Here is a 233,472-nt window from a genome sequence, read left to right as displayed (position 1 = left end):
ACGTTTACATCAGCCCAGTCACCAGGTGCTGCCTGGGGTCTTCCTGGCTTGACCACTGAACCCTCCCATCCTCCAATTGGAAGTTCCTGGGCATGGAGTTGCACCAGAAGCTGTCCTAAGATCATTCACGGGGGGGGGGGGGGGGGGGGGGGGGGGGGGGGGGGGGGGGGGAGATAGTACGGTTGAATCCTCAGATCCTCAGCAGTAGGGAATGACTCCCGAGTGCAGTGCTAGGGCCAAGCCCTGAGCACTTCGTGTGTGTGAACCATCCCCTCAGCCCCCTACAGAGTTCCTGGGTGGAAAGATGGGGCGGCACCTGATACCCACAATGGGACAATGCAAGCAACTGGAGGAGGAACCCTATGGGCCGGTCCATGGTGCCTTTTCTCAAGCCTGTACTGGAAAAACCCATCCTTGTTCTCCCTTTGGAAATCTGCCTGCTGGACTCCACGTCCTTCTGGGTGCACCCCACCCCCTGCCCCCAACACACACACACCTCAGCTCTGGCTTTTTCTTTTTTTTTTTTTTAAATTTTTGGGTCACACCCGGCGATGCACAGGGTTACTCCTGGCTCTGCACTCTGGAATTACTCCTGGCGGTGCTGGGGGGGGGGGGGCGGGGAGGTATATGGGATGCTGGGAATCGAACCCGGGTCGGTTGCGTGCAAGCAAACGCCCTTCCTGCTGTGCCCTCAGCCCTGGCTTTGTTTTCTGTTGGGCTTGGGGGGTCACACCAGCTCTGCATTCAGGGGTCACTCCTGGAGGGCTCAGGGGACACTGCGAGGCGCCCAGGATCAAATCCGCCATGTGCACTACAAAAGCCCGGACGGAGGACTATGGCGCCGGCCCCAAGCCCCTGGATTTGGGTCCCGGCACTTAAGCAGCATGGGTGAGGGAGGGCTGGTAATATTCGCAAGCATTTAAGAGAAAATACTGATCAGTCTCTCAAGCCCTTCCGAGAAGATACTGATGCTCCTCGGAAGCCCTTTATGGAGGGCGGACCGGAGCCGTCGGCACCTCCTTGGCCACAGCCGCCCTCCTCCACCTCACCCGGCTGGGCCGGACGGCCCTCAAAACATAAAAACTCTTCGGAAATATTAAAACACTGATGTACTTGACACTTTGGGGGGAGGAGGATTCTTCCCGGGAAAATTCTGGGAAAATTCCTCTGTGAGCGCGCCTCATGGCTGCCACCCGCCTGGAGTGTGAGGTGTGAGCCAGCGAAGACACCTGACTCGCTCCGGCACAGACCGGCAGGGAAGGCCCTGGGGGGCGGAGGGGGGCCCTGCCGTGCACCGAGACCCGTCCGGGAAGACCTACCCCGCACCGCGATCCACTCCACTCACTCTCCGATCACCGCGTGTCGCGCCCGCCCGCTGCACTCAGTGCTGGCCTCGAGCTAACAGACGACGACGGTTTGGAAGGCTCCAGGGAGGGCGGGCGCACGCTACAGGCGCACCCGATGCTTCTGATAGGCCTAGAGACGCGTGACGTCATACGAAAGTCGAGCAACGATTGGCTGAAGCACGGGGGCGGGCGGGGGGGGGCGTGAGGGGCGAGCGGGGGGGAAGGGGGGAGCCGGGAAGCCGGAAGCCCACGTTCTCCTGCGGCAGCTCGGGGGTTGACTCGAGAAGACGACCGGAAGAGAAAACAAGTAGATTCAAAAGGAAACTTTCTGGGGGTCGATGATGGCCTCCCTGAGGATACCAAGGGCTTCTTCTTACCCCGCTCCCGGACCCCGCCGGTGCCTCTGGTGGTGCAGCCTGACCACGTGATTTGCTTTGGCGGGAAAGGGCGGCCTTGGGGGGGAAAAGGCAAGCCTCGCGGCCGACTTCACAGTAGAGCTTGTGCGTCTGTCTCCTAATCGGCCACTGCCTCCCGAGGCGAGCTCACCCCGAGGGACTGGAGGAAGGGAGAAGGGTTTCGTGGGGTGCTCTGCAGGTATTAGAGGAGCACCGTGTGTGCCTCGTCCCCGCTTTGGTAACTCCCTCACACACTGTCCGTCACTTCCTACCAGCCGGACCCCCGTGCCCTTCTGCCCTCGCCCGGAACTCTCGCGATGGTTGACTCTCGTCCTCCCCTCATTGCGGTTTCCAAGGGCAACCCATTGCGAATTGACCTCCCTCCTGTCCTGACCTTGAGCACAGCGAACATTGTGGATTTGGAAGTTATTTTCGGGAGGAAAATTATGGAATAAAACTGTACGGGATGTGTGCCTGGGATTGGCGGGACACAATGATCACCCCAATTTTATGGATAAGGAAACAGTTGGAAATGGCTTACTAGTGGAATGACTAATATAGGTGTCCAGTGTAAGGTTATTTTGTTTGTTTGTTTAATAAGGGCTACTCCCAGCAACACGGAGGGTGGGAGGGCACTAGGACTATGCCCACGAGGCCTCCCAGCTGTGATCAAATTTGGACCATGGAATTCAGGGTCTCATAGTAGGTGCTCTATCGCTGAGCCAGATCCCAGCCCTAGTGTAAGTTTTAAGAGCTGTATTTCTTGGGGACAGAAAGAGTAAAATGGGTCAGGCACTTGCTTTGTGTGCAGGCAACCTGGTTTGATACCCATCCCACCATATATGGTCCCCAGAGCATTGTAGCATGTCCCAAAGTAATAAAATTTAAAATAACTATTTTGTTTAATTTTTGAGTCACATCCAGTGATGCACAAGGGTTACTCCTGGCTCTGCATCCTGGAATTACTTGGTGGTGAACAGGGTATTATATGGGATGCCAGGGATTAAACCCGGCTGGACCACACGCAAGTCCCTTACCTCCTGTACTATTACTCTATCTCAAGAACTGCATTTCTTGCTCTGGACGAGCCTTTTATCTATCTTCCACTTGCTTAACTTAGATTCCAAGTGAGTGTCCTTGTCCCCAGACAGGTTTGGGCACTGGGACAGTTGCCTTCCCTGTACTCTTATGTACCAGCAACGTTATGTCTCTGCATGTGACAGTAAGGGAGAATGTCAGAGGAAACAGAAGCTTTGGGTCAGAGAAATCTGTCCATGAATCCCTTTTCAATACCTTTAGGAGCTTGGGAAAGGAACGTAACTTCTAGTTTTCAAATCTGCCTAAAGGAAATAATGATGGATAGGAACCTAAAATGGTCTTTTGTTTTGTAGCCAGACCTGGTAGTGCCTGATCAGATCTATCTTACTCCTGGCTTTGCTCAGGAATCACTCCTGGTGGGGTGTGGGGAGACGACAGGTGGCACTGTAGATTGAACCTGGGTGTGCTGCGTGCAAGGCAAGCATCCTACTCTCTGTCTCTTTGGCCCTGCCATGATCTTTAATGCCAAATAGATATTTGATAAATGGGAGCCTGGGGTTTTTTTTTTTTCTGGCTTTGAAAGACCTGTCCTTGCCTCTCTTCCCTAAAATTGCCAGGCTGGATTTTGGGGGGAGCAGCTATCTGATCTTTGAAATCACTCCAGAAACCTGAGCTGTTGAATCCCTTCTGGGCCTCCACATCCTGTTGCAACCAATAAAAGCCTTTAGTACCTAAGAGGTACAAACATTAAATTGCCAGGCTCTGTTTTTCTTTAGCGCACTTACCACTAACTGATGTTAAGTTAGATAACTAGTACTGGCTCACGGTACAACCCCATCTCTTCCCAGCTCCACACTTCACGTTGTCAGGTAGGTTGAAAACAGCCACAGTGCAAGTATTTACATCACTGAAATTGTGCATTGAAGTTAAATTTTGTCTTTCCTCCCCACCCCAATGAGACCCCGAGTCGTCACCCATGAATGGCCACTCTGGCTCCTGATCAAGCTGCTTAATGGCCATGATCCCAGAGACTCAGAAACAAATCTCGGAACCCAGTGGCTCTTGGCAGAAATGTGTCCGGACCCACAGTAGGTTACTGCCACTGGGCCACCCCAGGTGGGAATAGGTTTCATGCCTTGGTCTGTTCCCCCTGGCAGCCTGGTAGCCGTCATCCACCAGAGGCCACTGGACAGTCAGGTTTGGACCCACAGTGACAAAATAGGTGGGGCCTCACGGGATGGGGGTGGAGCTGGCCCTTTCCTCCCAGTCCCAACAAGACCGTGGGTCGCCGCCCACAAATGGCCCCTCTGGCTCCTGATCAATCTACTTAATGGCCATGATCCCAGAGACTCAGGAACAAATCTCGAAACCCAGCGGCTTTTGGCAGAAATGCGTCCGGACTGCACAGTAGGTTACTGTCTCCAGGCCACCCCAGGGGGAAAAGGGTGCTGTCCCTCTGCCTGCTACCCCTAGGTGGCTCAGTGGCCGCCATCCTCCAGAGGCCACTGGACAGTCAGGTTTGGGCCCTCAGTGACAAGACACATGGGGCCTCGCAGGATGAGGGTGGAACAGGCCCTTTCCTCCCCACCCCAACAAGACACTGAGTCGCCACCCGCAAACGACCTTTCTGGCTCCTGATGAAGCTGCTTAATGGCCATGATCCCAGAGACTCAGGAAAAAATCTCGGAACCCAATTGGTTTTGGCAGAAATCCCTCCAGATTTAATTGTTAAAATTCTAGAATTTTGAAATCGCGCAGCCACTACTGCAGCCACACGACGTCATATGTTATTCATAACCAGCAATAGAAAACAAATTGTCTACTGTTGTCTTTTCAGCAGATCTAAGTGTTAGGGTAAAATCCCAAATAATAATGGTGGGTCTGGTGTCAAAATATTGAATGTAATCAAAGTAGAGAGAGAGTAGTATGGAAATCATCTGCCCCACAGGTAGGTGGAGGGTGTGGGATAGGGGTATACTGGGGTTTTTGGTGTGGAGAATGGGTACTGGTGAAGGTACGGGTATTTCATTGTATGACCGAGACTTAAACCCGAAAGCTTTGTAACTGCTCTCACGGTGATTCAATAAATAAAATTATAAAAAATGAAAAATAAAAAAGAAGTAAGGTGGAGTTCATGCCCAATTCAATCAGCTAATCAGTGTGGCTGAATAAATAGCAGTACTCCTACATTAAAAAAAAGAAATTAAATTTTGTTTTTGTGGGATTTTTTTGTTGCTGCTGTTCTGTTTTGAAAACTGGTTGGTAAACCATTACTGCCAAAGAATTGAATATATCTACTTGTTTCTCTCATGTTTTGAGGGCATACATATATATGTATATGTATATACAGATATACATATACATATATTTGGGAGGTATGTAGCATACCTCTGTCCCTCTTGGAGAGCCTGGCAAGCTACCAAGAGTATTCCGCTCTCACGGCAGAACTTGGCAAGCTCCCCGTGGCGTATTCGATATGCCAAAAACAGTAACTATAACGGGCTTCATTCCCCTGACCCTGAAAGAGCCTCCAATACAGCAGCGTTGGGAAGGACGAATAAGGAGAGGCTGCTAAAATCTCAGGACTAGAACGAATGGAGACGTTACTGGTGCCCACTTGAGCAAATTGTACAGTGGGAGGACAGTGATACAGTGATACTTTTTGTCTTATTGCTGTACCTTAGCACATAGTTTGCACTTGACTAGAATTTAGTAATTGAAAGGGCTGAGTCTGTGAATAGTGCAGATTTCACACCTTTATTTTCCTGTAGGGAGGCATAACCTTTGTATGGAAGGGTCTTAGTTTTGTGACTAGTCTCTTGAATTTCAATTTTTTTTCTCAAGCTCATATGCTTGGCCATGTTGCCCATGTGCTTGGCTGTAGGTTTTGCACTCTTGGCTGTAGTGATTGCGGTGAGCTTAAGGTTCTACCCTTTGGCTCCAGGAGTGTGCTCACACAATACAGGGTCAGGAGCTTCTTAGAGACATACCTACAAGACAGGCCTTCTACTTCCATGCTACTGGGTTATCCCCAGGCCCAGGCTTGTTATTTAATGCACTCACAATGTGGTTGCTTCTTTTGCTTTTTAGAATAAATTTATTTTACCACTTTATATTTTTATCAGTCCTTCAAAGTTCATTTTTTGTCAGTGAAAAGGTTTACTGAGATAGAAGTTAATTTATAAGCTCTATTACAGTAATCCCATCAGGGGCTGGAGGATAGCACAGCGGGTAGGGCATTTGACTTGCATGTGGCTGCGGCCGAGCTGGGTTTGATTCCCAGCATCCCATATGGTTCCTGAGTACCGCCAGGAGTAATCCCTGAGCATCGCTGGGTGTGACCCAAAAAGCAAAAAACAAAACATAGTAATCCCTTCAAATCAATCTTATTTCCCTTTTGAGTTATTTTGGATTTGATTGGCTTTTTTTTTTTGTTGTTTTGTTTTGATGTTTGGGCTACACCCAGTGATGTGCAGGGATTACTCTTGGCTCTGTGCTAAGGGATCACTCCTGGCAATGCTCTGGGCACTAGATGTGGTGCTGGGGATTAAGTCCAGGCATGCAAGGTAACCATCTTATTTACTGAATTATCTCTGTGACTCTCTTTTGAGTCTTTTAATAGTTCTGGTCATTTATATTAAATGTTTCTGCTGTGTGCTACCAAGTAGAAGACTAAATCACTCTTTGCTAGAAACCAAAATTTCTGCATTTGTATTTAGTAGGATTTTTTTTCATCTGCTCTTTCCCCCTAACCCAAAACCATTGAATCTTATTTTCAATTTTTTTTTTTTGTTTTTTGGGTCACACCCGGCGTTTCCCAGGGGTTACTCCTGGCTCATGCGCTCCTGAATTACCCCTGGCAGTGCTCAGGGGACCATATGGGATGCTGGGAATCGAACCCGGTTCAGCCGCGTGCAAGGCAAATACCCTACCCACTGTGCTATCATTCCAGCCCCTTATTTTCAAATTTTATCAATGGTATTGCGATCTAAGCTCTTATTTCCTAAATTAAAATAATAAATTTCAAAATCAAGAAAATTATCAGTTTAACTTTTCAGGAATTTCCCAAATCTGCTGCTTCCTTGGTCCTTTAAGATTCTCTCCTCCTTTGCGGCCGGAGAGATAGTACAGCCAGTATACACAACCTTCCTAGGTTCGATCCCAGGACCCTATAGGTTCTCCTGAGCCCTGCCAGGAGTGATTCCCTAAGCACAGAGCCAGAAATGAGCCCTGAGTACCACCGCTGGAATCCACCCACTCCCTAAAAAGAAGATTCTCTCCCTAACCTACTATGTTCCCACTTTCTTTTCCCTTCCTTTTGTTGTTGTTGAGGTGTGTTGAGGACTGTGCATTTGGTTGTGGCAGTGAGGACCACACTGGTACAGCAGAGATCACACACACATGAAAATGTGGGGCAGTGGTGTGAACAAAGAAAAATCCAGGGATATGGGGGTGGGGGGAGGCAGGTCACAAACAAATCACTAAGTTCAAAGAACAAGAGCATAAAGCTCAAGAAAGATTTGGAAGCCAAAATTAATGTTACAATTAAGTTGGCTTTAACCTTTTGCCTCACTAAGTTGGCTTCTCATCAGAACTGACTTGGAACAGAGTTCTGGGTGGACAGGCAGAGGTAACTTTTATCCTGAACAGGCCTTGTGTCTGCACTGTCCTTGTCTTCCTGGAATTCATCATGGAAGAGAATGGAGCTGGAGACAGAGCCCCAGACTAAAGCCACTTGGCACACTATGGTGAGCAACATTTCTTACAGAAAGTTAGATTGTGTGCTTGGGAAAAAGAAAGACAATGACAAATTGCCTATGGCAGTTGGAGGGTGTGGTAGGAAAAATAGAAAATTCCAGAAGCACCCGGGTTAGCTGCATACAAGACAGGTGCCGTACCCCCTATACTGTTTCTTCGATTCCTTAAAAGAGTTAATTTTGGACCTAAGAAATAGGACAGAGGTAAAATGCTTGATTTGCATATGGTCAATCTAGGTTTCATCCCTAGTGCACCACATATGGTTCCCCAAGCACTCCCAGGAATGATCCTTGAGCACAGTCAGATGTGGCTTCTCCAAAAGAAGAAAATGAAAGAGTAAAATGGTAAACAAATTTTTTTTTCTGGACTATACCTGTTGATGCGCAGAGATTACTCCTGGCTCTGCACTCAGGAATTATTCCTGGAAGTGCTCTGGGGACTATATGGGTGCCAGGGATCGAGTCCAGGTTGGCATCATGCAAAGCAAGCCTCTACTTGCTGTACTATCGCTCTGGCCCTAAAATGGTTAATTTTATATTACCTGAAGCTTGCCTCAATGAAAAATAGACAGTGCCTGTCTTCACAGAGTATGTATTTTAGTGAGGGAGCCAGACGAGGCACAATTAGTGCAATAAAATCAAATAATTATGTATTATAATAATCACATTAGGGTCAGGTGAATGAGACCAGTTGTATAACACCAAACATCAGCCAAGCGGCACAAATGCTGGCTGACTTTGACCGTGAGTGTGGAAAGGTAGGACTACAGCTGAATCTTACGAAGACAATGTTTATGAGAAACAGCCTCATTCCTGACGCCCCATTCGCTCTCAATGGAATGACCATCTCTGAATGCAACAGCTATGTGTACCTAGGTCGAGAGGTCAACATGACAAATGACCTGGCACCCGAGCTGCGCAGGAGGAAGAGAGCGGCTTGGAACGCCTTCAAGAACGTCGAAGAAATAGCTAAGAGGATGAAGAACCTCCGGCTCCGGGCACATCTCTTTGATTCCACTGTTCTTCCTGCATTAATATATGCCTCAGAGACCTGGGCCCTAACAAGATGAGAACGCTATTCAGGTCTCCCAAAGAAGAATAGAAAGAGCTATGCTTGGAATATCACGTTTCACTCAAATGAGAGAAAGAATCTGGAGTTCTGACATCCGTCGATGATCAAGAATCAGGGATGCTGTCTCATTTGCCAAGGTGTCGAAAATCAGATGGGCTGGTCACATAATGAGATTTAAAGATGACCACTGGACTAGAGCTGTTACCGACTGGATTCCACGGGATGTCAAAAGACCGCGTGGCCTCCCACCTACCAGATGGTCAGACTTCTTCGTCAAGATCATGAACGATCGGTTGGAGGCCCTTCATGTTCCCGGAGCGAACAGATGCCATTGGGCTACACTGGCACGTGACAGGGACAAATGGAGACGTTACTGGCGCCCGCTCGAGCAAATCGACGACTAACGGGAAGTTATGTGATTAAGTGAATCACATTAGGGGGAGGTAAAATAAGGGGCGAGTGGAAGGGTTAAGGAAAAGCAGGGGGCAGAGGCTGAAGAGAGAAGGAGCTTTATAGTTTGAAACCCTCTAGACTGATGCTTAGAGAGCCAAAGGCAGTGATTTAAAAAAAAAACATATGGAACTCGAAGAGAAGGGAGATTTCTCTGGGGCAAAATGTGCCTGCCAGTCTGGAGTGATAGTGTAGTAGGTGAGGTGCTGCCTCTCACATGCTTGACCCAGTTTTGGGCCCTGGCATTTCCGGTGGTTCCCAGAGCCTGCCAGGATTGATCCCTGAGCACAGAGCCAGGAGTCAATCCTTGAGCATCTCTGAGTGTGGCCCTCAAACCAAACCAAAACCAAAACTTCATGAAGCCCTGAGTTTTATACTGGATACTGCCCAGATGCACCAGGAAAAGCCGCAGTGACTTGATTGGACCTCCACTGGCCAGTGCAGCAAGTGTGAGTATCTGGTGCACAGCAAGGTATGTGGCTGTGATATGTGAGCACTGCAGCAGGAGCACAGTCCCTGTTGAGCCTGTGTGAGCATCACAGCCATCCCCAGTGAGCATCACAGCTGAGTGGGACCTCAGGAAGCACCTATACAAAAACCAAAAACAAAACTTTGTGCTCCCACTCCACGGGCATCATGACTAAGTACAATGACCAAGCATGTGGGATCCCTGCTTATTGCAAGACAACAAAGGGAAGGGAGGGGGTAAAATGATGCTGTGGAAGAGCCAGGCCCTGCAAAAGCTGGTAAGTGAGGGGCCATAACATTAGGTCCAAGAGCAGTGGGAGCAGGAATGGTTTTAAGCAAGGACGTTGAACTCTTTGCTGTTTTAAAACACTTGTCAGTGTGTGTGTGTGTGTGTGTGTGTGTGTGTGTGTGTGTGTGTGTGTGTAGGGGTGTAGGGAGGTGGCTGATCTCATTTTGGTACTTACTCTAGAGCCGCTAGTGTTCTAAGGCTCGAAGTGGATATTAATCAGAGTATCATGAATTCTTGACCCACTTTCCAGGGACAGAGTGGGCCCTCCCTGAGTGATACAGTAACTAACAATTTTAAGTAACTCAGACTTAGCTAAGCCACTTTTGTGGGAGAAATCAGAGCAGGCTCTATGAGGAGACCGAGGCAATAGAGCAGAAGCAGTAGGGGTTATCATCAAAGGAAAGAAACCAGGAAGACTGAGCGGAGCCAACTAATTCCTGTAAAGAGTTGGAGGACTGTGCTATAAACAGAATCTGGGGAATTACAGTGCAGGACTTGACTGGGGATCAAAACAAATCAGATGATTTATATCCAGAAAAAAATTCTATCTTGGCTACTCAAAAGTGTATAGTTGGCAATACAGATGCAGAATCATGGGCCCTTCCCCAGCGCTATGGAAGTAGCATCAGCATTTCATGTTTTGCTTGTTTGTTTTTAATTTGGAGGGGTGGAGGACACTTGGTGGTGCTCAGGGAATACTCCTGGAGGTGCTGGGGAATCAAATGAGGTGCTGGGTAATTGAACCCAGGTCAGCAACCTTGTCTAACTGCTGTACTATTTCTCTGGCCCAGCATCAGCATCTGGTCCAGTATCAGCATTTTAAGCAAACTCCCAGTATGATCACTATGATCACTAAAATTTAGGCAGTTCAGGGACGGATAGTCCAGTGGGTAGGGCACTTGCTTTGCAAATGGTTGATTGGGTTCTATCCCTGGCGTCCCCTGAGTATTGCCAGGAGTGATTCCTGAGCACAGAGTCAGTAGTGAGCACTGAGCACTGTCAGGTGTAGCAAAAAAAAAAAAACAAACTAAAAAATAATAAAATTTAGAAATCGCTGGTTTTTAGTATCGGAGAAACCCACCGTGCCCAGATTTCCTGGCATAGAGGAAACACTTTTTCAGGTTTTGGTGCCAAGCACGGCTGTGCTCAGGGCTGCTGGCTGCACTCAGGCATAATTCTTTGGTGGGGCTCATGGAATTATATGGAGTGCCATGGATCGAACCCGGGCTGGTCGCGTGCAAGGTAAGCCCCAGACCTGCTGTAAGATCGCTCCCATCCCCAGGAAACACGTTATTTTTGCATTCCTTCAAATAAGTGGTGTCTAAAGAGGTATTTAATATTCTTTAATTTGGATCTGTAAGTTCTGGAGAAAAACCTTAACTGCAGGAGAGCTTCTTTCAATGCAAAAATTCATTCGCCTCGAGACACTGCGTGTGGTGTAAAGTAATTGGCTTCCTTCGCGCGCAGCAGAGCCCCGCTGAGCTGAAAGAGCTTGTCAAGATCCGCGCTGGGCCCAGCGAGTCCCGCAGGCTCGGGTCTGCAACCACCGCTGTCACTTGACAGTTCCGGGCTGCCACCATGGGCTTTTCAAGAAAGTCAAGTTGATGTCCGCTCTGCCTTCAGCTGAGTCTTCGGTGCCGACAGTGTAAAAGTGACCACGTTATTCTCAAAGTGCGCAACCGAGCCGCCCCGCGAATCGCGCACAACTAGAGCGCGGCAACTACCAGGAAAGCGGTGTTTGACGGTTTCCGCGGGCAGCTTCCGCACCCGCCGAGGGGCCGGCCCAAGGCCGTGGGCGGGGCCCTGGAGACCGCTGGTTGGGGGCGGGGCCTGCTTGGGGGCGTGTCTCCAGAGGGGCGGGGGTTTAGGCGGCCTCTCCGCGGCGGGCGGCGGGGGCGGGGCCTGGCGCGGGGCGGGGCTGCGTGGTGGCCGCCTCGGGGTAACTGGGCTCGGGCGGCCAAACCTCTGGACGGCGGGGGCGGCTGGCGGGCCTCTAGCAGATCCCGGATCCGGAATTTCCCGGACAGGACCGGAATCGGGGGCGGCCGTGGCCCTAACCTAGTTTGCGCGGAGCTCGCGAACTTGGCCTGGGAAATCCCGGAACCGGATCGGCGAAGCCCAGAACCCGGAATTCAGGTCGGAAAGGCGCGGAGCGGACTCCACGCGAAGCCCGGAGCCCGGATCGCCGCACCGCCGGACGGGACGGAGCGATGTCGGGCCGTGGCGCGGGCGGGTTCCCGCTGCCCCCGCTCAGCCCCGGCGGCGGCGCCGTGGCCGCGGCCCTAGGGGCGCCGCCTCCGCCCGCGGGCCCCGGCATGATGCCCGTGCCGGCGCTGAGAGGGCCGGGGCCGGCCGGCGGCGTGGTGGGCCCCGGGGCCGCCGCCTTCCGCCCCATGGGCCCCGCGGGGCCCGCGGCGCAGTATCAGGTGAGCGGGGAGCGCCGACGGCCCGGGGGCCGGGGCGCCTGGCTCGGGACCCCTCGGGCTCGGCTCGGAGGTGGTGGAGGGGCTCGGGGAGTGGCCAGCAGGGACCCTGAGCGGGGCTCTGAGCGGCCGGGTGAATCTGGGGGCTCCAAGAGAGGGGGTTGGCTGGGACTTGGGGCTACTGGGACCGGGAGGGGTGAGCTGGACGCTCCCGGGGCCAGGGGCGCGGGGAGTGGTGCTCAGTTGGAAAGGGGCCCTCCCCGAGACCCCGGCGTCACCCCGCACTGGCCCTGGTCCCGGGCCCAGTCGAGAACTGGCAGCCGTGCAGGGAGAGGAGATGGCTCCCAGCTGCTGGGGAGCAGGAAGCGGGGCCTAGCGCCCCACTGGCCGGGGAGGCCCAGCGCGGGCCGGGGGCTCCCGCCAGGCCAGGAAAAGTCGGCCCTGCTTAGACCCGGGCCGCGGGGACGCGCAGGTGAGACGGGAGAGGTGGTGGCCTGGCGGGAGGAAGGGGAGGCCCCGTCCTGGGCCGACTCCCCCCGCCCCGCGCGCTGCCTGCTAGCAGGGTCTGGAGGAGCCTGCGAGAGTTGCTTCAAAGGTTCCGTCCGGACCCCTTTGGGGTTTGGCTTGGGAGGGAGCGTCTCAGGTTGCAGCTTCAAAGGCCATTGCCAGATAGACGAGTCCGAGGGGCTGGGTGAGGAACTCAGCCTGACCTCGCCGCTGCGGTCCTGGTCCGTGCTTTATGTCTGACTTTCCAGAGCTTTGCCTGTCCTGCTCCACTTTCCTTTAGCCTTGGGGGTTCGGAAGATGCCCCAGCACGTGTGCGCCCTGCACTCGGTGGTTTCTAGCAGGGAGGAGGCAGGAATGGGAAGGGAACAGGCCCTTTCCCAGGCGGCCCCTGCTCATGCCGCGGCTAGGGGTGAATTACCCGACGAATCCTGCACGTGGAGTAGCCCGGCTCACCCGGACACAGGGACCCATTTTGCAGAGATGCCTACCTAGGGACAGTGAGCACCCCTCTTGTTTCTCGTTCCCTCACCTCCCTTTAAAGAAAACACTGTGCGTTGATAGTTTGGGGCCCGGGGACTGAAATTGGGGTGCAGCTTTCCCACTCATTTTTGCACAGGGGCTTTGTGGGCCCGCTGTGCTGCTGAGGGATCCCAGCGTCCCTGGCTCAGCGCTTGCTCCACTGGTGGGGCCAGGTCACCTAAAACCCATCAGTGCCCTCCACGCGCCTCACTTGCTGCGGCCCGAAGGGGCTGTGCACACGGGAGTACTGACCCAGCTCTCTTGGGCTGACTTGGATATACGTCCTGCTTGGCCTCTTTCCAAGTCCAGCTTTGTGACTTCCAGGAGGAGGGACTTGAGCCCTGAGAAGCGAAGGAGTTGCTGGGTGTTAGAGCACAGGAGGGGTGTGGGAGGGGAGATGGGGGAGCATGGATGTTGAGCAATAGGGGAGCTAATAGGACAGCTGAGGACCAGTAGAGGAGCTTCCAAAACACCAAAATGAGGGGCAGGAATGTAGCTCAGTTGGTAGCCCCAAGTTCAGCCCCTGACACCTCACACCCCTCAGTTATGTACCACTGGGCGTGTAGGTGACCCTGAGCACTGCCAGAACTGTACTCCTGGTCTGAGTAGAGTTGCCCTGGGCCCTACTACCACTGGTGGGGCCCCCATAATCAAAAATAAATAAGAAAGGAAACCTAACCCTGAAGTAACTTGGTTGCAGGGCTTGCTGCAGAGTCCCATATTTCCTCCTCAGGGAGGGGCCTCCCCGGGACCCTCATCCCCAAGAGCCTCCCGCCCTTGCTGTTCTGGGTGGTGGTCCCACAGTCAAGGGCATGTCTGGTGTGGGAGAAAAGGAGGCTACTGCCCACTTCGGGGTTCAGTGCCCGGAGCCAAGCCTGCTTTGCTTTGCTGTGGGCCAGGAGACAGGGAGCTTGCATTCTCTTCTATTTTCTTTTCTTTCAATTTCTGGGTTGTACATCTGCAGGGAATTCCGGATGCTTTCCAGGCCACTGTGTGGAGCTTGGTAAAGCCTAGTTGGGACTTCCTGAACCGAGGCTGTCCTTGGGAGGAGGCTGGGGCTCTGCAGGGGAGTCTGGAGCACATGGTGGGGTGGGGGTGGGGTCTATTTGTGCCACCCAGTCCCAGGAGCGAGGCAGCATGGGGCTGAGTCCCTAGGAAGCAGCTTCCTGGGCATGGTGGGGCCACAGCTTACACACTGCTGGTCCCGGCACTTCTTTGTTCCCGCCCTTTGGCTCAGGTGCTGGCGTGGGTGGAGAAACTGGGAACTGCTGCCGGCCTGAGGGTCTGGGGCCCGGCCTTCCCGCACTGGCCATGCCGAGCTGTTTTCTGTCATCTCTGGCCGATTAGGGCCTTGGATCCGGCTGCCTCCAGCCTTTCAGCAGCTCATCTCTTCCTGATGAAGGAGGCTGGGGACGGGGCTCCTGAGGCCCCCATCAGGTCCCCACATTAATCTCCTGGTGAGAGCAGGGCTAGTGCTGAATGGAGCAGAGGAAGAGCCCTCTTGATGTTGTGGGCTGAGGGGTCCTTGATTTGGTGGCATCTTCCCCGGCCTGGCTGGGTTCTGGGTTGGCTGGTTGTGCCGGTTGCATAATCTGGGCCCTGGGGCCAGCCCTGTGAGGCTGCCAGGGACAGTGTGTTCGAGGCAGAGCTGCCAGACAGGCCTTGCAGGCAGCAGGCGTGGGGAGGGGCACTGGGGGCTGAGGTTACTCCCAGATGGCGGCTGGGACCTGGCGGGGAAGTTCCCTGCAGGTTTTGCGAGGGGCCATGTGGAGCCTGAGCCCACCCGCTGCCAGGTGCACATGGGCTTGCACACGGGCCGAGTCTAGTGCCAGCTGCCCTCTCGGCAGGCGTCCTGGGGGCCCAGGCAGTGGGAGGGAGGAAGGGTTCTAACTGGGGCCATCTGGTGACCAGATGGTGGCCTGGTCTCTGCCGGAGGCTGCCCCCACCAGTAGGTAGGTGGGGCACGCCCCAACCGCCCGTCCTGTCTGAGCTTGCTCACCTGGGCCGCGGCCTTCCTCCCAGCCTTCTCAGCGACCCGCCCGCCAGCTCACTTCCATCGCAGACCCCCAGAGGCACTCCCCTGCTGAGCTTCTTCCAAGTGGAGAATGGTGGCGGTTGGGGTGACCTTCTCTGAGGGCCCCGGGAGGGCCCTGAGCCGGCTGGTCCCTGGGCGCAGGAGCTCAGCGCGCTGAGACTCGGAGGGCAGCGACAGGGCTGCAGAAGTCCCCGGGGCCCTTCCCTCTGCAGCAGGATTCTCCGCCCACCCCTGGGCTCTGGCGGCCCCATTCGCTGGCAAGGCTGCCAGGGCGGTTGGAGGGGGTGGAGCAGGTATGGTTTACACTTCTGCGCCCAGGCGCTGTTCCCCTTTGTTCCTGCCCCTCGGGCCCGGAACCCACGCTGTGCTGCTCTGTTCGGGTGGACCTGGCCACGCAGAGAGATGGAGGGACTGGGCTTTGGGCCTCGCCGGGCCCTGCCCCTGACCTACGCTCCCCCCATGCCCTACTTCCCGCAGCGGCCTGGCATGTCACCTGGGAGCCGCATGCCTATGGCTGGCCTGCAGGTGGGACTCCCTGCTGGCGCCCCGTTTGGTGCAGCTGCTCCACTTCGACCTGGCATGCCACCCACCATGATGGACCCATTCCGAAAACGCCTGCTCGTGCCCCAGGCCCAGCCCCCGATGCCCGCCCAGCGCCGGGGGTAAGATAGCTCGATCCCCCGCCCTCCCGCTGGCCATCGCAGCTCTGGCGGCACAGGTTTTCTTCTACCCTGTGCGGTGTCTGAGGAACATGCCTGGTGGGGTGGAGAGGGTCCTTTGGACCATTGTCGTCTCAGTGGCTTTCTGTCCTCTCAGGCTGAAAAGGAGGAAGATGGCAGACAAGGTTCTACCTCAGCGCGTGAGTGTGGGAGGGGTGCGGGCGGTACCTGGGGCAGGCTGTGGGTGGTCCCTCCCTCGAACAAACTGAAGCATGCCTTCTCCCTTCCTACAGATTCGGGAACTTGTCCCAGAGTCTCAGGCATACATGGATCTCTTGGCTTTTGAGAGGAAGCTGGACCAGACCATTGCTCGAAAGCGGATGGAGATCCAGGAGGCCATCAAAAAGCCTCTGACGGTGTGTGCGGCCCACCCCCTCCTGCTCGAGCCTCTGCCTGTCCCTGGCCTGGTCTTGCGGGGACATTCTGCAGCACCAACGCCATCTCTAGGGGAGGGGGCCCTAACTTGTATTTAGGGAAACTGTAATATTTTGTAGGGCCAGAGAGAATGCAGGATGGGAGGCATTTTTCTTGCATACAGCTGTGGTAGGTGTGACTCTGGCTCTGATCCCCAGGACCTCATATGGTCCTTTGACCACCGCCAGGGGTCACTCCTGAGCATAGAGCCAGGAACCGCCCCTGAGCATTGTGGGGCATGGCCCCCACCCCCAAAAGAGGGAAATAATACTTGATAGCTGAGTACCTGTCATCGTAGTGCTTCATATGGTAAAGGTAGTGCTTCCGACATTTCTGAATGCACATGGATGTTGGGTCATGATTATAGGCGTGAATTCTATGTATTTGGGTCAGAATCTTGCCTGGTTGTTACATACATTTCTGTCTCTCCCCATCTCTAGAGAAGAACCCACTCCCACCTTTTACAAAGAATATAAAACAGGGACCGGGAGCAATAGTACAGCAATTGAGGAACTTGTACACAGCTAACCAGAGATCCATCCCGATATCCCATAAGATCTCCCATTTACTACCAGGAGTAATTTCTGAGTGGAGAGTCAGGAGTAACACTTGAGCGCCCCTGGGTGTCGCTCAAAAAAAAGAAAAGAGAAAAACAATGTAAAACAGTCCCGAGTGACAGACTTCCCAGGGGACCAGGATATTTATTTAAAGGGCCAGATATATAGTATAGGGATTAAGGGGTACAGGATTACCCCCTGTTCAATTTCCAGAATTTTACATGGTCCCTGAGCACAGCCAGGTGTGGCCCCCCAAAACAAAAAGTGAGCCAGAGGTCTGATTTGCCTGATAACTGTTGGCAGGATTGGTGGCCATGCATTAGTCCCTTATAATTGAGATTTCCCTGAAGGCCAGGACTGGGATTCATGCCTGATTCTTGGTGCCTCCAAAGATGCCTCTGGGAGGTGGTGGCGTTGGGCACCATGACTTCCTGACACTGTGCTTCACCTTTCCCTGTCTTCCTTTCTTTAGCAAAAACGAAAACTGCGGATCTATATTTCCAACACGTTCAGTCCCAGCAAGGTGGAAGGTGACAGCACAGGAACTGCAGGGACCCCCGGCGGAACCCCAGCAGGGGACAAGGTGGCTTCCTGGGAGCTCCGAGTGGAGGGGAAACTGCTGGATGATGTGAGTTTGGGAAGGAGGTGCTTGAGGGGAGATACCTGTGTCGGTTTAGGATAGCGCCTGGAACTGGACTGTAGGGGGTAGGGCATTTATTTGCCTTGTACACAGAGGGGTCCGAGCCCTGACAAGAGTGATCCCTGAGTGCAGAGGCAGGACTATGTCCTCAGTTCTGCCAGGTATGGCCCCTTCAGCTCCCTCTCTCACCCCCAACGAAAATAGGGCTAGATCATTGGGTGCTTGGGAGTGGTAGAGGGTGGTCGCCAGTTTGGGACTGAGGATATGCCTGGTCATTTCACCCGGGCTCCTGCAGAGGGCAGTACTGCATCTTGGGAAGGGGTAGCACTGTAGCACTTTCCTCCCATTGTTCATTGATTTGCTTGAGTGGGCACCAGTCTCCATTGTACTACTTGTTACTGTGTTTGGCATGTCGGATATGCCATGGGGAGCTTGCCAGGCTCTGCCATGCGGCGGGATACTCTTGGTAGCTTGCCGGGCTCTCCGAGAGGGACAGAGGAATCGAACCCGGGTGGTGCAAGGCAAGCGCCCTACCCGCTATGCTATCCAGCCCTAACCCTTTCTAATTCTGTCCATTACTGGCCGTGATAAGCCTTTCCCTCCAGTTTCTTGCTTTCCCCTCTTGCCTTCAGGCGAGCTTTGAGACTAAAACAAAACAATCCTTCTCATTTGGGGGCTCGGCCTCGCTTAGGTTGGGCATTCCACAGGACCCCCTCATCCTACATTCCCTCTCCCACCCCCAGCCTAGCAAACAGAAGAGGAAGTTTTCTTCCTTCTTTAAGAGCCTCGTCATTGAGCTGGACAAGGAACTCTACGGGCCTGACAATCACCTGGTGGAGGTGAGCATGGGCCTGTGACCAGGGGAGCCAAGGATGGCGCGCACAGCTAGGCCAGGAGGCAGGCGTGGCCCGGTGGGTGACGAGCTCTGGTCTCTCTGTCAGTGGCACCGGATGCCCACCACCCAGGAGACGGATGGCTTCCAGGTGAAGAGACCGGGAGACCTCAATGTGAAGTGCACCCTCCTGCTCATGCTGGATCACCAGGTGACAGATGCCCGGGGCCCACCTAATGAAACAGCTGTCCTCACCTGGGACTCCTTTGGCTTTTCTCAGGAACTCCCTCTGACCCCTCTGTCCAACCCTAGCCTCCGCAGTACAAACTGGACCCCCGACTGGCAAGGCTGCTGGGGGTGCACACCCAGACGAGGGCTGCCATCATGCAGGCCCTGTGGCTGTACATCAAACACAACCAGCTGCAGGACGGCCACGAGCGCGAGTACATCAACTGCAACCGTTACTTCCGCCAGGTGAGGTGGGAGGCCAGCCCACTCGTCTCTCAGCCCTACCATGCCCGCTGCTCCAAAGCCCCACTGGACTGTCTGGGGCCACCCTCTTCACACTTTCCTCTGAAATCTCAATGGCATCACAAGCTTCTGGTACTTTCTCCAGATCTTCAGTTGTGGCCGTCTTCGTTTCTCTGAGATTCCCATGAAGCTGGCCGGTTTGCTGCAGCATCCAGACCCCATTGTCATCAACCATGTCATTAGGTGATGGAAGGAGGGGAGGAGGCTCGGGACTTGATCTGAAGCCATCATGGGCTTGGCCCGGGGCAGGGCGGGGCAGGGCTGGCACCTGCCAGTCTGAGCTAAAACAAAACAATCCTTCACACGCTGCCTACAGTGTGGACCCCAATGACCAGAAGAAGACAGCCTGTTATGACATCGATGTGGAGGTAGACGACCCCCTCAAGGCCCAGATGAGCAATTTCCTGGCCTCTACCACCAATCAGCAAGAGATTGCCTCCCTGGATGTCAAGGTAGGCCCTCTGCTCCCCAGCGTCCCAGTCTATCTGGAGCCCTTGGGCATGGAGGCCAGTGGCACACACTTCTCTCCCTAGATCCATGAGACCATCGAGTCCATCAACCAGCTGAAGACCCAGAGGGATTTCATGCTCAGCTTCAGCACTGACCCCCAGGACTTTATCCAGGAATGGCTCCGTTCCCAGCGCCGAGACCTCAAGGTGCAGCCCTCCTTTCTGAGACTGAGCCCCCTCCCGCCCCCCGTCCTATGCTGGCAATTGGGGGGCTGGCAACCACAGCTTTTCTCCTGGCTCTGCAGATCATCACTGATGTCATCGGGAATCCCGAGGAGGAGAGGCGAGCCGCTTTCTATCACCAGCCCTGGGCCCAGGAAGCCGTGGGGAGACACATCTTTGCTAAGGTGAGATTCGACCCTGGCTGCCCTCCCCGGGGGGTGAGCCACGGCGACCAACCAACTGTCGCTCTCTTCCAGGTGCAGCAGCGAAGGCAGGAACTGGAACAGGTGCTGGGAATTCGCCTGACCTAATTGCTCAGGGACCCCTGCTTTCCCCGCTCAGCCTGGAAAGGGCCCACCCTCTGGGGCCACAGATGCATAGGACAAGGATGGGGTGAGGGCTGTGTCCCATTACTCTCTGCCCCCCAGCTTTAGTTTCATACACGTAGTGATAGGATTCCCTGTTGCTTGGTCCCTGAAGCCTTATTAGTTACTTTGCAGTTGGCTTTAATTGGGTTCGCACCAGCTGCCTCCTGCCCCCTACAGGCAGGCCCAAGTGGGACTCCTGGAGGTTGTGCTCGGGCTGAATCAGCCGCTTCCGAACCCAAAGCCACTGGCTTTGCTTGTTTACAGATTCCCCTCTGGGGCTGGGGAGCTGGGCAGAGGAAGAGGGGCACAGCTCGTGTTCTTCCTGGCCTTTCTAAAACCAAAGTTCTTTGCCATTCCTACGAGTCCAGCCTTGCTGCTGGGTTTTTTTTTTTTCCTTTTCTTTGGGTATTTGCACTATGTGGGGAACAGGTTTTTCTATGCGGGAGCCACTTTTTTTGTACAGGGGTAGATTGGGGTTTTTCAGGGAGCCCTGTTGGTGCCTCCATCTTGGTTTTCTTTCCTCAACTATGCAAGCGGCTCTAGCCGCCATCATCTCCTGGGGTGCCGGAGGGCTACTCCCCAGCTTCTGTGAGCCTCAGTTCTGAGCATGGCCCAAGCTGTGGGTGTGCAGGCTGGTGGCGGGTAAGGGCAGCCCACAGTGGGGAGGTGGCAGGATTGTCACTGCCTGGCCGAGAGTGGCGAGGAGTGTGGGCCCAGGGCATGGCAAGGGCCACTTCTGGCAGGTTTGGAAATTCCAAATAAATCTTTTGTTTATGAGCGGTACCCGGCCTGGTCATTGAACATCACAGCCCATCGCGAACAGACTGAGCCCTAGAGGACTTGTCCAGCAAAGCTTTATTTGAGTGCGCCAACGAAGTGAAGGGCATCCATGTCACTTCCATAGCTTCTTGATGGACATGTTTTTCTCACTATCCTTCTGCATGACCTGCAGGGAGACAGAATCAGGTTTGGAGCCAGGGGGCATGGGCCCAGGCCCCACAGCCCCGAAAACCGGGCAGGCAGATCCAGGCAGAGAGGCCCTACCTTGGCCACGGCCATCTCGAAGTCCTCCTGGGTGACGTGCACTCGCCGTTCCCGCAGCGCATACATGCCAGCTTCTGTGCACACGCCCTGTGCGGGCAAAGGAAGCACAGCTGTGGACGGGCCTTGACCCCGGTCGGGGCTTCCCGCCTGTGCCCCATGCCCCCGGCACTCCAGTTACCTTCACTTCAGCCCCCGATGCTCCTGGCATAAGCTCTGCAATTTTCCTCAGGTTAATGCCGCGGGTCAGGTTCATTTTCCGAGAATGAATTTTCAGAATGTCCAGCCGAGCCTGGAGACGAAGAGGAAGGGCCTCAGACCCCACAATCAACCTGAGAGCCGGAGCTTGCCCCCGCCCCACCACACACCTCCTCATTGGGGGGTGGGAACTCAATCTTTCTGTCGATGCGGCCTGGGCGGAGCAGCGCAGAGTCCAGGATATCAATCCTATTAGTGGCCATGATCACCTGAGTGTAAGAACAGAGTGGCATAAGCCAGGCCCACCCGTGGCCTGTGTGTCCTCCATGGCCCACCACGTGATATTTACCTTGATGTTCTTGGTGGCCTCAAAGCCATCCAGCTGGTTGAGGAGCTCCAGCATGGTGCGCTGTACTTCACTGTCCCCTCCGGAGCCCCCCTCCAGCCGAGAGGAACCAATGGAGTCGATTTCGTCCATAAAGATGATGGACGGCGCGTGTTCCCGGGCCATGACGAACAGCTCCCGCACCATTCTCGCTCCTGAGCAGGAGCCACACTAGTGTTACAGGGCGAATGTGCCTCCTCCCACCCCCCCTACCCCCACCCACTTGGTTTTCAGGCTGCTCGCCAGTCACCTACCTTCCCCGATGAACTTCTGCACTAACTCGGAGCCAGACACACGAATAAAGGTACAGTCTGTGTGATGAGCCACGGCCCGGGCCAATAGCGTTTTCCCGGTGCCAGGGGGTCCATAGAGCAGCACTCCCTGGACAGAAACAAGGGTTCAGCCCTATGCGTCAATGGACGTTGACAGGGGCTCACTTTGTGCGAGGTCCTCATGCTATGGAGGAGGATGTCCAAGAGCCCCTGGAGTTTTGCATTCAAAGTGCCTTGGTGCCCACGAGCAGCTTGCTGCTAGCCTCTCTCTAGTAGGCTGAAGCAGGCTGCAGTCACCCACACACCGGCCCTCCCACAGAAGCCCAGCTCCTCACCTTGGGCTGTGCGATGCCCAGCGCCTCGAAGAGCTCAGGATGTTTCACAGGCAGCTCGATCACCTCCTTAATCTCCTTTATCTGCTTGTCCAGCCCCCCGATCATCTCATAGGTGGAGTCTGGCACCTTCTCCACCATCATCAAAGACACCAGTGGGTCTACCTTGTTTGGCAGGATCTTGTGTAGAGTGTAGCTGTCGTTTCTTAGGGCCACCCGGCAGTTGGGTGTCACCTGCGTGAGGGGTGAGTGTTTCAGGAAGTGCCGCGGGGACAATCACCGCCAGCCTCTATCTCCTCTGCACTCACATCGTTAATATCGATGTTCTTGTCCACATCCACCACGAACTTGCCCTCAGGATGTACCTAAAGAAAGAAGGGATTGTGACTTCTCTGACAGTCACATCACCTACCCCACCCAGGAAGAACTGAGCTTCCTAACGACACTTGTGACTGTGTCCTTGCAAGTCTGCAAAGGGGTGGGAGTGTGGTGGTGTCTGGGATGGGCTGCCCGTACCTTCACTAGCACTTTCTTCTTATCCATGGCCCGGACGACTTCGCCCACGTAGGAACCTTGTTCCTGCAGCAACTGCAGCTCTTCCCGCAACAGGCGAACTAGATGGGAAAGACAAGAGGTCACCACATCCGATGTCCCCTCCCTCAACAAGTCAACTCAGGGCTCACGCACTAAGCCCCGTTTGAAAGCTCTACAGTCCAAACCGTGTTTTAAGGAAGTTACGGGGTCTGGCAGGGAGGCAAGGGAATAGCTATGAAGTATGAAGCATCACTCTGGACTGGGTTTCAAAAAGTAATGAACCGAGGCCCACTTCAGGGAGATCTGAGCAGTCGGCCACAAGCTGCCCCTCACCTTTTGCATTAAGCTCATTTCTCTGTGCCTGCAGCCTCCGAAGGTTCTGGCTCTTATCATTCACAATCAGCTGCAGAGGGTAAGACAAAAGAGAAAAGAGCAGAGGTTAGATCTTGGTCAGCAATGAGCCTAAGAGCCCTCCTGTCATATACTCCAAGAGGTGCTCCAGGATCTCTGACAGTCACCAAAAAAGACTGAGAGTCCAGCGCTGGTCCAGGAATAACAAACCCTAATGGAGAATCCTTATAGCCAGCTCACTCCTGGCAGGGCAGAACATACAACTGTGGAAAGCTTGCTGAGGCAGAAGTGTGGTTTCTGTTTCACTGCTAACAGCTAGGCACAGCTAAGGCTGGATATAACATCACTGACACAGCCTCCTTTCCCAAGTTACAACAACCAGAAGCATTTCAGAAATGGTAACAGAGCTGCAAATGTAGCTGAAATTCACAACACTCTCTTATGTCCCTTATTTTCCATTCTCCCTGCATCCTCTTTAGGTCAGACCAGCATTCCTCAATGGAAACTATTTCAAGGGGAAAATAGCATAAATGGAGTGACCGGGGCCCAAGGGGGCCAGGTGAAAGGGGCCGTGGTCGGGGGGCTGAGGACAAGTCCCACCCCAGCGGCTGTCTAGGTTACACTCTCTTGGTTTTCCTTTCTACTCTGCCCACATCATCTCTGCTGAATCTCAAAGCCAGTTAGTCTTCTCGACCACAAATAAAAGGACCCAAAGAAACAATGAAGCAATTCCTGTAGCCGGGTCTCAAGTTCAACGCTGACCACCTGAAGGGCTGGGCGCGGGGTCAGGGGCGCGTCACCGCCAGATACTTTGTTTCTTTGGCTTCCCGCTTCCAGGGCCCACGAGAGGAATCCCGCCCGCCCGTCCCCCCCACCCCCCTCCCCGAGTCCAGCAGCCCGTGCTCACCTGGAGCTCTTCGATCTTGGACAGGTAGTACTGGCGGAGACCGCTGCCTGCCTTCCCCTCTTCCAGCTCCATCTGAGGACAGTGTCCGTGAGGCACAGGCTGGTCACCAAGTCATCCCGAGCCGGCACGCGCGGCACAGACGCTGCCCACCCCCGAAGCCCCTCGGGAGGCGCGAGGGCGCTTTGTGCCCAGGGCAGCACCATGCAGCGATCCGTGAGGCCGGCGGCGGCGACCCGTGGCCGGGCCTGCCCCTCCGCACCCGAGCGGGCACCGCATCCTCCTCTCCCGGCCCCGCAGGGCCCCGCCGGGGCGGCGCTGACACAGCAGATCCGGGCCCCGCCGGGCCCAGCCCACTCGCCGGCCCTCGCCTCCTCAGCCGACTCGTGTCCTCGCCGACTGCCCACCTCAGATCACGGCCGCTCCACCTCCAGTCCCGCTCCCCGCCGGCCCTCGCCGCCACCATCCATACCTGCTCTGGTCCGTCAAGCGCCATCTTCCCGCTTCAGCGGAGACCGCCGGCATTAGCCGCCAGGACGCGCAGGCGCAGTAACGCAGGCCTGAGGCCCCCCGACCCCGGCGAAGAGTTCCGGGTCAATGGGCGGAGTGTGCGGAGAGTCGGGAACCGGAGGCCATGATGGTGGGGTGGTGTGGGCGATGGAAGGTTAGAAGATTTGGAGGAGGTCGAGGTCCTAGGTAGTGTTTTCTAGAAACGCAGTTTTTATTTCAAGTGCCCTCCCGCCAAGAGTCGCATTTTCTAAATGTATGAGCGCTACACCGGCGGAGTATCGAGGAACGTTGAGGCCACGCCCAAAATGGCGAAAAACGGTGCGCCGGATCGTAAGCGACGCAAGCGGAAGCGGAAGTACGTTTTCTCTCTACACGTGCCTCCCCCGGGTGGCGCTTCCTGGCTGAGTCGGGTGAGCCTACTTGGGACCGTGATTACTGCGGTCTGGAGTCGGAAAGTAGAATCTAGTGCTCGGGAAAGCGAAATTCCGTCTTCTTCTGTCTTCAGACTGAGTGACACCTCTCTGCCATGGGCAAGAAAGGCAAAGTCGGGAAGAGCCGACGGGACAAGTTTTATCACTTGGCGAAGGAGACGGGTGAGTGGTGTTCAACGTCTCCTGTGAGCACTAGTGCGCGGTTCGCCCGTCCTCCTGAGTATACAGCTCCTCCGGCTCAGAACGGGTGGTGGGTTGTTAATTTTGTTGTTGTTTTTAGTTTTGGGGCCATACCCGGCGATGCTCAGCGGTTACACCTGACTCTGCACTTAGGAATTACCCCTGGCGGTGCTCGGGGGACCATATTATGGGGTACCGGGGATCGAGCCCGGGTCGGCCGCGTGCAAGGCAAACCCCCTACCCGCCACTATCTCATCGGTCCTGGGGTGGTGGGTTTTAGGATCTCAGAAGTCCCGCTTGGAAAGGCCTTCGCAGACGTCACTGTCTTGTCGTCTCCAGGCTACCGTTCCCGCTCTGCTTTCAAACTGATACAGCTCAATCGCCGCTTTCAGTTCTTGCAGAAAGCCCGAGCCTTGCTGGACCTGTGTGCCGCGCCAGGAGGATGGTACGTGTCGGCCAGCACGGTCGCCCCACAGAGCAACTTTCTATGTTCCAGAGTCACTTTGGGGGAGAGGGAATGCCCTGCGTGTTTTCATTCCCCAGAACATAATCTGTCTGGAGCTCGGTGGTTTCCTTTCTTGGGTATAGGGAAAAGGCTTGAGATGTGTGCTCGGTGGTTTCCTTTCTTGAGTGTAGGGAAAGGGCTTGAAATGTGTGCCAGCCTGTGCCTTGGCCACTGCACTTGACAGGTGCTCCTGACATCCAGCACAGAGAGAGACCTCAGATTCTGGATGGTGAGTTGGGTGCAGGTTGTGTATTTGTTTTGTCCCTTCTTCATAGGTTGCAGGTGGCTGCCAAATTCATGCCCGTGTCCAGTCTCATTGTGGGTGAGTGACAAGTGATTCTTTATGTATTAGTGGGTGAAAATATGCAGGGATTTTAACAATAATTTGGTTTTATTTTTTTTGTTTTGGGCCACACCTGGTGACGCTGAGGGCTTGCCCCAGGTTCTGCTCAGGGATCCATCCTGGTGGGGGTCAGGGGACCAGCTCCCTGCAGAGGATCAAACCTGGGATCGCCCCTGTGCTGTGTCTCCAACTCTTGCTCTTTGTTTTTAGTTGCAGCAGTTTGTGCTAGTTTGGTTTGGTTTTGATGTTTTTGGTGTTTGGGCCACACTCAGTGGTGATTAGGGGCTATTCCTGGCTCTGCTCAGGAGTGAGCCCTGGTAGTGCTCAGGAGACCATGTGCTGAGGGGACCATATGAATGCATCCAAAGGATGCAAGGCAAGTGCCTTAATCCCTTTACTCCCTGTGTTGCATGTTGGGTTTCTGTTTTGTTTTGTTTTGGGAATGGTGTGCAGGGGATGGAAGATAGGAGCTCACACATCTTCAGCCATACCCCCACACCCTCTGTTCTACCTTGGACTCCTCCCTGTCTGAGGCAGGATTTGAAGTTCTCTGGTTTGATTTTTCCCAGGAGTGGACCTGGTTCCAATCAAGCCCCTTCCCAATGTGGTGACCCTCCAGGAAGACATCACCACAGAACGCTGTAAGCAGGTAACTGGCGCATCTCTGCCCCTCCCCATTCAGACATCCGTGTCCTCTTCTCTTCGCCCCCGTTTCCTGTTCACCGTACCTTGAGTAGCATCTGCCCAGTGCCTGGGACAGGTCCTTAGTGTTCTCAGTGTTCACTCTAGCTTTTACTGAGGAGTGAGAGGATTGGAGATCTTCAGTCCCTGACGGTGAACTTTCTGGTTGCCTGTTCGCTTCAACAAAACAGAAGTGTTTTGTTGGGCCTCAGGGATTTGGCTCAGAATGGACCCTCGGCAGCTGACTGGGTAGACAGCCACCTGAGCTGAGGCTTTTGGTCCTAGTCCTGCTTCGGTTTCTGGCGCTGTAATCCTCATCCTTCTCCACAGGCCCTGCGGAAGGAGCTGAAGACCTGGAAAGTTGATGTCGTGCTCAATGACGGGGCTCCCAATGTGGGGGCGAGCTGGGCTCACGATGCTTATTCTCAGGGTACCTGGAGTGGCGGGCTTGGAGATGAGGGTTGTAGAGGGGGCACATCCTTCCAGGCTGCAGAGCTCTGAGGCGCTCTGGCTCTTGTCCACAGCCCACTTGACACTGATGGCTCTGCGTCTGGCTTGTGAGTTTCTGGCCCGTGGTGGCTGCTTCATCACCAAGGTTTTTCGCTCACGTGACTACCAGCCCTTGCTGTGGATCTTCCAGCAGCTGTTCCACCGAGTCCAGGCCACCAAGCCCCAAGCCTCCCGCCACGAGTCTGCAGAGATCTTTGTTGTCTGCCAGGGTAAGCCTCACTTCTCTTTTCTTTACTTTATTTTTTGCTTATTGGGTCACACCCAGCAATACTTAGGGGTTACTCCTTGCTCTGAACTTAGGAATTATTCCTGGCATTGCTGGGGGGATCATACAGGATGTTGGGGATGGAACCTGGGTTGGCCATGTGTAAGGCAAATGCCGTGCCACTGACTATCACTCCAACCTACTTTTCTTAGAAAAGTTTTTCATTGAATTTTTTAACTTAAAGGCCTCCCAAGCAGTGTTCAGGGGTCTGAGAGCAGCTCTTAGCGATTCTTGCCTAACCTGGCCAGTGGTTAGGTCAGTGCAAGGGCTCTGAGGTGCTGGGGCTGACCTGGGTCACCCCGGCAGTGTTCTGGGGCACCCAGGGCTATGCCTGGTGCTGCTTGGGGGACCATGTGCTGCAGATTGAACGGGGTGGACGGTATTCAATGCATGTGCCTGCCCCCCCTCACATCCCCTTGTGCCCTTCTTTCTCTTGAGCCTCTCTCTCCCGAATGCTAATGCTCACTTTCTTCTCCATCGTGTTGTAGGATTTCTGGCTCCGGACAAGGTGGACAGTAAGTTTTTTGACCCCAAGTTTGCTTTCAAGGAGGTTGAAGTGCAGGCCAAGACGGTTACTGAGTTGGTGACTAAAAAGAAGCCAAAGGTATATCTGGGGGATATCTTGGAATACTGAGGTGTTTGGGCAGACATGTTGTCCTACAGAAGGCCCCTGATGAAATCTCATTTTTATTTCCTTTCACTAGGCTGAAGGCTACGCTGAGGGCGACCTCACTCTCTATCATCGTGTCTCAGTCACCGACTTCTTGCGAGCCACCAACCCTGTTGACTTCCTCTCCAAAGCCAGCGAGGCAAGTCCTCAAACTCAGGGATGTTGGGAGCGGGAGCTCCAGGAACGTGACCAGAGACGCTACTTTTCCTTCTCCCACACAGATCTCGCTGGATGATGAGGACCTGGCCCAGCACCCCGCCACCACTGAGGACATCCGCGCCTGCTGTCAAGACATCAAAGTGTTGGGGCGCAAGGAACTCAGGTGTGCAGAAGGCTGTGGTATTGGGTTTGAGCATTATGATGTAGCCTTGAAATCTGGGTTGTGAGTCTAAACCGGCACACCTCAAAGGGAGGGAGATGCCAACGTGAGGAACGGTACTTCTGGAACAGGTCCCTGCTGAATTGGAGAACCAAGCTTCGGCGGTACATGGCCAAGAAGTTGAAGGAACAAGCCAAGGCCCTGGACATTAGGTGAGGAGGGACCTAAACCAGGGTGGGTGTGGCCTGGACAAGGTGAGAAGCGTCTGGGTGATAAACGGCTTCGAACCATTTCCAAACAGCCTGAGCTCGGGAGAGGAAGAGGAAGATGACAACGAGAAGACCTCAGCGTCTGCCATAAGGCAGCCCTCTCAGGAGGAGGAGGAGGAGGAACAGCTGAACCAGACACTGGCTGAGATGAAGGCCCAGGAGTTGGCAGAATTAAAGAGGTGCGAGAAGGAGGGGGCATGGGGAGGGGCTTGTCAGAGCTGGGCAGGCATCAGGCCTTGACTCAATCCCTCAGGAAGAAAAAGAAACTGCTGCGTGAGCAGCGGAAGCAGCGTGAGCGGGTGGAACTGAAGATGGATCTGCCTGGTGTCTCCATCGCAGATGAGGGGGAGACTGGCATGTTTTCCCTGCGCACCATCCAGGGGCATCAGGTGAGGCGAGGCCCACTTGTGGGGTGTTGGTTTTATTTTTTCCTTTTTGGGTCACACCCGGCAATGCTCAGGGTTTACTCCTGGCTCTGTACTAGGAATTACTTCTGGCAGTGCTCAGGGGGGACCATATGGGATGCTGGTCTGGGTTGGCTGCGTGCAAGGCAAATGCCCTAGCCATTGTGCTATCGCTTCAGCCCCAAGGGTTGGTGGCTTTCTCAATGATTGTGGCTATGGTTACTGTCTTCACCCATGAAATGACTGAGTAAAGGGAGGCAGAGTGCACCTCAGATAGAAATCCGGAAGTTTGGTGTGTGATGTCATGTTGTTCTGTGTAGTTAGAATGTCAGGCTGGGGCTGCCTAGATGCAGCGGGGTACCTAGTTACCAGCAGAATTGTTCCCTCAGAGAAACCGTGTTCTTCAGCTCCTCAGACTGAGTGAGCAGCTTCTGGGATTGCACGTTGAGTGGCGCTTTCTGCCGAATAGTGGAGGAGCTCAGAGGGCATGGAATCGCCAGTGTCTTAGTCCTAGAGTCGTGACTCCACATTCATTCTTAGCCTGTTTCCTTGTGTCCAGAACAAGAGCAGTGGAATACCCTTTTCAGGCAGGAGCCCTGGATTTGGTCCATGACACCATGGTGATCCCTGGGTGTGGCTCCCCAAACCAGAACAATGGACAACCAGAACAAAACCTACCTGCTTCAATTTTTGTGAGGAATAAAAATAAAGATGGTGTAATCACATGTATATGATAAAGCACTGAAATAATAGTTGTGTCACAAACAGATTTGGAGGTTGTCTTGTTGGCTTATAATAATCCTGTTATATGTATATCTGGGTCCCTTTATTCAGTAGCAGCAGAATTCATCTCTGGAAGGCAATGAGGAACCCTCTGAGAACAGTTTTTAAGGAAAAGCCAATGTTTTTGAATGTCTTATGATCTGATACTGTGACTCTGGGATGCTTTTCATTTTTTCTGCTGTCACTAATGACAAGGCTGCCAGTGAATGGGATGTTTAAGCAGCCCTGTCTCTTCCCAGCTTGTAAAGGGAGAAGGAACCTTCTTGCCACAGTATATTTCCTGGTGTTGTTGAGGATAGTAAAAGACCTGGGAAAAAAGCAAGGTTCTCAAGAGCACCCTTGACTTGTTTCTCGGTCGTACTTCAGTTGTTCGAGAAAGTAACACAGGGGGACATGAGTGCTGCGGACACGTTTCTGTCTGATCTGCCGAGAGATGACATCTATGTATCAGATGGCGATGATGATGACGACGACACATCTCTGGATAGTGACCTGGACCCAGAGGAGCTGGCAGGAGTAAGAAAACCTCAGAGTCCAAGGAGCCAAAAGCGGTAAGAAGGTGGGAGTGCAGGGTGTGTTGCTGGAGGGAACCCCTTGGCTCCAGACTGGAACAGTGGGTGCAGGTGGTCCCAGAGGCGAGGCAGAGTATGTTCTCCGGGCACTGACCTTCCACCTACCTTCCTTGGGGTTAGTGTACAGTTTGCAGAAGCAGAAGATAAGACAGAGGAGGAAGAGGAGAATCCACTCCTGGTACCACTGGAGGAAAAGGCTGTATTGCAGGAAGAACAGGCCAGTCTGTGGTTCTCAAAGGTAAGAGGCAGGGTCCCAGGACAGGATGGGCCTTGCTGTGCCAGGAGAAGGGTGGCTGAGATTCCTCTCCCACAGGATGGCTTCATCGGGATTGAGGATGATGCTGATGAAGCCCTGGAGATCAGCCAGGCCCAGCTGCTGAATGAGAGCCGCAGGAAGGGGCAGCCACAGCCTCCACCACCTTCCCGTGTGAAATCTCAACCTCCTGTGTGCTCGGATGAGGCACCTCAGCGGGCAGAAGCTGCTGGTGACTCTGGAGGGGAAGCAGACAGCAGCTCCGACGGGGATAGCAGTAGCAGTGAGGATGAAGTGCGGTGAGTGGTTGCTGCTGATGCAGGGATGAAGCAGCAGCGTGAGGTTCTGAACCATTTCTGTAGCTGAGTTTTTGTGACTACTGTAGATAGGAAGTTTTATTAAGACACCAACAAACAATTAGTCTGGAGAAGAGGACTGGCGGTAAGGCATTAGCCTTGCTGATCCAGGTTTGATCCCCAGCACTGCATACTGTCCCTGGCAGGAGGGATCCCAGAATGCAGCCAGAAGCCAGCCCTGAACACTTCTGAATGTGATCCAAAAACAAAAGAAAGTGTGCTAAGGACAATGGTGTCAGTTCAGCCTGGGATTTCGAATGAACTAGGTCATTTTAAAGAGGGGCTGAGTGGCATAGAGATCAGTTCACTGACACCCCGTTTTACAGGCGGGAACCACCGCGCACTAAGAAGCGAGGCCGTGAGCCTACTGATGATGGGTTTGAGGTAGTGCCTATTGAGGATCCAGGTGAGCGCTCTGAGCCTGGCGGTGTGGAAGGAGGAAGCTTCAATGTCAGGAGCTGAGTTTTGGGTTTTCTCCTTCCCTCTAGTGAAGTACCGGATATTGGACCCCGAAGGTCTGGCTCTAGGTGCTGTTATCGCATCATCCAAAAAGGCCAAGAGAGACCTCATAGATAACTCCTTTAGCAGGTAAGGGGCCAGAAAGCCATGAGAAGTGGCCCAGGGTGGGGTGGGAAGTGGGCTTCTTAAAGCCTGGACTAGTCATCAGGGCTGGTGTCTTTTCTACCTAGATACACATTTAATGAGAATGAGGAGGAGCTTCCAGAATGGTTTGTACAGGAGGAAAAGCAGCACAGGATACGGCAGTTGCCTGTTGATAAAAAGGAGGTGGAGCATTACCGCAAGCGCTGGCGGGAAATCAACGCACGTCCCATCAAGAAAGTGGCTGAGGCAAAGGCCAGGAAGAAACGGAGGGTAAATAGAGGGAAGGCTGAGATTAGGGTGGTGGGGTGGGGTCAGGGCAGAGGTTAACCTGACTGAGGTCTCTGCATAGATGCTGAAGAAGCTGGAGCAAACCAAGAAGAAGGCAGAAGCTGTGGTAAACACTGTGGACATCTCTGAGCGAGAGAAAGTGGCACAACTCCGAAGGTAGTGGAGGGTGGGAGGAAGGACACCCCAAAGGCACGTGGAATTTGAAAGGGTGGCAGGAAGGCCCTAATCCCCTTCTTCTATCCATCTGTAGCCTCTACAAGAAGGCTGGACTTAAGGAGAAACGCCAAGTCACCTATGTTGTGGCCAAAAAAGGTGTGGGCCGCAAAGTACGGCGTCCAGCTGGAGTTAGAGGTCACTTCAAGGTGGTGGATTCAAGGATGAAGAAGGACCAAAGAGCACAGCAACGGAAAGAGCAAAAGAAAAAACACAAGCGGAAATGAGCAGCATTGCTGGGCCTCTGAGAGGACTGTGGTACAGGAGGATTTGATTGTGCTTAAACCAGCCCTATGTGTGCTTTGAATGTGTCAGAGGTGGTGGGCAAGCTAGAGTTCTTGTGGTGGTCCGAAGTGGCAGGGGAAATCCTCTTGTCTGGAGGCAGGTCCATTAGGCACAACTGAGCTCTCTTAGGCTTAACAGGGCTGCTTAAACTTTCCCAATCCTGAGAAATGCTGCCCAGGTGTGCATTTGGTGACATACTTAAGATTCATCATAGTTGATTTTTAATTTTTGACCATTGTGCATTCACAGCTACCATTTATGGTTGCTAAGATGTTTTTGTGGACCCCTCAAACCCACAATTTAAGAAGCCTAAACCCTTCTGTGAGAAGGTGGGGTACTGTATGACAATGTAGCAGAAAGGTCAAGCACCAGAGTGGTATTTACTGGATGTATTTTGAGGCAACTGGACTTAAAGCCTCTTCCCCATCCACTTTGTTATTACTTGAATAAAATGAGTGATATTTTCTTTATGGGAGCTTAAATTCCAAATCATGGAACATTAGAGCATTACATTATGTAGTATACTATTAACAAGTCATATTTAACTGTGTGAAGAGAAATGACAAACAATCCACAGGTCCCAGTGGTAAAACATTTACTAGAGCAAGCAGAAAGGAATGCACATCTTAAAGAAACCTTCACAAAGTCACAAAATTCAAAGTATGTATATTTCTTCTCCTTTATAAACAAGATAGAACAAAAATCATCAGCAAAAGATTTTTCTACCATCGTGGCAAGTTAAAAAAAAAACAATGAAATAGAAGACACTTAAAAAGCTGCTGTTGGGTCTTGTTTTTAATGTTAGCGAGCACTTTAGAACTGGAGCAATCCTAGAACTGTTCCCAGGATTATTTTTTTTCCCCTTCAAAAGGCTCTGGGTCTGGCAGGTGCTACCTCACGTCTCAGCTGGAGAGCGTGATGAGTTCATTTAGAAAGAAGCATCTTCCCTTTACTGCAATGTCGTTAACACCTCAACAGACTGGATTTGTGGAAACCAACTCCCACACAGCTAAGATTTTTAATCTGTGGTTGCTTGTAAGGTGACATTTTAGTAAAAAATATATGCTACATAAAATATAAACCTAGAGTGAGTTTTGTCAAAAGGCCCTTTTCTTCCAAGGTTTCCTCAATTGACCATAACTCACCCAGAACCCAAAGAAGGTTTCCAGCTCTCAACGTTTCCAAGGACCAAGCAGCTTCCCGAGAAAACATCTGGAAAATGATCCAGATGAAAAAGGTCAGGCTCCAGGCTCCAGCTAGCCACTAAGGGCAGAAGGCCTTATACCTCAGGCCCCAGCTCAGCCCTGAGACACCTAATTACCAAAATCTCTCTTAAAGTAAAATGAAAGACAATTGATTTTACCCTTTAGCACATATCCTCTAACTGTCCCATCGGCTTTTCTTGCGTTTGGGAGGCTCAGGGACAGCAAAGACATCAGCTGTCTTATCTGTCTTGCTGTCCGTCTTGTCCATCTTGCTGCTGTCCACCTTGGGGTCCATCTTGCTCTCACGATTACAACCTTCTTTCCTGCTTTCACCATTCCGACCATCATTTGTACTTCTGCTTTCCCCATGTCGGCCTCCTCCTCCTCCTCCACCTCCAGCTCCACCTCCAGCACCACCTCCACTACCTCCACCACCTCCTCCTCCACCTCCTCCTACATGCCTGTTCTCCCCATGTCGATGGCTATCAGTGTGACGGCTGCTTTCTGGGTACCGGTATCCGTCTCCATGGCGACCACCATCTCCATGACGTGGACTGTCACCATGCCGATTGCCACTTTCTCCATGACTATGACGACTGCCACCCCGGTTCTCAGTATATCGCTCTCGTTTCCCATTGCCACCCCCAATCCCTTCTCGGCTGGTAGTCCCTGAAGCTGTGTTGTTGATGCCCTGGGCTCCAGGAGAAGGGTAAGTCACTGGGGCACTGCTGAGGTTCCCGGAATTGCCAAAACTTGGGATGCCCTTGTTGGCACTGGCAACGGGGCTGTCAGGACTATTATGGCCTTGCTGGGTAGAATTAGTTGGAACAGAATTCAAGCTCCCTGCACTAGTCCATCCACTTGCCCCGGCAGCTGAGCTTCCAGCTTTCTGATTGCTTAAGCTGGCAGCAACAAAGTGACTCTTGTACTGTGACTGAAAGAAAAAAAAGTAGAGTAAGACAGTTTAAGAAACTAGAATAGTTTGCAACAGATTGACAATGATAAACCTTATGAAATAGAAATTTGGTTTCTTGGCACCATGACTATCATCCCAGTGGCCCCCAAATCCTGTGGTTTCTGTGTTCCTCCATTAATAAAATGCAGAATCTTGGTACTAACTAACTTCAGTCTGGCTAGTTAACTGGATTCTAGCAATCTTAACTCGTGGAACGTGTCTACACAGAGATGGGCCTAAAGTTCACAAAGATATGTAATTAAACTCTAACAAGAGGTCAATTATCTCATCTGGATTACAATACCCTTGAGGTGGGTAACTTTCTAGATTGTTGAGGCCAAGAGGCCGTATCACTAATCTTATGGACCCAGACTGAGGTGAATGAACTCTACACCCTGTAGGTTTTCGTGTATATTCAAAATCCAAGCAGTGACAAAGCCCTAAATCCAGCATCAAATTATTAGGCTTAGCTACTATGTTAAGGACGATAAAGTGCCCCCTCATCATTGTCCAAGAGTTACTACTGAAAGCCCTTAGCTAAGTGCTTGTGTCATACCTGGAAAGCTGCTTTCATTGCTGTCAGTCGATCTCCCATGGCTCCTGAGGAGGGCTTGTAAGCCTCATAGTTGCTCATGACATTGTTGTTACTGCCTCGGTCCTAAAATTAAAAACAAAACACAAAAATAGCCGTGTAGAAAGAATAAGTAGGAAAGTCAACTGTCACAGACCAGTTCAATTTACCCAAAGCTGAAATGGAACCTGGTTGTTTTTAGATGTTCAATGGTCACAAAGCAGTCTATCATCTGCCTAACTGCACAGGCTCTCAATCCAGGCTCTTAGGAGTCTCAGTTTCAGTGTGAACTTTGGATGCCAAGATTTTCCATCTGTATGTACTGCCACTGGTAGTAGTGAAGACTGATTACGAGTGACTGCCTAGAAAGACCCTGGCACATGTTACACAGTATTAGACTCTGCATTAGTCCTGCATCATCTCTATTGTAATGTAGGAACATACACTTGATCATGATACCAAGATAACTACTGCTCCAGAAATCTAACTGGGAGCATTCTTCCTTGGTTCAGGAAAGACATAATAAAAGAGGTCTTGCTGCCTGCTTTATAACTGCTTGCTCTCTGTTTCTTCTCTCTGACGAGATTTCCTAAAGTCTGGGAACCATCCCTGAGTATAATTATACTGATGCAGCTAACTGACAAATCAATCTCTGGCAATGTCTTCCTAGCAGCAGGTTATAGGACAATTAGCTTGAGAAGTGATGCTAATCTGGACTGATTTCTCAACGTGCATAGTAAGCTAACTACGTGTTACATAGGTGTTTCTTCAGCAAGAAGTCACAACATTTGAGAATCATTGCCATTCAGTAATGGTAATAATTCAAATCAAATTGAACACAGTATCCCTCCTTTTCTTTGGCAGGTAACAGGAGTCCAATACCCAATCCAGGACTCAGTCCTATGATCATTGTGTATTCTCAACTCACCGTGTTCTCAGAGCCCAGGCCAGGCCTCTCCCTGTAGCCTAGGCCACCTCCACCAATGTTCAGCTTTTTGCCTTTCCCTCCTTTGAAGCGGGATTTCCGAAACCAGGCATTCTGAATAAAGCACAATAAAAGGTTAAGCCAGGGGAAGAAAAGTCGGGCAGAGGAAAAGAATGAGATCAAAGAGGAAATTAAAAAAGAAAAATGTGAGGGGCTGGAGCGATAGCACAGCGGGTAGGGCGTTTGCCTTGCACGTGGCCGACCCAGGTTTGATTCCCAGCATCCCATAGGTCCCCCGAGTACCTCCAGGAGTAACTCCTGAGTGCAGAGCCAGGAATAACCCCTGTGCATCGCCAGGTGTGACCCAAAAAGCAAAATAAATAAATAAATAAAAATTAAAAAGGAAAATGTGAAGAGATTTTGGTCTCCTCTTTAACTAATGTAGTTATGTAAAGAGGAAACTTCACAGAAACAACAGATTTGCTTCCTTAGGTAACTGACAAATCTGTCAGGAGACTCAAAATTTTGGTGAGATTGGGGCTTGAGTGATAGTACAGCGGGTAGGGTGTTGCCTTGCATGCGGCCAACCTGGGTTCGATTCCCAGCATCCCCTATGGTCACCCAAGCACCGCCAGGAGTGATTCCTGAGTGCAGAGTCAGGAGTAACCCTTATGCATCGCTGGGTGTGACCCAAAAAGCAAAAAAAAAAAAAAAAAAAAAAAAAACCTGATTAAATTATTTTCTATTTCTCAAGCAATCTATAATATAGACAACTGGACATAAAAATCAAGCTTTTAAGGTTAGAAGGATAGTTCAGTAGACTAAGCACAAACTTTACAGGCCTGGGACCCAGGCCCCCTAATCAGCTCCACATATAGCTCAAAAACCAAAAATAAATATAAAAACAGCTTTTAAAGAATTGGTGGGTTCAAGAGCAAAGGAAAATGAAAACACAACTAAATAAGGTGTCAGGTGAGATTTCTTTGAAACAACTCTTAAAAGCAGACCTCCCAGGAATAGAAGCAACATATAACCCCTAAAACTAAACTTTCATTGACCTTGACTGCTGCCAGAACACTGCTTATCAGATTTATTCACATTCTCTTCATAATGCAAACCTCTGTGGAGTGATTAAAGCGTCTATGACAACTATAAGGTAAAGGTAAAGGCCCTCCCGTTGATCGTCGATTTGCTCCAGCGGGCCCAGTAACTTCTCCATTGGAGACTTTGTTGTTACTGTGTCTGGCATATCGAATGACAACTATGTTACCCCTAAAGTGAAGTACTTGAGAGGTACAGCCAATTAGGGATAGGTGCTGGTCAGGGAGGCTGATCACAAGACCATAGGAACTCTAAGGCAGCTGGAGGGAAATGCAGAAGACACAATGTACCAGTTCTAAAAATTCAGTTTAGAACTGACCAGTTATAGGGAAGAAACAGTTGTATTCTGAACTCTTGTAATTTCAGGACTATATCCATACAAAGATGACTCAGGTTTCAATTCAGTAGACTCACTGAGTTTTAAATTCTAGAGGAGGCTGTGTTCACATGTCAGATCTAAGTCTATGAACATAAATACTATGTTTAAGATAGCCTATTTAAAATACCACAATTCTACTACAACTACTACTAATAAGATAGCCTATTTTTAGGCCTGCAAAAGAGAAAACTATTTAGGAGAAGGGCAGTAGAGAGAACAGTCGTCATCTCTTAAGAGTAATTTACTCACTAATATGCTATACAGAGGGATAGACTTAGACAAGGAAAAGCTTTCAATGTTTGATGTTACCAAGAGAAAAGTTTGAGAAGACAAATCAGATGAATGTTCATGTCACGCAACACGAATCTATACCTGACGTGCAGTTAGTGCACCTCACCACCACCAAAACATCTCCCCTTACTGGTTAAAAGTTTCTGTTACCAGTTCAGATGTTTAAGTCTCTTCTCTTGTATTCTCCCCAGCTTCCCTTTGTTGTTGCTGCCATTACTGAAATTCACACATACTCCTGGCTGTAGTACTCACAACATTTTAGTTGTGGTGCTCACATATCTGGCTCAGTATGGCCTGAAGTCACTTGTGGACCAATAACAGACATTAGAATTGCCCTGCTCAAGCAACAGAACTGTTAAGATCACACTGGTCAGCGCATGCAAGCAACACCAAGGATTAAATTTGCAGCCTTATGCTCTACTCTTATAACCTAAGGTAATTGAATGTATCCAACCCCTTACCTGCATTGCCAGATCAAGAAGTTCCTTAGAAACATGCTGATTGGCCCCTTCCAAGTTCCGGACAAGGTCACCAGCAAAATTGCTATCCTTAGGGGTCAGCAAGGTATAGGCAACTCCTTTCTCTCCTGCTCGTCCCGTACGGCCAATCCTGTGAGTGTGAGTGTCAATATCTCGTGCCACATCATAGTTAATGACAGTCTTAATAGAAGGGATGTCTAGACCACGGGCTGAAAATAAAAAACAACCAAGTCCTCTTATTTTTTCGCATTGGGACTCAAAACACCAAGTAACCCTCTAGAAAATCGTGTTTTTCACTTTCTCTGACCTCCCCCATTTTTGCTGTCATTATTATTAAAACGTCCAGGGGTCACACACTTGGTTGCAGTATGTTAGAGATCACATGGGTATTAAGGCACCAAGAATCCAAATAGCACTGCTAAGACTGCAACCAGTAAAGTGCAGTTATGCCCGGGACAGAACTCTTGGGCTCAAGCCTGTAAAGAAGGCACTGAATCTACCACTAAGTCACTGAATCCAAACCTTTCTTTATATTATCTAAGTTAACCTTGGAAAACAAATGCTTTTTGCCATCAGTCACCTGTCATGGCCTGTGTCTTACCAGGGATGTATTTTAAAATTTATGGCCAGAGGGGCTGGTGCATCAAACTGCTGGAATGCATATACTTGAGCAACTGGGTTTGATGCCCAGCACTACATAATCCCTCCCATATCCCCACCCCAGTGCTGCCAGGTGTGGCCACAAAATTAAATTATGGCCAGGGATGTAGCTCAGTGGCAAAGCACATGCTTTGCATATTATGAGGCCCTCGTTTAATCTCCAGCAACTGTACCCCTTTACCTCCCCCGACCACAAAAATTATAACCAGCATCAAATATGGCTTGAAGCACAGAAATTACCTTTCTGGAAGAAAATACCAGTTTTTGAAAGTAGCTATTTAAATTCAGCTACAAAGGTAAAAAGTAGGGGCCGGAGTGACAGCACAGTGGGTAGGGTGTTTGCCTTGCATGTAGCCAACCCAGGTTAATTCCCAGTATTCCATATGGTCCCCTGAGCACTGCCAGGTGTTAATTCCTGAGTGCATGAGCCAGGAGTAACCCCTGTGCATTAAAAAAAAAATATATAGTAAAAACTATACTCCAAGTGATAGAGCACAAGATTCACATGGAGAAGGCTCTGGGTTTGAGTCCCAGGTTCACCCTTTCTCAATGAAACACCAAAAACCTGTCAAATCTGGAGTGAATTATACCAACTAATTGATATAATCTATATTTAGACACAAAATCACAGACTAAAATGTAACTGCCTCTTCAGTTTTTTCCTAGTCTCTATCACAAGAAATCTTGTTGCAGAGACAAATGAGACAAAGAAAAGTACTCAAATCTCCAAGTTGTGGTTAGTTCTGAGCTGTGGCTGCTGCATGCACTGTGCCAAGCCGGAAAGGCGTGTTGCAGCTGACCCACTCAGATACATACATCTTACATATTCACACAGATTGCCCTATGGCATAGAAACCTAAGTGCTCCAGAGAATGTCATACTCTACCTGCAACGTCTGTGGCAACCAGGACCGGAATGTCCTTTTTCTTGAAGTCTGAAATGACCTTGTTTCTTTCACTTTGATCCATGTCCCCATGGAGCAGCCCAAGGTTATGACCCTCCTGCTTAAGATTATTGGCTAGCTCTTCAGCATTGGCTTTCTTAGTCACAAAGAGGAGGACACTTCCTGAAGAGGTAAACTCCACCAGACGTCGTGTCAGCCAGTTCCATTTACTGGGCCCAGAATGGAGAATTTCCACTATTTGTGTCACATCTTCATTTGCCTGAAAACAACAGTAACAACAACAACAAAAAAACCCAGATGATTGTGACATGGCACCTGAAAAAAGACCAGACATCACATTTCTGCATGTATCAAGAAGAAACAATTCCTCTTCTTCCACTTTCCTTCAGCAAGTGAAGAGCAGCTCAAAATTCACTGCTATCTGTCCCTCCACCTCACTTAGTGTGTATATACATATGAGCAATTTGTAATCTCAACATTTTGCTATACATTTTGAAATGCCTATAAACATTATTCCCATAAAGCACCTTTTCTATCCTTACTGCTCCTTTTATAATGACGTGCACATAAATGCACTCAAAATAAAAAATAGACAAAGTTCAAATGTTAAATTCACAGTTCTTTTTATTTTTGTGCCACACCTAGTGGTGCTCAATGTGAGTGGAGATCAAATTCACATTGGCCACATGCAAATAAAGTATCTTACACTCTGTACTATTGCTCTGGCCTGGGACTTTCTATAGGAATTAATATGTAAGCAATTTCAAGAGTTCTCATGGCAGCATTAACTGAATTCCAAATCACAATTCAGAAAAGTATTCCACAGATTGTATATATAGTAAGAAGAAAAACTCTTAACTCTTTCACTAGTGTGTCTTCTAAATCACACCACTTCAGGCCGTGCCAGCCTCCAAAAATCATTGAAAATGCCAATCCCACAAAGGGACTATCCTGAAGATTTGACCACATCTCAACCGTATACATCTAGAGATGTATACTCCTAGCACTAGAGCTTTCTCACTCCGCATATTTCTCTAAAAACTGTTTTACTAAAAAAAAAAAAAAAAAAGCAATCCCATTTTGGTAGTGGTAGGGCACAACAGTGATGGAAACCGGGCCACAGTAGTGCTAGGGATTTAACTGGCATTACATGCACCTTATTCTCTCTGGAGTCTCCCTTGGTGTTTGAAGTAAAGCTGGAACTTGCTGCCTATAAATACATATATTTCTGCCCCCACTCGATAGCAAGATATTAATTTACATCTCCCTAACATGAGAAGCAACACATTGTGGATCCCACCCAGCCCTGCGTAGTTTTACCTCTCCAATATCTCCCTGCACGACTCGAATAGGATCGATCAGGATGTCTCGGGCCAATTTTTCAATTTTTTTCCGAAAAGTTGCACTGAATAAGAGAGCTAAAAGCAAAGCAGATTCTGTTAAAAATATTCCATTCTTTTTTGAATACCCAGTACGCTTCCTAATGACATTCAGAATATTCAGGCTTTAAAAATAAGCCCACCTGAACTTTAAATTTAGTTTAAAAAAAATTGGTTCTCTACAGAAAACTTATTCTATATTTAAATTTCCTATTTTTCATACTTTAAGACATGGGTTGTCAGTATGGTTCATAAAAGGGCTCTTGACATTGCTTCTACCAACTAATAAACTGGGATAAGTCATTTAATTCCTGGTCTTGTTTTTATTATCAACAAAAATAATCAAGTCATATCTGTTTATCCTAGTATCAAGTCCCGCTCAAATGAACTGTCATTTATGGTTCTCACCAGTATATATACATATATATATATGATCTAAAGAAAATTTATTTTTTTGCCTTTTGGGCCATACCTGGCAATGCACAGGGGGTTAGTCTTGGATCTGCACTCAGGAAGTACTGGTGGTGCTTGGGGGAACAAATGGGATGCCAGGGATTGAACCCAAGTCGGCCGCATTCAAGGCAACACCCTACCTACTGTACTATCACTTCAGCCCCCACATGATCATTTTTGTTGTCATAATCTTGACTGTTTTATAAAGCAGTTTCAGTGACTTAATAAAACTTTCAGAAAAAAAAAAACTTTCATACATACTCTGTCTGTCAGGACGGACATGACTTGCAATGGACCGCACCTGGTATTCTGGAAGAAATAGAAGAGTAGAATAGAATTAATAACACAACTATATAGTACAGATAGGTAATATTTTTGTTATGAGAATATAGAAACTGGAAAAATAACTGAAACTCCTCAAACCTATCATTTTGTTCTCGTTCTTGGGCCTGGCAATGTTCAGATACTATTCCTAGCAGGATGCTTGGGCAGGGCAGGGGTGGAGTGTATGCCACCCAGCAGTGCTCTCAGGTGACCATATGACACCTGGCATCAAACTTGAGTGTCTAAAGGATGTACTCCAGACTTTTGGGTGATTTCCCACCTTGGGTTTTTTTTTTGGCTTGTGTTTTAAATGGGCCAGACAATGCTGGGGGCTTGGGATCTTGTTCAGGACTCTGAACATGCCTGACATGTGCTCTACTACTTAAGTAACAACATACCCATTTCCTTCCCCATACCATTTAGTATAAGATTCAGAAACACTTTCCTTCTATCCAGCAAAGGCACTTATATAAATGTCCTCAAACCAACCAAGTCTTAACATTCTTTTCCTGAAAGAATTTCTAAAGGTTAATGTCTTATCTAGATCTCTACAGTTCCCACTCAGTATTTTTAGCTTCTCTTACACAGAAGGAAAAATAATTAGCAAGACAGAATAAACCAGTATGAGGACAGAGATAAAAAAATGGCATTCAAAGGCATACCAAATCCCATGTCAAACATTCTATCTGCTTCATCAAACACAAGGTAAGACACTCTCTGAAGATTGGTAGCTTTCTTCTTTACATGATCAATCAATCGACCCTATGAGATCCAGAAAATGAGTAAGTATAATTAAAGGCATTTAAGAACTTTCAAGGTTATAGTTGTACCATGCAACTAGTAAAAGCCCAAGTTTCATACTATAACAGCACTACCATAGTAGCCTAGAGAACAGAAATTCTCAAAACTCAAAAATGGCCAGAACTATTCTAGGGCATCTGAAATAATGTAAGAGCTTATTGGTGGAACTAAACATTTAGACTGCATTCTTCTAGGCAATTCTAGTCATGTTAAGAAATACAGATCCTCTTTCTCTCCCTTTCTCTGCTCAAGAGCTTACTCCTGGCTCTGTGCTCAGGGTCATTTCTGGAAGTGCCCGGGGAACTTGAAGCCAGAAACCAAACTAGGTCACTCATATGCAAGGCAAGTGCCTTAACCCCGTAACCACTGCATTATCTCTTCAGTCCCCAAAGATCCATTTCCCCAAGAAAAATAATTACAAGAAATTTAAGAGAGTATTTGTTGCTATATACGTATGTTAGAAAATAGCCGGGTTGCTATTTAACTCAGAACTAAACCAAACACTTTAAGCTATTACTTCTCAGTATTGTAAATTCTGCTTCAACGCGTATCTTAGGGGAAGTTTCCTCCAATAACCTAATCATCTTCTCATACCAAGAGATGTGAGAAACTTCTAACATTGAAAACATACTTACTGGAGTACACACAACAATCTCTGCCCCTTCCTGAAGAGCCTTGGCCTGCTCCCACATGCTCCCGCCTCCGTACACGGCCACTGATCGAAGATTATATGCTTTCCCAAACCGTTTACATTCTGCATGAATCTATAATGTTAATAACAACATATTAACAAACTAACACCAATAATACCTGTTACAACCCAAAAAGAGTTCTGAAAAACACAAAGATGGTATTATTAAAAAAAAAATTAGAATCACAATTTTCTTCATTTGGTAAATGAATATTAGAGGTGTCATTACACATCTCAATAGACTATCTAAAAATCTTGCTTTTCTTTCTGCCGAATCTCTTCCTGACTCTGACACTGCTTTTCTATCTAGCAAAACAAATTAACCCAGCAAGAAAAAAATATGGAAGCTTACATTATACAAACAAGTTCCATAATATACATTTTTTCTCTTAAAAAGGATACATTTTAGGGGGATATATGCTAGTAGCTACATATATGTAATACACGTTTTCCAAGTTTCCTGGTTGACAAAACAATGTGAAGGCATTTAATGACACTGAATCATGTACTTAAAATTTGTTTAAATGACCAAGTTCTTAAATATTTCAACAAAACTTAAAAGTTTCCTGGTAATTCTATCCACTTGACTCTCTTCTCTTGCCAGGACACATACAGTATGTTAGAAGATATTCTACATAAAGCACTTACCTGTTGGCACAACTCCCTAGTAGGACACACAATCACTGCAATTGGCCCATCTCCTGGTTCCAATTCTTTCTGGTCCATTATATGAATCAACATAGGCCAGATAAAGGCTGCAGTTTTTCCACTGCCTGTTTTGGCAATGCCAATCATATCTCTACCACTTAAGGCAACAGGCACACCCTGGAGAAAAAAAAATGTATATCCAATCTAAACTGAAAAAGAGCTTTTTGAGAAGGCCAGGGATCAAATCCAGGGCCCACATATCTAGGGCACACACCTTATCAACTGAGACATATACCAAACCCTACATTTTCAAGTTCATTTTATTTTTATTTTGTTTTCTTGGGGGTGGGGTTTTTACACCTGATTGTGCTCACAGGCAATTTCTGGCTTGGTACTTGGGGGTTACTCCGGGTAGTACTCAGGGAACCATATAAAGTGTTGGGGGCTTGTATCTGGGATTCCTGCATGTAAAACATGTGTTCATATCACTGGTCTATTTGGATTCCAGTTTTTTAATTTTAAAAATATGCTAGAGAAAATCCTGGGAAAGGTAAATGATTGGGAATCATATTCATTTCCAAAAGAACAAAAATATTGTAACCTATGCATATTTTTTTAACTAATAAAAAATATCTAGCATTCCCAAGCCTTCCTGATTTGAAACTATTTACGGAAATCAGCTACAAGCTACAAAATATAAATGACTCCATCTTATTTGAAACAAAGTCATTGAAAATTTATAATAAGCATATATTTATTTATTTTGCTTTTTGGGTCATATCCGACTATGCACAGGGGTTACTCCTGGCGGTGCTCAGGGAACCATATGGGATGTTGGGAACCAAACCTGGATTGGTCGTATGTAAGGCAAACACTATACCCGCTGTGCTATCACTCCAGCCCCCAGAATTTACAATATATCATCTAAGCAGATTGATGTCACTGTCCTCCCATTGTTCATCGATTTTCTCGAGCGGGCCCAGTAATGTCTCCATTGTGAGACTTATTGTTACTGTTTGGCATATCAAATATGACACGTGTGGCAAGCTACGTCATGGGTGGCTTGCCAGGCTTTGCCGTGAGGACGAGATACTCTCCGTAGCTTGCGGAGCTCTCCGAGAGGGGTGGAGGTATCGAACTGGGGTCAGCCACATTGGCTGTGTGCAAGGCAAACGCCCTACTCGCTGTGCTATCACTCCAGCCCAAGTGGACTGCTAAAATATTTTTTCCTTGAGACTATCTTAATCCATTCAAACTCAAACTGCAGAAAATTCTCAGTTTCTATGTAGGAACAAATATATCTCATATACATGAGGAAAGCAAGTGCTATTATTTTCACTTACGAGACTTTTCAGGTTATAGGAAAAAAGAAATGCTAGTGCTAGCTGGTACTGTTCACAAATCGTGTTTAAATTTAGGCCAAACTCTTCTTCAGATCTCACTTTCAAAACATTTACCAAATTTAAAAAAAGAAAACACATTCCAGCTCCTTACAAAGTGGTCAGGGTGGTAAATTATTTACTTTTTTTACTCTTTACTCTTTATAAAGGTTTCATAATACTCTCAAATTTAATGTATCTCCCTTCTTCCCTTTTTAAAAACCAAAAATTAAAGCTACACCACAGCAGAAATATCTGGAAGCTCTGTATGTCTACACACATTTTCGGTTTTTTTGGGGGAGTGATGGGAGTTGTGTGTGCTCAGGGACCAATCCAGGCAGACCTGGGGACATTATGGGGTGCCAGGGACTAAACCTGGGTTGGCTGTGTGCAAACACTTTGCCCACTGTACTATCTCTCTTGCCCCATGTATGTCTATGTGTATGTCTTTACACTGAAAACTTATTTATTGCTTGGAATTGTTTGTAAATAAATATAACCACTGAATATCTTTATATTTCATTTTCTTTTATTATCTTTTACTTACCTGGCACTGTATTGGAGTGGGTTGTGTATATTCAGACTTCCGAATCTGGTGCATAAGTTGTTCATCAAACCCAAAATGAGCAAAACTACTTCCTGGTCGAGGAGGTGCAGCACCAGAGACCTAGAGATAAGGACAACTCCCAGGAATGACTTGCATTTAAAAACAGTGGTGTAAATTTCAACACTGTTTACTGTACCTAGGACAGAGCTTGACTATGAAGTAAAAATGCAAAGCGAAGTTTTCAGGCTAAAAACTGGTATCTTTTCAGAGTGGGAGTGTGCAGCCTACCCTCCACCCCCCCTATTTCTGGAAGTCCCAGTAGCTACACCGACATCCCACAGCCTCCACCATGTCAACTCATCCGCCCGGTTCTACAGATCCTGGAGTTCCTGGCACACGAAGCTGCATACCAAATTCCACCATATTGACAGCCCAGTAGGAGCACATCAAATTCAATGGGAAAGTAGCATAGAAGCCAACTAAGCTCAATAAATAAAAACAGTTAACACAGAAAGTTCAGCTAGTAACAAACAGCTTAGTAACCCCTCAAACAAGGATTTAATGACCCCATGGTGAAATATAATAATTTCCACAAATTTTCTTTTACCGAAGTATTTTCTGATAGTTCCATTAGCTATTTAATTCTAATAAGCAATATAATTATGTTGTGCCTGCTAAAGGGGCAGGCTTCGGGGTGGGAGGGTGGGAAACTGGAGACAATGATGGAGGGAAGGTCACACTGGTGGTAGGATTGGTGCTGAAACAGTGAATGGCCATAACAACTATATTATGAACAACTTACTTTGTAAACCACAGTGCTTAAATTTAACCAAAAAAAAAAAAAAGGGTAGAATGAACACTGTTTGAAAAGGTAAAACTCAAAGCAGTGGACATAAATGTTATACAAAATCCCCATGATAAATATTGAGATGATTGTTACATATGTCACAAGTCATTTTTTCCTAAGAAAATAAAACGCACTAAAATAAATTGGGAAAATAAGGCAATGATGTACTTTTTAAGTCCACTTTTCATTACTATTAACCAGATGGCAGACAAAAATAAAATTTACTCTTGAAATAAAATGGAATGTAAATGAATTTCAAATAAGACAAATCTATACTCACTGATTACAAAGATATTATCTACCATTTCCATTCTCAATCATGCGTAAAGAGTTGATGTCATACTTAATGATGGTCCAGCCAACCTTCAAGCATTGTTTGAACTGTACCCAAGTGAGGAACGAGGATTAATCTCAGTGTTGACTCTAAAGTGATAACTGATTCAAAGCTTCTTCAGTAATATTGACTAGTACTTACAATCAGGATCTCAACTAAAATTATTATTTTTGTTTTCTCTGGGAGTGGGTGTGTTGTACATACCAACACATACATTCATTTTTATTCTCTCCTTCTCTCTTTCTTCCCTCTCCCCTTACCTGTGCTACAATTTGTATTACTTCAACCACACTCAAGTATGAGTCACTCATGGTATCAACTGGAATCAAGGTGTGAAACCTTTATTCTGAAATTAGTGCAGGCATATTTATTTATGGCGTGAATTCCTTTATTTAACAAAAGTATGCTGCATATCACTTGAAAATCATGTATTAATTTTAAAATATTCTAAGACTTCAGATTCTTGTATTAATCTTCTTTCCTCTTCCTGAAGATACTGGCTTCTAACTTTCATCTCTAGTCTATCCAATACAGTTCTTAGAGTATGCTCAATGAAGAAATGCCTGCTAAATTAATTTTAAGGTCACAGTAATTCACTGTTTTAACAAAAAGCAATAGAGCACGTGTGTATGTTACATAAAAGGGAAAAAAAAATTCTATTCTAAAACAGCTAGCGGCAAAAATAAAATCAAGAAGGCAAACCCACACAATATATTTACTATTCTAATTAGATGGTTCAGTGATCATTAGCAATTTATTTCTCTTTAATTTGGGTAAGTAATACTCTGAACAAATTAAAATTTAAAAAAAAAAGAAAGAAAAAAAAACAAGAATATTTAGCTTATTTGCCTTACCCGAAGATTGAGCTTATGCCGGAGATCTATAAGCTGCTGTGGTGTGAGGTTGGTTATCTCTTCATGTTCATTGTAAAAATTTTTTTCAAATGGTGGATAATCAATCTGCAGGTCCAATTATTCAAAGTTAGTCTAGAATTCAAGAGTCAATCCTGTAAGTTTGATTTTAATACAAAATAACCTTTTATAAATATTACACAAGTAAAGCCATAGCCAGCTAGAAAGAACAAAGGGAGTCACTTATTCATGACATACAAAACAAACCAGTTCCTTTTCCTATAGAAATCTCAAAATAACGCCAACTTATTTTTATTTTATTTAAAAAAAAAAAAAAACAAAACCAACTGGCGGCAGGATGGGGGGAGCATGGAGTACTTGCCTTGCACAAGGTCAACCTGGGTTCAATTCCTGGCACCCCAAATGGGCCCGCAAGCAGAGTCAGGAGTGATCTCTGAGTGCTGAGCCAGTAGTCCCGAGTACCGACAGGTGTGGTACAAAACTAAACAAAACAAAACAAGGCTCCTCTGGGTAGTGTGGGAAGCTTCCAAGCAGTCCAAAGAGCAAGGGAACCATTCCCAGCCTGGATGCCTCAATGCTCAGGCCTGTTTAAGCAATCTGATCAAACCGAGTGGTACTGGGTCCTACCAGGTAATCAACAGTGCTAAAAAGACCATGTGGTGGTGGGATCAAACCCATACATGCCAGGCATTGTGCTCCAGCCCTAATCTCTCTGGGCTCCACAAAGACTCTTAGGAACATCTCAGATTTAAATTATCTTGAGATACAAACACTAAGTTATTTCCGAGGGCACAAGGCCAAAGGCTTCAGAACTAGTATTTCAAATAAGATATTCTATTCTATTAACTAAAATATTTTTGAGAGTTCAGCTGTCCACTTAGCATTTGAAAACATTTCCAATATTTCCTCTAGGAAGAGATCTAACTTCAGAATTTTTTTTTGTTTTGTTTTGTTTTGGTGTGGCACCTTATTCCTGGCTCTGCTCAGGAATCACTTTTGGTAGGGTTCAGGGGACCATATAGGATACTGGGGATAGAAGCTGGGTTAACCATATGCAAGTTAGCTTACCAGCTATACTATCTGGTCCCAAGTTCTATTCTTTTTAAAAGCATGAAACTTGTTTACAGAATTTTAAAAAAAGTCTATGACCAAGCATTTCAATTCCACAGAAGAGAGAAATATTTTGTTATTCTTTTCATGCTGTAGTAAGAAACAACATAAAAACAAATTAATTTGCCTAAATGATTCTCTTTTTTGTTGGGGGGAGAGATCTTGGGCCACACCTAGTAGTGCTCAGGGGACCGTATGCAGTGCTGCTGATCAACAGGGGTCAAGCTGCATGCCAGGCAAATGCCTTAACCAGTTTTGTCTCTCTGGCTCCTAAATGACTCTGTCTATCAACATGCTATGTTTACAAAACACTTTTTGGGGGAGTGGGAGTTGGGCCACACTTGATTATGTTCAGGGCTTACTCCTGGCTCTATGCTCAGGGATCACTCCCGGTGGTACTGAGGGGACCATATGTGGTATAGGAGAATGAACAAGGTCAGTCATATGCAAGGCACGTGTCCCATGTTCTGTACTATCTCTCCAGTCCCCAGAGGATTGATTGTGAAGACTTAAAATTTGATGGTTAAAAATTTCACTAATTTTGGGGGTTAAAGAGATAGTACAGTGGGAAGGGTGCTTGCTCTGCACACAGCTGACCCATATTTGATTCCTGGCTAGGAGTGATCCCTAAGCACAGGACCAGGAAGCAGCCCTGAGCACTGCCACGTGTGTACCAAAAAAGAAAAAGGAAAGAAAAAAAAACCCACATAACTAAAAACCTAACAAAAAACTTTACAAATTCTGGAGGGGAACTAGCTCAAGTGGTCAGTCCATGCCTGAGAAGGACAAGGTGCCAGTATGCTCCATCCCAGACACCATGTAGCCCCCTGGGGAGCAATGGGGGTAGTCCTATGACCTCCAAACATCAAATACACAGCTGAGGGTGGTACCTTCCTATGTGAACAAAAACAGGCCAGGGAGGTAGATCGAAGGTGTGAGGCATAGGCCCTGCGTTGGCAGGTCCACGCTTGATCTCTGGCACAACTTCCTTGCCCTTTACCCCCAGTCCACTCACTGGTAATGGGCCCCAGGTTTCCAGTACCATTGGAGGCCACTATGAAAAGAACTATAGGAAATAATCTTTCTATGGTACTCTCAATACATAATAAAGTAGGAAATTCTAAAAGTATCCCTACAGCATTATTAAGAGATAGGACATTTTGTAACATTTCCTACAATGATACATTAAACCATTAACAAATACTTCTTTTTTTTTTGCTTTATCCAGTTTCATACATGTGGGGTATATGTGCTCTACCACCAACCTATAGATCCAGATCTGCAACAGAATTTTCTTATAGTTCTCTTTATCAGAATGGAAGCTCCATGGGGAAATGAATTTTCATTTTTGTTCACAGATTTTACATATAAACAGGTATACTTTTTACATACAATTTTTTAGCATAAAAATGCAAAGAAAGTTATTTATAAGCAGCAGGAATGCCTTTCCTCCCTTTTGACCTTTTCTGGAAGAGTTCCCATTAAATTAGGAAAACTATGTGATACCCCAGCATGATGATGAAGTGTGAGCACTTTGTCAATTATCTCAAACATTTTACTAGATGATTATTTCAAGTACTTGTTCTTCTAATTTTATTTTCACCCTTTATCACAGATGCTTCCTCTTAGATCAGTTTCATTTACTTCATTTCATTTGTCATATGTAAAATACCAAGGCATTATGCAGTAGCATCTGTGCAAAAAGAAACATTTAAAAATTGAATATAACCTATACACTGCTCTAAGTTAGCAGTTTGCAAATATTTTAGACTCAAGTGACCTTTACACTTAACAAACAGACCCCAAGCGTACATTTATGTGAGACTTGATCCTGAAAATACTCTAAAAAGCACTGCTCTAGATTTAGAATCACAGGATAAGATCTAGTCCAGTGTCTCCCAAAGTAATACTGCCCTGCCCTGACCCAAGGTTTATGCTAGAAAAATGTGGGTGTGGTAATAGCCTCAGGTTAAAATTATTATTTAGGAAAAAAAAAATCACAGGACTGGAGAGAGCAGGGAAGGTAAAGACACTTGCCTTGCATGCAATTGCTTGGCTAAACCTGGTTCATCATTGTACATGATTAACTAAGCACTGCCAGGGGTCACTCTTGAGGAGTCAGGAACAGCCCAAATATCAAGAGTGTGGCCCAATATCCAGCCGCCTACTCCTACCTCAAGAAAAGAAGCTAAGTCTTAAAGACAGATTTGGGAGGGGGAGGAGGGTACATTTCAGTTTCTGAGTGATAATTGTTACTTTTCCTTAAAAGGGGGCTAAGGAAAAGTAAGTTTTGGGAACCACTTATCTACATTAGAAACACTGTTCTACTCTCCTCCCCCATGAAAGTGTAAGGATATCCCCACTTCCTTCTCCTGATATAAAGAACCTACAGTTCCTGGATCCACTTTGAAGAAACAGGCTTTCCTATCCCAGATCTAGGAGCAATAGTTTTAAACACAGAGTCAGTGACAGACACCAACTGGCTGCGCTGAGAGCATGCTCTGTACGCAGGAGCTCAGGTTTGATCCCTGACACTGCATGGTCCCCCGAGCATCACAAAGCCCAAGCACAGAGCTGGGATTAGTTACTAAGTACCACTCAGTATGTTCAGTATGGCCCAGAATCAAAAATTCCAAACGCAGCTCAAAGGTCCATATTGAAAAGGAAATTGTTAGTGGTAATCTAGAAAATGAGTATAATTGATCTGTCCTCAAAACATATTCTTAACCTAAAATCAGATTTTAGCAAGTGATTCAGCTGTCTCTTGAACTACACAGGCTGTAAAGCTTAAAGGGAATTTTAGTCTCAACCACTCAGAAATGGATGACAAGATCCAAAAGGACAAACACTCTCATATAAAATAGAGAGTATGAATCAGAAGGACTCAGATGTTGGGTCAACCTAAATATTAAAACCAAAACTTGTTATCAGCTTGAAAAAAAAATCAAATTCAAGAAGAATATACCTCTGAATGATCAATGGGAGGAAGAGGATCAATGATTTTTTTGGAAGGTGCAATTGGATTTCCATCACTATCATATTCCAAATTATCTTCCTCCTCCTCTTGCACCACACCAGCAGTTGGATTTTCTGCCATGTACCGAAAATAAGCTTCCTGCAGGAAAGCACAATAACATAATCATTCCCAAGTACAATTCAGAACATTTCAGCTCCTGTAAACAGGTACAGTGTACCAGATGATTATAGTTTAGAATAGCTACCAAACAAGACTTTTACTAGCATGATTCAACAGAAGTAGTCAAATGGACAATCAGAAGAAATGAGAACATACTATAAAATGATTTAACTTTTTAAAAGACAATAAATGATTTTAAGACATAAAAAGATCTGACTCTTTTTTAAAATTCATAAATCTACTTATTCCATAGCCTTTCTGGGGTGGGGTGTCTGTCTACCCTTCCCAGAACTGTGGAAACACATCTGTGGCTTTACCAATCCAAGTCTGAAAGCTGACACAAACCTGGAAAGGACTACTATTTACGTGGGTTCTCTTTACACCACCCCATAACTGAACACTGGGGAAAAAATATTCAAAACACAGTCCTATGTTCCATCTTGAAATAGAGAGTCACAAAGTAGAACCCTTTGAAAGAGGCAGCACTTAGATGTTGCTACAGGCCATCAGTATATCCCACACTACTCTAGTTGTCAGAGTAAATATTAATATTGGATTAAAAAAGTTGAATAAAGCTGGTACTTGTTTTTGATGTCATAGCTGATCAAGTTTCCTCTTCAATATGCAGTAAGGCATGTGAATCTTTATTATTACCAATTAGTCACACAGGTAGAAAAGAGGCAAATAAAATGACATTCCTTATAGAACATAAGGAATGGCCATTTTGGTTAAAGTCAAGCTCTAACATGTACCCAGTACAGATCTTGTGGAGTAAAAATGAAAGATAGAAATACTGCATAGAAACTCACTTGGTCATCTTCCTCTTCAATGTCATCTCGAATACCCCTGGAAAAACAAGCGGAGAAACAAACTTCCCTGCAAATGTTCCACATACCCAGCTCCACACTTACAGATTAGTGTTGAATTCCATACAGCACAGGAACTCTCAACACTAACAATAACAAAGCAGCAATAAGAATACTGTAAACTATCAACCTCTTTTATACGTGTGGTTTCATTCTTAAAAGCAACTGTGATTTACATTTATTCAGAATGGGATGATATGGGATCCCTAGAAACATCAATTTACTAAAACAAGGGTATGAGGAGGAAAAACTTTTAAGGAGAAGATACTCAAGGATCCTAGCTCTGTGAATCCCACAAAACAAACACAGTGCAGTTGTGAAAAGCCTTTTTTTATTAAAAGAAAAATTTTGATATACAGTAGAAAGAATGTCACAACACAGTTCTAGTTCTGGAATAACTGCTTTCTATCAAAACCACTGGGGACAGGAAAAAAAAACTATCAATTCTTTCCTAAAATTAGGATTAAAATTCCTAAACTGACCACATTGAGAAAGGGGTGTGACTACTACTTGTTTATCTAGAAAACTAAAAAAAGAACCGTTGCTTTGTTCCTATAGCCATCTCTTTTCACTGGACTTTTTGCCTAAACTATAGCACTTGCTATTCCTCAGATTCCTCAAAAGTAACACATCGGTGTGAGGCAGCTGGAACAGGATGCAACACAGAGTAAGCATCAAAGACAGGACTGAACCTCCACATGGCCTGTGACCTTAGGGAAGAACTAGAGCAATGACTGCAAAACAAAGTGAGAAAAATACTCTAAAAAAACAACCCTATATGTGCCTTGCAGCAAAAGACTTTAAGAGGAAAGAGAAGGATTTTCTTTCCCAAATAAAGTACTTCAAGTTCTGTTCGGGTTGCTAAGGTATGGCATCACTCTTTATATAGTTTTATTATTTATTAATACTATAGTTTCTAATAATAAAATCATTAATTGCTTATAATCAATGGGCATTAACCTACTTTACCTTAACTACAAAACAAAAATGAAACAAGCCCATATTTTAGTTATTATGCTCACTTTAAATCTTTTAGGTCATTCCTGAACTCACTAAAAAATTTATAGTATTTGATAAAATACTACTCTACCAAAAATAATTAAAATTATGCAAATGCAGTCTTTTGTCATTTCTATTACGTACAAAATATACAGGGCTAACTTCAAGCCAAGAAATTTTGGTATTTTCATTTTTCTCTATAAACTGTGGGGGAATAAGCTTTATAATAATTTACAATTTTCATGTAATATTTGGAAAGAGAAGAAAGTAACTTACTTTACGTTTTTTCTTTCCTTGTCCTTGTCCTCAAGTCTCTTCATATCTCTAGCCGCCTGATCCTAATAAAACAAAGACTATATGGAGTCATACCAATTAAAAATGCTAAAAGAGAAATATCTACAAAAACAACGTTCATATTTAAACAAGTGTTATGACAGCGATAACTATCCATTTTGACATCTGAATCTTAATGTAATCAAATTGCTTTTCAATACTTTTTTGAAGACAAGTGCCTAGATATTTGACTATACTGAATTATATATATCTGAAATACAGTATTCCAGTTAATGATCTAAATGCTATTAAGTCACATGGCCATTGCGTCTTACTTTCTACTATTTGGTGAGACCAGAGCTCAGAAACTTATTTCTTCATTATAAAGTGAACTACAATGCAAGCGTGATGATTCCAAATGGAAGGTATCAGAACTACTAAACAAGGAAAATTAGATGAACACCAACTCTGCCACATAACATCAATGTCATCAGAGGTTAAGGGTTTGAATATCTTAGAGTTCAATTTTCTACTGGTGCTATTAGAACACTAAATGCCCGAGACTGTATAATGAGCAACTTTGTAAAACACAGTATTTTTAATTAGAAAGAAAAAAGGAAAAAGAGTTCAATTTTCCTGGGCCAGATCCAGAGAAGAGGGTGGGTGCTCGCATTGCACATGTCCAACATGGGTTCAATCCCCAGCACCCATATGGTCCCCTGAGCCCCACCATGAGTGATCCTTGATTGCAGAGCCAGGAGTAAGCCCCAAGAACCACTGAGTGTGGTCTAATGCCCTGGCCCCCCAAATAAAAGTTCAATTTTCCTACTACCTAAAAAAAGTTTACACACATGCGTATTTTTTCTGCCGATTCCCAATGCTACTCTGAGTACTAAATGAAATGCATGATGACTGATAGTGTGCTAAAAAGAAATTAAAAGGAAGAAATTAAAGCCAAGATGATTATGATTTTAATGCCATTAAAAGAAGTAAGATTTAACACATGGCTAAGGATGAAAGATGATGAATTGGACTTAATGTGTCAAATGATTATACACTTGACAAAAAGACTGATAAGCTTTTGACAATGTAGAACTGAAACTAAAGAACATGCTACACTAATGACACAAATTATTCACAATCAAATTAAGTGTTCCAATTAGATACAGGTCACTAAGGAATGCACAGACCGGCTGAGTGACTGTACAGTGGGTACAGAATTGTCTTGGATGTGGCTGACCCAGGTTCAATCCCCGATGTCCCATATGTTCCCCCAAGCATTGCCAGGAGTAAGCTCTGAGCATGGCTGGGTATGACCCAACACCCACCCCCCCTAAATTAAGAGAGGGTCAGAGTTACTATAGTGAGTAAGACATTTGTCTTGTACAAGGCACACGGATTTGATCTCCAGTTGGCCAAAGTGATCCCTGACTGCAAGATGGAAGTAAAACCTGAGCACCACTGCTAGGTATGGCCCAAAAGGGGAGGGAAAAGACAATAGCTTACATCTAATGATTTCCTTTTGTACAATGATATACTGTGACTAGGGTGCTTGCACTGCATGAGTCAACCCAGGTTTGATCCTGCCATCCCACTTGGTCCCCCGAGCACTGCCAGTTATGGTGCCCCAAACAAAAAAAGAAAACAAACAAAAGAAACTTTAAGAGTTCAAAAAACAAAGATGGATGAAATGCATAACTGAAATGCATTAAAATGAGAGAAAAAGGTTAGATTAAAACAGATTGGCCTGAAGTTACTAAATGGGAGCCACAGAGGTTAAGGCATTCTGCATGGTCTAAGCACCACCAGGAGTAAAAGCCAAGTAGAGACAAGTACCCCAAAGCACTACAGGTTGTAGTGCTCTTGAGACCCAAAACCCACTAATTTCTCCGCCACCCAAAAGTGTATATGGGGGCTCATGTCATATTATTCTTTCGTACATTTCCTTTTTTTTTTTTCATAATAAGAATGGAGTAGGTCTCGAGAGATAGTACAAGCAGATAGGACACTTGCCTTGCGCATGGCCCAGCAGGGTTTGATCCCTGACACAGCCAGGAGTTAAACCTGAGCATCACCAGGCGTGGCCACCCAAAAAACAACAAAAGGGTTTGTAACTCAGTGGTAGAGCACAAGCTTCTATATTTGACACACTCATTAAAGGGGGAAAAGAGGGAAAAGTTTTAAGAAAGCAGCAAGACACAAGTTTTAATTTCTAGAGGAAAGTAATAGATGTTAATGATAATGTAGGTATTAACAAATCAGCATCAAAAGTACAGGATACATTCCAAACAGTGGAAGATTCTTTTCTCAACCCTGCCTTCATTGGCTGTTTCCAGATTTCTTTTTCTTTGTTTTGAGACCATACCCAGAAAAGTCTAGGCTACTCCTGGCTTTGGACTCAAAGATCACTCTTGGCAGTGCTCAGGGAACCAAATGAGATGATAAGGATCGAGCCGGGGTCGGCTGTGTGCAAGGAAAACACCCAGCAAGTTGTTCTATCACTCAGCCCCACTCCAGATTTCTTGATATATGCCATTCTGAAAGGCACATAAATGGCACACTGTTGTTTTGATTTGTGTTTCTCTAATATGGATGACATTCATTTCTTCATCCCATTTATGGATGGATCACTGGATTTTTCGTTGGCAAGTTGAGTAGTGCTTTATAGATCTTGGATATCGAACCTTATCAGAAGTCACTGCCACTGTCCTCCCATTGTTCATCAATTTGCTCAGCGGGCCCAGTAACGTCTCCATTGTGACACTAGTTACCGTGTTTGGCATATCAAATACGTCACAGGTCACTGTCACTGTCCTCCCATTGTTCATTGATTTGCTCGAGCGGGCCCAGTAACGTTTCCATTGGAGACTTTGTTGTTACTGTGTTTGGCATATCGAATACGTTACGGGTAGCTTGCCAGGCTCTGCCGTGCAGGCGAGATACTCTCGGTAGCTTGCCGGACTCTCCGAGAGGGGCGGAGGAATCGAACTCAGGTCGGCCATGTTGGCTGCGTGCAAGGCAAACACCTTACCGCTGTGCTACCGCTCCAGCCCACGTCACGGGTATGTGCAATATTTTCTCCCATTTAGTAGGGTATCTTTTTATTAAAGCTTGGGTTTCTGAACTAGCAGGTATCATGCTGAGTAAAATCAGAATGAAAGGGACAGATACAGAAATCTCTCATGTATGGGACTTAAAGATACATACTTGAGGTAGTAACAAAGATACAAAGGCAATATAATGGGTGAAGTGACCCACACAATTGAGTTGGAGGGTTCCTTGGAGGAGGAAGACAGTTATACTGGTGATGGGTGTGGTGTTATGTCCATGAGAAACCATTATTAATAGTATTATAAACACCACTCCCCAATTTCTTTTAAAGTACAGAATACAGGTGGTCCAAGAATAGTAAAGGGGTTAAGGTACATACCTTGCATTCAGCCAACCTCAGTTCTTTCCACAATATCCAGATACTTTGTAGATATAGCTGTGGAGGCCAGAACACTGCCAGGTATAGCCCCAGAGGTCCCCAAGCACTGCTAAAGTGGCCTCACAGCCTGATGTTCTTGGTTTCTAACGCTAAACCACAGGCCCACTTGACTAATAATCACCAGACAGGGTCTCTTATACCCCTGAGCACTGCTTGAAAGAGCCCCTCACACTCCTTCAAAATTGCATAGAATACAGATTTTTAAATGGAGAATGCTCATTCTACTTTAAGAATATACCAAGAATCATGAAAACACAGGGATGCAAATTTGGGAGTTATTTTGTTCAAACATTATAATTCAAATCTCTACAGTCCTATCACCTCTGAAAACGTTACAGGGGAGGTAGAAGTAAATTTAAGAAATTGTTATTTGGGGACCAGAAATGTGGCTCAGAAGGAGTGAGTGCTTGCCTTACATGAGTGAAGCTTTGGGTGGATCACCAGAACTGGACAAAAAAAAAAAAACAAATTGTACATAAAAGAATAAAATTCTAAAACAATAAAAAATTAAAAAGAGGTACCTGCCTTGCATGCAGCTAACCTGGGTTCAATTTCCAGCACCCCATATGATCCCCCAAGCCCGAGCAGAATGACCCTGAGCACTGAGTCAGAAGCCCTGAGCACCACCAAATGTGACCCCAAAACAAACAAAAGAGATGTGGTACTTTTAGTTTTTATTGATTTTGGGCGACACCTGATGGTAGTGCTTAGAGGTTGCTCTCACAGTGCTCAGGGGACTAAGCAGTGCCTAGTTCTCCAGCAGACAACACATGTGCTCAGCCCTATAGGCAATCTCTCCAACCCTGACTGTTAAATATCTAAATAAAACAACTGATACATGCCTCCACTTCAGCCATGAATGCCTCCAAGGGATCATCATCGCTGTCAGAATCTGCAGGCTTGGAATGGAATTGCTGGCGGGTAGGCGAGTTTTCAGCAGGAATGTAAGGTAAATCAACATTGCTAGAGTCTTCCTCCTCATCTTCAAAATACCTGAAATTAAAATGCACCAATAAAGTGAGTAATTTGTAAATCAATAAATTTTTTAACAGAGAATTTTTATGATAATGCACTGTAGCACTGTCCTCCTACTGTTCATCGATTTGCTCAAGCAGGCACCAGTAATGTCTCCATTGTGAGACTTGTTACTGTTTTTGGCATAGAGAATACGCCATGGGGAGCTTGTCAGGCTCTGCCAATGACGATAAATCTTAATAAGTTTTAATTATACAGATCAAATTAGTGACTGACCAATAAGAATTAAGCTATGTGGGCCAAAGCAATAGTATAGTAGGTAGGGTATTTGCCTTGCACATAGTAGGCCCAGGTTCGATCCCCAGCATCCCATAAGCACCGCCAGGAGTAATTTCTGAGTGCAGAGCCAGAAGTAACCCGAGCATTGCCAGGTGCGACCTCTGCCCCCTCCCCCCAAAAGCAATAAAACTGGAAAAAAAAATCACAAGCTTCTAGAATGAGAGGCGAGAGAGATAGTACAGCAGGCAGGGCACTTGCTTTGCACACAGTCAACCAGGGTTGGATTTGAAATCCCATGTGGTGCTCAGAGGACCATTTATGGTTCCAGGGATTGAACCTGAGTCAGCTGCATGATCCCCTGAGCATGAAAGCAGTAGCTCAATAGGCCTGCCAAGAATGACCCCAAAACAAACCAAAAAACAAACACCAAAACAAACAAAACCCCCCAAAACAACCAAAAAACAAACCCATTAACTGATTAACTGGGGGCTGTGACACAACTTAGGAGTATGTATTCCTCATATATTAGGTCTTGCATACATTAAGTTCTGAGTTGAATCTTCAGTATTTTACACTCCTACAATGCCCCCTTGTCCCACCACTGCAGGCTGGTTTAATTCTGGGGGTCTCTAAGAACCAGTGGGCCTGAATACCAAACACAGCCAAGGCAACAATTTTTAAGTGAATGCTTTTCTGAAAATAATGAGTATATTTTCCTACCATTAACAATAAGATGTTACAAAATAACAGTGTTAAGGACTCAGCTGTTCAGGCAACTGCTTTTACTGGTTCTAACAACTGTCTAAGATATCAACTTTATATGGTATCAAAAAGATTTCAATAAAGACCACCAAACCCCACATGGATTATTTAAAACTCACCTGTTCTCTGTTTTTCAAAGAATTCCTTTTATTTTGAGTAAGTCATTATAAGCAACCCATAAGCATTATAGTCCTTACAATATACATAAACCTGATGATTTAACTTATTGGAAACAATGTAATTCAGTAAGATAACCAATTTAAGACATTATTAATTGGGAAAAATTTTTGGGTTTTAGTCTGGAACACATCCAACTCTATTCAACGTTCACTTTTGGCTGTGCTCAGGGACCCTTCTGGCCTGGCTAGGGGGACCATATGTGGTGCCAGAGATCAAACCTGGGTCAGCTGCATGCAAGGCAAGCATCCCATCCTCTATACTGTTTCTTTTCCTTGATGGCTGTTGATGAAAAAAGATTATTTCAAAGCCCGAGCTTTGTTACGTCACACGGAATTACCACTTACGCATTTTCTTCATCAAAGTTGGCCCGTTTAGATCCAATTTTGTAGAAAGAAGGGAGCTGTGGTGGAGCTGACTTTCCAAATCCAGAAGCTGAGCTGGTTGACCCAAAGGCACTATGGGACTGTTGTGGAAGTTTTGGTTCCTCCTTCTTTCCAGCACTAATGGCAAAACCTCCAAAGCCAAATCCCCTCTTAGTGCCAGGGCCACCTTTATTCCAGTTCATGGTGCCAATGCTTAATCTGTAAAAAAACAAGACACGCTAATATAAATTCAAATTTATCTTCTATTGTTCGTTTTGAATTTTAGCAGTGCTGGGAGAATCATATGGGTTAACAGGGATTGACCCAAATTAGCAGTTTTGTGTGCAAGGAAAGGACCCTACCTACTGTACTGTCTCTTCTGCCCCTAAATTCAACATTTAAAGTAAAAATCTCTGGGCTTTAAGTCTCTTCCAACTTCTTCCTACAACTAATTTTGTTTTTTAATTTTTTTATTAGTGAATCACCGTACAGTTACAGACTTATAAACTTTCATGCTTGTGTTTCAGTCATACAATGATCAAGTACCCATCCCTCTACCAGTGCCCATTTTCCACAACCAATGGCCCCAGCACCCCTACCACCACCCCCACCTCGTCTCCTCTACCCTACCCTGCCTCTATGGCAAGGCATTCTCTTTTGCTCTCTCTTTTTGGGTGTCTACAACTAATTTTTTAAAATAGGGAACACACTGGAGTCTAGGTGGTGCTGGGGATCAAATGTAGGACCCTGCATATGCTAGGGCAAATGTACAATACTTAAGCCATCTCCCCAGTCTCCTACAACTTTTTCTTAAAATTTTGTCTCTCAAATTTAGTACTTCACACGCAATATGCTAAAATAAAAATCTCATTTTATAAAACAGAAAATTTTTTTAGGCTATCAACCTAATTAAGAATGCACTATGTATGTATGAATGCATATATATATGAATGTATGTATATTGGGGGGCTCCCAACAAGTAGAGCTTAAGGGCTAATCCTCGTGCAAGGTGCCCTGGGGTGAAAAACAGAACCAGGGAATTAAAATTGGGGCTCCTGCATCCACAGCAAGCACTCCAGTCCTATGAACCATCTCCCCAGTACAAGAATTTAATATATACCTTTTTAAAAGTATTTAATACATTTAGTATCCCCTTGGGCTGGAGCGATAGCACAGTGGGTAGGGTGTTTGCCTTGCAAGCGGCCAACATGGCCAACCCGAGTTTGATTCCTCCGCCCCTCTCAGAGAATATAAGACATATATATGGACTGGAGCGATAGCACAGCAGGTAGGGCATTTGCCTTGCACGTGGTTGACCTGGGTTCGATCCCCAGCAGCCCATATTGTCCCCTGAGCACTGCCAGGAGTAATTCCTGAGTGCAAAGCCAGGAGTAACCCCTGAGCATTGCTGGGTGTTACCCAAAAAGGAAAAAAAAAAAAGATGGGACTGGAGAGATAATACAGTCGGTAAACCAATTAATTGTCTTGCATGCAGCAGACCCAGGTCTAATCCCCGGCTTCCCATACGGTCCCCCAAGCACTTCCAGTAATGATCCTTGAGGACAGGAAGGTGTGGACAAATGTGGCCATGCCACATCCCATACTTTACACCACTAGTGTACCAAGAGTAGCATACCACATTTGATAGAGTTTGAAGTAGAAGGCAACCAATCTTACGGGGGAGAATATACGTACAGAAAAAAAAATATATATATATGCACACAAGGTTTAACCTTTAACAACATGTTCTCTTATAGAAGGGCTTAATGGTTCCTTGGTAAAATACAGCAATCTTCACACGCTTTCCTCTAAGGAAACTTTTTGGATCATTTTTAGCAGATTATTCATAACAAGCAATACAAAAAAAAGAACTCTGGCTCTGCTTGGGGGCAAAGTTTGGGGTTTGTGATGAAAACATTAGAAATACAGTGGTGGGAAGGTGTAAATGATGGTGGGATTGGTGGTCGAATATTAAATGTAATGAATTACTGTGAACAACTTTATAAAAATAAAATGAACTTAAAAAAAGAAAAACCTAAGCCTTGAAAATTTAGAGAAACTATTTATATTAATATCTAATTATCTATGCATTTATTGAACAACTACTCAATAAATCTCTATCCATGTGGCCAAAAAAAGCCTATGGCTACGAATTAAGAAATTTCCTGAGTTTAAAAGCAACACTTTTTGTGTTGGGGCCACAACCAGCTGTGTTCAGGGCCTACTCCTGGCTCAGCTTGATGCTCCCACTCCAGGACCATATGTAGTGCCCAGGACTGAACCCGAGTCGTCTGTATGCACGGCAAATAAATGCCTTACCTGCTGTGCTGTTTCTCTAAGCCACAAAAATCAGCATCTTTTATCTTTCAAAAAAAGCCTTTTGTCCTGACAAGATACCTATGTCTGCAGAAAAGCAGAGAACTCAAAATGCAAAAATGAAACAAAATTTGAAACTACTTAAAATGTCCTCTTACTCAGTTACTTAATTTTGTTGATGTCTTATGCTAATTTTTGTCTATGTAAATACATGCATGGGCTGAAGCTATAGCATAGCAGGCAGGGCGTTTGCCAGGTTCGATTCCTCCGCCCCTCAAGGAGAGCCTGGCAACCTACCGAGAGAGTATCTCGCCTGCACGGCAAGGCTTGGCAAGCTACCCATGACGTCTTCGATATGCCAAACACAGTAACAACAAGTCTCACAATGGAGACGTTACTGGGCCTGCTGGAGCAAATCAATGAACAACGGGAGGACAGCAACAGTGACAGTGATATACATGTATATTAACAACCCAAACATTGAATCCTTACTACACTGATGTCTTCATCTAACATCATAATTAAATATCTTTAAACAGCAATGTATTTGCCCACTATTTCTACAATGTGAAATATAGCTATGTCTTTTGTGAATACTCTAATTATTTCTTTAGGATTTATTTATATGTAGCTAAGGACCAAATCTAGGACCTTACAAGTTTGATGCATGCGCCCTACCCCTGAGCTACAACAGTACATCCAAGTTCCAGGATCAAGTTTTTTGTGTTGAAACACCATGCCTTACAATACTGTTAATGACAGGGTTTCATGTACACAATGTTCCAACACCACACCCTCCCACATAGTCTCAGAGTCTCCTCCTATCCAACACCTCCAGGATCAATTTTTAAAATTCAATGCCCAGGCCATAAGGTGCTGCTGGCAGAGAGGTGAGCCAGTTTGATCCCCAGGACCAAGGTTCCCAGAGTCACAAGTGATCCCTGAGCACAGATCCAGGCATAAGCCTTAAATACAGCTGGGAATGATCCAAAAAGTTAAAATGAGGGGCTGGAGAGATAGCACAGTGGGTAGGGCGTTTGCCTTGCACGCAGCCAACCCAGGTTCAATTCCCAGCATCCCATATGGTGCCCTGGGCACTGCCAGGAGTAACTCCTGAGTGCAGAGCCAGGAGTAACCCCTGTCTGTGCATCACCAGATGTGACCCCAAAAGCAAAACAAACAAACAAACAAACAAAGTTAAAAATGATTTTAAAATGTAACTGTTGAGGCCAGAGAAATAGCACAGCAGGTAAGGCACTTGCCTTGCATACATCAACTCATCCCCAGCACCTCATATAATCTCTGCCCAGTCCTTCAGGAATGATCCTTGAATACAGAGCCTGGAGTAAGTACTGAGGACAGTTGGGTGTGGCTCCAAAACCAAAAAATACATATAAATAAAAGAGCAATTATTTAAAAAAAGGAACAAACATTTTAAGTTTAAAATTTTAAAATTACTATGTGTATATGGGGATAAGTATTCCATTATGTACCGAGTTAAAAAGACTATAAAATGAAGATTAATTTATGCAAAAACATGATACAAGTACAAATATAGCTAGAGGATTTGCCAGGATGTTTATAGCAATTATTCAATTTGTTTTCTTCTTTATATTTATCTTTATCGGGCTGGAGCGATAGTACAGCACGAAGGGCCAACATGGCTGACCCTAGTTTGATTCCTCCTCCCGGCAAGCTACCCGTGACGTATTCGATATGCCAAACACAGTAACAATTGTCATAATGGAGACATTACTGGGCCCGCTCGAGCAAATTGATGAAAAACGGGAGGACACTGACAGTGATTTGTGTTTATCATTAATAAGAAAAATGAAATGTTTAGTGGATTCTAAAGGAAACGTGGTGTGCTTCTAATCCACCTTTCATTCTATAACAAAGTGCACATGGTACACTCTTCCCACCAAGCTGCAAAACTTCACCTCTGCCTCTAAAAATATTTCTCCAAACGAAGACCAAAATGTTAAAAGGAATACATTCAGAGAATTAATTCAAAATAGTGAATTCAAGGCTGAAGAGACAGCATAGAGAGCAGGGTAACTGCCTTGCATGCAGCCTACCCAGGTTTGATCCCCAGCATCAGATGGTCCCCAGAGTCCAACAAGTCCCACCAAGAGTGATTCCTGAGCACAGAGACAGGAATAAGCCCTAAGCACCACCAGCTGCAGTCCCCAAATCAAAAGATTAAATACAAATAACAAGCTGAGGACTAGGGAGATAGTTCAGGGATTAGGGCACTTGCCTTGTATGTGATCCACAATGGTTCAGTCCCCAGATATGGGAGAGACCTAATCCAGGACAGAAATGGAGGAGACCCTGGCTCACCCCATGACCCAACCCCAAGCAATAATTAAAAACAAACTCAAACACCCACATGCACCATACAATCCATACCCCATACAATAAAACAGGAAAATGAATGGAATTTCCCTAAACATGTACAATTTTAAAAGGTAAAGGTAAAGGCCCTCCCGTTGATCGTCGATTTGCTCGAGCGGACCCAGTAACGTCTCCATTGGAGACTTTGTTGTTACTGTGTCTGGCATATCAAATACTCTCGGTAGCTTGCCGGGCTCTCCGGAGAGGGGCGGAGGAATCGAACTCGGGTCGGCCATGTTGGCCGCTTGTAAGGCAAACGCCCTACCGCTGTGCTATCGCTCCAGCGATTTTAAAACAAAAGAAAAACAAAAAAATATCATTAAGGAAATGCAAATCAAAACTACAATCTCTAAAAAGAATCCTATACAACAGAGAATGTAATCTGGTCCAATTGCTATGAAAATCAATATATTGGCCTCTCAAAAATTGGAAATACACCCACCAAATCACTTATCAATTCATCTGATATATATCCAAACAGAAGGATTTCAACAAAATAACTGCATTTGCACATTTATCACAGAATTAATCAAAATAGCCAACATATGGAAATGACCCAAATGCCCATAAAAGAAGACAAATGGATGGACAAAATATACATACAACTGGAATATTATTTGGTCATGTAAAGGAAGATATCTTGCTATTTACAATAATTGGATTGTGAGCACATTATGTAAACAAAATAAGCACAATAACTATTATGTGATACTGCTTCTATGGAATCTAAAAAAGGCATACCTAAAAAGAAACAAACAAAAAAAACCCTTGGAGTAGAGGCCAGACAGAGAGAAAACAGAGGAGTGAAAGTGCTTGTCTTGCATAGTTCACCTCCAGTTTGATCTCAGAGGACATGGCTCCCAGAGCCAGACATAACCCTGTGCACCACAGGGTATGGCTCCAAAACCGGAAATGAGGACCAGTAAATTCTGGTGGTTATCATGAAATGAGGGCTAGGAAAAATAAAACTGATAGTGTTTGAGGGTACAAATTTGTTAATGATAAGTTATAAAGCTGTAAATGCATAGTATGATGGAGAAAATAGGAAATGTGATAAATCACAATGGCAATCATATTACAATATATAAACAGCGAAATTAAGCTGTACTACTTAAATTTACATAATGCCACATCAAATTTACTCAAAGAACAAAACACCTTACATTATGCCCAATAGAATGGCTATTTAAAAAAGTAATGGGCTGGAGAGATAGTACAGTGTATAAGGCGCCTGCAGGGTTCAATTCCTGACATTCTATATGGTCCCATAAGCACCACCAGGAATAATTCCTGAGTGCAGAACAAGAGTGACTCCTGATCATTGCCAGATGTGACCCCAAAACAAAAAAGTAATAAGCTTTCTTAAGGAAGTGAAGAAAATGGATCCCTTTATACTACTAGTGGGAATGAAAGCAGGTATCTGAACAGGTATTTGTATACTTATGTTCATGGCAGCATATTTCTAACAGTCAAAAGACAAGATGGAAGCAACCAGAGTCCAATGATGAACAAATAAACTATATATGTAAGAATATACATATAAAGCAATATATATTGCTTTTCTCTAGTATTCTAAGAGTTAATAAGAAAAATTAAAATGCTAAGTTAACGTATATGACCCAATGTAGGGGATATTCCCTTTATTAAGACCTTTCTTCACACACACACACACACACACACACACACACACACACTGCAGTATTATTCAGTCTTATGGGTCAGAGAGATCATACAGCCTGCTGTAAGGCACTTCCCTTACAAGCAGCCCATCCAGGTTCAATCTCTGGCACTGCGTATGGTCCCCCAGCACCACCAAGGAGTGATGGGCAGAGTGAGGAAGAAGCCCTAAACAGTCAGGTGTGGTACAAAGAATAAACAAAATTCTGACCTGATATATGGATAAATTTTGAGGACATAATGCTAACAGACTTACACCATCAATCTAAAACAGTCAAACTCAGGGAAGATGGTTGGAGGTGCTTGGGGAAAGGGGGAGTTTTGGTTTAATGGGTACATAGTTGCAGTTTCACAAAATGAAGAGCTTTGTGTGCACCATGGTAGTGGTGATAATGGCTGCAAAATAAATGGATGAACTTATTGCCACTTAATATGCCATTTACCACAATACAAAAAAATGTTTTAAAGGTTCAGAAATCTAGAGTGCATATGCTTTGTATACAGGAGGCCTAAGTTCATGCTTGGCATGAGACCATTCTCACAGCTCTGCATTGGGAGTGAGCCTGAGTGACAGTCTCCCAAGTCCCCCAAAACAACATTAGAATTTTAGTGAATATACATTTTTAGACTTTTAACCAGTCTGAGGTAGTTATGATATTAAGATCTCAATCTTAGGTCAGAGCAATAGTACAGTGGGGAAGGTGCTTGCTTTTCACAGGGCCAACCCAGGTTCAATCCCCTGCATCACATATGATTTCCCAAGTCTATCAGGAAAGATCCCTGAGTGCAGAGCCAGAAATAGGCCCTGAGAGGCACTGATTATGGCCCAAAAACAAAAAAAAAACATAAAAAAAATTTTAAACTATACTCTGAAATGCATTATACATTTCCAACTATATTTTTCTTTTTAAAGATTGTTCTTGAAAATAAAACATAAGGGGCTGCAGAGGGGGGTGGGTGAGAGCTCTCTCCCCCCAACAAGTGACCCAGCCCTGGGAGCCAAAAAATTCCACTACCCAACCACTGCCATGCTCAAGGCCACTCCCCACATGGTCAGGTGAGCCTCACACACCATGGTCGAGGCTGTATTCACTGCCTTGAGACACATCATAAGACACCCCCTACCCATTCTCCAAGAGTAACACACCACATTTGATGGGATTCAAATAGTAGGCAACCAATCTTAGAGGGAAATATATATATATGCATATATATTTTTTCATACATACATATATATATGAAAGTTCACATCACTCAACCTTTAACAACATGTTTGTGATATCCTAAAGAAGGTCTTAATGGTCCCTGCCAAAACAGAAAAATCTTCACACTTTTTCCTCCATGGCTACTTTTTTGGGAGCACTTTCAGCAGTTTTTCCTAACAAACAAGACAAAATACATTATTTTGGTTTTGCTTTGGGACAGGGGTTGGGGCTTGGGATGGAAACATCCCAAATATGGTGGTGGGAAGGTGTAATGGTGGTGGGATTCATTTTTTTTCATTTCATTTCATCATCCTGTTATTCGTCGATTGCCTCGAGCAGGCCCCAGTAACGTCTCTTTCATCCTAGCCCTGAGATTATATTCAAGGCTCTTTAGGAGAATGAGACCCATCATTGTTACTGGTATTTGGCATATTTGGTAGGCCACGGGGAGTTTGCCAGACTCTGCCCTGTGGGCAGGCTACATTCGATAGCCTGCAAGTTTGTCCAAAGTAGGAATGAGATAATAAGATGTCATAAAAAGATGTCCTGATAAGATGTCGCGCGGCCGCAAATGCGGTGGTGGGATTGGTGTTTGAATATTAAATGTAATCAAAGATTGCGAACTAATTATAAAATAAAATAAAATTAAAAAACAAAAAGGGGCTGGAGTGGTTATACAGTAGGGTAGGGCACTTGCCTTGCACGCGACCTACCCAGGTTCAATTCCTAGCATCCTATATGGTCCCCCAGCCAGGAGTGACCTCTGAGTGCAGAGCCAGTAGTAAATCCTGAGCGTCACCTCTTGTGAACCCAAAACAATAACAAAAGAAAAAAGAAAGAAAGAAAGAAAGAAAGAAAGAAAGAAAGAAAGACAGACATTAAGGGCTGGAGACAGTACAGAGGTGGGGCTAAGATACTGAGAGGCTGTGCATGCAGCCCCCCCCCCCCAGCACTTCAGATGTTCCCATGACCACCAAGAGTGACCTCTGAGCACCACTTTTTAGTCCCAAAACTAAAAACCAAATACCAACAACAACAAAACAAAAACACATAAGAATTTTAAAGAGCAGTATAATAGAATCATAAACAAAATTCAATACAAAGAACAATCTAAGTCGGGCCTTAGCAGTAAATTTTATATTGATTAATAATCAACCACTTTTAATGTGCCCAATACTATGAAGAACACCCTCTTCTTTCCACCTGTACTTTCATTCCTACAATAACTTCCTATCTCAGTCATCCTAATTCCACACCAGAACCAGAGTAGTAACTCAAAGTTTACCAGGTGCCAATTTTGTCAGACACAGCCACGGTCCTCAGGGTCTCAGTGTGACCCAAGAGAAAGAACTTAAAAAAAAGCATAGTTATAAGTGCTGGAGCAATAGTACAGTGGATAGGGTGCTTGCCTTGCATGTGACCAACTTGAGTTTGATCTCAGCACTCCATATGGTCCCCCAAGCACAACCAGGAGTGATCCCTGAGCACAGAGCCAGAAGTAAGTCCTGAGGAGCACCAGGTTTCCTACCCCCCCTTCAAAAAAATAAATAAACAAACAGCCATAAGGCTGACAATTTGACTTCTAAGAATGTGATCTAAACCGCTTTTAAAATAGACTAAAGGCACGCCCACAAAATGCCTCTGGCCCATATAAGCTCATTAACTGCCATGATCCAGAGACTCACAAATAAATCTGGGGAAGAAACAAGCTGCGGACATGCCTCTGGACCCCAAGTCACCACCCAGTTAAAAACTTAACTCCAGATGTATCTCCCTATTTAAAATTATAGAAATTATAAAATTTCTAAAGGAAGACATCTCATACTCTGTGTATGGGTCACACCCGGCGATGCACAGGGGTTACTGATACACTGATACACCGGGAGTATCATACCACATTGGATAGGGTGTAAAGTAAAAGGCAACTGACCTCAAAAAAAAAAAAACACACACACACAAAAACCACTGGGGCTAGAGTGATAGCACAGTGGGTAGGGCGTGTGCCTTGCATGCGGCCGACCGGGGTTCGATTCCCAGCATCCCATATGGTCCCCTGAGCACCGCCAGAATAATTCCTGAGTGCATGAGCCAGGAGTAACCCCTGTGCATCGCCGGGGGTGAGACCCCAAAAGCAGGGAAAACAACAACAACAACAACAACAACAACAACAACAAAAACTGTACATATTAGCATACAAGGCTTAACCTGTAGCATGTTAGCAAATCTCTTTATACAATGGCTAAATGGCTCCAGGCTGAGATACAACAATCTTCACACACTTTCTTCAAAGAAAACCTTGATCATTTTTAGCAGATTACTCATAATAAGCAATACAAAATAAATTATTTAGGACCTATTATTGTGGTAGGTTGGGGTGGTAGTGGGGAAAATTAGAAATACTGGTGGTGGGAAGGTGTAATGGTGCTGGGATTGGTGCTGAAATACTGAATAACAAACTGTTCTGAACAACTTTATAAAAGTAAAACAAAACTTAATAAAATAGACTAAAGATAGCTAATTATAAATAACTACATCACTTTATCCTATATGTTTTTAGAAAGGAATTTCTATGGCAGGTGATTCCTTCCAATAGTGGGCCTTTAGAACATCAAACATGTTATAAACAATGTTGCTTTAAATGAAAGCCTAAATAAAACTCAAACATTTTGTTTTTTGGGTGTGGGTTTTCTTTTTTGCTTGTTTGGGCGCCACACCTGACCGAACTCAGAGTTTACAAGCCTGGCTCTGTGCTCAGGGGTTACTCCTGGCGGAAACAGGGTACCACTCAGAATGCTGGGATCAAACCTGGGCCACATGCAAGGGAAGCACCTTACCAACCCTGTTGTACTATCTCCCAGGCCCACAATTTCATCACCTTCTTAGAAGTAAAATAAACGATGACTTATGCTTATTTTAGAAGCATAGCTTTCCTCTGCTAAGTTAAAGAAATCAGTTAAGCTGATTTTATATCAATTTGATAAACTCAAACATGTATATAAAGTACACTTCGTAAAACACACTGTTACTATTAAACGACACTTACACTTGCTGTTCAGAACTCTCAGACAGTTCCCAGGTCAAGCCAAAATGAAATCCTCATAAAGGACAAAAAGGTCCTGGTTGTTCTTGTTCCCCATATCCTTCTTCCCTGACCTTATCTCCTACTACTCCCTCTTTGCTCAGTGCTCCAAGTACACTGATCTTGAAACTACTTCTCTAACAGGCCAGTATTGTCCTCTTCAGGGCTTTTGTTGTTGTTGTTGTTGTTGTTCCTTTCGTTTGGGAGAGCCACACTTGGAGATGCTCAGAATTTATTCCTGGCTCTGTGCTCAGATGTCACTCCTGGTGGTACTTCGGGGACCATACAAGATACTGGGGGATCAAACAGGGGTCAGCAGCATGGTTGAACCGCCTGAAAGAGAGGGCTTTTTCTATTACCACTTTTTTTCTTTTTCAGTCCTACTCTTCAAGGCCTTTCCTTTTCTCAAAAACTACAAACTCAAACTCACTCTCACTTTCTTCTAGTCTTAGTTAAAATATCTGCTTCTCCACAGGGCTGGACTGATAGTTCAGCACTTGCCTTGGACATGGCTGACTTGGGTTTGATCCCTGGCACCCCATATGGTCCTGAGCACCACTAGGTGTAATTCCTAAGTGCAGAGCAAGAACTAAACCCTGAACATGGCCGCGTATCGCCCCCAAAATAAAGAAAATTAAAATAACTATCAGCTTCTCCATAAATAATTCCGACTTCAAATTGCAAAAAATTCCCCAACATCTTTCCAGACTTGTTTGACCCTACAATACTAATCATCTACTACTGAGTATAAATTGTATGTTTGCTTTCAGTCCTTCTCCCCCAAATCATCCTCCCACTTTAAAGTTTGTTTCTTCAAGGCTCAAACCACAAAGCTGCAAAACCGCTAGGGAAAAGGCACACAGTAGGCATGGGTAAAAATAGGTGTTGAATGAATTAGCTGTAAATTAGACCACAGACTGCCCCTTCCAGGTTCAGGAAATCACAGGAGGTATTTTTTTTTCTTTTGGCTCATGCAGGAAACCTAGAAATTAATTTTTGTTTGGAACAAAAATTACCACTTACTTCCTAAAGGTCAGAACTCGGGCCGGCTCTTGAACAGTTACAATCGTTAAGATGCAACCTCCAGCCTGAGAGAGCGCGCAGCGGGGAAAGAACTTGCCTTGCACGTGCCTGACCCGGGTTCGATCCCCGGAACCCCGTATGGTTCCTCCAGCTCCACCGGGAGTGAGTCCTGAGTGCAGAGCCACGATTAGTATGCCCTGAGCCAGTACCGCCAGGTGATGCCCCCATAACAAAACAAAACAAAAAACAAACACGCAGCTGCTCTTTAGGGGCTCCGGGAATGTGCATAAGCACAGACTACTCAAACATCATGTCCCCAAAACCGTCAGAGGAAGCGCGGCACGAGCGGCCAGAGAGCGTGAGGCACGGGGGGCTTCGCTTGACCAAAGCGACCGCTCGGGGAGCTCCGAGCCCCCCAAACTCTCGGGAGGACGGCAGTTTCCGCATAAGGCACCGGCAACTCCGTATAAATTATTCACTCCCGCCGGCCGGGCTCCTAACTAGGCCGCAGAGGAGTCGGGCGACGCGGGCGAGCCCCGGGCTGAGCCCTCGCCGACCCAGGTCTTCCCACCGTGACAGCCCGAGCCCTCCTCCACGGGCTCCCGCGATGCCGGGGCCGCGCGGGTCCTCCCGGGGACTGTCCCTGCACGGCGGGAGCCGCCTCCGGAAAGCCGCCGCCGCCGCGGCCGGGGCGAGAGCGCGCCGAGAAGGCGAGAAGGGCGGGCGCCGGGGCGGGCGGCGCGCGGGGCAGCTCCGGGGCTCCGGGGCTCCGCCGACTCTTTGTTAGCACAGGCCGCGGCTCCCGGGCCCTCGCTAGGCCCCACCGCCGCTTCCCGCGGCTCCGACGCGTAGCGGCCCCGTATTCGGACTCACCTCGCCCAGTACCTGCTGCTGGAGCCGCAGCCGCAGCGACTCCCGCCGCCGCCGTCGAGGGAAGCCCACGGCCGAAGTACGCGCGGCCCAAGCCCCGTCCCGCCGCGCTCCTCCCTCTCCGCCCCCTTCGCCTTCGCCTTCGCCTTCGCCTTCGCCGCCGCCGCCGCCTCACAGCCCGTTGCTGACGGAGGGGGCGGGGGGAGGGGGGACGCACTCCTGACATGCGCGCTGAGGAGAGCGCGGGCCGAGGGGCGGGGCCCAGGGCTCCCGAGAGGCGCTGCGCGTTCCCACCCTTAAAGGCCCAGGACACCCGCACCTCACTCGGGACGCTGTGACAGGCGCCGCGGGAAGCTTTGGAGCCAGTCTAGGAAGTGGGTCTGGATGTGAAAGTTGTGGCAGTAGCAGGGGGCCACCCAAAAGCCCCGAGAAGAGGGCTTGGGGAGGGCAAGGCAGCCCTATTTGATTTAGATGGAATTATCTGGCCCTTCGCACACAGCCAGCCTTTCCATGCACGCGGCCAGCCCCGGGTTCGATGCTTCGCCCGAGCATCGCTCGGCAGGGAAGGGTTCCTGAGCGCAAGAGCCAGGAAGTGACCCCTGAGCCTCGCCGGGTGTGCCATTCCCGCCCTCTTTCCCCCCACCCCCCAAAAAATACCCAAACCAAAACAAACCGGCCCAGGGTAAGGGCACTGCGTGCCTCTGACCACGTGGTACCACAGAGCATGGTCACCTTTAGCTTCCGGAGACCTAGTCCGTGGCATGACAACGTGACTGAACCCTAGCGGAGAGGCCTGGGACGGGCCCCGGGAAGCCGTTCTGGCCCAGGGGTCGGAATTATGTAATTTTCCCATCAGCCCCTCCGGGCCTCGGAGGGGCGGGGGCGGGGGAAGAGGCGGGCCCGGGGGTGGCGTGCGCAGGCGCAGACGGGCCGCACGCATTCTACGTAACGGAGGGCGGCGGCCGTGCGGGAGGCGCGGCGTGACCGTGCGCTACCGGCTCGGCTGGTGCCCAGGAGGCGGGCGGCGCTGTGCAGCGGCGGCGACCGTGCGGGCGGTGGCCGGGCCGCGAGGCAGTAGCCATAGAGCCGGAGGCCGCAGGACAGCCTCCGGGACAGGTATGGAGCGCGCCGCGCCTCGGCTGGCGGCCAGGCCGAGCGGTCACTAGTTGCGTGGCCTAACTAACCCCGGCCATTCGAAAGTTCAGCCTCGGGAGGTGGGGTGGGGGTGACATGCATTGCTTTCCGAGCCTTCTCACTTTAAGCGACTTTAAAAAAATGTTTCAAACAACTTTCAGTGCCTGTTTTCTCTGCGGGGGTCGAGATGATTTTTTAACGGTCTTAGGCATCTCCTGGCAGAGCCGTATGAGCAACTTTCCGCAAGGGCAAAGTTCCAGCAATTTGGCGTGTGCCGCAGGGTGGGTGGGTGCAGACGTGCAGAGGAATCGGTTCGACCCCGATTCCCAGAGTCTATCACGGAGTGACAGCTTCTGGGGCCTCTCACGCGAGACAGGCTTGATCCACCGTGCACACGTTGACGCGAGAATGTCGATCTCCTGGCCTGGCCCTTGCCAGCAAGGGTTCACCTAAAATAGCAACAAGGAATGATTCCACCAACATTTTATTCCTCTTTACTTCCAAAGCTCTGACTCAAACCCTGGGAGACTGCTGGGTGAGCTCAAGGAATGGACCCAAACCCGCCTTATTGATGCTAGTGCTCGTCACCCATGGCGTCCTAGCACTTGAGCCGCCGAGCCCCCGCGGAGTTGGGCATTTGACAGGTGAAGTGACAGGTGCTGTAGAGGAACATTCAGGGGGAAGGGGAAGGCACAGATGGCTCGGCTGATTTTTTTTTTTAAACAACTTCAACCCCTTACAGTGCTGTTTTCTTTTTCTTTTTTTCTTTCTTTCTTTTTTTTTTTTTTTTTTTTTGGCATCACACCCAGCGATGCACAGGGTTTACTTTTGGCTCTGCACTCAGGAATTACACCTGACAGTGCTCAGGGGACTTTATGGGATGCTGGGAATCGAACCTGGGTCGACCACGTGCAAGGCAAACTCCCTACCTGCTGTGCTGTCACTCTAGCACCCGTGCTGAGTTTCCTTGGAAATGCTTTTCTGGGTTAAACATTCCAAGTGGGAGTTCAGTTTGGAATGATCAGACCTTTGACCTGCTTTTACTTGGGTAGATCCTGCCAGTGTTGCCCCTGATTTGCCGCTTTTTGAAAAATTGGGGGAAGTTGGGAGGGGATGAGATAAATGTTACCGTGCTTACCTCCCGTGCAGCCAACCCACGTTGGATCCCAGCACCACGTATGGTTCCCCAAACTCTGCTAGGAGTGAACCTTGAGCACAGAGCCAGGAGTAAGCCCTGAGCACCAGGTGTGGCGCAAAAATTAAAAAAGAAAAAACTTAGGATTCCTTGGGGTGGGGGGGGAGAGGAGGGTCACATCTAGAGGTACTCAGGGCTCATACCTGGCACTGTGCTCAAAGAACACTCCAGGTCAGCTTTCTGAAAAGAGAAAAGTGAAAACAACAACAAAATAAGTGTTCATGAAGCACAAAGTAAGGAAGTAATGGAAACTAATTTTCATTTAGTGCCTTCTATGTGTTGGCACAGACTCCAGAATACCCATTTCATTGCAGCCTTGCACATGGGATGACATTCCTTTTTTTTTTTCTTGTACATGGGAAATAGACTTTAAAAAATTGTAGGGAGGGTGGCTTATGCCACACCCAGTGGTGCTTGAGTTACTCCTGGTAGTGGTCTGTGTATTATGCCATATCCCAGGTTGAATCAGGGTCAGCTGCATACAAGGCAAAAAGCCTTATGCCCTGTATTTTCTCTCTGAACTCTTAAAAATTTGTCTGATTTTGGGCCACTTGGGGGCACTTTAGAGGAACCGGTGTGTGTGAGGGGGATTCGTGTGAGGGGGATTCGTGGGGAGTAGGAGCTCCTGTTGCTCAAGGGACCGGCTGTGGTGCTGGGGATCAATCCTGGCTTCCTGCTTGCACAGTGTGTTCTCTAGCCCTCTGAACTTTCCTAAAACAGGGACTTTTAAGTGAGTAGCCCAAGATCATATGGCTAGCAAATGGTAAAACTGGTATTTCTCAAATAGTTGGACCTCAGCAGGACAAACGCATTTCCTTTTGTATTCTACTTTTGGCTCTAATGAAAGATTACTAAAGAAGCTAGGGATGTTTGAAAACACATCACAGACCTGTGGCTGGTGTTGGGAAAGCAGCTATTTTCCCCTATAAAATGTCCCCAGTACTAATCTCAAAGAACAAAGATTGAACTGGGACCGTGGATAAGATGGTTGAAGCTCCAGGTTTGGTCCGCCACACCATGAGGCCCAACAGCTCCACCAGGAGATCCCCTGCTGTTCTGTCCCACCACTGGGCGTGGTCTCCACAACCAACAAAAAAGAGAAATTACTAGGTGCCTGATCATAGCATTTCCGAAAATAACATGAATTTCAGGGGGCCAAGCTGTAGTGTAGCAGGTAAGACACTTACCTTGCATGCAGCCAACCTGGATTTGAGCTCTAGCATCCCATATGTTAGCCAGAATCCAAAAAAGAATTTCTTTGTCTTCCATGTTTTCATATCATTTGGCAGAATTTGTGTCATAGATCTGATTTCCTTTTATTTGTCAGTTCAGCTACTTTAGAATCTAGAATGTCTACTGTTCTTTTAAGATGCTATGAAATGTATTTATACTCCAAACACTGCCAGGAGTGATCCTTGAGTGCAGAACCCTGAGCATTGTGGGGTGTGGCCCTAAAAACCCAAAGAATAATGTGGATTTCAAAATTTTTGAACTTTACAAAAGGTCCCGAGAATACTTATCAAGCTTTCACAGGTTGCATGATATTGGGCAATAGTAGCCTTTGATATTGCATGGATTGCTGCCACAATGCCACAATGTACAGTGCTATAAATATGAGGTAAATATTCACTATGCTAGAGCACTTGAGAGAGTACTTCATTTTGTCACCTGCTCCCACAATTAGTACTTCAGTCCCCTGCTTTCTGGCTCTCATGTTTACCATTTCCCGGTTGTTGCCAATGATTTCCTAAGGGCTGGAGTGATGGCACAGCGGGTAGGGCGTTTGCCTTGCATGCGACCAACCTGGGTTCAATTCCCAGCATCCCATATGGTCCCCCGAGCACCTCCGGGAGTAATTCCTGAGTGCATGAGCCAGGAGTAACCCCTGTGCATCGCTGGGTATTACACACACACACACACACACACACAATAATAATAATAATAATGATTTCCTAATTTCTATATGTCTGTCTTTGGTTTATATCTTACAAGTTCTATAGAACTCCCAAGACAGGTCTTTTTCTCTCTTAGAAATATGATTTGACTTTTTCCATTTTGACCAGTCTCTTCTGAGAGAAGGAATGGAAACCATCATTTCAGTCTTAGAAGTTTCTCATTGCAGTTCTTTCTGAACATAGAGATAATACAGGAGTTAAGGTGCTTGCTTTGCATGTGGCCAACTTCAGTTTCATCCCTGGCAGTAGGGACGGTCTCCCACACACTGACAGAAGAGATCCCTAGGCACAGAGCCCAAAGAAGGCCTGAGCACCACTCCTGAGTGTGGCTTATAACCCCCACCCCTTCCGCCCCGAAAAAGTGCTTTTTCAGGCCTCCACTTAGAGCCACTCCTCAAACTGTAGTGCCTCTTTTGGAATGCAGACTGTGCTTTTACTTTATTTTTTAAGTAATATTTTTATTTTTTTGCAGCACCAAATAAGGAAATTAGAAAAATATAAAGGAAAGGACCAATACTTACAATCCTACCACATTAAAAACTATAAACCTAGGTTTGACTTTTGAAAAAAATTTTAGTAACTTACTCTTCTGGAGACTATACTTAGCCATGCTGGGGGGTCCCAGGTCCATTCCATCTATGCCAGGGATCTGTCATGGTACTAGGGGGTTCATGTGTTTTGGGGATCTGACTAAAACTATCTACCCAAACCTATAACAGTATTTTATTTTAGGCCACACCTTGTAGTGGTGCTCAGAGCTTGCTTTTGTACACTGAGGGCTCACTCCTGGCAGTGTTCAGGAGACCATATGGGGTACCAAGGGTTGAATCCGGGACAGCCATATGCAAGACAAGCACCCTACCCACTGTCCTGGTCACAGCTAACTTAGGGCTTAAAGGCCTGAACTTTGCGTGCAGTGACCCAATTCTATCCCCCAGTACCGAACATTGCTATATGGTCCCCTGAGCATCCCTGAGAGTGGTGCCTGAGCACAGAGCCAGTAAAAACCACACACCAGTACTGCTGAGCTGCCAGAATCCATAGAATTTCTTTGTTTTCCATGTTTTCATATTTGGCAGATTTTGTGTCATAGATCTGAATTCCTTTTATTTGTCATTTCAGCCACTTTAGAATCTAGAATGCTTTAGAATCTAGAATGCCTACTGTTCTTTTCAGATGCTAGTATTTAATTCCGTCATGCAAACCAGGAATAGTTTGTGAGCGAATGATTAACTTTTGGGGGCTGGAGAGATAGTAGAGGGGCTCTTGCCTTGCACTCAGCTGACACAGGTTCTATCCCTGACACTACATATGACCATGTGCCCGAGTACTGCCAGGAGTAATTCGTAAGCACAGAACCAGGAGTAAGCCCTGAGCACTCCTGGATGTGGCCCAGAAACCAAAGAGAAGAAAAATTAATATAAAATTGCAACCACTGTCTGACATTTGAGGAGTGGCTTGCTAGATTTTCAGATCCCTGTGTCATTTGTTCATTTGTATTGCTTTAAATTGCTGTGCCTCCTTTTTCTTATCTTCAAAGTGGGGGTGTGAATAGTGCTTATTTCCTCAAAGAATCATCACAAGCTGCTTTCATAAAATCACCTGTACTGTTTTGCCTAGTGCTTGGTCTTTGAACATTTGCTTGTGTGGGATGATCAGGCTTATACCTGAGGGTGCATCAGTTATTTTTGTTACCACTAACTAAAAAATAAATTGCGTCTCTTTTTAGGGCAGGGCAAACCTCTCCTAGCAGTGCTGGGGAACCTGTGGTGTTACAGATCAGACCCTGGACTTCAGCCCATTGAGCAATCTCTTTTGCCCCATCCATAGTTGTGCATTTCTCATTTTCTGTATGAAGCTTTTTAAAGATATGCAAAATGCTTACTGAATGCTCATTGTAAATATAAAGAGGATTTTAAAAAAAAAACTGAAGAAATTAAATGGCTTGTTCAAGATTTTATATACAGAATTTAGATAAGGACTCCAGCTTTTTCACACTTTCCTCATTGTTCTTTATATAATGCTGTTTTCATTGAATAAGAGCAACAAAAACCAGAAGAGACATAGATTTAATTGGTTTAAGTAGAATAGCAATCTATTTTTCCCCCTTCTATTTTTAGGGTACAATGAAAGCCTTCCATGCTTTCTGTGTTGTGCTTCTGGTGTTGGCAAGGATCTCTGAAGCCAAGTTCGATGATTTCGAGGATGAGGATGACATTGTAGAGTATGATGATAATGACTTTGCTGAATTTGAGGATGTCACGGAAGATTCTGTCACTGAATCTCCTCAGAGGGTTATTACCACTGAAGATGATGAAGATGAGACTACTGTGGAGTTAGAAGGGCAGGATGAAAGCCAAGAAGGGGATTTTGAGGATACAGATATCCAAGTAAGTTTCTTTTTCAATTTATAGGGAAACAGGAAGAATGTTTTTTTTTTTGTTTTTTGTTTTTTGATTTTTTGCTTTTTGGGTCACACCTGGCGATGCACAGGGATTACTCCTGGCTCATGCACTCAGGAATTACTCCTGGTGATGCTCAGGGGACCATGTGGGATGCTGGGAATTGAACCCGGGTTGACCACATGCAAGGCAAATGCCCTACCTGCTGTGCTATCACTCCAGCCCCAAGAATGGGAAATTATTGTTTGTTTGTTTGGGGCCACATCTGGCAGCGCTCAGGATATACTCCTGGCTCTGCACTCAGAAGTCACTCCTTAACCAGGCTCTGGGGACTATCTGGGGTGCTGAAGATTGAACCCAGGCAGCTATGTGCAAGACAAGTGCCATACCCACTGTACTCCAGCCCAACAATGGGAACTTCTCTAACTAGCACTTTTCACTGACATTGAAAAACCCAGGAAACCGTTACTCTAGAGTCTTGATTTTCATTTAGTAGATGGAACTTTTCTCAGTGTTCTGTGTTATATTCTGATTTTTCACATATAGGGAGAATGAGTTGTATTTTTCACATCTGTGAAAGTCTGACTGGGGAGAGGGGTAGAGAATAGGTGCTTTAGTGTGGGTGTGTTCTATACTAAGTGCTCACATATATTGTTTTCCCCCAACAAATGCTGCCTGCAAAAATGAGACAGAATTGCTGGAGACATTTGTAGGGGAAAACAGGTTGTGCCTTATTTTTATAGGAGGGAGATACCGAGAGTGAGCCCTACGATGATGAAGAATTTGAAGGTTATGAAGACAAACCAGATACTTCTTCTAGCAAAAATAAAGACCCAATCACAATTGTTGATGTAGGTATACAGAATTCTGTTTTTTTCTTTCTAGTCCCAATTTATTTATCAGTGTATGAAGGGGCTAGGCCTAACATTGGATTTATTTTACAGTGGGACTCAAAATTACGTGTAATAGAAAGGTCTTTACAGCTTTTTACCCCACTTGATTGTCCCAGCGTATTTTCTTAAAATAATCTTACAAAGATGACTTATAAAACCAAAGTGGTTGTGTTTTTGTCCTCGAAGAATAAGTGTTCAATATGTCTATTGTCTATTATACCTACAGTATCTATTTCTGTTTATGGATCTTCTTATCATTCATTTGCCTTAGCCAACATTAAATGACATGATCTTTTCTTTTAGGTACCTGCACACCTCCAAAACAGCTGGGAAAGTTATTATTTGGAAATTTTGATGGTGACCGGACTGCTTGCCTACATCATGAATTATATCATCGGGAAGAATAAAAATAGTCGCCTCGCTCAGGCCTGGTTTAACACACACAGAGAGCTTTTGGAGAGCAATTTTACCTTAGTAGGTAAGTTAGGCTAAGACTGACACAACTGCCTGCCTGAAAAAAGTCGGGTGCAAACTGTTTATTATTCTTAGGATAAGAGCGATAGCACAGCGGTAAGGCGTTTGCCTTACAAGCGGCCAACATGGCCGACCCGAGTTCGTACCTGAGTTCGATTCCTCTGCCCCTCTCGGAGAGCCCGGCAAGCTACCGAGAGTGTCTCGCCCACATGGCAGAGCCTGGCAAGCTACCCGTGACGTACTCGATATGCCAAACACAGTAACAAGTCTCATGGTGGAGACGTTACTGGGCCCACTCGAGCAAATCGATGAACAGCGGGAAGACCGTGACCTTCTGAAGCACCTGACTGCTTTGTGGACTGCTGAAAAGTGTGCTTTTTCTTTCAAAGATCCCATTTCTGTAGACTTTATATACTGAATAAATTGCATCTATAAAATAAATGCTATCTGTAACAGCATTTTTTTTGGTTATAGTTTATATATTTTACATTTTACTCTCTATATTTTTAATGGAGATAATGAAGAGTTTTAAAAGGAATGATGCTCAACTGATTTCATACCTGTCCAAAGAAATCTACTGACAATGTAATTCCTCATCTTTTATTATTCACAGCAGCTACTAAATAGCTATTGATTAGAATTAGTGTTGTCAAAACAAGTTAATTATAAAGTCTCAACTGAATTCAAAGACTTTTAGTATTTTAGTTTTTAGTTCATTCTATAGAGTGAACTCAGTTGGCTTCTTTCTATTTTCTGGGTACTTTGTTTCAGATCCATGGAGAACCTCCTGTGGTCTGAGGGATGAGGGCTGGGGTAGAGCTGAACTCCCTACATTCCTCCCAGTTTGGTTTTAGTACTTTATTTCTCATCCGTGTTGGTGGGGACAGAAAAGGGAGTGCTTTGGACCCCCCCCCAAGCATGCTCAGAAGCTGCTCCTGGGTCTGTGCTCGGGAGTGACCCTGGTCCCAGGGATTCAAAGTGGGGTTGACTACGTGCAGGGTGTCTTAACCCCTATATTGTATCTCCTGCCCCTCCTTGTTTTCTCTTTCATGTCGGTTCTCACAAATTCCATATTATGCTAGGAACTTGGCAAACGCGGTTTCTTTTCTTAGTAATTTGGCCATACCCTACTGTGCCTGGAGCTTACTCCTGGCTCTGTACTCAGGGATTCTCACTCCTGCCAGAGCTCAGGGTGACCATATGTGGTGCCCAGGATTGAACCAAGTTTGCAGTTCCTTACTGCCTATACTATCTATCTGGCCAGCATATGCTGTTTCGCTGTTTCTTATTTATTGTCCATAACAGCATTATTTTTTGGTTATAGTTTTTGTGTCTCTCTCATGTATATGTGTGTGTGTGTGTGTGTGTGTGTGTGTGTGTGTGTGTATTCACACCCAGCGATGCACAGGGGTTACTCCTGGCTCTATTCAGGAATTACTCTTGGCATTGGTTGGGGGATCATATGCGATGCTGGGGATCAAACCTGGGTCAGCCATATGCAAGGCAAATACCCTACCCATGTACTATGGCTCCAGCCCCTCTATATATTTTTAATGGAGACAGTAAAAAAGTTTTAAAAGGAATGATGCTCCTCTGATTTAATACCTGTCCAAAGAAATTCTACTAAATAACAAAGTAATGCTACCAGGAAGTTATGATTATTTGAGGGTCAGTGTGGTGATGAGGCCTCTAACCTTTTTAGTGACACGTGCTCTTTATTACTCCTAGGGGATGATGGAACTAACAAAGAAGCCACGAGCACAGGAAAGCTGAACCAGGAGAATGAGCATATCTATAACCTCTGGTGTTCTGGTCGGGTGTGCTGTGAGGGGATGCTTATCCAGCTGAGGGTAAGGCGGAGTTTCAGGTCCTTCGGTTTTCCCACCGATGAATCCAAACCCCTTGAGTTCCTGGTCTCAATCCTACATTAGGTTTGATGAGGGACAAGGTGTGGGCTGAGCCTGCAGCTCAGTGGTAGAGGGAGAGTGCGTTCACATGTGCGAGGCTCTGGGTTCAAGCCCTGGCACGGAAAAAAAGGATGTTAAAAACCTCTCTGCCAATTAGCAAGTGGAAGATATATTTAATAGAATATGTATTTACTCTTCCAAGATCTTTCATTGTCAGTAAAAATTTCCACTCTGTTTATTTCAGTTCCTCAAGAGACAGGACTTACTGAATGTCTTGGCCAGGATGATGAGGCCAGTTAGTGATCAAGTGGTATGTATCCTTTCTGTTTTCTCTGTACAGATAGAATTTGCAGTTTCTTAGAACTTACCCAAAATCTCGCTTGGACTTGAATTTGGAGTCACTTGTGCCTTCCACCACCACCACCACCCCGCCTCCAATGAATGTGGACCTTTTCCTAATTGTTCAAACCATCTTCCACTCAGTGTACGACTGAGGGTGTGTTGGAAGGGAACATGTGTTTTCATTTCTTTGGTTTGGGGCCACACCTGACTGTGCTCAGGGCTTACCCCTGACTCTGGGCTCAGGGATCACTCCTGGTGGAGCTGAGAGCAATAGATGAGGGACCTTCTGCCATGCAACACAGTATATTCCTGGGAGTGATCATCCACTATATTCGGAGTTACACCTTCAGGGGGAAGGTAGTTAGAACAGAAGATTGCAGTCTTGGAAGCCACTTGTAGATACCTGCTTGTTATCGAATCTAATAAGTGAGATTTTGTTGTTGTTGTTTTTAAGCAAATAAAAGTAACCATGAATGATGAAGACATGGATACCTATGTGTTTGCTGTTGGTACACGAAAAGCTTTGGTCCGGCTACAGAAAGAGATGCAGGATTTGGTATGTTGTTCCAATTTATTTATGTGTAGAAACCATCTATTATATATTCAGCTATAGTCACTTTGGAATAGGTCCATGCATATGTTTCCAGGTGTGGGGGCAGAAAGTGTTTGAGCATTAAAAAAGGTCAAGTCTCACTTTCTGTTACCTTTTTTCTCTAGAGCGAGTTTTGTAGTGACAAACCTAAGTCTGGAGCCAAGTATGGACTGCCAGACTCCTTGGCCATCCTGTCAGAGATGGGAGAAGTGACAGAGGGAATGATGGACACTAAGGTAAAGCCACAGATGACTTGTATTTGCAGACTTTGGTGTTTATAAGTTGCTCTCCCTGAAAGTCACACTATTTCATTTTATGACATTGCACTTGTTAGGAATTCCTTTCCCAGACGGCATTCAAAATATCATCTTAAGCAATAAATTAACACGTCAAGAAGACAGTTGGATTAGTCAAGTTCTCTCACAATCAAGAGCAGTTTGTTCCCAATATTTCATGATTTGGGGGAAAGGAATATAATTTTAATCCTTAACACATGTGATTTGGGCTGGAGCAATAGCACAGCAGGTAGGGCATTTGCCTTGCAGGTGGCCAACATGGCTGACCCAAGTTCGATTCCTCTGCCCCTCTCGGAGAGCCCGGCAAGTTACCGAGAGTATCTCGCCCGCATGGCAAAAGCCTGGCAAGCTACCCGTGACATATTCGATATGCCAAACACAGTGACAATTGTCACAATGGAGATGTTACTGGGCCCACTTGAGCAAATCAATGAACAACGGGAGGACAGTGACAGTGACAACACATGTGATTTAGTGTTTAGTGCTCACCCCACCTTGGTTTTTTTGTTGTTGTTGTTTATTTGTTTTTTGCAATGTTGGGGCTCAAATTCAGGTCCTCAGATTTGAAGGGTAGGCACTATGTGGCTGAGCCAATCTTCGGCCTGTGATTTACTCCATTTTTTTTGAGCTCTAATGGAGGAGAAAAGGAATGTATTAAAGCCCCCCCCCCTTTACTTTTTGCTATTCATTATGGAATGGTAACAATACATACAACATAGTAAAGATGACTATGAGTGCAGAGTGATGGGTTTATAAAAAAAAATCTCCTTTCCAGGCCGGAAGATAGTACATTGGGTAGGGTGCCTACCTTGTATGTGGCCGAGCAGATTCGATCAATCTCTAGCACCTTATATGGTCTCCCGAGTGAGTGATCTTTGCCATGAGTGATCTTTGAGCACATAGCCAGGAATCAGCCCTGAGCACCACCAGATGTGACCCAAAAAACAAATCAAAAATGAATTATAAAGCCCTTTGTGGACTGGAGTAATAGTACAGCAGATAGGGTGCTTACCTTGCTCATGGCTGACTAGGTTCCATCCCCAGCATCCAATACAGTCCCCGGAGCACTGTCAGGATTAATTCCTGAGTGCAGAGCCAGGAGTTGCCCCTGAGCATTGCTGGGAATGGCCCAAAAACTAAAACAAAAAAATCCCCTTTGTGCTTTCCTTTCTGTTTGAACATTAATTTGAAACCTAGTTTCACCTGCTCAATCAGAAATTTAATCAGATGCCAGGGATGTAGCTCAGTGGCAGAGCACTTGCTTTGCATGCATAGATTGGATGTTATCCTCGAAACTGCTAAAAAGAAAAATAGAGTGGGGAAGGATTAAAAAAAAAAAAAGTAATCGTTGATGTGACTTAAGAAAAATACTTGTTTCATTGTATAATGGCTTTGGTTGTTTTCCAAAGACATTGTGCAAAAATAAGGACAGCTGAAGCATGATATCATTTGGCTTTTTGTTTTGGGTTCATACCTTGTGGTGCTATGGGGCTGCTCCTCGAGCTTCCTTTCTTGGGTTCGTCCCTGACAGTGTTCGAACGGGTGCCAGAGATCAAACCCAGATCTGCATGTCACGCCAGTCTCTGAGCTCCTTCCCCAGCTCTCAAAGGGTGAATTTTCTTTTCTTTTTTTTTTTTTCTTTTTCAATAGCAGAATTGAGTAGAGTGGAGTGAGGCAGGGAAAGGAGCAGAGCAGAGACACCCAGAAAGTGCAGGGCTCCCAGTGGTTGGTTCAGAAGACCAAGAAGGTGTGAAGCCACTGCCATCTGGGTTGAGTGGCTTTTCAGACACCCTGTCTTTTAACTGACCAGCAGTAAATTGGTAAGCCCCATTTCCTAGAGATGCGGATCTTCAGATGGTAGAGAACTCGGGTTGGCCTGCCACAGAGCCTCCATCACATCTCCTTTTACCCAGCGGTCGATATGGATCGGTGGGCATAATGACTCGTCCCATGTGGACCCTGGCCACTGTGACCGTGCCTTTCCATAGGCACCCTGCACACTTGTTTCCTGGCGACAGCATGAGAGTAGTTAGCCATGTCCACTAAAAGGATGATCTCAAGGTCCCTTAAGGCAGCCTTCACAAACAACAGTTTCGCACACTGCCACAAGACTGCTCTTTGGAGCTGTTGCACATCGGACCCAGAGAGGTAGAGGAAGCGCAGTTGGCTTACTTGAGAAATGCACTGGGCCAGAGTCATAGAACTAGCAAGGATTAAGGTGCTTGCTTTGCATACAGGTAACCATCACCACTGGGCCAGAGCATCCCCTCCCCAGGCACCACTGGGTGTGACCCAATCCCCCCAACACACCCCAACAAAGGCATCAAGTTCCACTTAAAAATAATCTTTTCTTCTTTGTTTCAGATGGTTCACTTTCTAACACACTATGCTGACAGGATTGAATCCGTTCACTTTTCAGACCAGTTCTCTGGTCCAAAAATTATGCAAGAGTACGTATGAGATAAAGTCATGAAATTCATTTTCCTCACTGGCTTTTTGTGTTTAGACACCCAAGTAACGTTTTTGCAGTTTCCTTGCCAAACAAATGAGGGAAGTTGATGATAGGCATGCAGCTTGCCCCTTGCTTGCTTTACTGCATGTGGGAACGGTGGGCTTGGAGACAAATAAGCCTTTCCAGTTGGCCTGTGTCATGGCTTCCACTCAGTGTTCTCTCAGTGACAGGGATGACACTGAGTGGCTGGTGCTGAGAAAATACTTTTAATCTTTTTTCTGTTTTTCAGTTTATGGTATCTAATGTTTGAATTCTGTTGGATTTCAAATTGTTTTCTTGATCCATGGATCTTTTTAACTTTCTGAGAATATGCCCTCCATGCCCATGGAATGTCTGCCTTCATGATACTATTGCTCTAATATACATATTAAGTGTTTGAATGTGTTGTTTGCCTTTACACCCCTGTTCAGGAAAACATGCTTGGTTAAGTTCTCCCTTTAGTGTTGAACTGGTTCTGATCAAAGCTTTTAGTTACAGGTAAACTCGCATAAGCAGCAGAGTTGTAAAAACCAATCATTTTAATTATGTGTCATAATGACTCAAGTCCTTCTGCCTTTCATTAATCTGGATAGGCCTTGCAAGGGGGTTGTATGTGTATCACATTGTAGCATTCCTTGAGCCTTGGGAAGAAAATAGGAGCTAGGAGCTAATAATTTCAGAAAAGTTATGTTTGGTGATAAAAGGGACTAAATTATGATATAGTAGATTCTTTCTAAATTTAAACTAGAGTCAAAGATTCTTCATTATAGAAGATAGAAATAGGAAGCTAAACTTAAAGATACATCAGGATAAGCAGTAATGTTATTTAGAATATGGGCCTTATGCTTAAACATAGGCTCATTTCTGGCTCCCAGGTGAGATGGAATATGTCCTCTCTGGAGCGAACCACTCTGGAAGTTCAGGTAGAGGATTAAGATCCCTTGGTGATTAGATGAGTGAACCAGATGGCCTTTGAGGTCCCCTCAGGTCCTAAGATTATATTTGAAGTGTAGAGGATAAGCCAGAAATTATTATTTGCGAGTGTCTAAGAGAACTGAGCTACTTACATGCCTGGAAAATATCTTTCTTGTATTCCTTCTAAATAGACTTTTCTTTTATGACAGGGAAGGCCAGCCTTTAAAGCTACCTGAAACTAAGAGAACACTACTGTTTACATTTAATGGTAATTGTCTGAGTCCTGTGTGGGTTGCCCATTTTCTGTGAGATGGTCTTTCTGGGTTCGTTTGTTTGCTTGTGTGGTCTCCCCAAAAGTGCTAGGAGCTACCCAGTCATGCTCAGGAGACCCTGCTCTGCCAAGGATCAAGCTCGGGCCCACCCCATGTGGCCCCTTCTCTCCAGTCCTCTGCTCAATCCCCCGGCCCCATTTCTGAGAAATATATCTTATTTTGTTTCTGTTTTTCGGCAACACCCAGCAGTGCTCAGGGAAGAGGTCTTTTTTTTTTTTTTGGTGGGGGGCAAACTTGGAGGTGCTCAGGGTATAGTCCTGGTGCTGTGCTCAGGGATCATTCCTGGTGGGGTTCAGGGGACCTAAGTGGTAACAGGGACCCTATCTGGGTCACCCATGTGCACAGCAAGCCCCTCGCTTATCTCTTTCCAGCCCTAAATTTCCTGCTACATTTTAATGGTCTAAGAAACCTGAAAAGAGGATTGTAGTAATACTACTAAAACAGAGAGTTGATGATGCAGGAGTAACTCATTAGGAAAATTACTTTGTTTTTCAGTTCCTGGCTCAGGAAACACTTACCCAAAGGATATGGAAGCTTTGCTACCCCTGATGAACATGGTGATCTATTCTATTGATAAAGCCAAAAAGTTCCGACTCAACAGAGAAGTAAGACCTGCAACCATGATTATAAGTTGTCACCTATTGTTGTTCATGGGTGGGGGTGTCAGCTATCTATGAGTTCAGTTGAGCTGGTTGACTCTGAAATGCTAACTAGAGGCCAAGATGTTGCTCATAGGTAGAGCACATGTCTTGTATGTGGGTTTAATGTCCTGCATAGCCCCAGAGAAAAGAAAATGCTTAGAGAATAGTTTTATGAACAATATTGAGTGACTTCTACTGGGATAGCATTTTTTTTTAAAAAAAAAACAAATGCTTTGTTTCTTGGGGAAAGGGCAAACAGAAGGCTGACAAGAACCGTGCCCGAGTAGAAGAGAACTTCTTGAAGCTGACGCATGTGCAAAGACAGGAAGCTGCACAGTCCCGGCGAGAGGAAAAGAAAAGAGCAGAGAAGGAGCGAATCATGAATGAGGAAGATCCTGAGAAACAGCGCAGGCTGGAGGTAAGAGACACTTTTCTTATTGTCGAGGTAAAACTCAGGCAAGGAAGCCCATTAATGCAGTAGAAGTTAAGTCTGCTCTGCAGGCATGTTCATAAGCTAAAAGTTTAGCCTTTTCTCTGCCCTTGAGACCGAGACTGTTAGTTGTGAACACTGAAGAAGCATCTTTCCAGTTAGAATGAAATCAATTCTCCTGTTCCCCCAAAACAATCCCATTTTGAAGGTTTTACTGTCAGTTTTTAAAACCAAACACTGAGGCAGAAAGGAATTAGAAAGAAATTTTATTTGTCTTTGTTTGAGTTTCAGGGCACAGCTGTCTGTGCCAGGGGAATGTTCTCAGCTCTGTGCTCAGGGGTCATTTCCAAGAATGCTTGGAGGACTGTGTGGTACTGTAGATCCAAGCCTCCCACATGCCAGACTGTCTCTCTCTGTCTCTGTCTCTGTCTTCCCTCTCCCTCCCCTCCCCTCCCCTCCCTTCTTTCTTCCCTCTCTTTTAGTTTTCTTTCAGAATTGTTTGCTTCTCTTTAGGGTTTGAAACTACAGTAGTTTTGAGGGGATGGAGGTGGCCCCTTCCATGATTCTCAGCTAGGCAGCAGGCAGCTTATTGCAAGGACCTGAGGATGTGGTGCTGCCTGGGCCCTGCAGTGCCAGGGATTATCTGGGCTACCCTGGTGGTACTCGGTGGCCTTTGGGGCCTCCAGGGCTGTAACTGGTGATGCTCATCAGGGGTGAGGGATCCAGGACGGAACACCCATGTGATGTCAGGAGGCAACTGAAACAAGTTTTCTTAAGATGTGACCATTAATGACCAACAGTAAAATCCTACTTTAATTTGTCCTCTTAAGATTTCCCTTAGAAAGACTATCATATCCATTGATATTTGTTACTAATCTATTTTAAGTATCTTTCTTTTCTATAATTTCCTAATTCCTAAATAAATGTCTTTGGTAATAGGAGAATTAACAGTTCAATAACCTGATTTAATGAGCATTTGATAATTTTGGATTTTTTTTTAAAGCTAAAATAGAAATTCTGGCTGAAAGCACAGCAGGTAGGGCGCTTGCTTTGCATGCAGCTGACCTGGTTGGATCCTCGGTACCCATATGGTCCCTGGACCACTGCCAGAGTGAGTTTTGAATGCAGAGCAAAGACAAAAGTTGTTGAGCTATTTCCTCTTGGGTACAGTTAAGAGGAAAAAAAGCAGAATAACAAAGGCCGACTTGGCCGACCCGAGTTCGATTCCTACCCCCCTTTCAGAGAACCTGGCAAGCTACCGAGAGTATCTCTCCTGCACAGCAAAGCCTGGCAAGCTACCCATGACGTATTTGATATGCCAAACACAGTAACAACAAAGTCTCACAATGGAGACGTTACTGGGCTTGCTCTAGCAAATGGATGAACAATGAGAGGACAGTGCTACAGTGCTAATATATTATTTTTTTTAACTTGAGATTTTTCATTACATTTGCTTCATTTCAAGTTACTTTTTATTCACTAACAGATTTTTTTTTTTAATTTATTTATTGAATCACTGTGGGAAAGGTTACAAAGCTTTCAGGTTTATGTCTCAGTCATGCAAATATCAAACACATTTCCCTTTACCAATACTTATTTTTTACCATGAAGAACCCCAATAAAACCCCACCCCCCCACCCCTCCCCGTCCCTGTGAGGCAGATGAATTCTAGTTAACACTCTATCTGCTTTGATTAGATTCATTGTTTCAATAAAAGATTCACCACTATTATTTAGAGTTTACCCCCCCCCCCAAATAAGACATGCTGAAAAAGCATTGTGAAGTGATTTGCTTTCTACAGCTGGGTTCAAGAATTAAATGTTGGTTTTGGATTTCTGCTATTTTACCTATTGACCCTGGAGGTATTTCTACTGAAAGTCAGATAGTTAAGAAATTGGTTTCTGTGTTCTGGAGTCGTGGCCGTGCTGGAGAGCCGCTCGCGGGGGGCAACCGGTGGCCTCGGTAGGGCGTGAAGGGCGGAGCGAAACGCCCCCCTTCCCATGAGGTTTTAGTCGCCCCCACACTCCCGGCTCATACCTGCTGTCCACAAGGCTCCCATGTGGCCGCCATCTTTCTTTCCAGAGAGGAGAGGGCGAATGGGGCAACACCCTTTCCCCTCCGGCAGACTTGATGGGCTGGATCAACGCATAGTCCGTTCACTTTTCTGCTCCAAGCTGCTGGGTTCTGCATTAAGTCCTTGTGCTTCTGGGGCCATGGCCGTGCTGGAGAGCCGCTCACGGGGGGCGACTGGTGACCTCGGTAGGGCGTGAAGGACGGACCGGAACGCTCCCTGACCCATGAGGTTTTAGTTGCCCCCACTCCCCCGGCTCATACCTGCTGTCCACAAGGCTCCCATGTGGCCGCCATCTTTCTTTCCAGAGGGAGGAGGGCGGAAGGGAGCAACACCCTTTCCCCTCTGGGCAGAAATGATTGCCTGGATTAATGCGTAGTCCTTTCACTTTTCTGCTCCAAGCTGCTGGGTTCTGCATTAGGTCATTGTGCTTCTGGGGCTGTGGCCGTGCTGGAGAGCCGCTCGTGGGGGCGACTGGTGGCCTCAGTAGGGCATGAAGGGCGGTCCGAAACGCCCCCATTCCCATGAGGTTTTAGTCGCCCCCACACTCCCGGCTCATACCTGCTGTCCACAAGGCTCCCATGTGGCCGCCATCTTTCTTTCCAGAGAGGAGAGGGCGAATGGGGCAACACTAACAGATTTTAACAATTATTTTTGTAACTGTCTTCTGGAGTGTTATTTATGGTACAGGCATAGTGTTTTTTTTTTTAATTATATTGATTATATTCTAGTTAAATTTTTAAAAATATGTGCTTAGAACTTAGTTTGGATTCTTTCTCTCTAGGAAGCTGCCTTGAGACGTGAACAAAAGAAATTGGAGAAGAAGCAAATGAAGATGAAACAAATCAAAGTGAAAGCCATGTGAAGATCATCCCAGAGAGCTGAGTTCTATAAGCTCTGAACTGACAGGAAACATAAAAAGTTCAAATCCATTTCTCTTCTTAAAGTTCAGACACTCCTGGTGATTGAGATACTTGTATTTTATCATCTATTTGCTTTTGGTTTGGAGTTACGTAAAGTTTATAGGTAGTGATGGAAGGACTATTTCAGTAATTTTCTTCCAGATAATCAAATTATTTTGATTATTTTATAAGAGAAATTATATATGAAATCTGTGTAATTTTAAAATATTTTTAAAGTTATGAATCATCTGTGCTTTTAGTGCTTTGATGTTTGAAGAAATATTATGAAATTTATAGATAAAGATTGTTGCTTTTTATTTAAACTAGGCAGTTGAAATGGCTGTGGACAGACCTCTAAACCACAATTCCACCAGTAACTATTGGAATTGCACAATAAATATTACTTGGTGTTTTCTTTTTTGTCTACATTAAACTTGTAAAAAAAAAGTAAAATTTAGAACACTATATGTGGTATTGAAATTTCAGGGATTTAAGACAGTGTAGTTCAGTATGTTTTGTAGATGGGAGGTGCTGATGACAGTGTTATAGAATATCCATAGGCTTTAGGATACTTATGTGTATGTGGAAAATTCTAGGGGTAGGTGGTATATGTGAACAGTTTTCTCCTTACCTGATACCACGAGCTATTGACAGTATAAATGCTGTAGTTTTTAAGTGGTTGTACATTTTTTCTTGAGTAAAAAATGCATGAAAAATTCTCTACTTCCCCAGGGTCAGGGCAGTGGTCTGTGCGGTCAGCAATGTGTCCCTTGGTTGCTGCAGCCTATTGCTGTTTGTGGCAAAGCTCTGTCGTCTGTGTGATGGCTGTGTCCCTTTGCTTCTCCCGCTTTTCTGTCTTCCACAGTTGAGGCTGGGTGTATTCTTTCAAAGAAATAGCCATGAACATGCATAAATATACTTTTTAAAAATGAGCTTCCCCAGACTACCAAGAGTTCTCTCTACCTCCTGCGGAAGGAAGGAGCTCTTATGGGAGAGGCCCATCTCTCTGCTCAAGCATTTAGCTTGCTCAGATCTCTGCATTTTATAAATGCTTCCTACTAAGAAAGCATTTTTTAAGTCAGTGCTTGTACCAGGTAATTTTTTGCTGGGAGTGGGAAGGAGCTGGGTTTTCCTGTTGGGGGGGGAGGGGGGTATTTTTGTTGATGCTTTACGTGCAGGTGTGTTTTGAGGCAATAACAAGTTGCTGTGAAAACAGCCCATGTGGCTGCCTTTGTAACTGCATGGAACTTTTCACATGGGCTTTTCTCTAGGTTAATGCAGAAATCTGTAAGCTGGGAAATGCAAATATAATATTTTTTTAACAGTTCATAAAATTAAGTTATTAAAATAACAGAAATAAAATTTAATTACTTTAATGCTATATAATTCTAGAATTAGCTTTGTTTTACAAATCTTTAAAATACATTTTAGAGATCAAAGTTGATATGCCTAGCTCTCTTTTGATTATTAAAAGCTTTCTTAAAATCCCACACATTTGGACCATGGCAGCTAATTTTGTAATTAAGCATTCATATGAACTACCTATGGACATATATATTAAATTAATTGACAAAAGTCTCAAGAGTGCCGCCTTTACTTTTCTGGGGTTGTTCTGTAGGAGTATTCATTCTACTCTATAAAAATTAGCACTTAGGGGCTGGAGCAATAGCACAGCGGGTAAGGCGTTTGCCTTGCATGTGGCCGACCTGGGGTTCGATCCCCAGCATCCCATATGGTCTCCCAAGCACCGCCAGGAGTAATTCCTAAGTGCAGAGCCAGGAGTAACCTCTGAGCATTGCTGGTTGTGACCCAAAAAGAAAAAAAAATTAGCCCTGAAATGCTTTCCATAGAGTTGGCCTTGAATATATTTTCTTAGTTGTTTACCTGTTACCATTTCTAGAGTGGTCTGCATTTTCAAAGCTTTAATATTATGAATGGGCTCTCCCCAAAGATACCCTATTTGAGTTTAGTACCATTATCATTCCTTGAAGAAGAGAAGAATGTTGACACATTGGGCAAGTGCTAAGCTCTCCTTTCTTGTCTGTATTACTTGGGTACTCAGAGATGCTGAAACCAGTGCTGTATTAGAAAATTTCATTTTGAGTGTCAGCTAAACAAAACCAGTTACTAAAATCCTTTGGCTTTGGGCATGTCACTAACCTCTTGTATTCTCTCTTTTGTTTCTCCTTATACAAAGTACATATAGTAATTATTTTCATTTCCCTTCAGACCTCACAAAGTAGGTTAACACTATGAGATAATAAACATAAAGCTGTAAACTATAGCACTTTAAAAATGTAAATCCTGGGGGCTGGAGCAATAGCACAGTGGGTAGGGCATTTGCCTTGCATTCAGCCAACATGGCCGACCTGGGTTCGATTCCCAGCATCCCATATGGTCCTCCAAGCACCGCCAGGAGTAATTCCTGAGTGCATGAGCCAGGGGTAACCCCTGAGCATCGCCAGGTGTGACCCAAAAAGCAAAAAATAAAAAATAAAATAAAAATGTAAATGCTTACAAAGCAAGCACCATATATTGTCAGTCCCCAGCACCAGATATGGTCCTCTAAACCCTGCCAGGAGTGATCCCTGAGTACCACCTGGTGTGGCTGTTTAAAAAAAAAAAAGAAAAGAGGGTCTGTAGAGGGAGTCAGACCTTTAAGAGTGACTTCTTTTACATAATGCTAAAATAGAATAGCCAAAAATAACTCAGTTTCTGAAGTCAGTGATAAACAGATTTATTTGCATATGGAAGAAAATATAAATTCTTAGCACCATTGGGAAACATTGAAGAATCCATGTCCGTGATTATCATGAAGCATAGGCCAGATTAGCAGTCACTTAGAGGTAACCCCAATCTGCACTTCCTATTTATGACCACTCTTAAAACCTCAATTGAAAAACCTAGATTCTTTGGGCCAGAGAGATAGTACAAGGGTTCAAGTACATATCTTGCATATTGACAAACCCTCGTTTTATTCCATATAGTTCCCTAAGCACTGCCAGGAGTGACCCCAGTGTGGCCTGAAAAAAACAAAACAATAAAAGACAATCTAGATTGGTGAGACCTTGATGTCTGTCGTGTCCTGAAAGCTAGAGCCAGCTTTCTATGAGGCTTTTTCAGAGAAGATGACTATTTTCCCATCATGTTCTCTCTTTTTTGTTGTTGTTTGTTTGCACAAATTTAATCCCTTCATCTCTGCTCCATGAATTAGAAAGCAATCCATATTTAGAAGAAAACTTTTGGGGGAGTATGACTGGTGAGGTCCTCCGAAGCAGTGTCACCATTTTCAGTGATTCTCAGCCAACTGGCTGGTGCTTCAATGCAAGGGTGTCTGCAGAGATGGTACTGCTTGGGTCCTGCAGTGTCCCCCTGGTGGTGTTCAGGGGATTGCATAGTATGGGATGTCGAACCATGGTTGGCCACATACAAAGCTTGTGCTTTAATCTCTATTCTATCTAGCATCAAAAAACTTCTAAAAAGGGAAAAATATATCTAATTCTATATTCATTTTTGTTTGCATCTTATTTTGGTATAAATGATGCAACCCAGCGTCTCATACATATGGCCCAAAAAGCATAAAACCCTTTATTTATTTTTGGTGGGGGGGGTGCATAAGAGAGGCAGAGCAGCTCACAAAATGCTCGCAACAGTGCTTTGGGGACTATGCAGTGCTAGGAATTGAGCCTGGAGCTGCAGCTTGAAAGCATGTGCTCTAGCCTTTGAGCTACCTCCCCACCCCTACTATCAATATTTTAAATAGCTTTTTTCATATTTTTCTTTCATGTAACTGGCAAAGTTGGAATTCAAGCCATTTTTCTGTTTCAGGAAAGAACACTAAATTTGTAAACAGGCACCCTAGTACAATCTTGATACTTTAGGAAGTCTGTTTCTTCCTAAGGAAATTCCCTTTCCATAAGCAGGTGCTATTATCTATCCTAAAATGACTGTTCAAAGGATCATATTAAAATGTAAAGTGCTTATGGGGTAGAGGGAGTGTTCAAAGAATCATGTTAAAATGTAAAGTGCTTATGTGGTAGACAGACAAACGTAGCAGTGCTCAGTCAGGGGTCACTCCTGGAAGGGCTCAGGGTACCAAGGACCAAATCCAGGTTGGCTGTGTGCAAAGCAAGTGCTCTACCCACTGTATTATCACTCTGACCCATAAGTACATAAAGTTTTTTGACAAATTTTCCACAATATTAAATCACCTTGCTCTGGGCTGGAGCAATAGCACAGCGGGTAGGGCGTTTGCCTTGCATGTGGCAACCGGGTTCGATCCCCGGCATCCCATATGGTACCCCAAGCACTGCCAGGAGTAATTCCTGAGTTCAGAGCCAGGAGCAACCACTGAACATCGCTGGGTGTGACCCAAAAAGAAAAAAAAATCTTGCTCAATTTGTTAAAATTACATATAAATGGGCTGGAGCCATAGCACAGTGATAGGGCTTTTGCTTTGCAAGCCGCCAGTCCAGCCGAGCCAGGTTCAATTCCTCTGCCTCTCTCGGAAAGCCTGGCAAGCTACCCATGATATAGTCGACAATAACAACAAGTCTCACAATGGAGACGTTACTGGGCCTGCTCGAGCAAATTGATGAACAATGGGAGGACAGTGCTACAGTGCTACACATAAACATCTCCCTGTCTTCCTTTAATATTATAGACAGTTTTACTTTTTCATGTGTAATAAGCCAAACTCAGTAAACTTCCCACCTCCTTGGCCCATGGACACGCAGTGAGAAAATAACATAGCAACCGGGCTAGATATAAGACAGATGAACCCCTGCCTCCATGTTTGTATTCACTGTTGTAGGGGTTGCATGGTTTGTCATCTTTACTAACATCGCCCCTAAGTCCCAAATACTACTACACATATAGGTCTTTACAAAAGAACACAGCCTCCTCTCCTTTTTTGGGTAGGGGGACACAACCAGTGATGCTCAGGGATTACTCCTGCAGGTCTCTGCACTCAGAAATCACTCCTGCTAGTCCTCTTGGACCATATGGAATGCCAGGAATGAAACCCTCAAACCCAGGTAAGTTGCATGCAAGGCAAATGCCCTACCTGCTATACTATTGCTCCAGCCCGCCCCACCTCCCATTTTTTTTGTTGTTGCTGTTGGGGGTATAAGAGTTTTTTGTTGTTGCTGTTGGTGTAAGAGCCAGTGGTACATGGTGGGGGAGTCAGTCCCAACCATGCTCAGAGGACCATATGGTGCCAGGGATGAAACCCAGGTACCACACATGCAAAGTCTGCCTCACCCAGTTATCTCTGCCCCCACCCCCAGCCAAAAATCTTAACTTCAATCTCTGCTACTTTGTTTTGTGAATTTACCAAGTTGTCTGCTGAGATAGGCATCTTATTTTGATACTGAAAAAGTAGCAATAGGGTTTGAATGTTAAAAGGATTAAATAGCAGGTAGGACATTTGCCTTGCATGCAGCCTACCTGGGTTTAAGCCCTGTCTCCAGCATCCCATAAAGTCCCTTGAGCAGTACCAGGTGGTGGCCCCCAAACAAAAACAAACCAAAGGTCTGGATTGTATGCTTTGCCCTTGGAGGTCCAGGTTTGATTCCTGGTGAGGCATGGTCCCCTAAGCATCACCAGAGGTGACAGCCCCCCAACCCACAGCACAGACCCAGAAGTAGCTCTTGAGTACTGCTGCTACGTAAGGCCTCAAAACTAAAAACAAGCAAACAAAACTCAGTATAAACATGGAGACCCTTGGTATATATAATGGTGAAAGAGTTCAGTTGCTGGGGCTGGAGCAATAACACAGCAGGTGGGGCATTTGCCTTGTACGCGGCCAACCCGGGTTTGATTCCCAGCATCCCATATGGTCCCCCAAGCACCACCAGGAGTGATTCCTGAGTGCAGAGCCAGGAGTAACCACTGAGCATCAGCTGGGTGTGACCCAAAAAGAAGAAAAAAAAAACTAGTTCAATTGCCTGCACCATTTCCATCAGCTTCTATTGGACCCATGTCAAAGATGAGAGCCAGCTTGAAGAGACTCAGAGTGAAGGGATGACTTGCTTCATCACTTGATTTTGTTTTTCTTTTTGGGTCACACCTGGTGATGCTCAGGAATTACTCCTGGCTCTGTACTCAGGAATTTTCTCCTGGCAGTGCTCTGGGGACCATATGGGATGATGGGAATCGAACCCGGGTCGGCCGCATGTAAGGCAAACACTCTACCCACTGTGCTATTGCTCCAACCCTTCCATCACTTGATTTGCCTTGATTATCTAGACCTTGTCTTGGCTTTGGTGAGCTTCCCTATCATGTCCAACAGGTGTTTCTGTAAACAAAACTGCCTAAGTGTGGAAGAGAAAGAATCTAGGGACAAAACAATCCCAGAGGGGGAACATCTTAGTTAATTCTCATTAATCGAGCTATTTGGTTTCATATATATATGTGTGTGTGTGTGTGTGTGTGTAGGCTGGAGCGATAGCACAGCGGGTAGGGCGTTTGCCTTACAAGCGGCCAACATGGCCAACCCGAGTTCGATTCCTCCACCCCTCTCGGAGAGCCCGGCAAGCTACTGAGAGTATTCGATATGCCAGACACAGTAACAACAAAGTCTCCAATGGAGATGTTACTGGGCCCGCTCGAGCAAATCGACGATCAACGGGAGGGCCTTTACCTTTACCTTATCTAAATTACTGATATATATATATATATAAAATCCCAATATCCACCCCTTCACCATTCTACATTTCCCACCACCAATGTACCCTAGATTCCCTCCCATCCCCCCACCCCTGCCACCCCTCTTTCCTTTGGGGCACTGCACTGTAGCACTGTCTTCCCATTGTTCATTGATTTTCTCAAGCAGGCACCAGTAATGTCTCTGTTGTGAGACTTGTTTCTGTTTTTGGCATATGGAATACACCACAGGAAGCTTGCCAGGCTCTGCCCTGTGGGTGGGATACATTCAGTAGCTTGTCGAGCTTTCCAAGAAGGATGGAGAAATCGAACTGGGGGTTGGCTGCGTGGAAGGCAAGTGCCCTACCTGCTGCGCCATCGCTCCAGCAATGTATACTTACCTCAAAACCTAAGTAATTTTAAGATCAGAAGCTCACTTAATTCAGTTATTTATAAAATTCAGTTGAAAATGCTTCCCGCACTCACTGACTTCAATCTTACTCACAAAGAAAGCCAACCAAGTGTATTTCTTTTCATCAGTCACAATGAATGAGCATGGCCTTTGGCGTTGAGGGCCGCGGGAGCCCAGAGTTTGCCCCCAACAAGAGCCCCTGAAAGTCCTGCTGGCCCTCAGCAGCGCCACACCCAGAGGCCTGCGACTGAACGCCCAGTGGCGCTGGCTGAGGTGAGCACACAGGGAGGCTGGACCCACGTCGAGTGCTCCTGTTTCGACCAGCAATGAAGAGAACGCTTTTGCAAGACCTGCAATAGATACTGAAAGGTTATGAGGTATATCCCTCTACCTACCTATCCTGTCCAAAGTGATCATTTCTAACTATTATCATACCGGGTCCCTTCTCTATCCTAACTGCCCTTCGCCCCCCACACACCTGTGACAAGCTTCCAATAAATGACCAGTCCTGCTGGCCCCGTCTTTCCCTTGAGCTCTTTGGAGCAGCGCTCGGGTCTGGCGGGGGAGGACAAAGTGAGAGGCGTTATGAAGTGGAAGACAAGGGCCTCTGCGTTCCGCTGAGTATGGCCCCCAAAACAAAAGTGGGGGGAAAGCGCCAGACAGGATTTTCCCCTGACGTCCAACCACACGAAATGGAAAAACAAAAGACACCTCAAAGGAGCCAAGTCAGCAGCCCCTGCTAGTACTGGCCCTTCCCTGACTACATGGCAGGAACCTGTTTCCCTCCCGCGGGGGAGCGGAGGGCGCGGAGCGGAAGGCAGCACCGGGACAGCCTCGGCCTTTGGCCTCCACACCGCTGGGGAAGCGGGTCTCTGTAGTGGGAGGCGGGGCGCCTCGCGTGGAATGAACTAACTCCAACTCAGAGGGCCACTGCGCTTCGCCCCGAGGCGACGTCAGCGCTCAGGAGAAACGGCCCGGCCGCCCGGCTCGGGGAGGAGCTTCCTCTCCCACGGCTCCGGGCCGGAGAGACGGCGTTTCCTCTTCCAGAAGGGGGCGGCGGAGCGTCTTTTCCCGTAAGGGGCGGAGCTTTCTCTCCCCAAGGCGGGCTCAAGCCCCCGCGGGCCGGGGCGGGGCTTCCTCCCCTCGCGGGCTGGGGCGGGGCGGAGCTTCCTCACCCCGCAGGGGGCGGAGCTTTCCCTTCCCGCGGGTCAGGGCGGGGCTTTTTCCCCCTCGCTTGCAGGGGCAGGGCGGAGCTTCCTCACCTCGCAAGGGTCTGAGATTCCTCTTCCCGCGTGCCAGGGCGGGTCGGAGCTTCCTCTCCTCGCATGGGGCGGAGCTGCCTCTTCCCGGGTCGGGGCGGGGCTTCGTCCCCGCGTGGGATGGGACGGGGCGGAGCTTTCGCACCCCGCAGGGGGCGGAGCTTTCTCTTCCCGCTGGCCAGGGCGGGGCTTCCTCTCCTCTCAGGCTGGGGCGGGGCGGAGCGTCCTCACTCCGCAAAGGGCGGAGCTTCCGTTTCCCACTAGGGGCCAAGGCGGAGCTTCCTCATTCCGCAGGGGCGGAGCTTCCCTTTCCCTGGGGCTGTGGCAAGGCTTCTTCACCCCACAGGGGGCGGAGCTTCCCCTTCCCGCGGGCCGGGGCGGCGCTTCCTCTTCAGGGGGCGGAGCTTCCCCTTCCCGTGGGCCGGGGCGGCGCTTCCTCACTCTTCAGGGGGCAGAATTTCCCTTCCCGTGGGCCGGGGCGGTGCTTCCAGACTCTTCAGGGGGCGGAGTTTCCCCTTCTCGCGGACCGGGGCGGGGCTTCCTCACTCTTCAGGGGGCGGAGCTTCCCCTTCCCGCGGGCCGGGGCGGGGCTTCGTCCGCGCGCGTGCTGGCGCGGGGCGGGGCACAGCTCTACCAGCCCGCCCTGATCCCTCTACTGCGCATGGCACGTTGCGTCCCTCCCCGCAACCGGCCTGGTGGTGGCGCGGCCATAAACTGAGGAGGCGGAGCTGAGACGGGAATCGTACTGCTTACTAACTTCAGGACCAGGTACCGGGCTGGCGGGGCCGCCTGGTGCGCCGCAGGGCTCATCCCCCTCCTCGCCCAGACGCCGATTCCATCTCCTCGAGGGCGGGCCTTCATCGGAGCGGCCGCGCCGGGCCCTCACTCCCCCTTCGCTCAGGTCCCTTTCCACCCGATTTCTGCAATGAGGGGCTGCAGCCTGGTGGCGGAACAGACTGGGCCCTGCCGGGGGACACCGGAGAGGAGTTGCTGGGCGCGCGAGGCAAGCGTCTGCCGCCCCTCCTCTCCATCCCCACCGACTTGCTGGTGGAGCTCCTGGGACCCAGGGCCACTGCCTTGTGATCAAGCGAAAGGTGTTAACATTCGTCCCTAGCGCCACCTCTCCCCGCTCTCCTCTTGCCCCAACACCACGCCCGGCTGACTCCCGGAACCTGCTAGGGCTGCAGATCGGGGTTGGAGATGGGGTCCGGGTTGGGATGAGCGAGGGCGTATAGGTGAATGAAATGGGCAACGGGGAACACACTTCTAGCCAGCCGTTTGCTCAGAGATCCCGGCCTCGCTCAGCCCTCTTGACCCCCCTAGAGCAGGAGCTGCTCAGAATGGCCCTTTTTTCCATCTTGCTACCCCTCCCCCATCACCCCGGGTTAAAACCATTTTGCATTTGACAGCTCATTGTTGACTGATCCCTTCTTGCTTGAAACACCCAAAGCAAGAAGGAGTTCCTTCCTGGAAAAAAAAAAACCCACCTCAACTAATCTATCACCTGCTAAGGCCATGCTCAGCCTTAAGTGGCAAATGGGACTCTATCTAGGTCTGACTCCCTTACTCCTGTAAGCAAGTCTCTTAAAGGCATTGTTGGCTCACATAGAGCGCAGACCTGGAAGAAGTTTAGAAAACCAGTGGCAAAACTAGGGAGAAATGGCATCGAGGTGCATGTCCACCCATCCGTACCATTTGACACTTGGTCCCAGCATTGCCCAAGCCAATGCTGCCCACTCAGTTTGGTTCTGTCTCTGCACAAACCCTTGATCAGTCTCTTGGCCTTTATTACCACTGAGTTTCTAGAGCACACTCAGCCTTTTTTCACTCTTTGTTGAAGCTTTGTGCATTTAACTCCCTGAGCCCTAACCTCTTGATCTGGAAACTGGGTGTGATAATACACTCCCAGCACTTCAACACAGTTTCACTTCCTATGTTTTTAGTTATCTACAGCCAAATGCTGTCCCAGCATACTGTCTACCATAAGCTATTTTGAGATTTTGTTCACACAACTTGTATTGCAATATAGTGCTATAATCGTGCTATTATATTAAGTATTGTTATGAATCGTTTACTGTTGTTCAGCTCTTACTATCTAGTTTATAAATTAAACTTCAGTAGTGTGTGGAAAGTGGGGGAAATGTACTTCATATTTAGGGTTTCTTAGAATCCTATGTTCTAGACATTTGCTGGGCATCTGGGATGAATCCCCTACTGATACGGGAGTGGGAGGCACTGTGTTGCAAACTAATCTCTAAGTTGTTTAGTACAGATCCTGGCACATACTAAATTCAGGGGAAATGCTTGTTGCTTTCATTTCTTAAAATAGTAGGAGGGGGAATCCTTTAGCAGACCTTCCTTTAGGTTGCGTGCAACCCACCTGGGTTCAGTCCCATGTGGTCTTCCCAACACCAGGACTAAGCCCCGAGCCCTGCTGGGTATGGTCCAAAACAGACAAATACAGGAGGAGTCCGGAGAAATAGTACAGTGGGTAGGGTACTTGATGGCTGCTGTCTCTCAAGCTGCCAGGAGTGATCCCTGAACATTGTTAGGCATATCTTGAGTGCAGTAACCCCTGGGAATGCAACAGTGAACAAGATGTGTTCCCTGCTCTCAAAGGATCTCTGTCCTAGAAGAGGGCATTAAATAGGCAGAAAGAGTGTGACAGGTGCGGATATGATCCTGAAACTCACACCCAGCAGATTGGGGTAGAAGGAGCAGCACAGGATACCTGAGACTACATCAAGGGTTGTAAGTTCAGGTGAGAGAAGGTGGTCCAGGAGGGGAAGCACACACTTTACTTGTCATACACTTGCTCACCAAGGGCCACACTTGTTTTGTTGTGGTACTCACGCACATTCTGGTCATTGGGCTCTCTATGATCAGTGATGTACTTTTACACATGATTGCTGGGGTTTGTGCTTGACAGAAGCAGTTCTTTCCTCTCCTACCCCCACCCCCGACTGCTTCAGAGATCGCACCCTGTGTTGTGCCAGGACCCTGAGAGCACAGTGGGCAGCCCTGAGGATTAGTCACAGCCTTATCTTGCGAGGTGCTTAGCCATTGAGCCTGCCCCGCTCTTCACGTCCACCTCCCCAACCCCGGAGCATAAAGGTCATCTCTGTTTCCTTTAGTAATTTTATTTTATTTTATTTTGACTTTTTGGGTTACACCCAGCAATACACAGGGGTTACTCCTGGCTCTGCACTCAGGAATCACCCCTAGCGGTGCTCAGGAGACCATATGGGATGGTGGGAATCGAACCCAGGTTGGTCGCGTGCAAGGCAAACGCCCTACCCACTGTGCTATTGCTCCAGCCCCTCCTTTAGTTATTTTAACTTTTCCCATTCTATTATTATGGTTCATTTTTATTTGTAGTTGGTACTGTATTCAGATAATTTTCCTCAGTGGAATTCCTATGGCCCCTCTCTTTTTTATTGATTCACCATGAGATACATTTACAAAGCTTCCATGTTTGAGTTTCGGTCATATAATGATCAGTCACCCATCCCTTCACCAGTGCATATTTTCCACCACTAAAATCCCCAGTATCTCCCCCACCCATTTCAAGCCTTCCCCTGACTGTGTGGCAGACAATTTCCACAATACTCTTTCTCTACTATGATTACATTCTATATATCTATATTTTTTTGGGGGGGTCACATCTAGTGATGTTCAGGGGTTACTCCTGACTCTGCACTCAGGAATTACTCCTGGCAGTGCCTGGGGGACCATATGGGATGCCAGAGATTGAACCCAGGTCGGCCATATGCAAGACAAACACCCTACCCGCTGTACTATCACTCCAACCCACATTCAATAGTTTGACACCAGTCCCACCACCACTCAAACCTGCCGAAAAGGAAATGCTAGACAATTTGTTTTGTATTGCTTGTTATGGATAGCATGTCGTCTTGCAGCTGAGAGAGTGGCCTCGAGTGCTAGGAATTCTAAAATTGTAATAATTAGGGTCTGGAGAGATCTCTGCAGCGAGCTGCTCGGTTCCAAGATTCTGGATCATAGTGGCCCTCTCTTAAATGTGATTGACCAAATACAGTTCTATTTCTCAGTTATATTTTCCCATGGCTGCATTTGCTTATCATTAGATTAATGTAAACTAACAGGGCAGGAGAGAGAGTTCAATAGCTTGAGTTCAGGCTTTGCAGGCAAGAGTTCCAAGTTCCAAGTTCATTTCCAAGCATCGCATGTTCCCAGCACAGCCAGGTGTGACACGCCCAAGATCTGAGTCAGGAGAAGGCCTTATGCACTGCTGGTTGTAGCCCATGAATGGAATAAAATAAAAAGTAAAGTATTGATTTGATTTATATAGTGTTAATAGTCTGTGAATCAGGTGATGTAAGTCTTGTGCTTTCAAAATCAAATGGGGGCCCCTCAGAGGAGTTACCGCCTTGCATCCTGCTGACCCTGGTTCGATCCCAAGCACCACATATGGTTCCTTGAACATGGCTAGGAATCACCCTGGAACTCAGATCCAGGAGTAGCCCACGGAATTGCCTTCAGAAACACTGCCCTCAAAAAACAAAACAGGGCTGGAGAAATAGCCCTGGGTAGGGTGTTTGCCTTGCACACGACCGACCCGGGTTCAATTCCAGCATTCCATATGGTCCCCCAAGCGTCACCAGGAGTAATTCCTGAGTGGATGAGCCAGGAGTAACCCCTGCGCAATGCCAGGTGTGACCCCAAAAAGCAAAAACCAAAAAAACAAATTAGAAAATCCAAATCTCAGGACCCAAGAGATAATACAGCAGGTAAGATGGTTACCTTTCATGCTGCCTCCCCAATTTCCATTCCTAGCTTCCCATGTGGTCCGTCAAGCACTGCCAGGAGTACTTCCCGAGTGCAGAGTTAGAGTAACGCCTGAGTATCATAGCCCCAAAACAAAAACCATCCAAATCTGCGCACCATAAAGGCTGGCTGAGGGGCAAGAGCAATAGTACAGCGGATAGGGTATTTGCCTTGCATGCAGCCAATGCAGATTCAATCCTTGGCATCCCAAATGTTTCCCTTAGCACCATCAGGAGTGAGTCCTGAGTGCAGAGCCAGGAGTAACCCCTGAGCATCACCAAGAAAGCAAAAAAAAAAAAAAAAAGTCTCGCTGACATGAAAGTGACCAGTTTAGTGGCAGCCAGAGCATGGCTTGGGGCTGGGGAAGGTGGTCTCTAGGGAATACTTGGAATTGGGCGAGTTTGAGTGTATGCAGAAATATACAAATAAGAAAAGCAGAGCTGTTGGAGTATTTGGAGAAAGTCAATAGTAGCTACATGGGCAACCAAACAAGTAGGAAAAGTAGCAATTACTGGATTACTGGGAGTAGGGTTGGGTGGAGACTAACAAACCAGCCATCAGCAAGACTTGGTGGTGGATGTGAGCCGTGTTTGCATAGTTCAAGTATAATGTGAATATGGACCATTGCACTGACCCATCTGACAGAACTTTGGAGAAGGCAGGCAGGAGAATAACAGTTTGGAGAAGGCAGGCAGGAGAATAACAGCACCAGAAGGTGATATGGTCTTTGTTGTCAGCCACCGTGGTAGAGAGTTAATAGATGCATGTCTGAAATGTGTGTCAGAACTATAGAAGGATTATTTAAGAACGAAAAACAAAACGGGGAAGGGATGTAGCGCAGCAGTGGAGTACTTACCTTGTGTCTGTGAAGCCCTGAGTTCTATGTTCAGCTAGTGTGCCCCCTGCTCCAACCCCCACAGCACCGCCAGTGGGAGTGACCCCTGGACTCCAAACATTGCCTTTCACTCCAAGGCCAAAGCAAAGGCAAAGACAAAAACACTGAACAACTAAAAGAATCAGTAATTCTGGGGCTAGAGTGATGGTACAGCAGTAGGGCACTTGCCTTGCACACTCCCAGACCCAGGTGATACCTGAGCAGAGTGAGGGTGAGCCCTGAGCACCACTGGGCTTTGGGTGTCCCCAAACCTAAAAAATAAATGAATAAAAATACTACTATGGCTAGAGAGGGACTGGAGTGATAGCACAGTGGGGAGGGCGTTTGCCTTGCACGCGACTGACCCAGGTTTGATTATTCCGTCCCTCTCGGAGAGCCCGACAAACTACCGAGAGTATCCTGTCCGCACGCAAGCTCCCCATGACGTATTCGATATGCGAAAAACAGTAACAAATCTCACAATGGAGACATTACTGGTTCCCACTCAAGCTAATCGAAGAACAATGGGAGGACAGTGCTACAGTGCATGGCTAAAGAGAGAGTACAGCGGGGTGGAGGCTTGCCTTGCACACAGTAAACTCAGATTCGATCCCCAGCACCCCGTATGGTTCCCCCGTATCCACCAGGAGGGAGTCCTGAGTGCAGAGCCAGAGTAACTGCTGAGCACTGCTGAGCACGGCCCCAAAACAAAATAAAGATGCTACTTTATTAAAAGAAAAAATTGGAGTAATTGCTCCTGGGAAGGAGTCAAAGATGAGAACCATGCTGCTAAGAATCTTCGCTTTTGCTGCTGTTGAGACTGATCTTTCAGAATGTACTTGGCCAAAGCCCATCCACATCTATTGTCACTTTAGGCATTTCTCTAAACAAATTGTTAGGATCTTGCATGAGTCTGTAGGTCTCATGCAGTGCCAGAATGGTAGTTTCATGGTCAATTTGTGTTACCTAAAAGGTGTTCCCACAGAAAGAAATCTGACTAATGCAATCCTTTTCTATTTTTGTTGTAGGTTTGAATTTTTGAAACTGAAGTAGGTCTACACATTAGGAACTCATGTCTTTTCTTGTAAGTAAACCAGAGCGAATTAGGGTGAGTGTTTCTCTTTTTCTGACTTTACTGTTTTTTATTTTCTGAAGAGCGACATAGTTGGGCAGATACTGCAGGTCTTCTCATGTAATGCCAAGAATCTTAAGGCCTTAGAGCAGGAAGGAAGGGACAGAAGAAGAAATGCAGGTGTTAATTTCAACTTCCACTTTTAAGGAAACAAAGTAAAAATACAATAAAAAGTGAAAGTGGGGGGGCAGTCTTCACTCCTAAGAAGTTGCTGACAGAGGCTAGTCAGAGGCAGGATACCCACGACTGTGTCTGACAGCAAAGGTAGAGGCGATGTCCATCTCAGTATCAGAACATCAGTTTGACCCATTTTTGTGGAGTAATGTAAGTGTTCACAATCTGCCCATTTCCATCATGTCTTCACTTCAATAAGTTTGTGTATTCACAAAAATCAGGATCAGATTGAAACTAGAACACTTTTCCCTAAGAATGATCATAGAGATTTTGTTTGTTTGTTTGGGGATGTGGGGCAGGTGTCAACACCCGATGGCACTTAGGTCTATCTCTTGGCCCTGCACTCAGGGATCACTCCTGGTGCGCTCAGGGGACCATATGGGATGCTGGGGATCGAACTTGGGTTGATTGCATGCAAGGCAACCTCCCTATATTCTGTACCACCACTTCTTGGGTTTTAAGTGAGGACTTTCTAACTACGAAATTTCTTGCATGTGAAAACTTCATCAGCTAAAATGATCTCAAAAAGGGTCAGAGAGATAGTACAGTTAATTGCCTGGCCCGTGGCAGACTGACTTAGAGTTCCTGCACCACCTACTGATGGTGTGTTAAAGGCACACAGCAGGGTTGGCCCCAAAACAAATAAAAATTACAAGAACACTGAATTAGCTGTTTTGTAGGCTTCCCTGACTTTATAGAAAAGTATCTTATTTAGTATCAAGTACTTAAAAATGCACTAGTCGTTCTTTTTAAATTTTGTAATAAAGTATAAGCACTTTGAGGTTCTCTGACTATACCACTTTCTAAATGCAAATGATATTTTTCAGTACAATGCTGCATTTTTTTTATATTTTCAAGTTTTTAATTTGTTATTTTTTTCAATTTAGAAAAATTGACAAGGGGACAGATAATGATGTAGATTTCCATTCACAAGTTATGCAATTACTTCTGAATGCTAATTCTTTTTTTATGTTTATGTATATAGATCCAAATGATCCTGGAAACAGTAAGCTTCACTGTTAATTAAAAAGAACAATTGGAACCTCTCTGTGTGAACTATATCCAGTGGAAAGAATGCTCCCAAGCCAAACTTTAACACCAGCCTTTAAGTGTAATAGGAGCTTGCTTCCATTGCTTTTAAATATGAGCTGCTTTTCTACTTCAGCCTAACCTGATTCAGGTGAAACCAGACCACTGATCAGGATGCTGGAAATCAGATACTCATTTGAAATAGGCTGGTAGTGACTGGGACGAAGCTCAGTGGCGAAGTACATTCGTCACACGTGTGAGACCCTGGGTTCAGTCCTAAATGCTGCAAAAATAAAATACGCAAACAGGAAATACCTGAAATAAGCGAGTAAAGACTACAGATTGATTAATCATATTAGTTAGGGCTGTGTTAACGTGGTTGAAAATGTAATTGATGTCTTTAAAAACCCTAGTGGAGAGAGAGTACAGGGGGTAGGCACTTGCCTTGCTGGTGGCCAACCCTGATTCAGTCCCCAGCATCCCATGTAGTCCCCCAAGCACTGCTAGGAGTGATTCTTGAGCACCTCTGGGTGTGGCCCAAAAAACAAACAAAAAGAAACCCTAGTGGATGGAATTTACAAACGAATAGAAGCTTGTGACAAATTACAGCTTGATACCTGTTTTTCTGTTGTGAATTCCAGTAGTAATTTTCAAGTTGGCATTAGTAACCTGAACCATCTGTAATAAGGCTATCATGTAGTTTTATATACAGGTAGGACAAAAGTGGTTTCTTCATTATCAAGTATTGTATGTTTTTCACTTGTCAGATTTAAGAATTATTAATCTAATTGGGCTAAGAGAAACAGAAAAGAATTATACCATTTGTTTTAAACCCAAGATTCTTTTCTGAATTTTTCCACTGAAATATATCTTAACTGTACTGTATGATTCTGTTTTCATAGTTGTGTTATTGTTTGTGTTTCTAATGGCTAATAGCTAATTTGTGCTGTGGCTTGGAAAAAATACTAATTCTCTTTGGGGTTTTCCTCTTTAGCGGTGGGTCTCGGAAAAGTTCATTGTTGAGGGCTTAAGAGATTTGGAACTATTTGGAGGTAAGTGTATTATAGCATTTTAGGTTATCATTATCACTTTAGGATAAATATATCACTACTGTTCAGTATATCAGTTTATAGAAATTGTCAGTTTTAAGGGCAAGTATAAACTAAGCTTTTATATTTGTTAAAGCCCCTTTTAAATCCATGGCTTCCTAAATATTTGTGGACTACCTAGAAGTTGTCCTGCTCTGTCTTAATTGTTAGTAAGTCAGTTACTATTTTTTAAGGTTTTTGGATTGGGGGCCACACTCAGTGGTGTTCAGGGACACTCTTGGTGGGGACCATATAGGATGCCAGGGATTGAGACCAGGTCAGCCACATGTACGGCAAAGCCCTCGCTGCTATACTATCTCTCCAGCCCCAGTAAGCCAATATTTGCTGAAAGCACATGTATTTCTTCAAAGTATCTATGAAATTAAAATGCATATTTGGGGAGTGGATGGTTTTGGCCATACCCAGTGGTGCTCAAGGCTTACTCCTGGCTCATTGCTCAGGGATCATTCTTAGTAGTCCTTAGGGGACCCATATGCAGCGCCAGAGACTGAACCCAGATTGGCTGTGTGCAAGGCATGCATGCACCTTACCCACTATGCTATCTCTGACCTCCCAAAAGCATATTCTTAAAAGGAAAAATAATCACCATTTGATTGCCTTGAAAGGGAACAGAGAGCGAGTACAGCAGGCAGGGTGCTTGCCTTGAGCACAGCCAACCCGGAGTTAGTTGTGTATACCTCTATGGTCTACTGAGCGCCGCTAGCACAAAGCCAGGAGTAAGCTCCTAGTACCACCACTTATGGCCCAAAAGCCAAGAAAAAACCTTGCAATTAAAAAAAAATAATCTGATTGTAGCCAGGCAGCAGTTATATGAAAGTTCTGCTTTTAGTGATCACAATGAGTTACTTATCTTTTCTTCTCAGAAGAAAGAAATCTGTCAAGGCAAAACCGACTTCCTTTGTAAAATCTAATTGTTGATTTCAGAAATCAAGCACAGGGGCTGGAGCAATAGCACAGCGGGTAGGGCGTTTGCCTTGCACGTAGCCAACATGGCCGACACAGGTTCAATTCCCAGCATCCCATATGGTCCCCCGAGCACGGCCAGGAGCAATTCCTGAGTGCATGAGCCAGGAGTAACCCCTGAGCACATCGCCGGGTGTGACCCAAAAAGCAAAAAAAAACCAAAAAAAAAAAAAAAAACAAACAGAAATCAAGCACATTGATGCTCTGAGGGTTACCAGACATAGGCGTTTTCCTTTCACTATTTTCAAATTGAATCTTGGAGAACTGGGTTCTTAGGCAAAGAAAACACTGTTTTAAAAACATAGTAACAACTTGCTCTTCAAGCTGTGTTCTCCCTTGAACACAAGTATGTTGCTTGCTGGTCTATGTATTTTTGCTAGCTTTTTCAAAACACTCTGGAGAAGCCTGTATTCTCTCTTGAACATGTGCTTCCTCTCTTTCTCTCCCCTCATGTCTTTCTAAGCAAGTTTTATTCAATTAAAAACTGTCTCTGATAATACTAGTGGTAGTCGTAGTTGGGGCCAGAGAGATAGTACCTTGGGTGGGCAATTGCCTTGACCTGGGTTTGATCCCTGGTACCCCATATGGTATCCCAAGCCTTACCAAGAGGTGATCCCTGAACTCAGAACCAGGAGAAATCCCTGAACACTCTTGGTGTGACCCCAAAACAAAACAAAACCAATAAATAATAGTAATAGAGCCTTATTCTTTGTGTCTTGACTATCAACATTTTCCCTTCGGTTCTTGTAGCTAAAAAGATCGGTTATCAAATCAGGTACATTGATTGACTGATCCAGAATAGCCCAAATAATCTTCAATAATTGAGAATTCAACTTGTCAGCTACTAATAGTGCCTGTTAATTTGTTTTCCTTAATGCTTGCCAAAGAACTTTCAAATGTTCATTTTTATAAATTTTGGCAGTGTTGTGTCTTAGACTAATCAGAGTTTAGGAAAAAACCTCTTGGTTATAAAGAATAAAAATGAGGGGACTGGAAAGATACTGGGAACAAAGCGATGGTACAATATGTAGGCCATCTTCCCTGCACATGGCTAACTGTTTTAGATCTCCAGCATCCCATATGGTCCTCCGAGCACCACCAGACCACCAGGAGTAATTCCTGAGTGCAGAGCCAGTAGTAATCCCTCAGCTTCACTGGGTGTGGCCCAAAATGCCAAAAAGGAAAAAAAAAGCATACTTTGCATGTGGGAGTCCCAAGATCTATCTTGGCCTTTTGTGGTCCCTCAAGCACCTTCAGGTATAGTATAGAAACCAGAGAAAAAAAGAATGAAAAGTCTGCACAGAGTTGAGACTAGCCCCTGAGCACCTCCAGATCCTCTCCAAACAACAACAACAACAACAACAAAGCTGATCTGCATTGTAAAAGAAAGATACTATATTCTGGTCTTATTTTTCCCCATTATTAGTGGGCATAGAATGGTTTAAAAGCAAATATTGGGGGCTGGAGAGGTAATAACAGTGGCAGGTAAGGCATTTGCTGTACATGTAGCCCACCCAGAGGTGTTCCGAGAGCATAGAGCCATTGGAGGAGGATCCAAATACAGCTCTTGTGACCCCCAAATCAAGGAAAGACAAAAGTAAACATTGGCATCGGTGGAAATTTAAGGTCCTGCTTATAATGAATTATTTATAATATTTTGATACTTGTGTAATTTATAATATTTTGATATTTGTGAATAGAATGGATTTGGGAGTCAGTCCCTTAGGTAGAGGATCTCCAGTTTGACAGTTCACTGGTCTCTTATCTGAGGGTGGGGAGATCAGTCTGTACGTTGTTCACAGCTTGATGAAGTGTCTGTTACCTAGTTTTATGCACCTTGGAATTTACCTTCTGCTCTGGAAGATTGGGTTTGACTTCCTTTAACCTGGCTTCCTACCTGACTGTTTTAAACAAGTTGTTCTTAACATTTTTGTACCAGAAAACTAATGGCCAAAAGAAAAACTCTTATATTTGATCAATTAAGACCAAGTTGTTCTTAACATTTTTGTACCAGAAAACTAATGGCCAAAAGAAAAACTCTTATATTTGATCAATTAAGACCTTGTAGCTGATAACTTCTAGCTACTAGAAGCTAGAAGTAATCTAGCTGATTACTTCTAGAACAGTTGGAAGTTCTAATTTTTTGATGTTACATTTTTGGAAATATGTGATAATACCAATACTTTACAATTAAAAACTCTTTAGGGGGACCATAGCGATTATATAGGGAGTAGGGCAGTTGCTGCATGTGCTCAGCCTGGTTCTCTGATACCCAGCACCTCATATGCAGTGATCCCTGAATACAGAGTCAGGAGTAACCCCTGAAAACTGCTTGGTGTGGCCCCCCAGACCAAAAAACATCAACAACAACAGCAAATCTTTAGGGGCCAGTGTGATAGTATAGTGGGTGAGATGCTTGACTTGCATGCGGCTGTCCTGGGCTTAATCCCTGGCACCCCCTATGGTCTCCCAAGCCTGCCAGGAGGGATCCCTGAGTACAGAGCCGGGAGTAAGCCCTGAGCACTGCTGGCTATGACTCCAAAACAAAACCAAATCGTTAGGGCTATAGAGATAGTAGAGTGGGTAAGGTGTTTGCTTTGCATGCAGCTAACCCTGGTTCATTACCTGGCACCATGTTGGTCCACTGAACACTGCCAGGCATGATCCCGGAGTGTAGTCAGGAGTACTGACTTAGCACTGCTGGGTGTGGCCCCCAAATAACAATACACAGAAAACAAAATCTTTGATGGCTTTGATCAATTTCATGGAATGGATAATCTAAAATATAGATATAGAATCTTTTTTGGGTTTGGCCACACCTGTTGCTCCTGGTGGTACTCAAGGGGAGCCACGCAGTGCTGGGCTCAAGTCCAGGTCTTACACATGCAGAATCTGCTCCAACCCTTTGAGACCTGCCCTTAGCCCCCAGATATAGAGTTTGTTTGATTAAGAACCAGAAGTTACTGTAATTGTCCTTTCTTTTGTTTTTACCCAGAATAGCAGAGGGACAAAAAGCCCAGAATTTACTTGTATTTAGAATGCATCTAACTGGAGAACATAACTTGTCATTATGTTCTCATATACATACTACTATATTGAATTTTTTTTTTTTTGCTTTTTTTTTGGGAGGGGTCACACCTGGCGACGCACAGAGGTTACTCCTGGCTCATGCACTCAGGAATTACTCCTGGCAGTGCTCAGGGGACCATATGGGATGCTGGGAATCCAACCCAGGTTGGCTGCGTACAAGGCAAATGCCCTACTTGCCATGCTATCACTCCAGCCCCCTGAAATTTGTTTTTATTTATTTATTTTTGCTTTTTGGGTCACACCCAGCAATGCCCAGGGGTTACTCCTGGCTCTGCACTCAGGAATTACTCCTGGCGGTGCTTGGGGGACCATATGGGATGCCGGGGATCGAACCCAGGTCGGCCGCGTGCAAGGCAAACGCCCTACCCACTGTGCTATCGCTCCGGCCCTGAAATTTTTTTTTTAATTTATAAAATATAATAAAAAAAACTATTCGGAGCCATAGTGATAGTACAGCAGGTAGGCATTTGCCTTGCATGCAACTGGTCTGGTTCAATACCTGGTATCTATCTCATGTGGTTCTCTGAAGTCCTCCAGGAATGATCCCTGAGTGCAGAGCCAGGAATAAACCCTGAGCATCATTGAGTGTGTGCCCCCCCCCAAAAAAAAAACCAAAACATTCTTAAAAACAGTTCCTCTGAGCACTACCAGGAGTGAGTATGATGAAGAGTAAGCTGGGTGTGGCCCCCAAAACAACAGAAAACCAACCATGTAAGGCAATAAATGATTTTAGTCCCCACACTTCTTGGGAATAGTCAGACTTTTGGCAGGGGGTGTTGAGAGGGTGGCCCCAGCAGTACTTCAGGCTCTGCTCAGGGATCATTCACAGAGGCGTTTGGGGGAACCGAAGGGCTGGGGAGCTGGAGATCAAACATGGGCTTCCTGCATGCAAAGCATGTGCTCCTGCCCTTTGAGCAGCTGTTTTTATGACTTGATAATGAACATTTGTTTCCAGTAAAGTTCTGAAACCAGCCCTTAAGAGCACCTTGCATATACAAATGTAAAGTCAAGGTGTGCTCAGAGTCAGCTTTCCTCAGTAACGAATGCCCATAGAATAGAATGGTTTCCTGGCCAAACCATAGATTCCTGCTCTTCTTTCTGTGGTATTTTTACTGGGGATCTGTGCATGAGCGTGCGCGTGCGCGTGTATGTGTGTGCGCGCGCACGTGTGTGTGTGTATGTGTGTGTGTGTGTGTGTGTGTGTGTGTGTGTGTGTTCGCTGCTGGAAGTTCTTTTTGCTGAAATAACTCTTTAAGTGGTTTCTATTAATAAACGTGGTCCTGAGTGCATAATTGCTGTTCTGAATGTGGGTGTGTCTTCTGCTCAAAACCCGAATGCCAACAACCCATTTCTCTACTCCAGAGCAGCCTCCGGGTGACGCTCGGAGAAAAGTAAGTGCCTCTCTAGGCTCGCGCGCTGTGGCTGTTGCATGGAGGTGACGTCTTGTGGGAGCTTGTGGGTTTTTGCTGGCCTGTCATTTTGTTTTTGCTTCTCTGTCACTGAGCTTTATTTGTAGTGTCATTCTTGTTCTTGTGGAGACTCAGGTTTCACCCTGGAAAGCTTTTGATGTGTAGCTGGGGAAGAATCTCAGGTGCTTTCCCTCTCCCTCTGGAGAACTAATGTCTCCCTCCTCTTACTTCCCAACTCTCCTATTTATCTTCCACCCCAGCCCCTTTGAAAGAAACTTCCAGTCATCTAAATTGGCTCTTTTTTTTTTTCTTTTTGGTTCACACCTGGTAAAGCTCAGGGATTACTCCTGGCTCTGCACTCAGGAATTACTCCTGGTGGTTCTCGGGGGACCATATGGGATGTCAGGGATTGAACCCGGGTCGACTGCATGCAAGGCAGATGCCCTGCCAGCTGTACCATCGCTCTGGTGCCCTCGGTTCCTCTTTTTTGCAGCTTAGCGGGACTGTAATTTCCATCCTTTGTCTATTAATGGGACTTCCGGTTACAAAATGATGTAGATGTTTGTGTAAATAATACAGATCCTGTGTCTGTCCTAAGATAGAACTTTACATCTTCTGCCTCAGAAACAGAACCCCCCACATTTAAAGTACAGAGTAAGAAAACGGTTTGTTTTTTTAATTGGCAAAAATTGCAAGAGCTTTGCCCTACTTCCTACGCTTCTCATTTATTTTACCCAAGAAAATGGTTCCAGATGTGCACAGTGAACCACACTGTTTCTATGAAACTCTTATAAATACAGAGGAGCAGAACTCTTTTCTGAACAAACCTCAAAATCTTTGCTGGTGACAGACATTTGCAGCTTTTGCAGGCGGCTCTGGGATGGAGGGCAGGCTGCTGAGTTCAGTAGGAATTTGTCTTTGAACAGAGCTTTGGCTTGGCTTATTCAGTCTCTCCTTGGAGTATTGCTCTATCAGTGCCAAACCGTTCCCAGCCAGGAGACCACAAACATTCCTCGCAGAATCAGCCCACTATTTTTTCCCCTAAAACTAGGGTGTCCCTTATGTATAATTTTTTGTTTTCACTGCCAATTTTAAATCAAAAGAGATCTTGTGTGAAACCTGTGGGAAGTTGAATGCATCTATTGGCATCTCATGATATTGTCTGTGTGCTTAAGCCTCTGGATTTTTTTTTAAACTCTAAGCAGTGTCATCATGTGATGATAATTTCTAGATATCAGTACTTGATCTTTCAAATGCTTCAAAGTGTATGAAATGCTTTTTGTAGTGGGGGGAACTAGGAAGAAGGTTTAATGGAATTAGTTTATTGGGTTTTTTCCCCCCTTCTCTAGGTAATTCAGGATTGTGTATTACACTAATAAAACTGTGCCATGCTAGCTTCTAGAGTATGGACTATTTCATCCCTTCCATCTGAATTTTGACCTTCTCTAGATCTGAAACAATATAATAAGCTTTTTCTGCCTTTCTCGGTCCTATGTCTGGATCAGTGTTCCTTTTAGAACATTGCTGTTGGTTCCTGGTTGGCTTTTTTGACTCAAGATGGATTTCTCCGAGCTCAGAGCTATATTCTGTTATCTGGGAATATCAAAAGAGTAGAAAAGCATCCATTTTACAACGGTTCCCTGGGAATTGGGGGTGGGTAGAGAATCGAAGCAAGTACAGGACTAGCTCATTTCATACAATTCTAGGAACTCAATGAATCCCTGTCAGTCCAGGGAGTTTTATCATGGAGGCCAGAGAGGGTCTCAGCAGGCTGAGTGCAGGCTTTGTAAGACACCCGGAAGTGATCTTTCCTCCCACACGGTCCCTTGAGCCCCACTATCTCCAGAAACAAAACAAGTATTTTATTTTTTTTTTTGAATTAAAACTTTTTTAGGGCCAGAGTGACAATACAGTGGGTAGGTTGTTTGCTTTGCTTTCAGCCAACCCGGGTTAGATTTTTCGGCATCCCATTTGGTCTCCCTAGCACCCCCCATCCTCCCAGGAGTGATCCCTGAGTATAGAGCCAGGAATAATCCCTAAGCACCACTGCCCCTGGGTGTGCCCCCCAAAACAACTCCCTGTCAAAAAAAATAAATAAGAGAGGGGGGAAAAAAACCACTTTTGAGTGGTTTCCTATAGTTAAGGGAGATTGTAGCGGCCTGAAGAGACAGTACACCTGGCACAGTGCTTGCCTTGTGTGTGGCTGACACGGGTTTGGCAGGGCATGTGCCTTGAACATGTGAGTCTCTGAATTCACTCCCTGGTGCTTCAAGCCCCTGGTCACCCCGTTATGGGCGTGTTGCATGCAGGCTGGTGTTTCCCATGTGTTCCATTATGTGGAGCCCCATATCCTGTTCTCCTTTTTGTGGGAATGACAAGGACGTGGCAGAACAGTGCCTCGGTCAAACTTGGCTTACGTACAATTTTTTTTCTTTTTAAGTTGTACTGTAGGGGCTGGAGCAACAGTCCAGCGGGGCCAGCGCTTGCCTTGCAGTCAAGGAGGTAGGCAGGGGCCAAGGCAGGTGCTTCCTTCCTGGCCAGAGGCAGCATGTTGGGTCCAGAAGTAGCCTCTTGGGTAAACTGAGACCCTGAATTTACTGAGGAGGAAAGAGCATCTGCAAGGCGAGGCCATGGGCAGGCCATCCAGGTGTGGGGTGAGAAAGGATTCTTGGGCTGGAGCAATAGCACAGCGGGGAGGGCGTTTGCTTGCACGCAATCAACCCGGGTTCGATCCCCAGCATCCCATATGGTCCCCCGAACACCACCAGGAGTAATTTCTGAGTACAGAGCCAGGAGTGTTACCTCTGTGCATTGTCAGGTGTGACCCAAAAGAAAAAAAAAAGATAGAAAGGACTCTTAAGATGAAGTTATTATGCAGCTTATGGCCTCTAAACAGAGTCCCTATTTCTTTCAAATTGCCTTTTCATTTTGCTGCTTGATTGTGTGTTCGAGGTACTTGGCATGTAGATGCTAGTATGGGGAGCTGTGACCCACTGTGCTCAGGGGCCATTCCTGGCTCTGTGCTCAGAAGTGACTCCCAGCAGTGTTTGGCGAACTCTCTGTGTATGACCTGGCATCTGAACCAGGGTTAACCACCTCCCAGACAAGCACCTAACCACCCTGTACTACCCCTCTGGCCTGAACCCAACACCGTAAGATTATTCTGCTTGGAGATAGTTCTAAGAAGTCACATTGCCCTAAAATGAGCCCAGCGTTAGGGAAGATGGAGAAGCGTAGGAGCCAGGATCAAGCCAGCCTTCACTTGCATCCAGCTCAGCTGAGGGTTGTTCCCTCTAGTCCCTCTCGCCTGCTGAACAGGGGAGTGGCCCACAAGAAGGTAGCAAGAGGGAGGAGGATATTAATGAACATTTATTAGATACTAGTTATGTGACAGGTAGCACAGAACTTTGGGTAGTGATGTCACTGCACAGTCACAAGAACTCTGGAGGTGGGAATCAGTTCACTGCTGAGATGAAAGAGCCCCCGAGAGGAGGCGGCAACGTGCCTGCCACTCTGGGCCAGCAGTCAGCCCCAGTGATACCTTGACCCTGGCGCTCAGCCTTACACCCAGTGTTTTAGGTTAAATGGCCTCACCCAGAGTTTAACAGATGTTGACACACAGTGAGTCCCTGGATAAGCCGTCACGGTCACGGTCCTCCCATTGTTCATCGATTTGCTCGAGCAGGCCCAGTAACATCTCCATCGTGAGACTTCTTGTGTTTGGCATATCCAATACATCACGGGGAGCTTGCCAGGCTTTGCCGTGCGGGCGAGATACTCTCAGTAGCTTGCCGGGCTCTCCGAGAAGGGTGGAGGAATCGAACTCGGGTTGGCCATGTTGGCTGCCTACAAGGCAAACGCCCTACGCTGTGCCATCACTCCAGCCCAGGACAAGCCGTACCTCAGGGAAAGACTGAGTTTAGCAAAATGAGACAGTTGGCCTCAGCACTGAGTTTCGCAAAGCCTTCACTGGGCGAATATAACGTGTACTCCCTCACAGCAGAGTAGCTGTGTTTTCTGACATTGGTCATGTAAACTTTTCCCATGCATGAACTATTAGGATTCCTGCCCCATAGGTTCACTTTGGGGAAACCCTGCATTAAAATGACTCTGAAAAAGAGATGAGAGGAAAGGCATTTTTCACCTGGGAGAAAACCAATATGACTGAAAAGCATATGAAAAGAGAACTTTTATGTATTTGTTTTGGCTTTTTGGAGCACACCCGGTGATGCTCAGGGGTTACTCCTGGTTCTGCACTCAAGAATTACTCCTGGCGGTGCTGAAGGGACCCTGTGGGATGCTGGAGATTGGATCCAGGTCAGCCACATACATGGCAAACACCCTCCCCACTGTACTGTCATTCTAGCCCCGAAAAGAGGATTAACTGTATTAGCAATTCGAGAAATGCAGAGCAAACCCACAGTTCCATTGGCAAAACTAACCCCAAATTTCCTGAGTCGTGGGGAGGGGGACGGGTAGGTCAGTGAGGTCTGCATATATTTCGGGTGAAGGCAGGAGTTGGCTTACCCTTCTGGAAAGCCTCTGGACACTCTGTCCCCATGTGGCCCAGCAGTTCCGCTCACAGGCGGCGACTTAGAGTAAGTCTTGCTGATGCATCAGGAGACACCTTCAGACATGCTCCCAGCATCGCCTTTCTCAGTAGCAGCACTGACAGGTGACCCTGGAAGCCCTCAGCATTGGAGTGGGAAAGTTGAAGTCTAGGCCCAGATCTCCATCCAGTCAGACGGGTGAACAACACTAAAATAACAACCGTATGGAGGAACCTCAAAAAGATAAAACCTGTTTAGAATGTGAGGTGGTCGATAAGAGACTCACTTCCGCTGAAGGCGGTTCCTGTAATTGTCCGCCAAGGGGAGGGATGTCTGTCGCCTGGATTCTCTCCGTGGCACTGTCAGCTCTTCGTGGAGGATATGTCGGGCACTCCCTGGGAGGTGAAGTTGCCTTGTTGGGACATTCCCAGCTGAGACTCTCCCGAAGGGGGGCCGAGCCTCAAGCCTTCCCAAGGACGTTTTCCTGGCCAGAGGTCAGGCCTATGGACGCCGCATCTGAGCTGGCGCTGGCCTGAGGTTTCCATTCCAGTTGGATACTCATCAGAAGAAAAGGGTCCTGAAGAAAGATTCATGGTTCCTGGACCATACAAGTTTAGGGCTGGAAGGAGACTTCCGCCCCAGAGGGGCCGGGAGAGGTGTTGACCTGCTCTGGGCACTCCCCTTTGGGACCTAGCCTCAGAGGTCAGCGGTGCGACCCCTGCAGCCAACAACATGCATCCTGAGTAGGCAGAAAGGAGGGAGCAAGCAGGCCCCTCTGCCAGGGAGGCACTTACTCTGTCCTTACCTGTAGCCCATCGGAGTGTGGTTTTCTTGCTTTCCACTGACTTTGGCTCTGTTTTGTTTTATTTTTTTTGGGGGGGGGGTCAAGGAACTTCACCTACTGGTGTCAGGGTGTCAGGGGACTACTTCTGGTGATGCTGCGGGGCTCAGCAGGTGCCATGGATTAAACCCAGGCCCCCATATGCAAAACATGTGCTCCACCCTCTCAGTGCTCCTTCCCAGCCTGGTCTGGGCTCTGGGTTGCCTAAAAGGACACATGCTGACTTCCTTTTGCCGATAGCAAGATTCAACAGTCTGGTGGTCAGGACCTTAAAAATAGAATGCAGCAGGAAGTTCAGAAGACACCCTCCCCTCGCCCCCCTCCCCCCACACACACACAACACATGCTTCTCCATCCCCCTTCTCTTTTCTAAATGCGCCTTTCCCCAGACGTCTTTGTCTTTTCCCCTTTTAACAAACGAGCCAGTTGTGGGAAGGGACAAGTGAAGCCCCATTTGACTAGACTGGTCCTCCTTGTCCCCATTGCGGGGTAGAGCTGGTACTGGGACAGATCAGCACCCCAAACAACTGGTGTTCTCCACTGAAATTGCTGGCTATGCTTTTTGGACCCAGAATTTATGTTTGCTTAGATGCCAGTTTACCTGAGGGCTTCACTCCCATGCCCCTCCCCCTGTGCCCTGGTTTTCTCCCATTCATCTCTTTTTCTTTTCCTTTAGACCAATGAGGCGAGCTCAGAGTCGATAGCATCCTTCTCGAAGCCGGAGATCATGAGTAGCTTTCTGCCAGAGAGGGGGTGTTATGAGCTACTCACCGTCATAGGTAATGCCCAGGGCACCACCCCCGCTTTTTTGGTTCCCCTCCCCCCCCCCAGGAATGTGGGCCAGAAGCTAGTTCTTAGTTCATGGAGGCCTCACACTTACCTTGGCACTTTGTTTTCCACCAACCCCGCTTTGGTGATCCTTTTTTCACCGGAATCCCAAAGAGGAGAGTGTTCAAAGCCCCCTTGGCACTTCTGGTCGTGCTAGGACTTGAACTCTCAGCCCTGTGCTTTCTTTGGCAACTTCCCCCATTCCCTTCACTTTGTTGCTGTTGTGAGGTGGGGGCAGGGTGGCGGGATGGGGGGGGGTGCAGTGTTTGCACAAAGCTGCACAGCAGAGATTGTGCCCGGGGTCCCGGACAGCAAAGGTGACAAAACTCCACCTGGCACATGCAGGTGACACCAGGAATTGAATTCCTGGCTTCAGGCTTGCAGATCAGGTGCTTTTGTTTTCATCAGGACGACAGTCAGCAGAGCTGATGGACAGGGCCAGGGCGCTACTGGAAATAACTTGGCATAACAGAGCAGGCCTGGGCAGGGGTGGTGAGTGCTGCCAGGCTGGTGGTGTTCTGGGATTGTGAATCTCACAGCCAGCAGGACTGGGGCCACTGCTGGGATGCATCAAGGCCTCACACAACGAGGCACGCAAGGCCGGCACTCTTTTGCCTTTTTAAATCAAATTTTCTTAAAAGAAGGCAAAAGGCTTTGCCAGTAATGCCACGTAAACTCTCGTATGTGGGGGGCATTTCTCTTTTCTTGTAGGCAAAGGCTTTGAGGACCTAATGACAGTGAATCTAGCAAGGTATAAACCAACGGAGGAGTATGTGACAGTACGAAGGATTAACCTGGAGGCTTGTTCCAACGAGATGGTGACGTTCCTGCAGGTAAGAAATGTGAGCTTGGGCCCCAGTGATGAGACAGCAGGTAGGGCATTTGCCTTGCATGCAGCTGACCCGGGTTCGATCCCCAGCATCCTACAGGTCTCTTGAGCCAAGACCCTCCTGGAGTGATCACTGAGCATCGCCAGGTGTGGCCTAAAACCAACCAAACAAAAAACAGCGAGCACAACACTGGAGTCTGCTTTGCTCCGGCAGGGCCGACAGGGCACACCTTACTCTCAGGGTCCTCTTGAGAGTGGGCTGGATGCTGTCAGTGAGAAGCTTGGGTGTCTGTGGACTGTAAGGCTGCTCAGCCCAATGTATATTCCCTGTCATCGTCACTTTTTTTTTTATTTTTATAGTTGTTCACAGTGCTTTATTACATTCAATATCCCAACACCAGTCCCATCACCATTACACCTTCCCACCACCATTATTTCCAATTTTCCCAACCACCACCCAAGCCTGCCCCAATAGCAGGCCTTAAAGGATCTTTTGTATTGCTTGTTATGATTAATTTGCTAAAAATGCTCAAAAAAGATTTCCTTAAAAGAAAGCACGTGAAGGGGGTTGGAGCAATAACACAGCGGGTAGGGCGTTTGCCTTGCATGTGGCCGAGCGGGTTTGATTCCCAGCATCCCATATGGTCCTTAAGCACCGCCAGGGGTAGTTCCTGAGTGCAGGGCCAGGAGCAACTCTTGAGCATCGGCAGGTATGACCCAAAAAGCAAAAAAAAAAAAAAAAAGTGTGTGAAGATTGTTATATCTCACTCTGGAGCCATTAAGCTCTTGTATGAGATTATTAAGATGTTGTTACCAGGTAAGCCATGTGTGTTAATATTTCCTTAATCAAGATTGCCTTCTACTTTCATCCCATCCAATGTGGTGTGCTACTCCTGGCGTACGAGTGGTATAGAGTATGAGGTGTCCTGGCTGCGAAATTTTGCTAGGGTGGTAGAGCTGGGGTTAATGGCCCATCTCTCCACGTGCTAGCTGTTCCGAGAGGCTTTGTCACTTGCTGGTGGTTTGAGGCCAGGTTCATAGCCAGGCAGTTCCCGTTGCGTACAGCCTGCCGCACCCTCGGCTGCTGGCAGCGGGCCTCAAACTCCTGTCCCGTCTGCCCATGGTTCCTTTCTGTTGCTGCTCCATTCGTGTTCCACGGATGCAGCCTTGGGCCTCGCAAAGGGGAGCTGGATTCCTCTGTGTTGACAAGGACTCGCCCAGGGTCCTATGAGACTGGGATACTCAGGCCCCATCCCCTTCTTTAACTCCAGTGTTTGGGTGGATCTGGGCTCCCCAGAGGGTGCTCGCATACCAGCTCTTGTATTCTGAGTTGTCCATCTGTCAAGGGTGAAACAGGAAATGAGTTTTCTTAGTTCTTCGGGAAGAAGCTTGTCTGGAGCATCTGAATTTGCTCTAGTTCATGCTGGACTTGAGGATTTTTTCCTTTTCATCCCAGAGAAAAGGTACTGCCTATGTGGCCTTCGCTCATGTCCCCTTTTTTCCAGACTGTGGAGTTTCTGTAGATTTTTTTGGTGTGGGGAGCTTCTTTTGTTTGTTTTGGAGGATCGTACCCAACTGTACATGGGGCTTATCCTAGCTTATGCTAGAGCAACACAAGCCAGGATTATGGTACTTGATGATCCAAGTGGTGCCGGGAATCGAACCTGGGCCTCATACGTGCCAGGTACTCCAGTGCTTTACCTCCAGGCTGCCTCCCCAATCCCTCTGTGGTTCTTTTGTCCAGTTTTTCTTTCCTACCTCCTCTGTCTGCCCCACGTTTCCCTTCTGTGTATTTGCTCCTGAGGGAGGATTCTCAGTCTCTAGCGGCAGGAGAAATACCTTTGCGTGGTTACTAGTTACCACGCTTTCTTTAACCCTTTCTCATTTCTGTTGACGCTTTTCCCTTCTTCCGGGTAGAGCTGTGCTGTGGCCCCTGAAACTGAACTCAGCCTGTCTCTTGATGAGTCCTCTGTCTACAGTTTGTTTTCCTCATCCCCAAGGAGGCCTGGAGCTTATCAGCGGTTTCTGTGTTTGATGGTGGTGGTGATGGTGGGGGGGGGGGGGTGTTGTTTCTTTTGTTTCTTTGTTTTGGTTTGTTTTGGGGTCACACCCAGCGGTGCTCAGGGCTTACTCCCGATGCTGCACTCAGGAGTTACTCCTGAGGGTGCTTGGCGGACCATTGGGGATGGCGGGAGGGGAGAGGGGAGTCAGCCAAACACAGGCTGGCGCCCTCCCCACTGTGCCAGGCTCTGGCCCCCTGGGGGGTTGTTTCTCGCTCAGCGCAGGCTCCCCATTGGCGGTGGCGGCTCCCCGGTTGCTCTGGCTGCCATGCATGTGTGGAGCCCCTTGACTCTGACTCCAGCGTCGCTTTCAGGGGGAGCTGCATGTCTCTAAGCTCTTCAGTCACCCCAACATCCTCCCGTACCGAGCCACCTTCATCGCTGACAACGAGCTGTGGGTGGTGACCTCATTCGTGGCCTATGGTGAGTGGGGCAGGGAGGGGGGGCGAGTGCTTAGCGGGTCCTTGCCCTGCTCTGCCTGCCCTGTTGCCTCACCATCCTGTCATTCAGGTTCTGCCAAGGATCTCATCTGCTCGCACTTCATGGACGGCATGAGTGAGCTGGCCATCGCCTACATCCTGCAGGGGGCGCTCAAGGCCCTAGACTACGTCCACCACATGGGCTACGTTCACAGGTGCTGTCCAGGGCCTACCCAAGCCCAGCCGGGGTCTGTCTGAGGGACCTCCAAGACTCCGCCCCAGTGGGCCACACTGTTATCCTTCCGAGTGTCTCCAGAGTGAGCAGTGTGGTCCTCACACGAACCGCTAGCCTTGCCACACCCCCTTTCTTCCTTTCTTGAGGCGTTTAGAGTGGGGGCCCCAGAGTCGGCCCAAGGCTGGGGGACAAGACAGATGAGGAGGGGCTTGCATGCTCCACTCAGAGCTGGGCCCATCCCTGGGGTGGATGGCCTCGGGCCATTGGTGCAGAGGCAGCCTTGTAGAAGGGATTGAGGGTTGCTGAGCCATAGGGAACTGTCCAAATGTTCTAGAAGCACCAGGCAGGGTGCTGGAGCCATCCCACAGCAGGCAGGGCATTTGCCTTTCAAGCAGCTCAGGTTCGATCCCCGGCACCCCATATGGCCCTCTGAGCCTGCAGGAGTAATTCCCAAGTTCAGAGCCAAGTGTAGCTCCTGAGTATTGCTGGGTGTGGCCCCCAAACAAACAAAAAATACCAGATACAGCAGAAAATGGATGGGTTTGACTAAGATTAAGACTATAAATATAGATACATAACATCATATGTAAATATATAATTATAGATACAATAAGATTATGTCAAGATAAAAGATTTTTCTTCAATAAAGGACTATAGCAAATTAAGCACTGGGTGACAGCAGGGGTGAGATTAGCTTTGTTCAAACTACAGAGGAGATGGGAACAAGGAGATCATGTGAATCACCAGGAAAAGAAACAAAGAAGCAATAGAGAAGGAGCAGAAGATAAGGAGTTTATAGAAGGGGAAGTACAAGGCACTGGCAGACTTGTGCGCAGCCATATCAAGTGGTAGAAAAGCATGTTAAGCTAGGATATCACGAGAGGGGAGATAAGGGGCATGGTGGGATGAGTGCAGGATGAACCCAGGGCCCATATCCTTAGGCATCACCAAGAGTGACCCTTGAGGTGTGACACTCCCTCCTCCCTAAGACAACAGAATTGGATGCCACACTGGCAGTGACCTGCTGGGCTTCCTATCTGCATAGGAAGGGGGGCTCCTCAGCTGTAGCTCGGGGTGACACCAACCCAGGACCCTGGATGCTGCCTCGCGGTGTGCACCCCAAAGACACTGTCTCATGGGCCCATCGGGGACGTGTGTGTGAGTGTCATGGTTCACGGCCGTGGTGGTTAGTGGCTGCGTTCCTGGAGGGATCTGTGAGAAAGTGTCAGAGCCACCCCAGGGCCCAGGGGCCACTGAGAGGCACTAGAGAGGTGGCCACAGCTGCTCCGGCGCTGCCTAGGATGAAAATGGACCAGCGGGGGCCAGAGCACGCTCCCCAGACACACTTGCATACGCGACAGTGGCACGTTTCACCCTCAAGGGAAAGGGATAGAGTGACAATGGGTGGCAGGGGAAGCAGTGGTGTGTGAGCATAAAAGAGAACCAAGCAGAACGAGGCAGAGGTGGGGCGGGGAGGCGCACACCAAGCAATGCTCAGGACTTACTCCAGGCTCTGTGCTCTGGGATCACATCTGGAGGGGCTCAGAGGACCATATGTGGTCCTGGGGATCGAACCCTGGTTGGCTGTATGCACGGCAAGTACCTAACCCACTTTACCATCACTCTAGCCCCCAGAACAAAGTTTTTAATATGACACATAAGCCAGGTCCCGCTAGTTTTCTTGGTCTTTGCAAGTTTTGTAGCTCTTCCCATGTAGCGGGTCCACGCACATTGAAGTACACAGACCCTGCCGAGGGGTGAGAGGGACTGGCTCTAGCATGTGAGAACTGTGCTCGTGACCGCCCCCACCCCCCGCCTCCAACCCCAGGAGTGTCAAAGCCAGCCATATCCTGATCTCCGCGGACGGGAAGGTCTACCTCTCCGGCTTACGCAGCAACCTCAGCATGATCAGCCACGGGCAGCGCCAGAAGGTGGTGCACGACTTTCCCAAGTACAGTATCAAGGTCCTGCCCTGGCTCAGCCCAGAAGTCCTGCAGCAGGTCAGTTTCTGGGGACCCGCAGAGCCTCCCAGGCTGACCAGGGCTTGGAGGGTGGGGGAGGGGGCTTCTGCGGGCAGATGATGAAAGATGCCTGGTGTCCCCGAAGGCAGCGGCCCCCCTGCCCGCTGGCTGCAGTGGTGGTGGCCGTGACAGAGACCCCACAGCTGGCCCCGACTCAGGAAGGCTTCCTTCTCCCCACCTCAGTCTCTGCGCCACGCGCTTCACCAGCAGTGCAGCGGGCAGAATGTGATCTCTGCCCTTCTCCTTCTGACTTAGAATCTGCAGGGTTACGATGCCAAGTCCGACATCTACAGCGTGGGGATCACAGCGTGCGAGCTGGCCAACGGCCACGTTCCCTTTAAGGACATGCCCCCCACCCAGGTGAGCCCACGCCACAAACATCATTCTTCTCCAGGGCGCTGAGGTGAGAGCGAGACTTTTCCTTGAGGGGTCTCCTACGGCGCTTGGGCACCATTGTGGTCTGATGTCATGGCTTCCTTCTCTGTGCCGGCTGCAGGAGGCGGTGGGGGCCTCCTCGCCACGGGCCTGTGTGAAATGGGCTGTCAAGCTTGCCCAGCTGCAGTATTTAAGGTCTCACTGTGTCCTCCCGCCTCCCAGCTAGCCCCTAATGTCTTATGCTTAGCTTTCTCAGGTTCTGCGCTGCCACTGTCTGGTGCAGCCATCTGGGCATCTCTGACCTGCAGCTTCTATGTCCATACAGATGCCCACGTGCCTGGCGCCACAATCCCAGGGAAGAAGGCCTTACCTAGCAAGTGGCCTGGTGTCATTAGGCTAAGGATGCACTGAGTCCCAGCTGCCAGGAACTGAGCCTAGAACCCAGAAGGGAGTGGGAACCAGGGGCCCAGACCCGGGGTGAACCTTTCCCTACACTATCACAGTTGTGGGCCTGAGGAAGTGACCCCAGGAAGGCTTCTTAGAGGAGGTGGCATGAGGCTTGCAGGTAAATAGGAGCCATGAGAAGAGAAGGAACTGGAAGGGGGCTCCGAGCCAGCGACAGAAATAATGCCAAAACCAGAGCCCAGAGAGTGCGGCCAGGGTAGAATAGTGCCTTGTTTAGGGCACATGGTGCCTGACCAGTTCAGTCCCGGCCATCGACAGGTGTCACCTTTGAGGCCAGGCCTCCAGCAGCACCTCGGCTGCTGGGACTCCCACACCACAGGGCCCAAGCAGGACCCTACCCTCGGACTTTTGCATTGAAGCATTGATTGAAAAGCGCCAGGGGCATCCCTGGTGGACCTCCTGCTTGGGAATGGGCCGACAGGGCCTCATGATGGTCAGCGCGGATGGCACTCGCCTTGCATATGGCCAACCTGGGTTCAATGCCCATCACCCCAGAGGGCCCCCTGAGCCCACCAGAAGTGAGTACTGAGCCAGGAGTAAGCTCCGAGCACTGGGGATGTGGTCCTGAAACTAAACCAATCAACCCAGAAAAGGACCAGGATTGGGGAGAGAAAGTGGTTGGGAGCAGCTGATCCAGGCCTGGGGGTCTGCCATGAGGGGCCGCAGTGGACCCGCGAAGGCTACTCTAGCCGGGGGCTCGGTCTCGGAGACAGGTCAGGAGGGCATGGACGTCTAGGAGAGGAATCTAGGGATTGGGTAAAAATCGAGAATAAAAGTAAAAATCTAGGGACAGAAAGACGCCCACAGAGGTGACTTGGAGGTGAATGGGAGGGTCAGCTGGACCCCCTGTAGCAGCAGTAGAACCTCAGAGATGAGGGAAAGGTCCAGATCCTCCCTGTTCATTGTAGTCACTGGCTGCCCGCGGCTTGTGAGCACTTATAGTATGTGTGGCCAGTGGGGGACCAGAGAGACAGCACAAAGGGTGGGGGCACATGCTGAACTCTTGACGACACGGTCCCTGCCAGCACTGTCAGGAGTGATCCCTGAGCATCGCTGGGTATGGTCCTGAAACAGAAAAACACCTAAAAATATGCTCAGTGCAATGTGGAACTGAATTTTGGAACATGATTTTTAGTTCATTTAGATGGAACCAGGCCTGGGGGGCTAGTGGCTGCCACATGGGTGCAGCTCTGGGGAGTTCCAGGGTGGACATACTGCTCAGGTCAGCCCTGTGGATTCCCCAGGGTGGGACTCTGGCAACAGGTGGGGTCTGAGGACTGTCCCTCCAGAAAGTGACTGGTGCCTTCACCCCCGAAGAGCCTGGTACCTGAGCCCCGCCTCGCAGCCATGGCGAAGGGCTTCTTATTTTACTTATTTATTTTTTTAGTCACTATGAAATTACTGGTGGGTTTCAGGCATACAGTTAGGTTACACCACCACTCACTTCACCACTGCCTACTCCCTCCACCAATGTCCCCACCCAGTTTGCCTCACTCCCACCAGTCTGCTGCCAGGGGTGTTTCCTCTCTCCTCTCCTCCCCCTCATCTATTCTCTCTTTTTTTTTCTTTTTGGGTCACACCTGGTGATGCATAGGGGTTACTCCTGGCTCATGCACTCAGAAATCACTCCTGGTGGTGCTCAAGGGACCATATGGGATGCTGGGGATCGAACCCAGGTCGGCCGCATGCAAGGCAAATGCCCTCCCCGCTGTACTATCACTCCAGTCCCCCTCAAGTTTTTGCACTGTGGTTTACATCACTGTTGCCAGTAGGGTTTCGTATATACGTGATGCTTTACCGCATTGCAGCGCCCCTTCCTCCTCCTAGTTGGACGCTTCCCTGCTTCCCCCCACCAAGTACACTGCCCCCCCCTTCCTGTCCTCTAGCCACCTCAGGTGACATGCTTCCTACTGAAGACCAGTTCTTGTGTTCCTTGTTTCCATTGTCTCCGGGCATTCGTTATTCGTTTCTTATACTCCTCATACGAGAGATCATTCAGTGTCCAGCTCTCTCCCCCTGACTAACTTCACTCAGCGTGAGACTCTGGGGCTCAAAGAGGGGCTCTTTTCTTCTTTTTTTTTTTTGGTTGCATCCGGTGATGCACAGGGGTTACTCCTCGCTTTGCACTCAGGAATTACTCCTGGCAGTGCTCGGGGGACCATAAGGGATGCTGGGAATCGAATCTGGGTTGGCCGTGTGCAAGGCAAACACCCTATCTGCCGTGCTATCACTCCAGCCTCTCGAAAGGGGCTCTTGTGTGAGGGGTCGGCCGCTGAGCCAGAACTCCCACTTGGGCATCCTCCACACCTTTTGCCCCCGTCACGTGGGAAGGGGGCTGGGGAGCGCCCAGGGACATCAGCGGTGGTGGTGCCTGGCCCTTGCAGATGCTGCTGGAGAAGCTGAATGGCACGGTGCCCTGCCTGCTGGACACCAGCACCATCCCCGCTGAGGAGCTGACCATGAGCACCTCGCGCTCCGCCGCCAACTCGGCCCTCAGCGACAGCCTGGCCACCAGCACCCCCCGGACCTCCAACGGCGACTCGCCCTCCCACCCCTATCACCGCACCTTCTCCCCCCACTTCCACCATTTTGTGGAGCAGTGCCTTCAGCGCGACCCCGACGTGAGGTATGTGGCCGGCGGGTGGGGTGGCTGCCGGGGCTGTGCTGGGGGTAGGGGTGTGTGTGCAGGACTGACGGGCTCGCTTTCCTCTTCCTCCCCAGACCGAGTGCCAGCAGCCTCCTGAACCATTCTTTCTTCAAGCAGGTATATGTGCACATTCCCTTCTTCCAGGTGGGGGGAACTTAGTTCTAGCTCCCCCCCAACCCCCCATTAGCTCTGGGGTCGGGACCATCTTCCCGCAGAGCAATGTGTCAGGGAAGCCCCTGGGGATGCCGCTCCTCACGTGCACAGACCCCAGCTTTGTCCCTCACGTCCCTGGGCCCTGATTCCCAATTTGGGCGGCAGCCGTGCCCCTCCCCCCGCCAACCCTCTTCCCTCCCCCAGATCAAGCGGCGTGCCTCAGAGGCCCTGCCCGAGCTCCTCCGGCCCGTCACCCCCATCACCAGCTTCGAGGGCAGCCGGTGCCAGGACCACGGCAGCATCTTCGGCCTGGTAGCAAACCTGGAGGACCTGGAGCTGGGCGACTGGGAGTTCTGAGCCTCGGAGGTCCCAGTACCTGTCCGGCCCGGCCGGGACTCCTGGGGGCTGTGCCCCCCCCCCCTCCGCCCCACCCTTTTGGGCACCCAGAGCCAGGAGAAGGACCTGCGGGGAGAGACTTTCATTGATCAAGGCTTCAAGACTCTGGGGAATTCCAATTCCCAGAGCTCCCGAGAGCCTGGGAGGCCGACACCCCCCAAAGTGAGAGTGGGGGTGCCTCGCAGAGGGAGAACAGCTCTTCTGGTCCTGCCTGTCCCCTCTCCCGGCCCAAGCTTCCTTGTCCCTCTGCGCAGCTCCCCAGGCCCCGAGGATCCCACCAGCAGCTGTCCCCCCACCCCCCACCAGGCTGAGCACCAGGCTGAGACCCGAGACCGGGATCGTCCATCCTCACCCCTCCACCACGTCCCACTTGGGCCCTGATCCCCTCCACACTCCAGACAGTTCCATGTGGCTGGTTCCTCCCCTCAGGAGCCTCCCAGCGCCCCGCCTGCCCCTGGTGCTCTCTCCACAGGCCTTGCCCAGGATTTCAATCTCAAGCCGAATGTTTCATTGCCAGAACAAATTAAAATTTTCAGAGAAGCCATTGGAACGTGATTTTATTGTGAGTTGTCACCGGCTCCTGAGCCCTATGTGGGGTTCTGCTAGTGTGTGCCCCCCGCCCCATGCCAGTGGCGGCTGAAACAGTGACTGACCCCTGCCATTCGATGATCTCCTCTGAAAACCAAGAAATTTGTCACTGAGTACATTTTGGAGTTAATTTTAGCCTCAAACCCTGTTGAGGCCAGAAAGGTCTGAGGGCTGGAGCCCAACCCCTCCACAGCGCACTCCTCGATCACCCAGAGCCGGGCAGCTGCCCCCATCTGGCAGGGACCCCTTGCAGGTGGTGGTTTCAGAACACAGGGGCAGTGTCTCCTGTTGCTGGAAGGAAATGCAGAGAACAAAGCTGCCCTCTCCCCTTCGTCTCACACCTGGAGGCCAGTGAGCAGACTGGGAAGGGAGGGTCGCCACTGTCCCCTCTCCTTGCTCCAGCTGGTGTTCCCCCTGCCAACCCACAGGGGGAAGGCTCAGGGAAGAGTCTTCCTCTGCCCCAAACTGCTGTGCGCCTCCTCCCCTCCCTCTGCCCTTCAGGAGCTGTCTTGGGTTTTAAAGAAGACATGCAAAAAGGATTACGGCAAGGCTGGGAGGCGGGGAAGGTCCTGTCACATTTCTTTCCAATTCCGCCCTGCCCCCTGCCCGGTTCACTTTTTTTCTTCTTCTTCTTCTTCCAAACCTCAAGTTCCCTTTTCTTCACACCCATTGGCCTGTTTGCTTTCCTCCCCAAACTGCCGCCTTCACGTCGCCCTCAGTGGTCGCTGCAGGAGATGCCCTGAGTGTGCACCCGCAGCTCGAACCTGTACTCCGTCCCATCCGAGGCCGGCTGAGCCTGGAGCGGCCTGCAGGGGTGCAGACACGGGCGCTGCGGGAGTCGGGGTGGGCGGGACACGTGGGGGGGGGGGGGGGCGGCAGCCTGCTGTCTCCCCGCTCCCGCCAGGCTCCAGCTGAGCTGTTCTGTTCCCTGACAGTGTGTGGGCGCCCGCTCCTATTCCTGCCGCGAGTGGGAACAAGCTATGTTTAGGGCTGCGCGTCGTGAGCAGAGCCCGGGTCGCCAGCACCGCGCCGGCCCTCCGTGCGTCCCCATCCCGCGCTCGGACAAGTTAGGGCGCTCCTGGCAGGAGGCCTCTTTCCCTGCAGGGGGTGCCCCTGACTTTGACCACGGTGCCCTCGGAGACCAGGGGTGACCGGCTGTAAAGTCCCGCCCCAGCTTTCCCGGGGCCGTCTGCCTCGGAGGCTCAGACGCGCTGCCAGAAGCCGGGTCCTTCGGGGTCGCAGGACAAGGCGCTGGCGGGCGTCAACCCTGGGGCTCCCGGGCCTCGGGGTGCGGGGCGACAGGCCTCGCGCAGGGACCTGTCCTCTTCCTGGACTACAGGGGCCCGCGTCTTCGAGGACTAACGGGTAAACTGAGGCCGCGGAAGGCCCAGGAGTCCCAGTTAGCCTCTGGGGCGGCCCCCACACACACACTCGGGCCCCGGCTCGGTGCGGGGCCTCGAGGCGCGAGGCGGGGAGCGTGGGGTCGGCCCGGGGAACAGACAAAGGCGGGGGACCGCGGTGCGAGACAAAGCGCGGAGGGGGCGGTGCCGGGCGCCCGGAGCCAATGGGCGGGCGCGGGCCGGGCCGGGGGCGGGGCCGAGCGCCCGGAGCCAATGGGCAGGCGCGGGCCGGGTCGGGGGCGGGGCCACGATAAGGCGGTGGCGGCGGCGCGGCGCGGGGACTCTAGGCGGCGGCGGCTGCTCGCGCCCGCGCCCTCCTCGCACCCGAGCGCCCCCCGAGAGCGACCCCCGCCCCCAGGCCCAGGCCCAGGCCCGGTGAGACCCGCGGGCGGCCGGGAGGAGGGACCCGCAGGAGTGCCGAGCTGGAGGGCTGCGGGGCGCCGCCCGCGGGGTCCCAACGCCTAACGCCGTCGCCCGTAGCTCCCGCGCGGGGCCCCTGGGCCGGAGCCGGGCCGCGGGGGTCCCGGCGCGGCGGGCCGGGAGCCGCGGGGTCCTCGTCGCGACGGCTGCGCGCAGCCCTCTCCCCAGCGGCTGCCGCTGACGCTGAGCTCGCGGCACCCTCGGGGACCCCCGCCCCTCGGGGCGCAGCTTGGGGGGGGGCGAGAGAACGGGGAGATGGGTGAGGGGCGGAAGTGGCAAGATCAAGAGCAACAGGAAATGACTTAGGGAAAGTCCCAACCGCAGCCCCCAGCCCCTGCTCGTAAACACCCCCACCCCCACCCTGCACGCCGAGCGGGCCGAGCGCCTCCCGACTGACTTCCCTTTGCAGAACCTAGCGGGTGCCGTGTCTCCTCCCGGGGCCTCCATCGCCGCCCGAGGGCCATGTTCCAGGCTGCAGGAGCCGCCCAGGCGACCCCTTCTCATGTAGGTGACCGGTCGGTGGGAGGGGCCACCCCCTGCAGGTGTCTGGGTCTGGGGGCGGGGGGAGGGAGAGCCGTGCGTGCTGTTGACAAAGGGCAGAAGGGCAGCGACTTGGCCTGTCACCTTTGCTCTCTGGCATGGGGGCTGGTGGCTGCAGAGGTCTGGGGCACTTTGCACCGCTGGGCTGACACTGAGCCACCGTCTTCCGCAGGAAACCAAAGGGAGTGGCGGGGGCAGCACTGTCCAGCGGTCCAAGGTAGGGGTTCGCGGCTGGGCTGGAGGGGTCGGGAGGGGGGATGGGTCCCCGCAGGCCCGGGCTGAGTGTTCCCCCACCCCTCCGCCCCCTTACAGTCCTTCAGCCTCCGCGCCCAGGTGAAGGAGACCTGTGCCGCCTGCCAGAAGACCGTGTACCCCATGGAGCGGCTGGTGGCCGACAAGCTCATCTTCCACAACTCCTGCTTCTGCTGCAAGCACTGTCGCACCAAGCTGAGGTGCGCCCCACCCTGCCACCCTGCCTGTCCTGCCCTGCCCCGCTTGGTCCCCTCCTGCCCTGCCCTGCCCTGCCCTGCCCTGCACGTAGCTCTTCTGCTTCTGCAGCCTGGGCAGCTACGCAGCTCTGCACGGAGAATTCTACTGCAAACCCCACTTCCAGCAGCTGTTTAAGAGCAAAGGCAACTATGATGAAGGCTTTGGCCGGAAGCAGCACAAGGAGCTCTGGGCTCACAAGGAGGTGGACCCTGGCACCAAGACAACCTGAAACCCCTCTGGCCTCCTTGGCGAGAGGGCTTGGAGGGGGGGGCAGTGGGAAGGGTGGGGGAGAGGTTGGAGCTGGGTGCGGGTGGGGGGCAGGGAGGGAAGGGGACCACGTGGCCATCGTGCTCAGGAAGGAGTGGGGGCAGTGCTGGCCGACTCCCTCCCTCTCCACGGTGGGGTGGGTGCGTCTGGGAACCGGGGTTGTGGGTTTGCTCACCCTGCACTTCCTGCCTTTCAGCCCACCCCGCCTCAGCCCATGGCCTCCCCGGAGAGGCCCGCAGCCGAGTCCCTTTCTAGGTGCCTTTTCTCCGGCAAGGAGTCCGCATGCCCCCCTCAGGGTCCCAGCTCCCTCACTGCCCCACGGCTCCCATCTACCTCTGCCCTTAGCCTGCTCCTGAGCCACGGAGACTGCAGGAAGTAGAGCCAGTGCCCAGCGGGAGTGGGGGGCAGCTGGACCGCAGCACCTGCCGCCCCCTCCCCGCAAGCCTAGGCGGCAGGGCGACTTGGGGACCATCTCGCACCTCCGGAGTAAGCAGCAAGTAGGGGCGGATGCTGAAGCACCGCCTGAACCCACAGATTGGCAGGGCTGGTGGCAGCCATGCTGCGCCCCCTCTCCTCCCTCGTTTCTGCCAATTCTGACTGTTGTGATAAAACCCCGTTTTAAAACATGTTTGAATATATCCAGACTCTGTGACCTGATGTGTGTGTGATGAGGGGGGAGGGGCAGAATCCCCCACAGGGAATGTGGGAGCATGGAGTTCATCTCGGGCAGATTTATCGTGATGGGAGTGGGGCTGGCACTGGGTCGTGGCAATTCTAATCAGGCTGGGAAAGTCACGGTGCCCCTCTGCCAGCCAGGTCTCCATTATGTCAGGCCCAAGTGGTTGCATGAGATATGATTGGCCTCAGCCCTGAGCTGGGTAAGACCTCCCCCTCGCACGCCCCACTCTGAGAGTGCCGCTTCAGGTGGGTTTGCACACGGGGTGACACCCAGCTCATGGCCCAGTGGCTGCAGCAGATCTGCCACACCCCATCCTAGGTTCGCAGCCACTTTTCAGTCCTTGTCCCAGCTTAAGGGGGGAAAGCAGCTGTGATCACAAGCTGCTGCTAACAGCTTGTAGGCTCCAGGCTCCACCCCCACCCCTCCCCAGGGGATGTGGGAATATGTATCTGGGTTACCTTGGCCCTGACCCAGCTGTACCATGTTTCCAAACTGCCTGTGGGCTCAGGAGCTGAAGCAAATTACTGAGCCCCCTCACCCCCCCAGAACCCTTGGAAGCCCTCAGGCACGTGGGACAGGATTGGGGGCCGGCCTGTTAGCCTCCGCACTGAGCCCTGCTCAGGGCCCGGGCAACCATAGCAGGTGGACCAGGAGGAGAAACGGTGGCTCCCCCTAGAGGTGCCTAATTCCTGTCCTGCAGGAGAGGGTGAAGAGATGGGGACCCTCTCAATCCTGCCTGATGCCGTGAAGGCTCTGCATCCCCCCAAATCAAGGGCCCTCAGCAGAACTCCTGGGAATGGAGAAGGTTGGGGGGCAGGGGGCACTTCTGAGCCAGCAGAAGACCGGCCCAGTCATCCCAGAGCTCCACTCTTGGAATTTTGTCAAGTTCTCCTTTGAGGGGCCCAAGCTTGCTATCAGGCACTGCACCTGGCCCTCCCAGCAAATAGCTACCCCCCACCCCGAACCAGAAGCACGGCCACAGGACCCCTCAGGTATAAATGATCCCTTTTATTGTAAGTAATGCACAACACTGGCCTGGCTTTGCACTGCAAGCCCTCGGTCAAGATATAGTCAAATAACTATGGCTGCAGGTTCTTCTGCATTATCCACAATTCAGACACAGACAGAGCTGGGGAGGGCTGGGGGTGAGGGCGGGGGGTGGGAACAGGATGGTGGCAAAATGCGGACTGTCCCCAGCGCCTAGCTTGTGGGGGTTGGCTAAGGCCAATACATCCCATGGGAAATGGCAGCATGGCCCTGCTGTAGCAAGCCAGGGGCTGCTAGGAGACAGCCCTTTAGAATCTTTGGGCCCAGGCCATCCTGCACCCACAACTTTTCATCTGGATTATTAAAAAAAAACAATAAATTAAAATTAAGCAACAGCTTGGTCCTGAGGATGCTGAGCCTGCATGTCCACAGTTTTTGGCACACACACAAAAATAAACAGGGCCTTTTGTTTCGCTTTTTGTTTTTGGAGTGTAGTTTGTTGGCTAGCATCACCCACTTTAAAAACATGTTCCCTGTGAGGTAAGACCCGGAGGGGTGGGCTCTGTGAGAGGCTGAACCTGGGACACAGAGTCGTCTCATCTTGTCAGCACTGGCACCTCTAGGGGCCTGGGGGTGGGGGTGTGGGCCCAAGGAGGGTGCTGCCGCCACCAGGCGGAGGGTGGGCAGGCCGAGCTGCCGCCTGGCAGCTTTGGTCAAGATGAGGGGCCATTCCCAAGCTGGAAAGGGCCCAGGCAAGGCTGAGGTGGAGGCAGGAGCCCGCGCTCGCTGTCTTCCAAGGGCATTATGGGGGCCAGGGCTGGAGGGGGGTGGCCCAAGCCCTACTGGCACCAGGCAACATGCGTTTATGCAAAACCAGCTGCTTTCATTTTCTCTTCTCTCTAGAGGCATCCATCACCTGTAACAGTCTAGAACTGATATTTATAAAACCATCAAATATGATCTGAGATATAAATTAACAAGTACAAGGCCTCACATTACATGATGTGAAAAGGCTAAAAACAGCGATAGAAACTACATTCATAAAAGTGCATCGTCAACAGACAACGAAGGCTTTGGCTTGTTCTGGTGCCCATGGGGAAGTGGGCATGGCTGGCAATGAGCTGCCTGGCGCTGATCCCCAGCTCCCTGGAGATGCCCATCCTTGGACACTGGCTTTAACGACAACTCCCAAGGTCGCTGGGTGCCGAGAGGAGAGCTCTAGCAATAGGCACATTTCGGAGGGGAGGGGCCGGAAGAGAAGACCAGCGCCCAGGCTGAGGTAAATAAGGCCGACTCGAAGCTGCTTGGAGATTCTGGCTCCCAGCCCTGCTGCCACTCGTCTCCCGGGAAGGAGCAAGGCAGGAAAAGGCTGGGGCCTCGTGGGGATGGGCAAGGCAGCCAGGGAGGAGCAGAGCTGGCGGATTTGGACAGAGTTGGTGCATCCTCTGAGCGACCCATTCCACCAGGTGAGGAGGGCTTGGGCCCAGCTGGCAACAACTTGTAGACACCTAATACAACCCCTCCTGGCTGTCTCAAATGGCCTTCTCAGGGCGCCAGCCGGGTCGGACACACAACCCCCCACCCCACCCCCCCGCCCCCCACCCCTGTGCTGTCCATCCATCTGCTCCAGGGGAACAGAGGCCACTGCCTTCAGCTCTTGCCAACCCACCTGAACCCACAGGGCACACTAAGTCTCCAGTTTAGAAACTTGAGTACAGCATAAGAGTGACTCCAACTTGTAAAACAGACAATTGCATTGACAAAACTGGGTGTCCCCCTCCGTGGGGGCAGCTCCACATCTTAGGCCCCTGGGTGTGGGGCGGGGTCACCAGGGCAGGCAGGACAGGCGTCCCCTCCCTGAATAAGGCAGCATGACGTTCGCTTCACTTCTCTTTGGTAAAAGACAGGAACTGGCAAAGCTGGCCTCGGGGCTCCAAGGAGAGCACGGCCTGGCCTCTGCCTCCCACTGGCTGCTGGCGGCTGGGTCTGACTTCCGGTTTGGGTGGGCTCAGCCAGTCCCAAGGTGACCTGGTGGTCTCCAGACGTGGGAAGGAGAATCCGAGGAACACTATTCAGACCTCCTGTGGTCCTGGGCCTCCAGATACTTTGGGCTTTGGTGCGGATGACGAGTGTTGGCCACAGCCTCAGGGAGCCTGGGCGCCTGGCACGCTGTTCCGAGCCCGTCCCCACCACACGGAGCTCAGGGCATGAGGCTCCTGGGTCTGGCAGGCTGGGGGCGCCCAGCCTGAGAGGCAACAGCAGAAGGGCACAGACCCACGCCGGCTGGACTGCAGCCCCGAGGTCCACAGCCCTGCCTGGGAGAAGCAGCAATTGGCCAAGCCCACAGCAGCCCCTCGCCTGGGCAGCAGGGGCGGCTGGCAGCACGGCGGCCTCCAGAGCTCAGTACACGAGCTGTGCAAAGTGGTGTGTGAGCAGCTCCTCGGCCGAAGGTCTCTGGCGGGCCTCCACAAAGATGCGCCTCAGGAAGTCCCGGCCATGCTCTGAGATGTGAGAGGGCAGCTGAGGGTTGGTCGGCTGGGTGGCGATCTTGAAAATGGCGGCCATGGCTTCATACTCTGCCCAAGGCGGCTTCTCCGTCAGCATCTCCACCACGGTGCAGCCCAGACTCCTGTGGGGAGAGCACCTTAGCCCCCGCTGGCCTGGGAAAGGAGGGGCCCTCCCCAGCACACACGGAGGGACACCCCCACAGCGGGACCACAGTTTGCTCTGAGACCACAGAGCACAAAAGGGCCCCTGACGGCAGTCGCAGTTTCCCGTCACTGCTGACACTAAGGACTGCAAACTTCACAGGACCAGAACAACACAATTGCACAACAGATCTGCAGGCCAGGGGGTCTGGGCTTGAAGTCGAGCTGCTGGCAGGGACAGTTCCCGGTGAACGCTCTGAGGGATTCGAGAATCTGTCTCCTGGCCCCCCAGTCCCTGCAGAATCTCCCCATTACTGCCACTAGCACGTCTACCTGCCCCACTCACCATCCGCTCTGATCTGCCGCCCCTTATGAGAGCCCTCGAGGTGACCCTGGCCCCCCTGGAAAATCCACGGTAACGTCCCCCAGCAAGAATCCTTAAATTTATCCTTTCTGCACGCAGAAGCAGTTGGGAGATTTGTGCTGTGGCCCAGGGACCGTGACTCAGCCCAGCACAATCGTGTAGTGGGGGGAGAGACGCCCTCCTGTTCTGGGCCTTTAGGAGGCCTTCAGAGCACAAGATGGTGGCGGCAGGGTTAGCGGGAGAAGTCAGGGTGGGTCCTCCTTCCAGGAGCCTAGCGGGCACACGGGATGGTTTTCCAGCCAGGGGCACAGCAGCAGCGCTGGTTAAGCAGGGCTTAACCCGATGGGCCTCTGCTGCCAGTGTGTAGCCTGGGCCATGCAGGAAGTCGGCCACACCCACTTGCCCCCAACCTTGCTGGCAAGAGGAAGTCCTCATGCCATCCGGTCTCAAAGCAAAGCCCCCACAGCTCATTTTTTTTCCTTCATCCCCCCCCCCTTTTTTGGGGGGGGGAGGGGAGGACACACTCAGCCGTGCTCAGGGCTTTCTCCTGGCCTCTGCACTCAGTGATCACTACTGGCAGGGAGGCCACGTGGGGTGCTGGGTATCAAACCAGGGTCACCTGCATGCTAAGCAAGCGCCCTGCCCACTGTCCTATCTAGTCTCTCTTCTCCTCCCCCCAGCTTTTTTTTTTTTTACTTTTTAGGTTACACCCGGCGATGCTCAGGTGTTACTCCTGGCTCTGCACTCAGGAATTACTCCTGCAGTGCTCAGGGGGACCATATTGGATACTGGGAATCAAACCCAGGTTGGCCACATGCAAGGCAAATGCCCTACCCACTGTGTTATCACTTCAGGCCCCCCCCAGCTCATTTTTCAGAGCCACTTCAGCCAGACAGGGAGGGGCCCGGCACTCACCAGACATCGGCCTTCCTGCCATAGCCCTCGCCACTGATCACCTCGGGGCTCATCCAGTAGGGCGTGCCAGTGACCGAGCGCATGCCCGTGCCCGACATGCAGATGGTCTGCAGACGCTTGCTGGCCCCGAAGTCCCCCAGCTTCACATTCCCAGCTGAGTCTCGGAGGATGTTCGCACCTGAGGCAGAAAAGGACAGCCTCAAGCCTAGGCCCTCTCCAGCCCCCTGCCCTCCCTGCCAGCTCCTGGGCTGCTGTTCGGCATTTCCCATCACCCCTTCCATGACCAGACATGCAGGTGACAGGCACAAGGTGACTGCTATGTAGCGAACAAGAGCAGAGCACTTGACAATGTTCTCCCAAAATGCTCAACTATTCACGCCAGCTTCCCCACCCCCTCAGAAGCAATTAGGGTCCCCCATCTCAGGAAGCTTCGGAGAGCTCAATGGCCAGAACGAGGGAGCCCACACGTGTCCCTGCTCACCCTTGATGTCCCGGTGAACTATCATGTTGCTGTGCAAATAAGACATGCCCTCCAGGATTTGCCGGGTGTACTTCCGGGTCACACTCTCCGTCAGAGCTCCATAGGCCTTCAGCTGGTCCTTCACAGAGCCCTATTGCCACAAAAAGACCTCAAGGGAGGTGGCAAGACTATTTCCAGCCATTAGTGCCGCAAAGTAGTGATGCTGTCAAACCCCACTGCCAGGGACCACTGCAGCCAGGGACCACTGCAGCCCTCAGCTGTGGATGGCCCAGGCCCAGGAAAGGAAGAGACCGCACACACGGGCAGGGCAGCTGTCCTGCAGGCTCTGGTTGGGAGACCTGCACCCATCCTCGGCATCTCCCCAGCCAGGTGCATTCTCTCCTACCTCCAGGCCCTGCCATCACCCAGCCTGCTTCCCTGAGCCCCTGGCGGTCAGACCACATACCCCCGGCATGTACTCCATGAAGATGGTCAGTGTCTTCTCAGCGCGGTCCCTCAGGCAGCCATAGTACTGCACGATGCGCTCGTGTTGCAGGTTCTTCAGCAGCTGGATCTCACACTCCAGGGCGCTCACCTCCTGTGGACGGCACAGCGGTCACCAGGTTGCCTGACATGGGCTCAGCTGGCCCTAGCCACTGGCCACCCACGGTCTGTCTACTTAGGCATTTCAGCTGGAGAGCAAGGGGATTCCATCAACTGTCTTGCCATTGGTTGCAGCGACGCAACCCTTGGGGTGGGGGCACCCCCTGCTGGCAGAGGCAGGCAATGGGGTAGAAGAAGGCAACAGGTACCAGGTTAAGATAACATACGCTGGCAGGGAGACTACCAACAACAAGCTCCTTCCTGGACCAAGGACTAACCTGGGCTTCCGGTGAGGGTGGGCAGGATGGCGCTTTGCAGCACTTCCCATCACCTTACAGGTGGCTACTAGCACTCTGGCCTCAGCCCAACTCCTTGCACCCAGCCCCTCCCCCAGATGCTCACGATCCATTCACCCTGTGGCCAGGGTCAGGATGGGAGGCAAGGACATGTGGGAGGAAGAACAAGGAAGAAGCAACCTGTAGCACTTCCTGCAATAAGTCTACGCAAGACATCAGGCATTTCTGTTGGGAGGGGGAGAGCGGGTACCGGAGCCTGAGGAGGGTGTACCTTGCTTGTCTCAGGGCTGTCAGGGTCGAACTGGACCTGCTTGGAAGCAAGTTCGCGGCCTGTGTCTACGTCATAGCACAGATAGACCCTGCCAAAGGCGCCCTGGCCCAGCAGCTTCCCGCGGCGCCAATTGATGGGGGCACTTGGAGCTGCAGGAGCACAGAAGGAAAGAGCATTAGTGTCCCGATTGAGTGCTATCCAGCCCGTTCTCCGGAGGCCCTGGGGTAGACCTCAGTTCCCGCCCTTGCCCATCTGAAGCAGAATCACTGCCCTGCTCAGGCAGACCTGTGGGTCCAAGCATGAGAAACAGAAGACACTGAATCATGGCTAAATGCTCTTCTACACTATCCTCCCCTCCCAGGGCCTGTCTCTGCGGCAGGCGGCCGGGGCTCAGGTCTTTCAAGACAGGGCAGTGCTGTGTGGTGAGGACGACCCGCACAGCCACCTGCTGGCCAGCCTCCCACCCTGCAGCAGCCACCGCCCCGCCAGGGCCCTGCCTCTCACACTTGGTGGGCACTGTCCTCTCCTGCACCGAGAGGGTGTTCTCGCTGTCCGCACTCCGCAGGCGCCCTCGGGGGTCCAGGTACTGCACCGCCAGGCCCATGTTTTCTCCATTTGTGCTCAGGGAGCGGCTGGAAGGCACCAGGGTGAACAGGTTGCCTTGGTGACGCCGTATTCGGGGAAACGTTCTTCTGCCTGAGAGAAGCAGGGACCAGAGCAGAGCAAGTCAGACCTCTGGATGTTAAGCCCAGAGTGCAAGGCAGGCCCTCAGGTCAATTCTGAGCCACCCCCTCTGACTCCCACCTGCCCTGTGCCAGAATGGCTCCAGACCCAAGCCCGAGGATCAGGGCGGAAGCAGGCATTCGGAAGCAGTCACAGATTGTTCACAAAGCTTTGGCTGCGAGAAAGGCTTAGGGCTTCTCTCAGGCTCGACATCACTGAAGCCCCAAGCCCCACCATGACAGAATCTGTTAGCTCAGCGGCCTACTCCTAAGCGCCTGTGGAGGCACCTTGCCATCTGCTCCTGCCGGGGCAGAGCAGGGCACAGAGAACTGGTGCCCTGGAGCAAGGCTGGGCTCTCCACAAAAGACAGAATTTCCAGTGGCAACATCTTAACCCACAAACACCACCCTGCTTCTTTCTTTTTCTTCCTGTAGGTGGCTTCTAAGGTTTGGGGCTCAGTTCCTCAGGAATAAAGGAAGCACCTTTATTCCTAGGATGGATGCAGTGGTTTTCCTGGGGCAGGGCTCTAGCCATGTCTTTTCTAAGTCAGCCAGCAGGGGGCAGGGTGGAGTGTACTGACCATCGTTATAGTCCTTGTGGTGTACAGACACATGGTAGCGCCGGGGGTAGGTTCCACCTTTGACCCCTTTGTCATAGAGCTGGGTTTCCCGATCTAAGGAAGACAGGGGAACATTGGGTATCAGGGTAGGTTACCAAGGGTCAGCCACTGAGTAGCAATGCTGCAGAGAATTAAGATCAATCCAGGTTTTCCAACTGAGCCATCTAAAGCAGGATGATGGGGGCCGGAGAGACAGGACGGCCGGGAGGGTATTTGTCTTCCATGCAGCCTGCCTGGCTTTCGTCCCCAATACCCCTTATGGTTCCCTGAGCATGCCAGGAATGATTCCTGAGTGCAGGGAGAAACCCTTGAGAATGGTGTGGATGCCCTCCACCCCCGAGCCCCACCCTAAAATAGATCAGAGAGACAGTTCAATAGGTGAGGTAATGCTTTGCATGGAGGCAGCATGGAGAGCAAACCCCAACACTGCTGGGTGTGACCTCTCCCTGCAAACAAAGTCAGATTGCTTGCAGCACCCTCTCCCCCCTACACACACACACACACACACACACACACACACACACACACATACACACACACACACACACACACACACACACACACACACCTTGAAGTGAGTATCCAGGTCTGGGAACTCACCTGAGAACTCCTGTCTGTTATCTGGGTAGCTCTGGGCTCGAGACATTCGAGATTTCCGGAAAGATGGGCTAAAATAAACAAAACCACAAAGTAGACCCTAGCATTCTCAGATGGAGTCCTGCTCTGATTCACTCGCACGGCACATGCTCTGCGCTGAGCTATCTCTAGAGCTCTCCACTATAACATTTAGTGGATCCGGATCCAGGTCTATCTGGTTCCACAACCCATAAAGGGAAAATGAAATGTCGGGGCTCAGATTAATTCGAGGAAGTTCACGTTACTGAGTCTCACTACCAAGAAGCACTGGAGGAGCAGAAATAAAACTCAAAAATTAAGTCAATTCATTTCTTTTAACACCTTTTTCCCCCAGTTTGTTTTGTTTGGGGGCCACAGTGCTCAGGAATTACTCCAGACTCTGCACTCAGGAATCACTCCTGGTGGGCTTGGAGGACCATATGGAATGCCGGAGATCCAACCCGGGTTGGCCATGTGCAAGGCAAATACCCTGTTGTTACCTGATCCAGCTCCCTAAGTGGATCAATTTAAACATCTGTTCCAGTCCCATGTGCTTGCCTCTGACACAAGAATGTCCTCTGAGGAGGCCATGGTCAGGAACGCTCCATCTGTGCCTCACTTCCAGCCTACTAGACCTCTCTTGTTCTGTCCTATGTCGCACTCCAAGCCTCACCACACAGCTCAGATACAGCTGGGAGCCAGTGCCAGCCCCTTCCCTGGCCAGGCGAGCCCTCTGCTGCTGGCAGCTGCTCCTGGCACTCATTCCTGTGTGTTCTTGCTTTCCTGGTTGGAGAGTAAAAGCCTACAAGAGGGCTGTGATGCCAACAAGTAACTAGGGCTGTGTTCTATGACAACTAGGAGGAAGACAGCACTCATCAGTGTTCCGATCTGCTAGGAGAGATAGAGCACAAATCTGGCCAGGGGCAAACCTGGATCCACAGTCTCTTTAGTCCCATGCTAGGAATTAAATGTGCACTTGGACATAACAAGGTCAAGAGGAGAGAGTGGCCGGGAGCAGTGCCAAAGTCAACTCTCGACATGGTACTTGCTTCCTTGCAAACTGTAACAAGATTACATGCTAAGCAGGTAGGAAATTTTGTTTTCTTGTTTTTTTTTTTTTTTTTTATGTAGGAGTACTGCTATTTATTCAGCCACTGATTAGCTGATTGAATTGGGCATGAACTCCACTGTTTTCTTGTTTTTGTACCCTAGTTTTTGTTTTGCTTTTATGTATTTAAATTTTTTTTCCCAAACCCAGCAGTACTCAGGGGTTATTCCTGGCTCAGTGCTTAGGGGTTATTTTAGGGGTTATTTCTGGTGTTGTTCAGGGCACCACATGGTGCCAGGGATCAAACCTAGGTGCCCCCACAGGCAAAGCATGTGCTCCAATCAACTGACCCATCTCTCCAGCCCTCTATCCCAGTTTTTTTATTCCACAATAGACACTATAATGAAAACAACAGTAAATCTAAGATAGAAATATAGAAGGTGCTTGCCTTGCACCCTTCCAACCCCAGTTTGATCCCCAGCACTGCATATGGCCCACTGAGCATCACCAGCGGTTACTCCTGAAGTTAGTGCCAGGAACATCCCCAGAGCATTGTTTGGTGTGGCTCACACCCTCCTAATACTCTCCCTAAAAGACAAAAGGAAAATCTCAGGTGATATAAGTTTGTTTTCCAAAAACAACATTAAAGGTACACTGACTCATGGGCTGGAGGGAGTACAGCAAGTAGGGGGTTTGCTTTGCATATGGCTGACCTGGGTTTAATTCTGAGAATCCTCTATAGTCCTCCTCGGAGTGTGCCAGGTATAGCCCAAAAAATAAAGAAAGAAAAAAAAAAAGGAGACTGATTCTTAGTCCAAATCACAGCAATGAAGGTCAAGAGCAGCATATGACATGTGGAAAATCAAAGCATGTCAAACACTTGGAACAATGTAGCAAGTATTTAATAAATGTGAGCTGCTCTTGCAAGCTATATGATTACATTCATTTAATTACATAAACACAACACAATATGCTGTGTTTGGAAAACTAAGGCTAGGAATTCCAGCCAAAGGTTCTTTCCAAGAAGCATGATGCTTAATCCCTGGGCCTGCAGAACCGTCTAGATCAGAAACACAGATACCAGTTAAACTCCATTTCGTCAGCCCATCAGTTCCCCAAATGCCGAGGTATTATCCTCCATCCCAGCCACAATCCCATACCTGTCTGCTGATCTGTCCAAGGACTGGCAACTTCCTGACAAGGAGCTTTCCGCACTGCTCAGAGGATCTAGCACCTGCAAGGGAAACCACTTCAGCTCCAGTCCAAATTCCAGGCAGCTGACCCTGGGCTTCAAGGTCAGCTAGCGGTCCTTTCAGTCAAAGGATGAATGTGCCCTTTCTCTGCCTGGAGAGTGGGAAAGATGGCTAGGAAGGTTAAAAAGGTACCATTCTACCCTGCAGTTTGAAAGGCAAGTTTCCAGGAGAGAGAAAAATGCCTGGCTGGCATCCCAAGGAACCTTGCCAGGAGAGCAAAGCAGAGACGCTGTTTCTTTTGTTGGCACTGTCTCGGCTCAGGAACGCTGGAGCCCGGCGCTAGAGCTGGCACTACCCTGCAGACACTCCCAGTGCATGTGGGTGGGACCACGATGCTCCAATTTACAACCCAACATCCCTGAGTTACAAAGATGAGCGCTGTCCTCATTTCACTGATGAGCACTGTGGGCCTGGAAAGGTTAGGCTTTTACAGCTATTAAGCCATGCAGAGCTTAACTGGCACAGAACAAAAACTTCCCAGGTTCCTGGTTCTCGTGCAGAAGCAGTAATACAGATAAATGTATTAAATGTTAAATGTTTCTCTGTTCTTCAATCGAAGGCAGTATCCAGACCTTCAGGATAGCTTTTCTCCAACTAATCTTGCCTTCATTTTGCCTTGGCTTGGGGTCTGGGCGTTGCACACTTTCTTATCAGAAAATTCATTATGTGAGATCCAAAGTGAATCATTACCTACATACCCATACTTTTATTTTTTTTTCTTTTACTTTACTTCATTTTATCTTATTGGTTTGGGGGCCACACCTGGCTATGTTCAGGGATCATTCTTGCTGGGATTGGAGAAATAATATGTGGTGCCAGGGATCGAACCCTGGTCAGCAGCATACAAGGCAAGTGCCCGACCACTGCACTATCCCTCCGGCCTCTCACCCATATTTCAAATGTACAGGTCACACATTATTTATTTTGGAGCAGAGGGCAAAACTTGGTGGTGCTTGGGGAACCATACGTGGTGATGTAGATCAAACTGAGGTTGGCTGCATGAGTGGCAGGTACCTAACCTTCCTTCTATGTATCTCTGTAGCAATCATGATATATTATAAAGTAAAATGAAAATCTTGATAAGGATGTAAAGGGTTTTCCCGAGTGGATGTATCAGTATGAAAAAACTGCTTCCAATACATCAAGTGCACATTTGGCCAATGAGACCAGTTAACAGAAGAGAGAACAATGCAGTGGGTAAGACATTACCCATGCGGTCGGCCTGATTTTAATGCCTGTACCCACTAAGGACTCCCCCATTATAACCTTAGACTGCCTCATCCAAGGCACAGCCCCCAGTACTCACGCACTGCTCGCTGGTCTCAGGAATGAACTCCCCCTCACTGTTGATGCTGGTATAGGACCCCTGCCGGGCAATTCGCTGCTGTCGCTCAGGAACATAACCTGGGGGAGGTGAGCTTCGCCCAGGGTTCTGGGAGTCTAGAAGACAAAAACAAGATGTTGGGCCAGAGTCTAGTACATGTGGCCTGAGAGGAACAGAGGACCAGCTCCGAGATACTCGGCCTAGCAGTCAGGAACGTGACTCTGATGGGCCATGGTCACTGAAACGAGTTTTCTTATAAGCGACTGGAAAGGCAGAAGAGACACTAAGAACCGTGACCCACCAAACATGATCTAGAATAAGCCATTCTCAATCACATTAGGCTGGCAAGCAGCAGGCTTGGGAGGGGGTTCCCCCTTTCCCTTCCCTTCTTCTCTGTTGCTGCTGTCACAGTGATGAAGAGTCACACACATCTGGCTGTGGTCCTGGTCATTTTATGTGGCACTTGCAGGAATCACCAAGCTGTGATGCTTGCATGCTCAGCCACACTGCTCACTGTGGTGCTCTTGCACATTCTGGCCAGGGTGGCTGTGTGCTCCCTAGGGGTGTTAGTTCTGGTTCTGGTGCTTGCCTCGGGTGGCACTTTTTTTTGGGGGGGGGGGGGTCATACCTAACAATGCTCTGAGGTTACTCCTGGCTCTGCACTCAGGAATTACTCCTGGTGGTGCTTGGGAGACCATATGGGATGCTGGGGATTGAACCCAGATTGGTGACATGCAAGCCAAATGCCCTACCCGCTGTGCTATTGCTCCTGTCCCTGGGGTGGAACTCTGGAGCTTCACGGGGATCACAGACATGAGAGCTGAGGAGTGTACCTGGCCCATGTGGTGGCTACTTGCGATTGAACGCAGGCTCGCAGGCAGGTGCTATCAGCTACTGAGCATCTCCCCAGCCCTCCTTAAGAAAACAAACTGGAGAGAGAGCATGAAGTTAAAGCACTCCTCTTGCATGTGGTGTGGTCGATCAAGGTTTGAATCCCTGGTACCACATATGGTCCCCAAGCTTGTCAGGGGTCACTTCCTAAGCTCAGAGCTAGGGATATCCCTGAGCACCACCAGGTGTGGATCCGCCCCCTTCCAAAAATTTTCTTTGAATGCCATTTTTACATAATAAAGCCACTCCTAATTCTTTCTCTCTTTAAAGCATGACTTCTCTTCATTTCTGCCCATTTTAGGAAAAGCAAATGAAAATCAATAGGCTAGTCCACTTGAACGGGAAGTCTAGTCGCATCTTGGGTCTTGAGTTCCTGGGAGGGGCCCCTGGATACACCTGGACATTTCCCCCCATCTCTTTCTGCTGCCTCATTCCTTCCGACAATGTTGCCCTCTGTTCAATGTACACATACCAGGTAAGAAGGTCTCCTATCCACCTGGCCACACACAAGTCGGTACTTGCTCCACCCCGCTGCAACCCCTTCCCTCTCCTAAGCTCCCTGGCTAACAGCAATAATATTATCTTGCATTTACATAATAGTTTATTTACTTTGTTGGACTTTTACAGTAATCACCTCATTTGACTTTCAACATTCATTCCTGCAGTGGATGTCTGGCAAATGTTTTTCTGAATCCTACTAAAATACCATGTATTCTGCAAGGTCTTTTGACATTTGTTACTTCATTTAGTGCTTTCAATAACCCCAAGAGGGAAATATTTTTTTATTTAACAGAAGCGGAAAGTGAGACACAAAGAGCCTTACAAAAGAAATACAACATAGGCAAGAATTATCACTATTATTTTACAAGTCAAAAAAAAAAGTCAATTTTATGTGCACTTTCACCAAAAAAAGTTTGTAAGAGAAGCAGCTTATCCTAAAAATTACTGAACTGCATAAAGTACATGAAGATGATTTGTGTATCATTAAGGGATACTTTTGACTCTGGAAAACAGGTTTCCTTATTGCTGGCTCAGAGCTTCTCTGATAGTCTTTACTGCTTTCTGGAATCTGAAAAAACAAAGGTGAAGCCAAAGTTTGAATCTCTTGCCCTTTCTAAGTTCACTGGACAAACTACAAGAGCCAATGTGTAGAAGGTTTGAAAAATTTTTAACAGTACTCACACACAAATCTATCTAGTAGCTTCAAAACTTAAATGTAGGATTTTTTAAAGTCTAGGGTTCTTATCCTGAGCCATTTTCCTATTATGGAAGGAACAAATTTATCTCATTATGGAGAAAACCAGAAATATGAGTGCCCTCCACTCCTACCCTAGCAATTTGCAGACCACCCCAGAAGAGATGAAATGCCACCTCTCAATAAAGCAGGCTGCATTCCTTAGTGTCTCAAAGAGAGAACAAGTTTGGTAGCTTGAGATACAGAGAAAACCCTAACTCCTTCTACCCTGGTAGGTGAGACTCATCTACTGCCAAGTCTTGTATTAAATGATTAATTTAACCGGGACTGAGGAGACAATTCCACTGGCTAAAACAAAAGATTTGTATGCCAAGGGCCCAGATTTGATCCCTGGCACTGCATGGTCCCTGCAGGAACCTCTGAGCCCACCACTGGGAGTGGAAGGAAGTAAGGAACTAAGGAAGGAGGGAGGGAAGAAGGGAGGCAAGGAGGGAGGGAGGAGGGAGGGGAGGGGAAGGGAGGAAGGAATTTTGGTAGACTCAGTTATAATTTTTTCTCCTGCCTATTTTCAACAGCTCATGTGGAGTGTGGGAGCCCAAGAGTACTCAGTTTCTGCTCTACATTCTGGAAGCTGGGGTCACACAGTGGGGACCAAATGTCCACTGAGAGCCCAGCCTCCGCTCTTTGAACATCCTGGAAGAGAGGAAGGGCTGAACAAAGTGCTAAGGAGGCGTAATGAAACTTCCTGAGTCAGGAACCCTGAGAAAGAAGAAAAATACTAGAAAAATAAAAGAACGGTAGGGGAAAGGAGTCTATATAAAAACAACAAACTCCAGAGAATTTAGGCTATTCTTTTCTTTTTCTTGTTTTTCAGGCCACACTCGGCAGTGCTCAGGTATCACTCCCAGCAGTGCTTGGGGGACCACACACATATGGTGGGGGAACTCAGGTCAGTCACGCACAAGGCAAGCCCTACTCCCACGTCTCCCGTCCCTAGGCTATCATTTCCAAAGCCTTCAAAAAACTCACTCTACATTCCTCCACATGAGGTCAACTATTCAGAATACATGGCTCATTCAGCAGTTAGTGGAAGACTTTTCAAAACAAAAATAAAAGTTTCTTCACTGGGGACCCCAGACGGTGGGGCAATTAGCATCACCTCAGGAAATGGAAGTTAAAGGCTGTAGTGGGGGAAGAATCAGCTCTGAATCTCAGGTTGGCCCTGAGCACTTCCATTCTCGGGTCCTTTCTCCCTGGGCATCCCTAATGGCAGGGCCATCAGTATCCCCTCAGCAGTCACCACACAAATCCTTCAAGCCACTGACCACCTTGCAGGTTATTATAGAAGACTATTTTTTTTTCCATTTTGGGTCACACACGAAGCCAGTGATGCTCAGGGGTTACTCCTGGTTCTGCACCCAGGGATCACTCCTGGCAGTGCTTAGGGGACCATATGGGATGACGAGAACCAAACCTGGGTCATCTGCGTGCAAGGTCCTCCCCGCTGTGCTATAGCTCTGGCCCCCTATAGAAGGCATTTTAATAAATCTGTCACTAGGAATATTTTTCATCTTACTTATTTTGGGTTTGAGGGGTGACACTCAGAGGTGCTCAGGACTTACTTACTCCTGGTTCTATACTCAAGAATCACTTGTAGTGGGGGCTCTAGGGACCATTTGCAGAGCTGGAGATTGAACCCAGGCAGGCACCACGCCCGTCATACTCTGTCTCTCCAGTCCCAAGCACTTTCAATCTCTTGAAATCTGCAGAGAGACTGTCTTGATGCTCTCTCTCTCTGAATCTAGGCTGAGAAAGCTCTGGACTTTGGGTTACACCCGGTGATGCGTGGGGGTTGCTCCAAGGACTGCTCAGAGACCCCACGATGCTAAGGCTCAAACCCTGGGCTCCAGCAGGCGAAACACATGTTCTAGCCCTTTGAACCATTTCCCTGGCCCAGGAAGGCTCCTGCTATCCAAGCTTCCCCTCCTGACTCCAGAGGGGAGAGAGAGGCTAGAGACAGTGCTCTGGAAGCAGACCTAGAAGTTTGCCGGCTCTCTGTTCCCCACACCTCACTCAGAGTAGAGGCCATCTGAGGTAAGGAGGTATCTGAGCCATGTCTTTCAAATGATCTCAAACAGCCTTTGGAGAAAAGAATCCATCTAGGTTCCCTGAGCCTTGGCAGAAAATTATATTGCTCTGAGTGTAAATTTAGAGATGCTGCGTCTGAACAGAGCAAAGAAAGCAGCCCCGGCTATTTTCGTTATTATCGTCTTTACTTGGATTCCTCTTTCTTTCTCTTCTCAGCACTCTGTTTAATCCTCACTGACTCCTGTGGTGGAGGTGCACCCTGGGGAAGCCGAGGCCCAACAAGTACAATTCTGTGATTCTCAGGGCAGCCGACCCAAGATAACTCTGGAATCATTATTGATTTCCATGGAGAGCAAGCAGGCTGCTCCAGATCCTGGCTGTTCCACACGATGGCTAGTTTCTCCACGAACTAGCCAGACCAGGTGGCCCCTTGAGCACTGCAAAGGGAGGATGAAGATCTCTGCACCACACGAGGAAACGTGATACCTTTCAAGGAGCAGGAGGGAGGCAACATGAGCACTTCTTTTTTCTTTTTTTTAAATGTAGGAATACTGCTATTTATTCAGTCATTATTTAAGCTGATGAACTCCACATTACTTTTTTTTTTAAATTCAGAATGTGAATTTTATTTTATTATTCATTATTATTTCTTTTAATTACCATGAGATACAGTTACAAAGCTTTCCGGTTTGAGTTTCAGTCATGCAATGATTGATCGATCACCCAACCCTCCACCAGTGCACATCTTCCACTATCAAGGTCCCCAGTATCCCCCCCATTCCACCCCTCCCCCTGCCTCTATGGCAGACAATCTCCCCCATACTCTCTTTTTATTGCTTATTATGAATAGCATAAGATGTTGCGCGGCAACAAGAGCAGCAGTGATATGGCACACTCCTTTTTTTTTTCTTCTTTTTGGGTCATACCAGGCAATGTGACCTGGCTCTGCACTAAAGAGTTACCCCTGGTGGTACTCAGGAGACCATATGGGATGCTGGGAATTGAACCCGGGTCGGCCGCATGCAAGGCAAACACCCTACCCACTGTGCTATCGCTCCAGCCCCGATGTATGCACTTCTTGACAGCACAGGGGAGAAACACACTGTTTCATGCAGCTCAAATTTAGAATTATATTGCCCATAAGATCCTGTAATAAGGCCAAGGGTACAAGAGCCAGACACTCAGAGGCAATGACAAGATGCAGGTAAAGGGAAATTTGGATCACAAAAGTTACCCTACTTTCCAGTGCCCAGATACGAAAGAGTCATGCCTGGTCATTATTCTTGCTGCTGCAGCACAAAATTCTAGAGCAACTGTGGAAAGAGGGTGGCTCTCCAAGCCCTGCTGCATCTCAAACCACCAAGCTCTTTTTAGCTGTTGAAATACAAACCTTAGCTAGTGTCTGCTTCCCACTCCTGGCTGTTAGTAATACTCTGATAATCCACATGTTCTGTGGAAGTTTAACCCATACGTTAGCAACTTAGGTGGCAGCAGAAGCAACTGAAAGAGATGAGCAAGGTATAGAGAGAAAAATCTAAGTTCGGGGATTAAATGGATGGGAATTCAAGTCGAGCCTGGTCACTCTTTAGCTGAATGGTTTAAAGCCTCACCTCGATTTCATGACCTGCAAAAACCGAGAACCATCTACTCCATAACCTTTTTTTTTTTAAAGTTATACATGTGGCAGCACAGGTACACATCTACATGGCAGAAACTCAGCAGAATTCCATTTGCTTAGCTCCTTTCATTTGGCAGGTATGGGTTAGACGCAAGATCCACTCCATCCTTCCAGGACATCTTTCCAAAGCTAATCAGTCAATAGTTCTTTTCTTTTCCTTTTTTTTTTTTTTTTTTTGCTTTTTGGGTCACACCTGGCGATGCACAGGGTTTACTCCTGGCTCTGCATCCAGGAATTACTCCTGGTGGTGCTCAGGGGACCATATGGGATGCTGGGAATCGAACCTGGGTCAGCCACATGCAAGGCAAACGCCCTACCCGCTGTGCTATTGCTCCAGCCCCCAATAGTTCTTTTCTTTCTTTTTTTTCCCTTTCCTTTCCATTCCTAGAAATACTTAGAGGCTGCTCATGGCTCAGAGTCTGGGGTGGTTCTAACAGGGCAGAGCTGGGGGACCAGGTGGTACTGGGAGTCTAACCCAGGACTCCCACATATGATGCATGCACTCACATAATGAGCACTCTCTCTAGCTCTGAGGCCATATTTTCAAGCCTCCCCCCCCCATCCCAACTCCATTTAAATTTAGGAGATCAAGTGTTTGTGTGACATTTACATGACTTCCTGCTATTCCTGCTGCTGTGCTGCTGAGCACAGTCTACCTGTTTCTCTCCTACTGCATTCACAGAGGCGCCACAACTGCTTCCCGTAATCCCAGTGTCCAGAGACAGGTGCAGGTGTCCCGTGTAAATGGTATGCACCGGAGCAGAGACACAGTGCCTCTGAACACACAAGCTTCCTGACTACGGAAGAGGAAGCAGTTCTGTGGTCAGCCCTAACCCAGAGTCTATTTCTCTCACTCTGCTATAAGCCTGAGTATGCAAAAATCTCTTCTTCTATAAACTAGTCAGATCCTATTCTATGAACCTGAACTATGATCGGTGGTCTCCAGAGTGAAGAGGCACTACATATCTCACCTAGAGTAAACAAACAAAAAGTGTTTCTTATAAAGGATTGGTGAGAAAGGAAAACTCTTTTTAATGAAATACCAGGTACTGACTAAATGAACACAAGAAAGGATGAATTGTTCTCAATCTGTTATATAAAATAAGTGGGATGAGAGGTGAGGTCTCTGGAATAAAATATCAATGGTCCTCTTAATACCCACTTTCTCCTTCCCTGGCTGCCCCTGAACTCTCCTGGTTTTGCCCTTGGGATGGGACTAGCTCACAGGCGGCCAAAACTAAAGATCCAGGAGGGCCTGGGGGTGGGGTGGGCGAATAGCAAAGGTTGTCTGAGCTTTTATTTCCAGCCAGAGACTTTCACTTTTTCCAATACACACTGCTGCCTGTAGAGAGCCAGCCTAGTTATCTGATGGGCAGTAGGCCAGGGGCTATTGTGCATAGGCCCACAACTTGGGGCAGGAAAAGGAAGTCTCCCCAAACCAATGGCTATCAGAGGAAGCGAATGGAAAAACCAGGATTTGGCAGAATTGCTCCAGAGCATTTTCAGTTTTGTTTTTCATCTTCATTTCAGAGACTGGGGTCCAATGAGACAGACAGTGGCAGTTAAGAAAAAGTGAACTGTGGAGCCGAACAGGATAAGACACTGACCCAAAGATTTACTGACACACAAGTATTTACTGGCAGGGACAGCATAAGCCAGACGCACAAACCACAGAGCCATCCCATCAGGACACTCTCGGTCTCAGAGAGCAGGCACAGCCACTCTTTCCCTGCCACCACAGCCTGCCCTTGCTCTAGACTCACGAGGCCATTTAATGCCAACAGATCTCACCTCCACGTCAACTACAGCAAAAGGGCGGAGGGGAGGGGTTGGAGTGGTAGCACAGCAGGTAGGGCGTTTGCCTTGCGCGAGGCTGACCTGGGTTTGATTCCCAGCATCCCATTTGGTTCCCGAGCACAGCCAGGAGTGGTTCCTGAGTGCAGAGTCAGGAGTAACCCCTGTGTATTACTGGACCCAAAACGCAAAAAAAAAAAAAAAAAAAAAAAAAAAAGGTGGAGGGATTATCCTGTGTTCAGAGCAAAACTTACTCCACACAAAAGAAAAGGAGCGAGAGATTGTGTCAGGGGCTGGAACTATAGAACAGCGGGTAGGGCGTTTGCCTTGCACGCAGCCAACTCGGGTTCGATTCCCAGCATCCCATATGGTCTCCTGAGTACCGCCAGGAGTAATTCCTGAGTGCATGAGCCAGGAGTAACCCCTGTGCATCGCCAAGTGTGACCCAAAAGGCAAAAAAAAAAGGAAAAAAAAAAGAGATGGGTGTCAGCTGCAAGGTGCCCATGGGCCCCCGGAGTATGCCGGCTCATACTCTCTATGCTGCTAGCCTAACCCAAAACAACCATCTGAAGAAAGCTCGCACCCATGACATGGCGAATTCTTTTGGTCTGTACCCTAACCTAAAGCTGAAAGACAGGCTCTCAGATTCTAGTCCCTCTCATAGGAGACTCCTGTCAGGAAGCTGGTGCAGTCAGGAAGCTGCCTCCACAGGGAGTTCCAGGGCTTTGGGTCAGTGTGAATGCGCAGGTCACTGCAAGTACAAAGAGATAGCTTGTTTGGGGTCACCAACTATTTGCTTTCTACCATTTTTCTCTCTTGCTGGAGCAGATGAGAAGGGCAAGAATCAAGTCTTTTTCTGCTTTTTACTCTCAATGGAAAAAATCTCTCTCTTCCCTTCCCTTCATTGTTGTTTCTGGTGGTGGTCACACACTCAGGGGAGAGGAAGGCCTCGATGCTCATATGTTGTGGTCAGGTGGAGATCACATGCTTGCTTGGGTACCAGGGACCCCAACAGCTGTATGCCTGGTATTTGCAACCAACGATGTGGACAATGACAGAGGTCAAACTTGGGGCCTCAGGCCTTGCAAGGAGAGCATCTACTGCTAAGTCATTCGCAGACCCTCAGTGGAAAAAAAAATTTTTTTTTTGTTTTTGGGTCACACCCGGCGATGCACAGGGGTTACTCCTGGCTCATACACTCAGGAATTACTCCTGGTGGTGCTCAGGGGACCATATGGGATGCTGGGAATCGAACCTGGGTTGGCCGCATGCAAGGCAAATGCCTTACCCGCTATATTATCGCTCCAGCCCTGGTGGAAAATATTTTTTAAAAACTTTTCTTTAGATGAGGCTGGAGAAATAGCACAGTGGGTAGGGCATTTGCCTTGCATGCGGCCAACCCAGGTTCGATTCCCAGCATCCCATATGGTCCCCTGAGCACCGCCAGGAGTAATTCCTAAGTGTATGAGCCAGGAGTAACCCCTGTGCATCACCGGGTGTGACCCAAAAATAAAAAAACCCAAAACTTTTCTTTAGGGGCGAGAGCGACAGCACAGCGGGTAGGGCATTTGCCTTGCACGCAGCCAACCCGGGTTCAATTCCCAGCATCCCATATAGTCCCGAGAACCGCCAAAAAAAAAAAAAAAGCAAAAACAAAACAACAACAACAAAAAAAACCCCTTTTCTTTATTGTAGTTTGGGTAACATGGTTATGCTGGTGTTAATGTTTATGGTGTTCACGTACAAAGTTACTGCACCTTCATCACCAAAGTGTCCAGACCCTCCATCACTGTCCATCTATCAATTTCAGTCCACCTCTTCCTTCCCCACTCCCATCAATGGAAAAGCTGAGCCAATATTTCCCAACATATTTATACTGGAGAGCTGTACAGGAGAGTTGATCTCAACATTTTGTCCCATAAAACCTTCCATGCATGTCAACTTTCAAAACACCCACTTTATTTTCACGTTGCTACCACCACTCACCAGTCTCTGATTTCCCCTAGAATCACAGAAGAATTTCTTTTGAGGAAGAGAAGCCGTGCAAGTGAAGGGAGCTCCGGTCACTGCCTCTGTCTCTCCCTCCCCAGTCCCGACCATGACCGGAGCTCTGTACTGTGCAGAGATCTCCAATACAGAACTGCCTAGGTACGACTCAGAAACCATCTCGTCCTTTCTCTGGTCCTTTCACCCCTCTGAATTTTTCTCCCTTCCATCTCCCCTACTTTGCCGAGCCAAGGTTCCCTACTGGACTCCCAGATTCATCCCTGCAAAGATCAACTTCCCTGTGATGTCTCCCCACCTTCAATCTCCTCAAATATCTTCGAGTCTCTCTCCATAAACATATCTGGATCTCCAGTCTCAGTATACCCTGGCCTTGTTTCTGCCACTCCCCAAAGCTTCCAGACTAAATCTTTTCTTCACAGTCAAACTCCCAGAGAGAACTGACTGCTTTAACCCACTTCTGAAGAGTTTCAATCTGCCAACCTCACTGTGGGATGCAGTAATAAGGCACAAAAACAAGACAAAGGCACTTAAAAAAAATAATAAACTAAACAAGTGAGACTGTGACCATGCCAAGTTCTCTAGTTGGGCTCCTGGCCTCAGGGGGCCATCCAGTGGATCAAAGACTTAAGTGATACTTCGCTCAGCAGCCAAGTAAGCAGAATTTCTAAAGGTAACTGCCATCTACTGCCAGGAAGTGCCATTTGCTTTACCTGGAGGTCTTTCCTGTGGGTGAATTCATTACCAAGTGGTAGTCTTTTTATTTTTCAGCATGACCTAGTTTAACAGACCCTAAAAAAAGAAAAAAGAGGAGCTCAAGGTATGTATATTGTGTTGGAAAAAAGAAACATTTGATTTGAAATAAAGAACTACCACATGGAAAATGTTATCTCTGTTGTTCAAGAGAACAGGACTAGAATGGGCAGAGTGAGAGATGGCAGATTGTCTATTCAAAACAAGGAAGAACTTTTAAATAAGCAGAGGTATTTAAACTACACTGGCACACCTGGCTCCTCCTAGCCGGATGAGCTGCATCAAGCACTTGATCACTATGCTCACAGGCTTGCTAATGTTGGTGGGCAGGAAGAGCAAGAGCCTGGCCTGGTGGAAATTTGAATCACTAAAGCTTGGAAGTCTGAGCCTTCTCCTTTAATCCCAATGCTACTGCTAGGACTTCTAGTTCCTTGTGTTTTATGCATTTTCTTGTGGGGAGATCACACTTAGCAATGCTTGGGGAACCATGCAAGAGGCAGGATGGGACGGGGGGGGGGGGGGGATGAGGGGTGGGAAGGGATGCTGGGACCCGTGGTGATGGATGACGGGCACTGGTGGAGGGATGGGCACTTGATCATTGTATAACTGAAACCCAAGCACAAAATTTGTAAGCCTATAACTGTACCTCATGGTGTTTCACTAATAAAAAAAGAAAAAAAGAAAAAAAAATGGAAATCAAACTCCGGGCTCCCACGCGCAAAGAATAGGGGCAATGAAGACATTACTCCAGTAGGGGCCTGAGAGATAGTACAGCAGGTAGGGTGTTTGCCTTGCACATGGCCACCCGCGTTCAATTCCCAGCATTCCATATGGTCCCCCATGCACCGCTAGGAGTAATTCCTGAGTGCAGAGTCAGGAGTAACTCCTGAGCATCACTGGGTATGATACAAAAAGCCAAAAAAAAAAAAAATAGCTCTAACCCTTTGAGCCATCTCCCAGCCCTAGTTTCTTGTGCTTCAACCTTGACTCTTCTTCCTGCCTATTTCTTTGTACTTCCAGAAGGCCTTCGGAGACTGTACCAAAACAAACAACTTGGGAATGAAAATGACAAATTGAGTTTCTTACCCTCCCTTGGTCTGTCTTCACAACCAGGCTGGTACCATGGAAAACCTCTTCTTAACTTTCTACTAATTTCCCTATTTCTCTGGTTGCTCTTTTCTTATATCCTTTGGGGGCTCACCTTTCCACAAATTGTTTAGGTGCTTGAGACACAGTCCTCTACCCCATTTTCTTTCAGCACAGTTTCCCATGCTCTCACATGAGCCCATGGTTTCAACCTGACAATATCCAGTTTTCTTTTCTCTAGCCCTAATACTGGAGCGGTATACTGGAGCGATACCATGGCGGGTAGAGCGTCTGCATGCGGCTGACCCAGGTTCAGTTCTTCTGTCCCTCTTGGAGAGCCTGGCAAGCTACCAAGAGTATCCTGCCCGCATGGCAGAGCTCCCCGTGGCGTATTCAATATGCCAAAAACAGCAACAAGTCTCACAATGAAGACATTACTGGTGCCCGCTCGAGCAAATTGATGAACAATGGGAGGACAGTGCTACAGTGCTAGAGGCCTGGTATTTTCCCTTTTCAGAGATACAGGAACCTATATTATAAATCTAACTTTCCATCTGCCATCTCCCCTGGGCTGTCTCAAGGCAGTTCCAATTCATCTTGTCTAAAACACTGTATCTCTCCCTTCCTAGCACCAGAAATTAAGCTTTCTTCCGGTATTCTGGAGTTGGAAAAAGGAAGCGCCATTTACCCAAATCCATAAGCCAACAGCTTCCCCCCTTCTCTCTCAATATCCATCCATAAATACAATCCAATACTAGGTAGCTCTTTACTCTTCCAATCTTAGAGCCCCCTCTATGCCTTAACAATAGAGGATGATAAAGAGCTTTTACTGAGATGGATAATATCAATGAGGATTCACAATACTAAAAATTAAAACTCAGAAATCATTAAATACACAAGCACACAGTCTATTAGCCATCGAGGCAATGATACCTCATACGAGTAACCTCTGGAAAACCCCACTGTATACTTAATAAGACAATGAGGGAAAGGACAAATTATATCTCATGTTAGTATGAAAGTTTTCACTTCACAGACCTTTTTCAAAGGACCTTAGGAACAACCTATACACCCATGCTGCACTGTGAAACCCACCACAAAGTCATGCTGTCAGTTTTACCTTCCAAATCCCCCAGACTCTTTCTCTTTCCACTACTGTTGATAAGACTAGTTCAAGCTTCATTCTTCCTTTACCTAGACTGCTACATTAGCCTGACCTAGGTCCCTTGAATTCATTCTACCCTTCTACAATCTGTTCTCCACATATAGCAAGAACAAATATGAATATGCCATGCCACCCATTCCTCTTCACTTAGCGTAAGGATGATCACTGTATTTAATTTTAAAATGCTGGGCTAAAGATAGTACAGGAGAACAAGCATTTGTTTTGTATGTGGTCAACCCTGGTTCAATCCCCTATACGACGTAGGGTCCCCTAAGCATTGTCAGGAGTGATCCCTGAGCACAGAGTCAAGTGTAAACACTGTGTACCTTCAGGTATGGCCCCTCAACAAAAATAAACTAAAATGAGGGGGGAGGGGCAGAGAGCTTGTGGTCTTTGAAAGTATTGCTGGGTGAGATTCCACAGCACAGAGCTACAAGGAGCCCCCAGTACTTTGGGGTGATCCCTGCCCCCATCTTCCCACCAGCCAAATTAATCTTTTCATCATAGTCCTCCCTCTGCACTCTCGGTCCAACCCTGTTTTTGGTTGTTCAGACCCAAGGACTTTCTTCTCACAGTGCCTCTGCCATCAGCCCTCTGCACATGGAGCTCTGCAGGCCTGGAATTCTCTTCCCATATTCTTGGCACAATTCCCATCCACACTCTGGATCACAGAGTCAGGCTTTCTTGGCCTTAAAATCAGGTCACATGACTTTGTTACATTCTCTCTGGACACCACACACCTTTTAGTCATGGCCTATAAATTATGTGTTAATTACACCATGACAGCATACGTCTGTTTCCCATAAATTTGTAAGAAGTCCTGGCTTTTTGGCTTCCCAGGTTTCTGGCACAAAGCATACACTCTGGCAATTGTTGAATGAATAAAAACAAATTTTATAGGGAAAACAAAAAGATAACAAAGATAATGTGATAAGCATTATAGTGGAGATGGGCCAAAGGGTTTTAGTCTTTCTTTTGACAGAGACAGGACTTCAGTCTTCTGTTGACCACCAAACAAACCCAAGACTAGGTGAGGCACCTCAGAAGCTAAGCACTGTGTCTTAGGTTTCTCCATTTCGCCTCCAAATATGTCAGCCAACAGGGTAAATAAGTGAAATAATCTTTCCCAGGTCATTCTAGTTAGAAACCATCTCCTTCATTTCTTGTCCCTACAGAAGTGCTGGGGCACTCTGCCCACTTCTCTTGTGACATCCACTATACTCTACACACTCCAAATTGGGTGAGATTCAACCTACCACTTTGCTCAACAAAGTAACTGGCAGATACTCTTTCTTGTACGTGATTATTCATCTAAGTAAACCATGTTTGTTCTCAGAGATAGCTGTTCTGTAACCTCTAAAGTCCTGAGCAGATTTTTAAATTTTTATTTATCTTGGGTTTTTGGCCCACATGCTGGGGGTGGTACTTAGGACTTCTTCCTGGTTCTGTGCTCAGGGATCACTCCTGGAGGACTTGGGGGACCATATGTGGTGCTGAGGATTGAACCCGGGTCAGCTGCATTCAAGGTAGTGCCTGCTGTACTATTGCTTCAGCCTCAGTCCTAAGCAAAACTGGTTAATTTCTCCTGGAGCTTGAGGCAGACTCACCCTTCCACTTGCCTCCACTGTTGCATTTGTTTCAGCTCATTGTCTGGTCCATGATACTTGCAAAATGAAAAAACCCAGGATCTGGGTCCAGACAGTAATACAGAGGATAGGGTGTTTGCCTTGCATACAGCAGACCTGGGTTCAATCCCTGGCATCACATATGGTCCCCTGAGCCTGCCAGGAGTAATCCCTCAGCCCAGAGCCAGGAATAAGCCTTGAGCACTGCCGGCAGTGGCCAACCCCCCCACCCCCACCCCCACCAAAATCCTAGGATCTACAGATGCATTCTGGGAAGTTATGTGTCCTCAGAGGCTGTGCTGCCTATTCTATAGATAAATAGGGTCTACATCATAGAAATCTAATTCCTCAGCATTCTCAGACAAGGAAATTCCACACACAACTCCCTACAACAATGCAGCATTTAGCCCTTGTCACCACACAATCACAGGCTCTTACCAAGGAGCAGGAAACTCAATCATAACCTCATTTTAGTCCTTCTGCTTGCTCCACAAACAATGATGCCCTCCCTCAGTCCCTCAGTCTCCACAGAGGAAGCGAGGTCAAGCTGGCCGAATTTCCCAGGGTCCAGGGTAGCTGGACTCCAGAGCAAGAGATGCTTTGGATAAGATCTCCTAGCTGGCTGCTGGGTCTTTCTCCTCAACAGTTTTCTGAAAACACAGCCACCAAGTATCCACAGTGTTAGAGAATGAATGAAGTTCAGCAACATGTACTACTCGAATTCCGGAAATCACTAAATGAGGTAGTCAGTGCCTGGGTAACATTTTTCCTGCTGTTCCCTTGGGAGGCCTTTTTACACAGACAAGCTCTGCAGCAGGTTTGATGTTTAGATCTCCCCAAGCTCAGTTCAAGATAGTGAGAGAGCAATTTAATAACAATTCCATAATTGAATAAGTGGGCTTTTTCCTTAAACTCTTGGAAATGGGATCCAAAGTATTTCAGGATTACTTGGTAAAATGTACAACTCACTTCCATTCCTTTCCTGGGGAGCACTGGGAACAGATATATCACTTTTTTCCTGGTTAACCCATTGTGAATACTATGTTGCCAGATCCTGGCCTTTCCAGACAAAGCAGTTGGACTCTCTAAGAGCTTCATTAGCATCTTCCTGGAAGCACAAGGACTCCTCAGGTAGCCATGAGCAAGAGGTCTGAGGTTAAAACTCACAACTAAAGGGGCTGGAGAGACAGTACAGTAGGGTGTTTGCCTTGCGTGTGATCGACCTGGGTTTGATCCCTGGCACCCCTTATGGTTCCCTGGGCACCACCAGGAGTGATACCTGAGTGAAGTGCCAGGAGTAACCTCTGAACATCTCTGTGTGTAGACCAAAAAACAAAAATAAAACAACAAAACCACAACTCAGACTTGAATCTGATCCCTAATTATACCCATCCCACGTACCTCGGGGAAAGAATGCTTAAAAGTCAGGGTGTAACACTTTCCTCTAAGAAACCTTTTTTGTTGTTGTTGTTGTTGTTGTTGTTGTTGCTTTGCTTTTTGGGTCACACCCAGCGATGCACAGGGGTTACTCCTGGCTCTGCACTCAGGAGTTACTCCTGGCATGCTCAGGGGACCATATGGGAATGCTGGGAATTGAACCCAGGTCGGTCGCGTGCACGGTAAACACCCTACCCGCTGTGCTATTTCTCCAGCCCTAAGAAATCTTTTTTTGGATCATTTTTAGCACATTATTCATAACAAGCAATACAAGATAAATTACTTTGGTTCTGCTTTGGGGGCTGGGTTTGGGGTTCGGGATGAAAACACTCGAAATATGGTGGTGGGAAGGAATAATGGTGGCGGTATTGGTGTTCGAATATTAAATGTAATCAAATATTGTGAACAACTTTATAAAATTTTTTAAAAAATCAAGGTACAACTTGGAGTTCTCTGAAGGACTTCAAGGAAATATTTGAGATGGCTTTTTCAGGAATGTTTAAAGAAATTAAATGTGATTATGCTCTCAAATAATTATATCGTAAACTCCCTGAGGACTGGAACACCATCTGAGGAAGATTAATTAGATGAAAGGGGGAAAAGGTGAAATACTTACTGACAGAGAGGTGCCTGCTTCTGGGCTCGGGAGGCTGATAGATGGTGTTTATATCTCCCACAGACTGGGAAGCTTTGATCCGCACCTGCCTGGACACCCCAGAGTGAGGGGAGGTACTGGTCTGCAGGAGAAAAGGGAAAAGGCTCAGCAGTCTTTATGCGGGCAGGCACACTCTTCCTCAAAACTCCTCTTACTTCCAGCCACTGTTATGCCTTTAATATATGAGTTACCCATCTACCCCCAATTCACTCTGACCCTCTTGGCAAATCACTCTTTGCTCAGTGTAGTTTCACATTCTTAGTCAAAGACTAGCACTGAGACCCAGTACCACAGTTTAATAAGTGATGACCCAGACATGGAAGGGTAACAGGAATTCATTCCTGCAGTGATCGGCCAAACTGAACTGAGTTGTCAATACCCTCTCATAAAAATATCCAGAGGAGACTTGGGGTGAAGAGCAGGAAATTATTTCAGCAGCAAGATCAAGTAAGGGTCAGAGAGAGACACTGATGGCAACCTCCAACCTGACCAAATACTGGCTGGTAAATATGTATATGTTTGTTTGCTTGGAGGCCACACCTAGCAATGCTCATGGGCGATTCCCAGCTCTTGTGCTCAGATCATGTGATTGAACCTTGGTCTCCTGCATGCAGAGCATCACTCAAACATTGAGCTATACCTCCTGTCCATAAATGCATAATTTTGGGGGGGCAGAGGTACAACTGATAGTGTTCAGGGGCCACTCCTGAGCACTGTGTTCACAGTGTTGGAGACAGAATCAGGGTTGGCTGCATAAAAGGTAGGTGAGATGCTTTATCCCATGTACTAGCTCTCCGGCTCCCATAAATAGGTATATTTAAAAAGTAGCTCAATTGCAGAAAAAGAAATTTCAGTAAAGAACAAAAATTTGAAGTGTTTATTTATTTAATATTATAATTCTTTACTATGAAATAGTTCAGAATGCCACTGCTTTGTTTTTGTTTGGGGGGGGTGTTACAATTGACGATGCTCAGGGGTTACTCCCAGCTCTGCACTCAAGAGTTACTCTTGGTGGTGCTTGGGGGACCATCTAGGATTGAACTCTGGTTGGCTACATGCAAGGTAAATGCCCTACCCACGGTACTATAGCTTCGGCCCCTAGAATGTTACGTCTAATTAAAAAAAAAAAAGAATAACTGATCAAAGAAGCTTAATTTGGATTGTAAAACTACTTTCATAAAAATTTCATAAATAGAAAACTAGCTCAATAGGGCTGAAGTACAATTTAACTGAGCAGTAAGTAAAGCACTGGCCTTGCATGTGTGGTGATCCAAGTTCAACATGAAGCATGCAACAACAACTAAAGAGTAGAAAGTAAATTAATTAAAGTAGTTCTAAATACTACTTCTTTCCCAACAATAATCACTCTGAAAGTTATGGAAAAAAGATTTCAGATGCTTCCTATTACTGGGAATTACACATGAGTCATCTCAGGATGATGTTCACTCAGAAAGGCTTTACTATGTCCCATTCTGCCAGAGTTCACAGAACTCAGACAAGATCAGAACCCCAGGACTGGAGTGATAGCACAAGGGGTAGGACATTTGCCTTACACGCGGCCAACCCGGGTTTGATTCCCGGCATCCCATAGGTCCCCCGAGCACTGCCATGACTAATTCCTAACTGCAGAACCAGGAGTAACCCCTGTGCATCACCGTGTGTGATCCAAAAAGAAAAAAAAAAAAGATCAGAATCTCACCAAATCCACCCTCATTTTTGTACTCCCTTTTGTCAGGTGAGTTCTAGAGCATGCAAAGCAACAGAGGAAGACCGTTGCACTCAGAAAACTGAAAACTGCAGTTTGCAGTGGGGAGCAGGTGACATCAGGATAAGGAAACAAACATGCAAGAGCACTGCTCAGAGCGGGAATTGGAGCTGGGCATTATAAACAGTTTGGGTCTGAGCTTCTACCTCTTCTCATTTTTTTTGTTGTTGTTGTTCATTGGGTCACACCCGGCAATGCATAGGGGTTACTTCTGGCTTTGCACTTAGGAATTACTGCTGGTAGTATTCGGGGGACCATGTGGGATCCTGGGAATCGAACCCGGGTTGGCCTCGTGCAAGGCAAATGCCCTACCTGCTGTACTATCGGTCCAGCCTCTTACCTTTTCTCTTCTACCTCCTATTACCCATCCTCTCTGCATCGCCCCCCTCCCTCCACCCTTCCCCCCGCCCCACCCCCCGCAAGAAAAAAAATCCACCTAAACAAACTATATCCTGTCCTCCAGGAAAAAGGCTTCCCATTCGCAGGGGTGAGTGCAGCTGCCAAGCAGCATCCTCTAGTCTTCCCACCGCAGACTGCACCACACACAGGCTGTCCTGTCTCACTCTGAACGGGAAGTCAGACGCCAGGGGAAGTGAATGTTCTTGCTGAGGCCTCCGATGTGCAATAGCTCTCCGTGGAGACTCAAAGAGGAACAAACAGCCCAAGTCACACACGGACAGACCAAGCCCATGAAGGGTAAGGAAAGGCCACAGCTGGTAGTGAGAAAGAGAAGCCATCAAGACAACTTGCTTGGACTCAAGCCTCACACAGAGTGACAATTCTATAGGCCTTGGCAACAGAAATTTCAAAATATAACAAAGAGCACTCAGTCTAAAGCCCACCTTTAAAATCTAAAATTTCAGATAGCAAAGCCAGTTCAATAGCCAGCATGCCAGAGACTTATAAAAAGGACAGGTGCAGTTAAGGCAAAAGGTTAGAAAATAAAGGGCATCAATGATGGTTTCAAAGCAGGACTTCTCACACTTTTGTGTGCAAACAAATCACCCAGATTTAAAAATGTTAAAAATGCTGATTCTGACTCAGTGGGCCTGGGAGAGGGTGCATCTAATTTAGTAAATCTACTGGTAAGTGGATGAGACTTTTATCAGCAAGGACTTGAGGTGAATCATATTTTGATTTAGTGCCATGATTTTCCCTTAGAACTGCTTTCTGGGGAAGGGCCAGAATGATCATTCAGAGGTAAGGTGTTTTCTTTGCATGTAGTCAACCTGGGATTGATCCCCAGCATCCCATATGCTCCTTCAGCCCATCAAGAGTGATTCCTGACTGCAGATCCAGGAGTAACCACTGAGCAGGGGCAAGTGTGACCCAAAAACCAGACAAAGAACTAGTCCATTAGTGCAGAGGCAGGAGTAACTCCTGAGCATTGCCAGGTGTGACCCCCACCAAAAAAACAAAATAAATAAATAAATATTTGCTTTCTAAAAAAAAGAAAGAAAGAAAGAAAGAAATCATTAGAACTGCTATGACTGTTTTTTTGTTTTTTAATTTTTGGGCCACACCCAGCAATGCTCAGGAATTACTCCTGACTGTGCTCAGGAATTACTCCTGGTGGTGCTCGGGGGACCAAATGGGATGCTGGGGATCAAACCTTGGTCATGCATGTGCAAGGCAAGTATCCTACCCACTGCACTACCTTCCCAGTCCCTTGTCTGTGAGAATTTTTTTTTTTTTTTTTGCCTTTTGGGTCACACCCAGCAATGCACAGGGATTACTCCTGGTTCTGCACTCAGAACCAAGTATTACTCCTGCCGGTGCTCAGGGGACCATATGGGAAGCTGGGAATCAAATCTGGGTCAGCTGCATGCAAGACAAACGCCCTACCTGCTGTGCTATCGTTCCAGCCCCGCCTGTGAGAATTTTGATATCTCAGACCAAATACATCAGAAATCTCTGGGAATGGGGCTCAAGGACTAGTCTCTCAAATGTTTGCAATATTTAGTCAAGTCTAAAAATTCTGGTTTAAAGGAGAAAAAGAGAAAGACATGGTAAATAAAAATTAGGCTGTGGATTGGAGAGAATGTCTAAGACATAAGGCACTTGCCTTGCATACTGCTGACACTGGTTCAAACCCCACAACCCAAGCACCACTGGATGTGGCCAAAAGGGGACAAGGGAGTATAGTTGAGAGGCAGGAAAGATCCTTTTCATGCAGGAAACTCAGGTCTCATCCCTATCAACACAGGGCCCCCAAGCACTGCTGGGTGTGACTCACAAGCACAGAGCTGGGAGCAGACCCCGAACAACAGAGACTATCTCAGAAAAACAAAATCCAACAAAAAATAAAAGAATAAAAAAGAAACTGATGCAAGGGTCTAAGTAGCCTTGATTAAGACTTAGGAGTGGGAAAGAGGAAGAAGGAAGGTGAGAAAAAGGAAGAGACTATAGGAGAGTAAAAGGAAAACAAACACGGGGCTGGAGAGATAGAACAGCATGGAGGGCGCTTGCCTTGCATGTGGCTGACCTGGATTTGATCTCGGGCAACCCATATGTTCCCCCAAGCACCATCAGGAATAATTTCTGAGAGCAGAGTCAAGAATGATTCCTGAGCATCACCAGCGGTAACCCAAAAACTTAAAAAAAAAAAAAGTTATAAAAAAACTCTGATAAATGTGTTAAAGAATAAAGTTGAATGGGCAATGATGTGGATAACTTCGGACTATGGAAACTATAAAATGGAACCCATTGGAAGTCCTAGACATCACGAAGATAATGCTTGAAATTCAAAAAATTATTTTTTTAAAAAAGGAGCACAAACAAAAGTGACCCTGTGATAAATGGAACATTCTACAGACAGGAATTAGAAGGTCAAGCATGATCATTCAATGAAAAGCAACATGCGTGGCTGACACAACATGAATAATTACCATGTGCACAAACGTTTAGTAAGTAGAAGTGAGACGATCAGAAGAAAAGGTTACAAGAATTGACCCTCAAATTACGTTGATCAAACATTTGAGACAGGTATGAGGCAAAAGGAACAAGTGAGTTTAACTATGCCCATGGGAAATAGATGTGCATTTGTGTTTGTTTTGGTCTGGTTCATGGGAACAAAAATGTGAAAAATGGCACCCTGGATCTCACGGGTTCTGTCTCAGTCTCATCAGGATAGTAATGATAGTTACTATTGGGGTTTTATAAATTGACAGCGTTAACTTCCATAAACGTATTTGAAACCCTTTAGTTTTTGATTATTTATTGAGGGGTGGGGTTCATACTCAGTGGTGCTGAAGGGCTACTTCTGGCTTTGTGCTCCAAGAGTGACCGTTGGCAGTGCTCAGAGGCCCATATGTGATGTTGAAGATTTTACCCAGGTTCAGAGTCCTGCAGTCACTGAAACAACATTTAAGGCAAGGGCGCTACCTGCTATGCTCTTTCTCTGGCCTCCAAATCTTTTTGTTTTTAATATGGGGGATCATGTGGTGCTGGGAATAAGACACAAATTTCCTGCATCCAACTTGGAAAAGAATTGACAGTCCAAATTTCAGGGCAGAAAGAACAACATAAATAAATAATGAAGAGTTTTATAATGGCAATAGAGGGCAAGATGTAGAGCTCAGCAATAGAGTACATGTCTTACAATATGTAAATCTGGGTTAAATCCTCAGTACCAAAAAGGGAGGGGGAAGAGCAATAGAAAGCAAGACTGAAGAGAGATTCTCCATGAGAAGACCATAAAGAGGTTCTACAACTGCCTTAAGAACCTTAGCGATGGGTCAGAATGACAGCACAGTGGGTAGAGCACTTGCTTGACACAGCCACTCTAGGTTCGTTTCCTGACACCCCATATTGTTTCCTAAGCCCCACCAGGAGTGATTCCTCAGTGAAGAGGCAGGAGTTACTCCTGAGCACCATTGGGCACATTTGCTGAGGGAGAGAGAGGGAACCTTGGCTTACTGGTAGAAGTACGTTGACATGGGTGGTGAGTTTCTAACTGGAACATGAAATGCCTAAAACTCTGTTATCAACAGCTTTGTAAACCATAACTCATAATTTTTTGTTTTGTTTGGGGGCTACACCTAGCTTACTCCTGGCTCTGCATTTCAAGGATCACTCCTGGTGGGCCTGGGGAACCATGTGGGGTGCTGGAGATCAAATCCTGCTCACTTGTTTGCAAAGCCAAGTGCCTTTCTTGCTGTACTATTGCTCCCTCCCTGCCACACAGTTCTCCAGTATTGTGGCAGTATCTGAAGCCACGTTAACCATTTAATGGATGGGAGAACTAGAGGTAGCTAGAGGAGTAGACAGATCACACTTGGGGTGCTAAATCTCAGTTGATCACATGATTAAACCAAATCCCAATTTCGGTTTCCTCTGTAAGAAGTGTTTTGCTGACTATGGTCTATTTTTTGCTAACAATTAAAAAAGCATTCACTGTTCTTTTCTACAGCGAATTGGAAGGGAACAGGTTCTAAATAGAGAAGGAGCTTTAAATTGTTAAGAGCTCTTCCTCTTAAGGATCTTACTTATACTTTTTCTTTTTTGTTTTTGGCCACACTCAGTGATGCCTAGGGTTTACTCCTGGCCTTGTGCTCAGAGATCACTCTTGGAGGTGCTCAGGACAATGTGAAGCGCTAGGATCAAACCCAGGTAGAGCATGTGCAAGGAGAGCACCTTATTCCCTGGAGAGCCTTCTCCAGCTCCAAGATCTTATAAATGTTTGGGATAAAATTTATAAATACGCAACAAATATAAGGCAATTACCAAGGATTCTAAAAACAAGCTTGCAAACTATACTCAATGACTAATGGAATAGGGAATAATCAAAATAGCTTCAGTCAAAAATTCTGACCAAACCGTAGCAGGTCAATCAAGCTGGATCCTTAAGAAAAGGAGAGATAATACAAGGATGGAGTTCAGCTGTGAGACTCACACTTTGCGTGTGTGGGGCCCTAGATTTCATCTCTGGCACCATAAAACTAAATTAATTTAAAAGATAAAAAAAACTCTGGCAAAGGGGCTGGAGTGATAGCGCAGCGGGTATGGCATTTGCCTTGCACGCGGCTGACCCGGGTCCGATCCCCAGCATACTATATGGTTCCCGAGCATATGTGATCCCCCAGGAAAAATAAAAGACTCTGGCAAAGAGTAAAAAGGAAGAAATGTAGAGGAGGAGAGTATGCTGAAGAATATGAAGGATGAGCCTGGAGAACTGAAAGCAAGGTAGTCAGTGATAAGCCCTGGGTGCTAAGCTAAGTTTGGCCCTTATATGATAGGCAATAAGAAAGAAATATAAGGAGCAATGAATAACTTGAGCAGGGAAATGAAATTATAAAGAAAATATAATTTATTTTAGAGTATTTTCTAAGACATATTCAGGGGGAAAATAAAGACATTTAGGATAGAGAAGACTAATCCCCATGCATATTCTGTAATATTAGAAAATGTCTTTTTAATTCTGAGGCTTGCTAAACTTCAATATCCTGTGCTTTTCCCTAATCAATCAGCCTCAGCTCCTAAGTCTCCACAGGAAATAAGTATATGCACGAGTATCATCCATCTGAGTTATCGTGGTTCACAGATCTCAGCTGTGAAGTTGCCTGACTTCAAGCACAAGGTAAAAAAAAAATGCCAAGGAACCACCAGGAACATTCTTTTAAAGAAAAGAGGGAGGGAATCACTTTTTAGAAGACAGACCCAGATCATTAGTATCACTGTGCCACAGAGGAGCCCAGGGGCCCTTTAGCAGAGGAAACTGCACAAGGGACAACTCTTCTTTTCTGATGGCCCCTCTGATTTGATTGCCAATTGGTAGGAGTGACAGAGACCTCCCATTCTCCATTAGACCTTTCTCCATTAGACAGGAGGAAGTGTGTTCCCAAAATATATTCCAAAGGAAAGCCAGTTGCTGAGAAGTTCTTGGAATGGAGCTTTGAAGGCCTGATAGTCTTAAATTCTTAATTGCTTTACTAATCAGCATCCCACACTAATCAAATCTCTCTTGCTGTATCCAGATCTAATAGAAAAAATACAAATATAGGGGGAAAAGATATACATTTTTCTTACTTTCATAGCAAAAGTCAAGTCATTTTTAGCTGTAATTTTAACTCTAATGATCTGGCTTCTCAGAGAAATCACATACACTACCTCACTGGTCACCAATATAGCTTAGGAGCAGCCGAGCAATTCAATCTTCTACCAAGGAAGCAAGATGAGTTCCTACTGGGGCTGCCAGGTCAAGTCAGGGGTTACTTACATGGTTTCTGTCCTGGGACAGCAGCAATATTCTAAGGCTTTTCATGCTTGAGCTTCTATCCAAAATGTCAATTGCTTTATCGAGATCATCTTGGTTTTTCAGCAGGATGGAGAGCTATGAAAAAGGGGAAAAATCATATAAAATATAAATCTATCTATATTTTTCAAAATCAAAACTATCCTGATAGCACAGTGGGTAGGGCATTTGCCTTGCATGCAGCCAACATGGCCGACCCGAGTTTGATTCCTCCGCCCCTCTCGGGGAGCCCGGCAAGCTACCGAGAGTATCTTGCCCGCATGGCAGAGCCTGGCAAGCTACCCATGATGTATTCGTATGCCAAACACAGTAACAACAAAGTCTCACAATGGAGACGTTACTGGGCCCACTTGATAAAATCGGTTAACAACAGGAGAACAGTGACAGTGATTTGAGTTTTATACCCCATGATGTTCAGGGGACTATATGGGATGCCAGGGATCGAACCCGGGTGGACCTTGTGCAAGGCGTCTCTCCGGCCCCAGTGAAACTATCTTCAGTTTGCAAAAACAAAATAAATTTAAAAGTAGGAGGAAAAACATTTCATTGGATTCTATGCAATATGAAAAGATGTCATTATCAAAGATTAGATGAGCATATGATTGAGGAGAGATGTCAGTGTATTCAACCCTGTTCCATTGGTCTGCAGTTCTGCCTTTGATAAAGGTGCAAGTAATGTGAAGTGGAGTAAGGAAAGCCTCTTTAATAAATTGTGTTGGCATCACTGGACGGTTACATGCAAAAAAATAGGCTCAGAACTCTGCCTAACACCATGTACAAAAGTAAGATCAAAATGGATTAAAGACCTCAACATCAGACCAGAAACCATAAGGTACATTGAAGATAAAGTTGGCAAAACCCTCCATGACATTGAAGCTAATGGTATCTTCAAAGATGCCACGCCACTGGCCGAGCAAGTGAAAACAGAGATAGATAAATGGGACTATCTTAAATTAAGAAGCTTCTGCACCTCCAAAGAAACAGTGACCAAAATACAAAGACAGTCTACAGAATGGGAAAGGATATTCACCGAATACACATCTGACAAGGGGTTGATATCCAGGATATACAGAATACTGGTTAAACTCCACAAGAAGAAAACATCCAACCCCATCCAAAAATGGGGCAATGAAATGAACAGAAACTTTCTCAAAGAAGAAATCCGAATGGCAAAAAAGCACATGAGAAAATGCTCTACATCATTAATCATCAGGGAGATGCAGATCAAAACCACAATGAGATACCATCTCACACCTCAGAGACTGGCCCACATTCAAAAGAACAAAAGCAACCGATGCTGGCGTGGATGTGGCGAGAAAGGGACACTCCTTCACTGTTGGTGGGAATGTCCACTGGTTCAGCCCTTCTGGAAAACAGTATGGACGATTCTCAAAAAATTAGAAATTGAGCTCCCATTTGACCCAGCAATACCACTCCTGGGAATATATCCCAGAGAGGCAAAAATGTATAGTCGAAGTGACATCTGCACTTGTTTGTTCATTGCAGCACTCTTTACAATAGCCAGAAACTGGAAGAAAGCTGAATGCCCAAGAACAGATGACTGGTTAAAGAAACTTTGGTACATCTACACAATGGAGTACTATGTAGCTCTTAGAAAAGATGAAGTCATGAAATTTACATACAAGTGGTACAATATGGAAAGTATCATGCTAAGCGAAATGAGTCAGAAAGAGAGGGATAGACATAGAAAGATTGCATTCATCTGGGGGATATAAAGTAACAAAGTATGAGATTAATACCCAAGAATAGCTGAGATCAGCACCAGGAGGATTACTCCATAACTTAGAGGCCAGCCAGGTATCCTAGAGGAAAGGGCAGTTCAGATAGAGAAGGGAGCACCAAATAAAGGATGTTTGGAGGAGAGATGCATGTCGAAAGTAGACTATGGACTGAACATGTTTGCCACTCAATGCCTCTTTTGCAGACCACAACACCCAAAAGGAGAGAGAGAACACAGGGGATTGCCCTGCCACAGAGATAGGGGGCTGGGGGGATGGGGGTGGGAGGGATATTATCCATGGTGGTGGAAAATGGGCACTGGTGGAGGGATGGGTATCTGATCATTGTATAATTGAAACCAAAGCACAAAAAATTGTAAATCTACAACTTTAAAAAAAATAAAATAAAATAAAGGGAAAAAAATGGGAAAAAAAAGATGTCATTGAAACCAGAGAAGTGTTTTCTTTATATATTTTAAGTATATAATTATAACAAAGTTTATAATTTTTAGTAAATCTGATGATAGAAACCATCAAAGTTCAATTCAAAAACATTTTCATTAAGAGCTATAGCAAGTTTAGCAGGTAGGGTGCTTGCTTTGCACACAGCAAACCTGGAATGGATCTCCTGCATCCCATATGGCACTCTGAGCCTGACAGAAGCTATCTCTGAGCACTGAGTCAGAGCCAGGCAAAGCCCCAAGGACTGTCCAGTGTTATCAAAATACAAACAAACCAACAAACAAATCAACAAACTTATAGTCCCCAAATTTCTTTCCAAATTAAGCAGCAGAATCATGTTCCATCCTATTCCATGCTAACATTACCTAAACAAGCAAAAGGCACAGAGGTGAAGATGGGTAGAAAAAGGATAAAAAACTGCTAGTTTTTTTTTTGTATTTTTGCATCATTATTACTTTATTTTGTCAAACCTGATATGTCATCTCACATTAACTATTTGTTTTGTGTAGCAGAAGTGAGTTTTGGGTCACAACGAATTTTTTTTTTAAATTAATGAGACACCATGAGGTACAGTTGTAGACTTACAAACTTTCGTACCTGGGTTTCAGTTATACGATGATCGAGTACCCATCCCTCCACCAGTGCCCATTCTCCACCACCAATGAACCCAGTAACCGTCCCCCCCTTCACCCCTCCACCCCGCCCCACCTCTGTGGCAGGGCATTCCCTTTTGCTCTCACTTAAGAGGATAAAAAATTGTCATTCAAATATAAAGACAAATTTCGATCACACTGAAAGATTTAATATCTTCAAAAATAAAAATCAGTATCTAGAACTGGAAAATTACCTCCTCCATTTTCATTGTACTAAACTATTATAGAACTATTAGAGAGAAGATCCTTAAGAGTTTGAATAATCTTCCTTGCTTAAAATGGGATAATATGAGAATTTAGTATTAAAAGGGATGAAAATATGCTGTACTAGGACATAGAAAACTTATACAATGTATAAAACAAAATGATGAGAGAGAACTCTATATCTTACTCTGGGAAACAACAAATAGTGAAAATACTATTTTAAATCTCAAGATAAACAATGGTGGGACTGGAAAGACAGTTCAGTGAGAAGGGTGCTTGCCTTGTACACAGCTGACCTGGGTTCAATCCCTGGCATCACCTACGCCCCTTGAGTGATTCCTGAGCACAGAACCATGAGTAAGCCTGGGTATGGCAGAAAACAGGGGGTGAGGATGGGTAGAAAATAAACTATGTGATGAGAGTAAATTTTGTAAATCATTATCATATTACAAAAGAATTCTTGAGTTGGGGCTGGAGAAACAGTACAGTGGGTAGGGCATTTGCCTTGCATGTCACCAAATTAGGTATGATCTTCAGCACCCTATATGGACCCCGGAGTCCCACCAGGAGTGATTCCTAAGTGGAAGGTCAGTTATAAGCCTTGAACACCATCAGGTGTGACCCAAAAAAACAAAAAAGAATTCTTGGGGCTAGGGAGAAGATCAGCGGTAAGGGGCACAAGCCTCGCAGGCACCCAGGTCAATCTCAATACTATACAGTCCCTTAAGACTATAAGTGGCTCTGCCTGCCAGTATTATAACTGCCAGGAAAGGCTCTGCCTGCCAGTTTTCCGTGTCCCCTGCTGAATCCTCTGCTTCTTGTTCAGACTGCTGGGGCAGAGCTGCAGAGACAGTGCAATGGGTAGGGAGCTTGTCTTGCATATGGTGGATCCAGGTTTGATCCCTGGCACCACATCTCAAGTAATGCCAGAAGTAAACCCTGAGCACAGCTGGGTGTGCCCCCCCACTCAAAAAACCAAACAAAATAAAGCACACACACAACAACAGGCTGTTGGGGTCAGGGCATCAGAGATAATTTACAAATGTAAATATAAACCCTGGCCCAGATCTGCTTCTCTCCATGGAGTATTAGAATTACCTGTACTGAATGAGAAGGGGAAATGGCAAAATAACCCCTCACATAGTGAAAAAAATAAATCCCAGAGTTACAAAAAAAAAATTGTTATAAACCAATATGACATCAAAACAAAGAGGACCAGAGCATTAAAGCACACACTCTGCACGGGGTAGGGTCAGGTCCAATCCGTGGCACTGTGGGGGCTCCCTGAGCACTACAGACATGGCCCAGAATACAGAAAAAAAAAAAGATGAGAGGAGCGGACCAAAAAGTTCTCAATTACACAAGTAGGCGGTGTCCCCTCCACTCCACACCACCTATCTACTTTCTTACCTCATTGTTCATATAATGTAGATCCAGTGGCTGCCCGAACACTGTTGTCACCTTGCGCTCCACTTCTTCATACCTCACAGGGCGGCTAAATGCTATAATTCTGAAAAAGAACAGGAAGCGTGGTTAATTGTTTATTTCAAATATAGGGTTTAGAAAACTAGGTTTCTGCGTGACCTCTTCCTTTTCAAAATAGAAGATTCCTTTGTTCTCTTTTGCTGTTTGTCTTTCTGTTGTGCCTTTTTTCTTATCTACCATTAATTTTTTCACTCTTTAGAACATCTGTCAGGTCTGCCAACAGTCTGCCACAAACGATGCTCAATTCCAATCTTGGTTTCTATCCCTTCAGTTCCCAGCGCTATCTATCAATGACATTATTATAAAAGGCTACTTAGATTTTAAAAACTATGTTCCAAATAATCTCACTAGGCAGAGAACCTGGAAACTGAAGCAGCAGTTTTGAAAAAATAATCTTACCAGCTGAATGCCTCAACCTTAGGAACTGAAAGAGCCTGTCCATTATTCATTTTTGAGATGTCACAGGAATTTCTATGCTGATTGCCCTCAGAATAGATTTCTAGGGGCCAGAGAGATAGTACAGTGGGTAAGGGCCTTAGCTTTGCCTGTAGCCGACCTTGGTCCTATCCCCTGGCATCCCATACAGTCCCCCTAGTCCACCAGAAGTGATTCCTGAGTGCAGAGCCAGAAGTTACCCCTCAGCACTGCTGGGTGTGCCCCCCCAAAAAACAAAACAAAACAAAACAAAGAACTGAGATTTCTACCAGACTCACAGGAATTCCTCTTAAGTTGGTTACCTGCCTGATCAATTTTACAAATCACAAAGGCATGTAAATACTGTTGATAATGAAAAGTATTGTTTCTTTTTTGTCTTGAGGATATTTCTTGGTTTTTGTTTCAGGCCATACCTGGCTGTCCTTGAGAAACCCTATATGGTAGTGGGAACCAAACTTGAGTCAGCCACACATAATCCCTGTACTATTTCTTAAACATCCTGATGTTTTTTTAGGAAAATTCATTAGGTCAGCTCAAAGGACAATTTCTATAAAAGGCAGAATAAGAACTATCCAAGGAGGTGTTAGTATGTTTTATCATAAAGTACTTCATTAAAATTTAAAATTAGGCAAAGAAGAAATAATATGACCCCCAAAAATGATATTGAAGTAGTATACATGTAAGAATAGTATTAGGTATTTGAGTTTCTCATAATAAAAAGTTTTAATAAATGTATTAAGTTGAATTTAAAAAGTTGATACTGTTGATAATCCAAAAGTAATAATTTTACAAAGGTTCAACCCAATAAACTAACTTTCACATAGATTCAACCCAATACACTAAAACTTAGTAGTTAAAACAAAAATAAGAACATATATAAATACACACATATGGGAAGAAAATTTTTATTCAAGTGTTGGACATTCTTCCTATGTATGACATAAAATAAAAGGACAAAATGAAAAAGACAGATTTCACAACAAAGATTTAAATTCTGTTTTTGTAGTTGGGCTATATCAGCGGTGTTTGGTTATACTCTTGGCTCTTTGCTCAGAGGGAGCTCTTGATGGTATCTGGGGGACCATGAGGTGCAGGGATTGAACATAGACCTTCCACAAAGCAAAGTATGTGCAAAGACAGTTGAGCTATCTCTCTGACCCAAGATTTAAACTTCTGATGGGGGTGGGGAGAGTTTAATAATAAATATCAAACTTGGAGAATACCCTAGCAAAAATCAAATGAGACTGGGCCAGAACTTAGCTCAAGTGGTAGAGTGTATCTTGCACTCTGCGTTTGACAAGCGGCACTGAGCGCACCCAACACAACAAAATTCAACAGGAATAAACAAGCAAAGTTATGAGGAGGCGGGGCCAGAGCAATAGTACAGCAGGTCGACCTTGCAGGTGGCCAACCTAGTTCAATCCCCAGCATCCCATATAGTCCCCCAACCACTGCTGGGAGAGATTCTTCTGTGCAGAGACAGGAGTTACCTCTGAGCATCGCCCAGTGAGGCCCATGAATAAAAATATAAACAAAAAAAAAAGATGAGAGACCATTTACAGAAGAATTATGGATGGCTTAGAAGCACATGAAAAGATATTTAATCTGGTGGGGGAAATGCATATTAAAATCACTTTTTATCTTAGGGCTGGAGCAATAACACAGCGGGTAGGGCATTTACCTTGCATGTGGTCAACCCAGGTTTGATTCCAGCATCCCATATGGTCCCCTGTGCACCGCCAGGAGTAATTCCTGAGTGCATAAGCCAGGAGTAACCCCTTTGCATCGCCGGGTGTGACTCAAAAAAGAAAAAAACAAAAAACAAAAACAAAACAAAACCAAAACAAAACCAAAACACTTTTTATCTTTAGCTCATCCTGGCTTGACAGAACATGACTAGAATGTGGTGAAGGAGCAGCACTTGATTGGCCTTGGAGCCTCTCCAGTTTCTGTCTCTCTCCGTGCTGAGACGAAGATATGTACGGTTCTTTCACCTCATCTCTGCTCCCCCAGAGTGGGAAGTGGTGTGACCAGAGGAAAAAGCAATAAACCACAGGAAGGAGGCATTTAAGCCACTGCATTTTTAATGGAATCTGAGGAGTTTTTCACTGTTGTTCTGTGATAGACTACCTCTGATCCTTTTTTTTTCTTTTTGGGTCACAGCTGGCGATGCTCAGGGGTTACTCCTGGCTCTGCACTCAGGAATTACTTCTGGCATTGCTAGGGGGATTATGTGGGATGCTGGGAATTGAACCTGGGTCGGCTGTGTGCACGGCAAATGCCCTACCCGTTGTACTATCACTCCATCCCCTGCCTCTGATCCTTGAAAGGCACAAAACGTTCATCACCTAGTGCTGTGGTCTTCAGAGTGGCAGCCACTAGCTACACGTGGCAACAGAAATTCAAACTAGATTAAAAATTGGTTCCCCAGTAGTCATGCAGCAAGGGCTCATTAGCCACATGTGGCTAGTGGCTGCTGTACTGAACAACATTTTCATTATAGTAGAAAGGACAGTACTGATAGAATATTACTACAGACCACAATCTAGCCTTCACACAATGTCTAAAATCTCTGAAAGAGGGGCTGGAGCAATAGCACAGCAGGTAAGGCGTTTGCCTCGCATGCAGCCAACCCGGGTTCAATTCCCAGCATCCCATATGGTCCCCTGAGCACTGCCAGGGGTGATTTCTGAGTGCAGAACCAGGAGTAACCTCTGTGCATCGCTGAGTGTGACCCAAAAAAAGCAAAAAAAACAAAAATTAAATAAAAAAATAAAATCTCTAAAAGATAAACTCTCCATCACCATCATCACTATCAATCCATTCCTCTATCTGTCACTACCTTTCTTTTTGTTCGGTGTTTTGTTTTGTTTTAGGGTCACACTTGGTGACGCTCAGGGCTTACTCCTGCAATCAGGAATCACTCCTGGCAGTGCTCAGGGGACCTCATGCAATGCTGGAGATGGAACCTGAATTGGCCATGTGCAAAATATATGTCCTACCCACTGTACCTCCCCAACCCCCATACTACCTTTCATTTTTGGAAATTATAGTGTCAAATAAATTCTTTTGTAGTGAGCAGGAAAAAATATAAGGATTATTGTTTTGGTTTGGGTTTTTTTTTTTTTTTTTGCTTTTTGGGTCACACCTGGCAATGTACAGGGGTTACTCCTGGCTCTGCACTCAGGAATTACTCATGGCAGTGCTCGGAGGACCATATGGGATGCTGGGAATCGAATCTAGGTTGGCCTTGTGCAAGGCAAACTCCCTCCCCACTGTGCTATCGCTCCAGCCTCAAGGATTACTGTTATTCTTATATTTCCCAAGTAGTGATATTATCATTCAGAGTTCTAGAGACTCTGTGTGTGTGTGTGTGTGTGTGTGTGTGTGTGTGTGTGTGTGTGTTTCTGGAGCCTCAAGAGAATGACTATTCCATTCACTCTTTTTTGTTTTTTTATTTGGGGGCCACACCCAGCAGTGATCAGTAGCTATACCTGATGGTAATCATGGGGACCTAATGTAGTACCAGGATTCAAATCAGGGTTATAACCAAAGCCACAATACTAGTCAAGCATCTTAACCTTTGTACTATCTCTCCAGTCAATTATTTTTTTTAAAAGATGAGTTAATTTTATTAGAAGCCACCCAGTGATGCAGGGGGCTGAGGCCTAGCCCACTCCCCATGAAAGCTGCTTGGGCCTGTGAGTTAGTGCTCTCAGGTTTGGTGGTGTGCAAGGGCCACAAGGGCTACCATTAGTAGTGCTTTCTCCCCCTTCCCTTCATCATTGTTTCAATGACTAGTGGTCACATATTTGACTGTGGTAGTCACACACTAGGTTGTGATACAACTGGAGAGCACACACTTTTTTTGGTGGGGGAGGGTCACCCCAATGGTGTTCAGGAGCTACTCCTGGCATAGCCATTCAGGGCTTGTGCCAGCAGTATTAGGGAACCAGGGATCCAACCCCAGGCAATCGCATGAGCACCAGCCCTTTGAATTATTTCCCCAGACCTAGATCATCTATTCTTGTTTGTTTTTTTTTCTTTTTGGGTCACACCCAGCGATGCTCTGGGGTTACTCCTGGTTCTGCACTCAGAAATTACTCCTGGTGGTGCTTGAGGGGCCATATGAATCCGGGATTGAACCCGGGTTGGCCACATGCAAGGCAGACGCCCTACCCGAGGTACTATCGCTCCAGCCCTCTTTATAAACAGGGTCAAGTTGGCATATTGCAGAAGCTGTGCCAGTGATAGAACTCAATGCCTCAAGCCTGCAAGGTGAGGTTAGGGGTGGGGTATTCAACCAATGAACCTTCCCCAGGTTTCTCTATTAATAGCAAATCATACTCATAAGAACTAGACAGCAATCAAAAGGGGCTAGTTTTCTGAAAAGAAAAGAAACACACAGAAATACACTCAAATGTACCTACCACAACACTGGAACAGGATCAGTGTCAGAAAGAAATTCTTCTGCATTTTTTTTTTAATTCTTCTGCATTTGAGCTGGCAGTGACATATTAGAAAAAGCCCAAAGCAGTCCAAATATCTGGTCAAAATCAGAAACCAGGACTTCCACATTTGGTAAGAAGCAAGTAGCCAGCATCACACTGAATAACTGGCATTTTTAGGCCAGCGCATCAAAGAGGGGCCTAACACCCATGACAACCCTCCCCACAGTGTCTAGACATGGAGGATTTCAAAGGGAAGGAGATCCTTATCTACAGCCTTCCTCTCTACCATCCTGAGGCCAGGAGACTGTCCTCTACGCTTCCAAAGCAAAGGGTCAGCCAGCCCACCAGAATGAATAGCTGACATAAAAAAGTAGCTACTTCTTTCCTCTTTCCTGCAAATTTTAATTCCATAAGGACTGACAGTTAGATACTATCCTGTACAAAGTAAAGAAAATCCACAACAACATTCTACAGAATCCTAAGACAGAAAATGCATGAAAGCAGAGTTGTCTGGCATGGAGCAGAAGTTGGGGTCCTTGCTCCAACTTTATTAAATCCCCAATTCCACACATAGTACACAAATACTGTGATGCTATGGATCCTGAAAAACAACTCTATAAGAAGAGAATGCACTTTTCAAACTCCTGATACCAACACTCTGCCGCTCAGGGCTTCAAAAGGCCATTCCTGCCTAACCACCTTAAATATTTGTGGTTTCGATCTGGCAGCTTCTCTGAAACGAAACACATACAGTTTCTCAGTGTAAAAGTCCACTCACAGTAACTGCATACCACTTTAGGAATAGGAATTCAGGAGAGCGTAGCTGCATAATTAGGCTCTAACACAATTGAGCTTTTGATTTCATATCTACTTCTGAAAAATTCTGTTGCTCTGAGTTTGGCCATCCCTCCAAAACTCAGTCAAGTCAGAGGTGTGAAAAGCAGCAATAATGAAGTGACAATTTAACTTCCCTGCTACGGGTAGTTCGAAAATTGAGTAACTGAGGACAAAGCTTAGGAAACCTTCCTCCCTTTAGACTAGAACTCACAAAACAGCAGCAGCAGCAGATCATACTTTGTGCAATGTTTGTACCAGGCAGACTCTAACAATATTGCATGCTTGTAAACATATCTCTTTTGAAAAGAGAAAACCATACTAGACACCCTCTAGAGCTAGTTTCAGTAGAATAAAGGATGCCAGGTATAGAAAATGACCAGTAAAAATTTTCTGGAGGAACTAAACCACAGTGAGACATGTAAAAGAGGAAACCTTAACCACATGGGTATGTTCTTTGCCTCTACAAATACTCAAAGCAGGGCCAGGGAGGTAGTTCCGAGGGCCGAAGTGCATGTTTTGCACGGGGAGGTGAGAGGAAGAGGCAGGAGGCTGGTTTCAAACCCTGAACTCTATCAGGAGCAACTCCCAAGTACCTTTCTGAGAGTAGCTCTTGAACAACACCAAGTAGGACCCCAAACAAAGAAAAATTTAAAAAGTAAAAACCCAGAGCTGGAGCAATAGCACAGTGGGTAGGGTGTTTGCCTTGCACATGGCAAACCCAAGCTCGATTCCCAGCATCCCATATGGTCTCCTGAGCACAACCAGGGGTACTTCCTGAGTGCAGAGCCAGGAGTAACCCCTGTGTATTGCCAGGTGTGACCCAAAAGTGGGGGGGGGGGGCAAAAACCCGAATACTTAAAGCAAAGAAAAAGGATAAAAGGATGGGAAGGGGTGGTGGTGGTATCAACTGAAAAAAGTTGGAGTGATAGGGGCTGGAACGATAGCACAGCAGGTAGGACATTTGCCTTGCATGCAGCTGACCCGGGTTTGATTCCCAGCATTCCATATGGTCTCCCGAGCACCACCAGGAGTAATTCCTGATTGCAGAGCCAAGAGTAACCCCTGTGCATCACTGGGTGTGACCCAAAAAGAAAAAAAAAGTTGGAGTGATATTGAAAGGTACACTTTATACATACGTGCCAAGCACACAGTCCCAAATACCACAGGAGTGAGTCTCTATATGCTTTCTAAAAGTTAATTTCTTAAATAACATTAGAAACTAGAGAGATAGTACAGGGGTTAATGTGCTCGCCTTGCATGCAACTGGTTCTATCCCCGGCACAGCATATGGTTCTCTTAGTATCACCAGGGATCACTCACAAGAAAGCCAAGAATAGCCCCTGAGGCCTACGAAGTATAGTCCCCTAATAATAATAAAATTCAAATGAAGGTATTTTTCTTCACTGAGAAGTTCTAGCTTGACTTCCCACAAACATGTAAACAAAACCACTAAAATACTGATAATGGAGAAAAGACAGAAGAGTTTTGTAACATTTTATTTTCACTTCCATAACAAGAATCAGAATATGGACCAAAAACCTCTGGTCTATGTCTTCAAATTATCTGAAATCTTCCAGTAACCTGATACCTGATACAGCCTGCCATGACCCTAAATATAAAGAGGGGCCGGAGTGATATTACAGTGGGTAGGGCATTTGCCTTGCATGCGGCAGACCTGGGTTCGATCCCCAGCATCCCATATGGTCGCCCAGCACTGCCAGGAATGATTCCTGAGTGCAGAACCAGGAGTAACCCCTAACCCCTAAGCATCACCAGGTATGACCCAAAAAGAAAAAATAAAGATAATATAAAGAAACTTTCCATCTATCAACCTCCTGGCCCCTAAGATGAACAAAGCAAGGACTATTGCACTATGGAGGAGAATGATTCCAATGTCCCAAGGGAATCCTGCTTTTTCCCAACACCTACAAGTGGCCCATATCAGTGTGTCTGAAAGTCATAGCTGAGCAGAGCTGCAGTCCTGACTACTGCCCCTGCCACAATGACAGTAGCAGAGTAAGCTTCAAAACACTAGCAGCTGAAACAGCTTTTGTTGTTGTTGCCATTGTTTGTTTTTTGTTTTGGGGACACACTCAGCAGTGATCAGGGCTTACTCCTGGTAGGGCTCAGGAAACCATATGAGGTGCCAGGAACTGAACCCAGGTAGGTAGGTAACATTCAAGGCAGGCCCCCTAAGTCCAGAAATAAAGTCCAACAGGTATGCCGAGTAAGGGCAAAACTTTCCCCTGTAGGCCCCGTCAAGCCCATCACCCAGCCAGTGGCCCCATAGATCACTTCAGGGAAACTGGCTTCCACAAGTTCGCTGTTTTCTGAGAACTGAAGCATGCAAACACAACCACTAAACAGAAAGCTGACTTACCGCCTTTCCCCGTTGTGCTCAAACTTGATTCTGACGTCATTCTGCCAAAGGAAGGAGACACAGGTCAGAGGGCTCTCCGGCATGTTTGACCCCTGCCTTTCCCAGGTAAGCTTCAAGAAGCCCTCTAGTCACAAACAACCTTGAATGTTCCTGCTCCATTTTCTCTACCCAGGCAGGATTTATTTCTTCTCCAATGAGTTGGAGTCTTCCAGTTCTAATCTTAAGGACACCAAAGCTCTTAAAACAGATCCTACATTGCTCTGCTGACAAATCATATGCTCTCTGTTTTCACAATAGGTTCTGAAGTGTCTCTCATCACATCATCCTCTGGTCAGGGAGACAGTTCAAAGGGCTAAAGTGTATCCTCTGCATGGAAGAGCCCCAGATTCAATCCTAGGCACTGTACGGTGAACCCACCCCTAGAGCAACCCACTCCTAACCCTGCCCCAGTATTACCAGGTGTGGTACAAAATGAACAACAACAACAACAACAAATAACCTTCTTCTTAGCTGATGTTACTGAACAGAAAAGAAAATCTTGGTACTGATACTTCACAGCTATGGAGATATTTCTCAGTTCCAGGGCCACAAGCAAGTTATTTCTCCTTTGTGAGCCTTAGTTTTCCCGTCTGTAGTGCAGGCCCAAACATTCCTAATTTGCAAGGAATTAAACAAGTCAAAGTGAAATATTCGATACACAGAAGACATGTAATATCTGGTTGCTTCTACTGATTTCCATGATCCTCGCAAGGCACTCCCAGAGTGGGAGAGGAGAAACCTGGATGGGGGCCCCGCTCAGCAGCAGAGCGCCAGCCTTACATGTGTGAGGCCGAGTATGATCTCCACCACTGCAAAAACAACTAAAATGAGACCCTAAATAAATGACCTTGTAAATATCCCCAGTTTTATGCTAAATGACTATCATGAGTAATCTAAAAGTTCAAGAAGAATGTTTATCGTGTCCTGTCTTATTTTTTTGTCCCCAATAAGAATCAAAGGGAATGGTGTGTAATATTTATACTCAATAAAATTTGTTAAATATTATTAAAGAGCTAAGGTGAGTATTAAATATCAGAAATAAGAGAAGGTAGGTATATTAGAGTTTAAAGAACAAATCAAGGAGGAAAAGATACTGTAGGAGGCAAACAACTTGACGGAGTCCAAAATAACGGAAAAGGGAATAGAAAGTACAGAAATAAAGTACCATATGTAGAGAAAAAAGAAAATCATATTGTTAGAAAACAGACATGGAGGAAACAGAGTTTAGCTAGTGAATGAAAATTATACCAAAAAAAGAAAAGACAAACTAATAGACTATATAGCCCGGAAGAAGAGGGTTTCAGAATATCTAAAGAAGATGATATGAGCAGACAGAGAAGATGACAGAAAAGGGGGAAAAGTTTGAAGGACGGGTTAAGTATATAAAGAACTGACTTCTACAAAATTATGACACCAGAATTCTCTTTCACTCCACTGAATTGTATCAGTGGTCTAATTCACTCTATAAAATTATTAAGGATCCTAAAAAACTGTTGTTTATATAGTTCGTATTATTAGTGCTGGGGATAGAACCTATGTTGACTGCATGCAGACAAGTACGTAACCTGCTGTACCAACTCTATGGTCCCTGAACTTAGAAAATTTAAAAACCTTACATATTAGCAAAAATACTAGTTTTTCTTTTTTGGCTTTTGGACTACATCCAGCAGTACTCAGAGGTGATCTGGGAACCTGTGGTGACGTGGGGGATCAATGAGGGTCAGCAACACTACAAGTGATTTAATCCCTATACAGTTTTTTTAGTCCAAATAAATATATCTTATTAAAATACTGACATTTTGGGGCTAAAGAAATGGTACAACAGGTAGGAAGCTTGCCTTGCACGTGGCTGACCCAGGCTTGATCCCTGGCATCCCATATGCTCCCCTGAGCACCACCAGGAGTAACTGATTGAGTGCAGAGTCAGGAATAAGCCCTGAACAGTGCCAGGTGTAGCCCAAAAACAAAACAAAAAATTAAAAATTAACACTGACATTTTATTTTCATATGGTGAGAGAATGCAAATCTCTTCGATGCTTTCAATCTGTTGCCTTTGGGACATACAGCCTTTGGGAAATTCCATTGCACACACTGAGCACTGTGGGGTGAGGCCCCAAAACCAAAATAAATAAAATGGTAACTACCATCTACTATTATTAGTTTTGACTTCATGGAAACTTATTTTGGGAACCGTGATGTGCCCCTAGACCATACCATTCAGAATCACTGAAATTAAATACAAATATAGGGGTTGGAGAGCTACCTCTATGGGCTAAATAAGCACTTGTTTTGCATGTAGAAGGTCTACATACATGTAGAAGATGCATTCCCTAGAACTGCACAGATCCCCAGAAACCACTGGGAGAGAATCCAAGTGAAAAACTGGAAGTAGCCACCCCCACTACTCCAAAACCAAAACCAAAACCAAAAAAAGAAAAAAAAAAAAGAAGAATATCATCCCCTATTTTAAAGACAAGGAAATGAGATCACATGCTAAACAGACAAGCACAACGCTGGAGAAAAGACCTGTGATGTGACAACTCTCCAACAATATGGTATTTCAAAATTTAAATATAACATGTGGATGACTTTATCCAGTAATAATATATAACAGGGCCAGAGAGATCACTCAAAGAGGTGGTATGCGTAAGTGTGAGATGTGTATCCTGAGCATGGCGTGGTTCCCTAAGCAATGGCAGGCCTGAGCACCAAACCATCAGACCCATATGATGGGGCTGAATATCACCAGAGTGACCCTCCCAGGCCCCCAGCATTCCTAAGGAGATACACCCCCCCATGTGACAATAGTGAACACTGAATATTTATTATACATGAAGTCTTGTACAAAGCATATTACTAACCTTTACACAGTTACTATTCCCATTCTATAGAAAAAACTGAGTGATAATTAAATTAATTTCTTCAATAAGACTGTAGAAGAGCCAGGATCCATCCCCTGGTAGCCCCCACCCCACCCCCCTTTTTAAAAATAAGACACATCCAGCAGTGTTAAGGAGCCACCAGGGCCATACCAGGCAGGGCCACAGACAAGACTTAAGATTCTGGGAATGAAACTCTGAGCCTTCAGCATGCAAGGCACATGCTCTCCCACCAGAATACGACCTCCAGCCCTGCTACAGCTTCCGCAGGACACAGGCAACGAGGGTTACTTTTATTCAAGAGAGGAAGAGCCACTGAAAAAGCAAACAAAGAACAGACATAGGGGTTCCTTGGGAGTACTGAAACATGGGAACTATCAGAGGATCTTGGGCTTGCTCTCTATTTATTTTTGGGTTTGGTGGGGGGTCACATTGGCTATAATCAGTGGTTGTTCCTGGCCCTGCATTCAGAAATTACTCTGGCAGTGCTAAGGGAATCACATGGGATTCTAGGGATCAAACCGTGTACAAGGTTTGGCTGTGTACAAGGCAAACACCCTCTCAACTAGACTATCACTCCAGCCCCAAGGGCTTGCTCTTTAAGTCCATATTCTCACTTGAACATGTATCTCCCTTGCTTGCCTGTTTTTAGAGAAGTCTGTGTTCTCTCTTGAACACATTTCCTCTCCTTCTCTCCTCTCACATCTTTGCCCCTCTCTTTGGTTTTGGGGCTATAGCAGGTGGTGCTTGGAGTTTATTCCTGGCTCAGCACTCAGGGATCACTCCTGGCAGGCTCAGGGGACTATATGCAATGCTGGGAACCGGCCACGTGGAAGGCAAATGCCCTACCTGCTGTACTATTGCTCTAGACCCCATCTCATATCTTTCTAAGCAAGTTTTAATCAATAAAAACAAACTTGCCTCACTAAAATAATGCGCACAGACACACACACACACACACACACACACACACACACACACACACACACACACACACACACACACCCCTCAAAGGATCTTTTGAGAGCTAACTTTCTGGAACTCACAGAGGGAATAAAAACCTTCCCATATCTGAAGTTACTACAGAATCAGTAAAAGGAGCCACAGGTCCTACCACGCACATTACAATGCTGGGAAACCAGCAAGGGAGCCTTAGCTGAACTTGTGAGCAGATGAGGATAGAGGATGTAGAACAAGAAGGCAGTACGGGACCGAAGAGATAAATTAAGGTGCTGGGATGCATGCTTTGCACGCAGGAGGCCTGGTTTCGATCCCTGGCACCACATGGTCTCAGGATTGAGCCAGAATACAGAGCCAGGTCTCCAAGCAGCACTTGGTGGATCTCCACCCCCCCCCCCCCCACACACACACATCAAAATGTAACAATAGCTCTTAACTGTACATGGCCAACCTGGATTTAATCCTTAATACCACATAAGACCCACTAAGGTGATCCCTGAGCAGAGTCAGGAGTAAGCTCCAAGCACCACCAGGCATAGCCCCAAAGACAATTCCCACCCTCCCCAAACCCCAATAAAAGAATAAAAACCAAACCTGTGATTTGTAAGATGCTTAGAGCTCTGAATCCTTCCTCTGATGTGGCAAAAGCCTTTCCAAAACAGAATACAGAACTAAACCTAGCTTTCACGGAGGGCTCAAATCTACCAAGTCCTTAAAATCTGAATCTCCACTATAATGTCAACCATGATAACCCATGCACAAGGGAAGTTCAGATAATATGACTCAATTCCTTTCTGCCAACATTTCTCCTTGACTCTGAGGAATTTCACACTGTGGCCAAGTCTTTTTTTTTTTTTTTTTTTTTTTTTTGTGAGGTTCCTCTCCCTCTCCTTTCTGGGACTCTATCCCAGTTCAAAGAACTCCCATCACTTCTACATCTTTGCTGGTTCCTTTTTTATTATTTTATTTTATTTTATTTTATTTGCTTTTTGGGTCACACCCAGCGATGCACAGGGGTTACTCCTGGTTCATGCACTCAGGAATCACTCCTGGCCGTGCTCGGGGGGACCATATGGGATGCTGGGAATCGAACCCAGGTCGGCCACGTGCAAGGTAAATGCCCCTACCCACTGTGCTATCTCTCCAGCCCCCACTGGTTCCTTTTTTAAATCCCCCCTTCAACATCCCCCTGACATGTGACTAGTTTTACGTTTTTTGTTTGATTTTCTGGTTTTTTGTTTGTTTGTTTGTTTGTCATATGTGGTGGTGCTCAGGGATTACTCCTGACTCTGCTCTCCACTTGCTCCTGGAAGTGCTGGGGGAATAATACAGGATGCTGGGGATTGAAACCTGAGTTGGCAGTATGCAAGGCAAGCACCTCACCCCTATTACTATCTCTCTGGCTCCTATGCTGGGTTTTGTTTGTTTGTTTGGGGGCCACACATAGCTGTGCTCAGTGATCATTTTTGTCAAACTCAGGGGATCATATAGGGTGCCAGAAACTGAACCCAGGTCAACTGCATGCCAAGCAAGCATCCAACCCACTCTAGCTGCTCTCAGGCCTCATGTTTCTTATTATTTGAAATTTATGGCCTCTTGATTCATGACTCTTTTTCACATCTTGCTAGAAATAAAAAAAAATCATACACTCTCTACATAGAAGACTTCCAAATCTCCATGTCTACTCCCCAATCTCTCTAGGAAAATATCATCTGTCTGGTATGTATTTGAAGAAAATATGTACTTGTTAAGAATGCAGTGTCAGGGCTAGAGCAGTAGTACAGCATTTTTAGGGGCCGGAGAGATAGTACAGTGGATAAGGCACCTGCCTCACAAGCCGATCCGGGTTCAATCCCTGGCACCCCCCCTAAAATGTATCAGGGCTAGAAGCAGGAAATATAATACAGAAGGAAGGCACCTCCCTTGAATGTGGCCACAATGGTTGCAACCTGGTTTGAACCTCCAGTACCACATGAGCATTGCTGGGGGAGTGGGGCCCACTCCTGAGCACAGTCTGAAATAGTCCCTGATCACCACTGAGTATGGACCCAAAAAATAAATTAATTAATTAATTAAAAGGTAGTGTCAGGTGGCCAGAGAAATAGTTCAATGCAATTAGCAGATGATTTGCATGTACAAGGCCTGAGTTCAATCCCCAGCAGCAGCAGTGCTGGGAGGGTCCTCCAAACAGCAGGAACAGCACTAGATATGGCTCCCAAACTAGTGAGTTGCAGCCCGAGAGACAGCAGCCAAGGCACTTGTCTTGCACGTGCCCCACCTGAACTTGGTCCCTAGCACCACATATGGTTTTCTGAGCACAGCCAGGAGTGATCCCTGAGTGTAAAGCCTGGAGTAAGCCTGGAGTAAGCCCTAAGCACAGGCAGGTGTAATCCCCACAAAAAGAGAATTAAGACTAGGGATATGGCTTAAGTGGTAAAGCACATGCTTAGCAAGTGTGAGGCTTTAAACTCAACTCCCAGCACTGCCTGCCCCCCTCACCAGCTCCTCTAGGTGTGAAGTCCCTATTTTGAAAATAAGTAGCCTTCGAGTCTAAGTGTCTGTCCTCAAATCTGTCCTCTGTGACTTCAATCTTGTTAATTCCTCTATGACTCAGTTTCCTCATCCACAAAGTGATAATGGCATCCCTATCTTTGTAGTTCACTCCTCATACATCACTCTTGGAGCTATCAGAAGAACTAAACAGGGGCCCGAGAGATAGTTCTGGGGGGAAGGCACTTGACAGGCACACAGCTGACCCAGGTCCAATTCCTGGTACTGCATATAGGTCCCTAACACCACCAGGGGTCACTCCTGAGCACAGAGCCAGAAGTAGTCCCTGAACACCACCCTGAATGCCCAACTCTCACCCCCCAAAAATTAACTTGATTAGGTAAAAATATGAGACCAGTACCTTACACATAACGAATGCCAATTAAATAACAATAAGGCCCATTAACCTTTAGCCAAAATCCTTGGAGTTTCAGAATGCAACTTTTGGCTTTGAAGAAGTCATCCATAGGACATGTTCTACGTTGGGTGATTTCTTCATTAGAAGAAGGGTATCATTATGAGAAGAATAAAGACTATAAACTATGACCTGTATTAGTTCAAGTCATATTTTGTTGCCAAATGAACTTGCTGTAAATTTATAGCAACAACAACAACAACAACAACAACAAAAGCCTTTTGGGCCAGAGAGATCATCCAAAAAAATATATGCTTTGCACGCTGGAACCTAGGATTTGATCCATGGCGCCACATGGTTCCCAAGCACTACAAGGAATGACTACTGAGCACGGAGCCAGGACTAGCCCCCAAGCAATGCCAAGTGTGGCCAAACTGCCCTCCCTCCCACCCCCAGACCTACACATACACACACACACACGAAAAAAAGCTTTTTCGTTTTCAGTGCTCTTTGGATTTCAGGATTGTATACAAGGAATAGTGGACCTATATAACCTATGTATTCAATATGCATAATGCCTCGCTGCATTCTCTAACTCAACCTTGTCTGTCATATGTGTCTACATCATCTCCTCTCCAAAACTGGTCTTCTTTTCAGCATTACTGTTTCTAAACTCTGGTATCCCTGTTCTCTCGGCTATGCAAGCTCAACCTCTGGGTTCTTCCTTTCCCTTCTTCACAGCCAGACACATTCCAATTTTGCCCTCAAAGACCTTTAGGAATCTGTTCCCCATCCTCCTGTCAGTACTTTCGCGGAACCCCTTTCCTCAGCCCCAGGAGTCCCACAGCAGCCACTGTACTTCTCAGTTCCCTACTTGCAAAACATTCTAAAATTTTCTACAGTTACAATGACCATAACCACTCCTGTCACCATGTCCCTTCCTTGTTCAAAACATAATTAGTGATACTCATGACTTTCAGAATAAAGCCCAAGTTCTCATTTATCATTCAATGCCTTCCAGAATTTTAATTTATTCACTATCTCACACTTCCTCTTCTCTCCAGCTAGATCAATGCCTCAATTTTCTGAAATATGCCATTTCTTCTTCCTCCTCCTCCTCCTCCTCCTCCTCCTCCTCCTCCTCCTTCTTCTATTGGTGGACCAAAAGAGGCGGGGGGGGGCGGGCGGAAGGGAACTCTGGTGGTGTCCAGGGGACCATGTGGTGCTAGGGACCAAACCTGGGCAGTCTGCATGCATGCTCCAGCCCTCTGAGCCATCATCTCTCTCCCCACCCCACTCCCTACCCACTTCCTGTAGGTCTTTGATGCTTCCCCTTCCTGACCTGGAATTCCACCCTTCCTCCGTTCCACCTAACTAACATTTTTACACATCCTTCAAAGCCTAATTCAAGTGCCACCTCTACTAGAAATGACTCCATAACTCCTTTGGCTCAAGTTCAACTTTTACTTTCCTGGCCTTCTATAGCACTCCCATCTGTACTACATATTTTGTAGATATGGTACAGTCATTTCTTTTTCATGGTACTTCTCATTTTTCAATAAGACTAAATGATTCCTAGGGTACAGGAAATATAATGCATTCTTCTGCACGTTCTATGGCGCTAACTCATATAAAATGGAGAGGTGTCACGCTGAGAAAAAAAGTTATAGTATAAAAATGCAACGCTAGGCAGGTTCAAGTCCTCAGCGCACTATAGCCATACTGGTAAATGAAACCATGAGAACCATTTCCAGAAGGCAGACACAGCAGAACTTTTTAAACATTATTTATTAAGCAAAGAGTTTTAAACTAATCTGCCCTGGAAATGGCTTCAGCTATTATCCCTGGCACCCGCTCTCTGATTCTGTAAACCTCCCTCTCCCTGTATCTGTAATATACCTTCGTATATTTTATTTTCGGCAATGAAGTCTGGATTTTGCCAAAAATAGTGGTTTTGTTTTAATGAGAAAGGGAGGTGGAAAGGGCAACAAAAATTTTTTTGTCGAGGGCTGGAGCAATAGCACAGCATGTAGGGCATTTGCCTTGCACAAGACCAACCCGGGTTCTATTCCCAGCATACCATATCATCCCCTGAGCACTGCCAAGGGTAATTCCTGAGTGCAGACCACGAGTAACCCCTGTGCATAGCCAGGTGTAACCCAAAAAAAAAAAATTTTGTCATTGTGACTTCAGAAAGCCTTAAAAGACCAGAGGAAGAGATGATCTAAAGTAACCTCACAAAATAATAAAACTTGCTTACAGCCTTCTTACAAACCAGGCTGGTATTTGTTACAAGCTTTATTTTCATACTAGTCTGCCTATCTTATCAACAAATCTCAAAAATAAATTACTTTAGAGCCAGGTTCATCCAATAGTAAAAGGTAGTCTGTTCAATCACTCGCTCTGGACCTAGAATTCCCAGCTAGAACTAACAGACAAGAGCCTTGCCCTGCTTTCTGCCTGCTATTAAGAACATAGCTTTCCAGATGAACCTCTTAAAAAACATCTATAGATTCAGACTCAGACCCTCAGATATGTTTAAGCTTCTACCTATCATTTTTTAAGATGAGAGAGAAATAGGATACAATGGACCAAGAACTGTAGGGTTGGGGACTGGAGTGATAGTACAGCAGGTAGGGCATTTGCCTTGCACACAGCCAACCCAGGTTTGATTCCCAGCATCCCATATGGTCCCCCAAGCACAGCCAGGAGTAATTTTTGAGTACAGAGCCAGGAGTAACCCTTGTGCATAGCAGGGTGTGACCCAAAAAGCAAAAAAAAAAAAAAGTTGGCTACTTTCAAAAGTTTATAAAGGAATATGATGTGGTAACTCCCAATAAAAGTATAAAACCAGTGCAAGAGCAATACTTCAGGGGGTAGAGTGCTTGCTTTTCATGCAGCTGACCTGGGTTAGATTCCCAGTACCCCATGCAGTCGTCCTGAGTCCAGGGCCAGGAGAAAGCCCTGAGCACTTCTAGATAGGACCCCCAAGAAACAAAAAGTATAAAACCTTATCACTTTTAGTTCCATGAAAATCTACATAGTTCTGGCCAGAACTTTTTACTAGGTTCATATCCACAATGGTATAACATAAAGAAGTGATATAATCATTTGTTCCATATTTACATAGATTTTACAACACATAATGTTTTATAATTGATTCACTGTAGTACTGTCCTCCCGTTGTTCATCGATTTCCTCGAGCGGGCCCAGTAACGTCTCCATCGTGAGACTTGTTGTTACTGTGTTTGGCATATCAAATACATCATGGGTAGCTTGCCAGGCTTTGCCGTGCGGGCCAGATACTCTCGGTAGATTGCTGGGCTCTCCGAGAGGGGCAGAGGAATCGAACCCGGCTCGGCCAGGCCAGCTGCGCACAAGGCAAATGCCTACCACTGTGCTATCGTTCCAGCTCATAATTGATTTAGGTCTTCTTATTTAGACTCAAATACAACTTTTTATAAAAAAAATTACAATAACAAGTGTTCATTAAAATGGTGACCATTCAAACATAATCTGAACCATGCTACATAACATTACTCATACGAAATGTGTTGAGAGCAATCCTTACAACATTTCTTACAAGTTTAAGAGGTAAACACAATGGGTCTTGCTGTCTCTATAATTCAGTAGAAAAAAGTGTGGCTTAGAAAGTTATTAGTCTTATGGATGATAAAACGACTATGACCAGGCATTTGTAGGTCTGGGTATACTTCATGGTTATACTCAATACCTTTCTGAAGTACTTCATGAACATTAAGAATATTATACATAGGTCTGTAGCTTTCACTGTTACTGTTATTAACATCACTCTGAAATTGTACAATACTGTGATAATGGATTAGAACTAAGAACTCGATGGCTTTAACATAGAATTAACAACTCAATTGAGTTAACAAGTCAATTCTATGTTATTAACAACGGCCAGATATCTTTTTACTCTACTAAACTGGCAATTCCACAAAGAACTAGCAAGGCTGATAAAAGCAGAGTTAATGACTGCTGAAAAGAATGTTGCACATCATGATCTATAAAATTACCCAGAGGCCCCACCCACACCGAGGACATGACATATATTTCAGAATGTTCAGCGATCTCTAAGGAAGCTGTAGGTTTCCAGGGATCTAATGTGCATTAGACATATAGAGAGAGATACAGATATATAGATCTCACATCCTAGAAAACAACTCATAAAAGAGCATCTCACTGCCCAAGTACTTTCATAGCAGCACAGAATGCTGAGTTGTTCTCAAAGCACTCTTTTTTCAGTTACCTAGATTGTTTACTTAAGAAACTGCTGATGTCCTGCCAAGCAGAGATATTAAGTTAGGTTTTCCAGTTCTAGGCCTTTGCTCTCCTACCCCCAAACAATTCCATGAAACCACAGCTGCTCTGGTTTCCCTTGAAATATCAAGCTTGAGTCCCAAGAAGCTATGCCAGTCTCAGCTCTGCCTTGTGGACTGTCTTTCTCACACTGAAGCAGGCTGCCTGCCTCTGCCAGCACCATCTCTTCGCAAACAGCCTTTTCTCCAGGACAAAAGACTCTCAATAGAGACTCTGAAATTTGAATTTTTAGAACAATTTGACAATTCTTTAGTCCAATTTCTTAGCCACTGAAATTAACTTTTAATCTTTCATTCTGCTTCCTCCTGAGCATGGACCTTCTGGTGGAAAACTGGGAATGAAGACAATGGTTTAAAGTTATTTCAAGTTCGACTGAACTAAAACAAAAATAATAACAATAACTGTAAACTCACTCTAAGTTGCAAAATTCTACATGAATAGATTACTAATGTCTGAAGATTCAAGTCAGGCTCTAATCATTGCACCAAGCTGTAAACATGACTCCTCCCACATAGCTCCCTCATTTCACCCCATCCTGCCTGGATATGCATTTAAATGAAATTTTCTCCCTCCTCCTACTTTCAGAATTTGATTGGAGAATATGTCTCTCGTTGGAAGCTGTGTTATCTATTAGACTCAGGAGAGACCATTCTAACCCTTGACTTATTAAGGGGAAAAGGTTTACTGACATATACCTTTCCCTTTCCCTAGTATTAACAAAAACTTTTCTTTCTTCTCTCTCTCTCTCTCTCTCTCTCTCTCTCTCTCTCTCTCTCTCTCTCCTTTTCATTGAATCACCTTGAGACAGATCATCACACAGCTATTCATGATTGGGTTTCAGTCAAACAATGTTTCAACACTGATCCCTCCACCAGTGTATATTTGCCACCACCAATGTCCCTAGTTTCCCTCCCACCACCCCTCTATCTCAAACCCCCCACAATCTGCCTCTATGGCAGGCACCCTTCCTCTCTTTCTCTCTCTCTCTCTACCCCCCCCTCCTTTTGTATATTATGGTTTGCAATACAGGAACTAAGAGGTCATCATGTTTGAACAGGGCACTTAGAATTTTTATTGGGAAGGTACAGTCAGAGTAGATTTTTTTAACGGGGTGACAGCTTTCATGTGTGGATGTAACTGCCAGGGCTTCCAGAGGTACAGGAAAATGGGGGAGATAGCCCATCCTGACCCTGAGAAAGCCTGGAGATTTCTGTCATAAAACCCGCATAACTGAATTTTCAGCAGGTTAGTATCTCGGTGAGGTCTGTCCCAAGACCATGGAGTCTGGCCAGGGCACAGTGATCTTAGATTATGAGAGCAAGTGGATCCCAGGGGCTATTTGTGCAGGCACTGGGCTAACCCGTCCCACTCCAATGTACCCTGGTCTGTTCAGCCTTGCAAGGGTTCGAGATTAACTGCAGCTTTTTATCTCTTTCAAGATTTATGGGCTCTGAAGCAAGGCTGACAAATAAGCATGCATGGCTGAGCCGGAGGTGGTTTGTGGGTGTGGCTCCCACATACCTCTTTTGGTGGTTTAATTTTTCAAGAAACTTGGTCTTGAGTTGTTGGAGTCTGGACAGAGGCACAGCAGTGATTTGGGGGTATCAGGAAGTCTGAAGGCACCATCAGGCTGCTGATGCACAGGTCCAGGTTGACCTGCTCATAGTGCTGTGTCCCCTGGGCCCCAGTGGCAAAGGCAGCAGCAGCCCAGCAGGAACAAGGACCAGGATCAGGGCTGCTACCATTCATGGCGTGGGCACTCTGGGTGCGCTGTAGCCCCCAGTCCAGCAGGGCCTGACCGGGGGCACATGTTCCCATCCTGGGTCTCCAGACAGTTGGCACTGATGGAGGTTTTCCTCCATAATATGCTGTGGGCAGCACGGGCTAGTCCAGGGAAGAAATGGCAGAAGGGCCACCCCACTAGAAAGGCAGCTAATTCCCTGCTCCATTGTGGGGATCCGGGGTGCCCCTCAATGCCCCTCTGGGACCCGTGTTCTGCAGCGGTGCTGAGTTGAACCTGAGGAGTCTTATTTAGACATATTAAGACTTTGCCGCCACCCATAGTGCCAAGAACTGTGGTAGCTCCGCCAGATGGCAGCCAAGCTGCCGCCATCCTCAGAGTCACTTTGGGCTAGCGCTTGGCTGCAGGCGACCGGTTTCATTTAATGGCGCTCTCCCCAAGACAGAATATCCAAGGGGCACCCACATTCACTCATGCAGAAATGTTAGGACCCCCCTGACTGTTCAGAGCTCTGAGATCTGCTGTCCTCTGCCACTCTGGCACTTGCTGCTGTGCTATCCTGACCTCCTCAAGCTTCAATTTCTAAATGGCTATGACAGTCCCACACATTCCCCCAGACCTGCATGCCCCTGGAACAGAATCTGATATAGGGTCTCCATTGATGAACTTATCACAATGTGTAGAAACTCATGATCTCTGTGGTGGAATGAATACACCAATGAATTGCTAAACATTTCCAACCAGGTAGTAATAGCCTGCCCAAGAAATCTATACTCTCTTATATAGCGTATAAGGTTATTCTGTTAAATAATCCACTATCAACAGCTTGTGATGATTTTGAGTTAATTAAAATTAAACAAAATTAAACAAAGTTCCTTATTTGCTCAGCAGTCATCTTTGATTAGTGGCAACTAATTGAACGGCCCAGATACAAACCATTCTCTTATCAAAGAAGGTTTACTTAAAAGCACTGAGAATGGTTATTTACGAAAAACACTGCTGTGAGAAATTGTGACTAGATGCACAGAACATAGGTAATGAGTAACCAGTGACCCCGATGAAATTCACTAAAATGACTTATCCAGGAAATGAATGCCACATTCTTCCAGCACTAGTATCAGATTTTAAAGAACATTTTAGTTTAAACAGGTAACTTGGTTTCTTACCAAAAATTTCTTCTTCTCACTGGCCCCTGCACATGAGCTTGTTATTGTGGGACTGTTCAGAAGGGCTGAGCTGCTGCTGTTGTGTTTTTTCTTTAAAAACAGAACACAACAAAACTGTGGTTAATAACATGAATCCTCCATGCAACAGAATTAAGTTTGATGACATTCACCTAAATATGTGGTCCCTAAAGAGCAAATACCTCTTGCTAAGATCATTCCCTAACCAGAAATCAATCCCTTCAAGGCACTGGGCCTTTATAACCACTGACTTTATTCCAGTAACACAGCAGCAGGCACATGAAAAGATCAAGAGCATTTCTTATCATTTCTTTTAGTTTCTAAGCAGGATTTCTAAAAGATAATCCCCCTCCAAGAAATAATCAAGGACTACTTCATCCTTCCTCTTCCTAGTCTGGTTCCCTTTGGGCCTTTGAACCCAAGAAAGCTCAAGAAAGCGTCCCCTTTTCACCTACTGACTGATATCCACACTAATAGTCCTGGTAGGAAAAAAAGATCAGCTGACTCGAGCAGCATTAGCAAGCACACTCCACATAGGAAGACAGGAAGGAAAGTGAGGTCATTAGGCTCTAGCCTGGGGGAGGGGATTCACTTCTGGTAAAATGCTCCTTCCAAAAGCAGTTTTGAATACAAATGAGTTACAGCAAAGGTGAACCAGCACAAATAGAATAATTAACAAAAACAGGACAAGAATGGGACCTATTCTGTTGATCCTCCAATTCTGTAAGGTAACCATAAAAATAAAGTAGCACATTCTAAACTAATCCTGTTGTTATATGAAACAAAAGAACCCAGGAGTCCTAGTTTTCCTCAAGGCAGGAAATAATCTGGGAAACTATATCTAGCGAAACTCAGACAGAAAAATAATCTAGAGCCTTACACTTTCTCTAGGAACCAAAGGTACATCTCAAGAATTAGTAGACAAGGAGCAGAAGGGAAGAGAGGGGATTAGAATGAAGAGAATTAAGGGAAAGTGCCATTTCACACCAAAATTCATCAAAGTCATCAGACATAGCAGATACCAACTAGGGAAGAAAGTTTTCTGCAGGTCAAAGTACTTATGAACAGGGAAGACAATGACACTGCAGATGAGAATAAGATTCTCAACAGTCACAAGCTTAAATGTCAACAAAGGTAGGAGCCATTTCCTAAAGAAATTCAACTTTCAATGAAACGTATTTTCATACCTGGGTCAATAAGGAGAAACAGTTGTAAACAGTAATAACAAAATCACTCATTGTTACCTTTAAACTATGAAATTTTACAAAATATCTCCTATTTATATTTTATACTAAAACTAATCTATCTTTCTGAGTATCATAAGGAACTAAAAATACTCTGAGATCTGGATAAAACATGCACACAGAAACACAAGGCTCTGGAACTCTAGACCATAAGCAACAATGGTTGATATATATGTTGATATATATCATTCACCATTTAACAGACTAAAAGAAAGGGGCCAGTAACATTTAAACTTAGTAGCTGAATATTAATGGCTTCTAAAATATTTACCATTTGAAAAATCCTTCCTTAATGAATTTCATTAGACGAGCAGAGTCACACATACCTGCCTATTTGAGTGACCTGGGTCTTTGTTCTTCATGGTCTCATATCCAGATCCCCGAGCATGTCGGCTCATCCCAAGGGCCACCAAATCCTTCATGATCGAGTTTAATGCCTCCTGTTCGTCTGCAATCAAAGAAAGCACACGGGCTAAGTGCCAACCAGCAAAGCATTTTCACAAATTATACAATCAGTACTCAGGGTATTCTGCCCAAGTTAAAGGACAAATCCTGTAACTAATTAACATGAATATGATGTATCTAAAAACTAGATAACCAAGGTCAATTGTGATGTTGCTGTGACTAGTATTTGAACTTTTTTGAACTTTTTTTTTTGGGGGGGGACACACCCAACAGGGCTAAAGGCTTATTCCTGACTCTGGTCAGGGATCACTCCTGATGATGCTCAGGGGACCATACTAGGTATCAGGAATTGAACCAGAATCCAGGTCGGCCACATGTAAGGCAAGCTCCTTAAGCCCTGTACTACCTCTCCAGTCCTAAATTCTTAATAACTTTACAATCAGTTTTTTTTTTTTTGCCAGCAATATTTGCTGTTGCCCTAGGGGCAAGGGAGGTGCTCAAACAGCAATTCTTCCATTGCCAGAGAAACTCAAACAGGAAAAATAGATGAAAAGTTGGAGTCAAGAACAACATTGCACAGCGTAGTACAGTACTGAGTGAAAAGATGAATTCATGGCGAGCTGATTAAGAGACAGAGTCAATTCTAGCTTTATTTTTAAATCACTCTATGTAGGTGAACACATTTTTAAAGGCACCAAACAAGGTCCTCAGGTAGCTGCTCTTAACAGAAGCTGTTTTACAAGCTTTGCCTTTGAATGCTTCCCTCCCAACTCTGTAAGTTTATGGGCCTTCTGCTTCCCAAACGGAAGTCAAAAGTTTGTTCAATTGTTTTTCTTTCCTAGCAGTCCAAGCAATGCATTGTCTTTCCCCCTTACTGGTATTACTTTTAATCCCCTTTTTCTTGAAATAGCATGGAGTGCTAGCGTTCACATGTACTAAAGACATACTGGCCAAAACCTAGAAATTAAACCAGCCCCAATTATGTTTTGCAAAATTCTCCCAGATTCCTTTAAAAATCCGTGCCCATTCAAAAAGCACTTGCAAGTTGAAAATAAGTAAATCTGTTGATCTGGAAAGAAACATGGGAATGAGCTGTCACACTTACTTCAATGACAAATGACTCACTTAGAACTTCGGGCACACCTTAAAATAAGCAAGTGTTGGGGCTGGAGCGACAGCACAGTGGGTAGGGTGTTTGCCTTGCACGCAGCCAACATGGCCGACCCAGGTTCGATTCCCAGCATGCCATATGGTCCCCCGAGCACCGCCAGGAGCAATTCCTGAGTGCATGAGCCAGGAGTAACCCCTGAGCATCGCCAGGTATGACCCGAAAAGAAAAAAAAAAAAAGCAAGTGTTCAAAAAAAAAAGACTCCACCCAAAGCATGTCCATCTCCTGCCTTTTATCACTGTTCACTGGAAATTATTTTTATTATTTTGGGGGGGTGCTGGGTAACATTGCACATCTGACAATGCTCAGGGGTTACTCCTGGCTCTGCACACAGGAATCACTCCTGGCGGTGCTCAGGCAACCAAATGGGATGCTGGGAATCAAACCTGGGTTGGCCACTTCCAAAGCAAGCATCCTTACCCACTGTACTATCTCCCTAGCCTCAGAACTCTCTTAATATCCAGTAGAAAGGAAAAGACAACATGGAATAAAGGAAGTAAAACTGCACTATTTGACTCTTTCCACTGGAAATTTTCCAAAACCAAATTTCCCAGACCAAATTTACAAAGGCATCCTACAACCCTATAAGGAAGCACAGGGTAGGGTGTGCCCTATACAGAAAGGTGAGGATGCCTACAAGACATTTCTACATTTCTAATTTTACATTTCTGCTCAGAAATGTAAAATTAGATTTAAAACTTACAGGAAAAATACCAGCAGCTTCTATATAATTCCACTTCAAAATATATGAGGATTGGAGCAACAGTACAGTAGGTAGGATATATGTCTTGTACACAGCTGACCCAGATTCAGTCTCTGGCATCACATATGATCCCTCAGCATGCAACCAATCAGGGTTCTATTCTCAGGACCACATACGGACCCCTAAGCACTGGCAGGAGTAATCCCTGAGCACAGAGACAGGTGTAAGCTCTGAGCACTGCCAGAAACAGCCCCCAAACAAACAAATATACAAAAACACAACTCTACACTTTCAAAGCAAATCTATGGATGAGAAATCATTGCTAATTTTGTATAAGATGATGCTATTATAAGAGTTGGTTAAGGGGCTGAAGCGATATTAGAGTGGTAGAGTGCTTGCCTTGACAGCAGCAGACCTGGATTCGAACCCCAGAATCCTGTATGGTCCCCCAAGCACCGCCAGGAATGATACTGACTGCAGAGTCAGGAGTAACTCTGAGCACCACCAGGTGTGGCCCAAAAAAATGCCCAAATTAAAAAAAAAATAGCTAGTTTATCAGGTTGACAAACTGTCTCCAGGAAGCTAACCAATTCTTGGCATTACTTGATGGATAAACTTGTTTGGTAGTTTCAGCACTGAGAACACTCTAGAGTAGAGGTTCCCAAACTTATGTGGCCTACCAACCCCTTTTCAGGAAAAAACAAAGAAGTCACCTGTCGTCCTGGAAATCTACCTTCTTTAAGCCAACACATAGAAACTGCTCCCCATCTGCAGCCAAGGCTAATACCACCACCACCACTGTCCTCACCCCATTGTTCTAGCTCCACTCCAGGGGGTGTTGCACATCCACTTTGGGAATCACTGCTCTAGTGGAGAAGCACGGCTCGGCTCAGCATACTCTTTGAAATCCAACCAAAAGACAAAATTGAGGGGGCTGGAGCCATAGCACGTGGCTGACCCAGGTTCAATTCCCAGCATCCCATATGGTCCTCCCAGCACAGCCAGGAGTAATTCCTGAGTGCAGAGCCAGGAGTAACCCCTGAGCATCGATGTGTGTGACCCCGCCCCCCCCCCCAAAAAAAAAGACACAATTGAAACAGTTACTGAATTGAATTTTGGGTCAATGTTCAATGTTCCTAGAGGTATACAGTTTCTTAAACTAATACTTCAAAATGAAGCCATGAAAGCTGTTAAAGACCATGAGTAAATCAAGTGGCCCTCTTAGGCATTTCTTTTCTTAGGCATTTCATTTCTTAGGCAATCTTTTAGGCATTTCTTCCCCAGAAGTTTCAACTGAATTGTTAGTACTTCAGTCTGGCATTTAAAAAATAAAAACAAACAGGTCAGAGAGATAGCTCATATGAGCACCGCCAGGAGGAACTTCCAAGCAGAGAGCTTGGAGTAGGCCTAGAACACTAGGGGGTGTTTCCCATCCCCACCCCTCACCAATAAATAAATTTTTTTAAAAAAAATTTGATGAAGGGGAGGGACTTCTTGTTGTCTAGCTCTCGCTCTCAGAGAGCCTGGCAGGCCACTGAGAGTATCCTGCCCGCACGGCAGAGTCTTGCAAGCTCCCTGGGGCGTATTCGATATGCCAAAACGCAGTAACGATGATGGGTCTCATTCCCCTGACCCTGAAAGAGCCTCCAATGTGGCACTTGCTAAAATCTCAGGGCTAGGACAAATGGAGAGGTTACTGGTGCCTGCTCAAGGAAATCGATGAACATCAGGATGACAGTGATACAGTGAAGGGGAGGGAGTTGAACCACAATCTGCATTGCTGAGGATACATCTGGCTCTTTGCTTGGGCATCACTCCCAGTGGTGCTAGGAATGGGACAGCAGCATGAAGGAAGCCCTTAATCATTAAACTATCTCTCCAGCCTACAATTTTGAAAGCGAACAGCTTTATTGGAGTGCAATGATCAAGCCTGAGACATTGGACAGATCATTTATTTCTCCTAAACCTCGATTTCTAATGTGTAAGTGGAAAAGTATAATTTCACAGAGATGCTATGAGAGTTGGAAAAAAAGTTACAAAAGTATTCTTCAGGATATGACATCTAGTAATGCTAAAACATGCTGGCTATTAGTATCGGCAATACAAAAAGGTCAATTGGAAAAGACCTTTTTCTGATTTTTTTTATTAATCATTAACAATCACCACTTACTGTATATCTATCATGCATTATACCACAGAAAATTTGTTTATTTTTGTTTGGGGGCTACACCCTGCAGTACTCAGAACTTACTCCCAGGGATCACTCAGTGGGCTTCGGGGACCATATGGGGTGCCAGGGATCAAAACTGGGTCAGCTACATAATAGGCAAGAGCCCTACCAGGTGTACTATTGCTCCGGCCTCTCCTACAATAGGAAGTTTTGAAAGATACTTTAAGGTAGTCAAACTCTAGAGGTAAAAAAAGTAAAATATAAATACAAGGTTCTATATTTTGATATATAAAAATAAATAATGTCAAAACACGTATGAAAACTAGTTCAAAGTGTTAGCAGCAAGAGGTTGTGGGGATGATTTCACATAATAATTAACTGAATAAAGATTATTTCAGAAAAGCAGCCTTTCCAGCTAAGCAGGAGAGTTTAATAAATAAATTGAGGGCTAGAATGATAGTACAGCCAGTAGGGCACTTGCCTTGCGTGTGTTCAACCCAGGTTCCATCCCCAGAACCCCAATGGTTCCCTGAGCACCACCAGGAGTGATCTCTGAACACAGAGTCAGGAGAAGCCCTGAGCAGAGCCAGGTGTGGCCCAAAAACCAAAAATAAAATAAATGATTTAAGGAGAAAGGACCTAAAAGCAAGGGGAAGAGAAGAAAACAGGATCAGGGACTGTTCCTCGGTGAGCAGGAATCTTCATCAAATAAAGGGGAGAGACAGTACGCTGGAAAGAAGCTTGTAAAGACGGAAAAAAAAAACACAGAATCCAAGCCCAAAGAAGGGCAGAGTCAACTGCAGACCAGGCAGGTCCAACAGAGTGGACAAAGCAGATACAAAAATACAAAAACAGAATCAATAAGCTGGAGCTTAAAACAAAACTGGGAGCAGGCAAGGCGCTTGCCTTGCACATAGCCAACCTAGGGCTTGATCCCAGGCACCCCACAAATACTGCCAAGAGTGATCCCTGAGCACAGAGTCAAGAGAAAGCCCTGAGCACCACTGTGGCCCCAAAACCGAAATAATCAAATAACAAAATAAAATTGGAAATAATGCAAATCCGCAATTTACTTGTGAATTTTACAAATGAACCAGTTAAAGCAGGAGGAATATAAACTTAAAAAGATTTCCTGAGATGGTGGTGGTCTGACACACTTAAAAACCACTATGAAGAAGCTCGGAAGAAGAAATTAATTCTAGAAAATAAGAGGTTAAGGGGCTGGAAAAATAGTACAGTGGGTAGGGCACTTGCCAGTCTAGGTTCAATCCCCAACCTCTGCCAGGATTCCTGAGTGCAAAGCACGAGTAGCCTCTGAGCATCGCTGGGTGTGACCCCAAAACAAACAAAATATGAAAACAGAAAAGAAGGGATCTATGAAAAAAGAAGCTCTTGAGCACTTTTTAGGCCTCCAACCATTGCCCAGGGGGCCTTGGCCTACTCATGTAGATAGTGTGTACCTGAAGTTTGAAGCTCAGGTCTGGCAAAGTGCTGTTCAATCCAGCAGTGCTGGGGACTACCAGGGCTACATCTGGCGGTGTTCAAGGAAACATGCGATGCCAGGGACTGAACTCAAGGCCTCATGCCTGTCAGGCATGCACTCCAGCCCTTCCAGCTACTTCCCTGGCTCGTAAGCATTCTAAAGCAGCTATTCATAATTAGCAGCATGTACCTTTCTCTTCCTAACTCCCTGACTTAAGGTATGGGGACTATCTAGTCACATTCACTTCTCTTTAGTTTCAGTAGGAAGCTCCCCTTCCAAGACTGTGCTATAATTTTTACCACAGAGCAAGGTCTTAAAACACCCCCACTTATGAGCTCCTCGCCAGACACCCAGAAAATTTTCCAGGAGTACCACATCCATCTTCCGATAAACGCTGTTGTATTGCATGCTATTTACCATACCACTTAAGCTTTTCCATATATACAACCCCCAAAATAGTATTTTATTATTATTTGGGGGGCACAATCAGCAATGTTCAAGGACCACACCTGGCTCTGTGTTCAGAGGTCAACCTGGGCAGTACTCAAGGAATCATAAGTAGTGCTGGAATTCTGAAGCAGATCTCCACCGCAACTCCATGCCAAGCAAGTGCCTTAATCTTTGCACTATTTCTCCAGCCCCCAGATTAACTTCTTCTTTGGGGTGGTACGCTGGAGCGATAGCACAGCGGTAGGGCGTCTGCCTTGCACGCGGCCAACATGGTCCGACCCGAGTTCGATTCCTCCGCCCCTCTCGGAGAGCCCGGCAAGCTACCGAGAGTATTCGATATGCCAGACACAGTAACAACAAAGTCTCCAATGGAGACGTTACTGGGCCCGCTCAAGCAAATCGATGATCAACGGGAGGGCCTTTACTTTACTTTACTTTACTTGGGGTGGTAGTTCAGAGGCCACACCTGATGGTGCCCAGGGCTTAATCCTGGCTCTGTGCTCACAAGTCACTCTTGGCAGAGTCCAGGGGACTCTGGTGGATCGATGAGGGTCAAATGTGGGTCAGCCACGTGCAAGCGAATGGGTTGGCCAAGCACAAGACTAGTGACCTACCCTTGTACTACTGCTTAAGAGGGGGCTTGGGCCACACACCACTCTGCTCAGGGCTTACTCCTGCTCAGGGATCACTTCTGTTGGAGCTCAGGGCACCAAACTGTGCCTGAATTAAACCAGGTCAGCTGCATGCAAGGCAAATGCCCTACACTCTGTACTATCTCTCAAGCCCCCAAAGTAATATCCTAATCTTTGTTTTTCCCTAACTAGCAATGTTATTTCTTTTTTTTTTCTTTTTGGGTCACACCTGGCGATGCACAGGGGTCACTCCTGGCTCTGCACTCAGGAATTACTCCTGACAGTGCTCAGGAGACCATATGAGAGGCTGGGAATCAAACCCGGGTTGGCCGTGTGCAAGGCAAACGCCCTCCCGCTGTGCTATCACTCCAGCCCCGCAATGTTATTTCTTTATCTTGCCAACACTACCCAGTGCTGCCAGATCATCTGATCACACTCTCACCCTAGAAGATACTGTGCTTCTAAATAACTGAGTCAGATTTGACTATCTCATTCTCCATGACGGTTCACATACTCCCACTGCCTCCACCCTGTCCATACCTGGACAAACATCATATTACAGTAAGTAGACGCAATAAAGCCAGAATCTCAACGCACAAGAAATCTTTTCCTTCAAGGACATTGTTAAAGGTGTTATTAATAGCATTTGTTACCATAATTGCTTAAACTAGGAGAGAATTCCAGTGTGGTCAAGAAGTGATTAGTCAATCTCATAAATAAAAAAAAAGTACACATTATCAAGGCAAAAAAATTATTTATTTTTTACAGGAATGCGTATGATTTCCACTAGAAACTTACTGGGATTCAACAATCAATATAAAATCTAACACACTTTCTTTACAATCCAAGTTGTTAAATAAGTTTGAGCCTGGGGCTTAGAACAGCTCAGAAAAATCTGACTATTAACCAAAGAACCTGAAGTGTAGAATTTCTTTTAGACCTTTCCTCACTGGATTAGAGTCTAACAGCGAGATGAAAATAATGAGAATGCTATCAATGGGCTGAGTGCATATTTTGCAGGTGGTTTGAAGTGGTTTGATGGCCAGAACCTCATGGTCTGGAGACATTACCCCCCAACCCTAACCCAAGCAGAGCCAGGAGATCCTGAGAACCAGAGGGTTCCTTTATGTACCCACCAACACACACACACACACACACACACACACCACCACCATTACCACCACCACCATCACCACAAAAGAATTTCTCTCCTATCAGTCCCTTGAATTTCTATTGAACTACTAAAGCAAACTAATCAGGGATTTTAAATGTTCACCATTTACATCTGCAAAGTGGGAACTTAAGACACTGTGTGTACACACACACACACAGATACTTGATGAACCCTATATAAAGTAAAATATTGTCTAGAAGAATTCAGTATTAGCTCTAATTGCATGTCAATGTCATCTACAAAAAGTGAATGGGATGATGAAGAAAACCAAAGCAGTGATTTTCTTTTTATTTTTTTATTTATTTATTTATTTATTTTTTTGCTTTTTCAGTCATACCCGGCAATGCTCAGGGGTTACCCCTGGCTCTGCACTCAGGAATTACTCCTGATGGTGCTTGGGGGACCATAAGGGATGCTGGGAATCGAACCTGGGTCAGCCGCGTGCAGGGAAAACACCCTACCTGCTGTGCTATCGCTCCAGCCCCAGCAGTGATTCTTTTTATTGTTTGTTTTGTTTCTGGTCACAACAGGTTGTGCTCAGGGGTTATTCCTGGTTCGGGATCAGAAACAACTCCTGGCGATGTTGGATGCAGAAGTTTGAGCCCAGAACCCAGGTAGGCTGCCTTCTCCACTGTCTACCCCTCTGATTCTGGGCAGTGATTCGTATTATTTATTCTTGTTTATGTTTAGGAATTACTCCTAGCTGGTGCTGGGAATCAAACCTGAATTGGCAATGAAGAAGGCAAACACCCTTCTCCAACTGTATTACTGCTCCGGTCACCGGTCTTTTTTTCTTTAGGGCACTGTATCCACCTTATAGAGTTCCCTGCTTCCCATCACTGTCTCTGCATATTCACACACTCACAATTTTCGAAAACGTTTTAAAATTGAAAACAGACTGACTTCTATTTTCATGTTAGACAATGAAATGTAGCCTGCATTTGGGGACTCTAGCTAGTCTGTTACTCAAGAAAGTGGGGGAGTATGTCACTGTTAAACAAGTTCAGTTTCAGGACTGAGTTCAATCATCAAATTCCATCACACAAGATACATAACTGTCTGAAGCCAGAGGAGGACATGAGCAATTTTGTGCCCCATTTTGTAGTAGACATTTAATAACTATTTGATTAAACATATCCTTAAATAGCAAGTATTTCCGGTTTTCTTTTCCAATACCCTCAAAGGATACTTTCCCCAAATAAGCAATCACTCGTGAAGTATGGAAGGACCAGCAGATGAACACCAGTGCCCAACGGTCCATGAGGGAAATGGACTAGACCAAAGTGTTTCATTCAAATCCAAAAAGGAGGGAGGAGCCACAAGAGATTTTCTGGCCAACATAAGGCATATATTTGATCTCCTACAAAAATGATTTGACCTTGCTATGTAGGGCAAGGCGAATATTAATGTTCCCTCTCCAAAGACTAGGGTCCCTGCAGAAGCAATAAGGCCCCTTTGCAAAAGGGGCTGTAACAGTTTAGTCCATGGCGATTTAGGACAATGTTTTGCAAAATTTGCAACCGCAGACAACTGTATTCGAATAATTGATGCTACAAGAGATTTACATCTAAGAAGTTACCCTATTTGTAATCTTAGTCTAAGGATCATTTGCTAAATTACCAGAAAAGCCATGAAGTGTAATTCAGCTCAAACTGCACGTGGAAGACATGAAAGGTTTTTTTCTTAGATTACATCTTCACAACAGAAATCTCAAATGTTGAGGAAACTATTTCACTGAGATTCTTTGGTGCAGCGAAATCTCTCTCTCTCTCTCTCTCTCTCTCTCTCTCTCTCTCTCTCTCTCTCTCTCTACATATCTCATTACATAACGTCAGGAACTCCACAAAACACAAAAATAGTGGAGGTTAAACTTCGTCGCGGGATCTTTCCAAAACGAGCAGCCGGGGGCCAAGCTCTGAGCTCGCACCACCGCGAGCGGCGCCGCTCTCCAGCGCGCATCTCCCTCCACGCTGCGTGCAGCGCCGGGCTCCAGCGCGGATAACAGCGACTGTCGCTTTGATCGGCTCCCGGCCCCGGGCTCCAGGCTCCCGGTTCCCGGCTCCCAGCCCCGCGCCCCGCCCCCGCCCCCGCCCGCGCTGCCGAGCGCACCGGGCTCGGAGCGAGTCCCGGGAACGCTCGCAGGCCAGCCTGTGTGAGCAAAGGGAAGGAAATGACACAGGCAGGAAAAAAAAAAAAAAGCAAATCAAGGAAAAGACACAACAGCAGCTGGGCCTGCAGCGGCCTCCAGCCCCGGCCCCACACTGCGCTCTCGCGCCCCCGCCCTCGGGCTCGCGGCGCGGCTCGCCCGGGCCCGAGCGGGGTTGCCCAGCCGAGCATCTGGCCCCGATCGCGCCGCCGCTTCCCCGGGGAGCGCCCTCCGCGCGGCCCGGAAGGACGCGGCGGCGCGGGTCCCCCCAGCCGCGCCCGGGAGCGCCCCGCCGGCCCGGGGGCGTCAGAGCCCCGGTCCCCGGCGCCGCGTCGCAGCGGGCCGGGCGGGCGCCGGCGGTCCGCAGCCCCGGCCCGGCGGGCTGTCCATGCCTGTCAGGCGGCGGCCCAGGGTCCTCCTCCCCTCAGCCCGGGGCGGGGCGACGCGAAGCAGCGCGGGCACAGGCCGGGGCGGTGGCGACACTCACCCATGGTGGCGACGGCGGCGGCGGCGGCTGGGGGCCCGAGGGTCACCTCCGCAGCCGGGGCTGCATGCCGGGGGCCCGGGCGGCGGGGACGGCGGCGGGCCTGGCTCCGCGCGGGGGGCGCGGGTCGTGCTCAGGGCCCCCGCCGCCTCCCCAGGCTCCGGCTCCGGCTCCGCCCGCGGCCGGGCGCTGTGGCATGGGCAGGGTGGCCCGCTACATCCCCGGCGCTCCTCGCTTCGGCCCGGCCCGGCCTCGGCGGCGCCGCTGCTCGCCCCGCCCGCCCGCCAGTCTCTCGGCAGCGCAGTCGTTCGGTCCGGCCACAGTTCTCTGCCTCAGGAACGCTCCGAAAAACAAACCGCTGGTCGCGCAGCTCGCCCCCTTGTCTGTCACTCACGCCAGCGCCCGCCAATCCCGAGCCGCGGTTGGATCTCCGGACCACCCCCACTCACTTCGCCGGCCAATCATCTGGAAGAAGTCCGTTGCCCCCGCCGCCCCTCCCTGCACTCTTTCCCCAACACCCGAACTCTCCGCGGCCAGCTAATCACCAGCACCCGACGACGAAGCAGTCCCGCCTCTTCCCGCAGGGTGCCAATGGGCGAAGCCAAGGCGGTTTCCGCGGGCGGTCTAGAGCCTGCCGATCATCCAAACAGCGCCCGCTTCCCCCCGCTCCCAGCCAATCACAGAAAGAACCCTGAGCCCCCGCCTCTGCGCATCCCTCGCAGACGCGGACTCCTCGGAGGCACTGGTTGCTCCAATCACGGCTCACGCATGAGACTCCGCCCACATTCCCACCTCCTGTCCGTCACCCGAGGCTCCGCTGGCGCGCGGGCTGGCGCCGTTCCCTGCCGGCTACTTGGGGGCTGGAGATTGGGAAGGAGGCTGGAGGGCCCCGGCACACACGCGCGCACACACACACCACACATACACACACACACACCACACACACACACACACACACCACACATACACACGCGGCCTCCCGCTCTTTGGTCTGCGGTGCTTGTGGCTGGCGCCCTGCCCCTCCCAGTGCCCACACGCGGCGTCTAATGAGCGAGAAGAATCCTGGCTCAGAACCCTTCTCCGAGTGTGGCCGCCACCTCTGCGGCCCGATCCCTGGCCATCCCCGGTGCAGACGCTGCGCTTGCCTGGAGACTGGGGCAGCCTCGGCGCCTCCCCTCTTTTCCTGGGTCTCGTACTTCTCCGACCACACCCTCCCACACCCTCTGGCCGAAGTTAAAGCCGCTGGAGAGGCTGGGGTAGTGCAGGAATTCGGGTCCTTAAATCCGGGAGTAGCGCCGCAGGCCAGGGCCGAAACCTGCAAGTGGCAGTCGAGGGGTGGGGGAAGACACCACTGACCCCGACATAAAAGCAATACAGCCGGGCCAGAGCGACAGTACAGCGGGGAGAGCCCCTGCCTTGCACGCAGCCGACCCAGGTTCGATCTCCGGCATCCCATATGGTTCCACCCCCACACCCACACCCGACCCCAGGCCGCCAGGAGTGATTCCTGAGCTGTAACCCCCAACAAAAAGCAACAATATAGGGATGGGGAGAAAATTCAAAGGACTGAACCGCAGTACAGGAACCTCGGTTTGATCCTGACCCCCACCTCTCAGTTCCCCAGCGCCATAGCGAGTCGCCCAATACCCCTATGTCCACAAAGCAATACAATCAATACAATTGTTTTCGTAGAAAAAGTTAAGAGAGATGGGAAGAAATTCCACCCCAGGGATAATTTTTCTGTTTCCTACTCAGATATACAACAGTTGACAGAAATGGCTTGGTATTATTCTGTAGTGTGCTTACATTTTTGTTCTCTCATACCACTGAATATTGTCCCAAAACAATTGTACCGACTGCATATTTCAAAATAGGGTGGCCCCAATTAATTTCCCCAACCCTTCAGTGTTGAACATTTGTACACACAAATCTGCAGATTCAGTTACCATGAACACCAGCTCTTTTCTGGTCCCTGGTTCAGTGTTTTAAGTAGACACCACCAGCATCTCCCCAGATCCCATTTTTAATTATCACTTAACAGCTAGTGGTGACTTTGTCTAGTCACTTCTCTCAAACTTTCTTTCTCTTTCTGGGGGGGGAGGCTAGAGGGGGGAGGGGAGCAAATCCAATGGTGCTCAGGGGTTACTTCCACTCTGTTCTCAGGGATCAGTCTTGGTGGAATGGGTAGAACACATTGTGGTACCCACGATGGAACCTGGGTCAGCCACTTGCAAGGCAAGCAACCTATCCGCTGTTCTGTTGCTTCAGTGTCTAATTATTCCTTTAGGCTCTCCATTTTTATATCCCTCCTCCCCAGTATTTAACTAGGTTGTCTTGTCTATTTTTCTACAGTGTTTTTTTGGGGGGTGGGATGGAAGGGGAGCACACCCTGCAGTGCTTAGGGATTATTCCTGGCTCTGCACTCAGGGATCACTCCTGGTGAGCTCAAAAGATCATACATGGTGCCAGGGATTGAACCCTGATCAGTGGCATGCAAGACAAGTGCCCTACTTGCTGTACTATCTCTCCAGTTCCTTACCGCAGTCTTTAATTCTGTTATTTTCCCACTTGACTAAATGTCTACACAGTTTATTGTAGTTCCTTAACTATAATCTTTATCCCTCCTGAGGAGAGATAATAGAAAGAAAACTAGTATCTACCAATCATTATCTATATGCCAAGCAGGTTTTCACATTTCATCTTCTCAATAACTCTGAGGTAATGTTGGGGGCTGGAGCGATAGCACAACAGGTTGGGCGTTTGCCTTGAATGCCACCGACCCGAGTTCGATTCCCAGCATCCCATATGGTCCCCTGAGCACCGCCAGGAGTAATTCCTGAGTGCAGAGCCAGGAGTAACCCCTGTGCATCACCAGGTGTGACCCACAAAACAAAACAAAAAAACTCTGAGGTAATGCTACTGGCATTTAGATAATGAAAACTGAAGCTCAGAAGTTGAGGCCATTGTGATAGTACAGTGGGTAGGACACATACACGGTACGCTATCAATCCAGGCCTGCCTCGACATCCCTTAGCCCATCAGGAGTGATGCCTGAGCACAGAGTCATGAGCTGAATGAGGTCCAAAAATCAGGATTCATGGTCTATATCCAAAGGTTTATTCAGTAATATCTAATACGTGTTAATGGTAACTCAGTCTTTTGAAACAAATAACTCTGCTCCATGGTTTTTCATCTGCTTAAAGACAAACCTAGGAGGCATCTCCCTTGATTTCACTTTTTCCTAACACCCATGTATTCACTGGATCTGCAAATCTTTTTGCTCTCACTTCAGGATAAGTCTGAACCCAGTCATTTCTCATGACTCTCACCTCATCACATGCCTCTGGATAATTGCTCTTCCAAAGGTCACCTGTTTGCTCCATGGGCACACGACAAGTGATGCTCCAAACCAAAGCCAGAGTGATCTTTGTAGAGTGAGTCAGATCATGTCACTTCCTTGCTGTCAGTCTGCTATCGTATCTTTCCAAGCTCTGTTGGGACACATTCTTCCAGGGAAGAACTAGCTCAAATATCACTTTAGCCAGAAAATCTTTTCAGATACCCAGAGCACCTAGTAAGTGCACCTAGTAAGTTCAACTCGTGTGACTGCCTTTAAGAAAGAGAGCATAGGGGTCGGAGTGATACTACAGCATTTATCTTGCACACAGCTGACCTGGGTTTGATCCCCGCCATCCCATATGGTCCCCTGTATCATCAGTAGTAATCCCTGAGCATCACTGGTGTAGCCAAAAAAGAATAAAAAAATATATATAAAGTCAAAATCTGTGTCATCAAACTGATGTGCCTAGAATCTTTCATAGAATGATCAAAAGATAGGATTCTTTGAATAAGTGACTATCAAACGGGGCACTGGTAACTAAATGTAATTTCAAGTAGTATGCTTTCCGCAAAGTGCTGCTCTAGCTACAGATTTTATCTTTTTCTCTGTAGTTTTTCTCTTCTTCCAAACTTCATTTTCTCCATGTGAAATCTCCAGGATCAGACAAGCCTTCTCAAGTGTTTGTGTTCCCCGGGTCCAACACTGAGGCAATACCCCTGGGAAAGCACCTGGGCCATATATGACAACAAGATCACAATTTACCCCAATGGCTGAGGGGCTCAGAGAAGTACAGGTCCCGCCAGGAAGCCCATCACATTCCAGCTACACGCTGTCCTGTTTTTCCTTCATGAGCACTTTCCTCCTTCACAGATATGATAGGGGACAATCACGCTATGAATAAATTCTCAGAGCTCAATGAATTTTAGTGTACAAAGAAGAGGCAAGGGTCAGGGCATATGGCTCATAGGGGAGGGGGCATGTCTTGCATGTTCAAGGTTCTGAGTTCATTCCCGGCATTACAAGCCCCACACCAGGGATCCCCACTGTCCAGAGTACAGTGAGGAATGGTGCCTACAAAAAGGAAAGGGGGCCAGGTAGATAGTCCAGGAGTTACGGCATGCGGCCAAACCCCTTTGATCCTCAGCACCACATACAGTTACCCAAACACTGCCAGAGTGACTTCTAGCCAGGACTAGCTCCTGAATACTGCCAGGTTTGGCCCTAAAGCGCCCCCCTGCACCCCCTCCCCACACACACACAGAAGGAAAGAGGCTGAGGAGATGGCACAGGGACCTGGAGTGCACGCTTTGCTTGAGAGTGCCCTGGATTGTATTGTCAGCACAAGGGCTGATAGTACAGTGGGTAGGGCATTTACCTTGCATGCGGCCAACCCAGGTTCAATCCCTGGCATCCCATATGGTCCCATGAGCAACGCCAGGAGTAATTCCTGACTGCAGAGCTAGAAGTAACCCCTGAGCATCGCTGGGAGTGACGCCCCCCCCAAAAAGCTGCCAGGGTTAGCCCCCAAGCACTGCACCTTATGGCCCTAAAAACAAGAAAATAAGAAAAAAAAAACTGGATTGGGAGATAGTCAAGGGTTGGAGCACAAGCCTTGCATGCTTCTTGGCCTCCAGCACCACTGGTCAGTCTATACCTAATCGTGAGGACCAGCACTGAGGGGCCTCACCAGGAGGGGGTCCATGCCAAACACTGTTAAAGGGCCACACCACTCCCACCAAAAGAAAACAAACCAATCTACCACCTGATTTGATTTAGATTCTTTTCATTCATAAGCTAAGTGGATAACATTCAGATTATTACTCAATCGATTTATCTGTGTTGTCAGCCGCACAGAGTTTTACAACCATAAAATTATATATATTTTGAGTTTTACTTTTTGTTTTTTGGGCCACACCCAGTGATGATCAGGAGTTACTTCTGGCTCTGCACTCAGGAATTACTCCTGACAGTGCTTGAGGGACCGCATGGGATGCCAGGAATCAAACCTGGGTCAGCCGCATGCAAGGTCCTACTCACTTTACTATTGCTCTAGCCCCTTGATTTTACTTTTTTTTTCTTTTTGGGTCACACCTAGCGATGCACAGGGGTTATTCCTGGCTCTGGACTCAGGAGTTACTCCTGGCAGTGCTCAGGGGATCATATGGGATGCTGGGAATCGAACCCGGGTTGGCTGCGTGCAAGGCATACGCCCTGCCTTCTGTGCTGTATCTCCAGGCCTTTTGATTTTACTTTTAAGAAAAATTTATTTTCATTTCCACTTCTTTTTTTTTTTTTTTTTTTGCTTTTTGGGTCACACCCGGCGATGCTCAGGGGTTACTCCTGGCTCATGCACTCAGGAATTTCCCCTGGTGGTGCTCGGAGGACCATATGGGATGCTGGGAATCGAACCTGGGTCCGCCATGTTGGCTGCATGCAAGGCAAACGCCCTACCTGCTGTGCTATTTCTCCAGCCCTCATTTCCACTTCTATACTCCAGTATGGTAGGATGTTTGCCTTGCGCGCAGCCAGCTCGGCCCGAGCCGAGTTCGATTCCTCTGCCCCTCTCGGAGGGCCCGGCAAGCTACCAAGAGTCTCTCACCCACACGGCAAAGCCTGGCAAGCTACCCATGACATATTTGATATGCCAAACACAGTAACAACAAATCTCAAAATGGAGACATTACTGGGCTCGCTCAAGCAAAATCGATGAACAACAGGAGGACAGTGTTTGTTCCACTTCTATAAATGTATCCCACAGAATTCTCAGCAAGAGATCAGAGGTGATATATGTGTGCATGTGATATATATATATATATGTGTGTGTGTGCGTGTGTGGTAATATATGTGTGCATGTGATATATATCATGATCACCCTGTTGTTCGTCGATTTCCTTGAGCAGGCACCAGTAACGTCTCCTTCTTCCTAGCCCTGAGATTTTAAAAGAGCCATTTCAATGCTCTTTCAGGATTAGGAGAATGAGACCCATCATTGTTACTGGTATTTGGCATATTGAGTACAACACGGGAAGTTTGCCAGACTCTGCCGTGCGGGCAGGATACTTTCGGTAGCCTGCCAGGTTCTCCAAAGGAAAAAAAAAGATAGTAAGATGCGGCCGCGCGCTTCCGGGAGCTGGATTTTATAGTCTCTGCGTCTTGGCCGTTGATGGGACAAACCTGGCGCTGGCGGCAGCTGGTGGGTATGAAGCTTACCTACTGGAAGATGGGGGATCTGGTTGGAGAAGGCCCAGGCCCAATCCGTGTAGGCTTGGAGACCTCAGCCCCGGGACCCGCATGCTTGGGTTCCTCTGCCAGTTCTTTCATGCATGAGGCCCGTCCGGATGTGTGAAGAGTGGTCCCAGCATGCCCGTGGCTGGCTCCAGAGGTCCTCAGCTGCTGGGGCTCTGCTCAGGGCGGGGGGAGGGGGGGGAGGAGAGAAACTCAACCCTCCCCCCTCCAAGGGGCCCCAGTGAGGACGGCCAGGCACGGGGGCAGGAGACTCTGTGATACACACACATATATATATATATATGTATCTTTGTGATATATATACATATATGTGTGTGTATGTGTGTGTGTATATATATATATTATATATATATATATATATATATGATTTGGGTCAAAGCAAGCGGTGCTCAAGGACTATTACTGATTCTGTGCTCAGGAGGGAACCCTGGCAGTGTTGAGGGGATCATATGAGGTACCAGAGACTAAACCAGGGTTGGCTGCGTGCACAGCAAGTGCCTTCCCTGCTGTATTATGTCTCCATTACAAATATTTTATAAGACAATCCAATGCCCACTGGTAGAAGACTAAATAATGACACATTAACACAATGAAAAACTATATAGCTACTGGGGCTGGAGAGATAGCACAGCGGGTAGGGCGTTTGCCTTGCATGTGGCACGTGGCAGACCCCGGGTTCGATTCCCAGCATCCCATATGGTCCCCTGAGCACCGCCAGGAGTAACTCCTGAGTGCAGAGCCAGGAGTAACCCCTGTGCATCGCCAGGTGTGACCCAAAAAGCAAAAAACAAACAAACAAACCAAAAAACAAAAAAAACTATATAGCTACCAAAACCAAAGAAGTTGACTTCTTTGGTCTCTATTCTGGGGCAACCGGCATCTCAATTTAGGATGTGTCATTCCTTTCTTTTCTTTATGCGCTACCCACTCTCCCCTCTGGAGAAACCCACATTCTCCCTTGAATACTCTCTCTCTCTCCCCCCCCCCCCCATGGTTCCTACATAAAGCTGTTTTCCTAAATACAGAGGGGAAGGCACTTACCCTGTATGAAGCCAACCCAGTTCGATCTCAGGTGCCCCATATGGTGCCCTGACCCTACCAGTAGTGATTCCTGAGTGCTGAGCTGAGAGTAAGCCCTGAACATTACCAGGTGACTGCCAAACAACAAAAAGCCAACATAAAAAAACTATTTACTTTAAAAAAACAAAGGGGGGGGGAATTTCAGGGAGATAGGTACCAGAACCACAAGATACCCCAAGCACCAAAGGAAAAAATGAGTACTTTGATTGTGGTTTTCTTATAGGAGGTAAAACAAGAGCCAGGGACATGTGTGCGGTTATTCTCCATGTACAGATAAGAAACAGGTACAAAGCAATTATGTTCCCTTGAAAATTAGCTTCACTTAATCACTTAATCACTTAACTTCCCGTTAGTCGTCGATTTGCTCGAGTGGGCACCAGTAACGTCTCCATTTGTCCCTGTCGCGTGCTAGTGTAGCCCAATGGCATCTGTTCGCTCCGGGAACATGAAGGGCCTCAAACCGATCGTTCATGATCTTGACGAAGAAGTCTGACCATCTGGTAGGTGGGCGGCCACGCGGTCTTTTGACATCCCGTGGAATCCAATCAGTAACAGCTCTAGTCCAACGGTCGTCTTTAAATCTCATTACGTGACCAGCCCATCTGATTTTCGACACCTTGGCAAATGAGACAGCGTCCCTGATCCTTGATCGCCGACGGATGTCAGAACTCCGGATTCTTTCTCTCATTTGAGTGAAACGTGATATTCCAAGCATAGCTCTTTCTATTCTTCTTTGGGAGACCTGAATAGCGTTCTCATCTTGTTTGCGTAGGGCCCAGGTCTCTGAGGCATATGTTAATGCAGGAAGAACAGTGGAATCAAAGAGATGTGCCCGGAGCCGGAGGTTCTTCGTCCTCTTAGCTATTTCTTCGACGTTCTTGAAGGCGTTCCAAGCCGCTCTCTTCCTCCTGCGCAGCTCGGGTGCCAGGTCATTTCTCATGTTGACCTCTCGACCTAGGTAGACATAGCTGTTGCATTCGGAGATGGTCGTTCCATTGAGAGCGATATGCCAAAACCAGTAACTACAACTGGTCTCATTCACCTGACCAGTAGCTTCACTAAGTACAAAAAGAGAGATTGTTGGGGGGGGGCGAGAGAGAGAGAGAGAGAGAGAGAGAGAGAGAGAGAGAGAGAGAGAGAGAAGAGCACAAAGGACCAGAGCTCAGGTTCCACAAGCACTGAACCCCAAAAAGGGCAGGTAGATGATGGTGGTTGTATCTAAGAAGTTCAAATGTGGTCCCGAGGGGCAGAAAGGATAGAGGGGTTAAGAGGCAGCCTTGCATGCAGCCAAGCCTTCAACGCCAACCCTGCCTGGTCCCCTAGCACCACAGGTTGTAGTCCTGAAGGTCCCCAAGTGCTGCATGTGTGGCCCTGGAGATCTTCAGACACCCCCAGGGATACCTTCAGGGTTCTCTGGCACTGTAGGGCCAGAGGAGCACCACATCCTCGAACCCCTGCAGTGAACCATGGGCCTAGCTGACTAGGAATCACAGGAGTGGCCCCAGTCCCTCAACCACTGCTCAGGATGCCTCCGCCCCACCCCCAAATATTCACAGTGAGATAGTACAGTGGGTAAGGCACTTGCCTCACACGCAGCTGACCTGAGTTCAATCCCTGATGCTATGTATGATCCCCTAAACACTGTCAGGAGTGAGCCCTGAGCACAAGTTGGTGTGGCCCAAACAACGCAAATCAAAAAAAAAAAGAAAAAAATACTTTTAGTGGCAGATAACTCATATTCTCTTTGTATATGTATTTAAATAATAACTTAAATAAATTTAGCTAAGGGTCTCTACAAGATGTAGTTGTGGAGGTTACATTTCTTTTCCTAATTAACTGAAGCAAAGTCTGCAAAATGCCACTAGGGGTCAGCGCAGAGCCACCTAGCAGACCCTAATGCGGAAAAATAAATGGTTACATAAGAATCCATATTAATAATCCTATCAAATTAGAGGCTATTTACATGAAGAGCCAAGTTCCCTTCCAGAGTTGGCTCCATTAACAGAGATTTCCCAGACCAGATAGTATCAAATTCTGCCAAATTATATTTATATTCAACATTTAAGAAATAGCCATTACAAAATTCATTCAACAAATTAGAAACAGCTAAACCAAGATCAACACACACTGTAGTATTAAATATGTTCTTACCTGCTCTGGTATGAAATCATTTGGGCACATACTTGGCTGATAATTATTAAATGTTTGTTGTAAATATTATTTTATACATTATGAAGCAGCATTTAAACTTCAACTTGCCATACTTTATTTTACAATGCCAGGGATCCAACCCAGGGTCTCAAAGACCCTCTTCCACCGAGCCACAATCACAGTCAAGTTATCTTGTTTTTATAACGTGCCATTTAAATATCAGCATGTTCTCCCGACACAAACTAAGGATTACAGGCAGCATCTTGTTTATGAAGTGAGGTATACAAGCATATGCTCTGGCATAATAGTGGATTATTTAATTGGTTTTCTTTTTTCTTTTTGTGGTTTTGGGGCCATACCCAGCAATGTGCAGGGCTTCCTCCTGGCTCTGCACTCAGGGTTCACAACTGGCAGGGCTTAGATGACCATATGGGGTACCAGGGATTGAACCTGGGTTGGCTGTGCGCAAGGTAAGTGCCTTAATCCTTGTACTATTTCTCCAACTAGTGCCCTACTCACTGTACTATGGCTCTATATAGTCACTTTTCTGAGAGCAGTTCAATCTGCTGAGTTACGCACATGATCCATTTCAAAAGGGGAAAAGCAGGGCTGAGAGGCCCTATTATCACTGGCACCTGATTTCCTAATCGATTTTAGTGGTTTTCTTCCCCTTAACTGTCACTCTTCGGGGCCAGAACAATAGTACAGTAGGTAAGGCGTTTGCCTTGCTCAGGGCTCACCTGTGCTCAACACCTGGCATCTCATATGGTCCCCTGAGCACCACCAGGAGTAATTCCTCAGTGCAGAGCCAGGAGTATCCACTGAGCAATGCTGGGTGTGACCCTCCCCCCCAAAAATAAATAAAAGAACTGTCACTCTTTGGCAGTTGAAATCACATTTTCCCTAGACGCTAAAATGATTAATTTATGGTCAATGTGGTCTTAGATCCCTTTCATGATCATTTATCTAAGACTCCTTATAGGAAAATTACTGAACACAGTCAGCTTAAGTAATGTAGCAGGTGACTCTCAGGGTAACAGTCCCTGCAGCCCCAACACTTCTGCCAAACTGCAGCATGGGGGGCAAGGCTCCCAATCCAGCCATGGCTCTCAGGAGCAATTGGCCCCAAGGAACTTCTGTCCCTCCTGCCGAGGCTTCTGACTCAGCCTTCACCCCACCTTCCCCTTGTTTGGAGTCAGGGATGAAAAGGAGCTTGAGGTAGGGGTTCTGGAGATTATATATCTATAGATTATCTATCTATCTCTCCATTTTTATCTATCTCCCACCCAGCAGTGCTCAGGGCATCCTCCTAGCTCTGCACTCAGGAATCACTCCTGGAAGAGCTTGGAGGACCACATGGGATGCTGGGGATCAAACCCAGCTCAGCCATGTGCAAGGCAAGTGCACTAACCATTGTATTCCGACTCTGACCCCTACACAGCTCCTTTTTCTGAGAGCAATTCAATTCGCTGAGTTACCCACATGATCCATCTCAGAGGGGGCCCGGGAAAAGCAGGAGTGGGCGTCAGTATTATCACTGGTACCTGATTTCCTATTAGAACAGTCTTAAGCCTTCTTGCTAAAGGGCCCAGAGGCCACCAAAGAGAACATGGATCCCTGACCACAGCACACCCTGCCTGGCACAGCTCTGGCAGAGCATGTCCTGTTTCTTCCCCTGAACAGCTTGTGCTCTTGGTAAGCAGAATCCTGGTGCAAGCAGATGTTTAATAAACATTAAAAAGGCCCATTAGTTGCATGAATAAATGGCAGGCTGAGCCCCGTCTTCTGACCAGCATTTGCCTGTGCTGCACCTGGGGAGAACTCCCACTTCTTTGGTCAGTAAAACAATAAACAACAGTGTTGGGATTGTGGCCGAAAAAGTCCATGGGCTTGAAAGAATGTCGAGGGTCCCCAAAGCTGTCTCTGAATCCTGGAACTCAAGAGTCATACACCAGTGAGGCGGTGCTCCAGACCAACCACCATCAGTACTCAAGCACAGTGTCTGGTGCCTGGGGCACCTGCAGCCCCCATAGGGTCCTGACTAGCCCCGCCCTGCACCCCCAGGTCCCCTGAGACATCAGCAGGACTAATCAAGGGGCCCCATGGAGGGACCAAAAAGCTATAGGTCCTGTTCGGAAGCCTCCTAACTTCTAAGCCCTGCACTGCTCTGGTCTCACAGATGCTGCAGGAGCTTGTGCAGCAAAGGTGGGGCCAGCTGCCTCCGAAGGAGCCAGGAAACGTCCAGCATGGCTACTCGATGTTATCATAGACCTGGATCACATCCTCGTGGTTGCTGAGAGCCTGGATGAGGTAAGAGGCCTGTTCCAGATCAGGGTCAGTCAACTGCACCTTCGTGTTGGGGATGAACTCAAGTGCACAGGACACAGAACACAAGCCCAGGGAGTCCAGCTTCTTCCTCACTTGATGCAGTGAAGAGGCGTCGCAAATAAACTATAGAGGAAGGAAGGAGAGTCCAGAGTGAGGTGCTGGAGGCAGCAGGACAGAGCCACGCAGAGCTCTGCAAAGTCCCAGATGGAACTAAAATGCATCCCTGGGTTTAAAGTCTTCATTGGCAGAGGGAATTATGTTTTTTGGGGGGGAGGGTGGAGGGGGTATGTCAACACCCAGCCATACTCAGGACTTACTCCTGACTCTGCTCAGAGATCATTCCTAGACATGCTCAGGGGAAAATATGCTGGGCCAGGGATGGAACCCAGGTCAACCAAGTATAAGACAAGTGCCCTGCCTGCTGAGAGAGACTAAGTCTCCAGCCCCAGAGACAGTTTCTAGTACTCTGACTCCTGAAGGGACAAGTTGTCAGGAGTGTAAGCCCAATCCATTACTCACTTCCTGTGTGACAGGTAAAGTCTTTATGTCACCAGCACCCAGGAAGGAGCATCTCACCGGAGTATCTTAATCTGCCTACAGGGTCTTCTCCTGAGCGAGGCGCTCACACTCACTTTAAAAATGTTCTTTTCCTCTTCATCTTCCGCTTCCGTAACATCCTCAGCTCCGGCTTCAATGGCCAGCTCGAGGGCACGCTCCAGGTTCACAGCCTTCTTCTCTCTGTCCTCCATGCCAACCACAACCACCCCCTTTTTGTCAAAGGAGTGGCGAGCGCCTTCAGCTATCATGCCCCTGAAAGGAAGGGACACAGGCCACTGTGAATGCCTTAGACCCTCCGTCTCACACCCCCAGCCACTGAAGACTACGAGATGCGAGGTAGCTCGCTTCCTAAGGGAACAGCCCAAACCCACCTCCACCCTCCAGTTACTGCCCTGATTAGAATCGGAAGGCAAAGGCTGTGCTCCTCGGTTTGGTGCTGCTGAGGGTCCAGTTCTACAGTGCATTTGAAGACCCAGACATTCGGCGGCTGCAGATGGGGCAACGGGACAAAGAGCCCTTCTTGCACTGATGAACAAATCCCTGGGATTCTGCCTAGTGCAGAAGGGAGACTACATCTGGATTTATTCTGCGTAAGTCAGGCCCCATCTGGATTCTGCAAAGGACAAAGTGTGCCTCAAACCCAAAACACCACCAGGGCATAAAAGTCTGGACTTTTCTTTCTTTTTTAAAAAACATTTTGCTCTTAGGGCCACACCCAGCTGTGTTCAGGGTTTTTCCTGGCTCTGTGCTCAGGAATCACTCCTGGAGGTGCTCAGGGGTACCAGGGATTGAACCAAGGTTGGCTGTGTGCAAGGCAAGTGCCCTATCCCTGTACTATGACTCCAGCCCACAGGTTGTACTTTTCTTGTGCAGATGTGAAACTAAAGGGTCCTTCCGCTCCACTCTCCCCAGGCACACAGACCTACCCGTTCTTGTTCAGGATATGCCTGATGTCCGAGTAGCACTTGTGGCCGCTGTTAGATAATGCCTCAATGAGCAGCAAGGAGCCACCAGGGCCGCGGCCCTCGTACAGCAAATAAACCCCTTTGTTTTTCTGCAATAAAACACACACACATACATTCCCCATTTCTCAAGCCTCCTAAGGCCACTGTGTTCCCAACAGTGAGTCACAGGCAGCCAAAACTGGCCACCCAGCCGAGCTTGGCAGGATGAGGCCTAGACTTCCAGGTATTTATTTCAGCCCTCAGGCTCCAGAGGAGGTCTTCAGGACCAAGATTTTGGGGAGCCCATATCCTGCTGTGCTCAGGGGCCCAGATGAGGACTTGAACCAGGATTCCAATAAAGCCGGGGGCCTGCGTTCTTAATTCCTGTTCTCTCTCCAGTCCAAGACCAACTCTCCAGGACAGACTCTGCACCAACACTCTCCCCTCCACCCCCCCCAATTTGTTTCCTCCCCTCGCAGTCTAGTTACACACTTGTACCCCCTCTCTCCCACCATGCCTCCCCTTCCTGCACCCCCTCCTGCACAGAACCCCCGTGAGGTGTCAGGTTCCTACCCCAGGTTGCTGAGTCCAGAAAGTCCTCACCTGAAGTCACTGATAGATTCTTGGAAACTTCAACTTTAAGGGAAATGACATATAATGAGGGCTGGAGTGACAGTACAGTGGGTAGGGCATTTGCCTTGCATGGGACCAAGCAGGTCTGATCCCCTCCTCAGCACCCAATATGGTCCCCTGAACTCTGCCAGTAGTGATCCCTGAACACAGAGTTAGGAGTAAGCCCTGAGCACCAGAGAATGCAGCCCCAAAGCCACCCACCCCCCAAAAAAAACAAACAAAAAAATCCCAGAAACAAATAGAAGAAGTGACATATAATGAAAGTAAGTCCTAGAGTAGTGTTTTAACATCAGGGAGGATTTTGTTATCAATGTTATGATGAATCCAAGTGCAACCAAGCAATGTTATATGAGGACCAGCAGTATCATCAGGAAAACTCACACTCTGGTGCTTTATCCTAAGGACAACTGAAAAATGTCAGGCCTCCAACATCTAATCCGTGGGGGACTCTAATGGCTGCTGGCACCTCTTGCACTGCTTCCACCTCCAGCCCAGGCATCAGGTCTTTACCACACTCCAAGAACCCACCCTTCGGCCTTCCCTGGATCATTCGACCAATGAACTCTCCCTTCCTCTTTCACAAAGTAAAAAACAATCTGCTGGAGGTGGGGCTTCTATCACACTTAAGGCTTTGGTTCTCAAGGGTGACTGTCACAAGTATGTCATCTACTGGGTGGCCAAGTCACCTGACCTTCCTGTGGCTCAGTTTACATGGAAGGTTGTTTTGAAAGGTCAGTAAAATAACACATGTGGAAAAATGAAACAAGATTCAAAAAAAGAACACAGAGCTCTTATTTAAGTGCCAGGCTCGGGGAAGCCCTCATTAACTATTCCCTCTGAAGAGGATTATTACTGTCTCGGAGCCTTTCTACTTGAAATAGTATAGCAGAGAACATGAAATAGTCTCAGATAAACAACGAATCCCTCACCTGGACTCAAAGACAATTCTCCTACCAGGACCCTAAATCCCTTCTTCTCCCATCACTCCCCTTCCCCTTTAGGGCAAAGACACATGAAAAAATATCCCTTCCTCAGTCCAACACTGGGACTTCCCCACACGTTCCGCTTCCTTCCACTCTGCTCCTCCAAATTCAGCCCAGCCATCTCAGAGATGCCTTGTGCTGTTCGAACCGCTGACTGGCTACCCTACCCCCGAGCCATGCTGCTGTGACCAACGGCCAAGAGCAAGAAATCACCAGACGATCGAGGGTGTCAACCTTGCCACCACCTGTAATTCACAGGGGGGCTTAGTGATCTTCCAACATGGACCCTGCGGAACCCATGGGCAGTGGTGAGAGGGTCAGGCTGTAGACACACCTCCATTTTCAGAGAGGCCTCAATCGTTGACTTGGGCATGTGCTTGCTGCGACACACCTCTAAGATGTTGGCCAGGTTGCTGTTGAGCTCAGGGTTGGGGCCGCCCTCTGTGAGGAAGAAGAACAAAGAGTGAATGGAAACAACATGTCTTTAAGGCATGGGAGAACAAGAGTCATCTCCAACCCTTCCCACCCCCAATCCCAGACTCCCCCTAACACAAAGAAGGCGGCAAGCCTTGGGTTAGTTGGGCTCACTTTACCCACTGTTTGAGTGCTAGGATACAGAGGGGACACATTTTGTAAAAGAAGTTTCTAATTCCTCTTTATAGCAGGGCATCTTTCTGCTGGGTTTCCATGACTACCGCTTTGCATCAGATGGAAAGGCAAGAGGTTTGGCTGGCACAAACCTCTCCTGACTTTACTAAAACCTTTTTATCTCACTTCAAATTTTTTTTGGGGGGTGGGCACACCCAGTAATGCTCAGGGTTTACTCCTGGCTCTGAATGCAGGAAGTACCTGGTGGGCTTGGGGGACCATATAAGGGGTTGGCCTGTGCAAGGCAAATGTTCTACCCGCTGTACTATCTGTCCAGCCCAAAGTCCAGGCTTTTTACAGGACCGTTTCTCCGTTTTGGCATCTGACACTCATACACACAGAAAACATGTGATTTTTTTGGAGGGGAGGGGTATAAGGCAACTAAGAAAAAAACCGGTCAAAGGCGGGACCATTAACTGCTGACCCCAATGCCCTACCGCGGCGCCACGAGAGGGCGCTGCTGGGCAGGCGCTCCACCCCCTGGACGCCCGCGACTTCCCTCCGGGACTGGGTTTCAGAGGGACCAGGCTGCAGCCTAGGACCAGATGACTCCCACCTCCATCTCTTCCGAGGAGCGGTAGGCTCGCTCTCTTGGCAAGCTAGTGGGCGCTCGGCGTCTGGAAACGTGAGTGGTGACACCCCGTGCGGGCCGCGTTTGGAGGGTTTAGGAAGAGTGGCAAGGGTGGGAGCTGGGGCGACGAGAAAACTAAAGAGCTGAAAGTCTGGGATGGGCCCCGGCGGGAAGAGGCCAGGCGCTTCCTGCCTCTTTCTAGAGTCCGGGGGCGGGAGCCTAGCAGCTGTGCTGAGGGCTTCACTCCTGGCCGGGCTCCGGGTCTCGAACTCGGGGTGGGCAGCACGCCAGGCGGGGCCCGTGCGGAAGGGCCTGTCTCCCGGCCCCCCAGGTCCCTACCTTTCACCGCCAGGCGGATGCTCAAGCAGAGCTTGGAGAAGATGCGGCTCCTCTCCAGGTCCTTGGGGCCCTTGATGTGCCGGACTTTGGACCACTTGTTGTGTCCGGCGGAGACGGCCGCGGTGAGATGCAGCGTCTGGTGTCCGGGCGCGGGCCGGGAGATGTCGGGGGCGCGCCCGAGGACGGCCGGGACCCGCCAACCTGGACTCGCAGCCCTGCCCAGGCCCACCGCGAACCGAGCCGCCATCCGGCCCGACCCAGCGCCAAGGTCAGGGAGAGGAGCGAGAGGAGCAGAGGCAAGGGGAAGCCGCCGCGCGCAACGCGGGAACAGCCGTGAGCAGCGCCCGCGGCGGCTCGCACGGATCCCGGACGCCTGAAGGCACAGTGGGTGCAGCCAGGAAGCCACCGGCCGGCCCCGTCCCGACCCGGCAGCTCCCGGGAGTCAGAACCCTGGACGGGCCCGCACGCTTCCGGTCTCCGGTCCGTCCCGCAAAGGCGTCCCCGCCGCCCCGCCGAGGCCGTTCCGCCACCGCTCCAGGGCATGCCCAGCGGCCGGGCGCGTCCCGCGGGTGCCCAGGGCCCTCGGCGTGGCCGGGGGCGCGCGGGTCTGTATTTCCCACGGGGTTGCAGAGAAACCTCGGAGTTCTGACATTGATTTTTTTTTTTTTTTTTTGCTGTTTGGGTCGCACCCGGCGATGCTCAGGGGTTACTCCTGGCTCTGCACTCAGGAATTACTCCTGGCGGTGCTCAGGGACCATATGGGATGCTGGGAATCGAACCCGGGTCGGCCGTGTGCAAGGCAAAGGATTGTTGGTATTTTACAAACTTTCTTATCTTTTTATGGATCAGACAGGATGATTTCATTTAGGACTTTACCTGGAGCCCTCACAAGAACTTAAAATTTCATTGCTTTATGTAACCCAAAAGAGGTTTCTACTAAAAACACAGGATTACTTTCCTGTGTTTCTTAACCCTTTCCATATTTAACTCATCAGCATTAGTTTTATTTTTTAAAACAGTGTCTTAATCCCTGCTGCCCTATGTGTCTTGCAGTAGTAGGTGATTTTGGGGGGTTAGCTTTGTAACCCCGGGCTTTCTCCAGTTCTTTGAGCTTGTATTTTATGATTAAGATTCTGAGTGAGTGGATTTAAACTCCACTTTTCTCCAGGCAAGTACGTGTATTTCCCTTCCCTGAGCTAAAGAATGGCCTTGTGAGAATTAAATGGTATAATAGGTGTAGCGGCACAGATTTTATGTAATTTATTTTGTTTGGGGGGCACATCCACCTTGCTCATTTCTTGCTTCTGGCTCTCTGCTCAGGAGACCCTATGTGAATGCAATTACTCTCAGGGATGTTGATCCCCAGATCACCCGCATGCAAGCCCCCTACTACCTGTACTATCTCCTGGCTCTACTTTATGTAATTTTTAAAAAACCACCTTTTGGTTTCTTTCTGCCTTGAATATCCTTCACTGTCTTCCCGGAAGGATCATTTTCATGCTTCATGATCCAGCTCAGCTGTACTGTATCTATGAACCCCCGATAAGCCACTCGTTTATGTATTTATTTATTTATTTACTTACTTATTCCACACCTGGCTCTGCACTCAGGAATTGCTCCTGGAGGGCTCACAGTACCGTATGGGATATGAGGATCGAATCCAGGTTGGCTGCACACAACCACCCTACCCACTGTATTCTCTCCAGCCCCACAAACCCAATTAAAGGGGTAGAATGGTTTTCGGTATCTACAGATTTGTGGAACTTTCACCAGATGACATTTAATCACACCTTGAGACCCTCCCGCCCTCCCAGCAATACCTGTTAGAAGTTACTCCCCACTTCTCCCCAGTCTCCACTCCTAGGCAATTTATTTCTAGCTACAGTTTGCTAGGATGTTTCATCCTAATGGTAATGATTTCCTGTACGAAATTGTCTCTTTGGACTAGCTTCTTAGCTGTGTCACACGAAGTGTGGGCTAGTACTTTATGCTCCTTACTGCATGCACCAGATTATCAATCAATGGGTATTTAAATCAGTTCCTTATCTGGGAGAACTCTCGAGGGTCAGAATGTTAAATCTTTGTTTAACCTTTTAAGGGACTACTAGACTGTTTTTTAAAAATGGTTGAAGTTTTGTTGTGGGTGTTTCTTTTTGTTTTTGGGCCACACCTGAAGGTGATTAGGGGCTACTCATGACTCTGCTCAGGGGTCATTCCTGTCAGTGCTCGAGACACCCTATACAGAGCCGAGGCCCAAACCAGGGCTGGTCACAAGCAAGAAAAGTGTCTAATCTCGCCTCTCTGACTCCTATCAATGTGGGTTCCCTTTGCAGCCAACTTCCTCTATGTCTTGTCACCTGAAAAATGACAGGGCAGATTTTTACTTTGTTGGTCTAAGCCCACATTTACTCTATTTCAAGATAAATCCACATAATCAGGCTACTTGTAGAGTCAGTGAAGTTATTAACAACGGGCCAGAGGGATAGTACAGTTTGCCTTGCACATAGTCAGCCTGTGTTTGATCCAGGCACTCCATATGGTCCCCTGAGCCTGCCAGGAGTGATCACTAAGTGCAGAGCCAAGTGTAAGCCCTGAGCATTGCCAAGTGTAGCGGAAAAACAAAGAAAGAAAAAAAGAAAAAGAAACAAAACTATTAAGAGTGAACCATGGTTGCAACTACCTTCAATTGTGTTGAACACACGTGAACAGTGCTGAATGAATGAGTAGTGCTGACACCAGTTATTATTATTATCCCAGATACTCTGCTATCTGATGGTGTGGCTGAGACTTTGCTATTTGTCCACCCCTATTTCCTCTTCTGTGGCCCACAGGAAGATGACATTGCACGTACTTTCTCAGCTAGGTGATTAAAACTTGGAGTATGAGGAATAAGCCACTTCCAGGCCTATCTTGAACACTTATCTCCCCTCCAAAGTTCCCTGGAGGCAACGTGTTCAGGATAATGAAGCTACACAGGGAGCTGAGCTGATGAACCTCCCAAGGGCTGAAGGGAAGCAGGAACAGAAAAGTGCTGTCAATGGAATCCTATGTAGCCACCAGAAAAAAATGTCATGAAATGTGCTTATAAATGGACAGACATGGAGAGTATCATGCTGAGTGAAATGAGTCAGAGGAAGAGGGACAGACATAAAGTGACTGCACTCATTTGTGGGATATAAAAAGACATAGTATAAAACTAATACCCAAGGACAGTAGAAACAAGGGCCAGGAGGACTGGTCCACTGTTGGAAGCTTGCCATAAGTGGTGGATAGAGAAGGGACCACTAGAACAATGGTAGTTGAAAATGATCACGCTGAACAAGAACTGAGTGCTGAAAGCAGGTAAAGTGACAAACATGATTAACCTTTCAGTATCTATAGCGCAAACCATAACGCCAAAAGGAAAGAGGAAAGAGAGGAAGAGAGAAAGACAAGAAAAGTGCTTGGCATAGAGGCAGACTGGGGGGAAGGGGATAGGCCAGGAGGGGAGCTGGAGACACTGGTAGTGGGGATAGGTACACTGGTGAAGGGACGGGTGTTGGAACATTGTATGACTGAAACCCAACCATGGACAACTCTGTGCCTGTGCATCTCATGGTGATTCAATAAAAAAAATTTTTTTAAAAAGTGCTATTTTCTGTCTCTGAGACCTGGGGGGCTGGTTACTACATCACAGCCTGCTCTGTGGGGATTAACTCTCTTAACACGAAAGAGCAAGAATCGTGTAGTGCCCATTTTGACGTATGGCGTCAGATTGCCACAGCAGTACTGATCCACCAGAGCCAGCAGGAGCCTGTTTTGTCACACAGTGGAAACTTCACAGATTTACTGCCATACCAGATCCCTGTCTTGATTTTTTTAAATTGTTTTTTGGGCCACACCTGGCAATGCTTAGGGGTCACTCCTGGCTCTGCATTCAGGAATTACACCTGGTGGGGGCTCAGGGACCATATGGGATGCTGGGGATCAAATCTGGGCCAGCCATGTGCAGGGCACACGTCCTACCTGCTGTATTAGTGCTCCCCCTCCCGCCCCCCTCCCTGTCCCATCTGTCTTGAGACAAAGACCTATTGACACACTGGCTCAATGAACTGGTTTTTCTTTCTTTGCTTGCCTTGAATAAAAAGCAAAGAATGGAAACAGACCATGCAGGGGAGTATTTCCTTCAGGACTTTTAAATAGCAGAGCCAACAGGAACGTCTCCAGCCCACCACATTAGAGCACAGGTGTGGAAACTAATTTGGACCTAACTCCAGACGGCCATTAAAATTGTGTCCAAACCTATGTTTCTGGATTACCATTTGTCAGCCTTTGCAGCCAATAAATACCTGAATCTGAATGATCTCATTTTTTGGTTTTAGGGCCACACCCAGGTATGGTCTGACTTCCAGACTGTCGCTCAGGGATTATTCCCCTGGTGCTTGACACCAGGTACTGCTGAGGGTCTCCTCCAGGCTTCCTCCTGCACGTCCCCCGGACCTAGGCGCCATCTCCCCAGCTCAGAGTCACCCTGCTCCTAATTGACCACATGCTTCCTCTCCCTGCTGACTGCTCCATACTTCAGGCTGTGCCTTTTTCCCATCTTGGTGATAGATAGACTCCCTGTCTCCGGCCTACTCGTGGGTACTTTCTTCATTGCCACCTAAGATGCAGTTCTGGGTATGATTTCTAAGTTTCCTATAGGATTAAGATTGGGACCTAAACTTGTTGCAAAGCACAGAAGACTCAGCCTAATTTAGTTCCTGCATTTCCAACCATTCCCCATGTAAACCCCAAAATCAACTTGCAACTCTCTGTATGAGATCATATTCTTTGTTGCTTCTATGGATTTGCAAATGAGTATTCTCTCGGCATGAATGCCTTACCCTATTTCCATAGAATTCCTGCTCTGCCTTTAAAATCCACTTCAAGCATTCTTCATCATGTGACACTTGGGCTGGAGTAATAGTACAATGGCTAGGATGCTTGCTTTCCATGAGGCTGACCCGGGTTCAATCCCTAGCATGGTTCCCAAGTACCACCAGGAGTAATTCCTCAATGCAGAGTAACCCTTGAGCATCGCCAACTGTGGCCACAAAACAAAAAATAAAACAAATCACTTGGCATTTTCTCTGACATCCCCTCCCGCCAGGCAGAATTGATCACCTCCTCCCCAGGAAGTGTGAACACACCCATTAGTAATGCACAACACTGCCCAGATTTGTTGAGATGGCATCTCGCGTCTTCATGGCAGGCCCTGAACTACTAGTGGGCTGTGGCTGCTGGCAGAGCAATAATGCTCTTGTGTTTGGTTAAAGGCCAGGAGCCAATCAGGCTGTCAATATGATGGATGGGGCAGACTTTAATCCCCAGCCAAAGTCTCTGGAATATGACCACAGCAACAAAAAGGGAAGAACTGAATTCATCACAAGAAATTCAATCTATACATGTTTAATTTTTATTACAAAGTATGATGGGCAGAAAATACGGTACTTCTTATACAGGAGGCTGAAACAGAATGAAAGGGTGCAAAATTAGGTTAAATATATTCAGGAAGTGAGAAACAAAGTCATCAATCTAACAGGCCACTTTCGGATGCCTTTCAAGTTGTTGTCAATGGACAGCGACCGCCGTGGTCTCACTGCATGGCGGAAATGTCTGATGACAAGCCCGGTGTCCTAGCAATACTGTGAACATCATCTTTGAAAAGCAAAAATGATTACAGTACAGTTCTGCAAGGGGCCACTGCCTCTCCACCTGACCACGGGATGCCAAAAAACCTATAGTATAGAAACATTTAAATATGTAACAGGAAAGAAAGATCAGACGCGCTATGCTAAAGAAGACAGAGTGACTGGCTAGAGCTTACCATATCAGAGGACAAGAAATCTCCGTTTTCTACTTAGAGGTTTGTACAATCATGCTACAAATTCACACTCAAGGTAGAGGAGAGGGATGAAAAGTCACTGACAAGGGGTCATAAAATACACAGGAACCAAAGCAGAATGATCCATACTGACTAAAGTCAAAGCTTTAGTGCAACAAGTTTCATAACACACTGTGTACCATATGCCACGATCAACCCAAGGTG

General features: G+C 47.2%; 9 protein-coding genes and 1 non-coding gene across 19 annotated transcripts; 5 read left to right on the top strand and 5 right to left on the bottom strand.

Moving 5' to 3' along the window:
* Positions 1-11,793: 11,793 nt before the first annotated feature.
* Positions 11,794-20,814, top strand: SMARCD2 (SWI/SNF related, matrix associated, actin dependent regulator of chromatin, subfamily d, member 2). Of its 2 annotated transcripts, none has more exons than XM_056127457.1 (13): positions 11,794-12,241; positions 15,777-15,961; positions 16,116-16,158; positions 16,252-16,374; positions 17,462-17,617; positions 18,373-18,468; positions 18,571-18,672; positions 18,774-18,935; positions 19,078-19,175; positions 19,309-19,444; positions 19,526-19,648; positions 19,747-19,848; positions 19,921-20,814. In XM_056127457.1, the coding sequence occupies exons 1-13, from the start codon at positions 12,026-12,028 to the stop codon at positions 19,972-19,974; spliced, it is 1,596 nt and encodes a 531-aa protein (XP_055983432.1). In that variant the 5' UTR covers positions 11,794-12,025; the 3' UTR covers positions 19,975-20,814. The 2 variants fall into 2 exon arrangements, with proteins under 2 accessions (XP_055983432.1, XP_055983433.1); XM_056127458.1 differs by lacking the exon at positions 11,794-12,241 and adding an exon at positions 12,421-12,710.
* A 55-nt stretch (positions 20,815-20,869) lies between these two features.
* Positions 20,870-24,631, bottom strand: PSMC5 (proteasome 26S subunit, ATPase 5). The gene is made up of 12 exons (XM_056127459.1): positions 24,521-24,631; positions 24,052-24,123; positions 23,127-23,196; positions 22,776-22,873; positions 22,568-22,624; positions 22,263-22,493; positions 21,910-22,036; positions 21,620-21,810; positions 21,441-21,539; positions 21,254-21,364; positions 21,076-21,162; positions 20,870-20,977 (listed from the first exon to the last, which is right to left on the bottom strand). Exons 1-12 carry the CDS (start codon positions 24,542-24,544, stop codon positions 20,924-20,926), a joined length of 1,221 nt encoding a protein of 406 aa, XP_055983434.1. The 5' UTR covers positions 24,545-24,631; the 3' UTR covers positions 20,870-20,923.
* A 341-nt stretch (positions 24,632-24,972) lies between these two features.
* On the top strand, positions 24,973-33,078 carry FTSJ3 (FtsJ RNA 2'-O-methyltransferase 3). Its single transcript, XM_056127455.1, has 20 exons — positions 24,973-25,151; positions 25,509-25,614; positions 25,950-25,996; positions 26,587-26,666; positions 27,029-27,128; positions 27,223-27,417; positions 27,962-28,077; positions 28,178-28,282; positions 28,365-28,465; positions 28,594-28,674; positions 28,764-28,910; positions 28,985-29,120; positions 30,285-30,469; positions 30,611-30,728; positions 30,804-31,042; positions 31,426-31,505; positions 31,588-31,687; positions 31,789-31,972; positions 32,052-32,146; positions 32,241-33,078. The coding sequence occupies exons 1-20, from the start codon at positions 25,085-25,087 to the stop codon at positions 32,428-32,430; spliced, it is 2,472 nt and encodes an 823-aa protein (XP_055983430.1). The 5' UTR covers positions 24,973-25,084; the 3' UTR covers positions 32,431-33,078.
* Positions 33,067-73,367, bottom strand: DDX42 (DEAD-box helicase 42). The gene is made up of 18 exons (XM_056127454.1): positions 73,236-73,367; positions 60,648-60,884; positions 58,950-59,100; positions 54,621-54,682; positions 53,289-53,325; positions 52,309-52,458; positions 48,216-48,320; positions 46,181-46,300; positions 44,255-44,431; positions 43,551-43,679; positions 42,777-42,876; positions 42,052-42,099; positions 41,279-41,376; positions 39,941-40,217; positions 38,377-38,603; positions 36,148-36,258; positions 35,205-35,306; positions 33,067-34,627 (listed from the first exon to the last, which is right to left on the bottom strand). Exons 2-18 carry the CDS (start codon positions 60,866-60,868, stop codon positions 33,869-33,871), a joined length of 2,874 nt encoding a protein of 957 aa, XP_055983429.1. The 5' UTR covers positions 60,869-60,884; positions 73,236-73,367; the 3' UTR covers positions 33,067-33,868.
* A 778-nt stretch (positions 73,368-74,145) lies between these two features.
* CCDC47 (coiled-coil domain containing 47) lies at positions 74,146-92,618 on the top strand. The gene is made up of 13 exons (XM_056127582.1): positions 74,146-74,348; positions 79,637-79,906; positions 80,662-80,769; positions 81,115-81,289; positions 83,014-83,135; positions 83,437-83,502; positions 83,989-84,090; positions 84,252-84,362; positions 86,787-86,872; positions 88,038-88,096; positions 88,656-88,765; positions 89,052-89,219; positions 92,087-92,618. Exons 2-13 carry the CDS (start codon positions 79,643-79,645, stop codon positions 92,165-92,167), a joined length of 1,452 nt encoding a protein of 483 aa, XP_055983557.1. The 5' UTR covers positions 74,146-74,348; positions 79,637-79,642; the 3' UTR covers positions 92,168-92,618.
* LOC130036323 (small nucleolar RNA SNORA70) lies at positions 86,471-86,607 on the bottom strand. The gene has a single exon (XR_008794363.1). It is a non-coding gene; the product is annotated as a small nucleolar RNA SNORA70 (small nucleolar RNA).
* An 8,563-nt stretch (positions 92,619-101,181) lies between the features above and the next one.
* STRADA (STE20 related adaptor alpha) lies at positions 101,182-130,951 on the top strand. Of its 8 annotated transcripts, none has more exons than XM_056126961.1 (13): positions 101,182-101,288; positions 107,229-107,308; positions 109,530-109,587; positions 115,060-115,088; positions 121,174-121,276; positions 122,037-122,158; positions 124,529-124,637; positions 124,725-124,848; positions 126,697-126,868; positions 127,145-127,249; positions 130,114-130,355; positions 130,451-130,493; positions 130,734-130,950. In XM_056126961.1, exons 2-13 carry the CDS (start codon positions 107,273-107,275, stop codon positions 130,884-130,886), a joined length of 1,296 nt encoding a protein of 431 aa, XP_055982936.1. In that variant the 5' UTR covers positions 101,182-101,288; positions 107,229-107,272; the 3' UTR covers positions 130,887-130,950. The 8 variants fall into 8 exon arrangements, with proteins under 8 accessions (XP_055982936.1, XP_055982933.1, XP_055982935.1 ...); XM_056126958.1 differs by having other exon boundaries at positions 115,027-115,088; XM_056126960.1 differs by having other exon boundaries at positions 101,189-101,288; positions 107,229-107,284; positions 115,027-115,088.
* Positions 130,952-133,130: 2,179 nt separating this feature from the next.
* Positions 133,131-135,273, top strand: LIMD2 (LIM domain containing 2). Its single transcript, XM_056127432.1, has 5 exons — positions 133,131-133,288; positions 133,743-133,837; positions 134,046-134,090; positions 134,186-134,325; positions 134,432-135,273. The coding sequence occupies exons 2-5, from the start codon at positions 133,796-133,798 to the stop codon at positions 134,589-134,591; spliced, it is 387 nt and encodes a 128-aa protein (XP_055983407.1). The 5' UTR covers positions 133,131-133,288; positions 133,743-133,795; the 3' UTR covers positions 134,592-135,273.
* A 1,023-nt stretch (positions 135,274-136,296) lies between these two features.
* MAP3K3 (mitogen-activated protein kinase kinase kinase 3) lies at positions 136,297-210,950 on the bottom strand. Of its 2 annotated transcripts, XM_056126998.1 has the most exons (17): positions 210,585-210,950; positions 200,092-200,213; positions 198,504-198,593; positions 184,470-184,510; positions 176,292-176,391; positions 171,788-171,901; positions 163,767-163,887; positions 147,417-147,550; positions 146,018-146,091; positions 143,795-143,862; positions 143,156-143,248; positions 142,357-142,548; positions 141,853-142,001; positions 141,149-141,280; positions 140,704-140,833; positions 140,223-140,400; positions 136,297-138,924 (listed from the first exon to the last, which is right to left on the bottom strand). In XM_056126998.1, exons 1-17 carry the CDS (start codon positions 210,586-210,588, stop codon positions 138,696-138,698), a joined length of 1,971 nt encoding a protein of 656 aa, XP_055982973.1. In that variant the 5' UTR covers positions 210,589-210,950; the 3' UTR covers positions 136,297-138,695. The 2 variants fall into 2 exon arrangements, with proteins under 2 accessions (XP_055982973.1, XP_055982974.1); XM_056126999.1 differs by lacking the exon at positions 198,504-198,593.
* Positions 210,951-220,489: 9,539 nt separating this feature from the next.
* Positions 220,490-227,649, bottom strand: LOC130035099 (translational activator of cytochrome c oxidase 1). The gene is made up of 5 exons (XM_056126579.1): positions 227,403-227,649; positions 226,179-226,285; positions 224,211-224,338; positions 223,359-223,536; positions 220,490-222,849 (listed from the first exon to the last, which is right to left on the bottom strand). Exons 1-5 carry the CDS (start codon positions 227,647-227,649, stop codon positions 222,649-222,651), a joined length of 861 nt encoding a protein of 286 aa, XP_055982554.1. The 3' UTR covers positions 220,490-222,648.
* Positions 227,650-233,472: the final 5,823 nt, after the last annotated feature.

The sequence above is a fragment of the Sorex fumeus genome, unplaced genomic scaffold, assembly GCF_029834395.1.
Source record: "Sorex fumeus unplaced genomic scaffold, SorFum_2.1 ptg000063l, whole genome shotgun sequence".
NCBI lineage: Eukaryota > Metazoa > Chordata > Mammalia > Eulipotyphla > Soricidae > Sorex > Sorex fumeus.
The sequence above is the reverse complement of the archived record's forward strand: the minus strand, read 5'-3'. Positions and strand labels throughout refer to the sequence as shown.

Excerpts from the sequence above, each read along its gene's own strand:
- SMARCD2 (XM_056127457.1), top strand. The coding sequence starts at position 12,026 with ATGTCGGGCCGTGGCGCGGGCGGGTTCCCGCTGCCCCCGCTCAGCCCC. Across the intron at positions 16,375-17,461 it reads CCATCAAAAAGCCTCTGACG|CAAAAACGAAAACTGCGGAT; the intron begins GTGTGTGCGGCC and ends TCCTTTCTTTAG. Across the intron at positions 17,618-18,372 it reads AGGGGAAACTGCTGGATGAT|CCTAGCAAACAGAAGAGGAA; the intron begins GTGAGTTTGGGA and ends TCCCACCCCCAG.
- PSMC5 (XM_056127459.1), bottom strand. The coding sequence starts at position 24,544 with ATGGCGCTTGACGGACCAGAGCAG. Across the intron at positions 22,874-23,126 it reads AAATGAGCTTAATGCAAAAG|TTCGCCTGTTGCGGGAAGAG; the intron begins GTGAGGGGCAGC and ends TTTCCCATCTAG. Across the intron at positions 22,494-22,567 it reads AGAACATCGATATTAACGAT|GTGACACCCAACTGCCGGGT; the intron begins GTGAGTGCAGAG and ends CCCCTCACGCAG.
- FTSJ3 (XM_056127455.1), top strand. The coding sequence starts at position 25,085 with ATGGGCAAGAAAGGCAAAGTCGGGAAGAGCCGACGGGACAAGTTTTAT. Across the intron at positions 27,418-27,961 it reads GATCTTTGTTGTCTGCCAGG|GATTTCTGGCTCCGGACAAG; the intron begins GTAAGCCTCACT and ends ATCGTGTTGTAG. Across the intron at positions 31,506-31,587 it reads AGTGCCTATTGAGGATCCAG|TGAAGTACCGGATATTGGAC; the intron begins GTGAGCGCTCTG and ends CCTTCCCTCTAG.
- DDX42 (XM_056127454.1), bottom strand. The coding sequence starts at position 60,868 with ATGAACTGGAATAAAGGTGGCCCTGGCACTAAGAGGGGATTTGGCTTT. Across the intron at positions 48,321-52,308 it reads CTCCCATTGATCATTCAGAG|ATTGATTATCCACCATTTGA; the intron begins GTATATTCTTCT and ends TTGGACCTGCAG. Across the intron at positions 41,377-42,051 it reads TGTCCGTCCTGACAGACAGA|CTCTCTTATTCAGTGCAACT; the intron begins GTATGTATGAAA and ends CTTTGCTTTTAG.
- CCDC47 (XM_056127582.1), top strand. The coding sequence starts at position 79,643 with ATGAAAGCCTTCCATGCTTTCTGTGTTGTGCTTCTGGTGTTGGCAAGG. Across the intron at positions 79,907-80,661 it reads TTGAGGATACAGATATCCAA|GAGGGAGATACCGAGAGTGA; the intron begins GTAAGTTTCTTT and ends TTATTTTTATAG. Across the intron at positions 84,363-86,786 it reads AGGGAATGATGGACACTAAG|ATGGTTCACTTTCTAACACA; the intron begins GTAAAGCCACAG and ends TCTTTGTTTCAG.
- STRADA (XM_056126959.1), top strand. The coding sequence starts at position 107,273 with ATGTCTTTTCTTGTAAGTAAACCAGAGCGAATTAGG. Across the intron at positions 126,869-127,144 it reads GCCCAGAAGTCCTGCAGCAG|AATCTGCAGGGTTACGATGC; the intron begins GTCAGTTTCTGG and ends CTTCTGACTTAG. Across the intron at positions 127,250-130,113 it reads AGGACATGCCCCCCACCCAG|ATGCTGCTGGAGAAGCTGAA; the intron begins GTGAGCCCACGC and ends TGGCCCTTGCAG.
- LIMD2 (XM_056127432.1), top strand. The coding sequence starts at position 133,796 with ATGTTCCAGGCTGCAGGAGCCGCCCAGGCGACCCCTTCTCAT. Across the intron at positions 134,091-134,185 it reads GCACTGTCCAGCGGTCCAAG|TCCTTCAGCCTCCGCGCCCA; the intron begins GTAGGGGTTCGC and ends GCCCCCTTACAG. Across the intron at positions 134,326-134,431 it reads CACTGTCGCACCAAGCTGAG|CCTGGGCAGCTACGCAGCTC; the intron begins GTGCGCCCCACC and ends CTGCTTCTGCAG.
- MAP3K3 (XM_056126998.1), bottom strand. Across the intron at positions 171,902-176,291 it reads TACATTATATGAACAATGAG|CTCTCCATCCTGCTGAAAAA; the intron begins GTAAGAAAGTAG and ends CCTTTTTCATAG. Across the intron at positions 138,925-140,222 it reads GGCAGGAAGGCCGATGTCTG|GAGTCTGGGCTGCACCGTGG; the intron begins GTGAGTGCCGGG and ends CTCTCCCCACAG.
- LOC130035099 (XM_056126579.1), bottom strand. The coding sequence starts at position 227,649 with ATGGCGGCTCGGTTCGCGGTGGGCCTGGGCAGGGCTGCGAGTCCAGGT. Across the intron at positions 224,339-226,178 it reads AGGCCTCTCTGAAAATGGAG|AAAAACAAAGGGGTTTATTT; the intron begins GTGTGTCTACAG and ends GTTTTATTGCAG. Across the intron at positions 223,537-224,210 it reads CATATCCTGAACAAGAACGG|GGGCATGATAGCTGAAGGCG; the intron begins GTAGGTCTGTGT and ends CCTTCCTTTCAG.